The 243,793-nt window shown below is 43.8% G+C and overlaps 4 protein-coding genes and 4 non-coding genes across 18 annotated transcripts; 1 reads left to right on the top strand and 7 right to left on the bottom strand.

Annotated features, from left to right (window-relative positions):
• Positions 1-291: 291 nt before the first annotated feature.
• Positions 292-36,352, bottom strand: NOP58 (NOP58 ribonucleoprotein). Its single transcript, XM_074967945.1, has 15 exons — positions 36,157-36,352; positions 29,244-29,320; positions 26,781-26,833; positions 24,660-24,784; positions 23,546-23,682; positions 22,176-22,240; positions 19,765-19,899; positions 17,833-17,978; positions 16,646-16,772; positions 15,533-15,696; positions 14,626-14,760; positions 13,544-13,605; positions 8,736-8,863; positions 2,074-2,195; positions 292-355 (listed from the first exon to the last, which is right to left on the bottom strand). Exons 1-15 carry the CDS (start codon positions 36,199-36,201, stop codon positions 302-304), a joined length of 1,575 nt encoding a protein of 524 aa, XP_074824046.1. The 5' UTR covers positions 36,202-36,352; the 3' UTR covers positions 292-301.
• On the bottom strand, positions 6,588-6,671 carry LOC141996329 (small nucleolar RNA SNORD11). Its single transcript, XR_012641535.1, has one exon. It is a non-coding gene; the product is annotated as a small nucleolar RNA SNORD11 (small nucleolar RNA).
• LOC141996328 (small nucleolar RNA SNORD11) lies at positions 16,376-16,461 on the bottom strand. The gene has a single exon (XR_012641534.1). It is a non-coding gene; the product is annotated as a small nucleolar RNA SNORD11 (small nucleolar RNA).
• LOC141996330 (small nucleolar RNA SNORD11B) lies at positions 17,633-17,717 on the bottom strand. The gene has a single exon (XR_012641536.1). It is a non-coding gene; the product is annotated as a small nucleolar RNA SNORD11B (small nucleolar RNA).
• LOC141996325 (small nucleolar RNA SNORD70) lies at positions 26,414-26,502 on the bottom strand. The gene has a single exon (XR_012641531.1). It is a non-coding gene; the product is annotated as a small nucleolar RNA SNORD70 (small nucleolar RNA).
• Positions 36,353-47,464: 11,112 nt separating the features above from the next.
• On the top strand, positions 47,465-61,916 carry SUMO1 (small ubiquitin like modifier 1). The gene is made up of 5 exons (XM_074967944.1): positions 47,465-47,671; positions 54,026-54,100; positions 55,732-55,809; positions 60,692-60,763; positions 61,632-61,916. Exons 1-5 carry the CDS (start codon positions 47,660-47,662, stop codon positions 61,698-61,700), a joined length of 306 nt encoding a protein of 101 aa, XP_074824045.1. The 5' UTR covers positions 47,465-47,659; the 3' UTR covers positions 61,701-61,916.
• A 3,047-nt stretch (positions 61,917-64,963) lies between these two features.
• Positions 64,964-168,086, bottom strand: KIAA2012 (KIAA2012 ortholog). Of its 11 annotated transcripts, none has more exons than XM_074967937.1 (24): positions 167,731-168,086; positions 163,320-163,604; positions 149,740-149,902; positions 143,805-143,972; positions 139,342-139,538; positions 133,395-133,620; positions 132,879-133,003; positions 130,933-131,101; positions 125,466-125,717; positions 123,826-124,002; positions 122,578-122,706; positions 109,166-109,254; positions 103,958-104,029; positions 101,251-101,322; positions 98,012-98,063; positions 97,729-97,914; positions 82,056-82,149; positions 79,141-79,270; positions 77,976-78,114; positions 74,480-74,856; positions 70,645-70,847; positions 68,601-68,773; positions 66,577-66,796; positions 64,964-66,021 (listed from the first exon to the last, which is right to left on the bottom strand). In XM_074967937.1, exons 1-24 carry the CDS (start codon positions 167,815-167,817, stop codon positions 65,862-65,864), a joined length of 3,945 nt encoding a protein of 1,314 aa, XP_074824038.1. In that variant the 5' UTR covers positions 167,818-168,086; the 3' UTR covers positions 64,964-65,861. The 11 variants fall into 11 exon arrangements, with proteins under 11 accessions (XP_074824038.1, XP_074824039.1, XP_074824037.1 ...); XM_074967938.1 differs by having other exon boundaries at positions 64,965-66,021; positions 79,141-79,315; positions 133,458-133,620; XM_074967936.1 differs by having other exon boundaries at positions 64,966-66,021; positions 79,141-79,315; positions 122,578-122,682.
• Positions 168,087-197,066: 28,980 nt separating this feature from the next.
• Positions 197,067-201,360, bottom strand: FZD7 (frizzled class receptor 7). Its single transcript, XM_074967943.1, has one exon. The coding sequence runs from the start codon at positions 200,617-200,619 to the stop codon at positions 198,937-198,939; it is 1,683 nt and encodes a 560-aa protein (XP_074824044.1). The 5' UTR covers positions 200,620-201,360; the 3' UTR covers positions 197,067-198,936.
• Between the last annotated feature and the right edge of the window lie 42,433 nt (positions 201,361-243,793).

Here is a 243,793-nt window from a genome sequence, read left to right as displayed (position 1 = left end):
TTGGCTCAAGATATATACAAAAAGTGTATTTTTATTCAGTATCACAATAGACCATATATGAACAAAGACCTGTTGTGACCTTCTCAATTAAAGAAACTGCAATAAGGCAGAGGTCCACCTAAGGAGCCAAAAACAAATATTTTGTTCTGAGGAAGGGACAGCAGATACTTATCAAATTCATCTTACACCTGTCCTCTCCCATTATTGGGGAACGTTATGGTGTTTGAGCAAGTATTTAAAGAGAAAGTGTTCTAGGGAATATATTCTGAATTGAAGTAGCCAAATTAATTATTTCTCTCCACTAGTCCTCTTGCTCTACTTTGATTTTCTTCTTTTTCTTCTTTTTCTCTGTACTCTGCAAAACAAAGGAAATATTTCTATGAACAAATGATAACGAACAGGTAGTGCAGAACACCAACAGGAACAGCTAGATAACTCAGGACTTGGGTAGTGCTGCTCATATTCACAAAGGGGTTTACAAATGTTAACAAAACTGCCGTTAGGGGCCCACAAACTCATTCATTTCCTTCCCTAGTTTCTTGAAGAAAAGGATGCTCACAGGACTGCAGGAATCCATAGTTACCTCCAATGCAAAGCAGGGCAAGCTGAAGCCTGCAAACATGGAGTTCGGCCACAGAACAGACTAATTTCTAAGGACTTCACAAAGCAAGACATCCTTTATTATCCATATGGGAAGACGTCATCAGCAATAGAGGTCTGCAATTGAGATTCTTCTGCAGATTTCAGCATTTAGCGGAACCAAAGTTCATTTGTAAAAAATCAAGGTAATGTTCATGCTTCTTTCTAAACAGTGCTAATTCCACCACTAGCACAGAACAGGGTAACTATTAAATCTTACTCCTCAGATAGCATGCGTCAGAGGTTCTCAAACTTTCTGGTCCACAACCAGATTGAAAAATCATCCCCTAACTCGCATAACCTCCCAACATACTGTAGCCACAACATTGTGGGTTTGGGCTCAAAGAGAGAAAGACTGGAAGGTTCTGAGTGGTGGGGTCTTATAGGAGTGCTATAGAGTGGAACAGCTGGGGCTACTGGGTGGGTGGGGATGTGGCCTGAAGGAGTTGCTGTTATCAATGCTTTTTCCTCCCCTCCCTGGCACTCAACATCAAGGATGGGAGAGTTCCATTTTGAGGGGCTGCAGGGCCAGCTCTACAGCCTCCTTGAAGTGCTATGACCCCTCCTCTGGAGCTGAGCACTGTGCAGGCAGGGAAGTGGCCTGAGAATTAGGTGGGAAGTGGGACGGGCAAAGAGTGAGGTGCTCCCTCCCTCCTTAAGCACCCACTGTGTTCTAGTGACCCCAGCTTTTAGTACTCAGCCAGAGGGGCGCAACCCAACTGGCATTCCCTCCATTTCTGGGTTGTACTCCACAGGTTTACAGTATGGTTTGGCTAGCACAGGTCTCAAAAAAATCCTTGTCCAACTTCATGGGAGAAACTGTAGTGAGTCACCACTGCTGGTAGCTCACAATTGTAGGTAGCATGGTTTCAGACCCCTGGCGGCCCAAAACAGAAAACATTTAAAGAATAGGGCATTCATTCAGGGCTTAGTTGTGTGGCGGCCACTCTATATTGCCAATTAGCAGATCTTTTGACTCACTGCAGCAGCCCAGCTGGTGCAGTGAAACATGATGGTGCAGCCCCAGTGTCACACAGAAATCTTTCTGAGCAATTAAGGGATGTTGCTGAGTGAATACCACTGAGTGGACTGAAGGACACCCTGTCCAGTCTTTAGAAGAGTAGTGGCCATTAAGCGGAGCTGGGAGGGTAGAAGTTAGGGATTGCATTTCAAAATATGAGGGTAAGAGAATAGGAAATAGTGTATTTGGAGACAGTCATGAATTTCCCATGACCCTGATTTGTAATCTGACCCTTCTTGTACCCTTCAATATTGAATATTACAAAATTAAAGGGCTGAAGAGACTATAAAACAATAGTCCCCATACACTGAGCTACACAGACGTGGGTATTTTTCTCCCCCTCACTGTTTCAGAAAGAAAATATCCTTGCAGATTTCAGCACAGCTGATCATTTAGAATGATTCCCTTCTTACCTCCACTGCTGTGCTAGTGGATGGCTCTTCAGCCAAAGCTGCCTCTTCCTCAGCTCTCTGTTTTTTCTCCTTTTTCTTTTTCTTCTTTTTGACCGGTTCACCTTCCTCTACATCAGCCTCTTCTATATCACAGAAAAGCAAAAAATCAGGCTGTCAGTTGCCAGAAGTATTTAAGGCAGAAAGAAAGCCGCAGCTGCACTGTATGTGTTACACGAGAGAATGAAGCTGCGCGTGTTACAGTGCATTCAGGAGGCTGACATGCAGTTTTGCCTCTCCGCACCACCTTTCTTTTCTCTCACTCCACGATATCTCCCTTTTTCACATGCCGACTGCCTGCTGGTATCAGGGCTCACAATTCTGCTTAAGACTCAAAATTTCATCGTTCAAACAGATCTGAGCACACAACTACCTACGATTAATTTTCAGTTCTGTCTTCCAACAGACTGTATAGGCAAGTACAGTATCATCTACTACTAATTTATAACACACTGACACCCCCACTCCATTTAGCTTTAGAAACCTCCAGACAGAGAAATCAAGCATAAAGCACTACTGATCTGACATCTTATGCAGCAGGGTCCACACTACCACTAGAGCCCCACCTCATTAAATTCTTTGCTTAACTGAGTCAGTCTTGGATACCACGGTCTTTAGCACGCAATGCCTTGCAATGCGCAAACTCATGATGTCGCAACAATACTTCAGTTTCTACATAACTGGAACGCTGATGCCAGCAGCGTTTGTGGCACATAGTCATGACTCAAAAGAGGAAACAATTCTGACACCACTTCCAAAAATCAGAACATATTTCATATTGAAAGTGAGAAGGTGAATCAAACAACACAAAAAAGTAAAGAAACATCTCAGACAAAATAAACTGAACAGACTTGGACTTCCCGTTAAACTTACAAAAATGGAGCAGCAGAATTAACTCCTCAGACCAGCAGAAGAGTAATATGATACAAAAGAACGTTTTAACATTTGCCTCAAGGGCGGACATAAGACACAATATTGACTCCAGTGTATAAAATGCCTGGTTACATATACAGCAAAATAGAGCAACACATGCAGTTTACCAATAAAAAAATGCTGAAACCCTCATCAGAAGAGGATTCCAGATGAAAGGCCTGGTGTGTACAATAATAAACTGATTCCACAACAGATATGCAGGCCAACATGCAACTAATGTGTGTGCATGTAATATAACCTCCTACACAAATTGATAATATACATGTAAAGAGAAGTAGTAACGTACAAATAATTGTACTCATACATTTATCTTGCTAAACAATGTGGCATACATTATTTTGAGAGCTGTAGCTCACAAAAGCTTATGCTCAAATAAATTGGTTAGTCTCTAAGGTGCCACAAGTCCTCCTTTTCTTTTTGCGAATACAGACTAACACGGCTGCTACTCTGAAATTTGCTGTACTGTAAGTTTTCGCTTGGTTGGGATACTGAGCAAAAAAGACTGAATTTTCAGGCAACATGCTGGGTGGTTACCTTTGAAAAATAACCTGTGTTATTACTGTGTCATCTGCTTTGAAACACCAAGGGAACGGTCATAAATTTCAATACAAAATAATGTATTTTGTATTCATGGGTCTTGTAATTTCTCACAGCGAGCAGTAGGATGCCTTAATAAAGACTTAAATTGCTAGTTTCCAGCAGAGCTCATCACAAGATTTCACATGTTCGAACCTGGACAGAATGAGGATAACAGCTCCAGGGAGGCTGTTCTTTCCCTCCAGACCTGGCAATGGCAAGTCACTCACCCCAGTAGGGTTTCTTTGCAATACAGTAGTTGACAAGAGAGCTAAAAGCCTTTGTCAGCAGGCTTTGAAACAGACTGAAGAGCACCCAGAACAGCTTAACTTGACTGATGTACCTACCAGCACCTATACAGAGCAGGGATCAGTACCCTGGGTTCCACCATGAGTGTTTTACCACACGAAAATCTTTAATGCATTTTTACATACCAAGCACTTTGTATACACATCATACTCCACCCACTTCTTCCAGTGTACAGACGACAGGTCAAACAGCATATGATTAAAATGTGCCCTGATAGGTAGCCCCCATCACTTGAGCCTGCCCTGCAGGGTTAATACCATTAATTTATTTTAAAGAAGATACTTCCCCTTCTTGCAGTACAGGTGTTTTAGTGACAAGCCATAGTTGCCCACTATGACCTTTAATGTAAGCTGAATGTTTTACGGGTGGTACTGGTTAGCACTATTAGTGGTCATGTTAGAAGGCTAACACCTCCAGTCATTCTGTCTAACATATACTCCCATCGATTCATACCGGGCTTCCCGCCCCCACTGAAATAGTGGTGTTCAAGGGAGAGTGTCAACTTATTTTCTAGACAGTTTAAAAAAACTTCAGTGACTTCAGATACTCTCCCTGCCAATTTTTGAAGTGGTTCCAAACCTTTGTGTTTAAAAAGCACGTGTGTGCCCCTGGTTTCAATTTGACGGATCCACGCAAATAGGGAAACACTGAAAAGCAACATCCAAAGTGCTACCAAATGCTCAGAGGAGACAGAAAATAAATTCTCTTATTTTTGTTACAGTAACATTAGGTAAAAGATTTCAGACAAACATGATTTTTAAGGTGGTGTCCCTTTCACGTTGTAATGCTAAGTTAAGAAAACACCTCATTAGAGCACTGCCGTTTTAAAAAAGTTAAAGCCAAGGAACCTAAACACATTTGGGGTTTAGGTGTATACACGTAGAAATGCAGAATTAAGGCTTTAGAAACAGTCTTAGCCTGCCATCCAGTGCACTCCTTACGCCACTTAGAACTACCTGCCAAACTTCTTAAGCTACCATTGCCACAACACACAATGGACATGCCAGCTCTTCTGTTATCTACCTGAAAACAGTGAGGTCACGATCTGTCCTGTTTCAGAGAATACCACACAGGTTGGTGGATGGCCAGGCCACAGGATGGGGAAGGTGTAAGGTGGATAGCTGATTAAATGCGGGTGGAAAGTAGTAAGAGGTACATTGGGATTGAGAGTAGACTGGTGCTGTGCTAAGTAAAGTTCTATTTTGCAGCGGCACGCAAAGGATAAACAGTAGTTTGGATTTGAGCAGAATGGTGGCTGGGAAAGGGGTTTGTGAACTATACAGATACAATTGTAATGTGTGAACCTTGTGAGGTTGTGATTTTAAAGGGTATAAGAGGACAATGAGAAAGGATATGTCTGCACATGGATGGTAAGAGATAAATAAGCTCTTCAGATCTGCCTAACTCAGTGTGTACAGCCCCTAGTACAATAGCGCCTCAGTCATGACTGGGATATCTGTGCACTAATAAGCATAGTACAACTGGCTTAAAAAGAATTAGAGTTGAAAAAAGGTCTGGATGGGCAGGGTGCACAAATGAAAAGGGAAAATTTTGTAAACATTAGCGCAAAGCATATATGTTGCTAATACTGGCCATGAAGTAAGATGTACGGCTGTGTGTTTTGGTGGAGGATGAAAGACACCATGAAGGTGGTTTACGGTACCTCAGCTTGGCATTCCTATAACTCAAATTCTCACTTCTAACTTCACTTAGGAGTTTGTAGCTCTTCAGTGTTTTTTGGGTATTTTGGTTTTTTTGGAGTAGATTTTAATGATTTATTTTTCCTGAGCTATTTACACCCTTAATTCTAATTGAAGAAAGTTTGTTTGCAGATCATAGCAGCTAGTTAGATTTTTAAGATGTGTGTCTCGCCAATGCACCTCTTTATTGGAAAGACAGGACCATGGCTCAGCTCTGGACTCCCCAACAAAACCAGGACATCTGACAAAGTTTAACATATATGCAACATAACTTTGCCAATCCACTGAACCACGCTGAAGTTTGCCCACTGCACAGGATATTGGTGGCTCTGATTTTCCAAGCTCTCGCCAAAACTAAGCTTTATACATCCCCAAAGTGTTAAGAGGCACCAGTAATCACTGAGGCCAAATGAATCAGAGATATGATTAGTAGGCAAAGGTATTTGTGGTACAGCCCATTAGAAGACATGTTCATGAGTAAAAAAAATGTTAAACTAATCTTTAAGAACCATACCTGATGAATATGGAATTGCCTGTAGATTTTCTCCTTTTAGAACAGGGGTTCTCAAAAAGGGGATTGGGACCCCTCGGGGGTCACGAGGTTATTACATGGGGGGTCGTGAGCTGTCAGCCTCCACCCCAAACCCCACTTTGCCTTCAGCATTTATAATGGTGTTAAATATATAAATAAATGTTTTTAATTTATATGGGGGGGAGGGATTTCACACTCAGAGGCTTGCTAGGTGAATGGGGTCACCAGTATAAAAGTTTTGAGAACCACTGTTATGGGAGAATACTTGAGAGAAATGTCAGCAAGGCACCATGTTTTCTGGGGCAGTTTTGGGGTAGGGACATAAGTATGAGTGGTTCACATCTAGGTTTATAATGGAAAGGTAGTCTATGGAAACAATTCTGTGCCTATAATAAAGGGTTACTTTAGTGCTGACAACACATTCAGAAGGGTCTCAGAAGAGGTAGTGACTAAAAATGTCCACATACTACAAAAGGAATTAGGCAAAGAACATTAAAATCATCACAGACCACTCCCATGTGTCCTTGTCTCTTTATCGTATTAAATATCACGGCAAAAGTCATGATGTGGCCCTTTTCCCCCAACAGTACAGAAAAAGATACATCTGTATCACGGGAGAGGGTAGGCCCAAAACTCAGCTAAGTTACAGAGCCTGTGAGCCATTCCACCAGTGCAAGATGCCATAAAGCCAGCATAGCCAGCCCCCAGGAAGATCACCTTGGCATTAGGGAACCTGAGGATGATGCAGAGCCAGCACAACTGCTCTGAAATCACCCTCACTGTCCAAATGTTGGTACATGGAGAATGGTGGCTGTAGAGAGGGGGTTGTGGATTAGACATTCCTGTAGAAGCCCTGGCTGCTCTTACAGCCTTTGCCAGCCATTGTTTACTCCTGGAGGAATTCTGCGCCATTGCTCAATGCAGAATTTTGCAGAAATTAATGTTGCGCACAGAATTTCCCTTTTTCCCTACAGAAATGGGCTGCAGAGATGTTGGCTGCCACTAGGGACCACTGGACCAGCAGAGCCCAGCTCGGAAATAGAAGACAAGGCCAGTGTGAGGGGGAGCGAACTGGAGGGTTCCCAGCAGCTGCAGTTCCCAGCATGCCCTGAAGGAAGGAGGCGGCAGCATGCAAGCAACTCCGTGCAAGCCTGGGACTCAACATCAGGCAGTTTCTCCCTCGGGATCCCTGGGCTCTGGAGGGTAGAGGGCTGGGGGGCCCCACAGCTGGCCTCTGTGGGGTAGGGGGTGAGAGTGTCTGGGCTGGGGAGAGGGGAGCATGGCTGGGCTCTGGTGGGGAGATAATATGAATGTCTGGGCCGGGAGGGCCCTCCAGCTGGCCTCTAGGGGGTAGAGGGTGTGAATGTCTGGGCTGGGGTGAGGAGTGGCTGTGGCTGGGAGAAGGTGTATGAGTTTCTGGACGGGGGGGTGGGGGCCCTGCAGCTGGTCTCTGGGTGCTAGGCAGGGTGAGGAAGGAATGTCTGGCCCCCCTGGCTGAGCTCTAGGGGGGAGGGGGCAGAGAAGTAGGAATTGGGTTGTCATAGGGGTTTCTTTAACTCTCTACTCCAGGGGGAATTTTTGTAGGTCTCTGTGTTGTTAGACATACTCGCTGACAGGAATTTTGAAATAAATTACCAAAACAATTGAAACTGGTGTGGTTATATAGTGTTATTTTGACACACAAAATTTCCAGAATTTTAAAATATTGTGTGCAGAATTTGTAATTTTTTGGCGCAGAATTCCCCCAGGAGTAAATTCTTGTGATTTAGATCATTGCAGCTGACATAACCTGGAGCAGCTCACAGCCAACTCTGGCTCAGGGAAACTAAAAAGCAGCATCTCTGCGCTCCTCCACCAGAGCAAGTATCAGGGGAGCTATATTGATTTTTGGAAGTGAGGAAGAAGTAGCTTTTTAGCATAGCTGCCTAGGCAGTTTGCAAAGCCATTCTCAATACAAAACCTCATGATTCCGAAATTACAATCCAAGATCTTTCACAAGGTAACTCAGAGCTGGTAGCTAGCCTATCAAAGTCTATCACTCTAGAATGGAGTGGTTATTTTTAACACACATACAAATAAACTCCTATTATCCAAACCCTAATTATCTGAAATTCAGATTGTGAAATTCTAAAATGTCATTTATCTTGAAATTCTGATTTTCCCCAATTTTGGATATGACCCAAACTATTTGGATAATAGGGGTTTATCCATACTCATAGTAAATGGGATAAACAAGTTAGCACAATGCCAAATTTAAATGTGAGCCATTTCCTTTCATGATACCAGACAATGTCGATGAATGATTAATCTACTCAGCAAATATTTCTGTAATAGACATTTGAGGCTGGGTTTTTTTTGTTTGTTTTTAAACCTCGTCTATGTTATGCTTACAGCACCACTGGCCTTTTAGAAATGTATATAAAACAAATACCAGTCCAGTTTCAGCCCACAAGAAGATTAAAAAATAAACATGTCAAACTCATGGAAAACAGTTGTGTATTCTGACAGGCCACTCTAATTCCCTTTATACAATGCTCGCAGGAAACGATGAGTTAGACACAAATACAGTAACCAACCTTTAATTTCGGTTTTGACCTTCCTTGCTTTCACCTCCGTCTCCTCTTCTTCCACCTCTTCAATTTTACGTTTTTTTGGAACAGCTGGGAGTGTAGAGTCACCAGAGGGGTCATATATCTTCACTTCACTGGAATGAAGAAAACTGAGTAAGTTAAGTTGCAAACTTGCAAGGGAAGAAACAGCACTGTAAATAAGATACAATGGTGAAATGCTCACTTTCAATTCTCTACCAACATCTCCTCACTGGATGATTTTCAATGGAGACAGCACAACGAATGGAAAGTGAAGGATCACTGGTGGACTGGTTTCCATTTACTGAGAACAAACAAACATGGGAGCTGTGCAATTTGAGAAACAAGTAGTATCTTGTACTGGACCGACTTCTGTTGGTGAAAGAGACAAGCATTTGAGCTATACAGTGCTCTTCCTCTGTGTTGCTCAAAAGCAGGTGTCTTTCACCAACAGAAGTTGGTCCAGTAAAAGATATCCTGGCACCAACAAGGCTACAACTCCACTGAAAACAGAGTACAACTGTCTCATCTGCACAGAAAAGCCAGTTCAGGTGTTGAATTTTACTTTTTATTGTAATAGTCATTGTAATCAAGATTTCAATTCTATTCTAGTCTGAGACCACATGTCATCCATTATGTTGCTCTCTCCACAGCTGAACCTGAAGAATTGTTTCCTTCAAGAGGGTGTGGCCACCTGCACAAGCATAACATAAGAACGGCTATATTGGGTCAGATCAATAGTCAAACTAGCCCAGTATCCTGTCTTCCGACAATGGCCAATGCCAGATGCTGCAGAGTGAGTGAACAGAACAGGGCAATTATCAAGTGATCCATCCCCTGTTGTCCACTCCCAGCTTCTAGCAATCAGATGCTTAGGGACATCCAGAGCATGGGGTTGCATCCTTGACCATCTTGGCTAACAGCCAATTCTTTTTTGAACCCAGTTATAGTTTGGCCTTCACAAAATCCTCTGGGAACGAGTTTCACAGGTTGATTGTGCGCGGTGTGAATTAGTACTTCCTTTTGTTTGTTTTAAACCTGCTGTGTATTAATTGCATTGGGTGACCCATGGGTCTTGTTGTATGTGAAGGGGGTAAATAATGTTTCTTATTCATTTTCTTCACACCATTCAGGATTTTACAGACCTCTCTCATATCCCGTCCCCCCCCTTTAGAAAAGTGGTCTCTTTTCTAAGATGAACAGTCCCAGTCTTTTTAATATCTCCTCATATGGAGGCTGTTCCATACCAGTAATAATTTTTGTTGCTCTTCTCTGTGCCTTTTCCAATTCTAATATATCTTTTTTGAGATGGGACGATATGGCGGGGTGTACTTGCCCTACACTGGAGTGGAAGGGGCAGCACTCTAGCAGAAGCCACGCCCCCTCAACCCTGCTGGGCATGCTCCAACTGCTGCTGCAGTATAAAAAGGGAGCAGCCTTGCTCAGGCTGGGCTGGCCACCAAGGAGGAAGGATGCACCACGCCAGCTCCAGCTGAGGAGCAGCCAGGATCCCGGACCACGGGAGCAGGAAATGCCAAGGCCCAGGCAGGTACCCAAGGACGTCCCAGGGAGATTGCAGCCACCACCCAAGGAGCCCAGAGACTCCGAGGACACTGTGACTTCAACTGCAGGCGTCACAGTAGGAAGTAGTCCAGGGGTGGACCAGCCAGTGTCTCTGCAGCAGTTGGCATGTTGCAGGCAGATTCCCTGCTTGCTTAGTGGCAAACCCATTTGCCACTACCAGGGCGCTGGGCTGGGACTAGGTATAGCAGGGAGGGCCCAGGTGCCCCTACCCCAGCTGCCCTATTTGGGGGGCAGCCCACCAAACCCCCACCTACTGACTCTGACCATTAGGCCAGGCTTCCCTACAGCCCAGGGGAATCTGACTGGCTCTAGCTATTAGGCCGTGCTGCCCCGCAGACAAGGGGAGTCCCACTGATGCTGGCCATCGGGCCATGCAGCCCAGAGGCTGAAGGCAGCCAACTGACCTAACTACGGGGCTACCATGCCCTTGCCCCACCCCCAGGATGACTGGGTGTACTTGCCCTGCAACAGACTACTACAACTGCATGTAGTATTCAAGGTGTGGGGTACCGTGGATTTCTATAGTGGCATTATATTTACTGTCTTATTATCCATTCCTTTCCTAATGATTCCTAACATTATTACCCTTTTTGACTGCTGCTGCACCTTGAGCAAATGTTTTCAGAGAACTATTCACAATCACTCCAAGATCTCTTTCTTGAAGGTTAACAGCTAGTTTAGACCCCATTATTTTGTTTGTATAGCCAGGATTATGTTTTCAAATGTGAATTAAGTCTGTAGACCCAGGCACCAAGACACGCTGCTGCAAGTTTTAAAATGCAGTATAGATAGTCCCTGCAATTCAGAAAGTCTCCTAACAGTGTCCATACGCCAGATGATTTTTTAAAGGCACAAGAGGCAGTTAGATATCCGGTTCTGATTTTCGTCTTGGGAATTCTGCTCTCAAGTGTCTTAGCGTATGTTTGCATTGCATTTTAAAAGCAGAGTCTCAGCGCCTGGGTCTACAGACTTGGGCTCATGCTATAGTGCTAAAAACAGCCATGCAGACGTTCGGGCTTGGGCTGGAGCTCAGCCACTGAAACGCAAGGAGGGGGTGTGTTTCACAGCCCAAGCTGCAATGCGTAAACTGCTGTTTTTAACATCATAGCACATGCCCAAGTCTGTAGACCCAGGTTCTGAGACTCACTACAACAGGCTTTAAAAACGCAGTGTAGACATACCCTGAGACTTCTCCTTTATTCAGTTCCAGCTTCTTCTGGAACCTTCCCAGCTCTAGCCACCCTCAGCAGCATGTCCCCATCTCAGTACTCTGCTCACTCCTCTATTCAGACTTCCTTCAATATCGCAACATCTGTTCCAGGCCCTGGGGCAGTTAAAGGCTTGTCCTATCCAATGACAGTTACTTGCTACGGCACGGTCTCTGGCATCAGTTAAGAATAGTATTTCTACTGAAGCAGAAAGGAGTTTTAAATATAGATCCTACTAACAATCAGAACATTTTACGGGTATGCATATACTGCTTCAGTAGTGGTGACAGGAGGAGAGCACCACCATAGTAATAGTCCTTTTGGTCATCGCTAAAATACTATTGATGATCAAAGGGCTACAATTAGCTATTATAGATAAGCAAAGTTCAACATCTTGCAAAGCTTTTCGGGGGGAGAAAGGGGTGTTTGGACCAACTCTACAGAATACCATACAATTGATTTTATGTGCGGTCTGATACATTCATGACTCAGAAAAGAAACTGCACCCCATGCTGCAGTAACTGTAAGCTTTCATGTGGCAGTAAGCGTCTCTCACTCTACACAGACTGTGAGAAGGGTATTTCTGATCCGACTGGTGAAGGCCATCTTGGTCAAAAATTAGATAAGCAACACTGTCAGTAACTCAGGGGTGGTCCATGTCAGACTGTAACAGAAGCTCCCCAAGACATTTTCAGTCATAAAGAGAACTGACATTTAACACCTGAAATAGCCAACACCAAGAATTATTTTTATTGTTAAACCAGTATTACTGTAGGGTAGAATCTGACTTACAATCTGTCTCCCACATTACCAGCATCAGAAAAGCTGCTACTTTTCTACCAGAAGTGGCCATCTTGTTGAAAACTCAGAAATAGTAATTTCTACAGTTTATTTGTGGTAAAAATGTACATCTCACCTTTTCTATTCCTGACTGCTAAACTGAGCCACACAGATTGGAAATTATCTTTAATCCACTCTCCTTTTAAACCTAGAGTTCCATTTGTTAGTGCTGAAATGTTGTGCACACATGTCCAGCCAGGAAGTCAGGACTCCCCAAGTCAACAGGCTGAGGATATACAAGTATCAGACCACCCTCCTACTCTCCACCCTAAAAGCCACTGATGCTCCACCTGCTGCCATTTCAAATCTTTTCTATATGTAAAACCCTGCCATAAATCACATCATGGAACCAATCCACACCATGGAACATCACTAAAAGTTTTTGAAGATTTCTCCTGGGAGTTTTGTGACTGGCAGCCAGGATTGAAGCAGCTATTATGGGTTTGAGTGTGCAATGCTGATTAATAATAACTGACAGAGCTACCCTCTCAACAGTGCTTTTGCTGCACACATACCCATAGTCCACCTGCAACAGATGATTCACTGGGGTAAATAAACTAAGCTGAACTGTCCTCAGGTCACACCTGTGCAATTAGTCATGACCTGTCAGTTGTTTATGCCAGTTTCCCAACACTTGGATGTTTCACTTCTTGAGCTGCACTTTCCAGCACCACTGCAGGTACCAGAAATTATCAGGATACACAAAACATTTACTGTTAAGGACCCAGTAACATTGATCCTGTATGGGATCCAAACAGGAAAGATGAAAATTTGCTCAGCACAATGTGAGCATTTTTAGAATGAACCTGTCAAAGGAAGTTTCTAGTGTGGCTTTCAAACGTGTTATGGGGGGAAAAAGTTTACCTAAACCCTGTATTTCTAAAATTTTAAATAATTCTGACTAGCATGAAATAAAAGAGCTAGTCATTGATCCTCAGAGCTATCAAAGTTTCACAACTGATGCTAATACCACCCAATGTTCTCCCAGAGGATGTCTCAGCAACCCATTCTCTAAAGTAGGTGGTACATAGCAGTGGGCATATTGCCAGTATTTAAGTGCATGAAAAATGTTCCTAGAACTCAAGTCAACAGAGATCAAAACCCAAGTCCCAGGGTGATAAAAATAAAGTTATACACTGCCAAGCTGAACAGAAAACTACTCACCTCCTGTGCTGATATTTGTCTGCCCTGGCCAAGGCCTTTCCTGTGCCACTTATTCTTCTTATCTAGGACAAAAATTTAGAAGTGAAAAACAAATTACTCATAACAAAAACAATTTAGAACAAACTGCACAGCCCTTGAAAGAAATTAAAACTGCAAAGACAGGCATGCAATGCCTGGCAAAAAAGCCACATGTTCTCAGCTGCCAGTGAAGTATAACTGAACAATATTTACTTATTGGGGGCAAACTCATGAGAGGGGTCTTAATTTGGATTTAGAAACGTAGGTGTCAAGTGCACCGCATTTCTAACCCGTTTAAGGTTCACGAAGTGCAGATCCCTCTTTGTAATTTACAGGAAATGTCACAAGCTTCAGTATTGTAGTAGAATGTTTAAGCTTTACAGGCTGCAGCCACTGCAGCTAAACAGAACCACATACTTGAAGCAGGGTGGATACTCCACCCAGAAGAGGGCAATGATACTGACACAAGTGCAACATATTACGTAGACAGATGCAATGCTGGTGTGGGGAGGCAGGGTGCTTCGTACTTGGTGATGAGAAAAGAACGGAGCACTTTGCATCCTCTTTGGCGCACAATGGCTCTCTGTTTACTGGCTCCAGAGGGAGCTCTTGTGGACTACATGTATCGTGGGCAATATTAGAAGGGAAGAATCCTTAAAGCTCCAGGGAGCTTACTTCCCAGACACAGAAATGCCACAAAATATCAAGCAGCCACAGCAGCAATGCCAGTGGAACATGTCTGCATCTCTCTCACGCTCCTGATCCCAACTGAGGTTTCACATTGACATCTAAATGTAGATATGGAATGAGGGAAAGCTAATGCAAGTGGTGGCCTAGGAATGCAGGGATGGGCTCACCCTCAAGTCCCCCGCTTTCTGTCCCAGGCTAGGCCAGGGAAAAGTATGGCAAGGGAAAGTACCATAATCTTATGCAGGAAAGAGGAGTTGGGAGAAGAGTATTCTCAGAACCATACCCCTCACCCTGCACATAAAACAAACAAAATGAAAGTCTCCTCTCTCCTGAATAACTTTAATTATCTTTTCAACGCTGCATCCCAGGCTCACCCCTTTCTCTTCCAAGTGTCTCAGTCTAGTCTCTACTTTTAATCTGTTCTCAGCTCCCATTTCAGCACTGGAGTCCTCTCCAAGGGCATCATAACGAATAGTCAATGCAGTTTTGGCTGCTAGCATTCGAGAGATCTGGAAAAAAAGGTGAGTGTTAAATGCTAAGATGGGACACACGGTAGTAATTCACTATGTACTCAGATCTGCAAATCATGTCAAGAAATAGGAGAATAAAATGACCCTTAGTAGTAGCATTTAGCCCCAAAAATAAGTAGTACATCCCATTCAGCCACTTCAGCGTTAAGATTTTTTTGATATGGTAACTTTACTTCACCATCCACCCTTCTCACATCAGGCCAACTTGACATATACACTGGAAGCAATCTGCCTTTAAAAAACGATCGAAGAACTTTTTCCTCAATGTGAACACACATTCAAAGTCATGTTCCAAAAAACACCTTTAAAATTCCCCATGTCCTTTAAATATAAGCTGTTAGTTCCAACATGGAGTAGAAGCCTATGATTTCAAGGATTTCCTCCTCTGAAGCTGAGGAAGCCTAATGTTCTGTTCATGTATTTTACCAAACAGCAAAGAAATTTAACGCACCTTAAAGTTTGATACCCAGTGCTAATCACATAATCCAGCAGGATTTTGTCACTCAAGTTATCACTCAGATTTTTGCATTGATAACTCTGTTCCCTTTTTCTAATAGGAAAGAGAGTGACAGCTGACGGCAAGATCTGTGGTGCAGTGGTATTCTGCACACCATCACAAGAGAGAGAGAGAAGTATAGCATGCAGTGGAAAAATCCCTATCAGGACTGTAAAGTTATCCATCTAATCTCCACAGACATTCACCTGAATAGGAAAAAGCTAACTAGCGAAATAAATCATTTCAGCAACTCACCTTTCCTTTGTTTTTTGCAGTAGTTTGTCCCACAAGGGAAGCATGATAAATCAGGCCAAACTTGGGTGTGTCCCGTTTAGTCTTCAGGGCTCTAAAAAGTGCTTTTTCAGCACCCAAAATTTGAACAGTGGAAGCTGGGTGTTTAGCCAGATTCAAAAGGGAACCTAGGGTAGAAAAAGTCACAGATTATCAATTTAATCAGAATATGAACAGCTTAAGGGTATGCCTATGCTCAAATAAAATACCAGTGGCTGGCCTGGGTCAGCTAACCTGGGCTGCTGGGCTATAAAATTGCAATACAGATGTTCAGGTTTGGGCTGGAACCTGGGCTCTGAAACCCCATGGGTCCCAGCACCCAGGCTCCGGCCAAGCCCAAACATCTACACTGCAATTTTTTAGTCCCGAAGCCTGACCCAGGCCAGCTGTGGGTATTTTACTGCAGTGTAGACATAACTTTACAAGTCTGGGACCGATACTAGGAAATGAGTGAAGGTAGGAGACAAGTTTCAAACTTTGGTGGTGGAGGATTTACAAAATGATTTACATTAGTTTTGAGGAGGAGGGGAAGTGGTGTTGATCCTCTACTACTGAAGTAACAATGCTTGAGACCAATTCTGTATCTCCAGGTTTCATTTGGAAAGGAGATGGGAAGACTGACTTGACACAAAACATCCCACTAGATTAATGAGTAGTGCTGACTGCACTCTGCAGTAAGAATGCTGACAGCACAATATGTAGCTGGCACTACACTTTGAGAAGGTGAGATAAACCTAACACTTTTCAAGTCAGTCTCCTAACAGATTAACTCAGCTGTGACCAAACTGTTGGCAACAGGCTCAGAAAACGTCTCAGAAGAGGTAGTGACTTAAGTTGCCCTCATATTCTGAAAAGAAGTCAGGCAAACTGAAAAATGAATCATCATCGACTACTTCTGTGCTTGTGCCAATATTCTGACACCACACTAGGTTCTTCTGGCTTTCATCAAAATGTTTTACATCAAGAGCTTAGCACAATGCTTTCAACTGACCAGGTCCTTAGGGAAAGCTGTTGATGGACTTATCTGGTGAAGTCAGTTCACATCTAACTTGCTGTATACTGATCAAAGTGACCTACCTGCATGAGCAATAAGCCTTGCTCCGACTAATTCCCCGACCATAACAGTGAGGTTAGGTGCAATGGCCATCATTCTGTTCTTGAGATAGTCATACAGCTGCGTTCGATACTCTGAGATCTCAATCACCTGGCACAGACACATCGGAAGATCAGGTTAAAGGAATCTAACAGCTAACAACCAGCTGTAAAAGTGTTAATGTGTGTGTCAAAAAGGGAAAGCACAAGGATTGCAGTCAAGAGGCTGTTAGTGAATTTGTAATTGTATTACTGAATTATTTGTATAATTCAAATTTATAATGTGAGTGAGTTATAGCACATTGAAATGTAACGGGGTGTGAAATCCTAACAGAGCCAAAAGTGAGGTTTACCTAAAAGCTTTATATGGGCAGCTTCACAGCAGATCCATATGAATACAATGCATAGGATCTGTATCTCTCTTCACTATGCTGTTACTATCAGTAAAACCCCAATATGCCAAGTACAGTGAAGGACAATTACTGAGGCCATTTTCTGTAAAACAAAATCTGGAACATTCCATTTTAACACAAATATTTCTAACCATTCTCTTAAGATGGGATATTCTTTACCTCAAAAAATGTTAGACACAAAAAATCAATGGGCAGTCAGCATGATACAGCAGACTTAGTTTGGGATTAAGAGCCAGGAACTCTCTACTCCTCATCCTACCACTGTCACTGACTGTGTTGGCTTGGGTAAGTAACAAATAGCCTGACTCTGCACCACTGAAATGGGAGTTTTATCTTTTACAAGAATGTTGGCCTCAGTTTTCCCATCTACAAAATGGGGCTAGCACCACACTTTTATAAAGTATTTTGAAACAGAGATGAAAGGGGCTATATAAAAACTTAGAATTTACATAGCATTCTTCTTTCTAAGGATCTCCAAGCACTTTTCATTTAATATATGTTAGCCTTCCTCCCACAATCTTATCCAATAACTTCGTCTCCTCTCCATGTCAGCAACCCAAGATGGCATCAGATGAGGTAGTGACTGTGCGCCCTCATGTTTGTACATCAGGCGAGCAACAATACAGGAATCATCACTGCCATTAAGAAAGTGTGCTGGAGCAACCACAGGAAAGCTGCTCCTTAGGAAAACAGCTGTCTGCAGAAAAAGCAGCCCACATTGCTACACATCTTAAATTAAAGCTCTAAATGTATATATACCTGGTCACAGAGATGCAGTATATTGTTTATATCTTCTTCTGATACTTCTGTCCCCATGGAGATCTCTGCAGCAGCCTTCACATCCTCCTCAATCTCCTCTGGCAGGACTTCAGAGAGGTCAGAGGTAGAAAAGTTTTTTCTGTCTCCTGTGGGACAAGATTGAAGGTGGGGAAAAAAGGAGAAAGATGATTTAAGTAAATCAAAAACAGAGGGAGTATAAAGAGGTAAGAGCCAAGTGCATCAACATGGAAACACCTACCCATTAGGGAGGAATAATCAATTGCACAAATACAAAAGAAGAAATGACTGCCTAGGAAGGAGTACTGCAGAAAAGGATGTAGGGGGTTCTAGTGGATCACAAACAAAACATGAGACAACAAATACTGTTGCAAAAAATCAAGCACCATTCTCGGATATATTAGAAGGAGTAAAAAGAAAAGGAGTACTTGTGGCACCTTAGAGACAAACGAATTTATTTGAGCATAAGCTTTTGTGAGCTACAGCTCACGAGTGCTGCACGAAAGTCACGAGAAGTAATTCTTCCACTCTACTCAATACTGAAGGCCTCAACTGGAGTAGTGTTTGTCCAGTTCTTTACTGAATTGTGGTGCACAGATGTGGACAAACTGGAGAAAGCCCAGAAGAGAGCAATAAAAATTAAAAACATGACCTACGAGAAAAAATTAAGTTTGTTTAGTCTGCAGAGAAGATTGAGAGGGGACATAACAGTCTGTAAAAGGTTGTTAATAAAGAGGATGGTAATAAATTGTTCTCCTTAATCGCTGAGGACAGGACAAGAAGTAATGGGCTAAAATTGCCGCAAGAGAGATTTAAGTTACACAGTAGAAAAACTTCCTCATTGTAAGGGTAGTTAAGCACTGGAACAAATTACCTAAGAAGGCTGTGGAATCTCATCCTTGGAGGTTTTTATACACCTCTAAACCATTCCAACATCTGTCATGAATGGCTTAGATATACGCAGTCCTGCCTCAGAGTAGGGGACAGGACTAGATGACTTATCAAGGTCCCTTCCATTCCTACATTTCTATGAGTTTCTTTTTCTAAATTCCAAATGCGTAAATCAGCATATAGGTCTGTTAAGCCAGTTCAATTTGAAAATGGTTTTAACTGCCCATTCTGAGTACAATTTAACAAATGAAATCCCTGATTTTGTAGCTTCATATACCTTAAAAGGTGGCAGATTTCTCAAGGGTGAATTATTTTTTGGCAAAAAATAAGATAATTGGAGAATGCAATCACATGAACGAATTTATGCCAGAACTCAAGATTTCCTAACATATTTAAACATTTTAAAGCACTGCTAAGGTTAGAAGTTTTGGACCCACCTAATACAAAGGGAGAATTCCAGGAAAAGAGAGAAATCAGCCATTTAGCACTATCAAGACCTAATTTATTCCTCCCCAATTTATGCTACAGGAAACTCCCTTAAAGCCCCAAGTTCCTCTCTGAACTGCAAAGCTACCACATCACTGTACAAATCAATAGAAAAAACCACACCTAGATGTTGAAATGCAGATGTCCACAAGATTAAACCCACTGTGGTCTCAAGGAATACCAAAAAACACTAAGTGTTTCTCTCTGTATATCAGTTTTAAGCAATAAATTCCCAAACTGTGGTCTGTGGACTAACGGTGGTCTACAGAGCACTTGTTAATGGTCCATGGAGAGCTAGCCAGTGCTAGCTCTCCTTGTTTCCAAATGCTAGATTACAACAAACTATTGCCAAATTATATTATTTTCCTAACATCAATTTCCCATATAAGCATTTTCTAGAGCGTCACTGAGATGATACATGATTGTGAAATGGGCTGCACATTAGTGAACAGCAGGAAATCTGGTCCACAAAGTGCTATTAAGTTGCATTTCATATTAATACTCAGTCTCCCATGCTTGCTCAAAATTGTTACTCACCAACTTTCCGCACACATTTACAGTATGTTAGGTTATCTGCGACGATTTTGCCTAGTTCAGGGAAGTGCCAGCCATACCATTCCCTACAGCGCATGATATAGTTATTCAGCTCTTTATCTAGGTCATCAAGAAGGGCTGCAGATAGGACAGACATGTTAAAAAAAAAGTATAGTCTAAAGAGGAACATTTTAATGTCAGATGTAATGAACACTGCAAAGGGAAATATCAAGGTATTTTTCCACAATGTTTTCTTTGCATGAATACAAATACCAATGTACTGTGACACGGTTGGTCGTCATTTTATTTTAAAATCACTGAAGGATTTGTTTCAGTGAAGAAATGTGCTTTGCAAATAAAATAGATCAAATTACACACTATGTTAAAAGAACATTACTGTTCCATTGTCAAACATTCAAAAGTCAGGACATGCCAGAATTAAGGATGCTGAGGCAATCCTGTATTCTCAAAGGGAGCTGTTCTATCTTCTACAGAAACAAGCCTCAGAAATTGAAAGTTACCTCTTAGTAATGCACAGTTTGATGAAAATCCTTCAAACCTATTCCTCACTCCATGACTCCACCGTTAATTTTACTGGGCAACATACATGCTCTGAATCTTCTGTACAAAGCCACTTTGGAATAGACTTTCTGAAAGTTTAACTGGTGCTAATGTGTTTCCCCACAGGTAGCTACAACCAGGAAAGGTTCAATTTAAACATCCAACAAACACGGAACTTAGGGTTATGACTAACATTCTATTCTTAACGCATCCCAATGTGCCTAGATTTTGCAGTGTTCGGGCAGCGAATAATCCCATGTAAGCACAAAGATGGGCACAAGGATGAGTTTTGATTTTGAATTGTTTTATTTTGTTCATTTTGTCAAACTCTTCGTTAAGCCAAACTTTTATCATCTTCACAATAATGTAAAAGAACCACTAGTTAACATGATGGTAAGGCCTGAAGTTCCATCACAGGGACCTGCCACTCAAATGATGAGCCTCTTTCACATGTCATACACTGCATAATGTATTGCATACGAACAGTCTCCTGCAACAGTGATGGTTATAGGGAAACAAAGAGCAGCAGTTTGGCTATCTGGGAGCTCAGAGTCATCCATTCCAGATGGTGGGATTGTGTCTAAGGTATAAAGTTTAGCCCTCTAATCAGTTTTTTTCTTTAAACAGGATGCAGATGTCAAAAGCTACCCTGTCCGATTATTTGATATTTAAATTACAGTAGCACTCCGCGGCCCAGATCAGGATTGGGGCCCTGCTGTGTGAGGCACTGTACAACCAGATGTAGATACAAACAGCATGGAGGTGATACACTATGTTAAAGTTACTACACATGCATAGTAAATGAAGAACGCCCTCCTCCATACGAAATCTAAGTTACAATTTGCGTTTGAGTTAAGTGTGAAGAGACCACATAGCCGCCCCCACCCCTCCACATTCAATAATGAAAGAAACTGAAAAGATTTAGTTTCAGCCCAGAGAAATTATTTTCAACTGTAATAACCCTTTAAGCTTATTTAAAATATAAACATACCTAGAACTAATGCAATAGGCGGTCTACTCCAGTGCTGCAGATACAAGCTATAAGCTTATTTCTATTACAGCAGGGTAGAACACCCACTGAACATACTGTTACAAAGCCCCAAGGCTACAAGCATTTTCTTGTAATGCAATACGGACATTCCCATCTGCTGTCTCAGCAGTAGTGATGAAATTGTGAATTCAATCATTATTTTCAGCTCAACAAGATTCCACTGACAACAGAGCATGGAATTTGCCTCACTGAACTGTTCCGTTCACTACTGCCTGAGAGTGAGCAACTCCATTATAACATGCATCCTTCAAGGAAATGTAAGGGTTTGTCTGAATATTCTATTTTCCATTTGCCAAAGAAAGTTTAGTCTGTTTCCCTTAAGAAAAGCCAGCATGCAGAACATGGTACTTACCTGTTAGTTATTTTCACGCATCTTTAGAACTGTTACTAGGTTGTGGTCTCAGTTCACTTCACTCAAGCTACCACCACAAATGACACCCATAGCAGATGTACCAACCACCAAATACTTAGGGGAACAACTAACTTCTTGTCACTAGTCAGGGTGAGTCACACTGGGAATTGAAGCAATGGGAAGCTTGAACTGCCACTGTATGTGCTATAGCTGTTTTCTGGATAATAAAGGTCTTCACCTTTTAATACCACCCTCTCCGATTATTTGATATTTAAATTACAGTAACACCTTCCATAAGCAATAATTTTTAAAACTTCTGCTGGGTTGATTCAAACTGCCCTGTTATACTAAAACACTAGTAGAAATCTTGAAAAGGGCTCATTTTAATAACTGTGATCAAGTTAGCTGCCCCTGCAGAATTCTTAAAGATGAAATTCTGAATATACTTACAGATTGCTTGGACAATCATTGTATCTACTTTGTCTGGGCTGAATTTCAGCTTGTATCGGGAGAGGCTAAAAACAAAGATATCGTTATTAGCTACACCCCTGGCATTCCACTGCAAAAACCATATATTCTCCACCTGTTTTATTTTGCATGAACGAGTCCAGCTGTAGACTCATTCACACTTGTTTAATTTAAAGCCAAGGACTGGCCTCTGCTGGCCATAATGGGAAGTTTGGAGAAGCACTGCTGCTGGTTGGTCCCATAACAACTGCAGCACACACAGTACCCAGTATGATGGGCAGAACCAAGGCACCAGAAAGGAGAAGCATGACTGGCTGGCTGTCCCTCTGCATAGTCTACACGCACACAGTGGCAGGAAATTTGCTGTTCGTTACTTTTTGCAAATTTCTTCACAAAAACAAACAGAGCAAGTATTTCCAGTTTTACTGTGGCTGGGACTGATCCATGGGAAACAGTGTCTATGAAGTGGTGAAACTCAGGAGTATGACTGTAAAGACCTAATAGATAAACTTCCCTCGTCCTTCTATCCACATTTTAGCACAAGCCCAACATATATACTTTTAAAATACATTCTAGGATCTTGCATCACACATTTGGATTATGCCAAAATAAAACTCTGCATGTACATAGGGATTTAGATCTTCAAAAAGCTGCACAAAAATTAATTCTCTCATTTACCCCAGCAAGGAAGGTAACAATCTCCATTTTAGAAGAGTAAACTAGAAAGGTTCAGCAACTTGCCCAAGGCCATGCAATGAGTTCCTCTTAGAGTCTGGATTGAAACTCAAGTTTCTGGCACCTAACTGTGTACTTGTCATGGCTCTGTGTGCAGAGCTACTGCTCTGCTTAAATCTACAGTCAAGAACACTGCCTTTATTTAATGTTTATATTATGTACCACTGGGATATGTACAGTCATGGAGATACAAATTACATATCTCCATGCAACACTGAGTCCAACATTTACATTAAGCACTGAGGTATCATATCTCAGTGGTGATGGATTAATGTAAAATTAAATTTTCATATTGTCAATGACTGCATTTTAAAGAAGATACTATTCAATTGCATACATAATATACAAGAAAAAACTACTCAACTCGGGTTAACGCTACAGCACACATTGAGAGGTCTGACTGGCACCTATGGTGCTAAACACAGTGAACCCTGCAAGAGCTTGCTTCTAGAGCAAGATTTAACCAAATTAATATGCTTAGACTTTGGGCCTAATCTTGTATTCATTTCACACCCCAGACTCCCTTTGATATCAAAGGGAGTTTTGGGTGTCCAAGGATGCAGGAATGGAATAAAGCTGGTGGAAAGTACTGAAGTACAACTTCAATGGCAACTCACCTATGCGCCAATCCTAAACACATAGCTGCCATTTCCCGCGATGGAAGGCCAGTGATAAGCCCCTCGATTTGAGAACGAATTCCTCTCATCAGTTCAGTAACCATTGGGCTATGAATACAACTTAAGTTCAGCTTGTCCTATAAAATTAAGGTGACTATTAGGTGTTAACCAAGTTAATTAAATCCTCTTACAAATTCTCTTTCAATACTAGTATATATTTATAGTTTTTCTCCTACTAAGGTATACTTGTTACCCATTTATGCTAGGCAAAAAGTCAGAAGCAGTGACAACCTTCACGGGTAATAAACATCAGGGTTTCCACTACTGTAATAATCATATGTATTTTGCATTTTAACGTCCTGATATCAAGAGCAACAAGACTTGTAATAAGGTCCTGTGTACTCTGTCCCTAAACTCTGGGGCAACACCAGGATTGTGTAAGTGATTAGTTCTACACTGCATGCTAACTTTTATGCAGTTTTCTCTAACCACCACCCACAACTGTGTCATCGAACAGAACATAGTAGGAAGCGGAGAGTTTGGTAGCTGGCTCTGGTTCTGAGGAAGGAATGTGAGATGGTTTGGGTTTTGAAATCTCAGAGACAAGTGAGCATTTTAGAATATAAACCTAATGCATCTCCTCTATACTTCCCCCCCTTTCAGACAAGGGCTGGAGAATACATGCGCATATTTGGGGATTATGGGGAATGTGAACTCCCAGCAACCCTTATAATAAGCAGCTGCCTCACTTGCCAAAGCAACCAACAGTGAATAAGCACATCAACTGGATGTTTCTATAAATAAGATCAGTAGGGCAACAGTTTTTATTTATGCTGTCTGCTTTCACAGCTGATACCCCACTGAGAAAACAAGAAGTGTGCACATCCGAGTGCAGTTTCAGGTTTGTCCATTTGCAGAGCAGACAACATCCTATCAAATTATATTCAGCTCACAGATGAAAATTTCTCTTTCCATCTGAGAACCAGAAACTTTTTTCTAATGAAAGCTCAGTCTGCAGCACACTCCATGGCTACAGGACCACAAAATACAAAGGCCCTTATTCATAACATCTCAGCAGAATAAAACCAATTAGAGAAGCAAAGTCAGTTTTCACCTTTATGACACCTCCGAGTTTGGCATCTGCTATGGCCAGCTGTTCATGGGCATCTTTTGCCACGATCTTCTTCAGAATTTTCTTCAAGTTCTTGCTGAGCTTGCCCTCAACCAGAGCTGTGGATGCTGTAGAGGAAAGAAGAGAACAAAGATGTGGCTAAATAAACAAACAAACAAAGCTTTCTAAAAATCTAACGGGTATTAAAAATACCATGTCCAACTTGATACACAAGGCTGTACACTTACATTCACACCTCTGCAAGCTACTATACTAACCAAAATTGCAGCTGAAATTTTTTGACCCTGCAGTCATTTAAATGAATGTCGTAAAATGTTAGCACATTTGCTGTTCTTAATTTGAGAATATTTCTCCTCTAATTTTTCCCTCCTCCCTATATATGGAAAATCACCAGGATGGACTCCTAATTCTGCCAACTTTGTTAAAGATAACAGTCCACCAACTTCAGAGATACACTGAACATCCCCAGAAGTAACTCTAAGAAGATCTGGCATATAATTGAATTACCCAATCCATTTTCAGACCCCCTGAAGTCATACATCACCAGCCACCACCGGCAACAGTCCAGTATTTACTCTCCGCTGATGATGTTGTAATATCCATGAAAGCCCACTGAAGCATGAAGCCAATTTGTGGGGATGGCAGAAGTCAGATACGGCCCTTTTTAAGGTATGTGATGTGGATTTGAGGAGTTTTAAAAAGAATCTTTATTTTGAGGTATAAATAAATCTATAAAAGCTTCACAAACCCACATGACATATTTTAAGAGGTCACTTATGCAACTCCCTTGACACGTTAACTCCATGCTCCAGTGACCTTCTGTGATTGGTACAACATTTACAGCCTAGCGTGTGAAGCAGAACCCAGTGACCCATTATTTTAAAAAAACCTGAAAGAAAGAAATAGAAGAACAAATATAACTGCTGTGATAAATGCCCTCTCATCATTGCTATTTGGAACATTAGCTATATAACCTTAAATCTGACAGATAGTTCTTAAACCATTTGATATTTAAATAATGCTTAGCTACATATTTATCACTTCTCTTCAAAACAATTTACAAATCCATCCTAGCAATAATCATGTGAGCTAGGTAGTTTAAATATCCCTGATTTCACAGATTCCTCAACTAAGGCAGAGAAACTGGGTGATTTGCCCAACTCACACAGCTTCAGTATCACAGTAACAGTTAGCGCAGTTAGAACCCAGGAATTACTGGCACCCAGTGCTATAACAAGGCCACACTCATGTTAGATAGTGTGCACGTACATAAGTGGGGAAAAAACAGGAATTTTAATCTCAGTTATGATTTCATTGCATCCCAGGTTTAAAGGTGGTCTCCTTTCCTTGTTTTGTTTTTTATACTTGTGATCCCAACAACTCTAATGTAGTAAGACTCATTGTTTGGCCAAAATGCTACATTTGACATTTATCAACTGATTTTACTGTTATGGACACACAAAAACACTGCATTCAAGAACAGGAGTCAGGCCACCCGTAAATAACTATTAGCCTATGTTCTTCTATCACTTCAGTTCAGATTATTCAGAGCCTATAATGCTTTTGTGCTTAATTCCTAAGAATCACTCAAGTGGCAGGTTTTGCATGTGATTTACAAATAATTCAGGAATTCATGATCTTAGAGAAATAGGCATTTATTAAATACACAAACCTATCCATCATACATTGCCACGAAGTGCAGCGAAAACAGCCCTAACGTATTTATTACTAGCATTTTATCTGTTGTCTCAGTGGTAGTGACGAAACGTTGAATCAAATCATTAGAATTCAGTATCAACGACAATACATCATTGACAACAGGGTTCTATTCTCTACTGATTTGTGCACTCATGACTATAAACACAGGAGCAAATAACCAGATTTCAATATTTTTATCTAGTGTCCAGAGGCATGGCAGCTGCCCCGGAAAACAAATAGTTATGTTCTTTGTTCTGAAGCAACTGTAATCTAAAAGATAAACAATGAAGACATAATAAGAGGGTGGGAGGAGAGCATGAGGCATATAATGAAAATATGTGATTGGTTCTTTTCAGAAAGAACCAAGCTGCAAATTTCAGAGTTAACTTTCTCATCTTTACTTACCAGCAAGTGCTTCTGTTGTGTCCTGAAACTTTTCAAAGTGTTTCAACTTCACTCTAGAGAAGAGAAAATGTATTTTTATATTCAAGTTTACAATAGAATACCCCGGTCCTTCCCTCTTCCTTTATGATGCATAGCATCTGTCTTAACTTCCCAAACCCCCATCATAAATACCTACTTCCCTAGAACATCACAGGAGGCTGAAGTTTGATTTTCAGATCTCCCAACCTCCACATGAAGGGAAAAGGAGTCCGAGTCTTGGAACTGTAGGTCAGCTTTCAGACCCCTGTTATTTCATCACCCAAGTCCCCCAAAGATCTTGCTAGAGACCTCCAAAGAGGTGAGAAATCAAGATCTACTATTTCTAATGAAAAAATACATACAAAAAATTTGAAAAAAAAGTGAGGCCATCTTTTTGTTTTGCAGTTCATATTTAAAAGACACCAACTATTCAGATTTCAACACTACTCCTTTGATTAACTAGTGAGAGCAAAGAATATGCTCTCTACTATAGCAGAGCACCAGGTCTACCAGAGTTGAGGTTACAAAACTCTTTCTGTTTCCAGGTTGACTCTTCTAAGAGCTCTACAATCCAGTTACTTGGATTTCCTTGAAATTTACTGACTCTCATGGCGGCACAGGGTAGACATCCAAATTTGGGATCATTTGACCAAGGGATTCCTGAGATACAGGCCCCCCAAAACAACTTTTCTTAAAGTTAACAGATTGTATTTTTTTTCCCCTGTATTTTCTGTATTTTTTCTGTATTTTGCATGGCACCCACTACCCCTTGGAGGAGCAATATTGAAAACAGCATTTGAAAAAGTTTAGCTCTTCGGATAGGCATATTCCTAACACTCGCAAAAGCCAAATGGATTACACTGCACATGTGCAAACAGTGCCCAAGAGGTATGCTAGGTAGCCACGACTCACAAAACCTGTATGAGTCAAGGGGACATATTACAGCCATCAAACCCGAGCAACACCCTGGCACTGTAAGTTTTAATTTGGCCTTGATGAAAGCGGGCGGGGGGGGGAGAGAGAAGAATGAAGGCATGTACCTACAATCTGTGTTTTTTGTTTTGTTTTTTATTTGGAGGAAACAATCCGAGTATAGCAGAAAATTCAGAAGGCTCAAACTATTTTTGAAAAGAAAATAAATGATACATACAAATGTTCACTTGGACGGGGAATTGGGGGTAAAGGGTCTGGGACTGCAGAGAGGGGAGAGAGGATAATGAGGCAGGAATAAACGGGTGGCAGAGCAAGTGGCAAGGATATGGGGTGAGAACACAAGATGGCCCCACACTTTCCCTTCCTATGTGTGACCCACAATCCGCGGTGTCAGACTCCTCCCTGCCCCTCCACATGAGCAGACGTCTGGGGAAGCCCTACCCTTCTGGGTGAGAAGCTGAGAACAGCCATGCTGGGAGCACGCACCAAAAATATACTGTTGAGGCTGAAAGGTAAGGGGTGGAAAACAGTCACACTAAATGCATAACACTGGCTCTGGGGATGGGGTATGAGAACACCTACTGACATTCATGTGTGTATGGAAGGATTTTCTAATCCCCATCAGTTTACCAGGTCCAAGTAGCCTATGGACAGTTCCCAACTACATCCGCTGTGACACCGCCCCAGGCCCAACTTCCTCCTCCCTGTGTAATCTTCCTCTCTGTTATCTAAAGAGTTGCACTTAAGAAGCCATCGCGACCCAGGACAATTATCTCCAGACCCAGATTTCTGACTCTAGTCCAATTCTGATTAATCTGTGTCAGAAAAAGTTGTGTTATCTTTAACAGAAGCAAGGTCCCAGATAAAGCTACCCTCTCAACTTACTAAATTGCACTTGCGTCATCTCCAACAGCAGCTCAAGGCTTATGCTGCAAGGCTGAGTGAGACCAACGTCTTTTCAGAAAGATCAGAACTGCATAACTGGACCAGACCAAAGTCCATTTAGGCTAGCATCCTGTCTGACAGTGGTCAGCATCAGACATTTCAGAGGAAGGTGTAAAAAGCCTGCAGTGGGCAGATGTAGGATACTCTGCTATAGGCACACCCACCCATGTTAGGTTTCACCCTGATCTCTAATACTCTGACTGGCTTAACCCCTGAAGACTGAAGTTTAATATACCTTCCAAAAGTTTGTCAAACTTAGGATACTCTTTATATCCATTTTAATGTCCAATCCCTTTTAGAACATTAAGTTTCAGCTTCAACGCCTTCATGTGGCAATGAGGTTCACAGTTTAATTATACACTGTGGGGAAAAAGTATTTCCTTTTATCAGTACTGAATTTCTCACTTTTTAATTCCACTGGATCTCCCCTTGTTCTTGGGTCAGATCATTCTTCTAACATTTAAAAGCTCTGAACTATACTGAAAACAAAGCAAGGCCTTGCTCCTTAATCTGAACATGCAGTTATCTTCCAAAGCCAGGTTGCCAGCCCCTCATCAAACGGCTTACATTTTATTTGCCTTTTCAGGTGTTTCAAATTCTCTCCATAAACTGTCAACTTCCTGGAGCTTCTTCTCATCCAGGACCTGTGGATACAAGACAGAATCATTAAACCAATGTTTAAAGATGTTTGGGATCATTGTTCAGTATAGAAACCCTGACCCCACTTTTTATGGTGTGTCCTGCCTGAAAGCTGATGTTAATTGAGTCAATGGGGTACCTCTTAGCCATCCAGTCTGTGACCACTGCTTACCATTTTCTCTCCAGTTCTGCCCCACCAATATCTGATCATGTTAACAGCATTTTACTTTCAGCAGGAACACAGCTACTTTATTGTTTTTCACCCCCCAATAAGGGCAGGCCCTTTCTGAACATCTACATTCTCTCTCTCTTTTTAAGAACCAGCCGTAGTATCATGTGTCTCTTCGCCAGTGACCTGGGACCAAACTTACTACTGCTTTGTGAACACACCAGCTGCTCAAGGACCCCACCACCAATGGGAAAATACAAAACAAGTCACCTTCACAGAGAGCCTCAAGTTACTTGAGGAAGAAAGAGGCCACTTCTAAAACAGAGCTCACCCTCTTTGCAGTACAATAAATCCATGCCAATACAGCCTCAAGAGTAAATTTTAAAGACATTACACTTGGTTAACACACTGATATTTCAGCTTGCCATCCAAAAAAGAAATCCTTTAGGGGGAAGAGGTGAGTTGAGATCACAGTTATACTTCTCCACCATATTTCTGCATTCACTTAATCTGCAGTGCACTGAGGCCTGGTCTACACTATAATGTTTCTCCTGCCAATGTAACTCGCCCACTACCCTGACCTAATAACTCCACCTCCGTGAGAGGCATAGCACTTAGGTCAATGTAGTTAGGGAAATGCAGTGTCCATGTATACACTATTACTTACATTGCCTGTTGGCTGTCAATCCCATGCCAGGCTCACAGCTGGAGCCACCCCACCTCTCACCCCAGGGCTGACAGCACTGGGCTCATGGCTGAAGCCCCACTGTTGGAGGGCTCCAGCGATGAGTCCAGTGCAGGGCTGACAGCCCATCAGCCCTGGGGAAAGGGGGATCCAGTGGTGAGCCCCGTGCAGGCCTGATAGCTCAGGCTGTCAGCCCCCCACACTGTCCCCTTAAATCGGGGCAAGCACTCCGGGTAAGGACATGCACCACCGACAGGAGGGTAGTGTGGATATGAAAAACTGCAGCAACTAACGTGGTGGCTGTATGTCGACATAATTTAGGTCAACAATTTTGTAGCATAGACAAGGCCTAAGAATTCTTAGTAAAATGCAAAGGAGCACTGCACTAATCTTTTTCAAAGATATAAATGTGGTTCTTTGTACCATGTTCAAAAAGCATTGTGATTTGTCCTCACAAATCAAATACAGTACAACTACAATTTAACACAGAAGGAATGCTGAAATCATTCTGGGTACCATGCAAATGAGCAAGCCACTTCACTTCCTCCCAGATTTCCAAATCCAGACCAAGAGGGTTCTTTTGAACTGTGTTTTTTCTTTAACTTAACTATTAGCTAAACAAGTAAACACAGTAACACATTTCCCACAGAGCTATAAAGCAAAAAAAGTCTCTGGGCCAGCTAATAACTTCCCTTACCTATTGCAGTGGTCCCCAAACTTTTTACCTCACACTCTCCCTTACCCGTCTGCGCTCCACTGGCCCACGGAGTTGGGAGTGAGGGATGCAGACAGGGATAAGGGGGACGAGGCTGGGGCCACAGCTGGACCCTCTGCCAGGGGCCAAGGCCTGCAGCCAGACACAGATCCAGCAGAGGATCCCCAGGCATGGGGCAGGCAGCCAAGACCCCAGTCAGACAGCTGGGAGCGGATCCCTGAGCGTGGGGCTGGCAGCCGGGACCAGGAGCGGAGCTGGGTGGCAGTCCCGCCATCCCCATTCTCCGTGGGGGCTGGTCTGGGCCCCAACTACACCACCCCCGCAACATACTCTGCGCCCTCCTAGGCATGCCCAACAGATTGAAGTCCTCTATTGAGTTCCCCAATTCCAATTCCTCCTTCTTATTCAGAAATTAACTTTTAAACCAGCGGTTTTCAACCTTTTTTCATTTGCGGATTCCTAAACAATGTCAAATGGAGGTGCAGACCCCTTTGGAAATTCAACCTGTGGTCCATGGACCACTGTCATAGAAGTCTTAGGCTGAAAACTGACTAACCAGAATTCAACTATAAATGTTGCAAGTGCTCGGCAAGGCATTTGACACAGCATGAGAAAGGCACTAAACTGTGCGCCTCTATGGTGGTAACAGCACTTCTGGGGTATTCACATACATTTGACTGATGAGAGAACCAGAATGTCTTTTCTGGAATCTGTAATCTGAAAAAGTGCCACCATGGCTTAACAATGAAGTAAAAGAAGCAGAGAGAGGCAAAAAGGCATCCTTTAAAAAGTAGAAGTTAAATCCTAATGAGGAAAACAGAAGAAGGAATAAACTCTGGCAAATGAAATGTAAAAATGTAATTAGGAAGGCCAAAAAAAGAATTTGAAGTACAACTAGCCAAAACCTCAAAAAGCAATAGCAAAAAAAAAAAAAAAAAAATTAAGTACATCAGAAGCAGGAAGCCTGCTAAACAGCTTGTGTGGCCACTGGTCGATCAAGATGCTAAAGGAGCACTCAAGGGTGATAAGGCCATTGAGGAGAAACTAAATGAATTCTTTGCATCGGTACTCACGGCTGAGGATGTGAGGGAGATTCCCAAACCTGAACCATTCTTTTTAGGTGTCAACTCTGAGGAACTTTCACAGATTGAGGTTCCAGAGGATGTTTTGGAACAAACTGAAACTAGACAGTAATAAGTCACCAGGACCAGATGATATTCACCCAAGAGTTCTGAAGGAAGTCAAATGTGAAATTGCAGAACTACTAACTGTAGTCTGTAACCTATAATTTAAATCAGCTTCTGTAACAAATGACAGCAGGATAGCTAATGTGACACTAATTTTTAAAAAGGGCTCCAGAGGTGATCCCAGCAATTACAAGCCAGTAAACCTGACTTCAGTACCGGGCAAAGTGGTTGAAACAATAGTAAAGAACAGAATTGTCAGACACATAGCTGAACCTAATTTGTTGAGGAAGAGTCAACATGTTTTTTGTAAAGGGAAAATCATGCCTCACCAATCTACTAGAATTCTTCAAGGGGGTCAACAAGCATGTGGACAAGGGAGAGCCAGTGGATATAGTGTACTCAGATTTTTCAGAAAGCCTTTGACAAGGTCCCTCATCAAAGGCTCTTCAGCAAAGTAAGCTATCCTGGGATAAGAGGAAAGGTCCTCTCATGGATTGGTAACTGGTTAAAAGATAGGAAACAAAGGATAGGAATAACTGGTCAGTTTTCAGCATGGAGAGAGGTAAATAGTGGCATCCCCCAGGGGTCTGTTCTGGGACCAGTCCTGTACAATATATTCATAAAATGATCTAGAAAAAGGGATAAACAGTGAGGTGGCAAAATTTGCAGATGATACAAAATTGCTCAAGATAGTTAAGTCCCAGGCAGACTCAAGAGCTACAAAAGGATCTCTCAAAACCAGGAGACTGGGCAACAAAATGACAGATGAAATTCAACGTTGATAAATGCAAAGTAATGCACATTGGAAAGCATAATCCCAACTATAAATATAAAATGATGGGGTCTAAATTGGCTGTTACCACTCAAGAAAGAGATCTTGGAGTCATTGTGGATAGTTCTCTGAAAACATCCACTCAATGTGCAGCGGCAGTCAAAAAAGCAAACTGAATGCTGGGAATCATTAAGAAAGGGATACATAAGAAGACAGAAAATATCATATTGTCTCTAAATAAATTCATGGTATGCCCACATCTTGAATACTGTGTGCAGATGCGGTTGACCCATCTCAAGAAAGATACACTGGAATTGAAAAAGGTTCAGAAAAAGGCAACAAAAATTATTAGGGGTATGGAATGGCTGCCATATAAGGAGAGATTAATAAGACTGACTTTTCAACGTTGAAAAGAGACAACTAAGGGGTAGGGGGGTATGACAGAGGTCTATAAAATCATGACTGGTGTGGAGAAAGTAAACAAGGAAGTGTTATTTACTCCTCATTATAACACAAGAACATGGGGTCACCAAATGAAATGAATAGGTAGCAGGTTTAAAACAAACAAAAGGAAGTATTTTTTCATACAATGCATAGTTAATCTGTGAAACTCCTTGCCAGAGGATGTTGTGAAGGCCAAGACTATAACAGGGTTCAAAAAAGAACTAGATAAGTTCATGGAGGATAGGTCCATCAATGGCTATTAGCCAGGATGGACAGGGATGGTGTCCTTAGCCTCTGTATGCCAGAAGCTGGGAATGGGTGATGGGATGGATCACTTAATGATTACCTGTTCTATTTATTCCCTCTGCGGCACCTGGCATTAGCCACTGTCAGAAGACAGGACACTGGGCTAGATGGACCTTTGGTCTGACCCAGTATGGCTGTTCTTACGAAACTTCATTTTCATAGTCACCTATTGTTGATGCCTTACACAAGTCTGCAGACCCCCAGGGCTCCACGGACCAGAGGCTGAAAACCACTGATTTTAATGAAGCCCTGGCCCTGCTGAGTTTTGGATTTCTATATCATTTTACAGGCAGACAATGTGGCTCTAGCAGCAATAGCACAGTCAAACATCTAGCTCAGTCGTTTGAGCATTGGCCTGCTAAACCCAGGGTTGTGAGTTCAATCCTTGAGGGGGCCATTTAGGGATCTGAAGCAAAAATTGGGGATTGGTCCTGCTTTGAGCAGGGGGTTGGACTAGATGACCTCCTGAGGTCCCTTCCAACCATGATATTCTATGATTCTATGATCTAGAGAAGGAAGCTGCAGCTAAGTAGAGCAAAAGGTAACATCAGCTAAGAAGTTCCACTTCAGACTAGCACGGTGCTGTCCCAATTCCGATCTGGGCTGTTGCACTCTATCACAATACAAATATCATAAAATAATTTAACATACTCTAAGATAGGTATTTTTGGCCGAATCCTGCTGGTGCCATTTTCTAAAATTAATGCCGGGTGACTCCCCTCCTTTCATTAAAAATTTATTTTCTACACTCAGACTCTGTGCTTGCAAGAGGGGAAGTATTGCCTCTTAGAAGCATTCAGGGGATGGTGTGTAATTTTCCCATGTTACTGGTTTTGTGCTCTGTTGTTCAAAAGGAACCCCTAGATATTAAGCCAGGCCCTGGTTGCTGCTGATTCCACCTGGCAGACGGGTTACAGAGTACACCAGTTCAGCAGCATGGCGCATCAGCCTATCTCTGCTTATGTAAAGATAGGAGAGATGTGAGAACTGAATCTTTGCTTTTCAGGTATAGCGGATGAATTCTCCCAATTTCAGCCAGAATGCAAATGCACGTGTACACCTGTCAAGCCAAGCATTTTACATAAACAATAGCAGATGAACTTAAATTCACACACCTTGTAAATACAGTATTTAAAATATATTAGTATCCTTGCTATTACATTTGCCTCAGTCCTTTCACTTAGGAACTATAGGCATGATATCAATTACAACAAATGCTAAAAAGTCCCAGAAATTGATGCAATGTGAGCATATTTAAAGGGAAATAACTGAGGACTAATTAGGGGTAAACACCACAATTTCTGCTAAGAGTTGATAGAATTCTGAAAGCTTTTGTTTTGTTCCAAAACTGCTGGTTAAAATTAAAAACTGCATTACCAGCTTGCTCTTCTTGGATGTGAACAGGAAGTCAGTCTTTGATAGCACAAGAGATCACAATGAAATGTTGTAGCTGTAGACCTCTGGCCACTGACATTTACAAAAACAACGAAGCGTCCTTGTGGCACCTTAGAGACTAACAAATTTATTTGGGCATAAACTTTTGTGGGCTAAAACCCACTTCATCAGATGCATGGAATGGAAAATACAGTAGCAAGTATATACACACAGTATATGAAAAGATGGGAGTTGCCTTACTAAGTGGGGGGTCAGTGCTAACGAGGCCAATTCAATAAAGGTGGAAGTGGCCTATTCTCAACACTTGACAAGAAGGGGTAAATATCAACAGAGGGAAAATTACTTTTTATAGTGCTGACGAGGCCAATTCAATCACCTGCACATCCTCCAATGTGGTAGAGGCCATCATGTGCCAGCAATGCCCCCTCTGCCATGTACATTGGCCAAACCAGACAGTCTCTATGCAAAAGAATAAATGTTTTTGCTGATACACACTAACACGACTACCACTCTGAAACCTGACATTTACAATTACACTTAGTCAAACAGAATACTGTAAATCAAACCTCATACATCAGGATAGAAACTGACCTCTGCAGGGTTAGCAAAGGCATTTAAACCTGCACTACACTGCATGATGGGTTACGTCCCTTTGACCCCGCCAGACGCATCCACGAATTGCCACGGCCCCAGGCAGGGGTCAGACCTACCCTCCAAGGAGCCAGGCGAGGCAGACAACGATTTCGTAGGGCAGGGAGCGGGAGTAAATCCTCCCTGTCCCGTGCGAGCCTGCTCCCGCCGCCTGCACACCTGGGGCACGCCAGAGAGACGGGCCTCCGCACCAGAGCCAGGCCAACTCCTCCCCGACCTCGCTCCCCAGCTCGGCATCGGCGCTAGGCTCGGGGCGCCAGGCGTGAGGGTCCGGCCCGGGCAGGGCGACCAGCGGCTGACGGAGACTGGCCTCTCGCCACAGCCACGTGGGTGGGACCCAGACCCCGGGCACGGCGCGCGCGCGCACCCCCCTCCCCCGCGCTCCCGCCGCAGAAAGGGCCGCGAGAGCTACGGGTCGCCCCATCCCCCGTGCGCGAGCCCGGCCCGCCCGGGGAACGGCGAGACGAGGCGGCGGCGGCGGCACGCGGTCGGCCCCGGCCCCGGCCCCCCGCCTCACCTTGAAAACGGCGTAGCCGGCCGCGGTCTCGAAGAGCACCAGCATGGCGGGCAGAGGTGCGGGGCCGGGCCAGCAAGAGTCAGGCGCCGCCGGGGGAAGCGCGGCAGGACTCGGCCACGTGCGGCGAAAGGGCCGCAGCTCCCAGCGGCAAGACGCAGCGCAAACGGCGAACCGGAAGTGAGGAAACCGGAAGCTGCCCGGCTTCGCCGGAAGCAGGGGGCGGGACTCAGCGGATGACAGGACTGGAGAGAGCGCTGGGCGTGGCCTCAGTGGATGACGGGGCGGGGCTGTGAGAGAGCGCGCGGGGGGCCGGGCTCAGCGGGCGACGTGACGGGGCTGTGAGGAGAGGGCTCGGGCCGGCTGGGTGGCAGGAGGAGGCTGTGGGTGGGCGGGCTCAGCGGGGGTGAGAGCCCTGCTCAATCCCGGCTGTTGATCCCAGGGCTCCTGGCAGCCCGGGGGTGGCCTTGGCCCTGGGATGAGGGGGGAAGCCTTAGCAGGAGCGTTGTAAGCAAGAAGTAATTATAGTGATTAGGCCTCAGCCGGAGCATTGTGTGTCTGGTTCTGGGCCTCACATTTCAGGGAGGATGTGGACAAATTAGAGAAAGTCCAGAGAAGAGCAACAAAAATGATTAAAGGTCTAGAAAACATGAGCTATGAGGAAAGATTCAAAAGACAGGGTTTGTTTAGTCTGGAGCAGAAGGGACGTGATAACCATTTTCAGCTACATAAAAGGTTGTTACAACGAGGCAGGTGAAAAATTGTTCATGTTAACGTCTGAAGATAGGCCAAGAAGCAATGGGCTTAACTTGCAGCAAGGGAGGTTTAGGTTGGACATTAGGAAAAAGTTACCGTCAGGGTGGTTAAGCACAAAAAATTGCCTCAGAAGATTGTGGAATCTCCATCACTGGAGGTTTTTAAGAACAGGTTAGACAAACGCCTGTCAGGAACGCACTAGTTATTTAGTCCTGCTTTGAGTGCAGGAGACTGGACTAGATGACCTCTCAAAGTCCCTGCCAGTTCTACCCTTCTGTAATTGTGTAAGTCTGTGGGGCTGTCTTGTGCATTCTTCCGGAGTTACATTCCTCCGGTGCCCCCAAGCTGTTGGGAGGCTCATGTAGCTGGTACCACTGTGGTCATTTCTGCAGGTGACTACATTGTATTTTATCAGGGTTGTTTGAACCCCTGCCCCCCCCCCGCCGAGTGTCCTGGGGGTTAATAAGCTGCAGGATATACCTACAACTCACATCAGTGTAGAAGCTGGCTCTAGCTCAGAGTTGCTGAATTGTTTGGATTTCCAGTTGGTGAGACAATCCAACTTTATGTTTCCACTCTTGCCCGTAGACCTGTCTTGGGCTCTAGGCTTGTGAGGTTCACAGAAAATGTAGTCTGACGCCTTCATTTTTTATTAAGATGGAGGAATGGATCTGTTCTAAGTAGTCCCCCTATTTTGACCACTTGTATCAGATGCTTAGACAGTGTCTAATGCAAAAGGAAGTGTATATATATATAAGCTGATATAGTTCTCTCTACCCCAAAACAAAATCAACGAATGTTTCTGCACTCCCATCTGCTTTCCCCTTTCTAGTCTTCCCTGTCTCCTTCTCTCACCTCTTTCTTTAGCCCAAACTAATCTCCTCTGCAGCTGTTTGTGCTCTGGAGTATGAGTGTTGGCTTCTTCCCATCTACCTCTATCCTGGTGGGCTCCAGGATCTTCATCCAGCACATCTGGCCTCAGTGTCTTCTGCCCTATTGGAAAATGGCTCTCCAGCACAAGAATATAAGCAGGCTCAACTGGCCTTCAGCTCTCTGGTGTCTCAAGTGTTGGATCTGAATTGGTTTGACATTGGCCTCCTCCATCCCCACACCTGGGGTGAGTTTTCAGTTGTAGGGCCTTTCTGTCCATTCATGTACTGGCTGGAATCCATTCTGAAAGCAAAATAACTCCTTAGGGAGGACAGAAAGGCCATTAGCACCTACAGAAGTGCTGGTAGGGTATACTGGCTATTCTGGCTCAAGCTGAGCTTTTCACTTAAGGCCATTGTAAGACAGTTTTAAGATAAATGGGTTAGTTACGCTTATGTTCTTTGTAGCTTGTGTAGACTGTAGGTGGTTAAGCAAATGTAACAAGGCCTTGAGAATAACATGTTAAAAAGTTAGAAAGTGGGGTCTAGCAAGACAAGATCTGGAGAGGATGCTGAGCTTGGAATATGGCTAATAAGATAAAATGGAAGTTTCTGGAAAAGGGGCCTCTCAACGATAAGAATTTATTACAAACTGGTTCTAACAGACAAAGAGAAGTTGTCTTGTGATGCGATAAACTTATAGTAACCTCCAACATACTAGCGTTATCTTAAAATATGGGCTTGTGTAAGGAGGTGAACCAAGCTCTAAGATCCATAAATTTAAGATAATGTGAAAGAAAGAGGCCTCACAGTCATATCTTGTTTCAGCCAAGGCCAAGAAAGAGGTCAACCACAAACTGGCCAAAACCTGTTTTTTATAAAGGTCAGTACGACATCACTTGTTTGTTGGACTGTATAAAAGAACCAGGCTTGCTAGGAGTATTTATCAGATTCTTTCTGATATGCTGGAGCAAGCCAGGGTAAGAGGGTTATCTCTGGGGCTCATCCTTTTGTGAGTATTTTGATCAAATGCATATGAATGTTTGTTACTGTTTGGGTATAGTAACTGCTTATTATTTAGGCTTTTAGACATGTTCAGAGCAAGTGTATAAATACCATTGGGCCTTTGGATTTAATAAAGGAATTGATGGTTACATTCATGTCTGGTGGTATCCTATATTACTAATACCTATAACAATGATTCCAACAGCCATATAATGACATTATAAAGCACTTTTAGCAGAAGGATCCCACAGTGCTATATAAATATTACCAATAGATTTACAAACTATATACAGGATTTTTTTCACACAGCTCAGAAGTGGAGCAACTGTTTAACATTGCATAGCAACATTACATAACAGTTTAAGACAGGGGTGGGCAAACTTTTTGGCCTGAGGGCCACATCGGGGTTGCGAAACTATATGGAGGGCTGGGTAGGGAAGGCTGTGCCTCCCCAAACAGCCTGGCCTCCGCCCCCTCCCCCTTCCCACCCCCTGACTGTCCCCGTCAGAACCCCCTACCCATCCAACTCCCCCTGCTCCTTGTCCCCTGACCGCCCCCTCCGAGGACCCCCCACCCCTAACTGCCCCCCCCCAGGACCCCACCTCCTATCCAACTCCCCCTTTCCCTGGACTGCCCCCCCCTCTATCCACACCCCCGCCCCCTGACAGGCCCCCCAGGACTCCCATGCCTTTCAAACCGGCCTCTGCTCCCCATCCCCTGACTGCCCCGCAAAGAACCTCCACCCTATCCAACCGCCTCCTGCCCCTTATCCAAACCTCCCCGCCCCCTTACCATGCCGCTCAGAGTGGTAGGACTGGCTTATTGGAAAGCCTGGGAGGTGGGCAGGCGTAAGCTGTGCTGCCTGCATGGCAGTGTGACTGCGGGGGAGGGAGGACAGCAGAGGAGGGGCCAGGGGCTAGCTGCCCCAGTCGGGAGCTCAAGGGCCGTGCAGGACGGTCCTGCGGGCCAGATATGGGCCATAGTTTGCCCACCTCTGGTTTAAGAAGCCTTGGAAGGAGATGAAACTGAAACTGCAGTTAATATCAATGGGAGTTGTGTGCATATCTTGAATGCCATAGATCAGTGGTGCAGGTCAGGGTGCTGGGCTGGGGGTGCAAGCTCTGGGGTGGGGCTAGGGATAAGGGGTTTGGGGTGCAGGAGGGGGCTCTGGGTTTGAGGAGGCTCAGGACTGGGCCAGGGGATTGGGGCACGAGCTTACCTTGGATGGATCCCGTTCAGTGGCACAGCGGGGGTGCTAAGGCAGGCTCGCTGCTCGTCCTGGCACCGCGGACCACGCTGCGCTCTGGAAGTGGCCAGCAGCAGGTCCGGCTCCTAGGTGGAGGTGCTCAAGCAGCTCCGTGTGGCTCTCACCTGCAGGCACCAACCCGCCCCAGCTCCCATTGGCTGGTTCCCGGCCAATGGGAGTGCGGAACCAATGCTCGGGGTGGGGGCAGTGCGTGGAGCCCTGTGACCCCGCCCCCTAGGAGCCAGACCTGCTGCTGGCTGCTTCCGGGGCACAGCACGGTGTCAGAACAGGTAGGAACTACCCTGCCTTATCTGGGCAGAACCACTGACGGGACTTTAAACGGTGCGGTCTGCGGTGCTGACCAGAGCCACCATGACCTAGTGCCTTCCATTCCGTGACCCCAGTACTGGGTTGCGACCCATACTTTGAAAATCACTGCTGTAGATGGCTCTAATTTGAGGAACTTTATATATTACCCTGAAAAATATTTGTGTTTTTCTGTTACAGGTGACCAGGACATAAAGTCCAAAAACTGAACAGTGTTCTGATCAGTGAAGAAGTACAGAACAAAGCCAGTGGACAGTAATTTATTTATATCAGATGCTTTTCATTAATTTTCTCTGGATAGCTAGGAGACTTGGTGATATCTTTCCCTTTGGGTCTTGCTGTCTAATTAAGGGCCTCCGCATACATTTCTCATTAAAGACAATGGGTCTACTCACATAATGTCTGTTGGCAGGGCTTTTCTAAAATGCTCATCATCATGGCTGTAGCCCATAGCCACAGAAATAATATTCTGAGATAACTTTTGTCATCAGAAGGTATGTTACAGTTTCAGTGTTGTTTTGTTTTGAACTGTGCAGAGAAAAGTACTTCTCCTATAATGCAGTAGTTATAAATGTTTGAGTAACTTCTTACTAAACATGCTACTTGTAAATATTCAAATCACTATCCAGAATGTTATGGTTTATTAATATTTCATTTGTAGTAACAGTATGCTGTCTTTATGTGTTTTTACTGCACTAGTCTTGTTAGGTTTTATTTGATAACAGATTTCTATGTCCTCCTGAGTTTAACTCTTTGTTTATTTTTCATGACTTAGTAGGTTACTGAACACAGATTCGCTTTCCTCTCACTAAAGGAAGAAAATTAAAATTAATTTACTCTGCCGTTGTGCACTCATGTGGTGTCTCAACTGCATTTCAAGCTGGACAAGAAACTGCTTTGCTTTGGAGAGATTATGTATACAGCCTGTGTGCTCTGTTGTTTTATCTTGAAGTTTCAAGAAGGCTTTTTCTTTTCTTTTGGGTTTTGGGAAATGTGTTTTCTGACAGTTGTCACAGATCAAATACCACATTTGTTCTTTTTCCCCAAGAAACAAAATTAAAATAGAAATATAATGTGTTAATTAATTTAAAAATTCATCTGTACTGGAACACTGCATCTTGCCCCTGTTCCTGGAACTCAGGAAGTTTGAATTCTGACCCTGGTCTATGAGTTGAATGTATCACTACAATGAGTTAATTAGAACACTGAATTCAAATATCATCAAATTTTCATGCGATTTGGATCTGAGTCCAGATTCAAACTGCGCAAGATCAGGACAGTGTCTACTCTTGCTTGCACTAGTGTAATTCCAAAGACTTCTGCAGAGTTATTCCTGATTTACACAGTCTTGTCTACACACAGATTTTGTACTGTTATAATATTTTGATTAAGGGCATGATTTTTCTACCAATATGTGTGGACACAATTATATGCTGGTATAAAGGTGCCTTATATTGGTATAGCTTATTGGTCTTCCCTATGAGAATAGTTATACCTTTAAATTGATATTACTTACTTCCATACCAAAGGGGTATAGTAATGATGCTAGCATAGTTAGTGTCATAATTTTTGTATGTTTAGACAAGGACTAAAGGAGAATCAGCCTCCCTGAATCTATCTCTAATTTAAATTAGTTTGAGGAAGTGCTAAGTTCTTAGATCATTTACTTAATTGCATGTGTACTAGAAAAGCTTTTTCATTAATTCTTTATTAAATATGTTAAATTTATGTGTGAATTAATATTGTTTATTAATTATTTATAAAATCATAATTAGGGCCCTACCAAATTCATGGTCCATTTTGGTCAATTTCATGGTCATGGGATTTTAAAAATCACAAATTTCATGATTTCAGCTCTTTAAATCTGAAATTCCATGATGTTGTAATTGTAGGGGTCCTGACCCAAAAAGGAGTTGGGGTGGGTGTCACAAGGTTGTTGTAGGGGAGGTTGCAGTAGTGCTACCCTTACTTCTGCAATGCTGCTGGCAGCGGTGCTACCTTCAGAGCTGGGCAGCTGGAGAGTGGCAGCTGCTGGCCAGGAGTCCAGCTGTGAAGGCAGGGCCACTACCAGCAGCAGCAGTGCAGAAGTAAGGATGGCATGGTATGGTATTGTCACCCTTACTTCTGCACTGCTGCCTGCAGAGCTGGGTGCTCGGCCAACAGCTGCTGCTCTCTGGCCACCCAGCTTTGAAGGTAGCAGCACAGAAGTAATGGTGGCATGGTATGGTATGGTATTACCATCCTTACTTCTGCGCTGCTGCTGACGGGGAAGCTGGTTCAGAGCTGGGTGCCCGGCCAACATCTGCCTCTATCTAGCCACCTAGCTCTGAAGGCAGTGCAGAAGAAAGGATGGCAATACCGTGACCCCCTGCAGCTCCCTTTTTGGTCAGGACCCCCAATTTGAGATACGCCAGTATACCCTGTGAAATCTGGGGGGAGACCAGATTTCGGTGTCTGAGACGCATTTTTCATGGCTGTGAATTTGGTAGGACCCTAATCATAATGCTGTTTCAAAATAAGGAAGTTTGCCAGACGTGACTGGTTTAAAACATTCATGTGTGTCAACTACTGGCTTCTTGAGAAAGCGCACCCTCACTCTGCATGATTGCATTTGACCTACTTTCATGTATATTTTGAATAACTGAAAGGCTGAGAATTAAATAAGGGATAAGGGGCCCAAGCCTACAATCTTTTCTCAGACAAAACTCCCATTGACTTCAGACAGAGTATTACCTGAGTAAGGAATGCAGGATTGGGTTCAAGGTACATGGGAACATGTAGGAATTAAAAAAGAAGGGGAAAGAGAGGTTCCAAGTGACGCCTATGCCTGATAAATTAATGTCAGACACTTACTACTCCATTTAAGGGGGTTTGTGTAATCCAGAACTTCATCTGAGTCAGCCACCATTTGAATCCTTATTTCCTGTTTCTGGAGTAAGGAATACATGGTGGGGCCAATAGCCAGAAATCTGGTCAAATTCTGTATAAATAAGGGTCTGCTTCTGCAGTCATTGCATGCACAGAACTCCCACTGATTTCAATAGAAATTTTGCATGTGAAAAGACTTTGGCATTGGCTCCTCAAGATTAACAGTTTTCCTTTATATTTTAGTACCTTTTTAAAAAAAAAATTACCTGAATGAAACGGTGACAAATTATTTAAATAAGAGAGGCAGGTGCTCAGCCTTTACAAAGATCAGGGCCCATAGACAAGTGTGTTTGTGAAGCTAAGATAATTGATGTTTGTAAGGCACTTTGAGATTCACAGATGGAAGCTGCTACAGAAGAGCAAAATATTATGTTAATTTATATTTTTCAGCAAAAAAATGATAGTATTTGAGAGTTTTGACCCACATCTGTTCACTTTATTCATACTGGTAATGCTACTGAAGGTAATGCAAGTTCTCTAATTATTAAAGTGATCATGATTTGTCTCTTGATCAGGATTTTTTAATCACTCTAGTTAGGTTTAATTAGCACTGTGAATCCAGCAATATAGATTTATGAGGGAGAACAAAAATAACTAATTAACTATTATATGTAAAAAAAACCTCTAAAATTATCTACAACGGCTTCTAAAAAATAGTTAATGCCATGATTTTAAAATCCAGTATCTGACGGTCATCTAGGTCTGGAAAAAGATGTTTCATTCCACTGAAAAGAGCATTCCACTGGTATAAAAATGCAGTTTCTAGGCTTTCTGGTTCAAAAGGTTTTGACTATAACCGTTCAGCATTGAATAATACTTGTCCTCTCTGTGTCTTGTTTTGTATGGGCGTCCACCACTATATTAGTATCTGAGCACCTTCCAGCTTTACAGGTTGGTATTGTGAGCTTTCTAGTGGGTCCCATACTAAAGATCTGAGAGGAACTGTGTGATGGAGTAAAGGGGCCGACAGGCAGGGAAATAGTTAAAAGCCTTTCCCAAACAGTCAGCCTCTGAATTCTGTAAATAAGGATAGGTTACTTGCTCATTGCATGAATGGTGATTAATCTTATTGGCATCAGGTAGTTGATTTCCCTAAAAGATGGGGAGGGATAAGAATAAGAAGGAAAGATTATATATAGCACCTCGGAATGCACTGAAAGAGGGTAAAAGTGAGCTTACGGAAGAGGTGAAGGGCTGGTTGTGATTGTGTCAGCAAGGTTTACTGTGGACATGGCTGAGAGAAACTGTTAGTGTGTATATTTGGTCCTTAAAATACAGGGTACTTTGTTGTATTTTAGTTTTAAATGAAGTATGTGTTGAAGGTGTTTGAGCTCTAGCTGAGGTCTACATTGTTTAATTTGCTTGATGTATTATTATTGTTGTTCTTAGAGGCTCACCTGATATCAAGATCCCATTGTGCTAGACCCGGTACAAACACATAGTAAGAAATGGTTTCTGCTGTAAAGAATTTCTTTGTAAACAAGACAGTGGGCAAAAAGATGTATTATTATTATTGCCATTTTAAGTGTGGGGACTTGCTCAAAGTCACCCAGGAAGCGTATGGTAGAGCTGAAAATTGAACACATATCTAAATCCCAATCTATTCCCATAGTCACAAAATAATCTGTTACTTAGAATCACCATGAATACAGTTGTAATAGAACTTGGAACATGAGCAGCACTTATCTGCTATTTTCTATTAGTGTTATCTGGGTTAGTTTAAAGTATCCATATAGTTCAATTTTTGTTTGTGGATTCTAGATTCTTAAGAATCTCTTCTGTTCATTATGAGTTTTTGACTTTAGCTCTCATGATGTTGGATTGCTGCTTTTGGCTTTGCAGTCCAAGAAAGCTTTTCTAATAAGGAAGAAAATGAATTTTTGTAGTTGTGTACATGGAGCCATGTTGAACTTTTGTTTCTTTCAGACTCTTCTAGTCTTTTAATGCCACAACTAAATATTAATTCCTTCTCCATTGATTTTATTCCATGAATTGTCATATAAATAGTTTCTCAGAATTGTAGTAATGCACCCCCCAATTGGTTGATGCAAGTTTGCTCCTTGATGTGGCGCTGTTTCAAGTAGAACTCAGTTGATTATGAAATACAGCAATGCAGATTTAGAGTCAGATTCTCTGTTTTTCTTCACCTTGTCTGTTCATTTGTACTTGTGCAAAGTGAGTGTAAAAGACTACCACTCAGAGTTGGTAGGGTTTTGCATGAGGATAAAGGACTATAGAAGGGGCAGGATGAATCCAGGCCCTTGTTATCAGAACTGATGTCCCTGGGAAGTGTGATTTCCCTGTTCAATAGATAGCCAGGCTTTTAACTTGATTGAAACAGCTAGGTAAGGGAGTTCAAGTAGGATTCTCGTCTTTCAGTGGGACCAAATTCCAGTGATTTGTATCCAATTTATCTGAAGAAGTACTTCCACTACCCCTTGCCAGTCGGTTCTTATTACATGTATTTTTACATGTAGTTAGTACTTAAAGCAAAATATATATTTACCAATATAGTCTTCTCCACAGTGAGCATGTTCAGAAGACAAAATGGAACAGGAGTACTACTTTCATTTTTTTTTAAATATCTGGCATAAAAGAATACTAGTAAGTATTGCAGTCCAACCCACCAATACTGTAGGTCAGTCTACATTAGAAGAATTTTCACCACTGTCACTACTGATGTATACCTCTACCATGGCTGTGCTGCACTGATGCAAACCAGGGCTTGCATTGCAGTGGCTCAACATGTCTACATCCAAGGTTTGCACTGGTGCAATGTAGACCAGTTCTGTTATTTACGTAGCATTGTATCTTTTTTTTTTTCTACACTTGTATACCAAACCTACTGTTACCTGACAAAAGTTTTTAAAAGCCCATTGCCAAATATATATGCTAAAATTTTAGCGAGCATAATGAAAGAATATTCAATAAAATGTTTTTTTTTAAACAGCAGAGTCATGTGATCTTCAATCTAGTGCTTGGGACAACTATACAACTAACTGCTTTGTAAACACTCATGGTTTAGGTCATAAGCCAACCTCTAGTTAGTGGGGGTCAGAATGAAACTTTTCCTGTGGCTGCTTTATTCAGCTGTTGCTTACTTCTTGCACCTGGCTCTGAAGCAGCTGGCATTGGCTGCTGTGGGAGACAGAATACAAGACTAGAGGGACCTCCTGTCATGTTATGGCCATTCCTATGTTAATTATTGAGGAGCTATGAAAAACAACCTATTTAGAGACAACTGTCTTGTCTGTCCTGATCTTGGCGTTCGAGTTCTTCTGTTCCTGCTGTTCTTTTCTTTGGTTAAATTAATCATCTTAGTGACAATTTCATAGAGCTCAATTGTCACGTAAAACAGATGAACAACACATTCTAGTGGGAAATAAGCAGCAAGAGGTTTTTGTTTTTTTTTAATATATCTTTATATACAGTGTGCCACATTTATTATAAACCAAGTCATTTTGAGAAACACAGCCTGGAAATGATGTCCTGCAAGAAGTTTGATGTAAGCTAGTGAGTGTATCAGAGCACTTTGGGCTGTGCCCTGGAACCCTGCAAATCTGCAGATATCTTCTTGATATCAGCTGACTATATTTGTGGATCAGATGTGGATACACATTTTTGATCTGTGCAGGGCTCTTCTGCCCCCTGTGCCTTGAGAGGATGTAGCTGTAGGGATTTAGGCCTTCATCCTGTACGTATTTATGCCAAGATGGGGCTGCTGCTCCCCTGAGTACAGCTATGCCTGGTTCTAAATCCTTCAGGGGATGGTGTTGCTGCCTTGCTGTAACAGGAAGCACAGGTCAGCAAGAGACCAACTTGCCTGCACACAGGTGCAGGTACAGGTTGACCTAAGGCAACTTTTGACCGAACTTTGTAGTGTAGGCCTGACCTGCCTCTTTGTGGGCCCAGGGCCTTTGATGGCCCTGTGGTGAATGGGGTGCGAATTTGGAGCCTGTTTCCACCTTGGAGCTGGCGCTACAGAGGCTAGGGGGGAGACGTGTGCGGTACCCCCCGGTGCCTGCAGCCGCGCTCCGAGGCCCGGCCGCGGGGCTGTGGGTTCAGTTTCCCGACACTGAACTTGGCTCCGGGAGGAAACACCCGGCACGGCTGGCAAGGCCAGAAACCACTGTCCGCCCGGCTGGGGGCAGAGCACAGCAGCGCCCCGCCGCCCCCCGGAGCTGCTGCCGTCGCCGGCTCCCCGCAGGGCTGCCCCGGGGAGGACGGGCGGAGGGAGGGAGGCTGCCGCGCCGGGCGGGAAGTGAGCTCAGCGCACAGGAAATCCCGCCCGCCTGGCCTGTGTTGTGCTGCCGAGGGGCAGAGAAAGAAGCCTAGCGACCGAGCGGGGCTGGCGCCGGAGACCACGGGCAAAGCCATGTCTGACCAGGTAAGGGCCCCCGGCTGGCCGGGCTGAGGGGCCCGCGGCGGAGGGAGCGAGGCTCCGGAGCCAGCCCGGCGGCCTCCCCCCCGCTTCTCCATAGCCCGCAATGGAGACTGGAGGGAGGGGGCGAGAGGCGCCGGGGTAGGGGGCCCTGCAGGCCCTTGAGCGGCGGGGGTTGGCCCCGTCCAGTGCCCGGGCGCTGCCCCCCCTACCCTGCGCCTCCCCAGCGGGGCTCCGCCTGGCACCCCCCGGGAGAAGGGCCCGGAGAGCGGCTCCCCTTTCCCCCCACTTCGCGATGCCCCGCCACTCTCCTGCTCCCTCTCCAGGCGGGGCTGCGGGGTCCCCTCCCGTGACTGCTTGACCGGGCCTCCCACCCTGCCTAGGCCCAGGTCATACAATGGAAGCCTTCCTTGGCCTGCTTTACGGGGTCAGTCGCTGGTGCCCCCGGTTCTGGCCTGCCCCAGGCCCCCCCGCCCGCTCGGGGCCGGAGGAGGGAGAGGCAGCCCCAGAGTTTGCAGCCTGGCTCGGATCTGACAGCAGGAGACGAGGGCTGATAGCTGCAGCCAGGATTTAAGCTTCTTTCCTGTTAGGCCTGTCCTCACGCTGGGGAGTTGTTGTGATTTGTGTTTAGTGCTCCTAATTCAAATCCTATCCTGGCTACCTTATTTCATTCCCAAGATTTGTTCAGGAACTATTAATGATGTTCATTAAATTGTAGTGTATGTGGTTTGTGCGTGTATGTATTCTGTCTTTAGATGACACTCTCAACTAGTATTGGCTTGAAAAATGTGGATTTTTCATAGCAGTTTTTTGAAACCTAATTTTAGTAGCAATGTGTGGTATTTAAAAAAAAAAATGGAAATGCTCTAAAATGCTTCTATAGCGTTGGGAAACCGAGCACTGTTGGTATATGAGAATCAGGAAGCAAAACTGGTCAGAAGGGAAAGTGACATTTAGGCCATGACACATCCCCAGTTTGAACCCCATTTCAGCTGTTAATGTAGCTAAAGTGTAAGAAATCCCTAGTGTGGACAGGAAAAATCACTATTTACACTGGTGGACTTTACCCTAAGTTCAAGCAGAAGTAGACTTAACTAGTGCAAATAATGGCATTGCCTGTTGCTGCTAAGGCTTTACACTAGTGGAGCTCTGCAGGTGTCTGACAACTGATGGCTGTCATCAGAATAAGGCCCACAACAAGTAGACCAGGCTTAAGTAAAATGCAGAAAGTAAACTAGCAGCATAAATGGAGGAGGGGGAGAGGAAACTTTGGACCAGATCCTGCAGACCTTTGCTCACATAATTGCCCTTATTGATGTAAGTAGTGCTGTTGTCATAAATGGAACTACTTGCCTGGCTAAGAACTATTCAGATTTGCAGTATAAAGCCCTTTTTCTAAGAACTCTTTCCATTTGAATCTAATGTGATGCTAGTAATAGAAATAAGGAGAAGTTGCTCAATGAGGTGACAGGGTTCCATCAAATAATCAGATTCCAACTAAATCTGTTCAGAATGGCAGTCATGGGATAAGAGGGAATGTCCTCTCATGGATCAGTAACTTGTTGTAAGACGGGAAACAAACGGGAGGAATAAATGGTCTGTTTCAGAAGGGAGAGAAGTACATAGCATGGTTGTCCAAGGATCTGTACTGATACCAGTGCTGTTCAACATATTCATAAATGACCTGGGGAAAGGGGTTAACACTGCAATGGCAAAGTTTGCAGATGATCTAAAATTACTCATCATAGTTCAGTCCGAAGCAGACTGTGACGAGTTACAAAGGGATCTCATGAAACTGGGTGATTGGGCAAGAAAATGACACACAAAATTCAGTGTTGATAAATGCAAAGTAATGCACATTGGAAAATATAATCCCAACAATACCTATAAAATGATGGGGTCTAAATTAACTGTTATCACTCAAGAAAGAGATCTTGAAATCATTGTGGATAGTTCTCTGAAAACATCTGTTGAATGTGTAACAGCAGTCAAAAAAGCTAACAGAATGTTAGGAACCATTAGGAAAGCATAGATAATAAAGCCGTAAATGTTATTATCCCACAATATAAATCCATGGTACACCTACACTGTGAATACTGCGTGCAGTTCTGGTCACCCCATCTCAAAAAAGTTATATTAGAATTGGAAAAGATACCAAGAAGGGTAACAAAAATAACTGGGGATGTGGAACAGCTTCCATATCAGGAAAGATTAAAAAGCCTGGGGATTGTTCATCTTGGAACAGAGATGACTAAGAGGAGTATGACAGAGGTCTATAAAATCATGAATGGCATGGAGAAAATGAATAGCGAAGCATTATTTACCCTTTCCCATAACACAAGAACCAGGGGTCACCCAATGATATTAATAGGCAGCAGGTTTAAAACGAACAACACACAATGCACAGTCAACCTGGGGAACTTGTGGCCAGGGGATGTAGCAAAGGCCAGAAGTATAACTGGGTTCAAAAAACAATTAGATAAATTCATGGAGGATAGGTCCATCACTGGGTGTTAGCCAAGATGGTCAGGATGCAACCCCATGGTGTGGGCGTCCCTAACCCTCTGACTGCCAGATGCTGGGACTATACAATGGGATGAATTGCTCAATGATTGCCCTGTTTTGTTCATTCCCTCTGTAGCACCTGGCATTGGCCACTGTCGGAAGATAGGATACTGTGCTAGATGGACCATTGGTCTAACCCATTATGGCCATTCTTATGTTGAATTAGGCCACAAGTCTCTTACAAAAAGCAGCCTTCAATAAGTAATCCTTTGTTATGCCTCAAATCTGCAAAGATTTATGCATATGCTTTACTTTGTGCACTTTGAGTAGTCTTGTTGACTTGAGTGGGAGCTCTTGCGACCCATAAAGTGTAGCATGCATGTAAACTCTTGAAGATAACGGCCTTACAGTGGGACAAACATGTAAATGCGCTTAACTTTTACTTCCACAGTTAGTTCCATTGAAGTCAATGAGTAGTTGACTGGAGTTAAACATGCATAAATGATAGTGGGAATGGGCTCTAAGGTGATATTAGTGCTCATCTTTCCATGCAAATAATTTTTCTTGGAGTTAGCCATGTTACATGGAAAAACTACAGATTCTTTTTCTCCTATCTTGTGCTGGAAATAGTTGTTTCAGAGGATATTGTCCTCCAGGGATATAATCATTTGTTAATAATGGCAATTATAGCTGTCTTAATTTAAACAGTGAACATAAGAACAGCCATACTGGGTCAGACCAAAGGTCCATCTAGCGCAGTATCCTGTCTTTGGACAATGGCAAATGCGAGGTGCCCCAGAGGGAATGAACAGTTGATCCATCCCCTGTCGCCCATTCCCAAAGTGGGATATAATCAGTTTAGTTTTCATTAGGATGAGATAAAAGATCATGTTACTGATAATAAAGGGGGGAACAAAATGGGATGGGGGATACAAAAAGCTTGTGGGTCCTAGGTAACAATCCCAGAATATGGGGAACAGACAAAGTCACAGGAGGGGTAGGTGTGTAGATTGGTTTAATAAAGAGGGAAATTGTAGAATCTAATAAAGCAAATTTAACTTCTAATTAAATATAGAAGAATGAATCAGCATAATATTGGCTTCATGTAGCATTTCTTTTAGCTAAAATATTGGTAACTGTTAGGAGTATAGGCAGAATACATAAATTAACACCACTTGTTTGCTAAATGTCAGCACTGGTGCTGTGTGTACTAATCATCTTATAATCATGATTCTAAAATCTTATTGCATATTATGTTCTTGAAAATTGAAGGTCAAAATCTATAAAAAAATAACTAATTTATTGTTTAAGCAAATTACAATGCAGCATTTGAAGTGTTTTGTTTTGTGGTTCCGTTAGTTGCAATAATAAATACTTGGCCCTCTCAGCACCTTTTGTCCAAGGACTTCAAAGTGTTTTACAAGCACTAATTAATTAAACCTCATGACATAAGTATGAGGTAGGTATTAGAGAACATTTTTTATGCTGCTTAGGAACCCTTTCTGTAAAACAGTGGCTATAGGAACTTTTTATGGCCCTAATGAAAAGTCAGAATCTGATTCAGAAGTGGTTTTATTCAACATTTTTATTTTGACCGCTAAGTAAAAAACTTTCTTTTCCTAGTATGATAGCGAATACCAGTCTTTTAACTGCATGTTAAGTGGTAGGGACTTGCACATGAACTGTTTGTGAAATGTTTAATTTACAAATGAGTGATTGTAACTTAGTTAACATAACTAAGTAACATAACTAAGATTGTAACTTAGTTAACATCAAGTCTACCTAACTGTGCATTTGTTCTTTAATTTCTTCTGGTGGCTTTCCCATCCACCCATTTTTTCCCCCTTAAACCTGCAGTAGGGGAAAAAATGCTCTTTCAGTTTTGCCTGCCCTTGTTTGGCTCCAGATTACTGGGATTTTACTTTTTAAACTTCAGTTGTTGGCAATGCCATTCTTGACGCTAACCCATTTCAGTCCCTCTTCTCCCCTTCTCCGCCCCCCCCCGCCAAAAAAAAAAAAGAATTCCATCTCTGCTTTTGCTCCAGTTTGGTGTATAGTGGGGTTACCTGAGGCTTTAATCTTGCATCTTTGTGACATACTGATATTTTGATCCCACTAATTCCCTTTTTGTCTTCCTACTGTCTCCCTTTCTCATTGCATTTGGCGTGTTCTGCCTCAGTTTCCTGGAGCTGAGGACCGGAATCAAGCCCCCTATGGATCATTGCTTTCCACTCATATCAACCAAGGAGGGCTGTCATGGTAGTGATGCTCTGCTTTAGACTCAAGAGTATGAACTCTGTGATACCCCACACAAGAGCTCAGAAACTCTGGTGAGGAGAGCTAGATAGATAGATAGAACAGTGACAAGAGTTAATGTGAATCCTCTGCATGGTAGTGAAGTCCTCTCTTATTATGACGGCAGGCTGGCTTGTAAATTGGTTCTTTTGCATAGTGAACAGAGATGGTGACTACATACACTTAGAATTTAAATACCCTTTGTAGTGATGGGTTTCCCATATGTTAGCAAAGCAAATGACTAATTAGCACGAAGTTATGTTATACTTCAGTGGGTGTGTAGAGATTAGTCTCTCTCTTCTTTTGGAGAATTATTCTGTCCAGTGTATAAATGCTAAAAATGTTCTTTCCGCAAACCCTTTCTGTAATTACAGGAGAGCGATCGGCCATTAGGTGAAAGAGGTCCATGATCTAGCTCTCCAGAAAATGTCTGTCTTTTGGTCCTTTTCTAGCAGAGTGTGTGATCCAAACTATCGTCTCACTCCTACAAGTGGTCCCTTGAGATTTGGGTTGAGACCTGTGAATATGGCAGGATGGGGGGGGGGGGGGGAGTGGCAGGGAGGGTGGAAGTCTTTATTGCCAAGAAGGAATTCTGGCACTGGAGAGCTATAAAAGCTTTGATCTTGTCCATCTTGCTGGGCAACAGCATGCTGAAGAAAGGTGATTGAAACGTGACTTGTAGTTTGGTGAGATCCTCCTCTCTGAAGACTTTTTTTTTTTTTTAAGATTTCTCTATCCAGCAACTGCTTGAATTTATGCAGTGACTAAAGGTGTAGGTGTAACCTTGTTCAGTGCCATAATACACCACATCCATCAAAATGTACAAAACGGTTCAGAGCTGCCTGGCCACGCCTCCACCTAGCAGCTGAGTGAAGGGGATGTCGCCACTTCTGGGGAGACCCCCAGATAAGTGCCACCCTGTCCAGTGCCCCTACCCCCTCCCACACCCAAACTCTGCTGCTGGGGTAGGGGGGGCCCAGGGGCCAAGGGACTGCCCCAGCAGTGGCCTGGCGCAGGGGCTGCCTGAGCTGCCCTTGAACCAGGCGCACCGGCCGCTGCAGAAGTCACGGAGGTCACTAAAAGTCACAGAATCTGTGGCATCCGTGACAAACTCGCAGCCTTATTTATAACAAACATACCATGACACAAGCTATTAATTGGGGATGCTGTTTACACATGGGAGTGAGGGCTCTGCTCATTCTTTGAAAGTGGTAGTGACTTGTGATGCATCTTTACACACTGATGCTATACATGCAACAAAATCTGTTTACTTCTGCCTCTGTTTTAGCATATGAGACAGAGAAAGATCTATTACTGCTTTCTCCATGTTTCTCTTTTTGAGCTTATTTCAATGGAGTTAAACTGGTGTAAAATTGCATTCTTTGTTTTAATGTCTTCTAATTCATCCATTCTCTTCTCTGTTCCTCTTTCTTAGCTGCTACTGTTAATCACTGGTGTAGTGTTGATTCATTGTAATAAGGGAGAAGTTAGCGTACTGTCTAATGAAAGTAGTTAATAAGTAGGATTTATCAATATCCCTGTGGAATGTTTTTCTTTCAGGAAGCAAAACCTTCAGCTGAGGACTTGGGAGATAAGAAAGAGGGAGAATACATTAAACTCAAAGTCATTGGGCAGGTGAGTTCTTTTACATAATCAGTTACTGGCGGATATTTCATAGTTGTCCAATGTATAGCCTGCAGATGGATCATCTCTCTTAATTACACACATGAACAGTTGAATTCTGGTACCCTACAATTCTTTGATCTGGAGTTTTCCCCCCAAAATTACCCTCCTACTTACCAGTTGCCAATGGTGGTTCTCAGTATAGCTCTAGGTATCTCAAACATTAATTAATTTTATCCTTGCAACTCCTTTGTGAGTGAAGGGAGTAGTAGTATCCCTGTGTTACAGATGAGGGATTGATGAACAGAGAGATTAAGTGACTTGCCTGAGGTCATACAGGAAGTCTGTAGCAGCTGGTTTTAGATAGCCTGAGTCCCTGTCCAGCATTAAGCAAAAGACCATCTTTCCTCCTGGACAGGAATGGGGTGAAGGTGCCATTGGTTGTTTACTTAACTGTTTGTGGAAGGGGAGGCCAATTCAGACTCTAGCCAGCAACTTCTCTTTAGAGATAAAGGCTATAATTTTCAGTAGTGGAGGGAATGAGAACTTCAAGGCCTTCATGAACTGAAGTAATTCTGAGTAGAACCACAGAGTACTGCGGGAGCTACTGGTTCACTTGAACTCTTTTAATATTAGGAATTTTAAGACTTTATTAGCCTGGCAATTTGGTGCTGGTTGGAATCTGGGGACCAAATTCAGTCTAGGCATAAGATGGTGCAACTCCAATTAGCTTCAGTAGAATTGTAATCACTTAGCCCTGGTCTACACTGGGGGGGGAGTCGATGTAAGGTATGCAACTTCAGCTATGGGAATAGCATAGCTGAAGTTGACCTACGTAGATTGACTTACCACGGCGTCTTCATGGCGGTGAGTCAACTGCTGCCACTCCCCCATTGACTTCACTTGCGCCTCTCCAGGTGCTGGAGTTCCGGAGTCGACAGGAGAGCGCTCTGGGATCGATTTATCGCGTCTAGAGTAGACGCGATAAATTGACCCCTGATATATTGATTGCTACCCGCCAATCTGGCGGGTAGTGTAGACCTACCCTTAGATAAGGGCTGAATGTGGTCCAGTGACACAGAAGATATTTCAAACACTTGCATTTGTAATCATTTTGTCACCTCTTGCAGTAATGTATCTTTTTGTAGGACAAGGACAGCTCATTAACTTACTATTGTATTGCTGAGACAGCATGTCTACAGTGGTAGATACTCTCTAAATGAGCAGGGTTTTATTATGAATTTTGAAGTGTGAGCTTAACTTGCCTCTTCTGGAACTTGAGACCAGAGATCTGCTGTGTATGATGATATTTTTATTAGGCAGATTGGAGGATAAAGATGGAGACACAGACTATTATTAATTTTTTTTTTTAAATTCAAAATGTCTTTAGCAAACCACAAACCGTATCATACCATCTATTTTTGAGCAGAACTCCCCATGGAAGTGAATGGTGAGTTCTGATTAATGTGTTGTAATATAAATCTCTAGTAGGATAACTTATCAAGCATTACTGTACGCACATCGATTGATAGTAAAGCTGGTGTTGGATACATTTTGTAATAATAAAGTGTAAAAATTAAAACCTTCAAACAAAGCAAATAGTTATTACAAAGAGGGGTAACTTCTTCCTGTTCTGTTCTTAGGACAGCAGTGAAATTCACTTCAAGGTGAAAATGACGACACATCTCAAGAAACTCAAAGAATCATACTGTCAAAGACAGGTTTGTGAAACCGTGGCACTGTCTTATTGAAAAAGCACTTTAACCTCTTTTTCCTCCCTTCCCCAAGTAAAGGGATCTGCTTGGACAGGTGAACTCATGTCAAATCTCTGTTCACCAGAGGGATAGACCCAACAACCACAGAACTATGGACCTCCTAATTAAGTTTGACAGTCATTAGCATTTATGCTGGACAGCATGATGTGGACCTTGTCCTATTATAATGTGTTCAAATTATTGGTTGAAATTACAAGGTATCTGTTAAAAGCAAATGCTCCCTTTTTTAATATGCTCATGCACGTTCTTATGGGTACTGTAAAAGACGCTTTACCTCTTACAGCTCGAAGTGAAATGCACTTAGAATTGTGGAATACTTTCAGTGTTGTATGGAAGCAGAATTAGACTTACAACTGCCAATATTGTTAATATGGTAATAAATTGACAATGTGTGACTACTAAATTCATTGCATTAACGATTTGGTAGAAGGGGAAAACAGTGAGGTGGCAAAGTTGGAAATGATACAAAATTATTCAAGATAGTTAAGTCCAAAGCAGACTGCAAAGAGATCTCACAAAACTGGGTGACTGGGCAAGAAAATGGCAGATGAAATTCAGTGCTGATAAATGCAAAGTAGTGCACACTGGAAAATGTAGTCACAGTGTTATATACAAAATGATGGGGTCTAAATTAGCTTTTACCATTCAAGAAAGAGATCTTGGAGTCATTGTGGATGATTTTCTGAAAACATCCACTCAATGTGCAGTGGCAGTCAAAAAAGCTAACAATGTTAGAAACTATTAGGAAAGAACACCCACACCGTGAATACTGCGTGCATTTCTGGTCACCTCATCTCAAAAAGATCTATTAGAAATGGAAAAGGTACCAAGAAGGGCAACAAAAGTGATTAAGGATATGGAACAGCTTCCAGCTGAGGAGAGATCAAAAAGACTGGGACTGTTCAGCTTGGAAAAGAGGTGACTAAATGGGGATATGAGAGAGGTCTATAAAATCATGAATGGTGTGGAGAGAAAGTGTTCTACCCCTTCACATAACACAAGAACAAGGTTGATGAAGTTAATGCGCAGCATCTTTACAACAAACAAAAGGAGGTACTTCTTCACATGATACACAGTCAACGGGTGGAACTTGTTGCCTGGGGGATGTTGCGAAGGTCACAAATTTAAAATATGAATTGGATAAGTTCATGGAGGATAGGTCCATCAGTGGCTGTTAGTGAAGATGGTCATGGATTCAACCCCATGCTCTGGGTGTCCCTAAGCCTTTGACTTCAACATGCTGGAACTGGACAACTGCGGATGGATCGCTCAATAATTGCCCTGCTCTGTTCACTCCCTCTGTAGCATCTTGCATTGGCCACTGTCGGGAGACAGGTTTCAGAGTAACAGCTGTGTTAGTCTGTATTCGCAAAAAGAAAAGGAGTACTTCTGGCACCTTAGAGACTAACCAATTTATTTGAGCATAAGCTTTCGTGAGCTACAGCTCACCTCATTGGATGCATACTGTGGAAACTGCAGAAGACATTATATACACAGAGACCATGAAACAATGGTCTCTGTGTATATAATGTCTTCTGCAGTTTCCACAGTATGCATCCGATGAAGTGAGCTGTAGCTCACGAAAGCTTATGCTCAAATAAATTGGTTAGTCTCTAAGGTGCCAGAAGTACTCCTTTTCTTTTTGTCGGGAGACAGGATCCTGGGCAAGATGGACCATTGGTCTGCCCAATATGGCCTTTTTTTGTGCTGCGAGGGATCAGATTTATCTTCCACATCAGTTTCTCTTAAAACTACCAATTAACACTTCTCTTGTTTGCCTATTCTGTGTTTAGCTATTGGATCAGCAGTGGCCTTTATGTGGTCCTTTCTTCAGCAGCGTTCTTCAGGTTCACCCTACCAACTGTGACCATAAGCAGTGATGGCTAACATTTTTGTGTTAATAGAGACAAACTAAACTTGTCAACAAATAGCTCTGTAGTGAAGCTTCATTCTTTGGTCATATGATGTCTTCATTTTTCTGTGTCCTTGTCATTGTGTGATTTGCTGCTACGTACAGGAAGAAAGAGTATTCTTAATATTTATTGCTTACATCGCATTGAATGTATGCTGGGTCTTTTTCAGATGAATGAGAGAACGCTGCCATGATGAGCTTAAAATCTTAGGGCCGGATGCTGTGAACATTTTCACACAAGTTTTGTGTGTGTCAGTCATACATAGATCTATAGGTTACTCTGTATATCTAAAAAACAAAAGCTCATTCTATAGCAGTTTGAATGGATACCACTGTAGTATGTGTATACTATAGAATGAAGTTTTTTTTACTTCTTACCTGGGCTATAACTTGGTGAACAAAGTAACCATGGAGATATTTTAGGTTTCCTTATCCAAGTGTGCTCAAAGGCAGATGCTTCTATGTCACATTATCTTCTGAGAGAGGGGTCTTAAGATGGCTTCTTCCAGGGCCATAAAAATGCTTCCCAACTGTAAGAGGGATTACTAGAGAAGGTCTTCCTTTCCTATTAATTTGCCTGCCTGGTTAACTTGCAAGCCATTTGTCTTTGACGTACAATACACTATAGACTTTGGGTGCTTCAGAATAACTCATCTTAAAAATGACTCTGTGCAAGTTATTTAGTTTAGAAGAGTTTACTGTAAGTGACAGTAGCTGTGTATGCGGACAATTTAATATGGAGTTAATAACCTGGAACTACTTACCTTTTGCTGATGGCATAAAACAAGATGAGTATGGGTTTCGTTATCTGGTGTTGCTATACTGCTGGTCTCTAAATATGCCAGTATTAACTGCACAATTAAGATTGGGTCTTATTTTGCACTTGAAGTGGGAGTTGAACCTGTATTGTATGAAAGATACAGTACATCTGGCCCAAATTTTTGAGCAGATTATCAAATATATCTGTTTGTTAGACTGAATTCTAATCACTTTAAATTGGCATTTAAAAGTTCTTATTCTGTCTCTTGGTTATTGTGTGTTTTGGTTTTTAACTTTTTCTAGCTTAACTCTGAACTATAGAATGTCAAAAATACATACATTATGAGTGTTTGAGGTCTCTTTGGAGTCATGTAATTCTTTTTCTTTTTTCTTTTTAAGTATTAGTATTATTCGCCATAACTGATTCCATGTTTGCTGCAGTTAGCAGATGAATAACATGATTTATGTCAGCTACTTCCGTTCTTCAACATGGGATGCAAAAGCCTTTTTGAATGGTTCAGGAAAGAATACAACACTGCTTTCTAATGTATGCCCCCAGTAACTTCCTTGCATCCATAATTGTGGCTAGCATCGGGAATGAATTTTGCTAATCCAAGAGTGTGTTTGGGGAGTCAGAGAAGATCTTTGACAAAGGACATTGTCACTTTGTTGAAGACTGGATCTTGGTGAAGCTGTTCAGTTGGTTCAGGAGTAAAGTTGAACAGTTTAATGAAAAACAGGATCTTCAACAAAGCAATGAGTGTTGAGGAGTCTGTTCTTTTTGAACCCAGTCAGCTGGGTTAGAAGTTCTCCCACTGAACTGGTGGAACAATTCATGGAGATCCGGTCTGAGACAATTCAGTTGGTTCAGGAGTGGCGCTCTTGAACCAGTGGGATAGTTTCACAAAGAATATAGCACCTTTGACAAATCAACGGCTTCTGACAAATATCAAGGTCTTTGTGCGTGGAGCTGTTGTATTGGAGATCTCTTCTTAGGCTTTTAGTATTCTTTGTCATTACTGAATGCTTTTGAGCAATGGTTAGCTGTTGAAAAGGAAAATCTAGTTTTGACCAGCCCTACTTTAGGGGAGCAGTACATTGCTTATTGTCACATGCCCCCACTTATGTCCCAAAATGGTCCAAATGGAAGAGGAGCAGGTTTTTCTAGTACAAGCAACATTTATGTTGTGTAGTAGATGAAGACCTTTGGCAAAGCAGTGGCTATGAAATACATCTTTGTGAAGCATGGCTGGATAGGTCTTCTGTGAAAACCCTTGGCAAAACTCCTGAGCCAGCTGTACTCTTTCACAAAAATCCTGTTCTTAATTAAGTCAGCCATTGCTGTGTCAGAGATGCTTTTTCAATCTGGAAAAAACCTAGGAAATTAATACACAAAACCACTGTGTTGTGTTTCAGTTAAAGCTGGCCCACACACATACCTAACCCAAATTCACAAAACCAGGAAAAGAAAAGTTAAGGTGTCTGTCTATTCATACCCTCTTTCTCCCCTCAGACACATACCTAACCACTAGCACAACAACCATACACCACAGACAAAGCATCACTATTTTCTCATCCCCATTAGAGATGCCAGCCTTCCAGCACCCCTTTTTCCAGACATGAGTGATTCACCTGCCCCTCCAACTTGTGCAGAAAGGATAGTGGGGAAGGAGTCTGGTCAGCTGGTGGTGATGCTGGGTGTGGGAGTGTTGGGAAAGGGGGTGCTGGAATACATAGCATTGACAGAAACACTACCCAATTTCTGAGAACAAAAATCTTATTCCTGTTGATTTGCAGGTCAGAAAGAATCCAGCTTGACTTTTAATACTAGGTAGAGTTTGCAGGGTGGAGAGGAGTCAAAAAAACTCTTTTCTTGTAAACTGGACAGACTTCATGTGGTGGTGGTTGACAACAAATACACAACTACAGTCTCCTTTCAGAATAAAATTGTACTTTAATGTTAACATTCGCTTAACTATTTTAGTGCACTAGGTGCGTAATAAAATACACACAGCTTAGATGCTTGCACATCAGTGGTTAGTACCCAATCTTCAGTTTTCAAATTCTTTGCTTATATTGAAAACATAATATTATTTGTGTATCAATTTTTAAAAGCTTACATGTGCTTTACTAAACATTTCTGTGGCTTGTTTTTAGGGAGTTCCAATGAATTCGCTCAGGTTCCTCTTCGAGGGTCAGAGAATTACTGATAATCATACCCCCAAAGAGGTGAGTTTCTTTCCTTAATAGAAGGCAAGTGGCAGCTTAAACAATGCACCATGGGACAACTAAAGAAGTAGACTGTGCTTCGCATGTTAGGGATTTCACTGTCCAGCCAAAACTTCCATTATTTGCTTGAAAACGTTTTTTAATACAAGTATATGTACTCATCTTTACCAGAGAGAGGTAGGAAAACATGAGTAGCTTGTTTTCTGTTTACTATCCATATCAGGATTATACTTAATTGTTGCATAAATTTATTCCTGGTATTGCAGAAGTTATAAAGACTGACCTTTTGGACGCAGGATGTGAGTTATGCAGTGTTGATGTAATCATCTTTTGGTCTTAAACTTTCAGCTGTCTAGAGAATGGAAAACGAACTTGAAAACTTTAGATATCAGTTGTAGTTTCTGAAGTGAAAGTCCTTTGTTATAACCAAGTAAGCTACATGATCTATAATTTGCAGTCATTATGCCATTGGTACACAATTGCATGACAATCATGCAACAGCTGCACAAGAATAAAGTTAGAGACTTTAAAAAAAAAAAAAAGCCAATGATTTTTTGAGATCTGGAAAAGGATTTGGACTCCCTACAGAATATTGCCAGTTCTGAAGTAGATGTGCTGCAAAGATGAAACAAGTGACTTGGGGGGTGGGGGAGCAGACTAAATAAAGTTATTAGTGTTGGCTAATAAGGCAGTGACAGAGGATTATTTTTCCACCACTTTGTCCTTTTGAGGAAATATGGCTGGGGAGAGGAAGAAAACCTTTAGCTCCCTTGCTTGTCCAGGAGCTGCTGTGCATTCAAAACATCTGATTTGTAACAATTTTGTGTGTTTTTTTTGTTTTTGTTTTTTTTCTTCCCTGTTCTCACAGCTGGGGATGGAGGAGGAAGATGTGATTGAAGTTTATCAGGAACAGACAGGGGGTCACTCTACAGTTTAGATCCTTCTGTTTGTTTTTTCTTTCCCCTTAATCCTTTTTTATTTTTAAATAATAGTTCTTTTGTAATGTGGCGTTCAACACTGAACTGAAACTGGCACCCCATCTCTGGGAACTTATTTTCAAACATCTGGTATCTTGAATTCTCGTGCTCATTATACACTATAATTTCTGTTTTCATTGTGCTGAACTCTTGTGATCCAGCTGCAGCCCTGCTCCTTTTCCCCCTCCCCTTTAAAATTACATGTACACACATGCATTTGTATGTTCGCTAGGATCGTGCCTTTCAGGCACGAAGGTTGTAAGATCTGCCAGGTGGGCAAGTGTTCCTAATGACTTCCAAATCAGCCCTGAAGTTTTGATGTGTGACTGTTTCACTCCTGGACTATAACTTTCAGTGGGAGATGAAGTTTTTCAGAGAACTAAACAATGGAGAAATTGTGTGTCCATAATTGAGAGCTGTTATCCTTAAATTGTGCTGGGGGCCTGGGAAAGAAGACTGTCCAGTTGGAAATGAAAAAGATCTGTACTTTCTTCCAGAGATGACTTCACAGAAGACATAAAATTGAAAACCCTGTCTATTCTTAAATTTTGGCAGAAGAGCCCAGAAAAGTTCTTTCATATAGCAATTAATACACAAATATTCATGCAAGAATGTACACAGCAGACACTTGTAGTATTCTGACATTCTTGTTTGTACCTTTTAGCCTGGGACATGGGTTTTGAATGGACGTTGTCTGTACCAGCTTCATTAAAATAAACAAGAAAAACAATTTTATAAACATTAACAATTTGTATTTTCTTTTCAAATATTTGGAGATGAAAGAGCAAGAGATGTGCTTATTTAGTAAATATTGATCAGAGCCAGCAAATATTACTCTCTTAAAATATACACTGTAAACTAGAATTCTGTTGTTCCCTTCTTACTCCAAGTATTGAATACTCATTGATTTTTTTTTGTTTTGGTAATAGTAATGTGCATTCCTTTCTCTTGAAGCGATTAACTGTTTCCGGTACCTGTTGGATGATGAAAATATGTACTTGGAGCTTCAGTTTGGATTCTAAAACTAAAGGTTAGATTGAAACCTGTAACTTGGAAGGGAGAGTTGGAAGGAAATAGGTTTTCAAAAAAGCCAAACCCCAAAAAGTTAACCTTTTCCCTCTAGATCACTGTGTCACAAATGGTCCGGGTCAGTAGTGCCCCAAAGTAATTACCATCTGATGGGTGAATGGTGTCCTATCTAAAATGAGTTACGGGCTCATTGCAATTCCTAACCAGGTATCCACATCTCAAGAGGTACCACCATTGTGGGTACCTGCCTGGGCCATCTCAACAGAGCATCACACAATTATGAATGGGTCACACTTAAATGGGTCTTACAGCTCAGGTAGAGGTGGATTGGCAGGACGGTGTAGAAAAATGCATTGCTTTGCCTCTGCTCCATGTGACGTGCAAATAAAAAGGACTTGAGTTTGCAGGTTTTTACATCAAGCACTTTTCATGAAAACTCAATTCACATTGTCATTTTGCTAAAATATGTTTTATACTTTCACAGATGGGTTTTGAGGGTTTTTTATGGAGCTCACTGTACAGTTATAAATGCATTTCCTTTCATGCTTGTGGTTTGTGTCCCTTTTCCCATCTAGCAGTACACTTCTTTTGTACTCCTAGCTGCACTAAACAATTCTTTTAAAATATTAAAATTTTGCTTTAAAAAAGTCAGAGATTATGGAATTTTTTAAGTGTTATGTTTAACCAAATGATTTCTAGAAGAAGAATAACCTTCAAAAGAACAAATCACCAATATAACATATGATGAAGCAAAATACTGTTTCCTTGAGATGTTCTCTATGTGCTTTAGCTATATCTTAGGTACTTACGTGCCTCTGTAAGAGCAGTATCTGAGCACCTTTCCATCTTTCTAATAAATGCATCCTCACAACATCTCTATGTGGTAGGAAATTACCACTATTCCTGCTTCACAGAGGATTAACTGAGGCAGAGAGAGACTGTAGCACAGCTGGGAATTGTATCCAGATCAATTGACTTCTAGACTAGCATCCTAACCACTGGACCTTTTTCCTCCCAATCTACATTTTATATGCTGATTTACATTAACTCCTGAGGTGAGGAGGGACTGCATAAAACCCTCTTTTGAGACTACTAGAGAGTCTTAGTTGGGTGGAGAGCTTGCTGCACATGGCCTTCTCTCGCTCACTCCAGTGAAGATGAAATGGTGAGGTCTTTTCTATACTAAACTTTTTTCCCCTGAAATTTCCCACTGGGAGTTTGCTCTTCCTTCAGCTGCATACATATGATGCTTTTGGGCAACCATGTTTTATCTGGACTTGCTGTGAGCAGTTAGATAACCTGTAGTTAATACTCCTCTCCCACTGTGACCATCAGTGGAGCTGTACTGTTGGGAAGATTTAGGGGAGTGTATGCTATCATCTTTCTCACCCTCCTCCCCAAGACAAATCTTGGAAACTCAACCCTGGCTTCATGTAGAAAGATGCTAGATATTGTTCCAGTGTCTCTTTTCTCTATAATTTGTAGTATCTAGCAAAGTTACAAATTAAAGCTTCCAGGCTTATCTGTGCTAAACAATCTGTTACACCTTGGATTTAGCTGTGACACTGAGTATGTTTCACAGAGCTCTCTGTAAACTCAAACGTTTGTCCCTCTCCCCAACAGAAGTTGATCCAAAAAAGATTATCACCCATCTTGTCTTTCCCACGTAATCACGTGCTAGATACCTGTTTTGTGGTTTTGATGTGTTTTTCCATTGTTCCCTGGAAGGAGTTAAGTGGCATGTGGAAGGAGCATTCGGGCAGAAAAAGGAGTTCTGTAGGAACAGAATTCATAAGTTCTTACGTGAGCTGCATCCAGGCGTCTTTTACCCAGAGGTGGACTGGGCTTTGTGCTTGCATGTTGCTAGGAAGAAGGAATCAAAGTGAAAAGTCGTCACCTAAATTCTGTCCCTTCCACTCAAAATCTCTTGATATTGTATACCATGCACAAAATGTAATACATTGTTTTTAAAAGCCTATAACACACACTGCATCTATGTAAAATAAGGATATATTCATTGAGGTCTTCTAATGTACAGATATGATGGAAAAAGCTTGCAGGTGGATACTGTTTCATAATAAGAATGTAGAAAGGGAAAGTTATTTTTGTATATGGAGTATTTCTTTTTTGAAAATCTGTGCTGTGTATGTCCAGCAAGTGCAAACTCTGAATTGCTGGTGCACAGCCAGACATGCTTATTAAGGATCAGCCACAGGCAATATATACGAAGGGTTAAAGGAGCTACATACATTAAGACACCACTCACTACCTTTTTTTTTTCTTCCTTTTTTTTTTTTAACAGGAAAGCTCAAGTACTGTAAATCAATTTATTTTGCTTGTAGCACTAGTAGTTAATGCACATTTAATTCAACTGAAGTCCAGCTCCAATTCAGCAAGAGCATAAAAATATTTCTGATGACATTGTTCCAAATCTATTGAAAATGTGCGGTGTGGTTTGCACATATAAATTTAACTCTGTTATATGCTATAAAAGAAAACAATGCAGAAGAAAACATGATTAACCTGATTTTGAGAAAAAAGAATTGTTCTCTTGGGGGTAGCAGTCTTTATTTGACGTCTTCGTTGGCTTCTTGGGATTGCATGATGCTAATATGCATAAAATCTAGCGGTTTCTGGATCTAATGAGCATAGGTAAGTCAGTTGGCCTGAGGATCCTTCTGCAAGTCAGAGAAGCCCTCATACCCTCCACAAGATTGTGAAAGCTACTGCCCTGCTTTTACAGAATGGTCCTGAGAATCTGGGAGGGGGCAACAGGGTAGGAGAAGTCTGCTCTTACAAGGTCCACAAAAGACTGTAGGGCTAACTCAGGCTGTTAATTAGGTCGTCTATTGGTTGACTATAGCATCTTGAATGCTTGATTTCCCACCTATTGGATGAGCATATAAAGTGTACTTATCTATTGCGGAAGTGAATTTAGAAGAGAAAATGTCTCCCCAAGAAGCAATAGGGAAGTCTTAGGCCATGTTTTATACTTCCCATTGGGTCAGACAAGTTCAAAGGAACTCTTAATTGGATTCAGTGAATTGGAAGAGTCCACTGCAATAACCCCTATCCTCTCAGTATCCTTGCATTTATTTGTTTTCTTTTGCTGTCTCCGAGCCTAGCATTTGGAGCAGCTGAAAATAAGAATAAACCCATGGCCGTGAAATTTGCTGTGTATGTTCCAGTCCACTGGCTTCCACTAGCAACTCTCGCTGGAATCGCAGGTGCTGCTCCAGAGCTCCTCTTTGCCTGCAAACAAACAGTGCTAATTAAAATATTTAGAGATAAATGAAAGGAAGGCAGCTAGTGTTCCTTGATTTATTAGGAGTGGGCTAGGTCAATATTTTTTTCCTTAATAATTATAAACTCAGCAATTTAAATTCATGCTGGTGTAACTTTTTACTTCAGCCATACTACAATTTCAGCTGTAGTGGGAAACCTGGGCACTATGCACCATTTTGTAGTATAGATGGGATACTAGCTGTGTCGCTGAACTGTTCAAAAACTTGGGATCCATGTAAAGCTTTAGCACGCTGTTTGGGGACGTACTGAAAACATGGTTGAGTTTTGTCTACACCACAAAGAATCATTTTGTAATTTGGAGTTCTAGAGTACACAGGACCGGACGTTAGAATTTGAGGCTCATTACTGGGATTCCAGTGTGAACCAGTGAAGATATTTTCACTGACATAGTTCCAGCCCTAGTAGTGTTTTTGTTTAGATTGGCCCCAAGTGACTGATGTTAACTACTGATGTGTTACTATTCAGCAGGAATAACTTCCTTTTCTGAATAAGGCTGTTTACCTGGCTAGAAGTTGTGCTTGTGTCTTTGCTTCCTCCAAAGCTAATCTAGCTGCTGCTTCTGCTTTCATCCTCGTTTCCTCGGCCTCACGCCTTGCCTGTTCCTCCTCCTCCAGTTTCCTTCTCTCATACTCCAGGCGTTCTTCTTCTGCCATCTCTGCTAGCCGTTGTCGTTCCACCTCTAGCCACATTTCCCTTTCTTTCTGTTCGCGTTTTTCTGCCTCTAGGGGGTGGATGACCAGATAATTAGTAGCTGCCAAGATTTCCTATTTAGGAAATCGTTGTTTAACTGTACTGAAAACCCAAAATGATATTGCTATTGCAGTATTGTCAACCCCAAGTGTTTTAAAAACCCCAGACCCCTAAAATTGAGATTTAAAAAAAACTACTTCTCATTCAGCACATTTTCAAGTATTTGTTTTCAGCTATTAGTGTTAAACAATTACTTACATTTTTAAGGCAATTCTCATGTAGTTATATGGCTCCAGGGAGCGTAGGCAGCCAGGAGGCATCGTGGTGGTGGCGGCAGGGCTGAAGTAGCCCTAGCCTGCAGCTTCCCGGGTGGGGGGGGGCTGGAGCCCCGAGCCCCACCTGCGCCGGGCTGAAACCCAGAGCCCTGCATTGCACCTCGAGTGGGGATGAAGCCCCATGCCCTAAGAGCGTCTGAAGCCCTGAGCAGGACTGAAGCCCAGAACCCCCAGCCCTGACCCTCTATATAGAATACCCCAAAAAATACTTAAATAAATGGTATTCTAATATTGTTTAATTGTGTGATTAAAACAGCAATTAATCACGAATAACTTCTAAAATTTCACGATTTAATTTTTTTAATCGCGTGACAGCTCTAGTGTTTTCATTCTCTGCTCTTGCCTGTGACCTGGGGTATCAGACCCAACCTTTATATTTTTACAGGGCCTTTCTTCCAAGCATCTCACAGTGCTTTACAAACTTTAACATATTAATCACCTCAAGACTTCTGTGAGTAGTGAAGTACTAATTTCTCCCATCTGTAAAATACAGGTAATGAGGCACATTGAAGTTAAGTGACTTGCATAAGATTATGGGGCAAATCACTGGCAAAGCTGGGAATAGAACCCAGAAACTAACCACTCCCTCTCACAGTAGTGCAAATAGCCAGCAAATGGACTGGAGTGCATCACAGTTGATTTTGTTTGTTTAAACAAGATATGATGTTTCCAAAACACTTTACTATAAGCTGAATTTCACTGTAAACAGAGAGGGCCAATATGGCAAAGCTCCCCTTTTCAGCTGCAGCTGGGGGTCTTTCTTCCACCCACCCCCCTGCCACAGGGGGCACTAGCAGCTACACGAGTGCCTCTCAAAAGCCTTGTCTTCACTTCCAGTGACAGCAGCTGCAGCAAACGCAGACGGTAAGAATTCCTTTGCCTCTCGCGCACCCACACAGTAGTGGCAGCGTCTTTTCAGTCAGAACAGAGGTGGGGGATGGTAAGAGTGTCCTTGGAATGAAATATTCCTAGAGGAATCAGAACAATGGACCCCACCACTGGGGGCATGAAATTCACTCCAACTGCGCTGTTGCAATTTGGAATGTTCACTTCACTATAAGCAGGTTCTTCTATATTGTGATCAAAGGGGACTGACTGCTTGAGAAACCTCTTTGCTGCCTTGTTAGACACTAGGCCACCTGTGGTGAATTTCTCTGGATCCCTTATTACTAGAGCCATGGAGGAATTTTAATGAAGAAGCTCCTATCTAGGTACTTACATAGATAGCCCCTATCATTGTAGTACCTGGGTGCCTTACAGACATTAAATAATTCACTCTTTCAACACTCCCTGAAGAAGGGGAGTAGTAGTATTATTATTATTATCACCATTGTGCAGATGATGAGGAATAAAGAGATTAAGAGACTTGCCAAAGGTGTCTCAGGAATTCCAGGCAGAGCCAGGAGCTCCTGAGTCTGAGTCCAGTGCCTTGACCAGAAAACCACGCTTCTGGGTGAGTTATCTGTAGATACAGTAAGTTTTAGCCCTTCTTTAGAGCACCTGCACGTTCTCGTTCCTCCTGCTGTCTCTTCTTCTGCAGCTCCAGAAGTTTTCTTCGATATTCCTCCTGCTGCTGTCGGATACGTTCCTGTGCTGCTTTCTCGTGTTGTAGCTTCCTCGCTGCCTCTTCCTCCTGGCGCCGGTGCTGTTCTTCTAGCTCCTGTTTCCGTAAACTGAAACACAAATTATTAATTGATCGAGCACTGAGGGCCTGCTGAGCACTCTTCATAGATCGTAAAAAGAGCAGGTTCCTGGCCCAAAGATCTACAAATGAATACTATGTAGGAGAAGGGATGGTTAAAACAGGACAGAGTGGCTGATTAGTGATGTCAGCTTGGTTCCACAAATTTGTTTAGATTTCTTTAAAATACATAGTTTCTACTGTCTAATTTAATCTTCTTTAAAATGTAATTTTTTTTCATAACTGCACTCAAAAATACAACAGTGTAAAACTTCAGAGTGTACAAGTCCACTCAGTCCTACTTCTTGTTCAACCAATCGCTCAGACAAACAAGTTTGTTTACATTTACAGGAGATAATACTGCCCTCTTCTTATTTACAATGTCACCAGAAAGTGAGAACAGGCGTTATCAGGCACTTTTGTAGCTGGCGTTGCAAGGTATTTACGTGCCAGGTATGCTAAACATTCGTATGTTCCTTCATGCTTTGGCCACCATTCCAGAGGATATGCTTCCATACTGATGATGCTTGTTAAAAATAATGCGTTAATTAAATTTGTGACTGAATTTCTTGAGGGAGAATTGTATGTCTCCTGCTCTGTGCTTTACCCACATTCTGCCCTATATTTCATGTTATAGCAGTATCGGATGACCCAGCACATGCTGTCCATTTTAAGAACATTCACTGCAGATTTGACAAAACGCAAAGAAGGTACCAATGTGAGATTTCTAAAGATATCTACAGCACTCGACCCAAGGTTTAAGAATCTGAAGTGCCTTCCAAAATCTGAGAGGGACGAGGTGTGGAGCATGCTTTCAGAAGTCTTAAAAGAGCAACACTCTGATGTGGAAACTACAGAACCCAAACTACCAAAAAAGAAAATCAACCTTCTGCTGGTGGCATTTGACTCAGATAATGAAAATGTACATGCATCAGTCCATACTGCTTTGGATTGTTATCGAGCAGAACCCATCATCAGCATGGACGCATGTCCTCTGGAATGGTGGTTGAAGCATGAAGGGCGATATGAATCTTTTGTGCATCTGGCATGTAAATATCTTGCGACGCTGGCTACAACAATGCCATGAGAACGCCTGTTCTCACTTTCAGGTGACACTGTAAATCAGAAGTGGGCAGCATTATCTCCTGCAAATGTAAACAAACTTGTTTGTCTGAGCAAGTGGCTGAAGAAGTAGAACTGAGTGGACTTGCAGGCTCTAAAATTTTACATTGTTTGTTTGTTTTTTTTTGAGTGCAGTTTTTTTGTACATAATTCTACATTTGTAAGTTCAGCTTTCATGTTAAAGAGATTGCACTACAGTACTTGTATTAGGTGAACTGAAAAATACTATTTCGTGGTTTTTTTACAGTACAAATACTTGTAATAAAAAATATGAAAATATTTTGTAATTGAACTCAATATATTTGAAAATGTAGAAAACATCCAAAAATATTTAAATAAGTGGTATTCCATTGTTTAACATTGCAATTAATTGCAATTAATTTCTTTAATCACATGATTAATCATCAATTTTTTTTAATCGCTTGACAGCCCTACTTAATATAAAATATAAATATAAAAGAAGGTTCCAGAATATCTCATCTGTGCTGCTTTCTTCTACTGTTTGGAAATGCAGTCAGAGAGTATTGGTATAAGAGGATGCCCAACCTTGAGATGTCTTAGTGCGTTCCTGGTGTGAGAAGTGGGATATTTGGAGAGGTGTATTTCCTGATGTATGGGTAAATGGAGTTTGGGGTTTAAGTGCTTGATGTGTTCCTTAAATGGCAAAGAACAATCATGCTTTTTATGTTGCCATTCGACCCAAATATTTCCTTTCCCCTCTGGAACCTTATCCCCACTAACCGTATCTCCTCTGCCCTTCTCTTCTGTTCCTGTTCCAGTTCTTCTTTTATTTTTTCCATACGCTCCTGCTGCTCTTGCTGTTTCCATTTCTGTTCCTCCTGTTCCCTTCTTTTCCTCTCTACTTCTAGCCGTCTTCTCTCTGCCTTCTCTGCTCGCATTCTGTCCCGTGATAATTTCTCCTCCTGCTGATTTCCAGGGAGATCCTGAATGGATAGAAGGAAAAGACACCTACTAAATAAAGTTTGCACTCTGCTAATTGCCGAATGGTTCATTTGTTCAATTGATAACAATGGGATTCACAGTCCCTGAAATGGATGCACTTTATATGAGATTTACATATCCTAGAGTACATTTGCCTTACCTGGGACACTTATTGTTAATGTGATTGACTTTACCTGTGCCGTTTACTCTGAACTGTAAATATACCTCTCATTCCATAGGTGACTCCTAGCGGGTGCCTTGCATTACGACATCTGATAACTATCACAAGGCTCCCCCATAGTTTACATTCCCCTGATTTTTCACCATTGTAAACCAAATTCTACGAAGCTCGGCTCAAGTTCAGATTTCTGATACCACCTCCTCTCTATTTCTTTGGGAATGCTTTGACTGTCCAAAAATATGTTGGGGGGGAGGAGGAGGAAAAAGGGCTGGGTTTACTCCAAAACACTGAAGCCAGTTGTCTTGCATTGTCAGGAAATTGATATGAATGATGTCTCATAGTTGCAAGGCAAAAGAATGGTTATAATGAAAATAAGCCTAAAAATACTACACCAAAAATGCAAGGATATGAAAGGTCTCAGCATTGAAGCCTGAGGATACAGAGTTTCTAAACCGGGATCCAGACTCTTAATAAATTCAACACTCATCAATAACATAGTATTGTAAGATTTGCAATGCCAAATTGGACCACTGGCTTATCAAGTCCACTATCCAACTTCTGGCAGTCGCATCAGCTATAGCTGATGCTTTAGGGAGATTCTACCATCTCCATAAGGCACCGGTGCAGCACTGAACATGGGTTAGGGAAAGGGAATCTTCTCTGACCCTATGATGATCAAGAGGATATCTTCAACATGGGTGTAGACCAGGGGTGTAGACCGAGGGCCACATTGGGGAATAGAAATTGCATGGCGGGCCATGAATGCTCACAAAATTGGGGTTGGGGTGCAGGCTCTGGGGTGGGGCTAGGGATGGTGAGTTCGGTGTGTAGAAGGATGATCTGGGCTGGGACCGAGGGGTTCGGAGGATGGGAAAGGGATCGGCGTGCAGGAAGTGGTGCAGGTTCTGGCTGGGGTTGTGGGCTCTGGGCTGGGGGTGGGGCTGGGGATGAGAGGTTTGGGGTGCAGGAGGATGCTCCAGGCTGGGATTGAGGGGTTTGGAGAGTGGGAGGGAGATCAGGGCTGGGGCAGGGGGTTGGGGCATGAGGAGAGGCTCAGGGGGTGCAGTCTCTGAGTGGCGCTTACCTCAAGCGGCCCCCGGAAGCAGTGGCATGTCCCTTCTTTGGCTCCTATGTGGAGGTGTGGCCAGGTGGCTCTGCATGCTGCCCCATGTGCAGGCACCACCCCTGCAGCTCCCATTGGAGTGTTTAGGAGCCAGAGCAGGGCCACGCCACAGCTTCTGGGAGCTGTGTGGTGCAGCCCCTGACCCTGCGCCCCGGCTGGAGCGCCGGAGTTGCCCCTTACCTAGCACCTCAGCCGGAATGAGGCCGAGCCGCGTGGTGCAGCCCCCAACCCAGCGCCCCGGCTGGAGCGGAGCCAAGCTATGTGGTGCGGCCCTCGACCCAGCGCCCCAGCCGGAGTGGAGCCAAGCCATGTGATGCGGCCCCTGATCCAGCATCCCGCCTAGAGCACCAGAGCGGGGCTGAGCTGCGTGGTGTGGCTCACGGGCTGGCTTAAAACGGCTCATGGGCCGTAGTTTGCCTAACCCTGGTGTAGACAGCTGAGGGCTCAGTGAGGCTTTGCCTCCCCAGAAAAATTAGGGATTGCATTAATAAATGAAGGAAATACTAAATTTGGAACAGAAGCTTATTCATCTTTCTATTAAAAGTGGACAAATTTAGTTATGCTACAGAGCTGCTCATTGAAGTGATAGACAGCAGCTATTATTTTTTAACTCTAGCCTCTCCAAATAAAATTTTTTGTCTGCACCTGTTGAAGCACAAGATTCAGTTATTCTTCACAGTCACATGATCTACTATCCCTTTAAGGACAGGCCTGGGCCTGTTTATCCCTGCTCTGAGTCCTGCCCTTGAAAGACTGGCATTCTGAAAACTGTAGTCTCCCTAGGGTTATAGGATGGTAGGGTACTACAAAGCATGCTGGGAAGTGGGAAGGAGTGCCAAGGAACATAAGCAACACTCAGACGTGTGAGTGAGCGAGGTTGATTCATAGATATCTGACCTGAAACCTGGTGCAGGGTTTTCCACTAAGAGAGCCTAGGGGAGCTGTGGGAAAGGCCCATCAAGAAACAGAAAATAGAAGAACCTGGGAGGGGTGAAACAAGAGAAGGAGAGAGCCTGGGACAATACAGTCCGGGGCTGGGCTCAAGGCTAGGTGTTGACCATGCTAGGGCTTCCAGAGAGGGTAGAACTCTCATCAAGGGGGCAGATCACAGCTGACACTGGGGAAAGGACAACTGAGCCTGCTTGACCCAGAACGAGAGGATTAATTGACTTCATATCCTTCCATGTTCCCCAGGCTTCTCCTACCAGCCTAGGGACGACTGTTTTTGAAGGGCAGTGGTCTCTTTCCCATAGCAGGAAGGTAAAGAATCTGTTATATTTACTGCAGCAAACATAATCACACATGTTGTTATTGGTCATAATATTATGCAGCCTTTTAAATTCCTTAGCTACAGTATTTAATGTAATGGTGGCAGTGAAGCTCACAAGCTGACTACACTGCTATATTTCCTTTTGTTTGTTCTAAGTTCACCAGCCATAAATCTCACCAAGTGATTGCTTGTTCCTGTAATAGACAGGGACTGCCGTGAGGTGAATAACCTGTTGACCTGCAATAACCAAAAGGTCTGGTCCTTTAAGGGGTTTGGGCTGAGCAGCAGAGTGCTAGAGAGCTTGCCTCTCCAAGTAGAGGAATGAGCAAAGTCACATGATGGGGCATCCTATGGCTAATAGCAGGCCCACAGGAAAATGAGCAGCTGGCCGTTTAGTCAAATGGGGAGCCAAACAGGGAAAATAGCCTGGGGAATCAGTCCTCTATCAGGAGCGGATCGGCGGGCAGGAGGGTTGGCAGTCAGAAATAAGCCTTTGGAAGGAGAATCAGAGTAGCTGACGTGATGGACGGGCAGTAAGCCCAGTTGTTTTGGGTTCCTAGGCCTGGGAGCCTGTAGAAGAGGGTGGGCATGAGCGTGGGTTCCCTCAGCTGCTACAGAGGACTAAGAAACAGTCTGCAGTGCCATCTAGTGATGTGACGCCGTGATCAGGGAGAAGCTGGAGGGACTGAGCAGAGCCCCAAAGGGCTGGAGCTGAGCTCAGGAGAATGGCAGAGTTGGAACGGAAGAGCAATGGTGAAAGAGAAGACAGGTGTTCTATAAGGCAAGGCTGGGCCCGCGCTGAGACTGGAGCAGAAGATTTTTGTTTTGTGTCTGGACTTGATACACAGGAAGGGGTGGGCTTGTTGTGATCTGCTAGAGGGCTAAGTCACCTCAGTAGCCGAACCGCGTTGAGGGTGAGAGAACCATGGAAGATGAAGGAATCTGAAGCGGGCCCTGAGCCAGACCAGGTAGGTCCCTATTGCAATCCTAGAATCTAAAAGGCAGTTCAGTGAATCATTCTTTCTTATCTCTGACCATAAGGGAAAACCCCAGTTCTTACCTCTGAAACCTCATTGCTTATGCCTGCATCCAATTCAGTGCCACTAACTGTGGTGATTATTGGGCGAGTCTGAGTAAATATTTTGTGAATGGGAACTGGACTAGACCCAGAAGGACTGCCATAATCCTCAAAACAAAACCGAGGGCTCTCAGGAGAGAGCAAATGGTCCTTAATAGGAGAGCTGGAGGGAGAAGGGCTGCTGTCGTCACGTAACTCCTCATCTCCAGCAGCCGCACTGCTCTGATCAGCTTCTTCTGCTTCCTGTCCTCCTTCCTTATGCTTTGGTTCTTGGATGGTCCCTTGTCTTGTGACTCTAGTAGTCTTTTTCCTGAGAGAGGATGTTCTTTTCTCATCAGCCTTTTTCTGTTTTGGTTTTCCTGTAAGAAATTAATTCCAAATCTTGATTTGTGTCAGCCAAGGGTGTGCACAAGGGGGGGCAAGCAGGGGCACAGAACTCCTCCAGCCCTGGGGCTGTGGCAGGGGCCCAGAATGTGTCCCTCCAAAAGCGGTTAAATTTTTATTCCTGCACACGTCCCATGGTGTCAGCTGATACAGCCAACCCACTGTAACCTGATCTCTAATCAAGTTGCAGAATGTTTTCCAGATGTCACCAATATTGCAGGTTTCAATGGTAGCCGTGTTAGTCTGTATCAGCAAAAAAACCGAGGAGTCCTTGTGGCACCTTACAGACTAACAAATTTATTTGGGTATAAGCTTTTGTGGGCTAGAACCCACTTCATCAAATGTATGAAGTAAAAGATACAGGAGCAGGTATAAATACATGAAAGGATGTGGGTTGCTTTACCTAGTGTTAGGTCAGTCTAACGAGATAAATCAATTAACAGCAGGATACCAAGGGAGGAGAAATAACTTTTGAAGTGGTAAGAGAGTGGTCCATTACAGACAGTTGACAAGAAGATGTGAGTAACAGTAGGGAGAAATTAGTATTGGGGAAATTAAGTTTAGGTTTTGTAATGCCCCAACCACTCCCAGTCTTTATTCAGGCCTAATCTGATGGTATCTAGTTTGCAAATTAATTCCAGTTCTGCAGTTTCATGTTGGAGTCTGTTTTTGAAGTTTTCTTGTTGAAGAATTGCCACTTTGAGGTCCATTATTGAGTGACCCAGAGAGATTGAAGTGTTCTCCGACTGATTTTTGAATGTTATGATTCCTGATGTCAGATTTGTGTCCATTTATTCTTTTGTGTAGAGACTGTCCGGTTTGGCCAATGTACATGGCAGAGGGGCATTGCTGGCACACGATGGCATATATCACATTGGTAGATGTGCAGGTGAACGAGCCCCAGATGGTGTGGCTGATGTGGTTAGGTCCTATGATGGTGTCACTTGAATAGATATGTGGACAGAGTTGGCACCGGGGTTTGTAGCAGGGTGTGGTCGCTGGGTTGGTGTTTTTTGTTGTGTGGTGTGTGGTTGCTGGTGAGTATTTGCTTCAGGTTGGGGGGCTGTCTGTAAGTGAGGACTGGCCTGTCTCCCAAGGTCTGTGAGAGTGAGGGGCTGTCCTTCAGGATAGGTTGTAGATCCTTGGTGATGTGCTGGAGAGGTTTTAGTTGGGGGCGGTAGATGATGGCTAGTGGCATTCTGTTACTTTCTTTGTTGGGTCTGTCTTGTAATAGGGGACTTCTCGGTACTCTTCGGGCTCTGTCAATCTGTTTCTTCTTTTCACCAGGTGGGTATTGCAGTTTTAAGAACGCTTGATAGAGATTCTGTAGGTGTTTGTCTCTGTCTGCGGGATCGGAGCAAATGCGGTTGTATCGTAGAGCTTGGCTGTAGACGATGGATCGTGTGATGTGGTCTGGATGAAAGCTGGAGGCATGTAGGTAAGTATAGCGGTCAGTAGGTTTCTGGTATAGGGTGGTGTTTATTTGACCATCGCTTATTAGCACTGTAGTGTCTAGGAAGTGGACCTCTTGTGTTATTTCTCCTCCCTTGGTATCCTGCTGTTAATTGATTTATCTCGTTAGACTGACCTAACACTAGGTAAAGCAACCCACATCCTTTCATGTATTTATACCTGCTCCTGTATCTTTTACTTCATACATCTGATGAAGTGGGTTCTAGCCCATGAAAGCTTATACCCAAATAAATTTGTTAGTCTATAAGCTGCCACAAGGACTCCTCGTTTTTTTTTTACCAATATTGCAGTTAGTTGTCTTTGTGCTCATTTACAATACAAGTACTTAAATCCATAGGCAAATCTGTTCCATATTTTTATTATAGGGAGCTGGTGTTAGTTTATTGGGAGGCAGTGTAAATATTAGGTATGATACATAAACTTTTTTCTAAACACTAATTTTAGACATGAACATTTCCCTCTTGCACAGAATTTAGTGATTTTGAAAAGAAGAATTTGGTGCTTTTGGTTTTCTGGTTTTGTCGTGTTTCCTGCTCAGCTTAGGTCAATTTAAAGAGCCAAAACATTATGCCTTTATTACTACAATGATGAAATTAAAAATAAGGAAGATAGCTCTGTCAATGTTTAGAGATTAATGTCAGAACAATTATCCAGAAATTCTTTATTAGATTTTTTTTTGAGACAGCCAACTGTAATTTTCTATCTAATTATTATTCTTATATCAAACAACAATCTTAACTATATTAGTTGTATTTTTCTCTTCTGAAGGTGTTGCTTGAGGCCTTATCTCTCTAGACAAAAATTATTATGAAATGCTGATGTTAGCATTTGTTCACAACAAGAGAGAATGCACCTAAAAATATCAAAAGACAGTGTGATCTAATGGATGGAGCATTGGACTGGGATCCAGTAGACCTGGGTTCTCTTCCTAGCTCTGCCACTGACCCGCTATATAACCTTGGACAAGTCACTTCCTCTTTCTGTCCCACCCCCACTCCTTTGTCTGTTTGCAGTGTAAGACCTTTAAGACAGGAGGCTAATCTGTGTACACTGAATAGCAAAATGGGAACCTCCGTCCCTAGGTGCTACTGAAATACAAATAAGCAATAATGTAGAAATAACATGAAAAAGGAAGAGCAGTTACCATAAATGTGCACCTCTCAGTATGCATGTTTCTTTTTTGCTACACTGCAATCACCCTTGGAGGAAAAACCTAGCTACAAACCATGTCTATTTGCAAAACTACATACAATTATTTGCTTCTGGCAAAACAGAAGATATTTCCTTCTAGGTATGCATGGTTACAACACAGCTGTTTTCTGCTGCAGTGACAGCTCGCCTTAGCTGATTCAACGATAAATAGCAAGGGAATTAATCTTAATAAAAACTGATCACACATCTAAAAATAAGAACTAAATGCCAGAATCTCCCTTGGACCTTTTGAGCAGAGAGCAAAACAAAAGCACCATAAAAATATTATCTTTTCAGTGCTGCAGATCTTGGTTCTAATATTCTGCTCCTGGTGATATTTCTTCCAGATCTCTTATTTCTTTGTGTGTGCACATGTGTAAAAAAGTAGGATACTAGAGCTGAGACTTTTTCTTTACATGTGTGTTCTTACCTACAACAAATTCTTCTCTGCTGTGTCGTTTGTCTTTGTTACTGCTCTTTTTCTGTGCTTTGGATACTGGGTCCATCTTGGTCAATTCATTTCTCTGCTTTTTCATGGTTTTGTTCTTTGCAACTTCTGTGTCCTGGAACTAGAATTGACAGTAATAGTGTTTATCCGAAACATACTGATAAGTTATATTTATTTAGTTAAAAACAAGAATATACGTTTTTTGTACCAAGCAGCCCACACTAGTTACCTCAAACACTGTTCAGAATGAAATGATACAGAAGAGTATCTTTTTTTCATAGGCACAGTGGAACTTCACCACACCTGTAGCAAAAACATGTATTGTTTTTGGAGCATCCCACATTAAAGGCTTTCCTATGGTACCACTTCTGAAAATCACACTTTGGAATCAGTCTAGAAATTGCCTTGGCACTTTGGAATTACCCATATTCTCAGGACCACTGACAAGTGACTTTCTGGCATATAGACGGAAATAGCTTTCCTCTATAAGATGTTTCGTACCCATGCTAGAATAAAAGCTTATGTTTATTACTCAGCTGTCAAAGTTGTATAACAAAATGGAGGGCAGCTTTATTCCTGATAGGTCACTCACTGTGCCCACAATCACCCATAATGTACCATCCATCATTCCCTTCCCTCTGTTCCCACTGCTCCACCTCACCCTGAATTAATCTACAGGTTTCTGGACCAAAAACAGGCAGCAGGGAAGGATGGGATTGTCCTTGGAAACATTGGTTTATAGCATTCCTCTTCTCTGTTGCTGGTGTGTCCACCAAGGCTGCTGGCCCCAAAGAGGCAGCGCACCTGGGGGATTAGTGGTGGAGTACCAATTCTATCATGTCCACTTGGTGTCAGTCCTGTACAGTATTTATTATTTGGCCTTTGATAGCACTAGACTTATTCTGTGCTTTCCTAATTCTATCCTTTTGGTATAGAACTGAGTCTGACTTGGTAACATGAACCAGAGGCTATTTCCTTATTGCACTGTGTTCTGTGTCTGAGGTAGGCTGTAAGTGATGAAGTCAGTGTCCGTTTCGTTCTAATGTAAATAACCAGTATGAATAATACTAACTTTCTTCTCAAACCCCTTCCAGGAGGAGGACGCAATAGGCATTTTGCTACTGGAGATGTGTCCTGTGATACTTACAGCATTGATGCTGGCAGTAGTTTGCTTGCAGAGCTCCTTTAGCAGAGTGGTCTTTTCTCCTTCTGTCACATGCTGCTTTTCAGAATGACTCATGGTTACTCCAACATTCTCTTGTAGCATCACCCTATGACTGGAAGGTCCCATGAGATAGTTACCAGATTCAGAGTCTTGACCCCTTTAAAATTAAAGCAATACAAATAACTAGACCAAGATTTTGGCAAACTCTTAGAGCTCCAGAGTCTCTCCTTATGAAGGAGTAGGGAAAGCTGATGCGTTTTCTTTTTTCCCTTGCAAGCCCTGAAAGCCTTTGGAGTAACCTGTCAATATCATATAGTGAACAACTTATGTAATTGTAATGGCCCCAGCAGGTAGCTGCTTTTTCTGCTTGGAGGTCTCTTGTCTCCTCATTACTGAGGAAAGCAAGTAACATTCTCTTTTGTGCTGTAAAAAAGATCCAAAGACTGATTGGTGGGTGCCTTGGCCATTTAATAGCAAAATCATACATATTAAAATACTTTTCACTCCTGTAACACTTGTCATCTTAAGATCTAAAAAATGTTACAGACTTCAATGTCCTGGCTCTTAGAAGTGCTTAGTACTCACAGCTTCCACTGAAGTTAATGGGAACTACAAGCGCTCAGGTGACAAAATCTCACACCACCTCTGTGAAGCAGGTATTGTACGTATTTTTGAGTATGAAACCGTATTGTATTCAATGCATCTATCTGCCATGCAGGTAGGTAATGCTGTATACAAATTATTAAATAACTAATTATAATAAATTGAGGGACAGAGAATGAGAATTTTGCTGAAAGTCTCACAGTGAGTCAGCAACCGAGCTGGGAATAGAATCCAAAAGGCGTGATCTCAATCCATGCTCTAAATGAAACACCTTCATTTAATGCAAGTTACTGCTCTTCTAGCAGTCAAAGCAATACCAGAGCTAAGGGACATAATACCACATTATACTCAAAGAAATAAATAATGATAATTCCTTGCAGGGGGTGTAGCAGTTCTAGCTCAAGCTGAAACTTCCATATAACAAATGAGTTTAAAAAAGTGAGGGGCTGTGATTTATCTGATGATAAACTACAGTACTAACAAAAAGAAAAGGAGTACTTGTGGCACCTTAGAGACTAACCGAGAGTGAGTTTGTGGGGGGGGGGGGGGGGCGGAGGGTGAGAAAACCTGGATTTGTGCTGGAAATGGCCCAACTTGATGATCACTTTAGATAAGCTATTACCAGCAGGAGAGTGGGGTGGGAGGAGGTATTGTTTCATGGTCTCTGTGTGTATATAATGTCTTCTGCAGCTTCCACAGTATGCATCCGATGAAGTGAGCTGTAGCTCACGAAAGCTCATGCTCAAATAAATTGGTTAGTCTCTAAGGTGCCACAAGTACTCCTTTTCTTTTTGCGAATACAGACTAACACGGCTGTTACTCTGAAACCTACAGTACTAACAGAAGAAAATGTTTAATGACAAGGACAAATTCTGCCTTGACGTACACCCAATGCAATCTCATTGAGGTCTGTTCCTTCAACTAGACACTGTGACTTCTCTATACCTCTGTGTGTCTAAGATCTTATCTTTACCTTTTCCTTTTCGAGCAGATTCTCTAGTAGGTTCCAGGTGCTTTGCACCACTTCACTGATGCAAAGCAACCACAAATTTGGCTTAAATGGTTGGCTGCTGTGTGTCACCAGCTGCTTTGCATCACCAGAGCAGTGCAAAGCGGACAGAACATACTGAAGAATTTAGCTCAGTGTTATCCAGACTTCTTAGTAAATTTTCAGTAATGGACTTTCTGCGTAATCCACCACTGTTTGTTTTCCTTCTTACTTTGGGGTTTGTCTAGACAAGAGTCTGTGGTTCTGTTTTAACTCAAGTTAATTGATTGCCTCTAGGCAAAAGTGACTGGTCTGGAGAGGGGAAAGATGAGAGATGCAGAGACCAGAGAGGAAGAGGAGGCTACAGTAGTCCATTTCCCTGCCTGTAGTTTAATTTACAGTAGGAAACAATATTTTTGTCCAGAAAGATCTGTTATTCTCTGACTGCACTGCTTAAGAGAGTTAGAGTGCCTCAAAGGCATATTTCCAAAGTGTGCTTATTATCAACAGATCAGTTTGCTCCTTGCTTTCTGGGACACAGAGTGCTTGATTTGAAGCTCTAGCACTGTGTGTGTGGGGAGGGGGGGGCATTTATTTTAAATTCATGAAAGCAAGGGAGTTTGCACCAGTGTGATGTAACCTTGGATATCCATTAGTTTTACAGGTGCATCACAGGGGCGAGGGGTAAGATAAGTAGGAGAGACATGTAATTCCATCTGAGGTTTTTCAAAAACTCTTATCACTTTGGTATCAAAGTGCCTAAACACTACTACTGTCTGGCTGTTTTGGGTTTCCTCTTGTGCCCAATACTGTACCATCTAAGCACTTCTGAGTTAAATTAGATCTTCACAGGGAAGTCCTTAGTAGACTTCACAGAGTCTCCTCCTCTTCTCCCAACCCTGGTTATAGGAGGGTCTTGCATCATGCTCCAGAGTCTAATCATCTTTAGGGTATGATGCAAGACCCATCCTCATAGTTCCTTCTAGTCATATCCCCTCATCTGAGGAGAACTTTATTTCTGACTCTGTATAACAAGAGAGTGTGGGTGCCCTCTATCCTTTCGGAATGTACTTCTCAGTACCTAATATGCTTAAGTAAGTCATGATCAGAGAGAAATTCTACCCTGATGTTTCAGTGCTCACTAGAAAGTAATTTAATCAAGATTCAAAGCCCCTGGCTACAGATCAATTTCAGCTTCCTGCATTTCTATTCTCCAATAAAAATGAAATGTAATTGAAAACCAAGGTAGGATGCAAAAAAGGAAACTTTTTTTTTAATTAAAAGAAAAAAAGCACCTACTACTCACATTTCTTCAGTAGGGCTCACTGTATGGCCCCCATAGGATCCCAGGTGTGAATTACTATAGGATCCAGGTGCTCCATCCATTTGCTTATCTGGATCTGTAAAAGTAAAAACATTATTCTTATTCTCCAAGTCAGGGTTATAACTGGTGAAACTACTCAGTATCATTGCTATACGTGTATCTGTGCTTTTGTTTTAAAGCCATGCTTAACATAGTTTAAAGTGAATAGCATTGGTGGCATGTGACCATTTCCTATGGACAAGCGTCCAAAGACAAGATGTGGGAGAAATAATTTTTGCCAGATTTAGAATCCACTTAAATATCCTTCAATCTAGATTTAGAATAGAGCTTGAACAGAACTCAGTTTTGCAGGCTGAGGTCCCATTTCATTCAAGGTTGCTGCCTGTTTTCTCAGATGTTATTCCCTGTCCATTCTAGAAACAGGCCAAGAATGTAGTTCAGATGAAAACCATTATTGTGTAAATTACAGATTCCATTTAATTAGGAAGTGAGGGTTACATTTGGCTCTTGTTCACAGACAGCAGTATAAATCGAAAGTAACTCCACTGACTTTGGTGAGGCGCTGTGGGTTTTTGTCTTGGCCAGAAGCAAAATTCATATCAAAATTTTTGAATTCCCCCAAAGTTGTGGTAGGGAGAGGGCGGTTTGGATACGACGGTTTTGGATCAGACCCATCTCTAGATTTTATTAAACATTTTTGAGTCTTGAAACTCCAAAAAGTTTCATGAAATCTAGAGGCCAGTAATCTGGGATCAGCCCCAATCTTTGAGGTGGGTATTGTTTTCAAAAATAGATATGAATTTTGCGGCTGACCCTTGTTGCTCTCTAACAGGCTGAACCCAAAGCGCTGGACCACATTGTGAATTCTGAGGCCACTTCTAATGAAGTCCAGAATGTTTATAAAAATAAACATGAAAGGACTTCACAGCACTAGGATCTTCTGCTGCTGCCAAAAACTACCACTTCTTTTGGCAGGTTTGATGGTATCTCAGCAGAAAGCCCAAGGACTGAATGGGACATAGAAATTAATCTCTTGTGCCTAAAGGTGGGCCCTCCACGTTGGGGTTGAGGCCCATAAACAGGATAGTGTTGGGAAGCATTCACTGCAGGAGGGCGCTCTGAATCTGCAGAGGAGGGTGTAAGATTTACTCTTAAAGGAATAAGCTGTCATGTCAGACCACTTCTTTTCTCTGTAGAGTTGGCCTGTGGTACAGGATGTTAAGGCACCAGTAGAGAGAGCCCTTGTTCCAAGCATGCATAAAAAGTCAGACAGTGTTGACTGCTTTCAGTGATTTATACCATTCCAGGAGGCTGTGTTATTGCAAAAACTCACTTGTTTTAAAATTAAATAAATTCTTTTATGGAAGGACCCTTCCCTGGTACTTTGTACAGAAATATCTGGACAAAGTCACAGGAGGAGCCAAGGAAGCTGGTATGGTTTCCGATGAAGTGAGCTGTAGCTCACGAAAGCTTATGCGCTAATAAATTGGTTAGTCTCTAAGGTGCCACAAGTCCTCCTTTTCTTTTTACAGATACAGACTAACACAGCTGCTACTCTGAAACCTGTCGGTATGGTTTCTGTAGCTCTGTGCCTTTGCTTTTCTACACTTGTTTTTGCAACATGTGGCCTTTAAGTAACGTATCTTTTTCTTACATAGACAGCATCTGGGAGGGTGGACAGTCTCAAAATAGTCCAGTGGGCCAATCTCACATGTCACAAATGATGGCATAAATGCTATATGGGGTATAAAAAGGTTGTAAATGGCTAAGTTGCTAAAACTTTTATCAACCTGACATTCAGTAAGAGTGTGACTTGTGTAACTTGCATCAAAATCTGTGGGAAGCAAATTCAGCCTTAGTGTCAGTAGGTGCCATTAACCCACTTGTGCCAAGCTCACTGTGTCCCCAGGAGTGCTGGGGATGGTGCCGTTGAGTCTAAACTAAAATAGAAAATCTGGCCTGGTTTAATTTATACCTTCCTGTTACTCCTCCCTCTTCAACTGTTTCAGCATGTAAGTTACACTCATTTTGCACACCCAACCCACTAAATGCCAAATGGGAGCAAGTTATGTTTTGGCATTTACACAAGTCTTATGATCAGTTTACACTCCAAGTGTCACTTACAGGAGTGACAGAAAGAATGGAGTTTGTGGCACAGAAACTTGCATGGGAGTTGCACTGCTTACTCTACGCTGCATTTGGCTAAATTTGCCCTTGAGTCTGCTGAAGATGAAAGTGCGAAGTTCCCAGCTGTCCTGTACCTTGTGTCCATCTCTAGGACTATGAAAACTGTGATGGTTTCATTTTGCTGGGGTCTGGGGTGTCATTTCTCTGATTTCGTTTTGTGAGCTTGAATGAACTAAAAATCCCAAACCAGAACTCAGCCAAACCTGAGTCTCCTCTCACTTTACATTGAAAACTTCCAAACCATGAATGTCACATGACCAGTACTGGGTTTACAATGGCGCCATGGACCCGGGCCCCTGTTCAGAAGGGGCCCTAGCCTGCTCCGCTTGCACTGCATCCATAGACCCCACCTGCCCACTGGCTCCCCCACTGCCCATCACTTGCTCCTCTCTGCTGGGCCACCGGCCTGCTGAGGGCTCCTCCTTGCCCCCTGGCTGGACCCCAGTGCACCTCTGGCTGCGGGCAGTCTCTGCTTCCCACTATCTGTGGGGCCCTGCCTGTCTCCCCGGAGCTGAACTGTCTGGGACTGGTGCAGAAGCTTGGCCAGTCTTGGCCAGTTGTGGGGTGGGGGATAGTGTGGGGGCTTGGCTGGGGCCCTCCAGTCCTGAGGGAGATTGGCCAGGGCAGGCCCTGGCCTGGCTGATCGCACCACTCCTGAGGGACTGGAGCAATTCTCCACCCCGGGACCAGCCCTGGCTGCTCTGCTGGCTCAGCCCGGCAGACAGTCACCTTTCAGCAGGGCCAGTGAGTACGACCAGGAGGCAGGGCCTGGGGGAGTGGGTCTCTGTGAGGGGGGTGCTGGGCTGTGAGGGGGCTGGGAAGATCTGTGTTTGTTGGGGCACTAGAGAGTGGGGGTTCTATGTGGGGTGCTGGGCAGTTGTGGTGGGGCTGTGGGCAGGGGGGCGCTGGGCAGAGGTGGTGTTGTGCAGGTCACTGTGCATTGGGGGGAGGTCAGAGGGGGTGCTGGGTATAGCTGGTCCTTGAGGTCTCTGGCCATAGGGAGTTGAGGGAGTGTGGCAGAGGTGCCTACTTCCTGATTTCCCCGGGGTGCTTGATCCCCCACTCTCCCCCAGGCCCCACCCCCATTCCACCCTTTCCCCAAAGACCCCAGCCCCACCTCTTCCTGCCCCGTTCCACACCCTTCCCCGAGCACCCCCCGCCCCCACTCTTCCTGCCCCTGCCCCTCCCCACCCAGCACCTCCTGCCCACAGCTGATCAGCGGCATGAGGGAGGCTCTGGAACAGAGTGGGAGGAGCTAAATGGCGGGGCTGCTGGTGGGTGCTCAGCACACACTATTTTTAGTACCCATGGAGTCAGAGCCTATGGGGTATTGGGTGAGGGGGCTGTGTGGTGTGGCCTGGGCCTGCCCCCAAGGGGAAGGGGCATGCTGGTAGCACAGGGTCGGGCAGGCCACTGTGCGTCTGGCAACTGCTGGTCTGTAAATAGTGCCCTTGCACTGGGCTGTGCAGAGCAGGGCTGCCCCTGCCATGCCATGCCCCATTGCCCCTGGCTGGCCCCTTGCTCTGGGGACTGACTTCCCCGCGCCATGCTCCATTGCCTCCATGGGGGCCCATAAATACGTTTGGGGCCGGGCCCACAAAAGGTTAATCTGGCCCTGCACATGACTGATACAAAATCATCAACTGGGCCCAGTTCTCTCTCACCTTAGCTAACCTTTCAGTTAGCTTGGTGATGAAATGTGAAACCAAATAAGATTTGCACAGGTTTAGATTTCATCATACTCATTTCACACAGCTTGTTTCCTGCCCTCGAGAGGTCAACTCCCATTGTCTTTCTGCCTGTAAGGAAAGGCAACAGCTGCACAGCTCCCTCATGTTGGCTGATGTATTGATTTAGGATAGGTCTACACAGCAAAAACTGCATAGGCTAGCCTACCCAAGCTGGCTTGAATCGAGATAGCGCAGGTAATACAAGGCCAGCACGGACTCTGGCTACATACTTGGCTCACCCAGTCCATGCTGTGCTGTTTGCACACTGCTATTGTGACCTGCGTTGCGCTAGCTGGATTCAAGCTAACTTAGGTAGGCCAGCCTGTGCATGGCTTTTGCTGTTTAGACATGCCCTTAGTCACAGGTGAGGAGTGAGCCGCATAGCACCCCATCTGTATGTGATACTTGTGTAATACACAGCAAAACCTAGGGACAGCCCTGAGGAGACGTGATGCCAGCATGAAAAGCACATCTTTACTGACAACAGTCACATCTTTCACTATCAAAGTTTCAAACAAAAAATCCAGGTAAAGAGTGAGAGGAAAACAGAGTGAGAGAAATCCACCCTGCCAAACACCATCCTGCTTATCAAATAATAACTAAGTGCTGATTTTAGGAGATGCAAGTGAGGCAACTGGGAGTAGAAGGAAAGCCTGAACCACTTGATTTACGAGGTGGGAGGAGTTCAGAAGAGAAGGATGTCACATGTCTATTGGCACTAACTCATCCAGAGCACTTCTGTTTTTTCCCAAAATTCTGACAGAAGTCCCAGAACATTAAAAAGACCAAGTCTCTCAATAATGTTCAATACTTTGCATTTCTATAAGACCATCCTTCAGAGGATCTCAAAACACTTTACAAACTTTAAGAAATTCTCACATCACCTCTGTGCAGTAGGCAGGCATCCCCATTTGATAGTTTGAGACACAGAGGGGTTAAGTGATTTAATATAAATTACTGCAAATTAGTTACAGAGCCACATGAATAAAACCAAGAAGTCCTGATACTCCACTCCCCTGCTGTAACCGCTAGAGTGCTACATGGCTCTTGCCTTAGCTGCTGCTTCTCCCCACTTTGCCCGTTCTGTTTCTCTCCCTTACCAAACAATACAATTTTTTTAAATGGCCTGTGATAGCTTTATTTAAAACGAGAACCTAATTAACTTGTAATTGATATTTAAGGCCAGTTGGCATTCTCCTCCCAAACTAACCTTGCTGGTAATGTTGTCTTGGCAGCTTCCACCGCTGGGTCTGTGCTGCCTGATCTGCACACATCACTCTCTGCAGCACATGTGTGGTGTGCAGATCACATGCAGTACTGTGGGGCAATCCTGGGGATGGTATTTGAGGAGTGCTGGGGGTGCTGACAATGCTAAGTCTATATTAAAGGTAGTGGGGAGTACACTGTAGTTGTATCTACACTGAACCTTTCTGGGGAAGTCTCCCACCATTGCAATTCAGTGACAGTTACAGCAAGAGCGCTAGTGCAGAGAAGAGACCAGCATCCTTAATACTTGGTCATCTGGCCCTGCTTAGAGCAGTGGTTCTAAACCCTTTTTTTTTTTTTTTATCCAGAGACCCCTAAACTAAAATAGACAAACCTGTGGACTCCCAACCAGAGGTGACCCATGTGGGGGGGGGGCACAGGCAGGGTCATGTGACCCCCAGATTTCTGCCTTCCATTTGGCCCTGCTCCATGAAATGCTGATGTAGCAGAGCAGTGGTGTGTCTCCATGGCTAGCTGCTGCCTGCTCGTGGAATCAATGGCTATGAGGCAACCCCTTCTGATGACGGGGAGGTCTCTCTTCTGCAGTGACGCTGCCATTTTTGGTTCCCCCGAACTCAGACAGGTTGCGTAGCCTGCTGAGGTGAGTCAGAGGATGGAGGTGACGCTCCCTCTCCCTGCCCCACCGCCAGGGGCTGAAGACCGAGCCCGAACCCTGCCACCCTGGGCTGAAGCCCAGTCCTTGTGGACTCCCTGAAACCTGCTTGTGGCCCCCGAGAACGAGTGGCTTAGAGCATTGTGGTAAAAACTTGGCAGCCAGTCTACGCTAGTGCTTTTGCTGTTGCTAACTATGGTGGACTAGCACCAATGGTATTATGATGGGAACTTCCCCCAAGGTAAGACAATGGGTCACAATGAACCAGGCAAAAATATAGGGATATTTGGAAAAAAAAAAACAGAAACCCCCAATGACACACCTTCATTTAATCACAGGAAGCTTGTGACATACTACAGTACCTAAGACCTGAGATATATCCACATCTTCTCCCCTCTTCCCCTCCCCTCTCAGTGGCCTTTGAAAATGATTTCACCTAGACTCTCCTGTATGACCATATTGATTTGAGATTTAAAACCTCCAGCAAATTCAGCTTCTTGTCTTCGCATCTGCGCTGCAGGAAGCACCACTATGCAGTAAAAGATCTAGGGATTTTTGGTGGCTTGTTGTCTGGAGGAGAAAAGAAACTAACCTAAAAAATGAGTTCTTTGGATACAGCTCTAGCGGGAGCCTTCAGAAGTGGGACTGTATAGCCGTTATGGGCTTACTAACAAGAAATTCCATGTGTGTGGAGTTCAGAAGGCGAAATCAACTAAGAGATAAAACTCATGCTGTGTGAAAAGGTGTGCTTTAAGAACTTCCCTGGTGTGAGTAATGGATAGCTGGGGGAGCTAAGAGGTTTAGCTAACAAATGCTGGAGAATCACAGATAAGAGAATGAAACTCTCCTGCTTATGCACTGCCCTGTTTTCTTTAATGTTATAGACAGCAGGAGAGAAGTGAGATCACTCAGTTGTAGTGGTTATAGTCTGATATATGTACAGAAGTCTTGTATCTGTAAAATACAGGAAAGAAAATCAATGTCAATTCACTTCTCCTCCTCCTCCTAAACCTGTTCACTTTTCCCCAAGAGTATTCCATATCCCTGATAGAGTCCTAAGGATCTTCTCCATTTCCCTCTGCTTTTATTCCACTCAGACTTCAGACCCAATATTGCAGTCACTATCTTTCTGGCTTTGAAGGACTGGGCAAGACACCCACAGGATACTATCTGGTTGGAGGAATTGCTATAAAGTAACACATCAAGCATCCATTCCCTCCAGGTGTTGAACTCACTACCCTTTGTAGCGCTCCTAGCCTTTTCTGGCTTAGGGCCTGAAGGAATGGAACAGTGAATGGCGCTTCCCCGTGTCTTTGCTTGCAATGTGACCTACTAAGTACAAGATGATGTCCTGTAACTTTCCAGCACAGGTGGCCGCAGTCAACGGGAGCTGCAGCTGCGGAGCACCTGTGAAAGCAGGACACTTATGTGCCTAAATATAGATTTAGGGGCCCAATTTGAGGCTTTCAGGTATGAAAATTTGACTTAAGTTACTTGGGGCCAGCTCATGGGTTTTAGCTACTAGCCTGATTGTAGGGGCTGAGAAAGAATCATACCACAGTGCAGGTCACTGGGAGAAATTTCTCTGACGGCCAAAATTCTTCCAAAGGCTCAGGGGAAAGCAGGTGCTCTACTGAAGTGTTACGGTGGCACTACTGTTATGTCTACACTGGAATAAAAGACCCCCAGCATGGTTGTGGCTGGCCCGGGTCAGCTGACTCAGGCTTTCAGAGCTAGGCTGCAGGACTAAAAATTACGGTGTAGACATTTGGGACCCTTGTGGAGTCTCAGAGCTCGGGCCGAAGCCTGAACATCTACACAGCAATTTTACAGCCCCGCAGCCTGAGCCCAGCAAGCCCGAGTCAGCTGACCCTGGCCAGCCATAGGTGTTTAATTGCAGTGTAGACATACCTTTAGTGCTCCCCACGGTACCAGCTCGGCTCTGCTTGACAATGCAAAGGAGAAATAAGGCCCTGGCTCTGGTTACATCCTACCACTTTTGGGGAGGCTACAGTCACCAGTGACACCAGTCTCATGCAATCCCTGCACTCTGCATCCTGATTGCGGCTGGCCCTTGTATTTGTGGGACTGCTCCTTGTGGCCTCTCATTCCCTTGTACCCATGCAGAGCCAGCTGGCACTTTAAGTCAATGAGACTGAGTCAGGTTATTAATCTTTTGCCTGATTATCATTAACCTATCAAGCCTCTGATATCTTTTTCTCCCTGCCCTGATTCTCTACTGGCTGGTGTAGTCATTGAAACCTGTGCCAAGTGTGTGTAAAGCACTACCACATTAGAAGCGTAGCTCTTTACATTCCCTTTGCACATGATTAAAGGGCTCCACAAGCTGGAGGCCAGTGAAAAATGAGGCCCAGATTTCTTTGCCACACTTCCCACTGATGAACTGTGAACAAATGACAAGTCATAAGTGCCTCCCAGCAAGGAGTATCTATAATGCCTCTACTCTGTGCCTAGAGATAGGTTCCATACTACAATCCTGGATCTGTTCCAGAGAAAAGTAATGGTGCCTGACAGTTCCTTGGTTTTCATGACTGGGAGACACTGAAAGGGTGGTGAGGAAGGAATTTTCCAGATTTCAGTTCACTCCTGCTATGTGCTCGTCTAAAAGCACTTGGCAATCTAACAACCCCCCTGCCCTCCCATAGTGAACTTGAATGACAACTAGTAGAAGCACAGACAGCTCCAGTCAGATTTGCCCATATAATGTTTGCCACATTCTCCAGTTCCTTTCTCCAGCCAACCATTGTCACCTCATTCTTATCCAGACTGAGCTTTCACAAACTTGTTCCCATGCAAGACCTGATCTCTACCAGACACAGACACTTGAAGCACCCTCTGTGTTGGAAGAAATGGCGATATAAAGCTGTCTGTGATGAAGTGGGAATTTTCTGTAATATTTTTATGATGCCTGTGTATGCCTCAGTTTCCCTCTGTACTCTGCATTGCTACCCAGAGGGTATAAAAGGGTCAAATCTGCTCTTGGGGCAGAGCAAGCGTTATGAAGTGTTGTGTCGTAACTGTCTGGGGTGAATGAATGGGTCAGGTTATTAAAGGACTGACTGAAACTGACCATATCAGTGGAGGATCCAGAAAAGAAAATGGGAACTCCAAGGACTGAACAATGAACACCTAACAATGGGAAACACCAGCAGATGGAGCATGTGAACTCAGTGTGCCTCTGCAACAAGACAGTGGAACAAGATAGTTAAGTCCCAGGCAGACTGCGAAGAGCTACAAAAGGATCTCTCAAAACTGGGTGACTAGGCAACAAAATGGCAGATGAAATTTAATGTTGATAAATGCAAAGTATTGCACATTGGAAAACATAATCCCAACTATACATATAAAATGATGGGGTCTAAAGTAGCTGTTACCACTCAAGAAAGAAATCTTGGAGTCATTGTGGATAGTTCTCCGAAAACATCTACTCAATGTGCAGCAGCAGTCAAAAAAGCGAACAGAATATTGGGAATCATCAAGAAAGGGATAGATAATAAGACAGAAAATATCATATTGCCTCTGTATAAATCCATGGTACACCCACACCTTGAATACTGCGTGCAGAAGTGGTCCCATCTCAAAAAAGATATATTGGAGTTAGAAAAGGTTCAGAAAAGGGCAACAAAAATTATCAGGGGTATGGAACGGCTTCCGTATGAGGAGAGATTAATAAGACTGGGACTTTTCAGCTTGGAAAAGAGGTGCTTAAGGGGGGGATGTGATAGAGGTCTATAAACTCATGAGTGGTATAGAGAAAGTAAATAAGGAAGTGTTATTTACTCCTTCTCATACTACAAGAACAAGGGGCCACCAAATGAAATGAATAGGTAGGAGGTTTAAAACAAACACAAGAAAGTATTTTTTCACACAACGCACTGTAAACCTCTGGAACTCCTTGCCAGAGGGAGTTGTGAAGGCCAATACTATAACGGCATTCAAAAGGGAGCTAGATAGGTTCATGGAAGATAGGTCCATCGATGGCTATTAGTCAGGATGGGAAGGGATGGTGTCCCTAGCCTCTGTTTGCTAGAAGCTGGGATTGGGTGACAGGGCATGGATCACTTAATGATAACCTGTCTGTTCATTCCCTCTCGGGCACCTGCCATTGGCCACTGTCAAAGGAGAGGATACTGGGCTGGATGGACCTTTGGTCTGACCCAGTACGGCCGCTCTTATGTTCTTAAGTGTCAGGATACTGGGATAAGAGTTGGCTTTTGCAGGGATTCAGCAGCTCTCACCTTGGACTGAAAAAGAGACAACAGGAGACAGCCAAAAGTGGATTCAATGGCAGCTTGGCAGGGTGGGGAGAGTTGGCTTGGCCAGATTGGACTATGTCTTCACCTTTATTTCTCCATGTTAACCTAACAGGTAGTCTACTGTAGAAGCACTACATTGGCGCAGCTGCAGTGCGTCTGGTGAAGATGCTTTATGCCGATGGCAGAGAGCTCTCCCGTTGGCATAATTATTCCACCTCTGCAAGAGGCAGAAGCTATGTCACTGGGAGAGCGTCTCCTGCCAACATAGCGCCGGTGTGGACAGAACTTAAGTCATTGTTACTTGCATTGCTCAAGGGGGTGGCTTTTTCACACCGCTGAGCAACGTAAGTTAGATCAAATTAAGCGGTAGTGTAAGCCCTAAGGATTTCCCGATGCTGTGTTCTAGTTGACTAATAAATCCAACTCTTTTGAAAAGGCTGCCTGGTGTCACTGTGAATACTTGCTGAGGCGCATTGGTCCCTGAAGAGTGTAAAAGTCTCGGACCAGGTGTGTGTCTCAGTTGGACCCACTGGACAGAGCTCACCGTGTGAAGCAAGAGTGCTAGAGCCTGGAGGCTCAGTCTCGGAGGCACTGAGGCTGCGTGGCTTACCCTTAAGGAAGAGTGAGACAACTTGGGGGACTGCCACATCGAAGTAGTTACTCCAAGGGACTGTTTAAAAGCTGGGGCCTGTCACATAGCCGTAACAACTTAATAAGGGTCAGGACAGAACATTTCCTAATGTTTATTGAAACAGTTGGCAGGGCCAGTTCAGACTGGCTGCAGAAACTGCAGTGGCAATAGTCATTCTCATGGCTGATGGGAGGCTTGCTGTTCCCTCCTCCTCCAAACTGTGTAAAGAGGAGAGCAAGCTGTGCTGCTGGCTGCCTTTTGGTGATGAAAGTGCCCCAGTGCTTGGTCACTCCAGCCTCCATCAACCAGCAAGGATGTTCAAGAGCTGCTAGATGGCAACCTGTAAACCCTGCCTCCCAACCTGGCGAGATACCACTTCTGATGAAGACACTCTAAGCCGACGAGAGAGAGCTCTCTGTCGGCTTAATAACTCCACCTCCGCAAGAGCTTCTTCCGCTGACAGAGCACTGTCTACACCAGCACTTAGGTCAGTGTAACTATGTCGCTCAGGGGGTGTGGATTATTATACAGGGCCTCTCCTAACACTGCCATCACCTACTCTCCCTAACCTACGGCTGTTCCAGGACTACGTGCCCTGGCTGATGTCCACTTGAATGATGCTGTTCTGACTCAGCACTCCTGTCAATGGAATAATTACAGAGTGGGCTCAAATTAATGGGTCTGTAGGGGCTTGGACCAGTTCTTATTATTGATTCTTTACTGTTAACCAGTGGTGCTTTGAATCAGACTTCAGCCTAATCAGAGTCCATTTTTGACAATGGGGACATCAGGACCTGCTAGCAGAAAATGCTTTTTAAGGAAAAACTCTGTGGTCATGTACTGAAAATTGTGGAATGCTGGTAATTTTGGTCCTATCTGTGAGTATATATAGCAAGAGGACAAGCAGGCGGGAGTTGTAGGGTTCTAGGCAGAAGCACTCCACTGAAATAGTGAGAGACAGAGTAGCTTAAAGTGTAATACCATTTTCCTTATTTCTAAAAAAAGTCCTTCTTTGTTAGAGGACAGTTTACATTCCTTTGGGATTCTTTACTGTTGTCACATGACAGATAGGCTTTATATTATAAAGCTGCACAGTTATGAGACTCAGGTTGCTGGCAGTGAACAATTAAGAGTAAAGCACTGGGCAGCATCTGAGGCCAGGGCTACACTACAACTTACGCTGGTATAACCACATTACTCAGGGGTGTGAAAAATCCCCATCCCTGAGTGACGTAGTTATATTGACCTAACCCCTGGTGTAGACAGTGCTACGTTGATGGGAGGGTGTGATGTTATTGACTTGAACTGGGACCATATAGAACATTGTTGCAACCAAGGTCCTGTAGTGGCACCAAATCTTGTATAAAAGGGGTCAAATGAGGTGTCTAAGACAAGGTTATGGTTTGCTGATTATGATTATGCTATCTATATGTGTGTACCATTTTTGTAGTTATGAATATTGGCTCGATACTGTCTGTATTTCAAACTTATGCTATGCTTCTGGGTGACACCCCAGACAAGTTGGTGTCAGCTCTGCCCAGCCTGCTTGATGGCACATTAAGGACCATCTGCTACACAACTGACCCATTGAGAGAAGGCAGACACGCCTTGTGACTCAGCAAGGTATGCAGGGACATGCCTATGGACAGAACTCTGAGGTTTTTTTAGGACATGTGATGGACAGCTTGTCTTTGGAACAAAGAAAGAAAGACCACATGGAAAGAGAATATAAAAAGCTGCTGCAGCTCCTCCATCTTGTCTTCAATCCTGCTTCATATCTCTGGAGGAACTTTGCTACAAACTGAAGCCTTGAACCAAGGACTGAAAGACCCATCCCAGCTGTGGATGTACTCCAGGGACTTGATTTGAACCTGCAGTTTATTCTATCACTGCTGCAAGTCTGAACCAAGAGCTTTGCCATTATTGTATGTAATTGATTCCATTTAACCAATTCTAGCTCTCATCTATATCTTTTCTTTTTATGAATAAGCCTTTAGATTTTAGATTCTAAAGGATTGGCAACAGCATGATTTATGGGTAAGATCTGATTTGAATATTGACCTGGGTCTGGGGCTCGGTCCTTTGGGATCGAGAGAGCCTTTTTTCTTTTACTGGGGTATTGGTTTTTATAACCATTTGTCCCCATAACGAGTGGCACTGGTGGTGATACTGGGAAACTGGAGCCTCTCAGGGAATTGCTTGTGTGACTTGTGGTTAGTCAGTGGGGTAAAACCAAAGTCTTCTCTGTTTGGCTGGTTTGGTTTGCCTTGGTGTGCACAGAAACCCCAGCCTTGGGCTGTAACTGCCCTGCTTTAAGCAGTTTGTCCTGAATTGGCGCTCTCAGTTGAGTCCCACCAGAACCAGCATTGTTACAGACGGCTTCTCCCATGGACATAGCTACCACCTCTCACGGAGGTGGATTAACTACGTCAACGGGAGACGCTCTCCCATGAGCGTAGCAGCATCTTCGCTGAAGCACGACAGTGGAACACAGATGCACGGGTGCAGTATTTTAAGTGTAGACCTCTCCTTAGTTAAGTAACTCCCCTTAAAGTAAATGGGAATTTCTGTGTAACACCAAAAAATCTTCCTAGGAATTTTGGTAGGCTCCTACCTATGGTTTGTCTTTTCAATCCAGTCCACAACAGTGCAGAAATGGGGAGAATGTGGCAGCTTTCTCTGGCTTGTCTATAAAACCTGAGATAGTAAATGGTGTTTGGAACCAAAATCGGACCTGGTGTAAGTGTGTGGTAATCCAGTGACTAAAGGGAAGCTGTGCCTACCTACTCCAGGTCTGAATTTTTGAGTTTGGCCTATGAAATTCAAGGACTCTAGTGGGGAAAGATCAGAGAGAATTAGAAGGTACTGTTTTGAAAGGGTCATATGTAAAGGGGATAAACTACGCTCCCTTTTGATCCAAGATCTAAGAACCAGGGAAATGATTCAAGTATTAAAATAGACCTGTAATGTCAGTCTCTTCAGACATACATGAGTGTTACTAGGCTCAAGAAGAAAAAGCACAGGAGCAGAGTGACAGTTTGTCACTGACTTAACAGGACCTGTCAGGCTATTTCCACATGTCTTTCACTTGCTCATTAATGACCTCCTGCACTATAAAAAGAACACCCCAAATATTCTAAGCCCTTAGGAGAACATTTCATATGGTCTATCAGATATTAAATGGTCTGTTAGCAGAAAGGAAAGAATTTCCTGAAACTCTGGTCAGCATTTCCATCTCACCTACACGCCTTAACAAGAAGTTATGCATGGTTAAATTGGCCATTACAAGATAAACAAATGCAGGTGACATATTTAGTCCCAATCATTCACATCTACACTTCATGTCAGACACAACCCCAAGTCAATTTCCAAATAATGAAGTCATAGGTGTAAGTAACTCAGAAAGAAGATAAAGCTGTCAAACTCTCCACAAATGCCCCCAGAAGTGAGTGAACTGTCTGGAAGGAAAACATCTTTGTCATTGACTGACCCGTGGTTTTGAAAAATAAAATAAAACTGTACTCGAAGTTAAACAAAGTAATGTGGACCAAACGATTCATTTTTTTCTTTCATGTGCAGGCTATAAACTAGACAAGGGGAAAACGCGTTCTTTTGAGTCAGAATCTGAACAACTTCTGGAATACAAAACCAACTGGCATTTGACATCAAAGTCTACTTTGTTAGCTTGGGGCTCAATTCTGCAACTATTACGCTGAATTGTATCAAGTAGTAGCAATGGGGCTATTCACATAAGTGCTGCTCAGTATAATAAGAGTTGCAAAACCAGGTCCTCTGCTTTTAACACAATGGTTTAAATTTAATCTAAGTGTAATTTCACCGAGTTCAGCGGAGTCACACCAGGGATGAACTGGCCCCCTGGCTACCATACATGAGATCTGGGTTCAAGAGTAACTTTGGGATTAAAGCTGTGTGAAATGTTTGCAGTGAAATCCAAGAACCATATACAACTCTCTTGTTCTGGCATTTCATTTGAAATTCAAAATTTGGTAAATTTCACTGAAAGGATCATCAAGACTCTCAAACTTCTGAGTTGGACCTTGGCTCTGTTTTAAGTTGGCTCAGATTCACGTATGGTAGTCCCTCCCTTTTGAGTGTATTTTGCTTTAAGTTTTTGGCTTGTTTGAACCTCGAATGCCAGGGGCCAAATTCTGCTGTTATACCTTGGAAACTCCTTTGGGCCAAGTGGTGTAAACCCATCCAGATTGAAACCAAAATAAAAGTCCACACAACCCCTCCTCTGAAATGAAATCAATGACTCAGCTTGATTCAGAATCCCCATCTCCTAATATGGAAAGTTTGTATACGTAAGGGAAATTGTGCTTAATAATATTAGTCCAAATCCTGATTTAACTGGGAGTGTCATCTGAATAAGGGCTGAGTTAGAACATTAGGCCTTGGTTCCAGAGCAATAATAAACAAATATATAATTTTTATTTATTGTGCACCCAAACCTGAAGACTCCCAGATGTCTATTAGTCTAAAGGATGGTTGCTGATTAATAAGGTACCAACTCACTGTTGGCTAAAAAGATAGCGAAGTTCCCACGCATGTTAAAATGAAAAAAAAATACAGAGGAGTAAAATTTTCAAAAGCTCCTATATCCCATTTTCAAAAGTCCCTATGGCACTTAGGATCCTAAATCTCATTGAGAGTCTAGTGGGACTTAGGAATTCTGTGTAAAATTTTCAAGAGTTCCTGTCATGTAAACTTGGAGTTTCCCCAGAGACCTGACTACTGGAGAAGCTTTAGAATATGGACTATTACCTAGGAAGAAAATGGCACAGCAATGATTCTCAAACAATCACATGTCACCAAAATTATCGGTTTCCAATCCAATGCATTTTCAAATTATAGAAAAATCCTTCTCTCACATTTCTGTAAACAGGTACCAGCCTTGTATAGAAAATAGAGATGATCATGGATCTCTCACCTTTCACAAAGTTACTGTCCTCCTGCTGCTTTGCTCCAGGTGTCTGTGTTACACCGTTGGAATGCATCAGTGAGCCAGAGCACAACTTAGTCTGTTGAACCTGTGTCAACCTGAGGTGCCCAGAGAGACTATATTGGCCATATTGGATCTCCTCTTTGAATTCAGGAACAGAGTCCCCATTTCCTACTGCCAAAATGGAGGAAGAATTAGCAATAGTGTTTGCTCACAGATCAAATGATGCAGTAATAATTAAAATGAATGAGTAAGCACCAACTAACTTTACCTTTATGTTCATTTTCTATGCAGTGTCTATATCCTTGTTGTGTTCTAATTTCCTGTTTTTTTTTAAAAAAGAGAAGCATCTTTTTAATACGAACAGTCAGTGTAGATGGGGGTAAGTAAAATGCAACATTGTGGCAGCTGGTCATAAAAACCCTGGCCCCAATCAGGTTTACGCAAGACCATCTGATACAAGGAACTTGACTTGTCCTTGTCTATGGTGACTGCAAAGTTCTGGTCAACAATCTGTTGGTTAACTACTGCTTAGGGTCATGTTCTAACTCACTGTCTAGTGAAGAGCAGCCCCATTGCTCCCTGCACAGAGCTACCACAGCTGCAGAATAGGTTGCTGCAATAGTAGTCATAGAGAAGTCTGAGAGAAGGATTCCTTCTATCCCCTGGAACCTTCCCTGTGCTGAACCTGGCTACTTGGGATTAGTGAAGGAGGGAGGAAGATTTTGCTTTCAGAAAATCATGGGGGGGAGACTGTGTCAGACTGAGAGCCAGGAGCTCCTGGCTCCCAATTCTGTGCTCAAGTCACTAAACCAGGTCTCTCCACTGAAGTTGAATTAATTTTCATATTGCACCACATGTCCTCCCTCAAGTAATAACTTCTGTGAAAAGCAAATGAACAAACAAGGTAGTGACAGACAAGGCAGTGAGAGACATTGGAAAGTGAAGACAGAAATGCCTGGGACCAACAGTAGCACCGCTCACATATTAATGATGATTAATAAGTCCCTTATTCAAGAGCAGATCCCCTTCTGACTGCTGGAGCTGCACATAGTGAAGATGGTTGTGGACTACAAAAACTGAGACAGTGCAGGAAAGTATGAACTGAACAATAGCATGAGATGTATTGTTGTCTGTGGCACATGAGGCTCGTTTCTACAAAGTGCAGTCCAGTGAGAAGCAGAGTGTCCTCAACTCGCACCTTGCAGGTTTGAGCCTACTCTGAAACCTTCATATCTAGGATAGCTGGGCAAAGAGAGCTTAATAAATTGCAAAGAGCCTGATTTTCCCGACAATAGACAGGCAAAATTCCCATTAATTTCAATAGGTTTGCCTGTGACAGGACAGCAGAATCAGGCCCTTATCTTCTAATTTAGCTCAAAATCTGCTGTTCTTTACACCCAAGCAAATCTGGAGTAAACTCCACTGACTTCAGTGGCCCTATTAATCTTCTCATATTTATTTTCTTCAGATTCTGTCTCTGTCTGTTAGCTCCTCTTCTTACCTCAGTTGCGAGGTTAGTTGCTGTCCATAACCAACACCATGTTCTATCTGACACAGGCAATTGATGGCTGCTGATTGGTACATAGGGTTAATTAGCTTGCTTCCTTCTTCCCCCTCACTGGTCATTGAACAGATCTAGCCTCAGGTAGAATTCCTGAGTCCTCATGCCCCTGTTGTCACTATTGCGCAAGATAGAGCTCTAATTGTGTCATGGTAAATTTGAGAGAAAATCAGAGATTTGTCATGGCAAAATTCATGGGTTTGGGTTAAAGCTAGTAAAAAGTCACACACCCAAGTGCTTTTGAAATGTGTGTAATATAGATGTGCACAAAAGAGAAGTGTGAGTGGTACCACGTGCCTCTTGTGAGCCTTGCCTTGGTTTAATTATTTTTAAACTTCTTTAGTGGGGAAGAAGGGGTCACCTCTTTTCACCTCCCCTCTGACTTGCTTATGAATTCACACACATGTCTTCTTCATCCTAAGTTGCCACTAGAATTCTTTATATTTTGGGGTTTTATACCCATTAACTTTAAGCACATTTAAACAGTGATGTGACAGAGCAAGCAATCATGGAGAAAAGGAAGGTGCCTCAGTGGAGAGATAGTCCATGCTATTTAAGAAGCTGGGATAAATCTCCCTGATTGTTGGGGCTCCCATTTTCCCCACTGTTACCTGGCTTTTTTCTCAGGGGGAGGGAGGGAGGGAAAGTAAGGCTTGGGAAGTTTGTCCCTACCTCTGAAGTAGACTCAGGGCATGATGTAGAGCAGCCTTGGTCCATGAAAGAGTAGTGGGAGAGGAGGCCTGTCTGCTAATATCCTTTTAACAGGGCATACTGGGAAGGAGAGGAGTCTGTGTTGCTATGCCAACGCAGGCACTCCTACCTCTCAGTCAGTGCTGAAGAAGCAGTACTAGAGAAGGAGTTGTTCCGAGAGCTTGAGATACAGTTTATTGGAGACCTACAGGCAAAGGTTCTGTGGAACCAATAATATCCTGACTATTGTGTATTCTTGTGGGGGAGTGGATTTTGTATGTGTATGGAACTTTGTGTTCCTATTGATGCTATTTAGTGCTTTTATGTCTGCAGTGGCCTCAGCTTATAACCTGGTGTCTGCCTGTGACCAGTTCAGCACGCTGTCTCCACAGTGTACAAGACATGCTAACCATGTTTGTCCACCTGGTTCGGCCAATCCTCCTTTCTCCCAGCTCTGTGAGCAATAGGGCATCCCAGAATGCATTGCCCCATGTGCTGCTAATGCCATGTGCTTTAGACACACTGTCCCCTGCTGCCCAGAATACTGATACAAATATGGCTGTGATGGTGGAAGAGCTTCTGTGCAGGATGGACTCAAACTGAACCATATTACTTGTAACTGGTTAAAGTGACCATGCTGCTAACTGGTTCCAAATCACAGTTTAAAAACTCTAGAGAGAGCCTAAGAAAACAAATCTAACTTGACACAGGCTACTGAACAGCAGTTGTGTGGTAATGGCTTCCTCCAACTTCTAAATGTTTCATTTTCATGGCAAATTTCGAACTTTATGTATAGTGGGCCAAGTCTTTTGGCCCCATTTGTGGATCCTCCCAGGCTTAAATGCAGCATTTGGACTATGTTCGGGTAAGGGGCACAAAGTAGGGTTCTGTGCAGGAGGATTCTGCAACCCCGCTCCTTCCCCCTACATGACAGGGAGCTGAATTGTTCTGCAGCTGAGGAGGGTGGATTGTGTAGCTTTGGTGACTTGCAGTGTAGCCAGGGAGTTCCTACACAGCTAAAATCCACAGGATGATTACCCCACTAGGGTACAGCAGGCTACATCACTGTTCCTCTCCACAGCTGCTAGTTCAGGCTAGGAGGCCACTTGTGAGCTTCTTTAGGCTGAGGACCACTTTCCTCAGCTCTACGTGCATTTTTCTGAATGTACAGCCCTTTCGCTTGGGTTGTGTGTTCTGTCCAAGCGTTTCCTTGCATCCATTTAAATACATTTGGTGAATTTCTATTCTGAACATACCAGCCCTTTAGCTGTACAAGCCCCAGAATCTCCTTTCTTCAGGGCAGCTGCTTCCAAGGGCAGGGTGACTTCCTGTGAAGATAAATCCCATCAGAGGCATGACAATTATAGTTAGTGCTACTTACATACCTCACATATCTATTCATTTCAGGCCTCATGATATCAACCGCTGAAATAAGGACAAATACTAAAGAAAGGAAAAGCTATCATATAGTATATGAGATTAGTGACATCTGTTTGTTTACACAGCATCACAAATATGTGTTGTGTCTCACAGACAGGTAAATTCTGCCACAAAGAAGTTATAGGCAACGGCCACAATGGTGAAACCAGATCAGCATGGGCAGGTCTCTGCACCATGTAGAGCCCCAAGTGAAGGACTGCTGACAAAGTTACATGGCAAGCAGCTATTATAAATGCTAAGGGATTGTGGGGAAAGGAGGCTGAGGGACACAGCAGTAAAATCATTGGGTTGTTTTGGCTGGTAATGTGTGTGTCTTGGAGGTTCTGAGAGCTTTCTGTAATCTGTGTGGCTGTGCAGTACTGCATATTTCAGGGAAGGGCAGGATTTGGATTGCACCCTCAGCAAGTTTGCAGATGACACTAAACTGGGAGGAGAGGTAGATACGCTGGAGGGTAGGGATAGGATACAGAGGGACCTAGACAAATTAGAGGATTGGGCCAAAAGAAATCTGATGAGGTTCAACAAGGACAAGTGCAGAGTCCTGCACTTAAGACGGAAGAATCCCATGCACTGCTACAGACGAGGGACCGAATTGCTAGGCAGCAGTTCTGCAGAAAAGGACCTAGGGGTTACAGTGGACGAGAAGCTGGATATGAGTCAACAGTGTGCCCTTGTTGCCAAGAAGGCCAATGGCATTTTGGGATGTATATGTAGGGGCATTGCAAGCAGATCGAGGGACGTGATCATTCCCCTCTATTCGACATTGGTGAGGCCTCATCTGCAGTACTGTGTCCAGTTTTGGGCCCCACACTACAAGAAGGATGTGGAAAAATTGGAAAACGTCCAGAGGAGGGCAACAAAAATGATTAGGGGACTGGAACACATGACTTATGAGGAGAGGCTGAGGGAACTGGGATTGTTTAGTCTGCGGAAGAGAAGAATGAGGGGGGATTTGATAGCTTCTTTCAACTACCTGAAAGGGGGTTCCAAAGAGGATGGATCTAGACTGTTCTCAGTGGTAGCAGATAACAGAACAAGGAGTAATGGTCTCAAGTTGCAGTGGGGAGGTTTAGGTTGAATATTAGGAAAAACTTTTTCACTAGGAGGGTGGTGAAACACTGGAATGCGTTACCTAGGGAGGTGGTAGAATCTCCTTCCTTAGAAGTTTTTAAGGTCAGGCTTGACAAAGCCCTGGCTGGGATGATTTAGTTGGGGATTGGTTCTGCTTTGAGCAGGGGGTTGGACTAGATGACCTCCTGAGGTCCCTTCCAAACCTGATATTCTATGATTCTATGAACGGTTCACGGAAGAGGGTTTTATAGGAGGAAAGAGCGGAGACTTGATGGACCAAGTCAGGAAGATGGGTCCAGAGCATGTTGTCGATGCTTAATAAACAATGAAAAGGAAACATTATTTATTATGGTAAAACTCCAAGGACAGCTGGTGTAACATCTTGTAGAAGAGTACAGTAACTTATGTACAGGGCCCCTTCAGCAACCTGGCTACAGAATTTACCTCTTTGCCACAGAATTTTGCTCCAGAATCAGATGTAATAATTAAAAATAATGTTTCTAGACTTTGTGGTTGTGAAGAAAATCTTAGCAATGTGAACCAGGTATGAAGTGTAACAAGATGCAGTTTCGTCTCTGTTAATCTTGCATACAGCCTGAAACCAAAACTTGTAAACTGCCCCTTTCCTCTCAATGGTGGTTAATATTAACCAATTTAAATGTAAACACTGATCACTTCAACCAAAACATCCAATGGACAGGACAGGACTGGACTGGGACTCTGAAGTGGTGCAGGAACTTGAGAGATCATACTCGCCTCTCTGTGACTCTGTTTCCCCACCTGTAAAATGGGAATACTGATCAGGTGCTTGGACTAGATAATCTTGTGGTCCCTGTTGGCCTTAAAAACTATGATACCTTTTGCAAAGCACTTTGAGATGCAAAGCACTTGACTGTACAATTGAAAAACATTGTTTTGGGTCAAACAAAATGCTTAGTGTCTGGGCATTTTGAACTTTATTTTAAAAGAAGCAAAGGAAATGAAGGGCGACAGCTTTGTAATTAAAAGGCAGGTTGTGGTCCAAATCCTCAGCTGGTGTAAGGTGTTGTAGCTCTGTTAAAGTCAATGGAGATACACTGCTTCATCCCAGCTAAGCATCTGACTGAATGTGTGTGGATTATAAAATTTAGAGGTGATTTAAAATTAGTATTTCTGGTTTTAGATTTTAACCAGTAAAATTGCCCCAAACCAAAGCCATCTTTTACAAATCAGTTTTTAAATGCGCACTGAAAATACCTGGTTTAGCTACTTTGAAATGTCATTTTTTTTTAACTTTGACTCCTTTGCTGGATTCGATTCCCAATTTTGTTACTGTGAAGTTAAATAAATGAGAAGATATTCTTTGCAATGTAACTAAAATCTTTTTTAAAATTTGAGTCCTACGTGTGGCATAAAGGGCTGTAATGACATATTATACAGTACTTATGTAATTTTTTTCCTGTTTTAACATACCAGCTTTTTATTTATAAAACTCTGAGGCTCTCCTTTCTTCAAGACAGCTGCTCCCAAGGACTCTGAGCATTTCTGTGAAGATAAACAAGAACTGCAGAGGTTTGACTTACAATGAATGCTATTTAATAGCACAAATATTTTCAGAAATAGCTTTCATAACAGAAAATATTAAAGGGTAACTCCTGAGTGCAGCCTGAAACTAGCACAAACTGATTTATGGTTAACACATCTCCCTGCTCTAAATAGCTGTGCAGTGTTGTTGCACACTGTTAAACAGCTGCTGTGTTACAGAGCAGAGGTGGGCATATTTCAGTGGTGGGCGAAGTGATTCCTGTACATTCTATTTTCTACCAGGGTGTTGTCTTAAGCAATGTTTATAAAGTGTTCCTGAGACCTTTGAATGAAATGTGTTACAAAAAGCAAATTACTGTTACAGATGTTAACCCCTGAGGACATACACAGCTTGTCTGTGCTGGAGAATTGAACTGGTCAGATTGCAGCACTGTGTGCACATAGTGTGGTGTGTCCAAACTAGACCGTAGTTAACTAAAACAGCCTGCTGCTGTTTTGCTGCTCATCACACTAGTTCTGCACTACACCACTAGTGCAATGTCAACTGGATACTTATCCCACTGATCCTGGCACAGCTCCTAGAAGCAGTAGATTCTGGAAAATTTTGAAAGGCCTTGTGGAATACTTCCAGAAGCATTTTACAGGAGTGCTGGAGGATGTGGTTAGTATGCTTGTCTAGTGTCAATGAGGCCACAGAAGAAGCTTCATGCCTTCTGTTATGCTTCACCCTATGCTTGGACCAGCCTCCCACTTCTAAGTCACTGTGTGCTCTTTTTCTTCAGACCTAGTCAGCCTGCACTGTTTTCCTCCTCATTGTTGTATCTGCATTCGCTCATTCCTGAGCCGTTGCCCTGAACTAGTGTAAGCTCTTCCAACTTGCAGAGAGGTAGTGTCTCTATTTTGTGTGTTATAAAATGCTGGGTACGTTTATGGTGCTGTATAAATAATTAACTATAAATACAATGGCGCTCACTAGGATTGTTAAGTCTTATGGTCAGATTATAGCGGATAGGCAGTAACTTGCAGAAAGGTAATTTTGCTGCCAGCTGTCTGATGCTTTCACATAACAATCATCACTATTTATCAGTGTTTAAAAACGCTTAATCACAAAACCATCACACAATTTCGAGGCACAGTTCGTTCACATTGACTGGCAGCCTTTGCTCTAAACAGGCCCAGGATTGGAATAACTAGGTTGTTGCAGGTCAGGATTGAGCCTGAATTGGCACAGATGTGTGGGAAGCTTGGTTTAATACAAGTTCTAGCTGGTGGTATCAGTACCTCATTTTCATGAGCGCACAGGTCAATTTATCTGCCAGTTGGCAACTTTCCATTGTGTTACTGGGATCATGCAATAGAGCTGTAAGATTGCATTGACTATGCATTTATTTCCCATACCTTTTATAGTCTATCTCTTGTCTTTTCTCTGTCCAGTCATAAAACGCTTTTTAACACTTGCTCTGCTTTTAAGAGCTAGTAAGGGCATAGCAGTTGATAGCATGTATATAGCCAGCATCCTCCGAAAAAAGCACTTCTCAGCTATGAAATGTGTTGCCTACTTGAGAATTTCAGGAACTTTTTCCTGGCTTTTATAACATGAAAAAAGATGAATCAGATACCATGAGACTGACCAAGTAACAACTGTTTAATCTCTGGTGTTGATTACTTTAAACTACAGCCAAGAACTTCAAAAGTGACCTAGGATGCCCAACTTGAAATGCTGTTAAGGTTCCTGATTTACAGAAAGTGCTGAGCACCTGCCATTTGAAAACAAGGCCCCATCAAGGTGTATGTAATTTGGTCTTAGAGAGTTCTAAATGCCCAATATAGCCTCTGAACCTTGATTTGACCTGGTCAGCTGTTCCAATTAGTTTGTAACAAAGGCAACTTTCTGATGCTGTAATCATAGTATCAGTTGTGGTACAATAAGATCAATTTGTATGTTGTAAATAATACTTTTAATAAAAAGGGTTCAGTCTGTTAATGTCTTTTTCCCCAGCCCCTCATTACAGTGCCTGAATAGCCGCAATCCTACCACAAGTACAAATAATTTAAAACATGACACCAGGCCTTTTCCTTCTATCACATGGTAAAATCTAGAAGACATTACTTGGTTTTTAATCAGTCCTCACTCAGGCAAAACTTTCACTGAAGGCGGTGAGATAATTGTCTGAGTAAGGATTGAGTGGAGAAAGGCCCAAGAGTTGGGCCCAGCGGACTGTGCAAATCCATTGTCACAGCGCTTGCAGCAGAATTCACACACACCCCCACTCCTGCCACAGAAGGTGTGCTCTAGGATTTCGTCTTAAATTTTAATTAAAAAAAAAAAAAAAGATTCCTATGTTCGTGGAGAAAACCACAAATCTGAGCAGACTGTAAACTGAGGCAGCATCTAATGCCTGTGTCTGCAAAGAGGCTGAAACAATAGCTCCAAGTGATGTGAATTGCTCCATTCATCTCCTGCTGATATGTTCCATGTTTTATTATGGTGGGTGGGCCAGGGTACAGACTTTGAGGACTCCATACTCCCCTCAATCTCCAGCAACCTCCCACTGATGTCACTGTCTTGCAGAGGTAGAGTACCTATGCTGATGGGAGAAGCCCTCCCCTCGGTGTAGGTAGAGTCTTCACTGCAGCGCAGCTACACCACTGCACCGTTTAAGTGTGGACCTGTCCTGAGGTGTGGCTGTGCTGAGTAACGGAACTCAGTATTGCAACACCAAGTGTTCAAAAATCATGTCAGGCCTTTAAAAAAGGCTTAAAAATACGTTTTTTAAATGTTGGGTTCTTTCTATTTGCCTTCTGCTTTCTGAGCTTTTGGGTCACAGGCATGTCATGCTTTCAAGCTTTTCTCTGCAACCATGAGGGCTAGAAATCAACTTCTTTTTTAAAAAAAATCAAAGCTGAAATTCTCATGTTGTAACCAGGTGATTCCAGAAGCTGGGCCTTTAATATGAGAGCTGGGATAAAATCATGAGATTAAAACACTGCTCCTGAATTTCTCCTGTTTGCCCCCATTTTTCTCCAGGGCAAAGCTCCCTGGGGCTGCCCTGTTGTATTAGCTTATTTAAGCAGAGCTGAATCCCTGAAACAAATAGACCTTTATATCAGGACTGACAGGGCTCTGTGACTAGTAAAATGCATTTCAGAATGAGAGACCTCTCATATCTTGGTCTTCATGGCACTGGATGTGTTGTGCAGTCCATGCATTCATTCCCTGGAGTCAAGGGTGTAGCTTGTGTTACACTCTAGTGACTATTCCGGCTGATTGACGGAGTCTCAGAACAGAGTCCCATTCAGCCCTCTTTGATTCAAGGAAGGGGGCGCTGGGTGGGGGGCCACACCACGCGGCATGGCCCCACTCTGGCTCTTACGCACTCCAATGGCCCCTTCCAGCACTACAATGGAAGCTGCAGGGATGGTGCCTGTGGATGGGGCACCGTGCAGAGCTGCCTGGCTGCGCCTCCGCATAGGAGCTGGAGAAGGGACATGCCACTGTTTCCAGGAGCTTCTTGAGGTAAGCGCCTCTCGGAGCCTGCACCCGTGAGCCTCTCCCAACACCCCAACCCCCTGCCTCAACACTGATCACGCTCCTGCTCTCCAAACCCCTTGATCTCAACCTGGGGCACCCTCCTGCACCCCAAACTCCTCAGTCCCAGCCCCACCCCAGAGCCCACACCCCCAGCACCCCACACCCTACACCCCTTCCCACACCCCTGCCCCAGCCCTGATCCCCCTCCTGCCCTCCAAACCCCTAGTCCAGAGCAACCCCCTACACTCCAAATTCCTCATCTCCAGCCCCACCCCAGAGCTCGCACCCCCAACCAGAGCCCTCATCCCCTCCTGCACCCCAACCCCAATTTTGTGAGCATTCATGGCCCGCCATACAATTTCTATTCCCTGATGTGGCCCTCAGGCCAAAAAGTTTGCCCACCCCTGCTCTAGCACTTAATTTAGCAGCTGTGAGGCCAATCAAGTAACTGCTTTTTTCCCCTCCGGCTGGTCATCCAGCTAAAATGAGATTTGCTGAATTGGATACAGTACTTGCCATCAGCCCTCATACACCTGAGTTCTCTACTTTGCCAAAAGACCAGTGTTCCTAAAATCAGTGTCTTGCTGTCTTTTCTAGCCTTAAGGATTTATGGTTTGCTTCTCTTTACTCTAGAGATGGGGCTGAACCAAAACCCTAGATTGTAATACACCCAACTTTAGGTGTTTAAAATCTGGATCCAAATTCTGCAACTCTCACCCCATTGTGCGTTTCCTGGGACTTAAAATAAAAGGTAGCTAATCGAAATGCACTTTCCTCTGTTAACATCATTCTTTAGTTTACTAAGCAGTCAAAAAGAGGACAAGTGAGGTACAACAGGGAAGGGTGTGATTTAAAAGCTGAGAGTGAAAAAGCTTCCTTTTTTTAAATGTCTACTAGTAGTGTCCCACCTTTACATTGTAGTCCAGAGGATTGATGGATTAGAAAGTCTACAGTAAAACAGATGCAGCCCAGTTGATTTTCAAAGCTTGATATGTTAAAAAAATCTTTTCTGTTGAAAGTATGTGAGGGAGAGGGAAGTAAATGCAAAATGAGGCTGGGAGATAATCTCTAACTGGAGCACACTGGAGCTATCTTTGGGGCCTCTGTCATCCACACAGTAAATTAAAGGACCGGTCTCTTTTCAGACTTGCCTAAGCCAGAGAGACCCTCAGTCTTGACGTTTCCACTTAAACAACGTCATCAATTTTTATTCCTCTATTTTCAAATGACGTTGATAATTTTTCAAATCAACTTTCTTTCTTTCTAATATTTACTCTTCCTAAATACTGTTCCACAGGTTAGCTAAGAAAGGTTTGCTCTACGAGATTAGATCACTGCCCCCTCTAGTCCTGCCTCCAGCGATGGCCAGTGTGGGATTTTTCAGAAGAAAGTGAACCCCCCAGACAAATTATAGGTATACTTAACCTGAACAGCTGTACAAATTGTGGAGAAAATCACCAAGGGATGCTAGAAAGAAACACATCTAATTCTTTCCTTACTTGATGCAAAGCAAGCTTATACTGGGCCTCTCCATAAATATTTTATGTGCACTACTTCCATCTTGCCTCTATATTGAACTTACAAAACATTGTCAAGGATCGCACCTTGTCATTCATCTTTTGACTCAAAGGGGAGGTTTCATGTGGATTTATATGAAGGCTGGTTCCTGTTTCAAGGGGTAATCCACAGTCTCCTGCAATGAAAATGAGAAATCTGGATCAGGAGATATATATATATATATCTAACACTTTCTATATATTTTTATAGAGTGATTTTAATGCTCTTCTAAAACATGCTAGATTGACAGCCCTGGAGACTGAAGTTGTCTCTCTGTTACAGAAATGTTACAACATAAGCAGAGCAAGTTCCCCCACAAGACCCTGCAGATATGTCCCTATCTGAACCCTTTAGTGGTGAGAGGATGCAATAGGCTCCATGCACATCCAATCCTGGGTTTCACTGATAAAAGTGCTGTAAAGGTACCAACTGTGTTGGTAGATTTAATGATGCAAAATGCCTGAATACTGGAAAATTGGCTAATTTAGCACTGGTGGATTAAAAACTGACAGAAGGAGTTTACTCTGCTTAGGGTCTCCCCCAGCATTGGTTCTGTGTATTTGAGCAGCATGGTGAGGTAGGATTTTTGTCCTTTGTGTGTCAGAGTTGGGAGGCAGAACCAAGGTATCTAGTTAACAACATAAGAATGGCCATACTGGGTCAGACCAAAGGTCCATCCAGCCCAGTATCCTGTCTACCGACAGTGGCCAATGCCAGGTGCCCCAGAGGGAGTTAACCTAACAGGTAATGACCAAATGATCTCTCTCCTGCCATCCATCTTCACCCTCTGACAAACAGAGGCTAGGGACACCATTCCTTACCCATCCTGGCCAGTAGCCATTAATGGACTTAACCTCCATGAATTTATCAAGTTCTTTTTAAAACCCTGTTATAGTCCTAGTTATCAGGTGAATGAAAGCAGCTGTCTCTTGTCCTGACTTCTGTCAGTGCCTGTGTAAATAGGCTTAGACAGGGAGACTCCAGAGTTAAAACACTGTGCTGCATCCAGAGCAGGGTCACAGTCACGGCCTCTTGCAGAAATGACCAAAAAATGTGAAGGACCTCATGAATGTGACATTCCACAGTTGAGAGCCTACCCTCTCCCCTTTCCTCTGAGAACTCCTCATTTCTCGACTTCTTGCTTAACCTTACCTGTGGGATCTTGTGTAATAAACTTGAAGGGCCACTGTGAAATCCCAGAAACAACTCAGAAACACACTGTTTGTTTTCTTGCCAGTAAATAGCTCCACATAGGCATGGCAGTTTTTCAAGGAGTAGGCAGAGGCAGTCTGGCTTTCTACTACTTGTTCTTCCAAACAATGCTGTAGGGGTTTTATACCAATTAAGTTCAAATAACATCAAATATAGTTGGGGTCTTTTTGGGTGATTACTTTTCCACAATCTCTTTTTGTGGGACCATTTTGTGTTTGTTTGTTTTTCCTTTCTCATTTATATCAAAAGACCCCCTCCAATCCAATTATAAACATTTTTTTATCTTGAAATTCCGTGAAGAGAATGACTAACTGCTAGAAATACTTTCTTATTTGCTTTTGCTCAGACATCCAAGAGGATCCTATATCATCTTGTCCTCTAACAGTAAAGCTCAAGCCTTTACCCCCATGCTATAGGAGAAAAATCTTTTATGATGTTCTTATAGACCAGTAGTGTTTAGAGTTTTGCAACACAGCCCTGGTCTACGCTACGAGTTTAGGTCAAATTTAGCAAAGTGTTAGGTCCATTTGACTGTGCACCCATCCACACGACCAAGCCTGTTTTGTTGACTTAAAGGGCTCTTAAAATAGATCCCCAGCGAGGGGTTTAGCACTAAAATCGACCTCGCTGGGTCGAATTGGGGGTCGTGTGGATGCAATTCAACAGTATTGGCCTCCGGGAGCTATCCCAGAGTGCTCCATTGTGATCGCTCTGGACAGCAGTCTCAACTTAGATGCACTGGCCAGGTAGACAGGAAAAACCCCAGGAACTTTTGAATTTCATTTCCTGTTTGGCCAGCGTGGCAAGCTGATCAGCACAGATGACCATGCAGAGCTCATCAGCACAGGTGACCATGCAGTCCCAGAATTGCAAAAGAGCTCCAGCATGGACCAAACGGGAGGTACTGGATCTGATCACTGTATGGGGAGACAAATCCGTGTAGGCAGAACTCCGTTCCAAAAGACGAAATGCCAATATATTTGAAAAAATCTCCAAGGGCATGATGGACAGAGGCTACAACAGGGACACCCAGCAGTGCCGTGTGAAAATTAAGGAGCTCAGGCAAACCTACCAAAAAACAAAGGAGGCAAATGGTTGCTCTGGGTCAGAGCCCCAGACATTCCGCTTCTATGATGAGCTGCATGCCATTCTGGGGGGGGGCCCTACCACTGCCCCACCGCTGTCTGTGGATACCTGCAATGGGGGGAGTCTCACGCCACAGGGATGAGGATGTTGTAGATGAGGAGGAGGAGGAGGTTGAGGATAGCGCACAGCAGGCAAGCGGAGAATCCCTTCTCCCTGGCAGCTGGGAACTGTTCATCACCCTGGAACCAACACTCTCCCAACCCCCCGAGGCAGGCTCCCAGACCATGAAGCCGGAGAAGGCACATCTGGTGAGTGTACCTTTGTAAATATAATATAGGCGTGTTAAATGCAAGCATGTTTAATGATTAATTTGCGCTGAATCCTTGGGATGCATTCGTGGCCAGTACAGCTACTGGAAAAGTCTGTTAACATGTCTGGGGATGGAGCAGAAGTCCTCCAGGAACATCTCCATGAAGCTCTCCTGGAGGTACTCTAAAAGCCTTTGCAGAAGGTTTCTGGGGAGTTCAGCCTTATTCCGTCCTCCATGGTAGGACACTTTACCACGCCAAGCCAGTAGCAAGTAGTCTGGAATCATAGCAGCACAAAGCATTGCAGCGAATGGGCCCGAGCTTTGGTGGCATTCAAGCAACATCCATTCTTTATCTCTCTGTGTTAGCCTCAGGAGAGTGATATCATTCATGGTCACCTGGTTGAAATACGGGAAATTTGTTTAAGGGGACATTCAGAAGTGCCCGTTCCTGCTGGGCTGTTTACCTTTGGCTGAAAAGAGATCATCCCCGCTGTTAGCCACGCGGTGGGGGGAGAGGCCCGTTCATGCTGAGCTGTTCGCATTTGGCTGACAGGGATCTTCCCTGATACTAGCCACGCAGGGGTGTGTGTGTGTGTGTGTGTGTGTGAAGCGATCATCCCAGAGAATTGGGTGGAGGGGGGTGGGTTGGGTTGTGCTGCACATTCACCCTAAAATTGCAGCCCCTCCTTTTAAATGGCCAATCCAACGGGCTTTGCTTGGTATAGGAAAGGAGGGCGCTGCTGTTTGAAACCATTCCCACATGTTACGAAGGTTGAAGAAGCTGAAACCCTTTGCCTTACCATGGCTGCCTGGAAGCCGAATTCTGTTGCCCAGCTGAGTGTGTGTGATGTCTCACACCAAACCGGTGGGCACTCAATATAAGAGGCAAAATGGGACCTTGTACCAAAAGCACATGTGCTATGTAATGTGAATTGCTTGATTCAGTGTGAAATAGTCTTCCCTTTGTTCTCTAAAATGTATCTTTTAAATACTACTCTTCCTTTTTTCCTCCCATAGCTGCAAATGTTTCTACGCTCCCCCTATCATCTCCGTCCCAGAGGCTAGCGCAGACTAGAAGGCAAAAAAAACCGCACTTGTGATGAAATGTTCTCAGAGCTGATGCAGTCCTCCCACACTGAAAGAGCTCAGCAGAACGCATGGAAGCAAACAATGGCAGAGTCCAGGAAAGCGTTAAATGAACGCAATGAGAGGAGAGAGGAGCACGATGAGAGGAGGCAGGACGCAATGCTGAGGCTAATGGGGGAGCAAACTGACATGCTCAGGCATCTGGTGGAGCTGCAGGAAAGGCAGCAGGAGCACAGACCGCTGCTGCAGCCCCTGTATAACCGCCTGCCCTCCTCCCCAAGTTCCATAGCCTCCTCACCCAGACACCCAAGAACGCGGGGGGGAGGCTATGGGCACCCAGCCACTCCACCCCAGAGGATTGCCCAAGCAACAGAAGGCTGGCATTCAAAAAGTTTTGAACTGCAGTGGGGCCTTGTCCTTCCCTCCTCCCCTCATCCACCAACCCACCCGGTGCTTCTCTCCTCACCCACCCCTCCCGGGCTACCTTGCAAGTTTTCCCCCTATTTGTGTGACGAATTAATAAAGAATGCATGATTTTGAAACAATAATTGCCTCTGAATTTATTGCCTCTGAAAGCGGTGATTGAAGGGGTGAGGTCGGTTGGCTTACAGGGAAGTAGAATCAACCAAGGGGGCGGGTTTTCATCAAGGAGAAACAAACAGAACTGTCACACCATAGCCTGGCCAGTCATGAAACTGGTTTTCAAAGGTTCTCTGGGTGCAGGGCACCCAGCTGTGGTCTTCTAATCGCTCTGGTGTCTGGCTGTGTGTAATCGGCCGCCAGGCAATTTGCCTCAACCTCCTACCTCACCATAAACATCTCCCTCTTACTCTCATAGATATTGTGGAGCACACAGCAAGCAGCAATAACAATGGGAGTATTGGTTTCGCTGAGGTCTAACCTAGTCAGTAAACTGTGCCAGCGAGCTTTTAAACGTTCAAATGCACATTCTACCACCATTCTTGCTCAGCCTATAGTTGAACTGCTCCTTACTACTGTCCAGGGTGCCTGTGTATGGCTTCATGAGCCAGGGCATTAAGGGGTAGGCTGCGTCCCCAAGGATAACTATTGGCATTTCAACATCCCCAACAGTAATTTTCTGGTCTGGGAAGTAAGTTCCTTCCTGCAGCTGTTCAAACAGACCAGAGTTCCTGAAGATGCGAGCGTCATGCACCTTTCCTGGCCATCCCATGTCAATGTCAGTGAAACGTCCCTTGTGATCCACCGGTGCTTGCAGCACCATTGAAAAGTACACCTTGCGGTTTACGTACTGGCTGCTAAGGTGGTCTGGTCCCAAGATAGGGATATGTGTTCCGTCTATTGCCCCACCACAGTTGGGGAACCCCATTGCAGCAAAGCCATCCACTATGACTTGCACATTTCCCAGAGTCACTAACCTTGATAGCAGCATCTCAGTGATTGCATTGGCTACTTGGATCACAGCAGCCCCCACAGTAGATTTATCCACTCCAAATTGATTCCCGACTGACCGGTAGCTGTCTGGCGTTGCAAGCTTCCAGAGGACTACCGCTACTTGCTTCTCAACTGTGAGGGCTGCTCTCATCTTGGTATTCTTGCGCTTCTGGGCAGGGGAAAGCAAGTCACAAAGTTCCATGAAAGTGCCCTTACGCATGGGAAAGTTTTTCAGCCCCTGGGAATCATCCCAGACCCGAAGCACTATGCGGTCCCACCAGTCTGCACTAGTTTCCCGGGCCCAGAATCAGCGTTCCATGGCAGGAACCTGCCCCATTACCACCATGATGTCCAAATTGCCAGGGCCCGTGCTTCGAGAGAAGTCTGTGTCCATGTTCTCATCACTATTGTGATTGCGCTGTCGTCGCCTCCTCGCCTGCTTTTGCAGGTTCTGCATGTACTGCAGGATAATGAGCAAGGTGTTTATAATGCTCACAACAGCAACGATGAGCTGAACGGGCTCCATGCTTGCCATGGTATGGTGTCTGCCGGAGAGCAGAGTTGCAGCAGAAGCGGTGGATGACGACGGATGCCACGAGAATAGATACTTCTACAGAACGACGAGAGGACCTGCGAGGTGGATTCATGGCACCAGGAGAGCAGAGCTGCAGTGGAAACAGTGGATGATGACAACATGGAGAAATTTGCTATTGAGACTGAGCTCATTTACAAGAGCAGGAGAGCAGAGTTGCAGCGGAAGCGGTGGATGATGACGGTTAGCAGTCCTACCACACCGTCTGCTGACAGCAGCACCCAGGACACAACAGCAGCGGTGACGGTGAGCTGAGCTGAGCGGGCTCCATGCTTGCCGTGGTATGGCGTCTGCACGGAAAAAAGGCGCGAAACGATTGTCTGCTGTTGCTTTCACGGAGGGAGGGGCGACTGACGACATGTACCCAAAACCACCCGTGACAATGTTTTTGCCCCATCAGGCATTGGGAGCTTAACCCAGAATTCCAATGGGTGGTGGAGACTGCGGGAACTGTGGGATAGCTATCTTCAGTGCACCACTCCATAAGTCAATGCTAGCCACGGTAGTGAGGATGCACTCCACTGACTTAATGTGCTTAGTGGGGACATACGCAATCGACTGTATAAAATAGATTTCTAAAAATTGACTTCTATAAAATCGACCTAATTTCATAGTGTAAACATACCCAAAGGGACCAGCTTGATCTTCGTGATCTCATGTGTCCTACTTGTTTCTAAAACTTCTCTTGAATCCCTTTGGCTAGAATGGAAAATAGCTATGTGAGATGTAATGAAGTCTGTGTCTGAATGCTTAAAAAGTTGTGTAGAGGCCTTTCTACTCCAACCTAAAAGACTTTTTACTTAGACTGAGTAGCTTGCAGACCAGTTGGCACACAAGCCATCAATTCATCCCCATCTGTCACTAATCCTTGGTGAACGCGTGGTGACTCTTTCAGTTGTTCATGCTGAAAAACTGACACAATTATTCCCTTATCAAAAAAAAGTTACATCTCTTTTAAACTGAATGTGAATTTTAAAAAAAATTGATTTCCCCCACTCCCTATCCCCTTTTCCCCACATATTTAACAAAAATGTCAAGGAATCATCTCATGCATGAAAGTCTTCTCAGAGCTGGGATATGTTCAGAGATATTTTCTGTGTGAAAAACTCCTCTCTGTGGCTGGATCTTAGAGTGACAAAATGCCATCTGTCCAAGTGTACTAATTCTTGAATTAGTGTACTGATGTGCCTTCCCTTAGGAAATGATGTTCCTCCTCCCTGTGGAACCTCTCCAGTAGAAAAGTCTTCTCCAATTGAAGGAGGTTTGCACCCTTGGAAAAATAATATCACTTTTGCAGATGAGTTAATGGATCCTAGTATTTAAATAGCCTCTTACTGCAGAACACAGTATGGGAGAACTTCAACTTTACCTGCCTGAATGTGCCAAACACCTGACCACGGTTCCTCATGACTGATATCTGAATACAAAGACAAGATGGATGAGGTAATATCTTAAGGATGGCTATACTGGGTCAGACTAATGGTCCATCTAGCCCAGTATCCTGTCTTCCAATGGTAGCCAGTGCCAGATATTTCAGAGGAAATTAATAGAACAGCGCAATTACCCATCACTCATTATCCAGGCTCAGCTTCTGGCAGTTAAAGGTATATGGATACCCAGATACCCTGACCATTTCAGCTAATAGCTATTGATTGATCTATTCTCCATGAACATCTCCCTGCAATGTGTTCAACAGGTTGACTGTGTGTTATGTGAAGTAGTACTTTCTTTTGTTTGTTTTAAATCTGCTGCCTATTAATTGTGACCCCCTTGTTCTTGTTCTTGAAGAGTTAAATAACACTTTCCTATTCGCTTTCTCCATACCAGTCATGACTTTATAGACCTCTCTCATATCCCGCTTTAGTTGTCTCTTTTCCAAGCTGAACAGACCCAGTCTTTGTCGTCTCTCCTGTTTCATACTCCTAATTTTGTTGCCCTTCTCTGTACCTTTTCCTTTTCTAATATGTCTTTCTTTTTCAGTTGGGGCAACCAGAACTTCATGCAGTATTCAAGGTGTGGGTGTACCATGGATATCTATCCTCTTCCTAATGGTTCCTAACTTTGTTAGCTTTTTTGACTGCTGCTGCGTTTTGAGCAGACATTCTCAGAGAACTATTCATAATGATTTCAAGATCTTTCTTGAGTGGTAACAGCTAATTTAGACCCGTCATTTTGTATGTATAGTTGCAATTATGTTTTCCAATATTCATTACTTTGCATTAGCAACATTTGAATTTCATCTGCCATTTTGTTGCCCAGTCACCCAGCTAATGAGATCCCTTGGTAACTCTTCGCAGTCAGCTTTGGACTTAACAATTTTGAATAATTTTGTATCATCTGCAAACTTTGCCACCTCACTGTTTACTCCCTTTTCCAGATCATTTGTGAATAGACTCAACAGCACTGGTCCGAGTACAAATCCTTGGAGAACCTCACTATTTACCACTTTCAGATGGAGCAAGAACATTAAAATGATATATGGTGGAGTCTGGGTGTGGTGTGGTGTACAGAGTATTAGTGATGACTAGATGCTATGCGTTGTAGGCAGCTTGATAGCTGCCTATCAGTGTTATTATGTGAACAGAGTGTGTACAAATTGAAAATATACATTGGCTGATTAGTCTAGAGGTGGAAAGAGAGGCTGATTTGTGCATATTGTAGCACCTAAATTACATCCCGTTTACAGCTAGAGCTGAGCTGGAAATGTTTTTCCAGTCCTGTGAGAGTTTTGGAGATTTCAACATTTTTACTGATGAAGAGTCAATCTTGAATTTTCACAAACCAATAAACTGAAAAAATTCCTGGTCAGATCAATGAAAATATTTAGTTTTGATGTCTACCTTCTATATTTTTGAACTTTTTAAATAATAATATGGAAATATGGTCACCCTGCAGCTCCCAGCCACTGTGGGCAGGGGGGGAACCCCACAGCTCCCAGCCATCACAGTGGCAGGGGAAACCATGGAGCCGCAGCAGCAGAAGTCATAGACAGGGTCACAGCTTCCGAGAATTTTTGTTCATTGCCTGTGGCCTGTCCATGACTTTTACTAGAAATAACCATGACAAAATCTTAGCCTTAATCATGAATACCAGCCCATGTGCCCACTGTGCCCTGTGAGTACCAGGCTCCTCTCCCCACAGCCCACTGGCTTTCATTTTTTATTGATTTTTCACCCATTTTGTAAATTTTGGAATAAAACACCAATAAATTCCTGGGAAATTAAAATAATAATTAATAATAAATAAACCCTTGAAAACAAAGGGCCTTAGCAATACTATAGCTATATAGGCAGTATAGGTAATACCTTCAGTTAGGGTCTTTTAATGCACAGTGTCAGCCAACCTAGTTTTTACTTGCTTATAACTTTGCCAAGCTTGAATTGTTTGGGATTAAATTTTCCACCCCGAGTCTTTGCCTCAGGCTGAGTGTATGGTTCTGTTTTTGTTTTAATTTCTTTGAAAGGTTCAGCCGCCTCCAAGAATGAGGTTAGGGAAAAATATGTCCTTTGCCCATGATAAAAATAAAATACAAAAATACTTAAAACCAGTTAGTCGGGAAGCTCTAGTGTCTACATGCTTTGGAGCAGGGTCTTGGAATTTGGCAGGAGGATGGCTTTTGTGTCAGGGATGTGCTTGTGGGTATTCCTGTGAAATTTCTCCCCCACATTAAGCTAAGTTATAAGCCTTTAAAAAAAAATCAGTTTGCATGGTCTAAATAGTCCAGTGAACCTTGTAAAGTGTGTGTGTGTGTGTGGGGGGGATATGTAATAAACATAAATGCTGTTTTGAATGTTTTTTCTGTTTTTTCTGCTGTTTTGAATGTCACTTTCCCTGTTCTGTCTGATCTTCTTAGTAGGAATTATTTTTCACAGAAGGATACTTTAGTAACTCTGCCCTCTGACCCCACACAAGATTTTTAAAAATAAACAATAAGCCACTCCAGGGTGTGCATGAGCAGGCTACCTGTGAGGGTATTCTACTTCTTGTGCCTCAGCGGGCACCCCAGGCTTGACACAATGCCCACTGAAGTCCATAGGAGTCCTTCCACTGGGGATCATGTCCCAACAGCTTAATAATGTAGATTTTATTGTGGCTTATTGCTCCGCTTTAAAAAAATGGAGTACAAAACTTTTGGTTGATAGCCCCTAGGGCATCTAAGCTTGCTTGTGACAGGGTATCTGGCACAGTTCAATAATAGCCTCATTTGGTAGCCTCTATCATTGTCCTGTAGTGTAAAGCGTCATTGGCTGTGAAGTGAACTTGCGAAGCATGGGATATTATCAAAGAAGTAACATATATTCAGACAACCACCATTCTGAAGCCTGGTTTAAAAGCCAGTGCAGACGGGCTTTAGGGGAGTTAACTATCCCTGAAACTATTTTTTAAACATGCTTTAAAAAAAAAAAAAAAAGAGTAGCATGGTTAACACAGTTTGCATCCATAGTTAACATGCTTATAAAATGTGTCACACATGATAAGGGCTTCTTCAGGGGGATACTTTAGCACTGCTTGGGATAGAACAGTTCTTAAAATTAAAAAAGCCCTGTCTATAATGAACAGGGATAACTGAAAAAAAGGCTATTGCCTACACAATTCTGGAGATGTGCTTGACGATCATTTCTATACAGAGCTATTTCTAGCAAGGTTAAAATTATAGTTTATAGAAGGCCCTATTTATTCTACAAAAATGATCAAATTCAAACATGGTTGACCATGCTCCTAAGTCTCCTGATGTAGGCTAAAACCCTTTCCCCTAACACCATTATGAAAACATATTTTTTTCATCCCACGCTGCCAAGAGGAAGGCTGGCTGGGTTCTATGATCAGGCAGAGGTACAAGCATGTTTCCCAGTTGTGTTGGTCACTTCTGTTGTGTAGGCATGATAAGGTAGGTTAAGAACAAGGTCTTAGCCTTTATTCTGAACTCCCTTGCTCTAGTGGATTTAAATGGGATCCTTGATATCATCAGAAAATATCTCTGTGGGTTTATATGGATTAAGGTTAATTTTGTGTCTGACATCGAGCACCCAAACCGCATGTCAGGAAGGCTCAGTTCATCCCTGACTATAGAAATGACTCACAGGAGGAGAAGCTGGGGGAGGAAATATTAGCAATGGTTCTCTCACAGAGATCCCTTCATGTCCTCCTGTTTGCAGCTGGAGGGTGTACTGCCTTCTCAGGGGATCTCTGTAGGACCAGAGGGGGAATGATGTGCATTGCACCCGCCTGCTGAGCCCTCATGCCATGCCTCTGCAAAGATCCAGGACCCTGTGGAGAGGCCTACACAGGATCCAGAGGGGAAGTGGGAGAGTACCATGGAGGTGGCAGTCTCCCTTGCATATGGGAGGACAGAGCTGTGCACAACTGGCACTTTCCATGTACAGTTCTAGGGGGCATAAATCCTGGGTGCTGATCAGGTAATGGCAATAGGTGACCTTATAAAACCTAGACTTTGCCACTGGCTGCAGAACTTTGAAGATAGTAATGATAAGAAAACTAACTTCTGAAAGACGAAATCTAGATGTTCTACATCTCTTCTTCATCAGTAAGATGTAAAAAGTTCACAAGTTAAAGCAATCTAATTGCAAGCTCACCCTGAGCTCTGAAAGTTAAGCTGTGCACTTCTTCCTTCTTTCATCATCAGCCACCACCAAGGTTATGGAATCAAATCTCAAAGTGCAGCTGTGCTCTCAAGCGAGACTATGTTAAAAAGGCATCTTTGTAATCAACAGTCCTATCTCCTGTGTATAGCCAGAGCTTACTTCAGTGACACAGTCTGTGCTGCTCATAGACTTTAAGGCCAGAAGGGACCATTGTGATCATCTAGCCTGGCCTCCTGCACATCTCAGGTCACAGAACCTCAGCCACCCACTCCTGCAACAGACACACAACCTCTGGCTGAGTTTTACTGAAGTCCTCAAATCATGATTTGAAGACTTCAGGTTACACAGACTCTACCATTTACTCTAGTTCAAACCAGCAAGTGACCCCGTGCCCCATGCTACAGAGGAAGGCGAAAAACCCTCAGGGTTTCTGCCAATCTGACCTGCGGGGGAATTCTTTCCTGATGCCAAATATGGCAGTCTTGCTCTTGGAAGACCCAGCCTAGCTAAGAAGAATGAGCTAGATTCTATTCCTTCTTGTGTATCAACATAATGGTCTATCTGTTACATCTGTCTAAAGTCACTGAAGACAATGGGGTTTGCATAGGTGTCGCTGAGGGCAGACTCTGAACTTACTGGAGCAGCACAGGTGTAACTGAACCCCTAACTTGGCCTTCAGGACCTCTGTTACCAGTGGTGATGCCAGAGAATGAAAACTGACAAGCTTACAGCATTATTGACTCTAGGGTGCTGTCAGTAACAAACACTTCATGCTTTGTGTATATAAAAAGATCTTCTATACTTTCCACAGTACGCATCCGATGAAGTGAGCTGTAGCTCACGAAAGCTTATGCTCAAATAAATTGGTTAGTCTCTAAGGTGCCACAAGTACTCCTTTTCTTTTGCTTTAACCAGTAAACTATGTAGATAATACAAAGAAAACACTGAGATACAGTAACAAAGATGGTGCAAACTGGGTGGGGGAGGGAATATGGTGCAAAGAGAGTGGAGGATGGAGTAAGGTGGTTCTGTGTCACCTTTGCTCTTTCCCTGATCTGGTCTGAGCGGTGGCTGCTTTGGCTCCTGACACTACTTTGGGCAGCTTGTGTCCAGCTGCCTATAGCCACTCATGGGAATAGCTGGAGTGCAGTAGTGCTCTGAGAATGCCCTGACTTCTGTGGACAGTGGTGTAGAACTAGTTGGGGAGGGATCCTATGTCTGGGGAATTCCCAATTAATAGCCGGCCCCTTCATTCCAGTGGAGCTGGCACAAAGGGGCCATAGTTGTAGTGATGAATTAGATCATTACTGTAAAATACTGTGATACTTTCAGTGAGAGATAATGTCTTCACTGGGGAGCAGTAGCATCTCTCCCCTTTGAAAAGATCTGGGTTTTGAGCCAGAGATTAAAGCAGCAGACCAAAGGCTGCTGTGCTGTGGGCTTCTTCGGTCAAATGGCTTGGCCATTCTCTAATGGTACAAGTCAGCTGGTTCTATCATTTAAACCTCCTCATGCAAATTGTATTGATCTTCTAACATGAATCACACCTTTCTTGCAGCAGCTCTCTAGCCCATCAGCACACATCTTGGTTATTCTTGGGGAAACAAATCCTACTGTCTATTGGCTCCTTGGCACTAACCACTCTTGGGCTTCTTTTCTTGTGAGATGGCCCTTGCTCAGAACAAACCATTTTCTATTCCCACAAGCTCATATCCCTGTCAGTTTTTGGAGATTGTATGACGTGTCTGTCAGAAGATGACTCACACTGGCTGTCTGAGTCGCACAGCACAAATACCTGAGCAGATTATAAATTAGCCACCTCCTCCTTTCGAGGCTCACTTTAAAGGAGAGAAGGACATTGTTTATTCTGGGCAAATCCCACAGCAGCTTTGTAAACCCTTTTAAAAGTCAGTTACACCATCCAGCATCCCTTTTAACAGCCATTCCATGATCTTACCTATCCTAGAGTACAAGTAAACTTGCTGTGCAAACATAACTGTTGTGGCTGATTTGGCAGAAGTTACACCCTCTCAGTGAAAAGAGCAACACTGATCAGGGTCTGATTTTTATTTATTCAGTTTGTCTGAAACTTTGGAGAGCCATGCATGCCATTTCTTCCTCTTGGAAAGGAAACTTCTTCAGATTATGTGTCCTTACCTTTATCCGGAACAAAGCTAAACTGAGCAGGAACATCTGCATCTTGGACAGACCCCAAGAGGGACAGACAGACGATTTCTCCATCAGGGCCCATTATGAGGCTGCCTAGTGAAGTACCATTATAACACTCTTGAAAACATAAAGATGAACATTGTTACTAATACACACCACCCAGAAGGATTCCTGGAGACCTACTGCATTGATGTTCATTTCATGAAAATATCCTTCTCAGTAGCTCTGTGCATGCATCTACACTATCATGTCATAATTAAGAACCGTGACTCTAAGAAAGCTTTGTCCATTACAGGAGATGGGTTGGAACACAAAATTCAGTAGCAGATTTTGAAACCCGCCCCCAAAGCTCATGAGTGTTTTATTTGAGGTTTTGGTTCTGTCCAGTATGACCTTCAGATCAGATCAGGTTTTGAGTTCTGAACCACATTCCTCCAAAGCTTGGGGGCCTGGAGATCCAGCACTTTCGTTACAGTTTTCATATGTCTGAACATGACTCTTCTGAGCCTATGATGACATGAAAAGCACGCTTTATTTGGCATTTTCCTTTCCATCTCCCCCTCATGCCACTCCCCACCCACCATCTGCAAATGAAGTTCCAGTTTGGTAACTACCCATTATCTTTTTTTCTTTCTGATACAGTGGCAACTTCAGATGCTGACACTAACTGATAACTGCTTTGGGCTGGCTGATGTTATCTGGCATAGAAGTGGAGCCGTGGATTTGAAAGAGCACATGTTTAATAAGCATGGGACAAAATAACTCCCTGGTGTAAATGGGCACAATTCCATTGACTTTAACTGAATTACACTTTCTTACTGTAGGCTTTTGGAGTTTAGTTCCATCACTGGCTTCTCCCTCTGAATTACTCACTTCGTATTTAACCGGCATGCCTGTGTGCATGCCAGTGGTGTATGCTGGCTTTGTCGTGTCTGTTTGCAGCATAGGGTAGCTATCTCCTTCCTGCTGGAAGTATTGCCCCTTCCCTTTCTCATGTCCTAAAAATCCGTGTAATGAGCATGTTTTTTCAGTAGCATCTTATATCAGGAACAAACTTTTCTCGAAACATGCACACTGAATAGTAAACAATTCCTGGAATTCCCAGTGCTGCTATCAAAACCAGCATGTTAGTTTCTCTAGAAGTTCTGGAAGAAAAAAGTATTGTGTCCCTCCAGCATGTTCAGTACAAACAGATAAACATAATTACAGAATCCATGCACAGTACAAACATGTTACCTCTCAGCTCTTCCGGTAGGGTGCCACGCGTGATTCTGATAGGGAGAGTCTTAGAAGTGCTGCTGCTGAAAGTTGTGAAGTTTGTCTTGCTACTCTGGTTCCCTGGACCCTTCTTTCCGTATATAGGGGGCAGCAGATCTAATCCTGGGACTGCATTCTGGGTGAATAAATCACCATCTTGGAAAAAGCATATAAGGAACAATACTAAAGATCTGCATAAAACAATAAATGTATGGGGGGCGGGAGAGGAAATAAAGACCTAGGCAGAGGGAGTGAATGCACAAAAGGGCCACAATTAATCAGTGACTTAGCGGTGTGTTGTTTGTCTATCCTGCTAAGCTACCCCTATCTAATTAATCTTTATCCTCGCTGCCAATGTTATAAAGTGCTGCTTGGTCTACGAAGTGCTGCGTAAAACTGATGAGAAATTGGATCAACCTAAAGAAAACATGAAATGTTCCATCAACATATTGTTGTTATTGAACTGTGAGCTGTGGAACAGAATTAGAGGGATGGATCTGATACCAGAATTACAGTAGTTGCCTTTGGAAAAAAAAAGACTCATTTTCCTATAGTAACTCTATAATGATATCCGAGATACAAAAGTTTCTCCCTCTACTTGGAATAGAAAATAACTGCTGTATCTTAGATTCCACTGGGTAATTGTGGGTAATGCGTAAATATTGAATTTTTATTGGAGATCACTATAGTTTATAGAAAATAACCGATGAAGTGAGCTGTAGCTCACGAAAGCTCATGCTCAAATAAATTGGTTAGTCTCTAAGGTGCCACAAGTCCTCCTTTTCTTTTTGATGACTTTAATACCCTTAAGATATTAAGTGCACAGCAGTGGTTTCTGTTCTGTACAATTATTTGCAGCCAGTGCTTGGGTTCCAAGCACTGGAAGGAAAATCTAGCTGCTGCAGGAAGGTGGTGGTGGTAGTTCCTGGGGAGCATTCTTTCCTTTGAGTCAGTAATGAGCCAGGCTCTGTCTTGATGCTAGAGTGGTGCTGTGCTGCTGGAGGTGCCATCTTTCAAATGACGTGTAAGGTGTAGGTTATGACGAAGTGTAGTTATTAAAGATCCCACTTTCATTATTTTGGTATTCAGGCTAAGTCCCAGTTTAATCAATGCATTCCGTCTACCTAAAATTCCCCTGTAGTTTCGACTGGCATAGACGTTCTTTAATTTCTCTACTGGACTATTGTGTAGTGGACTGTCTGATATCTTCCATAAACAAAAGCAGCTGCATTTCAATAACAAATGAAGTAAAACCTAATATGTCTTGTAACTGGTTTATAAAATTTGTTAAACCTTTTGGGATCATTGGATGACAAATGTTATAAAATGTTAGTTGTTATGAATTAACAAAATTCCATTATGACAGGCCCCTAAGAGTGTTATCTTAATGCAAAGCTTAGATGCAGCATGTACTTCTGACACAACTGAATGTGAAATAAATTCCTTTGGACCATCGGATTGGCTAATGTTGCCAATCACCATATGTGATTGGGTAATATCGCCACAAAGATGAGCTGTAGTAGGTGAATAGCAGAAGCTGAATTAGTTTTATAATAGAGACGGTGTTAGTCTAGCTACAACTGAGACAAAAGCTGAATCTCTGATTTGTATTGACTGACCTCTTTTATAGTGGCCCTCCTTTCCAGCATTCACCCCTCTTATTCCTGCCTTCCTCCCCTCCAGCGTGAACTTTCGATTGGTTATTGGAGGTAGGAAGAAGCTACCTTGATGTATCTCTGGGTTTTCGCCAATGACCATTTGGTGCTGCTCCGTTGTACCCTCTGGCCCAGAAATGAGATCATTTGGTGAAGGAGCCAACAACTTCTCACAGTCATCAGCAACCTCTGATCTGGATTTGTCACACGGAGCTGCTGGAATGAAAGAGGAACATGAAATGGAGATACTAGCCACCGCTCATGTGACAAATGGGAATGAGGATATGGAGGTAGATATTACCATATCTGAGGTAGAAGCGAAACTCGAACAGCTTAATGGGACTAAATCGGGGGGCCCAGATAATCTTCATCCAAGAATATTAAAGGAATTAGCACATGAAATTGCAAGCCCATTAGCAAGAATTTTTAATGAATCTGTAAACTCAGGGGTTGTACTATATGACTGGAGAATTGCTAACATAGTTCCTATTTTTAAGAAAGGGGAAAAAGGTGATCTGGGTAACTACAGGCCTGTTAGTTTGACATCTGTAGTATGCAAGGTCTTGGAAAAATGTTTGAAGGAGAAAGTAGTTAAGGACATTGAAGTCAATGGTAAATGGGACAAAATACAATATGTTTTACAAAAGGTAGATCATGCCAAACCAACCTGATCTCCTTCTTTGAGAAAGTAACAGATTTTTTAGACAAAGGAAACACAGTGGATCTAATTTACCTAGATTTCAGTAAGGCATTTGATACGGTGCCACACGGGGAATTATTAGTTAAATTGGAAAAGATGGGGATCAATATGAAAATTGAAAGGTGGATAAGGAACTGGTTAAAGGGGAGACTACAGCAGGTCCTACTGAAAGGTGAACTGTCAGGCTGGAGGGAGGGTACCAGAGGAGTTCCTCAGGGATCAGTTTTGGGACCAATCTTATTGAATCTTTTTATTACTGACCTCGGCACAAAAAGTGGGAGTGTGCTAATAAAGTTTGCAGATGATACAAAGCTGGGGGTATTGCCAATTTAGAGAAGGACCGGGATATCATACAGGAGCATCTGGATGACCTTGTAAACTGGAGTAATAGTAATAGGATGAAATTGAATAGTGAGAAGTGTAGGGTCATGCATTTAGGGATTAATAACAAGAATTTTAGTTATAAGCTTGGGACGCATCTATTAGACGTAATGGAGGAGGAGAAGGACCTTGGAGTATTGGTTGACCAAAGGATGACTATGAGCCGCCAATGTGATATGGCCGTGAAAAAAGCTAATGCAGTCTTGGGATGCATCAGGCAAGGTATTTCCAGTAGAGATAAGGAAGTGTTAGTACTGTTATACAAGGCATTGGTGAGACCTCATCTGGAATACTGTGTGCAGTTCTGGTCTCCCATGTTCAAGAAGGATGAATTCAAACTGGAACAGGTACAGAGAAGGGCTACTAGGATGATCCGAGGAATGGAAAACCTGTCTTATGAAAGGGGACTCAAGGAGCTTGGCTTGTTTAGCCTAACCAAAAGAAGGCTGAGGGGAGATATGATTGCTCTCTATAAATATATCAGAGGGATAAATACCAGAGAGGGAGAGGAATTATTTAAGCTCAGTACCAATGTGGACACAAGAACAAATGGCCATCAGGAAGTTTAGACTTGAAATTAGATGAAGGTTTCTAACCATCAGAGGAATGAAGTTTTGGAACAGCCTTCCAAGGGAAGCAGTGGGGGCAAAAGACCTATCTGGCTTCAAGAATAAACTCGATAAATTTATGGAGGAGATGGTATGATGGGATAACATGATTTTGGCAATTAATTGATCTTTAACTATTCATGGTAAATTGGCCCAATGGCCTGTGATGGGATGTTAGATTGGGTGGGATCTGAGTTACTACAGAGAATTCTTTCCTGGGTATCTTGTTGGTGAATCTTGCCCACATGCTCAGGGTTCAGCTGATCGCCATATTTGGGGTCGGGAAGGAATTTTCCTCCAGGGCAGATTGGAAGAGGCCCTGGGGGTTTTTCACCTTCCTCTGTAGCATGGGGCATGGGTCACTTGCTGGAGGATTCTCTGCACCTTGAAGTCTTTAAACCATGATTTGAGGACTTTAATAGCTCAGACATAGGTGAGAGGTTTATTGCAGGAGTGGGTGGGTGAGATTCTGTGGCCTGCATTGTGCAAGAGGTCAGACTAGATGATCATAATGGTCCCTTCTGACCTTAATATATATGAGTCTATGAGATTCATTCCTTTCACCAGTTTATTGGGAAAAAAACGTTTCTGAACCTCTGTGTTTTCCTGTGTTTGTCTTGTATTGTGAAATCAGACTTGGTGAAGTCAGGACACACAGCAGCCACAAGCAGCATCTTTAAACTCTCTTATTCATGTCAAGAAATTGATGAACTGACTAACATAACTTGCTGTCTCAGCCAGAAAGACTGGTGCAATGCTGGAATGGGAGAAATGCAACTGCAGTGGTGGGTGAACCAGATTAGTGTTCCTAACAGGAGCACATTAGATCGCTGAGCTTAACAGCTTCTTTGGTCAACACCTGGCCTTGAAGAAACGTGGAATCCACCTCCATGATGAGAATATTCTCATAGAATTCAATATCGGGGTTCTACACACGGGTTCTCTTAACTTTTCTGAACAACTTCTGTTTAGTGCACAGTACTGAGTATCGCACTGAAGCCAGAATCTAGACTTGTGGGACTGATGTTACATTCTGTTCTACCCTCAGATACTGGTATAATTATGCAACTACCAGTGACTTCGTTGGGAGTTACGTGCATGTATGTGAGGGCAGAACTTGGCCCTAAATGGTTACTGGCATGCTGCTTTTTTGAATAAAATAGTGTCCCTCCAATCATTCCTGCAGCTGGTCTGGGATACAGTTTAGTTTTACCCATGTGGTCTTTCGTGAAGATCTATTGACTGCAGTAGTACTTTTTTTGTGTAGTACTGCAACAATTGTTTTACCATGATTATTGGTTTTCCCATTTTATTTAACATTTGCAAATATGTAGAAGAGCAGGAGCATCTGGGCCATTTTCCCGCCTAGTTCATGTTGAGCTGGAGCTGTAGCAAAGCTCCTTCTGTGTGGAGGGAATAAAATCAGTAGCCAGACAGAAAGGAATTGCTGCTTCTGAGAGTGCTGAGTCAGCTTGAGCAAATATGTGCTCCTCGGGTGACAGCTGGATGATGCTGAAAAGGGCAGGGGAAGAGGAGCTGTGGGGAGATACCAAAATCCTATGGCTTGTGTTATGCAGGAGGTCAGCCTAGATGGTCATAGTATCTCTTCTGGCCCTAAAATCTATGGAAGTAGTGTTATGAAAAACGGGAGAGAAACAGGTGGGTAGAGGATGAAGGGAGGGGAAATGTGGGGGAAAAGAAGAGAACACTAATGTAGAGGGAGAAGGGAACAGTGGGGAAAGGGGAGGGAAAGAAGAGAATGAGGTAGAATGGGAAAAGGTATCCAGAGAAGGAGAAAATTGGGAAAGAGGCATAACTGCTGTTATAAGTGGCAGCATAGTCCTATGTGAAAGTATTCAGATTGCCTGCTTACAGAAAGCAGGGGCCTCTGATGGAATATCAGCACCTCCCACCCCCCAACACATCCATATCATCACCCAGTTTCTAGTTTCTGGTCATGTTGAAATATAACCGTCCATGTAGCACATCAGTGTGGGTTGATAATACTCTACAGAAAGTGGTGTTGCCCTTGTCCCTTTGTTCTGGATTTGCAAAATCTGTTGATTCTGCCCAGTCTGACATCAGTGGTTCAAGAGTCACCTTGGTGAGAGAAGATCACTGCTCAAAGCTACTTCCTTACATGACAAATGGAAAAGCTGCTGAACTTCCTTTCCATTTATAATGCACATAGAAACATAGAAACAGCTATCGCGCATTAGCAACTTCAGACAAACCTTTTTCATACATTTCTATAATTTTTTGATTTTTAAAAAAAATACTTGTCATTGGAAGCCGGGTTTTCAAAAGGTTCTGACAATGTCGTCCTGTTTGCAGTGTTGCTGCAGCTGTGTTGGTCCCAGGATATTAGAGAGACAAGGTGGATGAGGTAATATCTTTTATAAGACCAACTTCCATTGGTGAGAGAGACAAGCTTTTGAGCTTACACAGAGCTCTTCTTCAGCCCTGGGAAACTAACTCAAAGTGTCACAGCTAAATACAAGGTGAAATGTAATCCTGACCATTTAACATTTAGATTAATTCTTTAAGGGACCAGTCCTCAAATCTTATTCCTGCAAGCAGTCCCACTGAAGTCAGAGGGGCTATTTAGTATGTGAGTAACAGTTCCAGGCGTTCCCTTAAAGAGGACATTGCCAGTTGAAGACTGTTATGGAACATGAAGTCAGACTTAGGATCTTACATGCCCCTTGTTTTATTTCCTGGAAGGGAGAAATCAAAGGATCCATGTGTCCTCTTTCCTCACTTTACCCATTCCTCTGTCTGCACGGTGGTGACTCTTTCCAGTGGAAAACGGTGGACTCAGTTATTTCTGGGACCCAGCAGCTCTGCTCTTTGCATCTTGCAAGGGAGCTTCAGTATTTATCTGAGGCAATTTCTTTCTCTACTCCCTAAGATTAGAGCGTTCTCTGTCTTTAGCATTCCCGGCCCTTGTTGCTTGGACAGTGCAGGTTCCAAATTTGATTTCCTCCACAGGCAGTATGTCATGCTGCAGACAAACCCTGAAAGGGCCATATGTGATCTGTGAAGTTCTGCAATGCATCCTGTGGCCACCTTCATCTTTAATAAGGAGATGTAGCCTTCAGAGACTACAGGTCCCAGCATGCAGTGCTCTGTCTTGATCTGATAAGCAGGCCACTCAAATCTAGATGGTGCATTGCATGTTAGGACCTGCAGTCTACATGAGGCACACCTCTGTGTTCAAGATAAAGGAGGCTGCAGTCTGCTCCATCTAGGGCAAATCAGGTGCAGCATTTGGGCCCCCGGCCAATTCCTCCCTGTGCCTCAATTTAATGAACTGTCTATGTTTCATATCCAATATTCCTTGTCCTCAACTGATATTGAAATACCAGTCAATCTCCGGCCCACTTTTTTCATGCCAAAAATGTTTGGCTTATTCAAATAAGCTTTGGAAAAACAATTTGAGTTTGGGGGTGTTTTATCTGATCTGAATCTCCTGACATTTGCCCAATATTAGCAGAAACTTTGCTGCTTTTACACTGTATTGAGGCGCAGAGCTCTGACTCATCTTTGGGATATAAACCATGTGGAATCCAAAATAAACCTGCTCTGAATATCTTCAAGAACACAAGAGCTAACACTGAAATGACCCAGTCCAAGATGGGAGAGTTCCCTTTTTCTGCAGTCCCAGTCTAATCATTGTGTAGCTTACAAATACCTTGAATTTAGACAGATCAGAGAATCTTTCATCTAGAGCTGATGGTACCTGTTTGATTCTTTGCTTCGGTCTTGGGCTGGGTTTGCAACTGAATAAGCAAAGGCAGGATCAGAAGCTCCTTTGGGGGATCACTGGATCTAAATTGTTTCCTATGGGGGACTTGGGCTCTGGGTAATTCTTCTGAGATTGAAGGGAACTTCAAAGTCTCTGGCGCCTGCTGTAAAATATAAATCCTAAATGTCAGAAACTCCAAATACTGCCATTACTTTTGACTTATATTTTTATTCCTCACTCTATAGGCTTGCTAAAGCACAACCTACTAGCTCAACAAAGCCAGGCTGGTTTCACTCTTCCATTCTCTTGCATTCCCTAACTCCGCTGGGCATCTTCTGCAGAACAGGGGCTGATTGACCCTCCCCAATTCTGTCCCAGTCCTGGCCACCGGCATCAAAGCCTTGGACTTCTCCAGAACCCAGTGGAAGAAGAAGCTGGATTAGGCCCAGGGTGTTTAATCTGATGGTTCCGAATTGTTTAAAGTCTTGTTCTAAAACATACATACACGTACACAATGAAGTTAACAGGAATCTTTCTCTTGACTCCAATGGGAGTTGGATCAGATTTTAACTTAGGGCTGGCCTACATTGAAAAGTTACACTGGCATAGCTATGTAAAAAATCCACACCCCTCAGATATGTAGTTAAACCGATCTAACCCCCAGTGCAAATAGAGCTAGGTCAACAGAATAATTCTTCCATCGGTCTAGCTATCATCTCTCAGGGAGGCGGATTACTTACAGCAATGCACTAAAACACTACAGTGGCGCAGCTGCAGCTGTGTCATGTTTTAAGTGTAGACATAGCCTCATTTTTATGAGTATATGATGACAGGCATGGTTAAGGAGAGAAAGATTTGCCTCCACGTTTTGGTTTTTTAAATGTCAAGCAATCTAATTTTTAAAAAAGCAACCGTGGCATCTGAAGAACTAGCATGCATGGATACCCAAGACCCTCCCTGCAGAGGGGCACATGCATGTGTGCATGCGCACACACACAAGAGCATTCAGTCTCTCCAGGCACAGTCCGATTTATTGAGGCTTCGTGGTGGGTACCAGCATTTGGCCTTCAGACTCCCAGCTCCTTACCTCTTTACCGGTTGGACACTCTCTTGCTCCATTTTGAATCTCTATTTTGAATTTATACACTATAAATATAGTTGTATCAGGAGGCCTGGTTGCCATGTTGTTGTCCCTGATGCAGTTACAGCGTGATTAAGATGTGTATTGTGGATGGTACCTGATCATGTGGTAACAAGAACTATAACCCTAGACATATAATCTGTTACAATGTTGTAACCACATCAAGGAACAACCATGCTTGTCTTTGTAGTGCTGATGTGGCCGTAAGTATTTTTCCCCTCACTTCCTCAGTGTCTTTTGTTTCACCTGCTACTTTCACACTTCAAGTGCCCTTATCCCTGTGGTATAGAGTAGCCTCAGGATGAGCTCAAGAACATTCATGTATTCAGCGTCTCCAGCATTCTGTTGCATCCCCCAGTTCAAAGGGGGCAGTAGCACTTTGTTTCCCTTTATAGCTTCACTTTCACTATTTTGTATATACTGAAATGGATAAAACTCCATTTTCACAATTACAGAAAGGGACAGGCACTTAAATAGATAAATATTTTAAAATAAATGTGTTTTGGAGGGGATAGAAACCCCATAAGCCAACCTCTAACTATTGGTGTTCAAGAAGGAACTTTCCACAGGGGCAGGCTGCCCAATAACTATCCACTACTGGTTTTCTTGCACCTTCCTCTAAAGCATCTGATCTTGGCACTGTAGGACACAGGATACTGGATTAGATGGGCTACTGGTCTGATCCAGTATGGCAATTCGTATGTGCGCAAGATTACCTATATTCATGTTATGAACCCTGAGAGGAGACCACTTCATACGTTATCACAACAATTGCAGTATTTGTTTTTAAAAATCTGACCTTTCTGTGTTCCACCCTGACCACACCTTGCTCTGAGTCCATGGCAGACTGAATAGGAGGGAAAAAACCTGTTTCAATAAGGTGCCCTTCTTTTCCATCCTGGTTATTCAGATGTCCTTGTTTAACTGAAGGGGGAAAATGGAGATGAGATGAAAAGGGGATGAAATTTAAATATGTATTAGTGGCATCAGATATCGGTCAGTATTTACTCTATCATTGAACCATTCAAGGATGGGAGGAAGAATAAATTTACCAGTCCGTGCACCCATGGTAATAAGGAGAAGGAAAGTTTCTTCATACAACTCTTTGCCCTCTTCCCAATGAGCACTGCAACACACGACCATAGTCATTAATTAAAATGCAACCTTAGATTCTTGCTGTGCTCATAATCCAGAAGTGACTGTTATAACAGTACCCATAAAATTTACTGGACTTCCCTCATTCTTCAGAAGTCCAGTAAATTCATTACAAACAAAACTATGACAAGAAATAAAGTTAAGGAGGGGTATTTCTTACTGCTGTAGGTCTTTTTTCTTCCGGGGAAATAGCCTCCATAGAAAGTCATGTAGGATCTCTTACTCAAAAGCTGAGAAGTATCAATAGTGGCATTCCCAACAGAGCTCTTGACAGTTTGGTTCAGCTTTTCACAGTGCTCTTGACTCTCTGTCTGGTGTGGCTTTTCCCAGTGCGATTGGTCCTCCATTGCACGCTCCACATCTTGGTGATCTTCCACCTCTGTGCCCTAGGAGATGGCAGAATGACTGGCTTTACAATACAGCTGGACAGAAAATGGTTTTCCCCTGCAGCTAACTTCAATGAAAATGGGGGTTGGGGAGGAATCATTTTTGTCAATTTTCCACAGAAAATTTTAAAGTTTTGTCAGAAAACTAAAAAATGTCTTCAGTTTTGATGCAAAAACTCAACACTTTCTTTGGAAAGCAGACTTTTTTCACAGAATTTTAATCAAAAACCATTTTTCAACAGGTTTCAGAGTAACAGCCGTGTTAGTCTGTATTCGCAAAAAGAAAAGGAGTACTTGTGGCACCTTAGAGACTAAACAATTTATTTGAGCATAAGCTTTCGTAAGCTACAGCTCACTTCATCGGATGCAACATGCATGCAACATGCATCCGATGAAGTGAGCTGTAGCTCACGAAAGCTTATGCTCAAACAAATTGCTTAGTCTCTAAGGTGCCACAAGTCCTCCTTTTCATTTTTCCACAGAAAATTTTCAACCATCTATTTTTTACAAGCCCACATTCATGTATACCATTTCAGCCTGACTTATAATGCTAAGTCTTTCTCTTCTCAGTTGTCACAGGTTTCATTCTATGTAGGGTATCAACTGCTTAAATATACAACCACTTCTTTTTTGTTACATTTATTATGTTTTCTTTATATACCATATAGTCCAAGGGACTATGCGTGCCTGCATTGAAATCAATTGCAAAATTCCCACCAACTTCAGCAGTGCAAGACTGGGGCCGCAAACGATTGAGAACTTCTGATGGATATAATGCTGCTGGGTATTTCTCTTCTGCTGTCTCTCTGAATATGTACTAATTTATGACCGTTTGCATGGTAGCTCCTGCTTTGTACTTAAATTTTATCTTTTATTGTCTATTCAGCAATTCTTAAATCAGACGCTGAAAAAGTTACAGTGTTGAGGAAGAGACGGAATGCTAAGAGTATAACAGTTTCACTTCTATTCTTTATGTTAGTTCAGTATACTCAGGGTATGTCTACACTACCCACTGGATCGGCGGGCAGCGATCGATCCAGTGGGGGTTGATTTATCGCATCTAGTTTAGATGCGATAAATCAACCCCCGAGTGCTCTCCCGTCGACTCCTGTACTCCATCGCCGCGAGAGGCGCAGGCGGAGGGGGAGCAGCAGCAGTCTACTCACCACGGTGAAGACACCACAGTAAGTCGATCCAAGTACGTCAACTTCAGCTACATTATTCACATCGCTGAAGTTGCGTAACTTAAATCAATCCCCCCGCTAGTGCAGACCAGGGCTAAGTCAGTGCTGCCAAGGCATGGTTTGGGGCTAATTATACTGTCCTCCTCTGAGATCTACTGACTAAAAGCGTTATAGAAGAGTAAGGGTATGTCTACGCTGGCAGAGTTACATGGCTGGCAGTTACAGCTCTGCTCAGAGAGCACTGAAAGGAAACCGCTGTTGTGTGTTCACACTGTCAGCTGCCCGCACAATAGCGTGTTCACACTTGCAGCACTTGCAGTGGTATTCGGAGAGATGCACTCTGGGCAGCTATCTCACAGAGCATCTCTTCCTCTTCTCCTGCTAAAAGTTCTGGGAAGGCAGAGGGGGTTGTGGGGCATCCTGGGTCCTGTCCCAATGCCCCATGATGCATTGCTTCGCATCCCAGCAATCTCTGTGCTTCTGTCCGCATTTGGTGCCATCTTTCAGTGGTTTGTGTACTGCATGCTCTGCCTCTTTGGTCTGCAGGAATGGATCCCGCACTGTTGACCAATGTGCTGCTCGCTCTGACCAACATATCACAGTGGCAGCGGAGTTATTCCTTAAACTGCAAAGGCAAGAGGAGTTCAACACTGATCTCGCCACGCGTAGTAGCTACGACACAAGATTGCTTGTGGCATTCACGGAGGTGCTGACCACAGTGGAACGCTGCTTTTGGGCTCAGGAAACAAGTACTGAGTAGTGAGATCACATTGTCATGCACGTCTGGGATGATGAGCAGTGGCTGCAGAAGTTTCACATGAGGAAAGCCACATTCATGGGACCGTGTGATGAGCTCGCCCCAGCTCTGTGGCACAAGGACATGAGAATGAGAGCTGCCCTGTTGTTAGAGAAGCGCATGACGATTGCACTGTGGAAGCTGGCTACTCCAGACTATTACCGATCGGTCGCTAACCAGTTTGGAGTTGGAAAGTCGACCATTGGACTCGTGTTGACAGAAGTGTGCAGGGCCATTAATCGCATCCTGCTCCGAAAGACCGTGACTCTGGGCAACGTGCATGACACTGTGGATGGCTTTGCACAAATGGGCTTCCCTAACTGCGGCGGGGAAGGGGTGATTGATGGCACGCATATTCCAATTCTGGCACCAGACCACCTAGCCACCGACTACATTAATCGGAAGGGACATTTCTCTATGGTTCTCCAGGCACTTGTGGATCACCATGGGCATTTCACGGACATTAACGCAGGCTGGTCCGGAAAGGTGTATGACGTACGCATCTTTCGGAACACTGGCCTGTTCAGGAAGCTGCAAGCAGGGACTTTCTTTCCGGTCCAGAAGATCACTGTAGGGGAAGTCAAAATGCTCATTGTGATCCTGGGAGACTCTGCATACCCCTTAATGCCGTGGCTTACGAAGCCATGCATGGGGAACCTTGCAGCAGCAAGAAGCGGTTCAACAACAAGCTGAGCAAGTGCAGAATGACTGTGGAGTGTGCTTTTGGCCGTTTAAAGGGCCGCTGGAGCTCTCTGTATGGGAAGCTGGACTTGGCCGATGACCATATTCCTATGCTTATAGCCGCGTGCTGTATGCTCCATAATATTTGTGAAGGGAAAGGTGAAAGCTTCACTCAGGGCTGGACCACAGAGGCTCAGCACCTGGACCCTGAGTTTGAACAGCCTGAGACCAGGGCTATTAGAGGGTCGCAGTGCGGGGCCATAAGGATCAGGGATGCCTTGAGGCAGCAATTTAAAGCTGAAAGCCACTAATATTTGTTGCTATGCTCAGGAGTGCAGTGATTGTAATGTTAGGAGGTGATTGTGATTGGTGCAGATGATGCACTGTGAAAGTTTAAGAAAATTGCCTGTTGCTTTGTAGGGCTCTGTTTGCTTTCAATTAATGGAATAAAGGTTGCTTTCAAACCAAAACAATTATTTTATTAAAAAACAACAACCAGAGGAGAGAGACAAACAAAAAAACACATCAGCACTGTGTGAGATGGGGGAAGGGAGGGTGCCAGGAGGAGGTGGGGTCCTGGGACGGTTAAAGATTTGTGTATGTCCAGCTATCATATGCAACCTTGTCCTTTGGAGTACAGTGCAGCAGGTACTATACTTCAGCAGGGCTAAACTGCAGAGGGACAGGTGTTGAGTGCAGTGGGTAGTGGGTGTCCGCAGGGCTGGACTGTGACGAGGCAGGAGTGGAATGCAGTGGGTACAGACTGGAGACAGGAGGTTGATAAGAGTGTGTTGGCTGTGTCTGGGGGGGACGCATGGGAAGGACTTTTGCGACAGTGGCTGCAGGGGAGGGCGGGCGCAGAGCTGCTCGGTTTGCAGTGCTAGTAGCACCTGGAGCATGTCCGCTTGGCGCTCCATAATGTTTAAGAGCCGCTCCATGGCTTCGTTCTGGCATGCCGTGTTCTCCTTTCGGTCCCTCTTCTCACTGTCCCGCCCTCCTTCAACTCTTGTTTTTCGGCTGCGGAGTGCATCATGACCTCAAACAGAAAGTCTTCTTTAGTCCTTTGTGGCCGCTTTCTAATTCTGCGCCGCCGTTCAGCTGGCGATAACAAAGAGGGAGGCTGGGATCCCAAGGTCATATCTGTGAAGCCAAAATGCAACAGAAGCAGTACTGTTCGCAACACACAGACCACTGATTCAGTGATTTAAAACACAGCCACTATTCAAATACCTGCCACTAACTGGCTGACCCCAGGCAAGCACACATGAGCCACAAGACCCCCAAGATGGTGAGCAACTGCAGAGGCAGGAGAAATCAGTGTTCCACGACTGTACTGTATAATGGGCACGTGGCTCTTGGGGAGAGCCAACACTGTGTGTGGGGGAAGTGGGGAGGGCTTATAATCACATGTCCCCACATTTTCTACAGGTAGTGTTCATTATGGAAGATATCTCGTTCATTATGGAAGATATGAGGGTGAGCAGAGAATCAAAGGAGGGTCTTCTCCAAGACTGCAGCTTCCGCCCTGGCCCTTATGCGGCTCACTTGTGTGCAGCAATGGTTTCCCCCAGTGACAGCAGAGTGGCACGGGAAAGTTACCCTTAATGGGGCAAGAAACAAAGCAGCTCTGCCAAGGAAGCTGCAGCAGCGGATTTCCCAGTATCTCCATGAGAGTTTCGTGGAGATCTCTGGGGCAGATTCCCGTGAAGTGAGGAGTCAATCAACACCCTGTTCCGCCGCTCAGACTAGGCATGTGGTGGTACGTGCATGATACAGACACAAGCCTGCTTTCTGCAACCCTTCTGCCCCCGACAACTCGGTTCAGCGATTCCCAAAATCAAAGCCACTTACCAGGGGCCTCCTCTCCTGTTTGCACTTCACCAAGCTCTGACAGCTGTGACTGGCTAGCCTTCTCCGGGGTAGAGAAGAGCTCCTAGCTGCATGCATCTCTGACCTCCAAGTCGTCCTCTGCCTCTGGGTCCTCCTCCCACTCCACATCCTCGTCCAAGATTTCCTCCTCCTGGCTCGGTCCACTCCCGCCTGGCATGCGAGCCACTGAAGTATCTAAAGTGGATACTTTCACAGTGGAGGTGGGGTAGCCACCGAATATCGCGTCCAGCTCTTTGTAGAACCGGCAGCTCATGGGCACAGCACCGGAGCAGCGGTTTGCCTCCCATGCCTTGTGGTAGGCATTCCACAGCTCCTTCACTTTGATCCTGCACTGCAATGTGTCCCAGTCATGGCCCCTTTCTGTCATGCATTGTGAAATCTGTCCGTAGGCATCATAATTCCTACGGCTGGAGTGCAGCTGGGACTGAACAGCCTCCTCTCCCCAAATACCGATGAGTTCCAGCAGCTCAGCATTGCTCCAAGCGGTGGATCACTGGTCTGTGGAGCAGGCATGACCACCTGGAAAGATGCGCTGAGACCACTGCACGCATCGCCGAGAAAACAGGAAGGGGACTTTCAAAATTCCCTAGGAATTTAAGGGATGAGGCTCACAGTTGGTCACCTGAGGGGAGGCTCACAGTTGGTCACCTGAGGGGAGGGCAGCAGAGTTCAAACCAATGAGCAGAGAGGCGAGAACAGGCATTGTGGGACTCTTCCCAGAGGCCAACTGCAGGGTTGTAATTGACCAGGGTGTCTACACTGGCACTGCAGCACTGTAGCCCCGGTGCAGAAAGCTGTGCGCCTCTTGTTGGGGTGGTTTTTTTACAGCGCTGCAACTGCGCAGTTTCTGTGCACTAAGTGGCTTGGCAGTGAGTGCACCTCGGGAGTTACACCGCAGAAAGCTGCTTTACTGTGCAGAAACTTGCTAGTGTTGACAAGGCCTTAGGTATTATCATTTGTATGTAGGTTCTTACACCAGGCTCATCACCATAGTATATGTGTACATTAAGCAACATGACTAGTATCTGCTGCATGAAGCCAGAGCTATACTAGCAAAACTTTGCTGTAAGAATAACCACCATGCTAGTCCAGCACCAGTCCCAAGAGGAACTGAGGGGATTCTGATCTGTATGAAGACAGAGATCATCGTTGATAATGAAGAAATGGTACCTGTGGGACCCTTGTGCATGCTGCATTCTGGCTCCAGGTGGCCTCCCTTGCAGGTGGAGGTCTGAGTTCTAGACTCAGTCTTCTCACTGAAACCCGAACAGGTACTCGAGCTCTCCTCCGGCCATGTGCTTCTACTTCATCTCCTCCCACCAGGTTTTCTCTGTTCTCGGCCTCCTTCTGAAATGAGTAACTTTGGCCTGCAAGACAGCGTGTCAGGACTGGATCACAAAATGAACTGTTGCACTTCAGAGAGGTTCTAACTTATTTAGGGCCAAATTGTGGCATTTAGCCACTGATCCCCATTGGGAGTTGTACCACCCCAGCAGGAGAGCTGGGCCAGGTTGTGCCACAAGGACATGCTCCTTTCCTGAATGGCCTGGGGACATGTGATTAATGCAGGTCGAACTATCCTTTAGGAACAGGCTGATATGGAGGAGGGTAGGGCCCTGGCCACCTGAGCTTAGGGACAGCAATTGTGAGTGGCCCTTCTGCAGGGCATGAAAAGGGGACAAAGCTCCTTGTGTGCTCTCCCATGTACCTGGGAACAGGTGAGTCACAATGTGTCTCATAATTGATACTATATTCAAGAAAGTGGGGGTTCACTTCAATGATTGGATTTCTTTAGGGTGTTTCCCAGTGCTTTGGAAGTTAAAACTATGCATCCTGAAGAAAGGATTGAAACGTAACTTGAACGCAACCTGCATTAATAATTCACATCCTGTATCCTAGCAGAGTCTGTACCAAACAGGGGAGGTATTCATTGAACCAGGAGCAAAGCAACATCAAGTTGAAAAGGAAATTTACTATGGAAATTAACTTTCAAGCCTCAGGCAGATGTGGGAAAGGTTCATTGTACAGGGGATTTTCCCTGTACCATATTTTATATGGCTTTCCACTACTACTTTGACAGCTGCATGCTCCAAGCCTGCTCTGTAGTCAGCATGGCCTTGGCTTGCAACAAGTTTTTCAGCAGCATTGTGGTCTGTTCAGTACATTTATTCTGTTGGAATTTTCTTATTAGCACAGGGTTTGCATCAACATATGTCTTCTGCAAAGTTAACAAATCTTTCAGTAATGCTTTAGAGCAGTCACAGCCAACCTGTGTGCTGAGGACACTTGTGGTTTCAGAGGATGAATGTGTTAAGGAAAAAACTGTCCATTTTATTATGAATTGAAAATGTGTCCCCTGAGCTGCTCCCTGCAATTTTTAAACTGACGTGTTTGAGTCATGTCTGTTGCTGTGGAGGAGTTGCGGGTTCACTTCTTCTCACATCTTGCCCTGCAGCTGTGGTGTGGCCAGGAACACTGGGACCCTTTACTATTCCTTGCCTCTACATGTGCTCTGTAGCCCTTCCCTCCTTCCTCCACCCTCCAATGGCACCTGCTGCCTCACAGGGGAGAAAGAGCAGAGTAGCCTTGGTTGCTCCATAATTGCTGGCACATTTTAATAGCTTTCAGTGGAGCCAACAGACTAGGTGCACACTGCTTTGGATTTTCTCATGTAGCTCCTTGAAGCAGTCTGGCTGCACTGGAAGTATATTTAATTTGTTTTAGATTCTAAATGCTTCCTTCACAGAATCCTTGGGGGCAAATTCAAAATTACTGAAACAATGCACTGACCAATGTCAACAGACTGAAAGCAACTGAACTGGTGCAATATAAAAGGTGGGTGGTGTTATTTATTATTACTCCGCGCACAACAAACTGTGTATACATGCCACAGTCACCCCACGGCAAGCAAAAGCTTGAGAGAAAATGCATCTGACACCATGCCCTCAAATGACTATTCTAGCTTTGCTGGATCAGTGGTTGAGAGCCCCCTGCTGAGGAACAATCTTTCTTAGATGTCCAAATCTAATGACTGCCGCTTAGAGTGCATCTCATGGTCTCTGCTTTTCCTGCTGGTGTATAAGGAATATGGAGATCTCTCTGATAGCCAGGGCTCAAGCTGTGGGCTGGGCTGGCCTGGAAGGATCCCATGTGTATGTGCCTTTTATTGCATGGAAGAGAAGGCAGCTGGGTCAAAACAGTACCATCCCACCCTTTCCATGTAGCAGGCTTCATGGCTCCAGAATCCTTGTATCAGAAAGGGAAAGGAACACGCCATTTCTCTCCTTCCCCCAGCCCCAGGGGGAATCCACTCAGAGTTCATGCAGCCTGAGGCTGTACAGTATAACTTTTCTGAGGAGAACTCTTACCATGTAGCGAAAACCTCACCTCATTAAAGGGAAGCTCCAGGAGCAGTAACTGTCTAAGCCTAGAGTTGTGTAGAGATAGCAGCAGGGGACTGGGAAGCAAAGTGAAACCACAGGGCCTGCAGCAGATCCCCCCAGTTTGTGGGGGCTAAATGAACTCCTGCCTACCCCTGGGAAACAATTAGAGGGTAACACAGCACGGGGACCTGTGACAATTCCCCCTCTCTCCCAGCCGCCTCTTGTGTGGCTTTTTTGAGGGGGAATTCGATTGATCTATAGTGGCTTCTGACACTGACCTATTTTTGTAGTGCAAACACACAGGAAATCAGTGCAGTCGTTGGAGAACTGGGCCTAGATCCTGGGATGTATCAAACCTGTGCCCAGCTGCCCACAGCCCCAAGGGTTCACTCTGGCCGTCAGGAATCACCAAGGTATATCGATGCCCCATTTATACCTCCTGTTCTGGGGACTAGGTAGAGAGATGGTACAGGACCAGCAGCTATGTAGATGTTTTATACTGCTGGAGCAGAGGCCAGGGCATGGCTCTTGGTATAATACGCTCGCTGCAGCTAACCTCCCCAGGCAGGCAGGCAGCTAGCTGTATTTGGAACCAGCTGTGTGGTTCTTGAGTGATCTTCATGGATAGCCCCATGTAGAGGTCAGTAGGTACAGTATGTCTACACTGCAGCAGGGAGCATGTCTCCCAGCCTGGGTAGACAGACTTGTGCTAGCAGGGGTCGAGCTAGCACGCTCCAAATAGCTGTGTGGGTGTTGCTGCACCAGCAGAGGCTTGGGCTGGCCACCTGAGCTCAGACCTGTTCAACCTCCTGGGTCTAGCTCGGGTACCTAGCCCTGAGCCTCCACTGGTGCAGCCATGTCTCCATTTTTAGCGTGCTAGCTCAAGCCCCGCTAGTGTGCATCTGTCTACCTGAGCTGGGAGGGTTACTCCCAGCTGCAGTGTAAACACACCGATTGTGACCTCCAGATGGGATTATTGCAAAGGCAGTGGGTAACTGAGGCAAGGTCCACATCAGAGAGAAATGGTCACAGCTGCCTTCCCAGGTGTGCATGAGAAAAGACGCTTTTGGCTGTTGACACCACTTGGAAATAGATGTATGAACATGTGTACTGGAGTAGCAGGAACTGCCATGGCAAAGGAGAGGCAGCAATGAATCACGGAGAGTTGGGAAGGCTGGCAATGGGATACAGAGCTCTTCACCTAGGTCACTGGGTTTGAATCCAGACCGTTCAGTGATGAGTCCTTACTGTCTGAGGGCTGTCCAGTCACCTATGTAAAATGACTTGGTAGTCCAGTTCCCAGTGGACAAGTAGCCACACAACCAAATGTCCCTGCCAGGTTTGTGGCGAAGCTTGCTCTGCTGCTGCTCACGCTGTTCCTGTGGATAAACGCAGCACTCCGTTCTTGGTGCATGCACCCTTTTGAAGCACCACATTCCCTTCAAAAATCCGCTTTTTACAAAAAGATGTTTACATTTATGGAATTGTGAGCCCGGGCTCCAGAGCTGAGGGTGACCATTGTGCACAAACCAGGGAATGGCTGGGCCAGTACATGAGAGGCAGAGTCCAGGGCTACCCTTGAAATGTTCTCAGCACCTCCCATGATGTACTGAGGTTCTCAGCCCCCACTGCCTGCAATGGGAGTTGAGGGCACTATGGTGCCTCTTGGGATCAGACCTACATAAGTTTTGGAGGCATTGGTCATGTCTCAGAGTGGTGCCAGCAGCATCACAGATAACCTTAGAGACAGTGTTATGGAAGAAAGAGCAATATCACGGTGCTTTTCTACTTGTACTGTAAAATGAAGGAAGTGCTAAGGAGAGAAATGTTGGGTTCTTGTGTTTGCGGAGTTTGTGGATGTGGTGCAATAATAATGGCGCAGAGTGGAAACCTAAGGAAGTAAACTATTAGTGCACAACTCCTTTAACTTTAACAGAGGATTGTACATGTAGGTCCTTGTTTCTTGCCCTTAGCTGCACTGCTTACTCACTCTTACCTTATCTGGCCATCTCACTGAAAGATTCAATAGGTTTTGTTCTAATCCCAAACATTCCCTTACTAATTTTTGAAGTACGCCTTTTCTATGAAATGTTTCCTTTTTGAGAGCTATCTCATAAGATGATAACTTAGTAATAATACATCCCTTCAGAGAAGACTTTATTATGCACATGATCTGTCTACAGGCATAAACACTGAATCAAACATTAAATCTTACCCAGGGTGGATTTTTGTCTATTAAAAAATAATTACCTGCTACTATACCTGGATGGACGTGTTGGCTTAGCTCAGCCCAGAAAGATGGGAACACAGGCAGGAGGTGATATTTTTTGGGTGGAGCTGACAGGTCCTGTTGTCCTATTCTGTGATTTGGTGTGTTTAGGGAATTCTCCTGAAGTAATAAAGGGTCCCTGATATATCCTGGAAAGCATATATTGCAAAGCAAAGAGATGTTACTTGGGATAGGACAGGAGAGAATGTTACATGTGTTGGCTAGACCTAATTGAAAAATGGAAGGAAGGGGAAATACTGAAAAATTTTGAAGCCATTTTTATTCCATGGGTTTTGAAAAGGATGAGTTTCTGTCTATTCAACAATTTTGGTTGTGAACCTTCTAAATTTTTCAGTTTTCAATTTGGCTTTCCTTCCCCCCCCCCCCCCCGCACCGTTTTCATTTTCAACTTTGTTAAATAAGGTCATGTTTTTATTTCCATTTTTCAAACAATTTTTTTTCAACTAGTTCTGATATTGACAGGAATGTGTCTAGTACAGTGTATTGGCTCAGACTGTAAACTATACCTGTAGTTTGCAGGTTATTCAATTGTATACAGACTAAAGAATTAAAAATACATATGGACCATGAATAAACCTTCATCTATGGAAGATGCTGAAGGTTAGAGATTGGCCCAAACCAAAACCTCAGAGCTGAACTCCCCTGAAGTTCGGTAACATTTGGATCCAAATCCAAACTTTGTGATTGTCCTCTGTTGCTATAGTGGACTAAACCAACACCCCCACATTTGGGGAAAATTTAGGCTCAAGATACAGATCTTGCAGCTTGGGCCCACCTCTGTTTTGATAGATGTGGAAGTTTCCCTTCTCAAACTCTCCAGATCAGTAAGTACAGAACATGGATCTTTTCCATGTTACATCTCACTTGTATTTAAATTATGAGCATATCAGATTCTAGTATTCAGTACTGTAGCTTTCATAAACATTAAGTAAACATAACAAGGGGGTCCAATGCAACTCTTGTTGAAATCTATGCGTCTTTCTATTGATTTCAAAGGAAATTGGATTAGGCATTGTGACAAAGCTCTGTCCTTGCCTCCGTGGGTCCCGCATTTCCTGGCGGATTTCGCTAGCCTCAGAGGCTCACTGTGACCCTCCACGTAACCCTTCTCTCTCTAGAGACAAGGGTCACAGTCTACTGAGCCATTTTCATCATAAGCCAGTGAGGGAGGTGAGGAGAAGTTATCCTTCCTTGCACGGTCTCTGTTGTCTCCCAGTCTCAGTGATTAATCAGGGGGCAAAGCGGTGCGGGATGGGGAGCCCAGGCCCACCCTCTATTCCAGGCTCCAGCCCAGGGACTCTAATAGTATCAGCTATGGTATGCAGCTGCATAACTAGTATGGGGGCGCAGCAGCTTATCCATGAGGCGCTGGAATGTGGCTGGGGTCCCATGTAGTCCAAAAGGGAGGACGGTGTACTGGAATAGCCCATCCGGGGTGGAGAATACTGTCTTTTCTTTAACTTCTTTGTTCAGAGGAATCTGCCAGTACCCTTTTGTCAGATCCATTGTAGTCAAGAATCAGGCACTACTCAGTCGGTCAACCAGTTCGTCGATGCGTGGTACGGGGTATGCATCAAACTGGGATATTTCATTCAGCCGGCGAAAGTCATTACAGAATCTCATGGTACCGTCAGGTTTAGGCACTAGAACAATTGGATTGGACCACTGACTATAAGATTCTTCAATAACCCCTAATTCTAACATTTTCTTTACTTTGGCCTTGATTTCTTCTCTTTTGGCTGCTGGGATTCAGTAGGGACTCAATGTTACTTTGGCTCCGGGGATCGTGTGGATATGGTGATAGGTTTCAGTTGTCCGCCCTGGTTTTGTAGAGAACATCTCGGTTGCAATTAATCATGTTGGCTGCCTCGATCTTTTGGATCGGCGTCAAGTTGGATGATATCCTCACTTGCTCGTGTAAGTTATCCTCTTGGGGAAGGGTCTTCTGCATGACTAAGCATGCCTCTTGATCGTGCCAAGATTTTAGAAGATTGATGTGGTAAATTTGCTCCGATTTCCGGCGTCCTGGCTGCCACACCTTATAGTTCACCTCTCCCACAGCTTCGATTACTTCATAGGGTCCCTGCCACTGGGCCAACAGTTGACTTTCTGCTGTGGGCACCAGTACCATCACCCGATCCCCTGGTTGGAACCGTCGAAGCTTCGCTTGGTGGTTATAATGGGTTCGTTGGGTCTCCTGTGCTCTCTCCAAGTGTTCCCATACAATGGGCATAACTCGGGCTATCCAATCTCTCATCTGCAGTACATGCTCAACTATGTTCCTTCTGGGATTTGGCTCCTCTTCCCAGGCTTCTCTGGCTATATCCAATATACCCTGAGGGTGGCGCCCATATAGTAGTTTGAATGGAGAGAAACCCGTGGAGGCTTGCGGAACCTCCCAGATGGCGAACATGAGGTAAGGCAATAGGGTATCCCAATCTTTCCCATCCCAGCTCACCACTTTCCTGATCATAGCCTTGAGGGTCCTATTGTACCTTTCCACCAGGCCATCTGTTTGCGGGTGGTATACAGAGGTCCGTAGTGCTTGTACATGGATCAATGAACAGAGATCTTTCATCAACTTGTACATGAAAGGTGTCCTTGATCAGTCAATATCTCCTTGGGTAGCCCAACCCGGGCAAAGATCTGTACTAGCTCCTTATCTATTGTCTGGGAAGCTGTGTTGCATTGGGGAACAGCTTCCGGGTACTGGGTTGCGTAGTCCAGTACAACAAGCACATGTTGGTGGCCCCGAGCTGTCTTCTCTAGGGGCCCTAACAGATCCATGGCTATCCATTCAAAAGAAATCTCTATTATTGGAAGAGGTATCAAAGGAGCCCGCAAGTGCGGGCGAGGGCTATGTAACTGACACTCCGGACAAGAGGTGCAGTATCGCCGGACATCTTCATGTACTCCTGGCTACAAGAACCTCTGCAGGATCCGTGCCTGGGTTTTCTCTACCTCTAGGTGTCCTCCAAACAGGTGACTGTGGGCAAGACTCAATATGGCTTTTTGATGTTTTCGTGGCACCAGAAGTTGTTGTATCTCTTGCTCCTGCATTTGTATCACACGGTACAGGAGATCTTTCTTCACTATAAAGTAAGGTCCGGAACCCTGGACCTTCCCATCCACGGGTATCCCATCGATCTCGGCCACCTCTTTCCTGGTGTTATCATATCTGGGGTCCTCCGCCTGGTCCCGCCCAAAAGTCTCTCTCCCAGGACTAACCTGCCCAAGCTCCCACAGGCCGACTTCTGCTTCTTCCAATGGCTCGCTGCCATCATGGCTGGGGGCAGCCTCTGGCTCACCTTCTGTGGTGGAAGTTTCTCTGTTGGCTGCTTGCATCCATCTGCCTACTAGGGAGGTCTTCTGGCCTGGGTCAGGATCTGGGTTCCCAAGGTCTTTGCGACCTTCCTCTCTTTTTTTTGTCTTCTAGGTCTTTTGGGAGGCTGAGAACAGATCCTGAGAAATCTCAGCGAACATCGGGGGTTGACATTCCCCGTGACGAGTCGCTGTCCTCAGGGTCCCCACGTTCCTCCAGCCTCTCCTGGGGGAGGAAATTATCAAACCCTGGATAGTCCCTTCCAATGACTACAGGATATGGGAGTTTAGGAACTACGCCCACAGTCACCTCAGTGGGGTTTCCCTGAACCTCTGTCTCCATTGGGATGGTGGGGTAATGGCTCACGGCCCCATGCATGCACGTCACTGCTACGCGTTTGGCTTGTAGCAGCTGACTACTTTTTACCAGCTTACCCGATATGAGGGTGATAGCACTCCCAGAGTCCACAAGCGCTGTAATCTCTGCTCCATTTATCCTCACTGGCCTGGTGTAATTATGCAGGGCTAATGCGACCCCTGTGAGGTGGATAAGGGAGCATGGGACCTCCCAATCCCCCAAGTTGCATTGCATAGGCTCCTCGGTGCTGGGACACTGTGCTGCTATGTGTCCCCACTCCCCACATGCATAACATCGAAAATTGCTTTTAATCACTCCCCTATCCCAGGGGTTAGGGGGTTTAGTCCCGGGGTTCCCCCCACTCAGGCCAATCCCTTCCTTCTGGGGCCCCCGCTGGTTTTTGGCCTCCCACTTCTTCCACCTAGGACTCCCCGGGGGTTTGGCTGCCCAACCTTCCAGGGTTGGGGTCGGGTGCTTGCTTCGAAAGGGGCCTTCCTTGGGTAGTCGGATCAGTTCCCGGCTGTCATCTGTCTTTCTACCAGCGTGATCATCTCGTCGTACGTGGATGGATCATTCTGGCCTACCCATATGCGGCGATCTGGAGGCAGTCCCCGCATGTAATGGTCTATGACCAGGGTCTCCAAAATCTCCTCTGGCCTGCACACCTTGGGCTGTAACCACGAGAGTTGTATGAGATCGAATAGCTGGGACCTCGGGGGTTTGTTCTCCTGGTATTTCCACTCATGGAACCTCTGGGCCCTTACTGCTGCCATTACCCCTGATCGTGCTAGGATCTCTACCTTCAGACGGGTATAGTCAGTAGCATCTGTGGCAGGCAAGTCAAAGTAGGCCTTCTGGGCCTCTCCACACAAAAAAGGGGCGAGAATGCTGGCCCACTGCTCCAGGGGCCACACCTCACACTGAGCAGTCCTTTCAAATGAGAGGAGATATGCCTCTATATCATCTCCTGACATCATCTTTGGCAGACAACCAGTGGCCCTCAGGGTTTGCGTCCCATTGGACCCCTGGGCCTGGGTGGTGAGGATCTTCAGCAGGTCCACCACCTCTCTCAAGAGGGCACAATCTTGGGTCGCCTGGCTCATCAATAATTGATTGGTTTCCTGCTGTAGCCGCATAGACTCCTGTTGTGCCATTGCCTGACGCCGAGTGGCCTCCTGCTGGGCTGCCGTGGCTTGTACCAGAGCTCTGACCACCTCCTCCATTGTGGTACAAAGCAAACAAACAAACCAAAACAAAAAAAAATCCAAAACCCCAGTGCACTTTTTAAAAAAAACAAAACAAAACACTCTTTCTTCCGCCACGCTGTGAATGAAGTCCCACTCCTGACACCAGTTGTGACAAAGCTCTGTCCTTGCCTCCGTGGGTCCCGCGTTTCCTGGTGTATTTTGCTAGTCTCAGAGGCTCACTGTGACCCTCCATGTAACCCTTCTCTCTCTAGAGAACAAGGGTCACAGTCTACTGAGCCATTTTCATCATAAGCCAGCGAGGGAGGTGAGGAGAAGTTACCCTTCCTTGCACAGTCTCTGTTGTCTCCCAGTCTCAGTGATTAATCAGGGGGCAAAGCGGGGGGAGCCCGGGCCCACCCTCTACTCCGGGCTCCAGCCCAGGGACCCTAATAGTATCAGCTATGGTAGCTGACCTTTTAGAAACATGACATGTACAATTCCCTGGGCTACTTCCCTCACAGCAGCCCTCACTTCCTCAAGCTCCACTTCACCCTTACCTAAGGGCCTCCTTCCTTGTGCCTGATACGGTGTGTACTACTCAGACTCTCCAACAGCACAACCTCCTCCCACAGCTCTGGACATGCACACCCACCTGACTAACTGGGAGGCTTTTAACTAGTTTCAGCCAGCCCCTGATTGGCTTCAGCTGTCCCAATCAACCTAGCATTCTCCCTGCCTTCTGGAAAGTTCTTAAGTGACCTGGAGCAGCTGCCATTTCACTTATCCTGATACCAGGGATTTGTTTAGCCTGGAGCTAATATATCTATCTCCCACTACTTTTCTATAGCCATCTGGCCTTGCCCCATCACAGCATCTAGAGATGAAGTCTATTCTTTCTATTTATCAGCAAGAAATAGCTTGGTCTTTTAATTGTACTTGCTACACACAATTAATTTAATTTACTCAGTCCCCCAAATGTTAGCTTAGAAATATTTGCACTAACCTTGCTTAACTTTAGTTTCTACTGACCTGCACACTGGAGCCTGTATATAATGCTAGGATCCCAGGTCTGAGAGAGTCTGAAGAGGTACCTCTTGGCTGAATAGCCTGGACGAATCTGTCGGTCAATCTGGTTATCCGGCTTTTTCAGGAAATGGAGGTGTGGCTGCCAAGCTGTCCCTTTCTGATCCTTCTGCAGCAATAATATGCATGGCAAGACTTCAGTTGCTTTAAATTTTGTTTCTCCCTGCAGCTGGTGAGTTGATGTTAACAGATTCTAATCAATAACTCAGGGGAAAAAACCCTGAAGTTGCCTGCAGGCATAGTAGAAAAGGCATCTCAAGACAGTAGACTATGATGGGGAAATCACATGATGGTGAATTTAAAGCAAACAGGTTGGGAGTGCGAGTCTGAAAATTGCCCCCAAAAAACCCAAGGGAACAATTCAGATCTTCAGTTTAAATTAAATACCAGTGAAGGCTAAAGATAATCCGTCAAGAAAATAAATGTTATACTCTGGACATCAGGGAATTAATCCTACTTCTTTTGATGTTCATGGCTGTGCTCCACCTGATTTATCGAGAGCAGGATCAGGCCATGGATTTTTATTTATTTTTTTAATCTCTCTACCCATGTGGAAAATGAGAGTGGATTAAATAAAAATTGATCTGGACCTTAACTGAAATTCCCAACCAAATCCAAACCCTGACAGGATGCTGAAGCTTGAAAAAGTTTAGTTAGCTTTCTGATGCTTTCTAATTTTATCAGAGCTCTCTACAAGAGTGGGCCAGAAAATAAGACTTGTTTCATGAAAGTTATTGAGGTTTTGAAATCTGTTTCTGTTCCATATTGGAACAGAAATGGCACTCACGTGAAATGTGGGAGAACCAGGTAAGTGTCCTAACCACTAAGCTTTAGGGCTTGTCTTCACTACCAGGGTAAATCGACCTAAGTTATGCTACTCCAGATACGGAGTTGATGTAGCTTAGGTCGACTTATCCCAGTGTCTTCACTGTGCTGCGTCGATGGGAGATGCTCTCTGGTTGACTTCCCTTACTCTTCTCAGAGAGGTGGAGTACCGGGGTCGACTGGAGAGCACTCTGTCATCGATTTAGCGGGTCTTCACCAGACCGGCTAAATCGACCCCTGCTGCATCGATTGTAGCAGCATCGATCTCCCCGTAGTGGAGACAATCCCATCGAGTCAGTCTTTCTCTCTCTCAGGCCTGGTCTACGCTGGGGGCGGGGTGTGTGGAGATCGATCTAAGATACGCAACTTCAGCTACATGAATAGTGTAGCTGAAGTCGACGTACTTAGATCTACTTACCGCGGCATCTTCACGGCGGTGAGTTGACTGCTGCTGCTCCTTTGTCAACTTCGCTTGTGCCTCTCGCGGTGGTGGAGTACAGGAGTCAACGGGAGAGCACTCGGGGATCGATTTATCGTGTCTAGACTAGATGCAATAAATCGACCCCCGATAGATCAATCGCTACTCGCCAATCCAGCGGGTAGTGTAGACCTGGCCTCAGTCTTTTCTGTTGATGCTGTTCCACTTTGAAAAAATAATTAACTATTCATTGGGTCAGAGAGAAACTGACTGTATACCCTGGTGTGGTTAAGGCACATGCTTGGTATGTGGGATACCTAGGATCAAGTCCCTGCTCCAAATCTGGCAGAGGAGGGAAGCTGGGTCTCTGACATCCCTGATGAGTGCCCTAACCACTGGGCTAGCAGCTAATGTGGCGTGGGGAAAGGTCTTCCTCTTTCTCTCTACTTATCCTCTCCAAGAAATTTCATTCTGAACCTGAGAAAGTTTTGTAAAATTCCCAACCAGCTCTGCTGTCGACTTCTTGGTTTCACTAGAGACTGGAAGTGCAAGTGCCATATACCAATATATTGCAAGAAAAGCTATTCTTCTACATTTGCAATCTATACAAAACTAGAAAGTACCTAAAATGTCATTTCTAACCTAATGTCTATTTATTTGTGTTTTTTGTGGTCTTTGTTAATGTTGCAAGGAGCCATTTATGGAACTGAATAAATGAAAGATCTGGTCTTCTCATGGTATTTCAGTTGCTGGCTGATGAAAATACCAAGAGGAGAGTAGCTCTGGGGGTAATTTCAGTTCCACAATTGGCTTCCTGTGCGCAAAATAAAATAAAAATAAAACAAATACAGCTATGGAAAACTTAAATGCAAATACAAAGCTATTCTAGCTTATTTAAGTTCAGTTTTATTCTGATTCCCATAGCAGCTGAATGCACAGTCACAGCCAATATTCTTTTTAAGGCAATTTTTCAGGTACTTTGTCCTCCCACCATAGTACAAAACTTGCAGGAAAGAGCACATTTAGCCAGGGCGCGCATATCATTAATGCAACCATCTCACTGGGCTTCAAGAATTATTTTCCAATCAAATCTAGTTAAATCAAAGTGTAAGAGTGTTTGAAACAAATACCTTTGTTAAAGTCCCAAAATGTAGACTTAGTTTAAATTTAAATGAGACCACACTGTTCAATAGAATTAGATACTGATTGTTTAAAAGCATCTTGATGGGTTTAGGCCAGAGACCAACCTGTACTATGTGCTGCCATGTGGGAAACCCAGGTTTAATTCTCTCTTTTATTTCTCTTTTGTTGGGTTGTGCACCTATCTAGACTAGTCAGATGGGATAAACTCCACTCTCATAATGTTTGTAAAGTTTATGCTGGGACTTGGTGTCCTTGTGCTATGGCTCAGTGTAGCTATGTTGCTTTCAAACATCGTGACGTTGTGTTGTGGTGTTTTGACACGACACTGCAATGTGATGCTTGACATGCCCTGGAAATGATTCTGAGAACTTTTTGTGCCTTGCAAGCATGATAGTGTGAAGAGCAGGCCTACAGAATCCCTAGGGGGCATCACACTTAGTCCCTGATTAGGCAGGGAAGGAGCTCATACTGCCCTACAGAAACTTTTCTGGCTAGTTAGGAGTAGCATTGAGACATTCCACCAAAGGGAGACCTGTCACTCTTCTTCAGCTAGAAGGACTTGGATCCTGCATATCACAGCCAGCAGGAGTGCAAGTGAAAGTGCTGAAAACAAAGGAGCAACTCAATGACATACTTGGGAGAGAAAAGCAGTTCTATAACAGATATGGTAGAACCTCGGAGTTACGAACGCCAGAGTTAAGAACTGACCAGTCAACCACACACCACATTTGGAAGCAGAAGTGCGCAATCAGGCAGCAGCAGAGACAAATGAAATAAAGAAAGCAATTACAGTACAGTAGTGTGTTAAATATAAACTACTAAAAGAAAAAGGGAAAACAGCATTTTTCTTCTGCATAATAAAGTTTCAAAGCTGTATTAAGTCAATGTTCAGCTCTAAACTTTTGAAAGAACCACCATAACGTTTTGTTCAGAGTTACAAACGTTTCAGAGTTAGGAACAACCACCATTCCTGACCTTTCGTAACTCTGAGGTTCTACTGTACGTATTAATCTCAGTAACATTAAGGATGAAATCCTGGCCCCGTTGAAGTCAACGGCAAGACTCCCATTGACTTAAATAAAGCTGGATTCCACGCACGTTTATATATTTTAGAATATAATTATTTAATGGATTTATCATCTACATTAAGGTAATCTAAATCACTGTTTTCTAATCTTATTTTAAAGCTTTAACAAATCTACCATTCAGATGCCACTAGGGTGGGCAAATTAAAAATACCCAGATACGTATCTTTCCCGTTAAGCCATTGGGAAGATACAGTATTTGGGCTTTATAAGAAAACCGTTGTTGCTATTGGAAGAAAGAAATGGAAAGTAAAATAAGCAAGTAAATACAGAAATTATAATAACTCCACAAAGGGCAAGTGCAATGTTGGGAGCGGGGTGAGAGGGGAAGGGCAGCATGAGAGGGAAATGACTGAAGGGGCTCACAGCTGCATAATTAAGAGCATTAAGAGCGCAGGATATAGGGTGATACATGGAGGAATTAAAATACAATAGGCTGCTGCTATTCACGGGTGTGGCAGATGTAACGTAACTATCCCAAACTATGGGATACAGGAATCTTCAGCTTCTTCTAAAGCATCACCACAGACGTAAAATATTTTTGTGTGTTGGAGGGATGAGGTATGACAAGTTTGTATGTGAGCTCCCCAGAGCTTTGTGTCCCCTGACAATCCTAAATTGCAAGGCACCAGTCTGTCAGACATGGAAGACTGTAAAACTGTGGCAGGAGCCTAGAAAGGGGAGAGACAACTAGAACCTTGATCCTGCTCCCATTTAAAGGTTATGTTAAAACTCCCATTAACTTCAGGGAGGCAGGGTTGGGTTCTAATTCAGAAGAATTGACATCTAATAGTACTATAGCAAAATTTCCCAGTTAGCTTCAGTTTCTAATGGACTTAGATTCCATTGAGCTGAATTATTAGCATGTACAGAGTGCCCTGTTAATGAAAATTGCCACCATGCTTCACATAATAGCAGCAGGCATGTTGAGACTCGTCCATTTTCTTTGGTGCCACAGCCAGTTACTGTATGTAATCACTCTGCTCTGAGGTCCCCGTTTACACTTTTCTCATTGACTACTTGGGTAGGCATTTCTGGCTTTCAGTAAATTTGGCATTTCAGTAAATTTCAGTAAATCTGGCATTTCAGTAAATTTCTTCTACCCAGAGTTTTTTCCAAATAGGACCTGTTTTGTATTGAAGACTCACGCAGCGCCCAGTTGCCTTGCTTAATAAAATATTTAAGCATAAATTTTCAAGTGTCCACTCATTTTGAGTGTCTCAGATTGAAGGCCCTTCTTGATACACTTAAAGTCTGACTTTCACCCACAACTCCAGTTGAAATCAGGTCCTGTGTTGGGCATCTGGAAACTGAGGCACCTGCGTGTATGAATTGTTGAAAATGTGAACCTTAGCTGTTATTGAACACAGGAAAAGTTTCCAATTAAAGAGAGAGAAAAACAAGTCTAACACTCCCCTTTGGAAACTGCTCCTTTGCACAGCTCTTCCTCCAGAGTAAATAAACCACACGCATTTGCAGGCTAGAACCTCACTTGTAGCATTTGGAAATTTCACCGTGTTGTAACTGTAGGGGTCCTGACCCAAAAAGGAGTTGTGTGTTATGGGGGGGTCACGAGATTATTGTAGGGGAAGTTGCGCTACTGCTACTCTCACTTCTGTACTGCTACTGAGAGCGGCGGCTGCCGGCCAGGACCCCAGCTCTGAAGGCAGAGCCGCTGCCAGCAGCAGTGCAGAAGTAAGGATGGCCTGGTATGGTATTGCCACCCTTACTTCTGCGCTGCTGCTGTGCAGTAGCCACCACTCTCCAGCTACCCAGCTCTGCAGGCAGCAATGTAGAAGTAAGGGTGGCATGGCACGGTATTGCCACTCTCTGGCCACCCAGCTCTGAAGGCAGCGCAGAAGTGAGGGTGGCAATACTGCAATCCCCAAAATAACCTTGTGGCCCCCCTGTAATTCCCTTTTGGGTCAGGACCCCCAATTTGAGAGATGCTGGTCTCCCCCATGAAATCTGCATAGTACAGGGTAAAAGCACACAAAAGACCAGATTTCACGGGGAGGGAGACCAGATTTCACGGTCTCTGACCCGTTTTTCATGGCCGTGAATTTGGTAGGGCCCTAGTTATAGTTAGTGCTGGTTGAGAATGTCTTGATTAAATGTTTTTTGTTGGAAAATGCCAGTTCATCAAAACCAAAACTTTGTGTGAAAACATGTGAGTTGGGAGACCCCCGAATAGCCAGTAACGTAATGCTTGAGGGCACTCACCTGGGATGTGGGAGATCCAGGTTTAAATCCCTGCTCTGCCTAATTCAGTTTGCACAGGAATTCTCCATGTGCTCCTAGAGCTCTGAGGACCACTATTAACCACCCATAACCCACAAACACTACTCCCAAACTCTACTTTTTTAGTGATCTACCTTCTGAATAAAGAGGGCAGGATGGGCCTTCCTTTGGAGTCCAACAGTGCTGTCTCCTTCAACACCACACCTACATTATCCAGAAGGGTTGTAGCAGACTGACATGAGCTGCCCCCTTCCTCAAAGGGACTGAACATGTGGCCTGCATGCTGTTCCTATCTCCTGCTGGTTTGGTGACGGAAAGCTTTTACCCAGGTCTCCCCTATTATAGAGCAAAGCATTAACCACAAGATACTGGCTGGCTCCTTAATTTACAACAGAAAAAAATTAAATCTGTCTCAAGGGTGGTTACGAAAATGAGCAATTTTCACTACTAGGATGTCTCATAACTCTGTTTCAATAATAGTGCGTTGTTATGGCTGAGGATAGCATGATGGGTTGATCCCAACCTCATTTCCTTGGACCTCCTGTGGCCACATGATTTGCAAATGCCTGAAAATATCCCTGTTCAATTCTGATTGTTTGCGGCAGTCAGCATAGGATTTCATGTGTCTGGTCACAGCAGTATTCGTTTTCTCTTCTTTTAATCTTTGACTGTCCTGCCTGGTTTCACTGATGTAGATCATGATGACACAGTAGGCAGCGATTTCATTTAAGATGTTTTGCCTTGACTCCAGAAGTGTGGATTCCTTATGGGACGGCCAATATTTATTAATGGTATCCCAGGGGTTTTAAAGGGAAAGCTATATCACAGACCATTACAACCAGCTTAATCTATTCCCAAATGCTGGATGCATTAGGCAAGAGCTACCTTGATTGGACTGAGGTCTTCCTCATTAGTTCAGATGCTGGTTCAGAAGATGTATTGAAGGCTGTCTCTTTTAAAGAGCTCACTTTTGATCCCTAAAGGATATCTTCACTCTGATGTGATGGAGCTAAAATAGGGCTGCTCTTCTGACATAAATGCTGCTACTGAAGTAATTAAAAAAAAAACAACAAAGTCCCATAATTAGGAGTGTGCAAAATGTTCATTCATGAATATGCATGGATTGAAATTCCTGGGACTTTTCCAAATATTTAATTGGGGTCATCAGTATGCACTCTTATATCTAAAGTTAAATTCTCATATCATAAACAGAGAAGTTGGATTAATATTTTAACCCTAAATTTGGGGTTGGGAGGGTCATTACTTGGGATTACTTCCAGGGTTCTGAACGTATTTTGTACAGAATTCTTTGTTTCTGAGATCATTTTAATATTTTAATCAGACAAATTGTTTAAATAATTGTTCTTACTATTTACACTTTGCTACTGCAGTAGAGCTGAAGTATTTGAGGTGTCTCCTAAAGTTTTACTTACTTAAGTTATTAAGCTTTGGCATTTGGCTTTTTAGAGACTATGTGTATATGTGTTGCATATAATGAAAATAATTTCATAAATACACGTTTATATAAAACGAGATTATAAGAGCATACAGTCTTTGCGGGGGCAGAGACTATCTTTTTATCGTGTGTTTGTACAATTCCTTTACAATGGGAATACGGTTTCTAAATGCTACTGCAATTCAGATAATTATTAAGCAAGATTTGTCAAAAAAAAACCCTCTAGATGTCCATGAGGCAACTATTGAAGCAACTAAACATTTTTTGCAAAATGTGATTAATAATTTGGAGTCTCCACTTTTTTCTCTATTTGTACATTACAATTACATTAACATTGGAATGGCTGCACACATTTGTTGTATATTTATGGTAGCTATAGATTTAAAATAGAATGTAATAGGGACTGGATGGTAGTCATGATATTGGTAAATGGGATCTGGATCTCCCCACATGTAGGTTGCTGGTTCGAATCTGGGTCAGAAAGATAGTGACTGAAAGTTGCTACTAACTGATGTCTATTCAGTTATGGGTGCAAAATGAATTAGTGTTCTTGGTCCAGTTCCTAGTGTACAGTAGATCATTTGCATAATTGTTGACAGACACAGCAGAGAGTTCAAGCTTGGAATAAGAGTGAACACTAAACACTACTCTCTCCAGAGCTAGCCTGCAAGCCCCGGCGTTGACTTTTTTTGTGGAATAGGATGGGGAGCAGGAGATCCTTTAAATGGCAAGGCTAATAATTGCAGATTTAATTTTGCAACAGAGAAGTTTCTAGCTGTTCTAACCATGAAAATCTCTTGGCTGGAAGGTTAGTGGCAGTGATCTTTCCTGTTCATGACTGTCCTCACCACAACTGCCATGAGGTGCTTGTTGGGGTCTACAAAGCCAGTGGCCATGGGTTCCCCAGAATTTTGGGAGAATTCCTGAGTTGGTGTTTGTTGGGGATAGAGGCACCTGGGTTGCCACAAATGATACTAGAACTTCTGTGAGTTCCCTCCTGCTTCCTCCTGAGCTGCTGGCGTGACTCTGGCTATAAACTGGAGGGAAAGATTGGATTTGTGCTTAAGACACTGAATTGGGACTCAGAAGGGTTTAATGCCCAGCTCTGCCACGGACTCCCTGTGTGACCTTGGGCAAGCCACTTGGCCTTTCTGGGCCATCTGTTCCTCATCTGTATAAAATGACAAAGACACTTCCTTTCTCTCTGTCTTGACTGTTTAGACTGTAAGCTTTTGGGGGCAGAGACTGTCTCAGTCTGTGTTTGTACAGTGCCTGGCAGAGCTGGCCCTGATTTTGGTTGGGGCTTCTAGGTGCTACCTAATACAAACAATAATCAACAGTGAGGGTAGGCTGCAGGCACAGAAAGGCTGAAGACAAGGCTCTGGCCCCTCATGCATGGCCTATACACACTCATTTTAAAATGGCAAGTTTCAGAGTAGCCGCAAAAAGCACAGGAGTACTTGTGGCACCTTAGAGACTAACAAATTTATAGAGCATAAGCTTTTGTGGGCTACAGCCCACTTTATCGGCTGCATAGAATGGAACATATAGTAAGAAGATACATATATATACATGCAGAGAAGGTGGAAGTTGCCATACAAACTGTAAGAGGCTAATTAATTAAGATGAGCTATTATCAACAGGAGAAAAAAACTTTTGTAGTGATAATCAAGATGGCCCAGATGAAGGTGACAGCTAGTGGCATTCTGTTATTTTCTTTACTGGGCCTGTCCTGTAGTAGGTGACTTCTGGGTACTCTTCTGGCTCTGTCAATCTGTTTTTTCACTTCAGCAGGTGAATACTGTAGTTGTAAGAACGCTTGATAGAGATCTTGTAGATGTTTGTCTCTGTCTGAGGGATTGGAGCAAATGCAGTTGTATCTTAGCTTGGCTGTAGACAATGGATCATGTGGTGTGTCCTGGATGGAAGCTGGAGGCATGTAGGTAAGTATAGCGGTCAGTAGGTTTCCGGTACAGGGTAGTGTTTATGTGACCATTGCTTATTAGCATAGTAGTGTCCAGGAAATGGACCGCTTGTATGGATTGGTCTAGGCTGAGGTTGATGGTGGGATGGAAATTGTTGAAATCATGGTGGAATTCCTCAAGGGCTTCTTTTCCATGGGTCCAGATGATGAAGATGTCATCAATGTAGCGCAAGTAGAGCAGGGACATTAGGGGACGAGAGCTAAGGAAGCGTTGTTCTAAGTCAGCCATAAAAATGTTGGCATACTGTGGGGCCATGCGGGTACCCATAGCAGTGCCGCTGACTTGAAGGTATATATTGTCCCCAAATGTGAAATAGTTGTGGGTGAGGACAAAGTCACAAAGGTCAGCCACCAGGTTTGCCATGACATTATCGGGGATACTGTTCCTGATGGCTTGTAGTCCAACTTTTTGTGGAATATTGATGTAGAGGGCTTCTACATCCATAGTGGCCAGGATGGTGTTTTCTGGAAGATCATCAAAGGATTGTAGTTTCCTCAGAAAGTCAGTGGTGTCTCGAAGATAGCTGGGAGTGCTGGTAGCGTAGGGCCTGAGGAGAGAGTCTACATAGCCAGACAATCCTGCTGTTAGGGTGCCAATGCCTGAGATGATGGGGCGTCCAGAATTTCCAGGTTTATGGATCTTGGGTAGCAAATAGAATACCCCTGGTTGGGGTTCTAGGCATGTGTCTGCACAGATCTGTTCCTGTTCTTTTTCAGGGAGTTTCTTGAGGAGATGGTGTAGTTTCTTTTGGTAATCCTCAGTGGGATCAGAGGATAATGGCCTGTAGAATCTGGAGTTAGAGAGCTGCCTAGCAGCCTCTTGTTCATATTCCAACTTATTCATGATGACAACAGCACTTCCTTTGTCAGCCTTTTTGATTATGATGTCCGAGTTGTTCCTGAAGCTGTTGATGGTGTTGTGTTCAGCACGGCTGAGGTTATGGGGCAAGTGATGCTGCTTTTCCACAATTTCAGCCAGTGCACGTCGATTGAAGCAATCTATGTAGAAGTCCAGTCTGTTGTTTCGACCTTCATGAGGAGTCCACGCAGAATCCTTCTTTTTGTAGTGTTGGTAGGAAGGATTCTGTGGGTTAGTATGTTGTTCAGAGGTGTGTTGGAAATATTCTTTGAGTCGGAGATGTCAAAAGTAGGATTCTAGGTCACCACAGAACATATTTATTCAAGTGACACCATCAAAGGACCTAATCACATTAGCCACACCATCAGGGGGCTCGTTCACCTGCACATCTACCAATGTGATATATGCCATCATGTGCCAGTAATGCCCCTCTGCCATGTACATTGGCCAAACCAGACAGTCTCTACACAAAAGAATAAATGGACACAAATCTGACATCAGGAATCATAACATTCAAAAACTGGTAGGAGAACACTTCAACCTCTCTGGCCACTCAGTAAAAGACTTAAGGGTGGCAATTTTGCAACAGAAAAGTTTCAAAAACAGACTCCAACGAGAAACTGCTGAGCTTGAATTAATATGCAAACTAGATACCATTAACTTGGGTTTGAATAGAGACTGGGAGTGGCTGGGTCATTACACATATTGAATCTATTTCCACATGTTAAGTATCCTCACACCTTCTTGTCAACTGTCTAAATGGGCCATCTTGATTATCACTACAAAAGTTTTTTTCTCCTGTTGATAATAGCTCATCTTAATTAATTAGCTTCTTACAGTTTGTATGGCAACTTCCACCTTCTCTGTATGTATATATATGTATCTTCTTACTATATGTTCCATTCTATGCAGCCGATGAAGTGAGCTGTAGCCCACGAAAGCTTTTATGCTCAAATAAATTTGTTAGTCTCTAAGGTGCCACAAGTACTCCTTTTCTTTTTTCAGAGAATGACGTTTTTCAGTTGCCACCTTTCCATTAGCACTAAGTTCATGTTATTAAAAGGTACAAGTTATTGTAAAACAAAACTAAATACATCTGTGGGTAGACTGAAAATCAGGGAGAAAAGGGATCAGAAGAAGAACTTGAGGAGACTGGTCTGACACACTGGCTAGGGAAATGCAGAGACATAGTCTTCCTGGAGAAGTAGTTCTCTTAAGTATTTCCTTCCTCAACTAAGGATTAAATGCTGCCTTCTGATGCTGTTTTGCAGGAAATATTTACTAATCAGAGCCTGATTTTTCAGAAGTGCTGAATACCTGCAGCTCCCATTGACTTTCGAGGGAGAAGTGAGCACTCAACACTTCTTAACATCAGGCCTAACTTTGTGCTAGCTATTGTGAAGGCTGGATTCTGTGCTGTTATTACTGATGGTAGTCAGAATGTATAGAACTGGCTCTGCAAGGTGCTGTCTCTTCTTCTTCCTCCCCACCATCCCTGACACTCAGGGCACCCTTCCAAAATCTATTCAACAAGCCTCCACCAACACATCATTTCTCTCTCCCTAAAAATGCACTTCTGCAGCTTGCTTGCACTTTATTAAACGAATTGTGAACTATCAAGACACTGTGAACCAGAGCCCTGGCCCCACCCTGGCCCGTTTGCACCCAGTAGCAGAAAGGGGCTAAAAAGCCAGTTTAATAGGCCTCTTGAGGATTCCCACTAGAGGGGAAGGCCCTGATGGTATAGAGCCAGACTAGGGTTTAATGGGAATGGGCAGGGAAAAGAGGCCATGGCTAGAGTGCCCCTTCACTCCAGCAGTTTTTAGCTGTTAGAATGGCCCCTGGGGGCCATAGGCAGCCAAGTGCGACTTGCAGCAGCCCCAACCTGCATTGTTATGCTGGGGCTGAGCAGTCCTCTGGTGACCCCAGGATCAGGGAACCACAAAGGTGGCACAAAGTCATATTTTCACAGAACCCTCACAGCTATACCAGATGCTGCTCTGGCACAGCTGAGGATCTGGCCCAGCATGTATAAAGTGGGCAACCATGTAATAGAGTCATAGTTCATGTCTCATGCCAGGAGTGCACTGACCAGGATAGTGACGGTCCCTGAGCCGGGGCACAGCTGTGGAGGACAGGCTCTTTTTGCATTCACTGTCCATGCCTTGGGTGCCCAGGGACACAATCTAACCCCATGTATGAAACTTTCAGTCTCTGGCACTGATCTTTATAGCAGAATATATGACAGGGACAACCACTGCATGGGCTTGTCTCTTAAAACATTTAGTCAGCTCTGACTCTTCTTATAATGATGATTAGATGATATATATGTATTAGACAGCGAGTATGAGACTACATGATGTTGGGTGAAGATCCCTGATGTTTTATATTCACTTTCACTTACTAGGAAGCTGTGTCATCAGCAAAGTAGTACATCAGATGTGAATTAAATTTGAGGACTTACTGTCATACACAGACATCTCTCCATATACAGATCATTGTGTGTATATATAATATATATATATGGAATATGTGGTGATGAGGCATGTTGTAAAAAAAATTGCTACAAATCTGAGATGAGCTCATTACTTCATAAGCAGTGGAGCCAAGATAAAGTTATGCAAGTCTTCCCAGACAAGTGCCAGTAATAACTATATGGTACCTCGCACCATCATGTGTTTGTTGAGGTTAGATACTATGTCTTTGTCTTCTTAAAAATCTCACTCCATGTTTTCCCCTTTGAAGTAGGGTTTTAGTTACTACAACATAGAAAGAATCATGTCATTGGTATGGGTGGAGCTTAGTGATGTCCACAAGTAGAGTATAAAATAATATCATGTAATAGTTTGAGATGTATACCATAGCTTGCGAAACATAAGAGTTTATCTGATTATGATCATGTGGCATGAGAATGGTTGGCTGACAGATGAGCAACACTTTCTTTTTGAGGTCAAGGATGAAAAATGTCATTTTAGCATGAAAATTTTCCCACTTTTATGTAAACAGGGGAGACTTGACCCTCACCAAGGCTGTTTGGGACCAACCCCAGGAGTGAAATCCTGTCTCCATTGAAGTCCAATGCAAAACTCCAGTTGACTTTAATGGAGCCAGGATTTCACTCCAAGTTGGCTGTAGGGAAAGGGCTACCGCTGCCTTCTGTACTGAGTTACAGAAGGGTGAGATTCACCCTGTATAGAGGGCCCACACAAGGCCTAGTGATCACTTAAACCCCTTTTAAGCCCCTAAAACTGGAGCATGTAAAATTGAAACCCATATGTAAATATACCAGAGAGTGCTTAAAGGGAAGAGGAGAAGAACAAGATGTTGCTTGTGTGTTTGCTTGAATACAGAATCCAGTTTTATCCTATTAGGAGCTTGCTTTCTTCAGTAAAAAAATACATTATCAGGACTCCTGGAATCCCAAGGTGTTAATCTAGAAAAGCAGGATTAGCATTTTAAGGGATCTCATGTAGTCTCAATTCTGGTAGTGAAAGAACCATTCTGTGTGCTCTTACCTGTCTGCCTCCATATGCCAAAATGGCTCTTGTCAAATCTTGGAGCGTGTGCAGTTCAATCTGTAGCTTATTCCTTCTGTGTCTGAGGCCTTGCTGGCCACTTCTCCCTCCTCTTTGTTTCCATGATGGCTGTGCTAAATCTTCAGAGTAGAGAACCAGCGCACCAGTTTTTGTGCTGTAGGTTTTAGGAAGATACAAACCCCAGCAGCCCTTCATAAACTGCCTCTCATTCAGGAATCTGCTGACATGGCAATAACCTTCATGAGACTTCCAGTTCAGATAATCCTAGCATGGAAAAAATCAAAAGATAGGATAGACTTTGGGGGTGGGGGGGAAATAACCTTTCTCAGCCTGGGGTTGAGAGTATGTGGCTTACCAGATACACAGGAAATTATTCTTTGCTTATATGCTTACACCACTCTGGCCTTACTTAGTGAATTTAGGATTTGACCCAATGTGAACACTGAATTGTTTACTAAGGCTTTACTCTATTCTTAAGATACCTATACACTTACGGCGGTGTGTAGCATATAGACACTGCACGTCCAGCTAGTTTGGATATAAATAGCAGTGCAGACAGTGAGTCATAGCTTAGACAAGTAGAGTAGAATAGAGTGCCCTATATGCCTGAACCCCCAGGACATATACCCTTCACAGCTCTCTACATGCCCAACCAGTGCCTCCCACATCTACACATTATTTTTAGCAGCGTAGTGTCCTGCTATCACCCTGCTGCTGGAGCCTTTCCCTGCCGTGTGTAGCTACACATGCTCTAGACACCGCTGCAAGCATAGGCAAGGCTTTACAGAGGCAGGACTATCACTGACATTAGTGAGCACTTTCATTGACTTCTCATTGCCTGTATGAGGATTTGAGGACCAAAGCCCAGTCTTTTGGAGATGAAAAGTTAATAGAAATTTCCATTTAGAAATGTGTGGGAACATTTTATGACACTTATCTTAGCACAAATCTTTAGGTGACAGATCTGAGAAACTGTCCCAGATTGACAGGTTTCAGAGTAACAGCCATGTTAGTCTGTATTCGCAAAAAGAAAAGGAGTACTTGTGGCACCTTAGAGACTAACCAATTTATTTGAGCATAAGCTTTCGTGAGCTACAGCTCACTTCATCGGATGCATACTGTGGAAAGTGTAGAAGATCTTTTTATGCACACAAAGCATATACACATTATCCCAACTATACATATGAAATGATGGGGTCTAAATTAGCTTTTACCAGTCAAGAGAGTGATCTTGGATAGTTCTCTGAAAACATCCACCCAATGTGCAGCGGCAGTCAAAAAACCTAACAGAATGTTGGGAATCATTAAGAAAAGAATAGATAATAAGACAGAAAATATAATATTGCCTCTATATAAATCCATGGTATGCCCACATCTTGAATACTTTGTGCAGATGTGGCCATCCCATCTCAAAAAAGATATACTGGAATTGGAAAAGGTTCAGAAAAGGGCAACAAAAATTATTAGGGGTATGGAACAGCTTCTGTATGAAGAGAGTTTAATAAGATTGGGACTTTTCAGCTTGGAAAAGAGACAACTAAGAAGGGATATAATAGAGGTCTATAAAATCATGGAGAAAGTAAATAAGGAAGTATTATTTACTCCTTCTCATAACACAAGAACTAGGGGTCATCAAATGAAATTAATAGGCAGCAGGTTTAAAACAAACAAAAGGAAGTATTCCTTCACACAATGCATAGTCAACCTGTGGAACTTCTTGCCAGAGGATGTTGTGAAGGCCAAGACTATAACAGATTATAACAAAAAAGAACTAGATATATTCATGAAGGATAGGTCCATCAATGGCTATTAGCCAGGATGGGCAGGAATGGTGTCCCTAACCTCTGTTTGCCAAAAGCTGGGAGTGGGTGGCAGGGGATGGATCACTTGATTATTACCTGTTCTGTTTATTCCCTCGGGGGCACCTGGCACTGGCCACTGTCGGAAGACAGGGTACTGGGCTAGGTGGACTTTTGGTCTGACCCAGTATGGCTTTTCCTATGTTCTTATGACCAACAGATCTATTGGGCTGTAGAATGGGCTCAAGCAATGGTAATCCATTGCTTCAGATATTTCATACCAGATTAGACACAAACACTATCAAATGTACTATAGGGGACTATCCTGTATTGACAAGGAGCTTGGGCTGGATGAACTACTACGACTTTTTCATCTCTAACTTCTATGATTCAGCACAAAAAGTTTTTCTTAGCGTGTTTGCATACCTTAAATAGTGAAATTTATATCAGAGTACTTATTGTGCTAAGAAAAGTGATGGATGTTAGTTGATAATCTTAAATTCTAAAGTCAGTGTTCACATTGATCCTTAATATAACATACCATCCAATTTTTTAAAGACTCTCCAAAATGAGGGTCTGGATTAAAACCATATTGTGAACTATGTTAATTTTACTAAATCAGACCTCCAAATCCATTAGGATGAGGAGGCAGTTTGTTATGCCAAAACAGTTTTTTTCCAGTAGTAAATTAATGGTTTTCAAATGTAAAAACTAACTTACCAGATTTCTTTAATAATTAAAAACGATTGCAATTCATTGTCTATTTATGTTCTTAATGCCTTCTCTTTCTGTATTATCATTAAAATAATAACATAATTTCTTTGTGGCATGGACTGTTTTAGCATTTTGTGTGTCTAGCATTCTTAATGTCTAGCACAATGGGGTTCTGATCCCAGATTAGGGCCTATTATTGCTATCATAATAGAAATAATAATAATAATTAATATTGCCTAACATTAGAGGCCCAAATCAGGATCAGGGCCCCACTGTGTTGGATGCTCTGTGAACAGATCTGAAGACCTTGTTCCTACCCCAAACAGCTTCCTCTTTTTTAAAATCTCTCTTCAATCTTCTGTTACTCTTAGAAGCCTTTATTGATCAGTTTGTAAAGCAGAGTAGTACTGTGCACAGTAACTGTAAGGTGGTCTGACAAGGCTTTCTTCAAGGATGGGCTCTGTCTCAAATACTTTTTGAGTCTTTACAGTGTGCTGGATGGCAATGCAGAACATTTTATAATAAAGAGTATGATAATCTACTTTGAATCTTCAGACCCTACTCTTTTTACCCTGAGATACTGTCCACTGCACTCAAATACTACTGTGATGGGTGTCTTAGAAATAGCATAGGTAAGTAAGGTAGACAGACTTGGTATTTCTTTGAATGAGGTACTTAGAGTGGGCTCTGATGTATTAGTGGTCATAGACCATGAAGAAAGACATGGAACATAGCCATGTAACAGTCTCCCTAGGAAAAACACTGACCTGGTGGGTGAGATTCATTAGACAATCTCAAATTAGTCAGAAGTTTCCAAATTGTTCTATTAATAGATGCATTCACATGCTCTTCTTGACTTAAAGCTACAGTACCATTGTTTGCTTCTCAATTACATAAAATTTCATGATATGATGATAATTACTCTCACTAATAACTACCCTTGGTTCCCATGGTGTGTACTGTCTAGAATTTAAATGGCAGGCCCCAGCTACTCCATGCTAGTAAGGTGACTTAACATACAAACAAGGCCAATTCTCCCCTCCTACACTCTGGTCCAAATCTACTGATGTAAATGGAACTGTGCTGTTGTAAATGAGATGAGAATTTGGGACAGATTTTGATTTCCATTACACTGGTGCAAACCTTGAGTAACTCAACTGCTTTCAGTGGAATTATCCCAGTGTAACTGAGATTAGATTAGATTGACCCACACTCCTTAAAAAAAAAAAATATATCTGATTTGCAGTTGGTTACACTAAGGTAATTCTGAAGTCTAAGTGCCATTATATAAAATGCTTTATGGCATAAGATTGGTGATAAGAATTCACTGTTTTAACTATAACTCTTAAGTATATATTTTTAGCTAAGTGAATCTATAATTTTAACTGCTGTAAAATTGCTTTGGACTGTGCAATTTCTATAAGCTAAACAAAATCTTATTTAAAAGCAGCACCGTAAACTTCAGCTCTGTGATTCTGATTCACAACAACTCCATGCAGATCCCAGAACCGATGTGTATGCCTAGTAACCGATTGGTCTAATATTCAACAAAAAACAAAACCAAACAATAAGGATATCCCCTGAAGAATCTATTTCTTTATATTTAGGTTCTTTCCTCTGGACCTCTAGGTGCAAGTTTCTATTTCTTTAACTTGCTTGCCAAGCATTCTGGTTCAAGATTCTCCAGTTTGAATTACAGCAGGCATGCATACTTCTTAGGTTACTAAGGCATTTTAATTTCAACAACAAATAAGACATCACTGAAAAAAATTCTGTCTCCATAACAGTTATTTCAATATTAGTTAAAATCACAGAACAGAAAATTACCGTACAATCCATAATGGTTTGTTTGCTGCACTTTTGTAACCAGGACTCACCTCTGGTTCAAAGTGCACCTCCAATTTCTCCTGGGTTTTTTTGACCACCTGTCCAGTGCCACGGCTTAATAGGGAGAGACTGGGCATTTTTCCTTAGTGACCTTTCATCTTGCCTCTAAAACTGTAAACTTATTATCAGAGTAGTCTGCAAGAGAGCTTTGTAAACAAGATCTTTGTTATGAAATATGGTAATTTATAGATCAGCTCTTCCTTAATGCGCAGCTCCGAATAGCAGAAAAGCCTCTCTGGGTTTCCGGAGTCCTCAGTCTCCTTCACAGTTCTAAGTGGAGTCAAGTTACTTTTCTCCTGCCTGTTCTGTGCACTTGTTGTTTCTTCTCTTCTGGTTGCTTTGGTACATCTAGGGATTTGTGAAACACAACCATCCTTTTTATTGTGATCAGAGGTTGTTTGTCTGTTGCTATGGCAGCAAAAGGAAATTAAGTTCCTTAAACCAGCAAGGGAGTGTGAAAGAGCAGAGATATTCAAAGGGCCAGGCTCAGATTTCAAGGATGTGCTGCCGTGCAATAATCACCCCTAGCTGAAGGAATGACATTATCCTTCCAACAGCTGCTTTATTTTTTCTTCCCAGCAACCCCCAAACCTCCATTATTTGTAACTCTGGTGTTAATAGAGACACAGAATTGTTAGAGCTGAAAGAGACCAATACCTGGGTCATTTAGTGTAATGCTCATTACCCCCATACTTGTGTCTGTGCAGGGCTCTGATGACTCTACATCCCTGGTTCTCAACCTTTTCCATACAGTGATCCTGTATTACAACAGAAAAAGGTTTCAGGATCAACCTCCCAACTAGCCATAAAACAGAGAAGAGTTGTGTGCCTCCCAGATCTGTTCATGAGCCCAGGCTGAGAATCCAATCTTTCGATCAAAACTGAGATGACATTTTCCCTGCTTTGTGATCTGTCTGCTTTGGGTGTGCGCACGAATCCTTAACTTCATACAGGTGCCAGTTTCTGTTTCTTTAACTTGCTTGCTAAACTACCTAATTTGCCTTGAGCTTTCAGGAGGAACAAGAGGGAAGGGAGTAACCATTTGATAAAAACATTTTCTGCTTGTACTAATGGGACATGCACTCTGGATAATCCAGTTCGTCCTGAAACCAGTATATTGAGTCAACTGCACTTCAGCATCAATCTTGTAGAAGTGCCCCCTGCTGCCCTGTAGAAAGATTTACAGCTGGCTACAGCCCTTCTACTTTCACCTTCATTTTATATAGTGCCTTTCATGCAACATGTGCTCAAAGAGCTTTACAGTATACAAACAGCAATAGAAAGTATACAAATCAAATAAGCCTTCAAACAGAAGATCAGCTTTCCTGAACAGGCAGAAGTGGACCATTCCAGGGCAGAATGGTAATAGACACAAGTCTGCACTGGAACACCAGATGCAAATCTTCCCAAACTTGGGATAATTTGGGTCCTAGATCCAGATGTGGTTCCTTACTTCAGGACACAAAATACGTTGGGAAAATTCAGATTTGGATCAGAATCTGTATCTGAATTCAGATCCAAACCTTGTGATTAATTTCCTGCTTTGTCCTTCTATAGCAGTTTTCATCCATGGCTTTCCCAAGTGCTTTATAAACATCAATTAATGAAGTAAGAGGGGTCTATATTTACCTGACCTCTGGTATCAAAAGTCTTTGTGTTTGTGATTAGAATTTTTCTAATAGACATTGATGGTCACTTTAAATCTAAAAGGAATATTTTTTTTAAATTAGAGATGGGATTTTCCAATGTGTTATACCAGTTTTATGCCCGTGTAACTCCATTTATTTAAACTCTATTAAGTTACAGCAATAGAAATTCCGAGTAATGCAATGGTGTAGCAGATTCATAATCTGTAGCTCTACAGAGCTCTGAGTATCTTTTCAGTTTACACCAGAGTGCCTCTGTCTCACTGAGATAATGACTTTCCCAAGAGATTTCCTTGGAAAAAACAACTATCTTGTCCTTCATTGAAGCTAAGGTATCTGCAGTACTCAAAGCATATACTTAGAATGACACACTTGATTCCGACTGGATGAAGTTGCATCTTTCAAAAAGGAAGCATGGCCTGATAGCGCTGCCTATGAAGATTGGTCACCACTTTCCATTATAAGAGACTATTTTCATTGCTTATAACTTTCACAAACTAACCATTTGGGCTGAAAGTTTGCTCTCTGGATTTCTGCCGCTGGCTGGATTGTTTATTTATTTATTCATTATAATTTCGGCCAAAACAGTTGAGCTGTTTCAGAGAATGAGGCTAGTGAAAAATGTTCTTTGAGAGTCTCTAGAGCCTGTTGCTTTGGAATGGTTACTTCAAATTTGACAGAAAGGTGGCATTTGTGTCAGGGATGTGCCTTTTGCAATTCTTGTGAAAATCTGCCCAATGTAGCCTTTGAAAAACTGTAGTTGAGATCAGGTGAGGAGCCTAGGGGCAGACTGGAACTAGAAGGAGAAGGAGTCTGGGACTGAGAACCTGTGGGGCAGGGGGAAGGAGCCAGCGAGTGAGGGGAGAAAGATTAGATGAGGAGCCAGATGTGGGGAGAGGATTGAGAGAGTGGGACAAGGAGTCAGCAGAGGACGCTGAGGCTGGACGAGGAGACCGAGGAGGGAGATTGGGATTGGAAACCCATGGGGATAGTGAATGTGGCTGGGGGAGAGGCTACAGGTGGGCTAGGTGGGGGAGAGAGACAGAGTGAATGAATAGACGGGGGGGGGAGGGAACTAACTAACTGAGCAAAGAGAGGTGACTGGGATGAGAAGCCTGAGGAGTGGAGACAGGAATTGATTAGGTGAGGGGAACAGGACTGGAACTGAGAGCCAAGGGTGGGAAAGAGACAGGACTGGAACAGGGACAGAATGGATGGGTTGAGGCTAGCGTGACCGGACATCCCAATATTATTGGGACGGTCTCGATATTAGACGCTTTGTCTAATATACACCCACACACACAAAAAAGGGCCCCAATTTTTCACATTTGCTATCTGGTCACCGTAATTGAGGCAGAAGCTTGCGCGGAATGGGCATATGTGTCTGTGCTCACTAATGAACAGTCCCCTCCAGAACCTGGAATGGAACTCAAGCTTCCTGAGTCTCACAATTCCTCTGCTGTCAGCAAATATCTGTGATATCCACTGGCAAAGTGTCCCTTCCTCTGTAGAACCAGCCCACACAGAGGATGACAAACTACTACTGCTATCAGTTACCCTGTTAGCTCTAGTGGCAGAGGTCTGGGCAGTGGATTTAAAGATTCCAACTCTGCTAATTACCCATGTGGATGTCAATATGATGCCACATGATGGAATTTTTGTTTTTTTCAGTTTGCCTTTTTACAAGCCTAGGAAATTGTATGCAAAAAGAACATTGAAAAGAACGTGAAAAGAACATTATTCAAGTTGCAAAGTCAAGCACTCGAAAGTTAAGAAATGACAAAATTAAGGTTGCCTGTACATTGTTAATTCCAACCCCTTGCATGTATATGTTATGATACAGTCTTTTAATTACATGATCTCCTGCTGTTTTTTTTCACAGGACCACTGGCTTATACAATTCAGAGAATGGATGGTGCTCACTTAATGAGAAGCTATGCAATATTTTCTTTTCTTATTGCTCACTATGAGGTCTCAGGCCTTATTTACTGAACACTGTGGAACCCTGATCTGAAGGCAGAATTTTTAATGTTTTCTCATGGTCTTTTCTATGGGGCTCATCACTATAGTGTGTGAGTGCTTCGCAACACCCCTGTGAGATGAGGGGGTAGCATTATCACCATTTTACAGAGGAGGAACTGAGGCACATGGAGATTAAGGTCAAAAGCATTCACTGATTTTGGGTGCCCAGTCTGAGACTCATAAGACCTGATTTTTCAAAGTAGTTAGCATTATATGCACTTTTGATGTTCAAATCACAGCTCCTCTTGACTTCACTTGCAGCAGTGATTGCTCAGCACTTCTGCAAATCAGCCTCCCACGGCCTCAAGTCAGGCACTCAGAAACACACACAATTACTGACCATCTGTGAAAAGTATGCAGTAAGTGACTTGCCCAGCTTCACATAGGAATGCCATGGCAGAAGCAGGGATAGAATCCAGTTCACCAAGGCAGCATTCAACTGCCTTACCCATGAGACCATTCTTTCTTGTCCTGCAGTCCCTGCCTTATTCTCTACACACCTTCCAACTTCTGCAACAAACGAAGCAGAGGTCCTGCAGATAAGTCTCCTTTGCCGCACAACCCTGATTCATCCCCAGAGCAGTTCCATCCTGTGGCACTGCATACCCAGAAGGCGGCCGTATTAAGATTGCACAGGGAACCTTAATTCTGACATTTGCTAACTTTTGAGAGCAGATTAGAATATTGTGGAAGGCTGATAGCCATGTTCAACCTTTCATCTCACTCTCTGACCTGATAACTATAATGCATCTGTAATGTCTTTGTGATACTAGGGCCAAGTTCCACATTACAAACTTACTTTGGTATAACTATGACACTAGGGGATGTGAAAAATTTCCCCCCACCCCCAAGCAATACTGCCCTAACCCTCGTTCAACATAGCTACTGCCTCTCAAATCAGTGGATTAACTATGCCCACAGGAGAATCTCTCCTGTCTCCTGCTGCAGCTTTTTAGGTGTGGACCTGCCCTGAGGCTGGATTAGTGGCCTGCAACCATATGGTCTTGTCCTGTGATTCTGTCAGAGCTCACAAACAAAGCAGCAGCTAAATACCCTTGATGAAATATAAGCCTCCTTTGGAGATCTACTACCAGAAGTGGTGGTCTTGATGCAGTAATTGGCACCACTTTCCTTCCAAGTCCCTGCTAAACTAGTGCACAAGAATGGCTTCCTGGGTCACTGTGCTCTCTTTGGGATGACATATAGACCACTTGTAATCACTGAAGATCGTATGGGATTTTTTATGAGACAGCTCTTAGCTCTGACATGCTGCCAAATTCTTACTTGGATAATTATATTCTGCCTATTGAAATTCAAGTAGATATGGTATTCTTTACTTCCTAACCTAAACGGTTGTGCACTGTTGCTGTTCACTGTTATTTTTTAAACACTTTATTTAAAAACAAGGATTACATAGCTATTTTAAACACTGTAAAATGGTTGTATTCCACCATACAGATGATGTGAAGTAGGGATGGGTGCAGTGATCCTTGTACATGTATGTGTGTGTGTTTATACATATAATATCTCAAATCTTGAGGTCTTTACTCACTATTTAGTTAGACCGTACCCAGGTAAGTCCCACTGACTACAACAGGGACCTTTTTAGAATCAGGACAGAAGAGCAACTGAATTAGGACCTCAGGGTTCGGCCCATAGCTGGTAAAGCACTTGGGAATCCTTTGGGATGTAAAAGTGCTAAATAAATGCAAAGTGTACTTTTTAGTACTGCAATATGCTTTCTATATACCGCTGCTTAAAAGGCTGGTCTATCCCTGCAACAGACGTACAATGTGGCCATGCAATAGTTATTAATAGGAAGTGAAGGGGATTCTGCTTCCCTGTGTGATGAATGACAGAACGCCACTAGCCGTCACCTTCAGCCCCCAACTAAAACCTCTCCAGCGCATCATCAAGGATCTACAACCTATCCTGAAGGATGATCCCTCACTCTCACAGATCTTGGGAGACAGGCCAGTCCTTGCTTACAGACAACCCCACAACCTGAAGCAAATACTCACCAGCAACCACACACCACACAACAAAACACTAACCCAGGAACCTATCCTTGCAACAAAGCCCGTTGCCAACTCTGTCCACATATCTATTCAGGGGACATCATCATAGGACCTAATCACATCAGCCACACCATCCGGGCGTCGTTCACCTACACACCTACCAATGTGCCAGCAATGCCCCTCTGCCATGTACATTGGCCAAACCGGACAGTCTCTACGCAAAAGAATAAATGGACACAAAGCAGACGTCAAGAATTATAACATTCAAAAACCAGTCGGATAACTTCAACCTCCCTGGACACTCAATTACAGACCTAAAAGTCGCAATTCTTCAACAAAAAAACTTCAAAACCAGACTCCAATGAGAAACTGTAGAACTGGAATTAATTTGAAAACTGGACACGATTAAATTAGGCTTGAATAAAGACTGGGAGTGGATAAGTCATTACACAAACTAAAAACTATTTCCCCGTGCTAATTTTTCCTCTACTGTTACTCACACCTTCTTGTCAACTGTTTGAAATGGGCCATCCTGATTATCACTACAAAAGTTTTTTTTCTCCTGATGATAATAGCCCACCTTAACTGATTACTCTCGTTAGAGTTGATATGGCAACCCCCATTTTTTCATGATCTCTGTGTATATATATCTCTTCCTACTGTATTTTCTACTGCATGCAACTGATGAAGTGGATTTAGCCCACGAAAGCTTATGCCCACATAAATTTGTTAGTCTCTAAGGTTCCACAAGTACTCCTCGTGCTTTTTCTTTTAAGAGTTAATATTGTAGGCCTCACTAATCTCACAAGCAATGCTGACTCTTGTGTGTTTAGCTATCCCTAATGAAGTATTTACTACTCTTGAAACCATATATGCCTTTTTGTGGTCCCTGCTCTTGCATAACAAACTATTGCTTCATTCACTACACTGACTGCCTCTTGGTTTGTGGCTTGAGTGTAAGATGTTGAGGCCAAATTCATCCCAAGTCTAACTCAGTCATCTTCAAGGGAGTTAAACCAGGGATGTTTTTGGACCTCTGTGTTTAATGTTCAGTACCTTCATGAGAATAGGCCTGATGCTTCACTAACTTAGTCATTTACACTTGTACAAAGTCAATGCAAAACAGGGGTGAAATGTTACCAAGCTGATCGAGTAGTGTTTTACCCCCATTTGCACTAGTGTAAATTACCACACATTCACAAGGTGTAAGGCAGTAAAGAATCAGAACCAATGTGTGTAGTTTCTTGAATCCTGTGGGTTCTTCTGTTCTTAGTCCAGTGAGAGTGGGATTTCTAGTCTTGAAGGGCTTGTAGCAATAAAATGGATGATGCCATGTATTTCTTTCTTTGCCCAAATTATGTGCAATTTCTCCCCTCTGGACCATGGTTATTGCAAAGTTAGCCACCTTTTAGTTTCTTTAAACAAGTTTTATTTCTTTCAAGTGAATTGCAGGTTGCGGTGTTATTGTAGCCGTGTTAGTCCCAGGATATATTAGGGAGACAAGGTGATTGAGGTAATAATCTTTTGTTGGTGAAAGAAATAAGTTTTCGCGCTTTCACAGTAAGAGCTCTTCTTCAGGTCTGGGAAAGGTGTCTCATCTAAACGCAAGATGGAACAGATAAGGAGTTTACACATGTTTCAAGAGACCATGCAAGGTGAAGTGGGCCGTTAAAACCTCTGCCCGTTGTAGGAGAAAGGAGGGTTAGTGAATTACAGATTGTTGTAATGAGTCATAAATCCAGTGTCTTTATTAAGTCCATGATTTTTGGTGTCTAGCACAGTTATGAATTTAAGTTCCCAGGCTCGTCTTTTGAAGGTGGCGTGCAGGTTTCCTTAGAGAATGAGGACTGAGAGATTAGATAGGGAGTAATTGTTTTGTGGAAAGTGTTCACCCACAGGTGATATGGTGTTTTATCATTTTTCTGTGTGAGGTCATTTGAGAGTGTAGTGATTGTCTCATTTCACCCACATAGATTTTACTGGAGCATTTAGTACACTAGATGAGATATACCACATGATGTCATAGGCATGTGTAGGACCCATATATCTTGAAAGGTGTGTTGTGGGAGGTATTGATCATTATAGCAGTGGAGAGATGTCTGCTTGATACTGCTTTGAGTTGGTAGGTCCTGGTTTTGGGGGATCTTGCTTCTGATGATGAGCTTGGCAAGGTTGGGGAGTTATTTGAAGGCCAGAAGATGGGGATCAAAAAAGATTTTTTTCAGGATGTGGTCCCCATGCTGTCTATGCGTTGCAATTGTTAAAGGATACCCTGTATGGGTTCCTGTGTGGGGTGGTAGATGACAATTAGGGGTGTGCATGCAGAGTTGTTGTTTCCCCCCCCCACCCCTTGTATATGAAGCAGGGTCTCTCAGAGTATTTGGGTAGCCCAATGCACAATATGATCTACTTCTCTGGTGGAGTGTTCTTGTTTCGTGAAGGTGGTTTTTCAGTGTGCTAAGGTGTGTATCCCAGACTTTCTCCTCGAAGCATATGCTGAAGACCTAAAGAAGAGCTCTGTGTAAGCTCAAAAGTTTGTCTTTCCCACCAACAGAAGTTGGTCCAATAAAAGATATTACCTCACCCACCTTGTCTCTCTAATATTCTGGGACCAACATGGCTACAGCAACACTGCGTACATAGGTAATAGCCCAGGCAACTGCAGGGAAAGTTTCCCCACCAATTTCTAAGGGTGAGAAAGTAACAAAATTATTATACCCATACACTCCTTGGTCTCTCTGATGAGACTGCCAATAAGAGGGATGCTTAGTGTCAGTTACAGTGGTGAGTTTTCTGTTGTGAATATGTAGGGCTTGATTTTCTGTTCCTGCTAAACTCTGCTAGGTGCAGGAATGGGAGTGAACTTTAAACCACTTTCGTTTTGCGCCCTTTTTCTTGGGCCAACCAAGGTCATGCTGAAACCCTGGAGTAAGTTAGTGTGGTCCAAGGGCTACTCTAACTTACATCCAGATGGCTAGGGTCATGAGGGGGGCTTTCCAGCAGATGGAGCATAATGTGGCTATAGCTTATGCCCCTCTTCCCCAAGCCACCGGCACCGTATGCTGGGGACTGAGTAGAGCTGCTGCCTCTTTGCAGTTGAGGATCCCCCTGCACCAAAGGAGTTCTCCAGTGGCTCCTGATGTCCAGAATCTTTGCTGCCCTTTGGTGCTGCTGAAGCAATAGGACGAGACAATAATGCAATCAGGCCCGTGTCTTTGAAAATGTCTGTGTCCAAGCATTGCCACACCCCGAACTATCCAGTCTTCAAAAGGTAACGGATTCCAAATGGGGTAGTAAGGCTCCTGCGTTTGAAAAAGCTTTGGTTTCCGAACCATCATGTTAGTTTAGTATTAGTACTTATGGTTTGACATATGGTAGGCATGATTTTTAATTAAAGCCTTCAGCTGTGTTTTACTGTGCAGGCAGCAGAGCACTGTGGAATTTACATTAAGAAAAATATACAATCAATATCATACAGGATTGTCTAGTAATCAGAGTGGAAAGCCAACTTAGAAACAAATTGGCAACTGATCAGATAAAAATTCAAATTGGTAACATTTGTGTTGGAAACCAAGCCAGATCTGGGAAAAGCTGACTCCAAGCTATTCTATTCCTCTTGCAGGGGAACTGAGTTGTGAACACACTGTAATATCAGAGCTAATGTGGAACACCTTTTACATAAACACGGTTATTAATGGGATAGGGTTATCTCTAGATTTATTTGATTGTTCCCTCTGCTGTTTATATCTGTTTAAAATTAAATGTTGTTTTGAAGAGAAGTTGCCTAATCATGTATGGTTTATTTTTGTTTTTTAAACACTGTCAGTCAGATACTGGAGGTGTTAAGTTTTCCCCTTTTTGTTCTTTTGGCTCAATATGGTCTAATAGGGAGATACTGGCAAATGCTTGGGCACTTCACACGTTTTTCTAACAGACTACCACCTTCCTGATCCATTGTGTGAGCTCTGCCAGGTACTGAAAGAGTTAACGATATCTTTCAGGCCTCAACCACCAAATGCACTCAGTCCAGCACTCACATGGTTTGTATTCTTACACTGCTGGAGTGGTGTGTTCATAGCATCTGGTTCCTTGGCAACAGCTTTCATTGGCTCAATCAAAGCCTTTTCTTCTTAAGAAAGCTCCCACTGTGACACCCCACCACCACCACTAATCACCATCTTAACTGAGAGTTTAAGAGGCAGCTGGTATGAAAAATAGTGCTTGTGAATGTGAGAAGAGTAAGAGGCTATCTTTATATAGTACACCTGCCCCAGACAGTGCATGTACTGATTTGTATTGGGTACACTGGAAGGTATGTGGTTTTCTACTTGAAGAGATATAGGGCAGCACCTAAAGAGTCCCCGTAGGAATAATCTGTTAGGCACAAATCTATAAGCCTTTGTGTTTAGTGAATAGTCATTTCCTGTTTTTAGCTCGCGTGGTGTCAGGCCTCTCTGCTATTGACAAGGGGCAGTAGTGGGATGCAGGGGAGAGCACAATAAAATCCATATTGTCAAAGTCTTGTCCCCTGACAAGAAGGAAGCAGGAAGATGAAAATTCGCAACATGTGAACTGGAGAACAATGGGAATAAAAAGTTCACATTAAGCCACTTCAAGGGCTTCATGTAATGGGATTTCTGGCACTTCAGAGGTTGCATAGAAGTTGAAAAATCCTCTACTGGAGGCACAGACATACTCTCTATACTTTCTAGTGTTTGGGGTTCATACTGGAGCCCTGATTAATAATCATGGCAATTAACACTCCCTTCACCAGGCTTCCCTGGGAAGAATTATTTCGGCCTAATTAACTAGAAGTTTAAAAGGGCTATTTCCCTTATTTTCCTAGGCCTTAGTCCACAGCCTTGGAGACTGCGTCATCCTCCACAACCGTCAGAGACAGTTGCACTCCACAGATATGATGCAGCTGGAGACACCTGGTATCAAACTTAAAACCCAGGCTGTGAAAGGGCGGAGCATTTTCAGCATTGGGACCCCTGTTATGAAACTCCCTGCCAGAGGAGAGAAGACTGAAACTAAACCTGCTTTGATTGGATCTAAATATAAACCCCACCCTCTCGATACAGCCTTTCCCTGGGAACTTAAAAAATAAAACGAATCCACATGTTCCATTGAATATGGGGAAAGAAGGGAGGAAAACCCCTTTTGGGACAAGTTATGCTTTGTATTCATTACTGCTCTCTGGCTCTGAGATGCTAAGGCAATAGGTACCTTAGAAAGAAAGAAAAAAGGAAGAACCATCTTGTGACTAAATTACTGAACTGGGGCTTGGGAATCTGGGTTCAAGTCCCTGCTCAGCCATAGACATTCTATGTGATTTTAGTGAAGCCACTTAATCTCTGTGGCCTCAATTCCCTCTTTAGTTAGATTGTAAAATCTTTGGGCAGGGACTATCTTTTTGTTCAGTGTGGGGACAGTGCTGAAGACAATGGGGTCCAGTTCCCTGATTGGGGAGGGAATACAGTGTATAGGGGGAGGAATACAGCTTTTCTTCTGAGAAAAAAATATTGACCTTTTCTGATGAGCTCTAGGGCCTCTAGGGCCGCAGGGGAAAGTGACGACAACTCAGAATTCAGCAAGGGTCCTATTCCCTGGGTTGTAGATGTGCCTTTCATTGGTCCAATGAAAACCAGATTTGATTTGCCGAAGTTTTATAAGAGTTCAGAAGACATACTTTATGTTTGCACACTGCATTATGGAATGTTGGGAGAGCCTATGCATATAGAAAATGAGTAGTGCCCTACCAAATTCACGGACATGAAAAATGCATCACGGACCATGATCTTTTGTGTACTTTTACCCTAAACTATACAGATTTCACGGGGGAGACCAGCATTTCTCAAACTGGGGATCCTGATCCAAAAAGAGATTGTGAGGGGGGTTGCAAAGTTATTGTAAGAGGGTCATGGTATTGCCACCCTTTCTTCTGTGCTGCTTTCAGAGCTGGGTGGCCGGAGAGCGGTGGCTGCTGGCCAGGCACCCAGCTCTGAAGGCAGCGCCCCGCCAGGAGCAGCACGGAAAGGTGGCAATTCATACCATGCCACACTTGCTTCTGTGCTGCTGCCTTCAGAGCTGGGTGGCCAAAGAGTCGCACCTGCTGGCTGAGGGCCCAGCTCCGAAGAAAGCAGCGTAGAAGTAAGGGTAGTAATACCATCCCGTGCCATCCTTACTTCTGCGCTGTTGCTGGTGTTCAGAGCTGGGCTCCTGGCCAGCCGCCACTGCTCTCCGTCCGACCAGCTCTGGAGGCAGAGCCGCCGCCAGCAGCGGCACAGAAGTAAGGGTGGCAATACCGAGATTCCCCTACAATAACCTTGTAACCCTCCTCCCAACTCCCTTTTGGGTCAGGACCCCTACAGTTACAACACCGTGAAATTTCAAATTTAAATATCTGAAACTGTAAAATTTATTATTTTAAAATCCTATGACCATGAAATTGACTAAAATGGACCGTGAATTTGGTAGGGTCCTAAAAATGAGTGAAAATTTCCACTGGAGAGATTGTCTCAAGGTTCTGTTGAATGTGCAGGTGTGTGCTTAACAAAGTGCAATGTGCAAATGGTCTATGAAGGTGTGTATGGACAAGATAGCTGAAGATACATATGGAATCCTGCCTCCTTCCTACACAATAGCTGGGGATATATATGGAGGGAGGCAGGGCTCTGAAAAATCTGAGGCCTTCTTCCATGTGATATAGAAAGATATGTATGGCTTGAAGAAAGGGCTCTTGCCTCACTGGTTGCAAATAATGTGCAGTACAGAGCATTCTAGTCCTGTGTAATATGTGGTTAAATATGGTGGAATTTCTTTGTTTAAAAAGTAGGAAATTCTAAACAAGAAAGCTATGTTAAGAGAACTTTATAGTTACAAAATGAAGCACTCAAAAGCCCTCACAAAAGCCTGTGTAACCTTAACTCTGCTCCCTTTTAATCACAGAGCATACATACAAATCTTGATATTACTTGATCAAATGTGTACTGTTTATCTGCTGAATCCTCTGCTTCTTTCAGGGGGGAAATTCAGAAAACCAGCAAAAGCACTGCTTAAGTCCCACTTATGCCCTGTTTTGAAGGCTGAAGCAGGATCTAAGTGCTGCATATGCTTTGGGCTGGCCCTCTGCAAAAGGTTGAATTCCACATTCAGTGCACCCATGGCAGGGTTGTGTAGAGTCCAGAGCAACCCAGCCTTGTTCAGTGTACTAGTTTTATGGCATGTCATGAATGAGACTTGTGTCTGTAGCACCCTTGCTCAACTCATTGAAGAAGCTGTGTGATATGAATAAAGGCAGAAGTCTCCTGGAAGAACAGTCCTAGGACTGGGTGCTTTTCCTGCCTCTTCCACAGGCTTTCTATTTGGCGTTAGGTAAATCACTTAATCTCTCTCTGTGAAATGAGGATAATACTCCCTCATGTCATAGCGGTGTTGTGGAAATAAATGTATCAATTTTTGTGAGGCATTTAGATATTGACGATGAGCACCACAGAAAAGCCCACAAAGAATAGGCAAATTCCCTTATTCTGAGCATTGTTTATGTGGTTTGCAGTAACTGAGGCATGGGCTACATACTGAACAATTTGTATTAAAAGAAATATTGAACGGCTGCCTTATTCCTTGAGCAACTATCCTGTGCACTTAGTAAATGGCTCCTGTCCAAGAACTATTCTACAACATATGATCATATAATTAAAGATGGCATTGTAATACTTACACACAAGGGGCAGAGTTAAGGTTATATGGGAATTTTTGTCACTTCCTGACTCTTGACATTTTTCAACCTTAACATTTTTTTATAATGTAGTTTGTCGTATGGAACACATTATATAGATCAAACGTTCTGCCTGAAGGTTTAAATACTAGTATGAAGACAAGGTCCCTGCCTCACAGACTTTGCAATCAAAATGTCTGTTCCCATTCCCATGGATTTCATTAATGTCTGATCAGGTCTTAAATAATGTAATGACAGTTTTGACAGCAGTGAGTCAAGCCAATAATGATTTAGGGTATAAATCAATAATCTGGCTTCTGTGGGGTTTAAAACTGCAAAAATATTTTTTCTGCACTTTCTCAGCTCTGTATAATCTTCTACCCTGTGGGAAATACTTTGCCTTTCTGTTGAATTGGGTCCTTAGTACATCACACACCTGACAAATTAGTAATCGATGTAGGAAGGAGGCAGTCACCTACTTCTAAAAGCGCTGGCATGTCTTTACATCACTGGCAGTGGTGTTAGAACAATTTTTATAATGGGGGTGCTGAAAGCCATTGAACAAAACTGTGAACCCTGTATATGATGGAAACCGTTTCAAGCCGGGGGTGCTGCTGCACCCCCAGCATGCCTAATTCCAGCACCCCTGATTACTAATAAATATATGGACCGTGGCCCTGATGGAAAAGCAAAATCAATTTCCATCCCTGTTCTTGGGCAAGAACTTCTGAATTAAATCTAGTTAGGTAAAAAATGGAATCTCTTTTTTCAAAGACTTTGGAATGTCTCAGACCTCCATCCCCAGAGACTGTTTGGTTTTCTGAATTTTTCTTTTTTAAAAATTTCCTGTCCAAAATACCAAATCTGTTCTTCCTTTCCTATGCTGTAGAAAATATATTATAAAATATATTATATATATATATATATTTCAATCCCGCCAACGTTATTTAGAGAATATCATCAGTTCTGCGTTAGAATTCTTAATAAGTCCATTGGCGCTGCAAAATGGCTAAGCTCCAGTATATCACTGTGCTGCATACAGCCAAACGATGAGAACTGATAGGACTGAAATCAAGCCAAGATCACAGACATAGGCGGCTGTGGGAAATGGACTCTTTGAGTTGTCTCCGGAATTTGAGTTCTTGCTGGAACTTTTCCACCCTTCATTTTCGAAAACGGCAGGAATCAACGCTTTCACAGTAGGAGTCAATTAGAGAAACCCAAATTATTGCCATTCGAAAAAACAATTATTTCTTTTTCACCCTCACAGAAACTTGTTATTATGAACTAAAAGCCAGAACTAATTAAATGATCTGATAGCATAAATCCTATTAGAAGTGTTTCATCTTGCTTAATTAATTCCTGCCTGAAATCATAGCTGCTTTTAGTAAACTCTGAATCTTTTTTTTTTTAAACAGCTTCAATTTATATCTCTCTCCAAGACTGATAAGATTCTCACTCTCAGCAGATAATGTGAACGTGTTTACAGAACTATTTATTTCTAGGAGGAATGTCCACACTAGAAAGGGCCTAAGATGTATGTATGAAAGATCCTTCACAGGTCAGAAAAGGGACATTGTAGCTGCTTCTGAAGGAGTTCAACAGTTAGACAAACCCAACCAGGCAAATGCATTGTAATTCGTTAATACACGGTAGAACCACAGTGGGCTGACCCACTGATACAAAACTACTCAAGATAGTTAAATCTCAGGCAGACTGCGAAGAGCTACAAAAGGATCTCTCAAAACTGGGTGACTGGGCAACAAAATGGCAGATGAAATTCAGTGTTGATAAATGCAAAGTAATGTTGGAAAACATAATCCCAACTATACATATAAAATGATGGGGTCTGAATTAGTTGTTACCACTCAAGAAAGAGATCTTGGAGTCATTGTGGATAGTTCTCTGAAAACATCCACTCAATGTGCAGCATCAGTCAAAAAGGTGAACAGAACATTGGACATCATTAAGAAAGGGATAGATAATAAGACAGAAAATATCATATTGCCTCTATATAAACCCATGGTACGCCCACATCGTGAATACTGCATGCAAATGTGATCGCCCCATCTCAAAAAAGATGTGTTGGAACTGGAAAAGGTTCAGAAAAGGGGAAAAAAAAAAAAAAGGATTAGGGGTATGGAACAGCTTCTGTATGAGGAGAGATTAATAAGACTGGGACTTTTCAGTGTGGAAAAGAGATGACTAAGGGGGGATGTGATTGAGGTCTATAAAATCATGATTCGTGTGGAGAAAGTAAATAAGGAAGTGTTATTCACTCCTTTTCATAACACAAGAACTAGGGGTCACCAAATGAAATTAATAGGCAGCAGGTTTAAAATAAACAAAGGGAAATATTTCTTCACACAACGCACAGTCAACCTGTGGAACTCCTTGTCAGAGGATGTTGTGAAGGCCAAGAATATAACAGTGTTCAAAAAAGAACTAGATATATTCATGGAGGAAAGGTCCATCAATGGCTATGAGCCAGGATGGGCAGGAACGGTGTCCCTAACCTCTGTTTGCCAGAAGCTGGGAATGAGCGACAGGGAATGGATCACTTGATGATTACCTGTTCTGTTCATTCCCTCTGGGGCACCTGGCATGGGCCACTGTCAGAAGACAGGATATTGGGCTAGATGGACCTTTGGTCTGACCAAGTGTGGCCGTTCTTTTGTTCTTATGACACTCTTAGGTAACACTTGCATTACTGGTCACAAATGTATTTACGTGAAATGCAATGGTTATTACTAGAGAAGTGCCAAGAAGGCGGTATTTGGATACTGATTACATTTGGGCTAGGATTTGAAGTCTGAGACTAAGGATATGTCTGTACTTACTACGCTGCTGCAGTTCATCTGGTGAAGACACTCTATGCCTACAGGAGAGAGCTCTCCCGTTGGCATAAAAACACCACCTCTGAGAGCGGCAGAAGCTGTGTCAGTAGGAGAAGCTCTCCTGCCAACATAGCTCTGTGCACATGAGTGCTTATGTCAGTATAACTAATGTCACTTGGCGTAGAATATTCACACCCCTGAGCGACATAAGTTTTGTCGACATAGGCTGTAGTGTAGACATAGCCTCAATCGGGTGTAGGGTTAGATTTGCAGTATTGCAGTCTCTTCACCTTTGCTGAGTTTCAGCCCCAAAAAGTACTGGTATTGTGAGAGCTTTGCCGACTGGAACAATCAATATCCTGTGAGTTTAGCTGTTCTTGCGGGATATTGCCATATTTTGGCCTTGTGTAAATCAGAATAGAAAATCGGTCCCTTCTGATTTTTGGATCTAACTCGCAGCCAAAACTGTAGAGGTGTGTCTAGATTAAGGGATTTGAATCTAGATCTCCAAAACTAGAAGAGGTTTGTATTCAAGGTTCCAGCTGTAGTCCGTCTCTTGGTCTCATCATTATATCAGCAATGGCACACATCATTTGTGTATATACAGAGACTGGACTAACCAGAAATGTTGGAGTGACACTTACAACCATTGTGTGATATCATTCTGTCACTTAAGGGTTATATATCACATAGGACCCCATTTTGCATTTTTGCTAACCCAAAACTCCCACTGAAGTCAAGGGGAGTTGTAAATGTCCAAGGAATAGGCCCTTATTGGTTATAAATGTACTGTAATTGTAAAGCTAGAAATGCAGTGAGGGGGCTGTAGTCAGCAGCTGTACGTGTTGTGGTAGGAAGGGCTTATGTCTCAGGCTCTCTTCCTTCTACATGTGTATTCCTACCAAGAAGAGGACTTAGGTTTGCTTTGGGGATTTCTGCTGCTTTAGGGGTTAAAAGACTTGAAAAATATGAGGATAACATGTTATTTTCAATGTTATTTGCATACTATGGAGGACAAGCAATGGGTTTTAAAGTATGTAGCACTATTAAGGCCAAATAAAAAATATGTACATATTTAAGAGATGTCAGTGAGATGGAACATTGTCACAGAATAGTGGAGGTGGCTACTGGGTATTTGAAGTAAGAAGAAAAACTAATATAATCTTCCTAGAGAGCAGAGAATGGGGAGTATATGCTCAGGGACAAATGATGGCAGAACAACACCACTTACACCCTCAAGTTACTGATTTGGCCCAGTGGCTCTAAGCCGTTGTTCTGCCTCCATTCATCTCAAGACAGTTTTAATGCCAAAGCCTAACTAACATATTCACTGACAAAAAACTGCATTAACAAAGAGTTCAGGTTGCCCAGCAGTATCTTGTGCCCTTCCAGAATGTCCAGTTCAACAAAACTCAAATATCTGAAAAATAAGAAATGAGAGGTAAGGTACCTGCCAACACAACTTTAACTCAGCCCCCCAGGAGCTGGCAATCGCCACTGGGGATTGTCAGCATGCACTCAAGTTGCGTTTCCAGTGTAAGGTGTAGCTGTATTGAATGGTGGAGGGATTAATTAAGCAGCTTGGCAGAGCTGTAACTGTGATATGAGGAGATGTGGGGGCTCTGGCCACCTGGAGGAGGCGGTGGTCCTCAGCCCCACTCCCACAGGCGTGATCAAAGGAAAGAGGCGCATGTGTACCGTGAGGGATCCAGTATGCCTCCTATTAATGCTGTGTTGTGTAGGATGTATCATTAGTGGTGCACAGGGGTCATTTGCCGTGAGGATTTTCAGTAGTGAGGTGAGATGTAAGGGTGATCTGTGGGTTTAATGATGGGTAAGTCAAACTGTATCCTGTATGGAAGGGTGAAGGTCTTATAAAAGTGGGTGAAGGGGTTGTAAAATTAGCATGTAGGGTGTTCTTTCTGTGGAGTAAGCTAAGTGTTGGAGTGTAGGACAGGCATAGGTAGTTCCTGTTCAGTAGAACTCAACTAAACGCAAGTTTTGTCTTAGCAAAGAGAAGGTGTTATAGACTCAGCGGCCATGTGCCTTATACCCTGCGTGTTCTGCACTGTCTGCAAAGGCTGAGTGTGAGTGTCTGTGTTACGGGTGTATTGGGGCATCCTTAAAAGAGGTGAGTTGAGTTATGCGCCAACACAATGTTAACTCTTTATTTCCTGGTTTTCCGATGTTTGAGTTTTGCTGAATTCGATGTTCTGGAAGGCCAGTGGATACAACTGGACAACCTTAAGTCTGAGTTAATGACATTTTATGCCAGTGAAATTCCTAGGTTTTTTTAACAGAGAAATGTTTTTTATAACAGTTAGTGTTCGTGTGGGCAGCTGTAGTTATCACGTAGATTTGCAGTTGAGGCACTGCTGACCTAGCCAAGGTAAAGAATGCTATGTGATTCCTAGGTGGTCCTTCCCCTGGCTGTATGCTTTGTTCAATGGAATGGTATAATGGTCATGCTTTGAAATGTCTGGAAGGTTGAGTTGCTAACAGGGCAGGGAGAGAAACCAGACATGGTCTGTGTCCTAAAGTCTTGACAGCAGTGACAGATTAGCCACTGGGCCTATGAGGCCCGTACCCAAGGGCCCCATCCAACAGGGCGGCCCCAGAAAAAATCTGCCACTGGGGGCAGAACCCCAGCTGCCAGGCAGGTGGGGCCGGGCAAGCCCCTGAGACCCGACCCTGGTCATCTGCAGAAGTGTGGGGCGTAGCAGGGGAAGCCTCAGCACCCAGACCCCCACTGTGCCCTGGGACTGGAGGAGCTGTCACTCTCCACTGCGCCCCAGGGCTGTGATGCGGAGACAGAGCTTCTCTGGTCTTGAAGACACAGTGGTGGGGAGCAGAAAGGAGCAAAAGGTGTTGTGGGGCTGCAGTGGGGGATGGAATAGGAGTGGGCCCTGGGGAAGGGGCAGAAAGGGGCGGGGCTGTGGACAGGGCTGCAGGTGGAAGGGGTGGAACAGGAGCAGGACCATGGTGGGAAGCCCCCCCCCCCACTTGCTTTGGACCAGTGTCCCAGTAAATCTTAATCCGCCTCTGCTTGACAGTATTATTCCATTTTGGTTACAGTAACTTCAGCTCATGAGAAAAGGCTGGTGTGTCTTTTTCCTTCTCCACTCTCCCTCCATCGCTTGCAACATGCAGCCTCCACCCCAGTATTTCCAGCCAACCCTCCCCTTCCCATCTCACTAAGCCATTAGCTATTTAGAACTCATTAGCACAGAAAAACTTGCTCCTTTCTGTCCAGTGCCCTCTACTGCTGCATACACATCACAGGTAGCAGCTGGCCAGAGGCTTGCATGCTTCCTTGGTTATATAGGCTGAGCTGGTCACTGAGCCAGGCCCCATGCCCTCACTACATGAGCACCCGCAGCTGGGCCCCTTTCCCCCACTCTGGTCAGGACTCTTCAGCCATGCCCTGGCCCACCCAGTCAGAAGTTTACGTTTAGCTGCGACTCCACATCCTGGAAAGCCACTAAGCTTCTCTCTCCCTGGCCTGAGCTCCTCCAACCCCTCTCCCTTTGCCCTACCACCCATCCTAATTTATCCCCTTGTGCCTACTCCTCTCTCTCCTTACTGCAGCACCAAATCGCTCTTCTTCACCCCCCCCCCCACTCTGCCCCAAATCTCTCCTCCCTTCCTGCACTCCCAGTACTGCTCCCCCACACACCCACATTCCCTCTCACTGCTCTGATTCCCCACTCCTCCAGTATTCCCTAGCTCTGCGCCAAAAGATTGTAAGGATCTAAAAATGTTATGAGCTCCTCATGTTTAGGGGGCTGCATATCAGGAACCCCTTGAGCTTAAGCATACTTAGTTCTATTTTTCAGGAAATAGGACTATAATATCCTAACTGTCCTTCATCTGCCCTCTAGTTAATTAATGGTAATTGATTAATCAGTGCTGGCACTTGGGTATAATAATCCCCCAAGCAGAAAAGGAGCAATATGTCAATCAATCATTCTCACCTATCTACGTGGAGCATATGTAATTTATTATTTTTCAAAAAATAGTTTCAGTTCCTTCTAATCCCACTGCACAAATTAGCAGGGCACATTTCCCAAAAGGTGTGGAGGGAAAAACCTTAACAGAGACAGATAGTAGCAACAGATCATTTTCAGATTTCTGCCAAATTTACAATGCATGGGTGTAGCTCAGTTTCAGTGACCACAGCATGTAGTCTAAACAGGTCTGAAGAAAAGCTCTGTGTAAACTCGAAAGCTTCTCTCTCTCACCAACAGAAGTTAGTCCAGTAAAAGATATTACTTCACCCACCTTGTCTTTCTTATTTAAATGTCATGACTTAACTATTTCACTGCTGATCATTTAGCAGAAACACCCAGTGAATTGTTTTTTCACTGTGGATGAATGTACTATTGTGTCCTGTCCCTTTATGAATATGCTAGCTTTCTGACTGGCTGATTTTATTTTTAGTCAATGGTCAGCCAACCAGCAATCTGACTGACTCGTTGGCTCAGATCTGGCTTAACTATAGTTATTTTGCACTACTTGGTATCACACAGCATAACAGCAATTTGTACAACAACCAAAAGGGAGAGAGGCAGGAGACACCATGTGATAGTAACAACCATCATCTGAAGCGGTCCACAGAAACTGCACTGAAATGAAGGGAACATTCCATACAAACATTATACAAAGTACCTGTGGTGGGAAGAGGAGGAACACCTCTGCCTTTCATTCCTTTAGGAAGACGCAACTTAATCACAAGTCTCCACTTTGACACGAGTATTTGACTATTCCCCCACAGAAAATAAGTGCATGTTCATTTCTCAGCAAAGCCTACTCTTTATTATTAAGAATTATTTGTGGTATGGTAGCACTTAGAGGCCCCATTGTGCGGAGCACTATTCCTGTAAATGGAAAGAGAGAGTCCGTGCCCCAAAGAGCTTACATCCTAAATAAACAAAGGCAGAAGGGAAACAGAGGCTTGAAGTGAATTGCAGATCCCTGACAGCCAGGCATAGAATGCAGGTCTCCATACTCCCAGGCCAGTACCCTATTCACTGGACCATACTGCCTCTGTTACTAATACAATGATTATTTATGCAGTGGTATATTTAATGACAAATAAAATGGACTGGCTCCTACGAAGGAAGCTCACAGTCTAAATAAGCCTTAATACAGCCAGGGATGGCATGACAAAAGGCGGGAGACAGGGTATGGGAGTGCAAGGGTTATAATAACAAAAGATCATCTTCTATCCTTATTGTTAATTTCTCTTAATATTTTTAATTAATTAAATATATTTAAGTTTGAGGACAGTGGCCAAATGCTCGACTGAAAGTTGATTTTGTTAAGGGAACTATGAATTTGATTTACATAAGTAGAAAAATATTAGACAGAAACATTGAAATAACACTTTTAAATCCCTGAGGTTGTTCTGTTTGTTCCCATTTTGTGTGTTCCTGAGTGTTTTTAATCAAGATTTTTTAACTCTGTCCCTCAGATCTTTTTAAACTGAGGAGAACAAGCAGAGCAGAGACAGAGTTAAGACACTGGCAAAAACCACAAGGAGCAGTGAAGACAAGAAAACTGAAAGTCAGTGTTCCTTAGCACTTATATAAAGCTTTACATCTTCAAAGCACAGCACAAATATTCACACATCTATCCATCTATGCAGATAGGTGATTCCTTACTGAAGAAAGGGTTTCTTTCCAATAGTAAATGCAAAATGTGGATCCGGACATGGACTTCAAATTCCCTAGAATTCAGATCCAGGATTTTGTTTTAGCCTCTCACAGAAGTAGAAACCAGCCATGGAATTTGAAACAGGATTCTGAACCCACCCTCCTTCTGTAGTGCAGAAGTATTCAGGATAAGGGCACTGCTTAGTAGCAATAGGTTACTTAGTATAGACCAAATTTTGCCTTCAGCTACTTGTGCCTAAGTCCTGTTGACTTCATGCGAGTTGTTTGTGCGTATCCAACGGCTGAATTACTGTCCATAGACAAGAGAATGTGTAAGAAAAGCAAAGAGTAAATCCTCTCCAGAATGGCTTTCTATCCATTCACATAATGCCACTCAGTTTCAGACTGGTATGTGTAGTTATTTAAGGGTGTCAAATGACATCCATTTTACTGGCTGTTGGCCCCAGTGGAATGCTGCTTAGCACAGCTCATAAAGTAAGGACGGGAAATACTGCCTCAAACGTCTACATTTCTCTGTTAATTAAAAGAGAGAGAGAGAGAGAGAGGCATTGCAAGTAAGAAATGCTCTTTTCATCATGGATTAAATACAAAAGATTGCATCTCTACGTTTACTTTTTTTCCTTTCTAAAATCTGACTCTCCATTTGAATAATCAAAGCTGGCTTTGAAGTAGTGCGCACACACAAAAAAATCTTTTTTTCCTTAAAAATAGCCCTATAAATATATATACATATCACAGCCTTTCATTCCTTTTATTCCTTTTAATTTTTTGCGAGAATGTGAAAGTTCTGAGCAAACCAAAGCTCACACAGGCACCACAACAAACACAGGGAGTGGGATTCAGACACATATTGCAATTAACACCAGTGTTTAATTAGCAGGCATCTGTGCTGGGCATGGGCCTTTTGATTTTGCCTTTTTTGCTGAGTTTTTGATCTTAGATTTACCTACAATTGTACCTCTCTCAGCTGCTATGCTTTTAAAAAAATACTCTATGGGAAAGTTTTGGAAGGGGGCCCATGTCAGACACTTGATCTGGTTCCTGGTTTATGCAAACATTTGGGAAGCAGTTCACTCTGACTGTCTTCAGTAGAAATTCTATTTTTTAAAAAGGTAGCTTTTTGTCCATGAACATGCTCTGATGTATTTGTAAAAAAAAAAAAAGGTAAATTATTGACAAGAAAAGTAAACTCTGATGGAGCTGTGTGGGTGGTGTACATGTCTCGCTGCAAAGAGATTTAGTAAGGCAACGTGGAAAACTTTTACCTCAGGCAGCCTAGATTTCTCTGTATTTTAGGTCACAAATGAAAGAAGTGTCACCGTCTCAACTTGGTTCTTACTGGACATTTTCCTGCCTCAACAATCTGCCACCTAATTTACCTACTTGCCAGCTCTACTGAGGAGAAAACCAGAGGGCAGAGAAAGGTGTGTGTTTCAGGTTATGGTAACATTTGCACTGCACAATTAACTGTGGTGAGGCACCCCATGACAGCACAGTTCTCCAACACAGTTACAATATAGCAGTGTAGTCAGGCCCTAACTGGATTTAAGAATTGGGCTGAAGCCTTGGACATCTCCAATGCTTTTTACTGGATCTAAACACATAATATGGTTAAGTCTTGTTCAAATGCAAGCTGGAACTTAGGGCTTGTCTACATGAAGCAGCAATGCACACTAGAGGGGTGTGATTTCTAAAATGTATGCTGACTGGCTCATGTAGGACCTGCTGGCACAAACTAAAACTTCTCTAGTGCACATAAATATACAGTACAGCACTACATTAATGCAGACTATGGAACTTTTAGTTCATGCCATCAGCATCTATATTGGCCAGTTATTATGTGACACACTGGTGTGCTTTAGAAATCACAGTCCTTTAGTATGCATTGGTTTTTGGTTAGGTATAGACAAGCCCTAAGTTTTAAGAATACTGAGGAACAACAGTGTATAGTCGAGTCCATTGATTATGTAGTACAGAGATGACCTAAGATTGGGGTGAACTGGAAGAGCTGTGTATATCTCTAAATATATGTAACACCCGCACACATGTCCAAATATTTATCTCAGTTACTCAAATACATGGGTGTTAAGTGAGGGCAGAAATTAGCCCATTATGTTTGACCTGTAGTGGAGTACTTTGTGCCTCTTATTCACACGCATGGTACAGTTCAGGGTACTTCTCTGATTACCTTGCAATAGCTTAGGTTTCTTTACCCTCTAGTACCTTATATTTGAAACCTGGCTTGGGTGACACTGCTGTGAAGTTATGTGGTCAGCCTGCCTAACATACATAACTTATGAGAAAAATACAAATAATTAATTCCCATTGGAGGTCTTAATTTAGCTGTCTCTGGAATTGGGCCTATTCACACAATGCAGCCACTGAGCAGACATCTATCAATGATACTTAAATGGCTCGTTACCATTGGATTTGATTTCCTCACAATCTTTAATGTCCTGACAACATACTTAGGAGGTAGAGAATTCAATTATCCCCATTTTGCAGATGGGAAACTGAAGTACAAATAGGCTAAGGGCGAGATTTGCAAAGGTATTTAGGCACCTAAAGATGCAGAGTTAGATGCTTAACTCCCTGGTGTTTAGGTACTTATGAAAATCCCACTGGGCACCTCTCTTCATCTTTAGGTGCCTAAATACCATTGCAAATTTGGCCCTAAGTGATTTGCCCAACACCACACAGGAAGTCTGGGGCAGAGCAGGGAATTAAACCCAAGTCTCCAGCTAGTGCCCTAACTGCTGGACCATCCTCCCTCTGTTTGAGTTTGACATCAACCTTGTTCTACAAAAATATCCCTGTTGACCTTGAGCTTTTATTAAAGCACCTAACTCTGATCATATGAGAAAAATAGACATTTGGAAATAACCAGAGCCCATTATATACACTGACAAGGGCACTGCTCCTCTCCTGTTTCTTTGTGGGTCGAGGCAGCTGGTTCCAAGCCCCTCTGCAGAGCAGGGGTTGGAGGAGGACTGTATCCCTTTCCTAGGTGCCATTCTACCCCTGGGATCCACAATTGTTACTAGCAATGTTTTAGCATGGTTTACCACCACATAGTTATTTCTGAGAGCCATGCAGCCGAAGCCTTATTGTATAGACTATTCCCCTGTGTAGTATACACTGTCTTTCCAGCTACATTTGTAACAATAACATGCTTAAGCAAAGTTGAATCTTGTTACAACCAAGCCAAATTGTGACCTGGGTTGGCCAGTCCTCATGAACATGGTGTTGCTAGCAAAGTTCCCCTGACTAACCTGGAGAGAGATTTTTACAATTATAGTTAAAACTCTAGGCCCTCCCTACTCCAGCTTTTCATCCATGTTTCCTGACATGGTTTAGCTGGTCAGAGTGGAGAGGATCAAGCTATGTTAGAACAGTGTTCATGTCTGCCATAGTTTAGACAGAGCTCTGTTTGGCTGCAACCATGGTGACACTATGTTTAGGCATGTTTTTTAAACAGTTGGAAAGCCACCTTAGAGTTGACCTGTACAGCAGCGTGGTTCTAAGACGTCTGTCCAAACTAATCAGGAAAACCCTGCTAGCAACAACCTTTAAACATGGTTGGAGTGCTCACAGTTCTGCTCCCGTTGCAAAATAGTAAACATGTGAGAATGCTGAGCCCTGATGTGTTTGTTTTCCTTTTATAGTTGGGATATTGTGTTAGTTGAAATTTGTCACTCTTAAGGGGGCATTTGGGAGCTTGCCCTAAACTGTATTTGTTTTTTTCCCCTCCTGTATTATCTTATACAGTATCAGAGCTGCCAAAACCATGCATTTATGTGGGCATGAAACAATTATCCTGGTTTATACCCTCCTGTATTATCTTATACAGAATCAGAGCTGCCAAAACCATGCACTTTTGTGGGCATGAAACAATTATCCTGGTTTGTACAGAGCAGTCTTTGGCACTATTCTACCTCAGTGAGCAGTCATAATGCTGAAAGGGTGCCTTAAAGCCTTCCCTTCAGATTCTTCTTTCCTCTCCAAGCAACAGATTGAATTTTTGTCAGCCAGATTCAGGGTTTTAAATAATAGGAGTAGATGGCAAATGTGAGGAGCATACTGTATACAACGTAGATACAAAGGTCTGAAAGGAAGTGAGGATGATCTACAGAAAGTGACAGCTACTCAGCATATAAGCTAGCACTTTTGATTTTAAACTCATGAGAAAGTATAAAAAATGTTTATTGTTGCCAGTTGCCGAGTACAAAGTTGTGTGGTTTTCACTGACATGCAAACCTGTTGGCTGTGGCTGAAGTACTGAAAGACAGGGTATTCCATTAACAAATATAAAACTGGGGTAGTATAAAAGCACTTATTTACCTGTAGACAGATATATATATACACACACACGCAGATGCTGCTGGCTGTGGGATTCAAAAATGCTGTAGGCCTTCCACTTTACCAGCACTTTAGGCAAGTTCGTTCTTATTCAAAGCAGCACTGGTGTACTGTCTGAATATTCAAGGACATAATGTTTTGCATTTGTCATGAAAAGCGGGGGGGGAAATGAATTGATCTTAATACAGTTTGGGTAAAAACATAAATGGCCATACTGGGTCAGACCAATGGTCCCTCTAGCCCAGTATCTGGTCTTCTGAAAGTGGCCAATGCCAGTTGTTTCAGAGAGAATGAAGAGTACAGGGTAATTATTGAGTGATCCATCCCATCCTCCAGTCCCAGAATATGGCAGTCAGAGGCTTAGGGACACCCAGATCAGGGGTTGCATCCCTGATCATCTTGACTAATAGCCTTTGATGAACCTATACCCTATGAAACTTGTTCAGTAAAACCAGTCATTGCTAAGATTCATGTGTAGTGGAGTGCTCTGTATCTAAAAATACCTGGGATCTTTAGTAATGATAATCATTACTTGCCACAGTCTTGTGAGGTGAGAATTCCTGCCTACATGAGAACTGAAGGTGAAAAGTGTAAAATATCTGAAATTTCTGTTAAAATTGAGAAAATATTAATTCAAAGTTGGTACTAGAGATCAATGTGGATTTTCTTTTTGTGATTAGCAAAGGTCTATTCCCCCCCCCCCCATGTCTTCAGGATTGCTTCACAAAATATCAAACTTTTAAAATTGCTTTAATTCCATCAAAGAAGGTAGGGCCAGTGTGATATCAGGCAGTGGTAACATGCTAGTGTAACCTCCTCTTCCCAAAGAGATTACAAGGTACGGTGGTAACATTTTTGCTCCAACAATCCAGGTACCATCGTTGCTTGCAAGTGTGATAGTTGTTTCTACTACAAAACAAATTCTGTCCTGGTATGAGTCATATCTGCTTACAAGTTAATGCAAATTGCTCCCTTTTACACACATGTTGAATTTGGCCTAAAGTTTCAGATTAAATTTAGGAGAATAGCTGATTAGAGTTTAGTATAAGTGGTTTCAAATACAGAAGTATTTTTTAATAAGGTATATCCAGTCAAATAACTGCTTTAGTATTAACGGTTTCAGGAGAGAATCACCACGTTTTTCTTTTCAGGAAGATGCTCACAAAGTTGTTACTCTGTGCTTGTCTCTGGTATAAATAAAAAGCCTTTCTTTGAAGTTCTTTCTTCTAGTTCCTGGGCAAAAAAAACTATTGTACCTAACTGCAGTTTCATATTTGAGTAACAACTTTTAAAGGTTGACCAGTCCTACTCATCACCTAGGGTGAAGAGCAGAGGAATAGGGAGACTGTTTAGGTATTCAGCCTGTTTAAATTGAGTGTTTAGCTGTTTGACACATTACGTATTAATTGCAGATTTTGCACCAGAGCTATGAAAACAGAGTATGGCTTAGGCATCATTCATAAGATTGCTAATGAGTTCCTATTCTTTCAAAGTTCTTACTGCTTCAGCCACTACAGACGGTAAAGTGATGGATTTATGGGAACAAAATGTTGTTTATAGAAAGGTTCAGGTTTCCTAAGTGAACAGAGTAAAAGCACTCTCAGCAGTTACCAATGATCATCATGTCCTAGGAACAGTTTGAAGAGGTCTAACTTGACTTGTAGTAGGAAGCAAAGAAAATCTGATAGAAACGAATGGTTTTGGTGAACAGTTAGTGGTGTTTTAAAATCATAAAGGTGTCTTTTGTAGAGCAGCATAAATGGGCTTGCTCTGAAGGTGACCTGACACCACATTTTATGCATCTTAAATGCAAAATTTTTTAAAACGTTTGAGAGTACAATGTTCAGATCAGAAAGTGTCCTAAAAGAATGGTGCATCCATTGTTCCTAAGCGCCAGTGAATAAGGCCCTGTGGGGCCAGGAGTTTTGGCCAAGCCTCCTAGTAAAGTCTGGGAGTACAAGATCAGTCCACATCATGAGATGGCTGTGGCCATGTATAAACTCAATATATTAACACCCCGCCCCCCACAAAAAACCCTCCCCAAGCCTGTAACAACAAAAAGACCCACAAACCTAATTTAAGAACTGGGCTTACCAAAATCTCATCCTAGAAGCTGAAAAGTGAAGTTGAACAGAGTAAGTCAGAAGACAGATAAATCGAAATATTACTTTGTCACTAATACTTAAGCAGATCTGTTGCTAAACAAAGTTCTGTGATTGTAAAATCTGTGTGGATTTGGAATCTGTCATATCACTTTGCCAGTGGAGCTCATACAGTTAGGGATCTGCAGAGTTCAATTTAGTGAAAATAAGTGATAGTTTATGTATGAGATGTTTGGTCTTGTCAACTTTCAGATTACTATGCTAAAATATCCCCACCCCCCCAAAAAACCCCACCTCAATCTGCTGCCTAGACTATTAAAAAATTAAAGCAACTTCACCCCAACAGACTTGGAAAAACAAAAACCAGGCACAGTCGCAGGGGCTTGAGGAGAATAAGGCCCTCCTCCACTTCCATTAGGAAAGCTATTTAAAAATGGCTTTTTTTCTCCCAGTGACCATTAGAAGAATTTCAATTCTTACTTGACCAAGAAACATCTTAAAACATTAGTCAAGCTACATCTTAGCAAGGGTGTGGCACTTTTCAGCCATAGATCTCAGTGTGTAAGGGGTGGGAAAGTATTATCATCCCCATTTTACAGTCAAGGTGAGATCCAGGAATAAACATTAGGCATGGCTGGGATATAAGCACCACAAGGAGTTCAGGAAGGGCAAATACATTTAAACCAATAGCCTGAAAAAACTGGATCTTTCTTCTATTGCTAGAAGTCACAGTACATCAGAAATAATACTTTGGAGCCCTGAATTTCAGATCTCTTGTGTATTTATCTACTTTACCTCCCTCCCACCCCCCAAAACAAGCCTAATTGGAGTGGTGGAGCTTGTTTTCCCTCTCTCCCCTCTCCTCCAATATACAGAATACATAAAACTAATCTAGAGAAAGAAACTTTATATTTAAAAAAGAAAAATCAATTTATTTAGTGATCTGTACATGTGATGAAGTGTGGCCTCATTCAGGCCTTCCAAAACTAAACAAAAAAATCAAGTAAAAATGTATAAATACATATATATTTTCTTACAAAATGTGACATTTACAAAATATACATACTGCACTTGTCTTACAGTTTTTCATGTGCACATTATAAAAGGCAAAACAAATCCTATGAGTTTGGGATCAGATGTACTGGAGGATTTGACTGATGCGATATTTCCTTCTCCCCCAGCCCAAGCTACTGTAATGCCCACTAGACAAAAACAGTCTGTTCTCCTCACCCTGAATGGTTTTTAAAATTTCATTTCAGATATCTGCTCTTCATTATAAGCAGCAATTACATACTTAGGGGGGGAAAGTTAGGGGGCAGAGCTTGTTAAAAATCCTTAATTCCCTGATTAGTCTTTAGGCAAAAATAAAAGTCAAACTCTTTAGATCATAAAGCTAAAAAGTAGTATTTCAGATATAAAATTATGAAAGTCAACCTAAACATTTAACACATAAATGTAACATGATAGAAAAGTTTGAGAGACTAAGTCACTGGTCACATATCAAAAGGAATATGAAGGACTGTGAAGTGAAGTTTAATTTCTTGTTATTCAGTTTCCCTCCTCTGACAGAGTTTCAGATACGATTACTGGGAACTTAAGTCTTTGTACTTCTGTTCAGAAAGTACCTAAAACAAGGTGACCAGTTCCATCTTAAAAAACAACACTGCACCATTGTTTGTTATTTAGGGAATTAGAGGACAAGGCAAATTGGCACTTCATGGTCTAAACTATTCTCTTCCCCCCCCCCAATCACTTTGCTTTTTTAGGGTACCCTAGAGCAATCCAAACATAAACAGCAAAGAAATAAGGCTTATGGGAAGGAAGAGAAAAATTTTATATACTTATCTTACATATCTGAATGCAGTGTGTTTTGTCAGGTGTTCTGAATTAAGCTTGTTTAACAAAAAGTCTGGCATTTCTTTTAGCTAGAACAGAAACCCATATTGGACAGTGTATGAAAACATCCTGCTGCCTCCTTTTTCATAAAAAATGTTTATCGACCTGTGTTGGTCACATCCAAGGTTGAATTTTAACGACTTCTTTTTGTGAGTTTGCCCATAAAAACCGGTCTCATGCTTATGCCTTTCCCCAGAGAAAACACTTTTGTTTCCTCTTTGTCTCCTATAACAAAGGCAGGGGTGGGGTGGAGTGGGGGGGAACGTTTGGCTGAAAAGCAACAAGTCCTGTCTTTTTAGAGTATTAAATAGCAACTCCCTCCTTCAAAGTAGCAAGGTTCCCCCCACCCAAGTTAGGATTCGCTTTGATAAGTGATCATTAGATATAAAAGCAACCCTCTCTCTATGACAGAATATGGGACGCTCAACAGCATGTGATTATAATTGGTCGCTTCTTTTAAAATACTCACGTGATTACTCTGGGTTTGAATGAGAAGACAGTAAAACAGGACTCAGGAAATTAAGCCAATGTCGGCTGCAATCTGACCCCCACCAAAGTAAACTATGATTTGACCACTTCTTAAGTCAAAGTTTCATTGGTCCACACTTTACATCGGTCACAGCACAGCGAATCCAGCTTAACCTTTTCCCCAGAAACTATAGGAATTATTTTTTTAAAAAGGGAACTTCTTGCAGGGAAAGAGCTCCCCACCAGCAATCTGAGAAGGGTACTTACTCTGCGCTTTTCAACTTGGTTGGCAAGAAAGCCACCAAGTCACTGTCTGAGGATTTTGTCTTCGGCAAGGCAGAGTTGGGAGACCCCAGGGAGCCCTCTCCCAGTCCTTCAAGAGTCACTCTAGTGTCTGTGTGGCTCTTCCAGGCGCACCAGCAGCCGGCATCAGGGAAGAGGAGCAAGGTCTCATCATACCGCGGTCTCCCCTTTGCTGCCGCTGCTGAGTCTGTGGTAGAAGCGCCGCCAGGACTGGAGGGTTTTGCCGGACCAGATCCAGAAGCCGGTGGTGATGCCCACGATCATGGTCATGAGATACTTGATCATGAAGACGGTGAAGTCCGGGCTCATGGGGGCGAAGTGGCCGGGGCAGGGCACGGCGTAGCTCTTGCAGGTCTGCAGCAGCCAGGTCCTCTCCCAGGTCTGGCGGAAGGCCTGCTCGTAGAAGTAGCAGGCGATGACGATGGTGGCGGGCACGGTGTAGAGCACGCTGAAGACCCCGATCCTCACCATCAGCTTCTCCAGCTTCTCCGTCTTGGTGCCGTCGTGCTTCATGATGGTGCGGATGCGGAAGAGGGAGACGAAGCCGGCCAGCAGGAAGGAGGTGCCGATGAAGAGGTAGACGAAGAGTGGGGCCAGCACGAAGCCCCGCAGCGAGTCCACGCTGGAGAGGCCCACGTAGCAGACCCCGCTCAGCACGTCCCCGTCCACCTGCCCCATGGCCAGGATGGTGATGGTCTTGACGGCCGGCACGGCCCAGGCGGCCAGGTGGAAGTACTGGGAGTTGGCCTCGATGGCCTCGTGGCCCCACTTCATGCCGGCGGCCAGGAACCAGGTGAGGGACAGGATCACCCACCAGATGGAGCTGGCCATGCCGAAGAAGTAGAGGATCATGAAGAGGATGGTGCAGCCCTCCTTCTTGGTGCCCTGCGCCACGGTGCGGTAGCCCTCCTCCGAGAAGCGCTCCAGGCACACCGCCCGCTCCTCCAGCAGGAAGCCGGCCACGTGGGCCACGGCCACCATGAAGTAGCACCCCGAGAGGAAGATGATGGGCCGCTCCGGGTAGCTGAAGCGACGCATGTCCACCAGGTAGGTCAGCACGGTGAAGAGGGTGGAGGCGCAGCACAGCACCGACCAGACGCCCACCCACAGCCGGGCGAACCGCACCTCCTCCTCCTTGAAGTACATCAGCCCGTGGGGGCGGCCGGGCTCGCAGGGCGCCCCGCAGTCCCGCTCCCCCAGGAAGCGGTAGCCCAGGTAAGGGGGCACCTGGAGCTGCCGGGGGCAGGAGAAGGCGAAGCCGGCGTGGGGCGGCGGCGGGGTGAGCAGGCCGGGCAGGTAGGGGGTGGGGTAGGCGGTGGGGCCGCCGGCCCCTCCTCGGCCGGGGGTCTCCGAGGTGTTCTGGCCCACGCAGATCTCGCCCGCGCCGTGCACGGGGAAGTTCTCGCAGCGCAGGCGCTCGGGCCACTGGAAGCCGAACTTGTTCATGAGCGCCTCGCAGCCCTGGCGGGCCCGCTCGCACAGGGAGCGGCAGGGCGGGATGGCCTGCTCCAGCACCGTGCACACCGGCGCGTACATGGAGCACAGGAAGAACTTGAGCTCGGCCGAGCACTGCACCTTGACCAGCGGGTAGAACTGGTGCACCTCCAGCCCGGCGTCCTCCTGGTTGGTGTGGCCCAGCAGGTTGGGCAGGATGGTCTGGTTGTAGGCGATGTCGGTGCACAGCGGGATAGAGATGGGCTGGCAGAAGCCGTGGTCCGGCACCGAGATGCCCTTCTCGCCGTGGTACTGTTGGGCCGCCGAGCCCGCCGGCACCCCCAGCAGGGCGCCCAGGAGGGCGGCCAGGCCCAGAGAGGCAGCCGCTGTCGACCACATCGCCGCGGCAGCTGGAGAGAGCAGAGGCGCGGGGAGCCCTTCAGAGCCGAGCGGCGGTCTGCGGCCAGTACATCAGGGGCCCCGGGAAGCCAGCGGGGGAGGGTCACGCGGAGACTGGAGGAGGAGGGTGCGGACGGATCGCTGCTAAACCAGCTCTGTGAGTCCTTGGCAGGCGCTGGAGAATCCTCGTTCAGTCCCAGCCGCACGTCTGCCGTCTTCCCTGGGTCCAGCGAGTCTGTTCCCCCAGCCCAGCCCCGACCAGGCAGGGTCGCCCCACACGCGAAGTTTCCTGAGATGCGGGGGGGGAGGGGGGAGAGAGACAAAACACCCACAAACCTAGGCAAAGTCTTTCGCCCGCTCCGCAGAACGTCCCGTGGCGGCGGCAACTCGCTGGCTCCGCTCCCCGCCTGGCTGCTCAGCCCTAAAGCCTGGGATTTAGGTTACAGTTAAACGGATTATTACTTCGCCCGACTGATCCGTGTATTTTACTGGGGGGCTTAAATAACTTTTAAAATCCAATTACTGCGCGATCCTCCCTCCGGCTCCAACGGTTTCCCCTCTAGACTCCTAGTCAGTTGGCAGGGCCGCCGAAACGCGCCGCGCGGCCGCGGGCAGAGTCCGAGGCAAGGATACAGCAGCCAAAGGAAACTCTCCTCTAGCGAGCGACTCCTGTCCTGTAGAACACAAAAAAGATACATATATGTCTGAGGATTCCACGGAGCCCCGCCCCTTCTCCATTCACAAACCGCACAGCAGGCGGGGCTTAGAACCTCAGCTCCTGCCAATTGCAGCTTCTGCTGGCTCCAGAGCTCTGCTCAGAATTGGTTAGAACAGATTAAAGGGGTGTGGGGAAGAGGGAGGGCGAGGAGGAGTCTGGACTGCGATGGGAGGGATCTCAGTTGAAAAGTTGAGAAAAACTTTCCCCCCACCTGTTAAGGGGGTATGGGGTAGTGGCGAAGGCGGATGGGGTGTGGGAGAACTGTGCCTGAAAAGATCTGCCTTTTCCCTCCCAGAAACATATTTATTTATTTATTGTGAATACCAGGCGCCCTCAGCCAATTCTGTCTGGGATTGCTGAGCTGAAAGGTTGAGTGGGAGAAGGATTCAGAGATTGTGCTCAGGGTGGCCTTAATAAACTAAAATTAAGTAATATTTGCACAGGCTTTGAAAATGTAAAAGAGCTAAATAAATGCCAAGAATTATTAAAATGGAAAAACAAGCAACATCCTCTTCACATTTACGGAGTAAATGGATGACTTTGTTGGGATTTGTAATGTGTATGTGGTTATTTTTTTTTTATGGGGGATCAGATTTATCACTATATAAAGCTTTATTATTCTTGCTGGGAAAGGAAATGAATTTGTGATGAGGCTATAATCTTTAGATAGAGTTTAAGGCAATTTTTTAAAGTTTTTGTTGTAGACCACTGAGAAATTTAAAATTACATTCATAATCTTGATGCAAAGTCTCCACCATAACAATTTCGTATGCTGAGATCATATATAAACCCCCACCTTTTAGTTTCAACTTTAACTTTCCTTAAGATCCTTTAGTCTTTTAAAGTTTCTCTATGAAAATGTATACCTTGCCCTTCAGAAAAAGGTGAACCTCATAGTTTAGGACATAGACATCATTAGAGGGCTGTGAGTTCCTGCAAAATTAGACTAATTTATGGGCAAAGGCTAGAATGTGGCTTTTGCAGCCACATCTGTGTTTAAGGTGCACCATCTGAGCAACAGTTACTGGAGGCATTCTGCCTCTGGAGCACAGAGGCAAGCAGAATTCCTTTGTGTGATACTCAGGAAAAACCCCTATTACACCTTTTAAAGAATAAACTGTATTCGCTTTCCTTTAGCACTGGCCATTGAGCACCACTCCATGATGAAGGGGAGGGGGCCCTAGTCATGCTCGGCTCATCCCAGCCACATCCTCCTTTGGAGAGTGGTCTGTGGAGCTCTGCCAGCCATGCTAGTACGCTCTCAACCTCTTGCCCTAAGGAGACCGACTGTGTTCTCAGTAACAGTAGTGTAAATCTAGACTAAATCCTGATGGTGTTACTTTGGATTTACACTGGCTTCAGAGAGCAGAATTGAGCCCAGGGAACTCACACTGACAGTCTGACTAATGTGTGTGGATGTACTTTGTGGGAAAAAATGTTTCCTACACTTACATACCCATCTTTAGAGCAGCTACAGTGTAGCCCAGTGTTAGTAACATGTTGGAAAATTCTACCTTTGTTACATTGGGTAAGGAAATTAGATACAGTAATGAATGGGCATTCTACTAAGTATTTAGTTCTCCAAAAGTATACTTAAAAAAAACAAACAAACAAACAAAAAAACCCACTGAACTCTCAAAAATACATGGGGGTGGCATGATTGAGCTCATTTCATGATTGCAGGACCAGTTTCTGGAAAAGAAACCCATCATTCCTTTATTTTCAATTACAGAAGTTTGAGACCATCCCAGAGAACCTTTTCTTCTTCAGTCTGGTATGGTTTATTTCCTGAATAACTTGCTTTCATGCATCCCCTAACCAAACATGATTTTCCAGTGTCTAACTTAAATTTGTTACCCCAGCAAAAACTACTGTATATAGGCTTGCCTGCAGTGTCACTTGCCCCTTTGCCATCAATAACCATCCCTTTAAAAGATTACTATTTCACTTCTTGCCATCCCAGCTTTCTTTAATACTTCATGAGCTGCTGAGTTAGTTTTCTTTAAAACTTGCCCTAAAACCTTCATTTTCTCTCTAGATTATGACTGCTTCATCTGCAAAGCATTTTGTGATATTGTCTATGAAGAATGTTATATGAAAAGAAATGCTTTACTATCAGTCAGTGACAATGCAGAGAAAGAAACTAACTGTAGACTTTCTGCCCCTTGCTTTGCCCACTCTGATTTCTGGATGTAAGGAATCAGGGATTCACAGCTGGTGAAATGATGTTGCAGTAGATTCTCTTTTCATACAGAACTAGGTTTCAGTAATATAGAAATTGTGACTGAAACCAATGAGACCAGGAAACTTCAAAATTGATCTGTAGGTCATGTGGCAGATTACATCATGGGCTAATCAGAAGGCCTTCTTGCAGTTCCACACAATGGGACAAATTAAGCATGCAGGGCCAAATTCAACCCTAGGGTAAGCAGCTATAGGTTCATTGAATTCAGAGAAGCTGTACCCATTGACACCACAGCTGTAAGTATGTCAGTATGACCCAAATATTTATTTTCACTTTGAAGTTTTGCATTTTTTGTTTCAGACATACGTTTACAGTTTTTAATAAAAATTAATATTTTAATGCTTTATATTTTTAGGGTGGTGGGAAATGGGAGACTCCCCTACATTAGGCCATTGGTCCAACATCAAAGAATTTATGGGAAATGACATGAACGATTCTGATGCTTTACACAATATAGTCATACACTTTATACAATATTTCATAATACTGTATTGAAAGATACTTGGGTTCAATAATAAAAATGGCCACACTGGGTCAGACTAAAGGTCCATCTAGCCCAGTATCCTGACTTCTGACAGTGGCCAGTGCCAGGTGTCCCAGAGGGAATGAACAGAATAGGTAATCATTATGTGACCTAATAGCAGAAAAAGGCTAAATTGAAGTACAGACAAGGAGAGAGAGAGAAAAGAGAGAGAGCTGAGGAGATGGAAGGATTTTGAAAGACTGTTCCAGATGGTAGAAATGTGCAACAGGAATCTGCTATCCCTTTAAGACTGAGAAGGGAAGTCTCTGAAGCATGCTATGCCATTCCAGATTTCGCCTCCTGAAAAACACAGACCCCAGGAACAAAGGAAACAACCACTGTAAGAGAGAAAGTGATTCCACGGTGGCAGTTTATGAGGTCTGAGGATAACCCAGTCTGCCAACTTTGTTTAGAGCCCAGGAACAGAGCCTTGAAGTGTTGGCAGTCTGCAGCTGCTTGATCCCTCCACCCCCACTCCCACCCCTCAACCAGCCAGCCAACCAGCAAGAATCCTGAGGGCTGCCTGTTATATCTCACGCCAGAGTCCTTGAGGCAGAAAATAAATTACCCAACCCTACCTTTTGGGATCTTTCAGAGAAAAAGAAAGGAACCCACCAAGGACTGCCTTTTCCATTCTTGCCAGGGAACACGAACATGTCAACAGCATTTCCCGATCCACAGCATCAAAGGCAGCTGATAGATCCAATAATACCTGCCTGGGCACCTGATCATTATCCACTCAGGTCAGAATCCTTACTGACAAATTCAATAGTGCCAATTCCAAATGTTTAAAAATCATGAATCAGGCTCACCAAAAATCATGAGATTGGCTTTAAAATCATGAGTTTATGTAAAAATAATAGATTTTTATTTGCCTTCTGCTTTTTGAACCTTTAGGGTGCACTGGGGTCGTATTTTGAAGCTTTCTCCACAGCCATGCGGGCTAGAAACTTACTTTTTCTTTAAGAATGAAGGCTGAAATTATCGCATATCCTCTTGAGTCCAGGAGCTGGGACTTTAAGGAAAACAAAAATGATCATGAGACTCATGATGAAATCATGAGACATGAGACTTGGCAACACTGCAAATTTCACAGAATTGAGAGGCATTCAGGCCATTCCCTGTCCTGCCAGCTTTTCGCATCCCGGCTCTGGAACAGAGGTTGCACGGGTTGTGGCATGCACTTTTCCCAATACATCCAGAATCTCCATATGACACTGGTTGAAACTCAAGCAGGAAATTCACAGCACTTGTCTCCTCAGGTATTGCCCTGTCTTCAGTGATACAGGCAGCTCAGTCTAAATTTCACTAGTTTTAATCTGCAAAGTAACTGAAATTTTTGCACAACAGGAGGGATTCTCATCAGCAGCTGAGTGAAGGCAGCCAACGTTAATCGGGTTGTCAGTCACCCAGAACAAATCTGTTGAACAGCAGGGGCATCATTTTCTATGGGTCAAGGGGGCAGTCACCCCCCACCCCCAGCCTTGGTTCCTTCCCTCTGACTTTTTACAGGTCTATCTGCTTCAGTTTTCCTCATTCCTTCCCCTCCCGCCCCGACTTTGCAGGATATAATCACATATATTCTATATGCTCACGCAACTTTGCCTCCCCTCCCCCACTTATTTCCTCAAATGATCCCTTGCTGAACAGATGCTGAGAAACTATCTTCTGCCACTTTGTAAGACTCCAGAAGATCTTTTTGATGCAATCACTCAGCAACTGCATAAGATGTCCGCTAATAGTGTTCTGCTTTCCTGTCATATCATCTCTTGCATGTCAGCCATTAACCATGGTGACTGTGAGTATGAAAGTGAAATAGAGTAGCCCTTCTGCATCCTCAGCAACCATTGAAGACAAGAGACAATCAACAGAGTGGTTTTTTGGCAATACACTGCTCTCCCTCATAACTCTATGGAAGCACCTGAGTTCCATGAGCCTTTGAGGGTAGCCCATCAAAACAGGACACTTGACCCAGTAGGAGAGGGGCCCTTACCTCAAATTGTGGGAGGCATTGATTGGTCCCTGACACAGGAATAATATCCAACTGTCTAATCTATAGCACAAATAGCCAATCTAGAGTGTGGTCAGCTGTATGGATTGAACATACAACCACCAACACTCCCCATCAGATATGGGGAGTGTTGCAGAGATGAAGAAATTCTAAGCAGTGAATCTCTTTATTTTTACGCATTTTTTAAAAAGTTTCTTTTCCAAGTTAGGTTATTAAATGAAGAAAGGCACCCCCACCCAAAGTCTTTTCCTTTTGGTGTAAGGCCTCTTTTCAGCATTGTGGATTTCAGTTTTGGTGTTCCTTATCTAGTTCTGAACCCTTCACAAAAGGGGGAAAAGCCCATCACTGAGTTACTTTGGAAGCCTCAGGATGAACATTTTTAGATTATCTGTTTTAAGAGTTCCAATCATCACTGCCCTTTAAAACAGCAAAGATCAAACAAATAACAAAGGTCTGTATTTCCGTATTTCTTCATTCCCAATAGACAACATCCTGCAGAAATTTGCTGCTATTCAGTGGCTCCCATGTGTTGTGGGGTTTTGTTGTTGTTTTTTTTGCTACTTAGTTTGCCAAAGCCCCAGATTTATGTAGATCAGCGTTTGTCAAACTGGCCGATCTCGCTGATCAACTCCAACTCCTCCGCCCAGTGCCTCCTGCATGCTGCTGAACAGCTGTTCCCTGAAATGCAGGAGACACTGGGAGAGAAGGGGAGGAGTGAGGACGGGGCATGCTCGGAGGAGGGGGTGGAATCATGTCCGGAGCCGCTGGCCCCGTTGATCACTTTCCCTCCCTCCCAGTGCCTCCTGCATGCTGGGGAACAGCTAGGCATGCAGGAGGCACTGAGAGGGAGGGGGAGGAGCGGGGATGGGGTGCCCTTGGGGGAGGGGTCAGAAAGAGGTGGGGAAGGGGAGGGGCAGGGTTAGAGAATGGGTGGGAAAAGCTGGGGCGAGAGTGGGGCTTTGGGGGTCCGCAAAAAAATTTAAATCAAAATGGGGGTCCTTGCTAAAGTTTGAGAACTGCTGATCTAAATGAATTCATTATTTAGTGTGTTTCATTTTGCTAAATAACTTCTCTATCATTTTTAACGTCAACATTTCTGAAGCATATTTGTGTGTATCTTCATCCATGATCAGGTATGCTACAGAGCAGGGATGATCAAAATTGGTGATACCTGAGGCTGTGTGGGCAGCTTGCCAGGAGGCTGTGCTGTGTCCCTAATTTGCATAATAAAAATAAAACAAATGCACAACTATAGTATTTACCTTTTACTGATATCAGCCTTGATAGACTAATCCCATAGCTTATTGCTCGAGTTTATCAATGAGATCTGGTATTTATCTGGTGACACAGGACAGCATGATGCTTCTCAGGGGGAAAAAGACCATGCCCCTGCCTCCCAAGGAGCTTAATCTGAAGTTAGACTGAAGACATAACAAACTGATTGACAAAGAGCATATGGGAAGGACACAGATGACAAAAGGAAGGGGATGTTGCTGCAGGGGATGGGGCTTCCCACAGTGAGAGAGGTAAAGGCTGGTCTTAGATAATTATTATCCTATGGAGTAATATTTCAAAGGGTAGAGTGGAAACTCCCTTGCCTGGCACATTTAAAATCAACCTGGACAAAACATAATTAAATGTACAAGAGGGAACAGTCCTGCATTGGTGAGGAGATGGACTAGCTGGCCTTATAGATCTTTCATCTCTGCATTCTGTGACTAAAAAATGTGGAGTTAATCTTCTCATCCTCACAGAGCAGTTTGGTGAGAAAGTGACCATGAGCTGCATTTAACCCTTGGGTGACACTTCAGGCACCTCTGGCTTAAAGCAAATTTCAGCTGTTTAATAACGTGTACTGTTTTTAAGCTGCAGTGCTCTAGATGTCAAGCTTATGAAATAAAATGTAGAAGAGATTGTCTATTTCCTTAACTGTGTGCATTATTGACAATAGACGTGTTGTCTGGTATCCGTGGCATCAATTTAGCATCCTGCTTTGATATAATTATGTTGTGTATGATGAAGAAAGGCCTCCAGAGACAACGAACAAAATGGGTTCCATGCCTGCAGTTCCCTTTCATCAAGGGGGGAACATTCCTCACTGATAACCATGATGTAATTTAATCACACAGGTTCCCATCTGACTCTTTGTTATGGAAGGTATCACTACAGTTCACAAATGTTAAATTATCTCTTGCTCAGCTCCTAGGTTGGTGGAAACTTGAGTGATTGACTGGTTGCTCTGATCAGTCACTAAGTGTAGGCTCATGCTTGCTATTAGGGTCAGTGTTGGAAAGAGGATGCTTTTTCCTCCTTCCTTGCTGAATGAAGTAGACTATAGTCTGTTAGCCATAGGCAGTATAGCATCGGGCAAGAGGACATATGCAGTACTATGTTCATAAAGGCTAACAGATCAAGATGGCAGCGTACATTTTATTATGTCTTTCAGTTTCTTCCACTGAAGTGCTTAGGCAGAACATGGGAGAGTGCATGCTATTGTGCTGTTTATTTTGAAATCAACTGGAACTGTTCTTGTTCTGCACTCACAGATCCCACAGTGATTAGTGTATTAAAAATCCCTAGATATATACAACAGAGGGCAGAGTGTGGTGCATCGTTTGATGCTCTCTAAATACATTCTTAACAAGGGGGTCATTGGTCATTCTCTTCTTGCTGCATCTTGATATAGTCTGCTCCCTGCCCTGTTTAACTTTGTGTTTCAGTATCATCATTTATTTGATAACTTATTTTAAATCCTAGGGGTACTTTCTTTTGTGTTCAGACTAAAATGATCGAACCTGCCTCATTTAAGTCAATGGGAGTTTCTCCACTGGCTTCATTGGGAGCAGGGTTGGACCTTTAATTAATCCTAGAGTCTTTGGGCCAAATCCTGCTCCCCTTAGGTGAGTACTGTAGTTAAGTTAGGTGAGAGTGTTTGCTTGGGTAAGGTGAGCGGGATTAGGCCCAAATAAAAGATGGCAAAGACCTATTAGATCATCTAGTCCTCTGAGAATTTCCTAGTGGCTTCTCTAGTCTAATTTTAAATACCCCACGCAATGGGGCTACCACTGGGTCTTTTGGGAGGCTATTCTACAGATCACACAATTGAGATAATCAAACAAATGGTTTATCTTTGCTGGATTCAAACTTGCCAAAGAAGAGCATAGTCTCCTGAAATACTTGTTTTCCAAAGCCTGCCGAAAGAGAAAAGAGGAATTGTTATTTGATACAGAATTTGCCAGATGTCTTTTAACGAAGCAGGGGAATCCTTAAGCCTTTGTTTACAAAATCCTCTCCCCTTCTCTCATCCATGCTTAAATTACCAATCACTACTACTACACCCACCCCCCCACCCCCGTTGAGGGTAAAACTTTAACAGAGACTGTATTTCCAGAATTGGAGCCAACAGAAAAACAAACATTTTAATTCCTTTTATGGAGCCATGCAGCATGGGGAAAGGGCACTGTTAGGAGCACAGGGCTAACAGAGGCACATGCCTCCATGCAGTTGGCTATGGCTTCCTTGTTCCCCAATGATCAGATCTACAAGGGTTATAGTTAGGCCTCCTACATCATTCCATGGTGGGCTGGGAGGAGGACTCTCCTTTCTGTAGAACAATAGAGGAGAAACTCTGAAAAGGAATCTTCAGAGCCTTTTCCTCCCCTTTGTCCCCTGTCATCTCCCATGGGTTTTACTGCAGGAGGGGTAATCTGGCTCCTGGTGATTTGATTTATGAAAGTCCTTACCTGAAACAGAAGCCTCCAGAATACTATGATCCTACTAGGGAGACAAACATATGATCAAGAAGCAAAATTTGACACAGATAAAAGAATAGTAGGGGCGAGGAAAAGACAGGCAGACAATTACTGCAACCTGTAAAATAATAGATAGTGCCTTTTCTTCAGTAAACCATTACAAAAATATCACTCTTGTCTCAGTGATGGGCCATACGGACTGAACTTGATTAGATCTGCAATTGGTGGGTCTTTTTTTGCCCTTGAAGTCATTAAGCTGATTTCCCTTGGGGGACCAGAAAGCAACATTTTAAATAATCCTCTCCTGCTAGGTCAACTCTCTGGTGGGAATGAGGACCCATTTTCTTAATTACATGTTCACTAATATGTTTAGTGGTCTCCTCCTTCTCTTCCCTCACCTCAGTCACCTGGGAGATTGTAGTAATTTATTGTAAAGCCATAGAGATTTATTTAAAGACCACACAGTCAGCTTGGAGCGCAGAGCCATGCAGTGTCCACTGTTTAATACTTTGTGAAATTATTTATGTGCTATACTGCTTGCCTACATAGAAGTGCCTTTTGAAACTCCTGTGAATAGATACAGAAACAGATTTTGAATTGAACAATAATTAGAAACGTGTGGAGCAATGCAGTGCATTAGAAAACAAGAAAGAACTCCTGTTCTGATGTGGAAACACTACTGTCAGAGATAGATTTCAGCGGCACATACAATTCTCTCACACAGACTATAATGAAATAACATTACATGTCTGGCTTACACCTACCAAAGTCAGGATGTCCGGAGTGAAGGCTGAAATTCTGTTCTTGACTCACCCTAATATAGCTTGGCATTTGCAACCCTTAATGTCTGAGAGATCCTGGTTATGATGCACAACAGCTAGAGGGTCAAAACCTTCACTATACTTTGGAACAATAGGTTGAGCGATTATGAATGGAGTTTCAGACATAACTCTACTGTGTGTGTGTATTAAATTTAATTCTCTCAATTTTTAAGTACACAAAGTCTTTCATGACATATACATGATTTAAGACATTTTATCTCTTTTGGATCTACTGTCTAAGGGGCCAGCCTTGATGTGAGGGATTGTGATGCTATCAGGCCAGTTATTGACTTTTAGAAGTGCTGGGGCCAAGCCCTGCTTATCTGGTTCACACATGTAGTCCCAATGATTTAAAAGATAACTGAGGACACTCAACATCCCACACAAGGGACTGAGGATCTTGAAGAATCAAATCCTAAATCTGAATTTCTGGCTCACTCTACTCACGCAAGTACAACAGGGTTGTTCAGGATTTGGCCTCTGGATTTTTAAATGTCATTTATTGATATAGGCAGTGTTGTTACAGCCATGTTGGTCCCAGGATATTAGAGAGCCAAGGTGGGTGAGGTAAATTATCTTTTATTGAACCAATGTCTGTTGGTGAGAGAGAAACAAGCTCTCAAGCTGACACAGAGCTCTTCTTCAGGTCTGGGAGTAGTCACAAGGTAGAGCAGATTGTTTAGTATAAGTAGTTAACACATATTTCCAAGGACTATTTGAGGGGAAGTGGCCTGTTAACACCTCTTCAGTCATAGGGTGGAAAGTGGGGGGCAAGTGGGTTATAGATTGTTGTAATAAACCATGAATCCAGTGTCTGTATTCAGTCCATGGTTTTAGTAACTAGAAAAATTATGAATTTAAACTCCCAGGCTCATCTTTTGAAGATGTTGTGCAGGTTTCCTTTGAGGAAGAGGACTGAGAGGTCAGACAGAGTTGATAGCTTTGGGAAAAGTGTTTGTCCACAAGTGATAGAGTGTTTTTGTCTGTCATTTAAAAATGCACGTAGCAACTCCTGAAGCCACTTGTTGTTCAGCTGCAGCAGAGGTATGGTAACGCCCCAGTTTTAACAACAAATTCACCTGTGACTATGCTGTCTCAAGCAGCAATCTCATAGAAATCTTACATGCTAGGACTTTGAGGAGAATCCTCCCAAGAAAGCCTGTGGTGGTGCAGGAAGTGGGACTGATAAGCCAGAAGGTGGCACTCCTCTCTCTGAACCTGTTTCCCAGCATGCTAACAGGGAGATGTATTGCTAAAGATGTTGTCTTTAGGATGAGATGTAATAATATCTAGCTCTTCTATAGCACTTTTCATCAGTAGATCTCAAAGCACTTTACAAAAGAGGGCAGTAAAACTGGAATATGAGATCTGAAATACACTGGTGGCCATTAAAGATCCCATGGTGCTTATTGCAAAACTAGGGGCATTTACTCTGTTGTTGGCTAAATTCCTACTTCTTTATTTCCATAGTGGCTATTGCAAGGGCAGGTGGGTGTTTCAGGGGCAAAGGTACATACATAATGTCTGCATTCAGGAAAACAATTAAGAATAAAACAAAAACACCATTCTAAGCCAAGTAAATGCCAACAACTGTCCATGAAAAAGTTTTGCAAAAAATTTTGACCAGTTCTACCCCCGATTTACACTGGTGTAGTTAGAGGAGAATGGGGTCTATTGTTTAAACAAAATATAGACGTGAAAATAAATTCCCCCGCAGACAGAAACAAAACCAAACTACAGTGGGTCCAACTTAGGCAGCCAGGTCATATCAGAAATGCCCATTGACTTCAGTGGGAGTTAGTTGCTTGCAGTGTGAAAGCAGCTGCATAATCAGGCCTGTGGAGTTCATTTGGTCAGGCCCAGGGGGCTACAGTGGGGTGGGGATTCAGTAAGCACCAACAATGAATTCTTTTCATTTTTTCAAGTTAAGGTCTGAGTAGAGGAAATGCCAAGTATCCCCCCGCCCCACCCCACCCCACCCCACCCCCTGACTCTCTATTCATTGTCTGTTGGGGGGAGAAGAGGTAGTAAAGGACCAAGGTTAACTTGACACCTGTATCTGTGACAGCTCAAGCAAGGGAAATAGAAGGAAAGACTCTCCTGGTAGCCATTTGAAATGATACCCCCTTCCTGACTTGGAAGCTTTGACTGATGTTTTAAGCTTTGTGCAGCCATATGGTCGAACATCTTGAAGGGGCAGCAAAGAGGTGCCGGTGCCAGAACTGGAAATAGAAACCAAGTCATTATTGGAAACCAGATCTCTGACAGAATGAAGCCAGGGGAAGGCTACTTTCTTCTTATTTTTGTTTAATGTTTCAGTGTCTTCCCTTTTTATGTTCAGGACCCAGAGAACACTGGGAAAGAAGGTAAATTCCTCCTCACAGTTAGAAACAGTCCTTGCTGAACAGTGGTTAAAAAGGAATTATTTACCTGGTACACTGGACTGCAAGGTGTGGTCTACGAGGAGGGCTGCTAAGTAACACAAGTGGGGAATCAAGACTCCAACACTTTTTGGGACTTTCCTCCTCCCCCACTTTCATTCTCTAGAAGAGAAAATTTGGCTGTGTCATAAATTGGGGCATTGTTCACTCCCCATAAGAGAGACAATTTAATACTAGAAATATGTCTGTAATGTCAGCTTTCCCTGGAATTCAAACACCAGGAGAGCAGACAGTCTTATTTAGGCTTCTGTTGGTGTAGCCCAACGATTAACAAAATGCCCATCAAGATAAGAATTCTAATGACCACAATGGAGTCCCTCTTCTCCTTTCATTACATTTGTTTCCAGCAGGGAAGAGTTTGTAAACGAGTGGCTATGCTAGTAGCCTTGAATTCAGTTCCCTGGGCGGCTATGTGGATGAGTTCCAGGGACAGAGCGACACTTCTCTTCAATAAACTCCTTGCACCATATTAAAGATAAAAGGGGAAGGAAAATATTTATATTCTGACAAAGGAGCTCTTCCCTTCAGGCTCTTGTTTTATTTGTTAGCTAACTGTCCCTTTTTTGCAGTTTCTGTTTGTCTGTATACCTTCCCTCTCCTTTATTCACTGATTTTGTCCCCGAGTGACAGTGAAATTGAAAGTCTAAAATTGTTGTCAAAGAGATCAGATTCAGATTGTGTGTAATTCCCAGTACATAAAAACATCTCTTCCATCCCATCTTGGTTTTTAAACATAAAACTTTGATTTTTATCATTTAAACAGAATATATTACATCTGATTTACTCCAATTGCTTCAGATGAAGCTGTAGAATTTTTTTTTTTTTTTTATGAGCACAGTGTCCCACAGATGCCTGAATATCCTCCCACATCTGTAAAGGCAGTAAGTAACTACCATCAGTCTTCTTTGTGGAAGCCCTTGCTGAGGCATGACACAGCTACTTTGAGACCTCTGTATCCTCATTCATCAAACACTTCCTTTCTTCTGAGGAACTGTCCCTGAGGATCATTCATTTCCTCCAACTAATATGCCCAGGTGAAAGGAATCTTGAGAACATTTGTGTGTTTGGGTCCAGCTCCTCATACTTAAAGATTAGATAAGTCAGATAGATAATGCCATATATTTCTTTGTTTGTTCTACCTATTCACATTCTCTTTAATAAATATTGCACACAATTCTGTACAATTCATCTGGTTAAAATGTACCCAGTAGCATGCTGATAAACATTACCTTCACCAAAACATTACCTTCACAGTTCTAATATTGACCATTTCTCCATCACCCGTCCTGGTAACATTTGGGTGCTTGACGATATTAAATTTCATACACAAATTAAAGAGACTACTGTGAATGTAGCCCCTCTTACCTTACCAGTGCATTTCTGTTCCTCATAGAATTGCAAAATGTCAGGGGGGAAAGGGGAGGAAGACAAGCTCTCGTACTGGAATTTTTAAGCATATTCAATACAAACTGATGAACAAATGAAATTAAACTGGAAAGTGGATTGATCTCACTTCATTGTTCACCCTCCCAAACAAAAAAGCTGCTGTTCCGTTTCCACAGTCTGATCTGGAACCCAAACCAATATTTAATTGATTTTTCTCCCTCCTAAAAATCAATTAATGAAGCCTACCTAGGGAAATGTATGCTTCTCTTTTGGTTGGTTAATCCTCTTACTTTATCTTCACAAATAATGGTCCTGTAAATGGTTTACAGAGGTGTCACCCAGACAGATCCCACTGACCTCTGTGGAACTGAGGCTGTTCAGCGTGTCTGAAAATCAGGCCCTAAACAAACAGAAATGTGTCCTCCTTCCACTGCAATGCACATTTCAAAACATGAATGTAATGGGGCGCAGACTCACCCAGCAGCACCTCCTGCTGCTGCTTTTCCTCAGGGAATTAGCATCCAGCCTCCAGAGCGCCTCCTTCAGGCCAGTGTCTCACCACCCCTGGCCCCTCATGTCTCTCCCAGACCCTGGTACCCTTGTCTTGGTGCTGCCCCCTGGCAGTGCCCACACAGTTCTGGGTCTCTCCCTCTCAGGGGAACCCCCACCCACTATCCCCACCTCCCCTCAGTCTTAGGCTACTGCCAGTCACCAACTAGCCCCTGCTCCCTGGGGTAGACTACAGTATAAGCCATGCATCACAGGCGAGGGAGTTTGGACCTGCTGCCTCTGCCTACCCATGGCTGCCCCTGCAACCCCTGTACCTAATAGGCCTTCCCAGGCCTGAGCTCCCCAGCTCCCTTGGCTTTCCCCAGCCCTGCTCCCAATCTAGGTACTTTCTCAGCCCTTGCAGCCCAGTGCCCCTCTCTCTCTCCAAGCTAGAGAGAGATTCTCTGCTTGAACTTCTGGCTCAAAGCCTTTCTAGAGCCAGCTGGCCCTGATTGGGGCATGGCCCCCAGCTGCCACCACTTCTCCCAATCAGCCAGGGTTTTGCTCCCTTCCCCAGCAGGGCTTTTCCAACCCCTTCAGGGCTGGAGCAGGCATGCACCCCGCTATACCCCCCCCCCTCAAAACTCCCACCCCTGGGATTCAGGAGGAGTCTTGGCCTGGGCTCCCCGAGGCTACCCCTCCAAAGTCACCTTTCTAGGCCCACCCGCTTCTTCTCCGCAGCCTCCCAGCCCATCTCCTGGACTTGGGCTTCAGCCTTCCTGTGGGTCAGCTCCGCGGCCTCTAACCGTGCCTATAGGTCCTGGTCCTCCAGGCCCTCTTCCCTTAGGGTCTGGGTTCCCACAGCCACCTTTTCTACCCCAACCTGGATCCCAGCCTCCTGCTGGGCCTAGTCCTTCCGGGTTTCATCCTCAGCGACTGCCCCATGATGGTCTGGGTTCCCTCGATCCTGGTCGCCGCCTCTTCCAGTCTTGGCTTTTCCAGGCACACAGGCACCTCTCCCAGCCTCTCCTCAGTTCCCCTGAGGGGGAAGTGCCTCCTTATGTGGCCCCGTTCCCAGCAGGTTCCCTGCCTCTGGGCTGTCTTCGGCCTTTCTTGGTTGCTCGGGCCTGGGCAGGCCCACTACATGGGGCCCTTCTGCTCGCAGGCCCAACAGGTTGGCAGCTGCCCAGGTTTCTGCACCTGGTGGCCTGCCCGTGACACTTCTTGTTGGGGCTGCAGCGCCCTGCCCCATCCCCACAGGAACAGTCCCATTTCAAATGCCCAGTTCATCCACTGGCCTGACGCTCAGCCCCTCACGCCATATTCTCTGGTTCCTTGCGAGCCCCTCTCTGAGGCGTTGTATCAGGACCCACTGCTCCCTAGCCAGCTGCTCCATCCTATCGTGGAGGGCCCTCTTCCCCTTCCACAGTCACTCATGGGCCTCCCAGAGTCCCTTTAGGTCTTCTGCCCCCTTCCGTTGGGGCACCAACACTGGGGTCCAGCCTGGGATGGCACCTGGGGTCTCTGCATAATAAACCCCCACATACCCAGGATCTATCATCCCCTTTGTCCACCTTCTAGTCCCTGGGCAATCATCCTGCTGTCCTCACTCTGCCCCTTGTATCAGGGCAGGCCGCTTATACCCACATTCTCCACCACTTGTCACAGGGCACAGACTCACCTGGCAGCACCTCCTGCTGGTTTTCTTGGGGAATTAGCATCTAGCCTCTAGAGTGCCTCCTTCAGGCCAGTGTCTCACCACCCCTGGCCCCCATGTCCCTCCTGGACCCCAGTGCCCTTGTCTTGGGTACTGCCCCCTGGCAGTGCCCCCACAGTTCTGGGTCTTCCCCTTCCAGGGGAACCCCCACCCACTATCCCCACCTCACCTCAGTCTTAGGCTACCACCAGTCACCAACTAGTCTCCACTCCTTGCAGCAGACTGCAGTATAAGCCACTCATCACAGGCAAGGGAGTTATCCCTGCTGCCTCTGCCTACTCATGGCTGCCCCTGCAACCCCTGTACCTAATATGCCTTCCTAGGCCTGAGCTCACCAGCTCCCTTGGCTTTCCCTAGCCCTGCTCCCAATCTAGGTACTTTCTCAGCCCCCAGACCCAAGAGAGATTCTCTACTTGAACTTCTGTCTCAAAGCCTTTATAGAGCCAACTGGGCCCTGATTGGGGCATGGCCCCCAGCTGCTGCTATTTCCCCCAATCAGCTGGGGTTTTGCTCCCTTCCTTAGCCCCAACTCTCTGCAGAGCTTTTCCAATATGACCTTCAGGGCTGGAGAGGGTGCTTACCCTGCTACAATGAAATACAAAGATATCTTCCCCTACAGGATAATTTGTGAGTTGACAAGGGTTGTGCTGCTACTTGCCAGGATTTGATAAAGCCTAAAAACTGTAGTATCTATTGGTGGTGTGAGAACTTAACTGTGCTAAGTACTGGCCATCTATGCAAGCCTGCTGCCCTCACTCCTGGGTGATTATGGAGGTGGTAGTAGGAAAACTCAGAGCTTGTCTATATTGGAATTTTTCGCCTGGTGTAGCTACACTGATGCAAACCCTCAGTGTAGCTGACCAGCAGCTATGTAAAATTGGACTTACTCTGGCCTGAGGGGCCAGGCATTTACATGGGATGTGTTTGTGGCTACACTGGTGCAGCTATACTTGTGCAAAAATCTCTTCTAGAGACGAGTCCTTAGTGTGCCCTGTAAACTTTCTTCATTGTCAGTGTCTCCCTGCCAAGCTGACTCTGAAATTTTCCTCCCACTTTTCAGACTTGCACAATAGCTTTCTTTTCTTGATGCATACAGGCAGCCTATCACTTTTCCCACTTTTCCCAAGTTTTACTGCAATTTTAAGAATACCGGTAGGAGTACATTATAGATCAGATCGATTTGAGCCTAAAGTGAGCAAGAAGAATGTAACAGCTGATTTATATTTTGAAATGCTTTTATCCCAGTCAGTTAAGTCAGAGAAAGTCTAAAGAGCCTGCTTTAGCAGAGCCTGCCTTAGCATTTTTAGACAGGCCTGTGAAACAGTTTTTTACAGTTCCCTGTGCAAATGTCACCAGCTCCTGTCCATTCATAATCACACTTTTATGCACATAGGATGGGCTTGAGGATGCTGTAGGTGGTGAGTAAGGTGATTATTAAGGCACACTCATACTTGCAGGGAACATTGTGAACTTATTTTTTTTTAAACTGTTCACTTTTTACAGATCCTGATTTCTGATAGTTTACCCTTTAAATTCTAGTCCCGAGGGTTGTGTGTGTGTGTTTGGGGTTTTTTTAATTTTGAAATTCTGTTTAAGAGAAATTTTATAAGGGTTTTTTCTGTTTCTCTGCAGTTTACAGGACCTTTCAGCAAGAGGGAGGGAGCCTGTGAGCCACCCCACCACATGTGTTTGGGCATGCCTTTCTCCCACCCAGCGTGCACGCTAGTGGCCTGCCTCTTCCGTAGCAGCAGCAGCATAACTGAGGTACGGCCTCTCAGCCTCTAACCTCCTCCCTGACCTGAAGAGGGATCCTTAGTGAATGAAGAACTCACTCCTTCCTGCAGCTAGAGTCTGAGGAGTGAAGAACAGGGCTCCCATGGGTTCCCCATCCAGCTCTCATTACAGCCTGGCTCCATCCAGGACCACGGGAAGGGAGAGCAGTTTTCACCAGCCCCATGTAGAGGTTTGTGGAATGAAGTGTCTTCCTGTCTCTTCTCCCCACCCCACAGTTCCAGGCAGGGGCCTTGTTGGAGGTGATACCCACCAGCTGCTGTTGCTCCTCAGCTTCATAGAGGGACTTTTAAGGAAAAGTTGACCCTTCCGGGTCCCAAATTGAGGCCGCTGCAGCTCTGCTGCTGTGTTCCTGGAAAATGCCCTCCTCAGGGCCTGGGGGGAATATGTGTGAATGAGCAGCCCTTTGAGCTGTGTGTGAGGAGGAGGCAACTGACTCTACAGTAAGCAACCTATAGTAGGTAAAAATGTTCATACAGAAATATGTTCAGTGTCCCTTTAGCTGACTCATTTTCTAGCAGTGGAGCCTGTGTTTATGGGGCGTCTGTGATATTCTCTACCTTGGGGGAGCGTACTGTAACCCCCATATTCCTCATTTTCATGTAATCCTGATCTTGCATATAAAGCATGGCTTGTAAGGTATCAGGGGAAAGGTTATGATCTGCTGAAAGTCATTTCTCTATCCATATATGTGTATCATTAATGCATATGAAGTTAAGAGAATTATGTTGTATGGTGGTCACTAAAACATGCTGTAAATTGGGGGAAACGGCCAGATATTAGCTCCCCAGACAGGGAGGGATACCTCAGTGGTTTGAACATTGGCCTGCTAAACCCAGGGTTGTGAGTTCAATCCTTGAGGGGGCCATTTAGGGATCTGAAGCAAAAATTGGGGATTGGTCCTGCTTTGAGCATGGGGTTGGACTAGATGACCTCCTGAGGTCCCTTTCAACCCTGAGATTCTATGATAACAGCAAGGAAAGTAACCAACGCCCAGGCAGGGTGTCCCAAATAACCCATCAACAGCCCTTGTCCAGTAAGGGAGCTACAATGCAATGACTCACCTCCATGAAGCCACACCAGGGGAATTGCTCAACCTTGCTTGGAAAGACTCAGCAATGCCCCCCAGACATGCCTGGACTTGTGCTCCTCAAGCACATGGACTGAGGATGTAAAACAAACAGAGTGGAGGCATACTGGGCTCTTCTCTTGCCCCCATCTTCACTGCAAGCAACCAGGACACTGAGAAGAAGACAAGACTCCAACACAGGAGATTGGCCTGGGTTTAAGGAACAAACCTGTATATTAAGGACTGCAATATCCAGTGGGGTGAGAAAAACTGCTTAATCTAGATGTTGCCCAGTCTAATAGGGTTGAGAGTTTAGGCTGCGTGCTTATATTTTCTTTTCTTTTGGAACCACTCTGACTTTTTGCCCATCACTTATAATCGCTTAAAATCTGTCTTTGTAGTTAATAAATTCGTTTGTTTATTCTACCTGAAGCAGTGTGTTTGGTTTGAAGCGTGTCAGAGACTCCCCTTGGGATAACAAGCCTGGTACATATCGATTTCTTTGTCAAATTGACAAACTCATGTAAGCTTGCAGCGTCCAGCGGGCATAACTGGACACTGCAAGATGGAGGTTCCTAGGATGTGTCTGTGGCTGGAGATATTGGCTAGTGTCCTTCGGTTGCACAATCCAAGGAGCAGCTTACATGCTAGAGGCTGTGCGTGAACAGCCCAGGAGTGGGGGTTCTCACAGCAGAGCAGGGTAAGGCTGGCTTCCAGAGTCAAGGATGAGAGTGACCTAGTGGATCACCGGTCCCGATAACACCAGGGGAATGTCACAGCGTCCATGGTCAGGTCACCCCCTGCCTGCTGCTATGGGACTGATGGAACCAAGCTGCTTGCACGAGGTTCCATGCATGGGCACAAAATGTTTCTTCCACTTTTGCCAATGAGCATGTATATAGAGTCTCTCCCCAAAAGCAGTAAAATAATAAGGTTCTCTCAGCCATTCTTTTATTGATCGGGGCAGCTAAAGTGCCGAGTGATAATCTTTTTGCACAGGCCAAGAAGAGCTGAAAGAAAAGACTGCAGTGTTGACAGACTAACTCCCTGTAGTCCTAATAAGACCTCCAGAAGAACAGCCTTCTGATACATTTCAGATAAGAATTTTAACTACATAGCCACCAAACATTTTCAGGTTAGGTCAATCATTCTGTCATTTTTACAAACTGCCTTTGTTTTCTCTGTCCTTTTACTTTTGCCTTTTCATTTGCTCTCCTCCTGCTGCTGCCCCTATCTCCATTTTAAAATGTAAACCTGGTGTGTTTTTACATGGTGACAGAGAGGGAGCATGTATGTTCAGTGTGACAGCGTGTATATACTAAATGCCTGTTTGTACTTGAGGAGAAATGACGTGATTCATCCCAGGAGCAAGGATGATGACCTTTAGCCTGCCTGGATTTCTTACAATCCTTCTGTCCTCTTCCCTTTCCTGTGAGGTTAAAGCACTACTGATGATGATTAAAAGAGTTGCAGTTTCTTTTTTTTTTTAATGGGTTTTTGAGTTATTTTTGCAGGGAGGGGGAGGATAGAAAAGGTTAGTTGTGTTTTTAAACATTTCTTTACCTTGGCAATCATATGATGTCCACCAAAAATCAGATGTGGCAGCATTTTACTTTTCAATGCAATGTGAAAACTTTAAAAAAAAAAAAAATTATTTCTGTTCACAGCTAACAAATGCAAGAAACAGATTTTAGGAGAATGAAATGTGTGTCCCCTTCGTCCTGGTAATTCACTTTAAAGAGTGTCATGACTGAAGGTGTATATAGTGCTAGTGAAAGGTACTAGATTTGCAGCACTGAAAAGTAAACCCTCTGTTCACAAGCAGAGTATCGCAGCATGTTGCTGCAGGGATGTACCTCAGTCTTGACTTCAGTGGACTACCTCTGGGGTTTAGGGGATAGTTCCACATCCATGACCATTGATTCCTGCGCACCTCTGCTGAGTGCCAACAGGAATACTAGTTAGGGTGATGGCTATTGTGATTTACTCACCTGTTCACTGTGACCTTGACTAGGCCACACCTGGCATCAAAAAGTAAGAAGCTTTTGCTCAACACTGACGTGGTCTAAGTAAAGTTCTTGAACAGATTTGCCAGTGCTTTAGGCACACAACATGCCCCTCATACACTGTCTGCTGATGATCTGCACTTTGTGCCTTCCTCGCTGGGACTCTAGTTTTATAGAGCGACAAGTAGAATCATTTGCTTGAGTTGCGTGTTTTTATTTTCAGGGATGGGGGGAAACAGCTGAGAGGCTGGGGCAGGCTGAGATTGAAGTGCTTTTGCTCACTTTAGCATGTGAAGAGTCACGCAGAAGATTAAATGTAAAGAGAGAATGCAGTCACTAGGCTTATTGGGTGGGGTCATTCTCCCTGGCCCTATACACAATCTCAGCAGTATACAAGGGCTGTAAATGTCTTGCAAGGGGCTGGGGAACAATTTCCCCAGAGCAGGAGGCAGAGCTGTCATGCACATTGCTATGACCATTCTGTCTTGCTTTGCAAGCCATAGGCAGCCTCAGGAAGTTGCTGTTACTTAGAGCTGTGATGACCCAGGCCTGCTAAGTTACACAGGCAGGCCACACAGATCCATGGAGCATCCCAGAATTAGGAAGCGCAGGGGTCGTTGTATGATCTGTGCTGTGGGACAGAATCTCAGCCATTCAGCATAGGAATGAGAAGCGGTTGGAGGAGACTTGATTGTGGTATCAAGGGCCTGCTGAAAACTGTACTGAGAATTTGGTGATATTCAGTGGAATTAAAAACCAGTGGGCCTGATTCACCCTAACGGCAGAACCCAGGCTGCAGGTGGCAAGTTTGCTTGGAGTTGGGGTGCAATGATGCAAGCTACTTGGAACCCCCACTTTGCTGTCTCCTGGAAGGAATGCATTGATTGGCTTAGCTGCTCCGCTGACAGGAATGTGTGTGTGCAAATTGCACCCTCTTAGACTAGCAGGGATGATTCAAGCCCAAAATATGTAAACTAATAAAAGGAAATATGATAAAGAAGAATTTCCTGTTATTCTAAATGATTGTGTAGCATATGGACAGTCTGTGGGATTCACTATTGCAGGAAGTTAGAGGCAAATGCTACAGCTGGATTTTTTAAAAGGCTGGATTTTTCTGTGATACTAATAGATGTGTATTTGCTGTCCGAGACAAGAGAGGAAGATTGGTCTGGTGGCTAAAGCCCAGAACTGGGAGTAAAAAGAACTGGCTTCTAGTCCCAGCTCCCTACCTCTGTGACCACAGCACCTCACTGTTATCTTGTGCTGAAGACTGTGTTGGAATTGCAAGTTATTGCCGTGGGCTGGGGTGAATTGGAGTTTGCTGGCCCTGCTTGCAGGCTTGAGTTCTCTGTAACAAAGCATGACAGCAGAGTCATTCTGTTAAGAGTCAGCTTAAAGCAAGGTGGGATGAATTGTGCCTCACAGCCTTTGGGAGCAGCCTGTTCTCTCTCTCTCTCTCTCTTGTTGGAGTCTTGTGTGCAATTGTCCTGAAATCTCAACTCAAACAGCTTAATGGGACCAAATCAGGGGGCCTGGGTAATCTCCATCCAAGAATATTAAGGGAACTGGCACATGAAATTGCAAGCCCAATAGCTTTTTAATATATCAGTCACAGGTCACTTGCAGGTTTAAACTACTGTTAATGGTAGATTCTCTGTAACTTGAAGTCTTTAAATCATGATTTGAGGACTTCAGTAACTCAGCCAGAGATTAGGGGTCTATCTCAGGAGTGGATGGATGAGGCCTGTGATGTCTGGGAGGTCAGACTAGATGATCACTGTGGTCCCTTTCAGCCTTAAAGTCAGTGAGTCTATGAGTAAATCAAGTAGTGTTATACTGAAACCTTCCTGCAAGAGTATTCATGTTTTTGTCAATTTCTCTGTCTGTATGCTGTGAAACATCACAACTGTGGAATGTGGCTGCTAATGCCCACCTAAAGCACTTTGAGCTCCTTGCATGGAACATGGTATACAAGTGCAGCATATTAATATCATCATCATGATAAAGGTAATCAAATATGTTTCAGGACATAAACTACTCTAGTCAATGGCAGGGATAGAAAAGAATGTTGCCTTCCCCTCTCCAGCTCCCCACACATTAAACACTGCACAATTTCACACATTCATCATTGTTTAGTCTCTCTCTCTCTTGCCATAACATTGTCTCCTCTTGCAGTTGACCCCTCTCCGCTATTAGACCCCCTGCCTAATAATTGCCTTTAGGTATAATGCTATAGAAGTAGGGTCTTTTGTTTATTGGATTTTCCTCTGTGTGAGCTGAAGGGAAAAGGTAGTTGTCAGTGTGGACCCGCACACGAGAAAAACATGGAACAGGATGGAGGACTGATTATTGGAGAATCCCTTCCAATCAGAAAGTCAAAGCATGCAGCTTGATCCCAATCCTCTTATTAAAGAATGATTTTTTCCAATTGATTGGAACGAGGCAAGATTCTAGTTTTCTTTCTCATTGTTGTGTAAAATAGATATTAATAATTTAGTTCCCTTAATTACATTTTCTGAGGGGGGAGCTCCCTGTGTAAAAGTTTAATTGTAATCTCTAGAGGTCTGTTTTCATAGTCTTGGATCGTCCTGCTAGGTCCTAAGCACACATGATGCTGAACTTGTGGAGATCAGGTCCTGTGTTATCAAGACGTACTCATGAGTTTCATCCAATTTAAGTAGTTGTATGCAACTTAATAAGATAATGTGCGCAGCTCCCGGAAACCAAAGGGAAAAGGAGGATATTTTTCTCCTCAAGTAAATAATATTTAACAAGAGTTTCGCTGTGCTGTCACTCTAATGCCCTCAATCACCGAATAGAGCTATTGAAATCCATAATATAAACCCATAGCATAATACCCATCTATAATATACAATATCCTTGTCTCCTGAGAGCAACCTGCCAGAGACTATACACTATAATAATGTAGTAAATATAGGTCATCTTGAGCAGAATTTAGGTCTTAGTTATTGAAATGCTCCTATAAGAGAAAAAGAAAGAAAATGCCTGGTTTAGTGATCAGTTTTGTACTTGTGATATGGATATGAGCTTGCACTCTATAAACACATAATGTAGAAAGGATGTACACTGAAGGACTACATTTTGCATAAACAAAAATTTGGGGGCACATTGTAGTGCTTTTTATTTAAGAACATCAAATCATTATTCTGAATCTTTGTAAATCCCCTTAATATGCCATATATAAGAAATTTAAAAAGCTCTCCAGCCGGCCAGCCAGTCATATGTCACACTTTGATGTCTGATGGTCATGTTTTTCAACTGTAAAGTCCTAATCTCATAACAGGGATTATGAGCTCAGCTTTCATTTAGGCAAGTAATTATGGACCAGATTTCCAAAGAAGTGCTCAGTACCCAACATGCTGAGCTCTTTTGAACATCTGCTTCGTGGTGGATGTCCACATGCAGCGCGCAGGGATTATGTCCACATGCGGCTTGATAGGAACCTGTCTGGCCGTGTGCTTGCACAAATCTTTGCACTGTAAGTGCACATACAATAGGGTCTGATCCAGTTCAACTGAAGTCAGTGAAAGCCTTTTTTCATTGACTCCAATGGGAATTGCATCAGATTCTAAGCACATGCACCAATACCGCTTGCATAATTTACAAAAAATCAAGTCCCAGATCTGTTATCCCAAAACCCGACTTGTCTTCTATTCCTTCGGTTGGTTTGCAAAGTCCATGTAATTCTTTATATGAGAGATTTCTTTTCTAATGTCAATGATTATTTTATCTAATCAAAAAAATTCCCCCAAATGGCAGAATCCCAGTTCCCAGGAGCAATATCCGCCAATAATCAAGCAGCCTGGATGTGTGGTGGAGGAAAGAAAATTTTGCTGAGGAATCAGATTTCAGTGTAAGGTTTACAAAGGGTTATTCTGAGAAAGCAAGAGAAATTAAAGTATCTGTGGGATTTCTTGTGTAAGTGCTTGCCAGCATGAGTGAAAGTTACAGAGTCAATCCCCGTGCATCTGTGGATAAAATCGTCCACTCCTATCAATGGGAGTTTTTATGTGTATATAGGAAGAGCATTGTGGACATCAGGGGCCAAATCCTGCAGTCTTTATTCAATCCTTTCTCAGGAGTGTATTTTAGGCTTATCTCTCTCTCTTTCTCTCTCTCATTTTTGAATAAGGCGTAATCTCCCGCTTTGAGCTCAGTTTGTATGTTACATTTTCTCTAAGGTTCACCTAATTATGTGGACAACAGCTTCAGCAGTTCATTGCTGAAGTTTCTGTTCTTGAGACTGAGATTTTCACCATTATTTCTGTGCAGGGCTGAAGTGAATATGGTATGATCATTGTTTCTTCTGGAATGGGGAAAAGACCTTTTTATTTATTCACTTAAAAACAAATCAGACCCTTTACAGTTCTACAAGCATTTGTAACAGATGCCTGAATCTGGACACTGGCAAGCCACTTCTTTTGTTCTTCCCAACAGCTGGCTTGCTGTTACACCTGAAGAGGTAATTAGAAAGATAAGTCAGAACGCTAATTTGCAACATTCAAGCCTTCCATGGGAAGGTATCACCATTACAAAGGGAAATAATGGAACTCATAGTCCAAGCTCAGAGGCAGTATCCACCATTTTTCACTCTTACTGGCAGCTCGATGTGACCTTTAACCTCTTCCCACCAGCCTCCTCAAAGAAGCTACAAGATTCAGAAGAGGAAAGGAAAAGAGCCTAATCTCAGGATACAAAATGTCCAACATAGTTATAATTACAAGTATCTATTATTCTGATTCCCAAGTCCTACATTTCACTCAGGCCTCCCAACCATTGGTTCGTTGTATAATTAAGTTAATTGAATACACTTGTTTGCAGAAAGAAGTCTCAAAGATTCCTAGCTGGTTTTTAGTTTTATCATCATGGTCTAATAATCCTTGGCATTTCTATAGCAAGGATCTCAATGTTATTTAATTTGGCCTTGCAACACCCTGTGGTGTACTCAATGACAATATTTGTGAATGCAAATGTAGTTTGTATGTGGAGCTTCCAAGTTAATTACACCGGTGTGAACATAGATGTGATAAATTGTCAGTGCAAGTTTAGAGGCTGCTTTTGAAGTCTTCTGTTATAAAATGGGAGTTTTCTATCAATCATTTAATGTCATCAGACAAAGTAAATTTGGCTGTGGACTCCCCTAGGGCCCTATACTGCTTGCACTGAAGTCAGTTATTTCCATGGGAGCAAGACCAGGACCTTAGCGAGGGCAGTTTTTATCGATAACCTTGTATCAACGGGTATAAAATTCTTCCTTAGCTGGAGCTTTGTTCTTGGGAGAAATGTTAGCAGCAGCCGCATGTTAATTGGCAGGAAATTGCTTGACTTGGGCTCCTATAACAGAGGGCCTTCTTTCCCTCCCTCACCTCCTTCACTGAACTCCACATTCTCTTACTGTACAGCACACCAGCTTTGACAGAGTTGAGGGGACAGATGAATTCCATCAACAGTAAAAATGCAACTTTCCACTCCATCCCAAGGAGCCAGAAGATGGAAACCATTTTCAAAGAGTTCTTTGTCCATAAGATGGCGTTTGAATTAGAAACTTGTTTAGCCAGATTCTCTTGTTACAAATTACTGATTCATTGGGTGGAGAATGGAGGGGGAATAGATAGAGACAGACAGTTTCAATTAATGATTAAAAAAAAATCTGATTCAGACAAATGCATCTTGACTCAAAATATATCCAATGCCAGAGAGGAGAAAGAACTGCAAATTTTAACCCACTCATGTGCTTTTGAATACTGTGTTTAGTGGGGGGGGGGAAGCTCTTTTCATCTCATCTTCATGGGAAAACTACACATCTCTCAAAAATGAAATCTGCTACAGACAGTGCTGGAATTGGTGGCGTGTGTGTGCGGGCAGGTATAGGTGACAGAGCCATACCTCTACCTCTCGCTGTCACTTGGAAAAGAGTAGAATTTTTTTTTTCAAACTCCTCTCCCCCAATTAGAGCACAGGCTACAGTTATTTTAACTTTAAGTAGAGGAAATAGTGATGTGCAAACAGAACCATTCATTACAATATCATACAAACAGGGAGAACATTTCACTCTGATCTCACACCTGTTGTACACAGATATAAAACCTGAGTGAAGGCACTTTGATTTATGTCAGAGTAAGATCAGAATTGGGCCCAGAGAGAATGCTGTTTATCCCTGTGTTCTGCAGACTCTCATTGTGGTGATCCTAGCAGATTTCCTACTTAGGCCCTCTTTATACCAGGAGAACAACCTGTGACTGAAAATGGGTGTCAACTGAGATTTCCTCCCTTCCTCTACAACCAGTTCAAAACAGTTAAACAGTTCGACAACTCTGTAAGGTCCTGTGCACCTTCTCTGAGATGCTGACCACCCTTAATTCTCACAACTTTCATTTTAATGTATAAAATTTTCTTGAAAACTGTTTTGCTCCACTGGTGTCTAAACATAGGAATTGGGAAGGATAAAAGGTCTTGCCTGGTCATCATGTGACTTCAGGCACTTAATGTGTCTGTCATTACTCTGGGGGTATAGGTTACAAAGAACATAATTCTCAACTCTCAGGGTCACAGAATGAGGCTGATGGTATAATCTTCCTTTCCCCTCTTTGCTTGACAAAAGGAAAAAGTTCCTTGGTAGCCTCATTTTTATTCTCTTCATGTTTTTATGTATATGATGTTTTGACATTAGAAATATCACACACACACCCCTCCAATTTTTTCCAGAATTTAAATTGCTGGAAATACCATACCCCAAAAGAATATATGAGTGATATAAATAATATATACTTTTTATGGAGTCCATTTTCACATCACAGGTTTCTTTAGATAAATGTTTCAACTTTCAAGTTTCCTTCTCCCCCTCCCCCCCCGGGGGGGCAGTGTTCAGAGTAGGTATTTCAATGTGGAGAGGGAAGTGTCTGAAGGAACTTAATTTAATAAAACTAGAACAAATCAATAACCACCCATCTAATGCTCTCTGTACTCCCACCGACGGTTCCACAACATCAAACAGTACGGAAAACATTTTCAAGGTAAGTCTTGTGTATTTTGAGCAGGTCCCTAAAGGCAGAAAGATGCAGGTTTTCTTGGCCTACCTGCTTAATACGGGTTACGCGCTGCATTTGCAATAGGATCAGAATCAGGCATAGCTCTTCAAAGCAGGAGAGCTGCAGACGTGGTCCTTGAGGTGGGGGTAGGATTGGAAATGCTTGGTGTCACTCAACAGCAGGGGTTAAAGGGCTTGGGAGGTGGGGCATGGCTTCCTTACCCTGGCTTGGGAGAGCAATACTCCCCCACAGCTCCTCCTCCACCTTGGCTGGTGTGATGAGAGCTCACGCTCCTGTTTCCAATTGTTTTAATCACTGCTCAACATTGACCCGCTCTAGAAGACCAATCCTGACTCTGCTGCTCCAAAGGTGAGCAATCACAGCTCTGTGGATCAGCTGGGATCCACACCCAAGGCATGGTATGCAAATTCTGGGGGGATAGGCTCACCGTGGCCATGTCAGCATGAGAGATGTTCTGAGGCTGCCCAGCCATGACCTTTCCCCCAGGGGAGGGGAGGCCTTAACTCCACTGCACCACACTGCCAGGGGTGGCGGCAGGAGTCACTGGGGAGCCTGATGCCAGCATGGGGTGGTGTTTGCGGCTCCCTGAATGAGTGACACTTGAGGAGACATAAGGGGGCTGCACAGCTGTTCTGTCAGCTGTCTCACACAGCATCAGAGCTGGCTCTGTCAGCTGGCACAGTGCCCCATCAGGTCTGGAGATGCCCACCACCCAGAGGAAAGGAAGTGTTTGGGGCTGTACAAGCCACATGGACTATTCTTCCAACCTTTTCCCTTGCACTCCTGTTCCTGATGGGCTGTTTCTGAGTGCCAGATCCTTGGACTCCCACTCCGTGTCTCCCACAAGCTGCTCCCCAGAGGCTCCCAGCAGCAATAACCTCCACCTTCACTGCCTGTAGGAGAGAAGGACCACGCTCTGCAGGGGCCCAGCAGAGTTCCTTGTTCCCTGTCTACAGAGGGTCTGAGAAGCCATCTTTCACCCTTCACAAGGCCAATCAGCCTAGCCTCTGGATTGGCCAAACCATCCCACAGCTCGCTTCTGTATGAGTGAGGGCCCCTGAGGATTTGGCCCCAGGAGGCTGAGTAGTACCATTGATGGGCTGTGAAGAAAGTCCTGTAAGATAGGTCCTCAGGGTTGTGGCAGAGACACAGTAGGCTGCAATCCAGAAAAAAAATGGTTCACTTTTATTTGTGACTCTTCAAGGAAATAAAAAGTCCCAGTGCTGAGATTAGGGGTGGGATTTTCAAATGCACTGTGATTTAGGGCTCGTCTACCCTAGACCAGGTCAAAACCCTCCTTGTGTAGATACAGCTTCTACTGACAAAAATATGCTTTTGCTGTTATAGCTTATACCATTTCCCCCCAAAAAATAAACTGTGCAATCAAAGGCACTTTTTTGCTGGTATAACAGCCTCCATGCTCAGGCCTATGGGTTTATTACAAGAGTGGTTGGGTGAGGTTCTGTGGCCTGCAACGTGCAGGACATCAGACTAGAAGATGATCAGACCTTCTGGTCTTAATGTCTATGAGGGCTTTTTGGTATAGAAATAGCATAAGAAAAACCACATCCTTAGCCAACGTTATTTCACAGACACAAGTTTCTGGATCTGGGTTTAGAAGTAAAGATCTCCCTGGTGTTCAGTGGGATTTGTGCTCCTTAAGTATAAAATCATAGAAATGTAGGGCTGGAAGTGACCTTGAGGAGTCATCACATCTTGCCCTGGCATTGGAGCAGTATCAAATAAACCTAGGCCATCCCTGACAGGGGTTTGTCCAACCGACTCTTAGAAACCTCTAATGACCCAGATTCCACAATCTCTCTTGAAAACCTATTTCTGGAACTTAACTACCCTTATAATTAGAAAGATTTTTGTAATCTCCCTTCCTGCGGATTAAGTCCATTACTTCTTGTCCTACCTTCAGTGAACACGGAGAACAGTTGATCACAGTCCTCTTTATAATTGCCCTTAATGTATTGGAGGCTGTTATCAGGTCCCATTCTGCAATGGTGTGCGTTTGACTTTTCCTTTCTAAGTGTAGTACTTTGCACTTGTCTTCATTGACTTTCATCTTGTTGATTTCTAACCAATTCTCCAATTTGTCAAGGTTTTTTATATTCTGATTTTGTCCTCCAAAGTCTTGCAACCCCTCTCAGTTTGGTGTCATCCTCATATTTTATAAGCATACTCTCCACTCCATTATCCAAGTCATTAAAGAAAATATTGACCTGATCCAGGACTGACCCTTATGGGATCCCCCTAGATACGCCCTCCCAGTTTGACAGAAAACCATTGATAACTACTCTAAATCAGTTAAAACCCTGTGTGTGTAAAGTGCCTCTTTGTTCTGGGGAGACGAGACCAGGAGAAAATTTCTTAGTTTTTAGAAATTTAAAGTTCTCTGTTTCTCACTGGCCCAGTTCTGAGCTCAGGTATGAACATGTTTTCTGTGGTGTCTCTCTTAAATTACCTACTACTGAAATCCACAAATAATAGCTGAGTTTACTAGATAAGCAGTGATACTTGCCCGCTTGCTGTGTAGAAGCTCAGAATCAAGACGTCCTTTACTTCTCTTTACTCTGAAAGGCTTTGCATCGTTGGCTAACGTTTTTAGAAACGGTCACTGGTTTTTGGGTGCCCAACATGAGAACGCTTGGCTGATTTTCCAAGGTGTTGAATGCCATTAATGAAGTCAAAGGAAGATAATGGATGCTCACCACTTCTAAAAATCAGACCCAAGGTTTCTCAAGTTGGGTGTCCAAAAATGAAGACACCCCAGATCAGAGGCTACTTTTGAAAGATTTTACTTTACTGATTTTTCTTTTTTTACTCCAGCTTTTCACTGGTGTAAATATATTGACTTCAGTAGAGTTACTCCTGACTCATGTTGGTGTCAGTGAATGGACAAGCAGGCCCTGTAAGTGTCGTCTCAAAAAATAGAACTAATGGCTTTCCCAGCTACAAAGTGAATATTCAGTAGTGACTTTAAAAACCAAGCAAACAAAGGAACACAATCAATTGTGCCAGTAGTGGAGGGGATTTATAGGCATGTGTGTGAACTATCCACTTTGGCCCAGAGATTCAATAGGAGTGGAGATTTTGGGGAAACACAGTTCCCCTTGTTAAAATGGAATAATGAGTTTAATATATACAGGGAAAGAGAGGACAGAAGGGGAGGCAAATTCTTTCCCTGTTAAATATTTACCATTTGAGCTTTGCTTAGGTTCCTGCCTTTCTATCTCTCTAAAGGTGTTGGTGGTTGTGATAGTCGGATATGTTTCTAAATGTATTCCTCCCTTTAAACGCACCTTGCATGAGAAATGGCAATGGTAACAAAAAGCAGACTGTTCCCTCCTCATGAATATTAATCAGTAAACTCCCCCTGCTATTTTAAATCTGAGGCCAGTGCTAAAACCCTTCCCCCCTGAACAGCCCCCAAGGAAAACCTTGAAAGTCCTGGGAAAGCCATACACAGAGGCTGCCGTGACTGGAGGCCTTCTAGGCAGTGACATATAAAACTCTGAGGTCAGGGGGCACAGCAAGAGGAGGAATCAGCTTTGTTTCCACTATGTGTTGCTGAAAGCTAAACCTTTATGGAACTTTTCTTGCTGCATTTTTGGCTATTTAGCTTTGAAAACAAAAGATTTATTTATTTTTTCCCATTCATCTCAGTTTTTGTTCTAAGTTGACAGCAGTGACATATGAAGGACCCTCCTTGTTTAGTCGCAGAGCTGTGTATGCTGCGTCAGCCCTTATTGCTTTAGAACAAATATTATATGATCTTTAAGGAAAGGGGGAAAGGATTGCGCAGAGCCAATGTAAACACGCATGAAATCAATGCTTCCTCCATTCTTCTTAAATAAGAAAATTAAACCCCTCCCCTTGATAGGAGCATGTGCGAGACAATATTATATCCAGAAATCAAGCTGTGTATTTTCATGGTACACACAGTTTCAAACCAAACCACAGGAATATGCTCAAGGACATTGGGTGATGCAACCGTATGTTTGTGTCTCTCCTACATAACAGTGAACAATGCAAAATAATTCTTTGAACTAAATGTAATTCCTGATTGACAAATCTTGTGCTCAGAAGCAATGCCAGATATCCAGCAGTATATCAGAAACAGAAGTATATTTTTCCAGTGCATAGAATAATAAATGAATACATATTATTACTATTCACTCTTGTAGTGTGGTAGGTGATTTGCAAGCACCTGAAGAGTGTGCTATCTACAAAAATAATGCTTTGCTTATATTTTATCCATAGATCTCACTGAACTTTACACAGTATTATTATCCTTATTTTACAGCTGGGGAAACTGAGGCACAGAGCAGTGATGTGAATTGCCCAACATCACCCAGCAAACCAGTGGCAGAACCAAGAATTAGACTCCAGGTCTCCCAGCTCCCATGCTAGTGCCCTATCCACTTGACCATGCTAAGAAGGTTAGTATCTGTTTGGACAGATTTGAGTTATTTAAAAAAAAATAATAATAAAATGTGTGGGAGAGGCTGGATGGCAGTGGGATTGTTAATGGAATATGGAGACTTTCCAGGTTGTTGATTCAATTCCGGCCCAGTCTAGACGGCTTCATTCTGAAGGCTATTGGTAACCTACCGAGTTCGAAATGTGAGAGAGGGTCAGTGCACTTCAGAGTACAAATTGCCTAGGTGACAAAACCCATCCCAGAACTGCACTAGAGTGCAGTCCCAGTCTGGAGGGTACGTACTGAATGCACATGGAGAATGAACTAGCCTTTCAGCCCAAGGGAAGCTGCTTCCAGGTCAGGGCTGAGGTACACGGATGGGGTGGTGCGGAGAAGCTTGTCCGGCTGCTGCCTGTTCTGTCTCCATTGTGGGCGTAAGCGGAGGGTTCCATTCTTCAGGGCTGTCAAGCCAGCACTTTTCACCAGCCGTAAATTCCAGATCACGAACAATGAAGCAGTTTCTGTCTCCATGAGCCCAAAGCAAGGGCTGAATGATCCAAAGGTCGGGGTGTCCACGTTTGTGGTGTTTGGGGAAGTGTTCTCAGACCCTGGGAGTAGTTACGAGAGGGACACCTTACTGCAGGTGTAAAAGGGAAGATCAGACAATATCCTACCTCTACGCTCACCACTGCTGTCGGGAATAGTCTGTGCAACTAACAGATATAAATCCTTGGGTGGTGATAGAATTAGAGCAATGATTAGTGTGACAAAGTTCCTCCTCTGCCTTGCTGGGTCCTGCACTTTTTGGCAGATTTGCTCGCCTCAGAGGTTCATGGTAGCCCTCAGTTTGGCCGTTTCTGCTAGAGGCTCAAACCTGCCATCCACTCAGCTAATCTCATCACTGGCCAGCATGGGGGAAACAGAGAACAATCTCCACAGTCTCTGCTGTCCCACCTAGTGGGTCAGGGACAGGCCAGATCCCTTTCCAAATTAGACCTTCCCTTCTGGTGTTGCTCACAGACCAAGTCAGCTCCTCCTGTGTGTCCCATCAGGAGTTGGTGGGGGGCATGGGGGGAACCTGGGCCCACCCTCTACACCGGGTTCCAGCCCACAGCCCTGTGGATAGCAGCTGTCTACATATCCTGTATCAGCTGCATGACAGCTACAGCTACAACTCCCTGGGCTACTTCCCAGCACCTTCTTTATCCTCACCACAGGATCTTCTTTCTGAAGCCTGATCACACTTGTACTCCTCAGTCCTCCAGCAGCGCACATTCTTGCTCCTTGCATTCCCCCCACTAACTAATGGGAGGTCCTTTTTAAACAGGTGTCCTGATTAGTCTGCCTGCCATAATTGATTCTAGTATGTTCTTAATTGGCTCCAGGTGTCTTAATTAGCTTTCCTGTCTTAATTGGTTCTAGCAGGTTCCTGATTGCTCTTGCGCAGCCCCTGCTCTGGTCTTTCAGGGAACAGAAAACTATTCATCCAGTGGCCAGTATATTAGCCTTCGACCAGACTCCTGTATGCCACGCATCCGTCTCCTGCCATGCATCCGTCTCCGCCGGAGAACTGGCAGGGTTTAGAGGGCAGGGTGGTAGAGCGGTTGCGGAGATGGACAGGACTACTCCGGTGTCTCTCCCTTCGAGGGAGGGCACTGGTGCTTAATCAACTAGTCCTGTCCATGCTCTGGTACCAGCTCAACACCCTGGTCCCGGCCCCGGATTTCCTGGCCAACCTCCGGACGTTGATTCTGGAGTTCTTCTGGTCAGGACTGCACTGGGTCTCTGCAGGGGTTCTCCATCTGCCCCTGGAGGAGGGAGGGCAGGGCCTGAAGTGTCTCCGCACTCAGGTCCATGTCTTCCGCCTCCAGGCCCTGCAGAGGCTCCTTTATGGTGCAGGTAGTCCGGCATGGAGCATATTGGCGCACGCCTTCCTGCGCCGCCTCCGAGGGCTCCGATATGACCGGCAGCTCCTTTATCTCCATCCGAGGGGTCTTCCGCGAGACCTCTCCGGGCTGCCGGTCTTCTACCAGGACCTCCTCCGGACCTGGAAACTCTTTGCAGCGACCAGGTCCGTGGCGGCCTCCGTGGGGGAAGACCTCCTCGTGGAGCCCCTGCTACACAACCCCTACCTGCGTGTGCAGGCGGCGGAGTCCCCCTCGGTGCGCCAGCGGTTGGTCCTGGCAGAAGTCACCAAAGTCGGAGACCTCCTGGACTACGACCGGGGAGACTGGCTGGATCCCCTGACGCTCGCTCAGCGCATGGGGCTCTCCAGACCTCGTACTGCCCTGCGCGTACTTCAGGAGGTGAGGGCCGCTTTGCCGCCCGCTGCTCGGGTTTACCTCGACCGGGTCCTGCGAGAGGGCGCGCCCCGCCCACCCTCCACCCCAGGCCCTCCAGACCTTTTCATCGGGCCCCTGCCCCGTGGACCCGACCGACCCCCCCGCCCCTTCACCGTGAGCCAGCTGCACGATCTGCAGCCGGTCCGGTTTCAGACCGTGCCAAAACAACATCTCTACGCGCTCGTGCTCCACACCCTTCATGTCCTCACCCTCGCGTCCCGTCCTGACACAAAGTGGCGGGATCTCCTGCCACCTCTAGAGGGTGAGGAGCCCCGGTGGGCCAGCCTCTATTCCACCTTAGTCCCGAGGCCCGCCGGGGATATCAGTTGGCGGCTCCTACACGGGGCCGTGAGCACGGGCGTGTACTTGGCGCGGTTTACCCCAATCCCGGACACCTGCCCCTTTTGCGGCGTGAGGGAAACCCTGGCGCACGTCTACCTGGAGTGCGCCAGGTTGCAGCCCCTATTCCGGCTCCTCACCAATATTTTATTAAAGTTTTGGTTGCACTTTTCTCCTCACCTTCTTATTTACACACTCCCTGTCCGTGACCCCACTAAGTCGCGGGACCTCCTGGTCAACCTCCTCCTGGCCCTGGCTAAAGTGGCCATCTATAAAACCAGGGTGAGGAGGTTGGCCGATGGAGTCTCCTGCGACTGCGGGGCCTATTTCCGATCCTCAGTCCGTTCACGCCTCTGGGCAGAGTTCCTCTGGGCGGCGTCCACCGACTCCCTTGACGCCTTTGAGGAGCGGTGGGCGCTGTCCGGGGTCCTCTGCTCGGTGTCCCCGTCTGGTTCCCTTTTTTTGACCCTTTGACCGCACTCCCGTTCCTGTTCTTCATTAGTTGTCCCACGTAATCATTTGGTTTCCAGGTCCTGTGGATCCCCCCCTTAGGCTGGGGGGGGATCCTTTAGCAGTGGGCGAGCTTTGCCCGCCCACTTCCTGGATCCCAATAGGACCAGACTCCTGTATGCCACGCATCCGTCTCCTGCCATGCATCCGTCTCCGCCGGAGAACTGGCAGGGTTTAGAGGGCAGGGTGGTAGAGCGGTTGCGGAGATGGACAGGACTACTCCAGTGTCTCTCCCTTCGAGGGAGGGCACTGGTGCTTAATCAACTAGTCCTGTCCATGCTCTGGTACCAGCTCAACACCCTGGTCCCGGCCCCGGATTTCCTGGCCAACCTCCGGACGTTGATTCTGGAGTTCTTCTGGTCAGGACTGCACTGGGTCTCTGCAGGGGTTCTCCATCTACCCCTGGAGGAGGGAGGGCAGGGCCTGAAGTGTCTCCGCACTCAGGTCCATGTCTTCCGCCTCCAGGCCCTGCAGAGGCTCCTTTATGGTGCAGGTAGTCCGGCATGGAGCATATTGGCGCACGCCTTCCTGCGCCGCCTCCAAGGGCTCCGATATGACCGGCAGCTCCTTTATCTCCATCCGAGGGGTCTTCCGCGAGACCTCTCCGGGCTGCCGGTCTTCTACCAGGACCTCCTCCGGACCTGGAAACTGTTCACAGCGACCAGATCCGTGGCGGCCTCCGTGGGGGAAGATCTCCTCGCGGAGCCCCTGCTACACAACCCCCAGCTCCGTGTGCAGGTGGCGGAGTCCCCCTCGGTGCGCCAGAGGTTGGTCCTGGCAGAAGTTACCAGAGTCAGAGACCTCCTGGACTACGACTTGGGAGACTGGCTGGATCCTCTGATGCTCGCTCAGTGCATGGGGCTCTCCAGACCTCGTATTCCCCTGCGCGTACTTCAGGAGGTGAGGGCCGCTTGGGCTTACCTCGACAGGGTCCTAAGAGAGGGTGTGCCCCGCCCACCCTCCACCCCAGGCCCTCCGGACCTTTTCATCGGGCCCCTGCCCCATGGACCCAACCGACCCCCCCCCCGCCCCTTCACCGTGAGCCGGCTACGTTAGCTGCAGCCGGTCCGGTTCCAGACCGCGCCAAGAAAACATCTATACACACTCGTGCTCCACACCCTTCATGTCCTCACCCTCCTGTGTTTGTTAAGATTTTGGTTGCACTTTCCCCTCACCTCCTTATCTATGCACTCCCTGTCTGTGGCCCCACTAAGTTGCGGGACCTCCTGGTCAACCTCCTCCTGGCCCTGGCTAAAGTGGCCATATATAAAACCAGGGTGAGGAGGTTGGCCAATGGAGCCTCCTGTGACTGTGGGGCCTATTTCTGATCCTCTGTCCGTTCACGCCTCTGGGCAGAGTTCCTCTGGGCGGCGTCCACTGGCTACCTTGATGCCTTTGAGGAGCAGTGGGCGCTGTCCGGGGTCCTCTGCTCGGTGTCCTGTCCGGTTCCCTTCGTTTGACCCTTTGACTGCACTCCTGTCCCTGTTGTTCATTAGTTGTCCCCCGTAATTAGTTGGTTTTCCAGGTCCTGTGGACCCCCCCCTTAGGCTTGGGGGGGATCCTTTAGCAGTGGGTGGGCTTATTGGATCCCAATAAGACCCAGACTCCTATACCCCACTGGTCTGGGTTTGTCACATTAGCCATACCGGAAACTGCTCTAATGACAAAATACTGTACTAAGAATCCAGCAGGAAGTTATTTGTCGGATGGGAAGTCTAAATGCAAACCTAGGGACTAATTCATTAAAAAAAATACAGACACCACACTATTTGTGGTTTAGTAGGGACAATGAGGGAAGCACAGCAGATATGTTCACTCTGAGGATGGTGCACCCTGCAGTCCTTCTGGATGCAAACCTTTGGTTTATGCTGACTAACAATCTCACTCAGTCCAGCTAGCCCAAGATGTGCTTTGTTATCACACATAACTTCACAAATACTTTTGAAAAGAGAGCAGAAGAGACACTAGAATGTCAGTAGCTAAGGACTGGTATGATACAATGACTCTTTTTCCTCTTACCTTCCATGAGATCTGGATATTGGCTTTGGGTGTCAGAGCCAGGGTTTGGCTATGTTCTGGGGAGGGTACTGTCATCTACCCATGACAGTAGATGGAGGTCCAAGTTTAAACCTTTACCTCCACTGACTGTTCTGTCATCTTACAACATTGTTGACCTTGGCCCAGAATCCTTACTTCTTTTTCTGACGTCTTTCTCTCCCCTTTTCTCTACCTAATGCAGAGAACCCTGATCATGTGACATCTCCTTCTCTGTGTGTACCAGCTCTGATCCCTGGATCACCAATTAAATTGTCATGGAGTAAACCTGAGGGGCAGAGCTGTGCCTAATTGATAGATTGGGATGGGCTAAGGGGAGCCCAGAAGGCTTATTTGTCCATTAGCCCAGAAAGTAGAAAAGGCACAGGAAGGTAGTGCTCAGGGGAAAGAGAGAGGTTTTTGAGAGTCAAAAGCAGGTGTGAGCCCTTGGGGGCAGGGACAACACTGTCTGTTCTCCCTCCCCCTATGGCTGAGTGAGCTATGTAAGTACAGAGCTGTACAAGTTTATAAAGGTGGTGGGGAGAGCATTGTAAATAAATTGCATGAGGTGTTTAATCAGAAGAAAGTCTCTGAGCAGTTTCTTTCTAGGAAAGAGCAGGTTGATGCCCTGTCACACTCCTAATTAATGATTTGTTGCAGAACAATGTGTGCTATTGATAGTCCATGTAGCGTATGTATCCAGCTTGTCTTTCACTTTCCCATTTGACCTTTAACTTTATTTTCCAAATATTCCATGTGGAAATATTGCAGACTTAAGGTATCTAAAAGAAACTCCTCCACTGGCATAGCTGTCTAAACAAATTAGCCAAGCCTTGAAAGGATATCCTTCTCCTTGAAAGTACATCCTTACAGATAATTGATAGCCATCTTTCAGAGTTCAGAGTAACAGCCGTGTTAGTCTGTATTCGCAAAAAGAAAAGGAGCACTTGTGGCACCTTAGAGACTAACCAATTTATTTGAGCATAAGCTTTCGTGAGCTACAGCTCACTTCATCGGATGCATGCTGTGGAAAATACATAAGATGTTTTTATACACCCAGAACATGAAAAAATGGGTGTTTATCACTACAAAAGGTTTTCTCTCTCCCGACCCCACTCTCCTGCTGGTAATAGCTTATCTAAAGTGATCACTCTCCTTACAATGTGTATGATAATCAAGGTGGGCCATTTCCAGCACAAATCCAGGTTTTCTCCCCCCCCCCCCCCGCCCCCGTCCCCAAACCCACTCTCCTGTTGGTAATAGCTTATCTAAAGTGATCAACTGTGCCCACATATCTATTCAGGGCACACCATCACAGGGCCTAATAACATCAGCCACACTATCAGAGGCTTGTTCACCTGCACATCTGCCAATGTGATATATGCCATCATGTGCCAGCAATGCCCCTTTGCCTTGTATATTGGTCAAACTGGACAGTCTCTACGTAAAAGAATAAATGGACACAAATCAGATGTCAAGAATTATAACATTCATAAACCAGTCGGAGAACACTTCAATCTCCCTGGTCACGCCATTACAGACATGAAAGTTGTGATATTACAACAGAAAAACTTCAGAAACAGACTCCAAAGAGAGATTGCTGAATTGGAATTAATTTGCAAATTGGATACAATTAATTTAGGCTTGAATATAGCCTGGGAATGATTGAGTCATTATAAAAAGTAACCTATTTCCCCTTGTTTATTCCTCTTCCCCCCCCACTGTTCCTCAGACATTCTTGTTAAACCCTGGATTTGTGCTGGAAATGGCCCACCTTGATTATCATACACATTGTAAGGAGAGTGATCACTTTAGATAAGCTATTACCAGCAGGAGAGTGCGGTGGGGGGAGAGAAAACCTTTTGTAGTGATAAACACCCATTTTTTCATGTTCTGTGTGTATAAAAACATCTTCTGTATTTTCCACAGTATGCATCCGATGAAGTGAGCTGTAGCTCACGAAAGCTTATGCTCAAATAAATTGGTTAGTCTCTAAGGTGCCACAAGTACTCCTTTTCATCTTTCAGAGTGTATGCTTTACCTTTTGGGATGTTTACACTGTGAATTATGTACAGCAAAGTGGCCCTCATACCATTAGAATGGAGTCTGCCATTGCTTCTTAGATTAAAATCCATGTGCTATGGGAGTATCCGTAACAGAATGCTTCTATTTCATTTATATATGCCTGATAAGAATGAAATTAATTCTAAATAAGCAATTTTTCTCTTGCGTTGTTGTTCTGTCTCTAGTTTCTTAGTGTGATATACAAAATATATATGTATTTAAATACGTTTTATATATTGAAGTGCTCTAAAGAATTCCATGTATAAAATATACATTTAAAATAGTTCTGCATAACTTGGATTTACATGTCTATTGCAAATTATTTTTACAGTTATTTAGAGCTATTCAGCATGGAGGTTTCTGAAGTGGTTAATTCTGTGTGTATACAATTACTGCCATTGAAATGCAGCCAGCCTCAGGGATGGACTGCAACAGTTGTTTACCAGTGTACAGCAACCGTACACAATAATTTAGGGAGATGCTACAGAAGAATAAGGTAGCCATTTTAAATTTCAGGGGCATTTCAGAGAGGCAGAATGTAATTACCCACACTGAAATTAGGCAAGGACTTTGTGGCTAGCACTCCTTCTGTTGTTACAGGATAATATCTTTAGACTATAAATGTTCATTTTCAAAGCTCATTTACATTATAGTGGCACAGCACCGCCCAATCCCTTCCTGGGATTGCTCTGATACTGATGCAGAGGGAGGAGTACCACCCACTCAATCACCAACACTACTCCCTGCAGTGCTGTTTATTTTTAAATGCAATATATTTTTGGCAGATTATTTTAAGAACCGAAAGGGGAATGGATTGGAAAAGCGGCGGTCCCATGTTTCACTTGTGTTTGGGAGGCCAAGAGATTGTAGTTTGCCAGCCAGCAGAGATTAGGCATGTTATGGAGATGCAAGAGATGTTTGGTGCTCGGGGAATGGGAAAGGGGAAGGGAGGTGCTGAACCTATCACTCCTCATCCCCTCTAAGTGGCAACTCTTGGACAGCTATCAACAGAGACTGCGAAGACTATACAGCTCTCCCACTCTTCTTGTATGTTAGTATTTGGCCACAGGGCAGAATGCGTCCGTGGATTGGACAGGAACGATCAGAATAAAGCCCCCAATGACAAAAGCAAAGGATAAAGTTTGTGACAACAGAACAATCTAAGTAAGATTCCACTTATCCTTCTGTTGTCTGGTAAGAATGGCATAATACATAATTTTGAGTTATATTTCTGTGTGAAAAGCTGCTACCCTTACCTCAGTCCAATCCTTCAAGACCGACCACTGCTGTGATGCCTACAGGAAATCAGCCAACGAGGCTAAGAGGCACTCAGGAATGGCTGATTGATTTATTAATTTAAAACTATCCAGTTGTGTACGAAGCTGTCCTGTTTTACATTCTTATTACTGTTCCCGTTATCCTTCCTGCCCTATTACTTGGGTTGCTCTCTTTTGCATCTTGCTTAGACTATAAGTGCACTGGGGCAGGGATCATGTCTTCCTGTGTTTTGTACAGTGCTTGTTATGCTGGGGCCCCAATCTTGTTCGATGTTTTTGAGCATTACCACGATATAAATAAGTGGAATCCCAGTGCCTGCCTGCCTATAAAACAGGGGTAGTCAGCTCATGGATTAGAAAGTGCTGTGGTCCCAATTGTGACAGCTCTTGGATGGGTGTATTGGGTGAGGAGAGGGGAGAGGGCCCTTCCTCTTGCATGCTCCCAGAGGAGGTAATTAGAATCTTGGAGCTTCCACCCCATGAGCTCTGCAGACAGGAGTCTCGGCACTGTCCGTGGCACAGGGCTGGAAAGGTGAGATGCTCCCCATAAGCCCCAGCCCTCAGTCTGGGGTTGGTGCTGGCTGGGGGAGCACATGCTGTGCCTTTTTTAAAGGGTATCGCACTTTTGGTCCTTGGCGTCCTGCAAGGCTCCAAGAAAGGCAGAGATGAGAGAAGATCGGGAGATGAAAGGATTCTTAGAATCAAATCCTTAGCTCACATGCAAGGCAAAATTACTTTTTCACTAAATTAGACTGGACTTTCAAAGGTGCAAAATGATTAAGTGTCTGATGCATTAATGCAGCACCAGTAAGTGGAGCACCATGAAGGCAGCACAAGAGGGAAATGAAAGGAGAAGGTTTGCTCAGCAGCTGGCACAACAGCTGCTTCATGTCTATTAGTGACCACCTTCTTGTTTTGCTGTGGTGTGAGTCTTCATAATTATAAGCCCCAAAACGCAGCGAGCAAGTGACCAACATGCAATTCTTTATACAAAAGCCAGGGTTTTAAGCCCTGACGACTGATAAGTGTAGAAAATGGCTTCTAAACCATATCAGCCAAAGTGCTTTCAAAACCCAGGATAATGCTGCAATAAACTGCCCAAGCCCTCTTAGATATACAGCCCGAATAAGATACGTTGCCCTAGGGCCCAATCCAGCTCCCACTGAAGTCAGAGTCCTTCCACTCAGTTCAGGGAGCATTCAGTCAGGGCCTTAGTGAACTATGAGTTAGAGCCATATCTGAGACTAGCTCCCTGTTGACGTTGAGCCACCGTAGCTGTTATATGGATGAAATTACATATTGTGAACATTATTTAAAGGCTATAGTGTGCACAGACTGCCCAGTTCTCCTGCTAGCTGCAAAATGGCAGGAGTATGCATAAACCTCTGCTAAATAACTTTTGCATCATTTTCAAATATGTGCATGTTCATGCCACTGTTTTAGTAGCTAAGTGGTGTGTCTAATTTGAATTTTGCAGTATTTTGTGGAAATATACATTGTAGTTGAGCTATCCCAAGCAATCTAGGGGATTTAGAGATATGTATCCCACCAGTTTTAATGGTGGTTGTGTCTAAATACTGTAGGTTACTTTGAAAATCTCAACTTTAAAATTTTATTTTGCATTCACAGTGCCTGTGATTTTGGAACTCGTCAATGTCCTGAACAGATTTCACAGGCAAAATATTTGTTCTTAATATTCCTCTGCATTCTTGGGGCCTAGTTCCCTGCTGTAATTTAGTAGCCTCAGGGCTGCTCTAAGTTATACCTGCCTGCCCACAGACCTGAAGGGCTATTTGGCAGACAGGGGTTGCTGGAGTTCAAGGGTGGTTTAACCATGCCCATTTTCTTCCACAGATGGCATTACCCTGGTATCTATAGCATTTCCTAGGTATTTCTATATTAAATATTGGTTGATATAAGGAATACTGCACATACTGAAATAATGTTATCTATGAAAACTGGTAGGTTTTTTAAGCATGACCATTATGAGTGTTAACTTCAGATAGTCTGTGTATATTGGGTTTTTTCTTTCTTACTAGATCTTTTTAATTGCTTCTAGATCAATTACCATATATTTATCATAATTTTGGCAATGACATCAATTCCTTGGCTCTGTAAAAAGTAGGCACCAGTATAAATA

The sequence above is a fragment of the Natator depressus genome, chromosome 11, assembly GCF_965152275.1.
Source record: "Natator depressus isolate rNatDep1 chromosome 11, rNatDep2.hap1, whole genome shotgun sequence".
NCBI lineage: Eukaryota > Metazoa > Chordata > Testudines > Cheloniidae > Natator > Natator depressus.
Note: the sequence above shows the minus strand (reverse complement) of the source record. Positions and strands in the feature narration are given on the sequence as shown.

Coding starts and splice junctions, on each gene's coding strand:
- KIAA2012 (XM_074967930.1), bottom strand. CDS start 167,817: ATGCCCAGTCTCTCCCTATTAAGCCGTGGCACTGGACAGGTGGTCAAA. Junction 133,621..139,341: donor CATGCACAAGGGTCCCACAG/GTACCATTTCTT, acceptor GCCATCTCCTAG/GGCACAGAGGTGGAAGATCA. Junction 122,707..123,825: donor CCTACCGGAAGAGCTGAGAG/GTAACATGTTTG, acceptor TATGTTTTCAAG/AGTGTTATAATGGTACTTCA.
- FZD7 (XM_074967943.1), bottom strand. CDS start 200,619: ATGTGGTCGACAGCGGCTGCCTCTCTGGGCCTGGCCGCCCTCCTGGGC.
- SUMO1 (XM_074967944.1), top strand. Junction 55,810..60,691: donor AATCATACTGTCAAAGACAG/GTTTGTGAAACC, acceptor GCTTGTTTTTAG/GGAGTTCCAATGAATTCGCT. Junction 60,764..61,631: donor ATAATCATACCCCCAAAGAG/GTGAGTTTCTTT, acceptor CTGTTCTCACAG/CTGGGGATGGAGGAGGAAGA.
- NOP58 (XM_074967945.1), bottom strand. CDS start 36,201: ATGCTGGTGCTCTTCGAGACCGCGGCCGGCTACGCCGTTTTCAAG. Junction 22,241..23,545: donor TGTTTAGGATTGGCGCATAG/GTGAGTTGCCAT, acceptor CTTTGTTTTTAG/CCTCTCCCGATACAAGCTGA. Junction 17,979..19,764: donor TAAATGTGTGCGGAAAGTTG/GTGAGTAACAAT, acceptor CTTGTCCCACAG/GAGACAGAAAAAACTTTTCT.